At 41.4% G+C, this 246,593-nt stretch overlaps 2 protein-coding genes across 3 annotated transcripts; both read left to right on the top strand.

Annotated features, from left to right (window-relative positions):
• The first annotated feature begins 10,846 nt into the window (after positions 1 to 10,846).
• ubac1 (UBA domain containing 1) lies at positions 10,847 to 52,824 on the top strand. The gene is made up of 10 exons (XM_060841538.1): positions 10,847 to 11,137; positions 25,311 to 25,431; positions 27,213 to 27,283; positions 27,511 to 27,618; positions 31,564 to 31,666; positions 33,823 to 33,931; positions 42,931 to 43,144; positions 44,469 to 44,555; positions 45,904 to 46,042; positions 48,327 to 52,824. Exons 1-10 carry the CDS (start codon positions 11,000 to 11,002, stop codon positions 48,440 to 48,442), a joined length of 1,206 nt encoding a protein of 401 aa, XP_060697521.1. The 5' UTR covers positions 10,847 to 10,999; the 3' UTR covers positions 48,443 to 52,824.
• Positions 52,825 to 109,831: 57,007 nt separating this feature from the next.
• camsap1b (calmodulin regulated spectrin-associated protein 1b) lies at positions 109,832 to 223,078 on the top strand. Of its 2 annotated transcripts, none has more exons than XM_060841537.1 (17): positions 109,832 to 110,396; positions 159,440 to 159,702; positions 162,325 to 162,486; positions 166,375 to 166,455; positions 179,265 to 179,406; positions 184,389 to 184,528; positions 185,211 to 185,307; positions 185,641 to 185,785; positions 186,140 to 186,231; positions 192,310 to 192,394; positions 194,066 to 196,628; positions 202,244 to 202,380; positions 203,903 to 204,111; positions 212,532 to 212,649; positions 214,397 to 214,512; positions 214,615 to 214,733; positions 217,246 to 223,078. In XM_060841537.1, exons 1-17 carry the CDS (start codon positions 110,216 to 110,218, stop codon positions 217,546 to 217,548), a joined length of 4,953 nt encoding a protein of 1,650 aa, XP_060697520.1. In that variant the 5' UTR covers positions 109,832 to 110,215; the 3' UTR covers positions 217,549 to 223,078. The 2 variants fall into 2 exon arrangements, with proteins under 2 accessions (XP_060697520.1, XP_060697519.1); XM_060841536.1 differs by having other exon boundaries at positions 185,641 to 185,812.
• The last annotated feature ends 23,515 nt before the right edge of the window (positions 223,079 to 246,593 follow it).

Genomic DNA, 246,593 nt, shown 5'->3' with positions numbered 1-246,593 from the left:
TTGGATCAGTATTTTCAAAAGGAAATTGAATAGGCACTATAGAGCCATAACCTGTACGACAATAAGGATAGAGTGGAGCTGACGGTATTGCTGTACAGGGAGTCAACATGAAATCAGTGGTCTCAATGGCCTCCCTCTGTGCCACAATGACTGGAATGAGCATCAAGATTGAGGGGACCCTTGTTAGGACAAAGCCTCTTTGGGGTGGAATCAGGAAACATCTTTATACACAAAGGAAAGCTGGAAGTCTCTCCATCTCTAAAAGGCTGTGGATACCAGGACAATTGAAGCTCTAAAGCCCAGAGTATTAATGTGTATGCACTTGCTACAGTGTTGGCCGATCATTTGCCAGTGTGACATTAGGACGGCAGGTACCTCTGGCACAAAGGCGATCGCTGCTTGCGGGGCAGCATCAATAAAGAAAAATACCCGACAAGATGGGAGGAAGAGACCTAATTACATCCGTGTCTCACTGGTAGTCAGTGCGCATCACAGTAAAAATCTCTTTTCATCCACGATAAACCTGCAAAACATTGTTTGGTTCACCAGGACAAAACCCATAAAAATTGCCATATTCTCTCATAAACTATAGAAATGTAGAAAATAGGAGCAAGGCTAGGTCATTTCCCCCTTTGAGCCCGCTCCACCATACACCATACATTACGATCAGAGCTGATCATCCAATACACTAACCTATTCCCACTTTCCTCCTATAACATTTGATCCCTTTAAACACAAGTGTTATATCTAGCTCCATCTAGAAATCATATAAAGTTTTGGCTTCAACTGCTCTCTGTGATAATGAATTCCTTCTGAACTTTGAGCTTGAGGAGTACCCATTAATTGTCACATGAGCAGATCTAAGAGCCTCCAGAATGATGTAAAACTGAAACAGGCTTTTTGCCCCATCATATTTGATCTCTCTTTGAAAGAGCTCTCCAGTTAGTTCCTCTCTTCCTGTTCTTTCCCCTTGCCCAATATTCCAGCCTTTTTTCCTTTTTTTTAAAGCATTTAGAACATTACAGCACAGAACAGGCCCTTCGGCCCACGATGTTGTGCCGAACATTTGTCCTAGCTTAAGCAACTATCCATGTACCTATCCAATTGCCGCTTAAAGGTCACCAATGATTCTGACTCTGCCACTCCCACAGGCAGTGCATTCCATGCCCCCACCACTCTCTGGGTAAAGAACCTACCCCTGACATCCCCTCTATACCTTCCACCCTTCACCTTAAATTTATATCCCCTTGTAACACTCTGTTGTACCCGGGGGAAAAGCCTCTGACTGTCTACTCTATCTATTCCCCTGATCATCTTATAAACCTTTATCAAGTCACCCCTTATCCTTCGCCGTTCCAATGAGAAAAGGCTTAGCACTCTCAACCTATCCTCGTACGACCTATTCTCCATTCCAGGCAACATCCTGGTAAATCTCCTCTGCACCCTCTCCAAAGCTTCCACATCTTTCCTAAAGTGAGGCGACCAGAACTGCACACAGTACTCCAAATGTGGCCTTACCAAGGTCCTGTACAGCTGCAACATCACCTCACAACTCTTGAATTCAATCCCTCTGCTAATGAACGCTAATACACCATAGGCCTTCTTACAAGCTCTATCCACCTGAGTGGCAACTTTCAAAGAGCTATGAACATAGACCCCAAGATCCCTCTGCTCCTCCAGCTTGCTAAGAACCCTACCGTTAACCCTGTATTCCGCATTCTTATTTGTCCTTCCAAAATGGACAACTTCACACTTGACAGGGTTGAACTCCATCTGCCACTCCTCAGCCCAGCTCTGCATCATATCTAAGTCCCTTTGCAGCCGACAACAGCCCTCCTCACTATCCACAACTCCACCAATCTTCGTATTGTCTGCAAATTTACTGACCCACCCTTCGACTCCCTCTTCCAAGTCATTCATAAAAATTACAAACAGCAGAGGACCCAGAACTGATCCCTGCGGAACTCCACTTGTAACTGGGCTCCAAGCTGAATATTTACCATCTACCACCACTCTCTGACTTCGACCGGTTAGCCAGTTCTCTATCCAATTGGCCAAATTTCTCACTATCCCATGCCTCCTGACTTTCCGCATAAGCCTACCATGGGGAACCTTATCAAATGCCTTACTAAAATCCTTTTATCCAATTCCAAATTTGCAAGTTACTTTTGTATCTTCTTGCACCACACTTTGAGGCAGTGAATTCTAGATCATCGCTCACTGCATTAAAAACAATGACACTTCTCATCACAAAGAACCAAAGCTGACCTTTCCCCTTTGCTCCCATTGGGTGGGGAAACTGAGGCTGACACATTTTCCACTGTTTGATTAACTGTAATGATTTTAGTCCTTTACCCAGTTCTGTTTCATAGAATCTTACAGTACAGTGGTACTGTCCTTCAGTCCATCAAGTCTGTACCAACAAAAACGTACAACTATCTACACAAGGTCAAGAGTATGGTGCTGGAAAAGCACAGCAGGTCAGGCAGCATCCAAGGAGCAGGTGAATCGATGTTTCGAGCATAAGCCCTTCATCAGGAAGATGAAGGGCTTATGCCTGAAAGTCGATTCTTCTGCTCCTCAGATGCTGCCTGACCTGCTGTGCTTTTCCAGCACCACACTCTCAACTCTGATTCCAGCATCTGCAGTCCTCACTTTCTCCCAACTATCTACACAAGCCCCACTTTCCCGCATTAGGCCCACAGCTTTAGATATTATCACACTTCAAGTGCACTTCCAAGTACTTTTTGAAGGTTGTGAGGTTACCTGCCTTAACTACCTTCCTAGACAGTGCATGGTAGACCCACACTATCTCTGGATGAAAAATCCTTTCCTCAAAACCCCTCTAAACTTCCTGCCTTTCACTTTAAAATAATGCCCCCTTGTTCTTGGACCTTTGACTAAGGGGAGCAGTGTGGTGGGGTCACATGTAGCGCGACACAAACCCAAGGTCACAGTTGAGGCCGTCTTCATGGGTACAGAACTTGGCTATTAGTTTCTGCTCGAAGATTCTGCGTTGTTATGTATCTTGAAGGCCGCCTTGGAGAATACTTATCCAAAGAATGGAAACTGAATGTCCCTGAGCACTGAAGTGTTCCCCGACTGGGAGGGAACACCCCTTTGTGGCAAATGTTGTGCAGTGGTCAAGAGTATGGTACTGGAAAAGCACAGCCGGTCAGGCAGCATCCGAGGAGCAGGAGAATCGACGTTTCAGGCCTAAGCCCTTCATCAGGAATGTTACACGGTGTCCATCCATTCATTGTCCCATATCGTCTGCTTGGTCTCGTCAATTTACCAAGCCTTGGGGCATCCTTGCCTGCAGCATATGAGATAGACAACGTTGGTCGAGTCACCTGAGTATCTGCTGTGTATGTGGTGGGTGGTGTTCCCACATGTGATGGTAGTATCCATATCAATGATCTGCCTACATCTTGCAGTAGTTGCCATGGCTGGGTTGTGTGGTGTTGTGGTCGATGCTATCCTGAAGGTTGATAGCTTGCTGCGAACGATGGTCTATTTAAGGTTTGGCAGTTGTTTGAAGGTGAGAAGTGGAGGTGTAGGGATGATTTTGATGAAATATTTATCATCATCAATGATATGTTGAAGGCTGTGAAAAACATGGCATAGTTTCTCCGCTTTGGGGAAGTACTAGATGAAGAAGGGTACTCTATTGGTCGTATCCTGTGTCTGTCTTCTGAGGAAGTCATTGTAGTTTTTCCCTGTGGCATGTCAGAACTAGCAATTGATGAGTTCAGCACCATATCCCATTCTTATGAGGGCATCCTTCAAAATCTTTAAGTATCCATCACATTCCTCCTTATCTGAGCAGATCCTGTGTATGTGCAGGGTCTGTCAATAGGGGATGGCTTCTTTAATATGTTTAGGGTGGAAGCTAGAGAAGTATAGCATTGTGAGGTTATCTGTGGGCTTGCAGTAGAGTGAGGTGCTGAGGTGTCTGTCCTTGATGGAGATGCATTTTGTCCAAGAATGAGACTGATTCTGAAGAGTAGTCCATGGTAAGTCTGATGGTGGGATGAACTTTGTTGATATCGCTATGTAGTTGTTTCAGTGATTCCTCGCCATGGGTCCAAAGGAAGAAAATATCATTGATGTATTTGGTGTATCGCATTGGCAGGAGGTCCTGCCCAGCGAAGAATTCTTTCTCAAACTTGTGCATGAAACTATTGGCATATTGGGGTGAAACTTCAGTCCCCATGACTGTTCTGTGTGTTTGGATAAAGGACTGGTTGTCGAAGGTGAAGACATTATTGTCGAAAGCAGATGATTTCTAGGATGGGGCCTGGAGATTGGCAGTTGTTGGTGTTGAGTACTGAGGCTGTTGCAGTGATGCCGTCATCGTGAGGGATGCTGGTGTATAGTGCTGAAACGTCTATCGTGACAAGGAATGTTCCTGGTTCGACTGGTCCGTGGGTCTGAGTGTCACGACAGAAACTGGTGGTCCTCCGTAGAATGGGTTTCAAGATGCCCTCGACATAGTCAGAGAGGTTCTCACACATGGTCCCATTGCCTGATACAATGGGATGTCCAGGTGTGTTGGCTTTGTGTATCTTTGAAAGGCAGTAGAGGTCCCCTGTGCAGGAAGTTCATGGGATGAGAGTGCATTGGAAGCTCTGAAGGACTGGATTAAAGGTCTTGATCAGTCAGTTCAGTTGATGGGTGTGTTCTTTGGCCAGATTAGCAGGTAGTTGTCTGTAGTGTTCCTGGTTGTTCATTGTCAGTTTGATTCTTTGCAGTAGTCTGTTCCATTCTGGATGGCAATGGCTCCTCCTTTGTTAGCTGGTTTGATGACAATGTTGCAATTGGTTTTGAGAGCCTGGATGCCATTGTTTGGGTGATAAAGAGTGTGGTGCTGGAAAGATACAGCAGGTCAGGCAGCATCCAAAGAACAGGAGAGTTGACGTTTCGGGTATAAGCCCTTTATCCTGATGGGCTGTTTCAGCACCAAAGCTTTGACTCTGATCTCCAGTTTGCAGTCCTCACTTTCTCCCAGTTGTTTGGGTGACATTCTGCACTATCTTCTGAGCGTGGCTGATGAGCCTGGCATTAACACCTTTCCTGACGGCTTGATCACTCCACAAACATGTCTGGTACTGTTGTAAAGATAAAAAGTTCTGTGTTATTTTGTCCATTATCTGGATGCCAATTTCACTGACAAGATCAGTATTTATTGCCCAACTGTAACTGCTCTTAAGAACAGGGTGGTGAGGCAACTTCTCGAACTGCTGCAGTCAATATGGTGCAGGGGTCACTCACAGTGCTGAGAGAAAATGTGCTCCACATTATTTCCCCAATGACAATGAAGGAACAGAAATATTATTCCATGTCAAAATGATGTATAGGTTAATGGTGAAGTTGGAAGTGCTCCCATCTACCTGATGCCCTTGTGCTTCTCTATGGAGGTGATTAAAGCTTATGGAGATACCTTGGCAAATGTTTGTAGTGCTTCATTTAGATGGTACTCACTGACGCCATTGTACACCTGTGACCGAGAGTGAATGCTTTTTCCAGACCTTCCCCTTTCAATGTTACAAGTTCTTGTTTTGCATCTGCTTGTTTTTGTATTCCAACTAAATGCTTTGTAGAAACCTTTCTCAAGAAGTAGAAAGCAAAAACTGTTTCAACTCACTGTAGAGAAAGCCTGAGGAAAGACTGACCCCTGCAGGCCAGGAAGGGATTTGCAAACAAGAGATTTAAGTCAGCCAGCTTTCAAGTTCGACCAGGTGTCTCACGTGTTTTTGTTTTTCAATACCTCAGTCAGATATATAAAACTAATTTATGTATGTGACAAACGTTTAGATCCTCTGTTCATGAGAGGTGAAAAATCTAATTCCTCACTGTTGAACGCTCCTACCATATCTGACCTATATTTTCTGAATTTTTTTCTCTGGCAGCTAACTTATATTTCTTCTTATTTATCTAATAGAGTTTTCACAATGCCATATGGTCAGGAATGGCTGGGAAAGGGAAGTGATCTGGCATGTTACCTGTGGCACAGTGAGTGGCACTTTAATGCCTTAAATCAAAAGATTATGGATCCAAATCCTGTTCCATAAATGGGAGAAAGTAACCTACTGCAGCATTGGTAATGGGCTATTTACACGCTTACCTGGAGGTTAAAGATCCTATGACACTATGATGAATGTCAGTGGTTCCTTCCTCGCCAGCACTTATTTCTCAATTGCCACATGGAACAGATGATCCAGTCATTTATTTCATTGTTCTTTGTGGGAACCTGCTGTGTGCAATAGCTGCTGCATTTGTTACATTACAACGGTGATTACTTTCCCAAATTACTGTACTTTTTAAATTCATTCATGCCGTGTGGCTGTCTCTGGTTAGGCCAGCAATTACTCTCTGTCCCGAATTGACTTGGCATTGAGCTGCCTTCTCGATCTGCACCAGTGCATGTCGTAAACTACTACAAAGATGCACAGCAAAATTAGAGGAAGTCAATTTAGCTTGAAAAACTTTAGCATGCTAAAATAAATAAGGAAATAAAAGGTAGAGCTACCTGGTCATGATAACAGACACAGCTGGAATCTGCAGTTCCACCCACGAAACCTATAATTGGAAATTGGAAGGCACAGTTTGAGACGACAATGGACAGAGTTCCAAAAATAACTTTTAAAAAAATTGGGTGCAGTTGAAAGAGAAGGGATGAGAAGATTGTGGGCAAACAACAGCGTAGTGGAATTCAGCGTAGTGAAATGTTAGCGTAACATTTGTGGTGCTGAATTAATGATCAAATTCCACCATCTTTAGAAGGGTAACTCAAGATGAGCAATAAATGTTGGCCTTGCCAGTAATGTTCTCATACTAATTTATTTGCAAAAAAAACCTTTGCTCATGACTGTTATGACGGACCCGCGGGGTCCCATCTTTGCGTGTTCTTTTGGAAGGAGAGACCCACACTGGCATCTTTAGTTTGGCGCAGACTGTCGTTTATTCACAGAATCTTAACTGGGAAACGATAAAACGAATTATCAAGCATGCATTCGTTGGAGAAGGCGTTCTGCCCCCCCCCCCCCGTTCGGACTTGGCACAGTTATACTTCGCGCTGCCTGGAGTCCCCGGTCAGATTTTCCTTGTCCGCCTTCCTCATTGGTCCGTTCACCTGCGCGCGATGGGATCCGTCTTCCCATTGGCCGCATCGAGGTGCCTGTCCAGCTCCTGCTGTGCTTGACAATGGCACAGACATCCTGGGGCCAGCGGTTCCGATCCCGTAATCAATAGTTCATTGTTTAGAGAATCAACTCTCATTACTATGTGTCTGACAGGCTAGTCGTTTTCCGTGATTTAATCAATAGTTTCAGCAAGTAAATTAACAGGTACTTTTATCAACTATGAGTTCCGATAGAGCAATTCACACTGTCTGACAGTTACAGGTTCCTTTATCAATCATGAGTTTCGATGGAACAATTGACACTGGCTGGCAGTTACAGGCTCCATGATTTAATTAACAAAATGTATATCAATTGCGAGCTCCAGACAGGTAGTCATGCAGTTGCCAGCTTCAGCCCGCATGGCTGTTATTAACCGTTTCAGGGCTGGAACTAGAAGTGTCTGTTGCAGTAATAGTATTACCCTCCCTAGCCCTACATTAAACACCCTAGTAGTGTAATCACCCCAACATGACTCAGAGATGGAAGATGTATTTAGATATTTTAATCGACCTGTTTAGGTATGTTACAACAAAATTACTACAGAATTCCTACAGTGTGGTAACAGGCCCTTCGGCCCAACAGTTTTTTGAAGAAGTAACAAAGAGGATGATGAGGGCAGAGCTGTGGATGTGATTATATGGACTTCAGTAAGGCGTTCGACGAGGTTCCCCATGGGAGACTGGTTAGCAAGGTTAGAACCCATGGAATACAGGGAGAACTAGCCATTTGGATACAGAACTGGCTCAAAGGTAGAAGATAGAGGGTGATGGTGGAAGGTTGTTTTTCAGATTGGAGGCCTATGACCAGTGGAGTGCCACAAGGATCGGTGCTGGGTCCTCTAGTTTTTGTCATTTTTATAAATGATTTGGATGTGAGCTTAAGAGGTTTAGTTATTAAGTTTGCAGATGACGTCAAAATTGGAGGTGTAGTGGACAGTGAAGAAGGTTACCTCAGATTACAACAGGATCTTGATCAGATGAGCCAATGGGCTGAGGAGTGGCAGATGGAGTTTAATTTAGATAAATGCGAGGTGCTGTATTTTGGGAAAGCAAATCTTAGCAGGACTTATACACTTAATGGTAAGACCCTAGGAAGTGTTGTCAACAAAGAGACCTCGGAGTACAGGTTCATTGCTCCTTGAAAGTAGAGTCGCAGGTAGATAGGATAGTGAAGAAAGCATTTGGTATGCTTTCTTTTATTGGTCAGAGTATTGAATACAGGAGTTGAGGATGTACAGGACATTTGTTAGGCCACTTTTGGAATATTGCGTGTAATTCTGATCTCCTTTCTATCAGAACGATGTTGTGAAACTTGAAAGGGTTCAGAAAACATTTCGAAGGATGTTGCCAGGGTTGGAGGATTTGAACAATAGGGAGAGGTTGAATAGGCGAGGGCTGTTTTCCCTGGAGCACCGGAGACTGAGGGGTAACCTTATAGATGGTTATAAAATCATGAGGGCATGGATAGGGTAAATAGGCAAGGTGTTTTCCCTGGGGTGGGGGAGTCCATAACTAGAGGGCATAGGTTTAGATTGAGAAGGGAAAGCGACCTAAGGAGCAACTTTATCATGTAGAGTGTGGTGCACGTGTGGAATGAGCTGCCAGAGGAAGTGATGGAGGCTAGTACAATTGCAACATTTAAAAGGCATCTGGAAGGGTTTGATTAGATTAGATTAGATTAGATTCCCTACAGTGTGGAAACCGTCCCTTTGGCCCAAAAGGTCCACACTGACCCTCCAAAGAGTAACCTACCCAGACCAATTTCTCTCTGACTAATGCACCTAACACTATGGGCAATTTAACATGGCCAACTCACCTGACCTCCACATTTTTGGATTGAGGGAGGAAACCAGAGCACCCAGAGGAACCCACGCAGACACTGGGAGAATGTGCAAACTCCGTATAAACGGTCGTCCAATTGAACCCAGGTCTCTGGCACTGTGAGGTAACAATGCTAACCACTGAGCCACTTTATTGCAGTTTGGAGGGATATGGGCCAGGTACCAGCAGGTGGGACTAGATTGGGTTGGGATATCTGGTTGGCATGGACAAATTGGATCGAAGGGTCTATTTCCGTGCTGTACATCTCTATGACTCTAAGTCCACACCGACCCTCCGAAGAGCAACCCACCAAACTCATTCCCCATCCTATTACTCTACATTTACCCCTAACTAATGCACCTAACCTACATGTCCCTGAACACAAGGGGCAATTTAGCATGGCCAATTCACCTAATCGATACATCTTTGGATTATGGGAGAAAACCCACACAGACATGAGGAGAATGGGCAAATTCCACACAAACAGTCGCTCAAGGCTGGAATCAGCCCAGGTCCCTGGCACTGTGAGGCAGCAATGCTAACCACTGAGCCAATGTGCCACCCCTATAAAACAATGACAAACGCAAAATGTGAATCCGCAACTTGCGAATCCCTATGACAAACCTAGGATTGAACACACAACCTTGGCATTATTAGCACCTCACTTTAACTCTGTGAGCTAACTAACCTACAACATTGTTACACACATTTGGCAAAGATAGAACTTGAATCCAGGGATCCTCAGCTCAGAGGTAGGGGCACTACTACTCTACTTAAAGAGCCTTCTTAGTCAGCATTTATTGCTCATTCCCAACAGGAGTCAGATGTAAGCACCATGAAGTCAGTCTAGCAGATTTGCTTCCTTAAGGGACATTAATGGATCAGATGTGTCTTTAATGCCAAGAGATAAGGATTACTATTAGACTAGATTTTATTGAATTCAAATTTCACCATTTGCCATGGTAAGATTCACAACCATGTTTTCAACAGAATATTAGCTGGGGTTACTGAGCTCCTAGTGACATTACCACTACTCCAACACCTCTTCTAGTTAGTGGCGGAAATAAGAAAATAATATGTCCTTTTATGCTGTGTCAGTTACATCTCTGAGTCATTAAGTCCCACTCTAAGACTTCTGCACAAATAATATAGACTAATGTTCCAATGTAGAATTGAAGGGAATGCTATAATGTTGGAGCTGCGATTTGTTGGATGAGAGTTTAAAGTGAAATCTTGCTCTGACGACTTGCCTAGAAGATCCCGAAGGCACAACTTCTAAACTGAGGAGGGGCATTATCCTGGGTGAATATGGAACCCTCAAACAACATCACAAGAAAATTTGGTCAATCGGGGAGCAGATTTTCTTGTGATGTTGTTTTCAAAGTTATATAGTGGGAGATAGGGTCAATAAGCTCAGTTGGCTGGGCAGCTGGTTAATAATAGCAAGGGTGTGCGAGGTTCAACTCATACATTGGCTGAGACTACTATGAGGAACTCTCCTTCTCAACCACTATCCATGTCTGAGGTACAGTAACCCTCATGTTAAACCATCATCAGTTATCTCCATCTAATGAGAGAGCAGCCCTATGGTCTGGTAATGCTATGGTGACTTTACATTGTGGGAGATTGCTGTGTTGCCTCGGTGACATCAGGGACAATGCTTTAAAATGCTGTCTCTAATTGGATGTAAAGCACTTTGGGAGGCCCTGAAAGGTGTACCTGAACTACAAGCCTTGATGCTCTTCAGTGTCAGTAGAGGTTGAGAGAGGGAACTACAACGCCCAGGATGCATTGCGGGCCGCGCGCACGCACAGTGGGGTTGACCCCGCAGGGTGGCGGTGGGAGGTGAAAGGTCGCACTGGTTTGTGGAGCTAGCGGCGGGAGCGGGAGGTCGGGGGCCGGCGGACACACCGAGTGCCATGGTGACCGGCGGCAGGAGCGGGCCGTGACTCGGAGCTGAGAGCCGCGGCGGCGGGAAAGGAGGAGGGGGAGGCCATGTTTGTGCAGGAGGAGAAGATCTTCGCGGGGAAGGTGCTGAGGCTCCACATCTGCACCATGGAGGGGGCCGAGTGGCTGGAGGAGGTCACCGAGGAGACCAGCGTCGAGAGCATCAAGGAGCGCTGCTTGAAGCACGTAAGGGCAGGCCTCAGGGCCCGGGGCAAGGGACAGCGACAGGCCTCAGGGCCCGGGGCAACCTGGGCCAAGGGACAGCGACAGTGACAGTGACAGGCCTGCAGCTCGACATAGAGCTCCAGGGATCACTGTCTTTTCACCCCCCCCTTCACTTCCTCCTTCTCCCCCCCCCCCCCCCATTTCACACCCCCCCCATTTCACCCCCCCCATTTCACCCCCCCATTTCACACCCCCCCCATTTCACCCCCCCCATTTCACACCCCCCCCATTTCACCCCCCCATTTCACCCCCCCCATTTCACCCATTTCACCCCCCCCATTTCACTCCCCCCCATTTCACCCCCCCCATTTCACCCCCCCCCCATTTCACCCCCCCCATTTCACCCCCCCCATTTCACCCCCCCCATTTCACCCCCCCCATTTCACCCCCCCATTTCACCCCCCCCAATTTCACACACCCCCATTTCACTCTTCTCCCCAATTTCACTTCGCTCCTTCCCACCCTCCACCCCCCTTCGCTCCTTCCCACCCTCCACCCCCCTTCGCTCCTTCCTCCCCCTTCGCTCCTCCCCCCCATTCGCCCTCCTCCCCCCCCATTCCCCCTCCCCCCCATTCCCCCTCCCCCCCCATTCCCCCTCCCCCCCCATTCCCCCTCCCCCCCCATTCCCCCTCCCCCCCATTCCCCCTCCCCCCATTCGCCTTCGCCCTCTCCCCCCCCACTTTGCCCTCTCCCCCATTCGCCCTCCCCCCCCACTTCGCCCCTCCCCCCCACTTCGCCCCTACGCCCCCCCACTTCGCCCCTTCGCCCCCCCACTTCGCCCCTTGCCCCCCCGCTTCTCCCTTCCCCCCGCTTCGCTCTCCCCCCCCGCTTCGCCCTCTCTCCATCCCCCCCCTCCGTTTCTCCCTCCCCCCCCGCTTCTCCCTTCCCCCCCCACTTCTCCCTCCCCCTCCGCTTCGCCCCTTTCCCCTGCAGCTTCTCCCTTCCCCTTCTCCTCCCCCCCCTTCCCCCAATACACTTCTTCCTTCCCTTCCCCCAAACTTCTCTTCTGCCACTGTGCTGCTGCCCCCCCGCTCCCTCTTCCCCCCCCCCCATCCTTGCAATATTTGCCCCATCCCTGCAATATTTGACACAATTCCACCCCACCCTGCTCCAAATGTGACCCCCACCCCCATCTTTACACTCGAGGTCATCAACTCCTCTGACCACCTTTTCCCCTATCTTGGCTCTCTTCTCCCCGTCCCCCCCCCCCCCCCCCCCCCCGTCACTACTGACTGTCTTCCCAGTCCCATGTGCATTTTCCTATAACCTAGGTGGTGTCATTTTGCTCTTACTTATGAAGTGCTGTTATAGTGTGCTAGGTAGAGTTGGCATACTTCTACTCGGTGCAATGATGGACATGCCTATGTTTCAGAGGTTGGGGGGGTTCTTCATTCAATGTGTTTTGCTGAAGGCTATACTGGTCAGCTCTTGCTTCGCCACTGATCATTATGCTCCACCTTAAACACAGGAGCTTCTTTAATTTTCCTGTTTTATCAGTTACAGGCTCTTGGTGTGATAGCCAGTGTTTCAGGTCCACGTCACACTTTCAAGCTTCCTTGACACAGCCTTAGTTTGCTTGGCTCTGGCTGCTTCATCACACAGAAGGAGCTTGAGTTTGCGACACTCTTGTACCCTCCAGATGTGTCTGAACCAGCAAAGTTATTACGGTTTGCTCAGAATGAATAGACCTGGGGGCTCTGTGTTTTGAGCAGAGTGCTACATTCATGACTTTGTCCAACTGGGAAAAATCCATTATGTACCTCAGGTCATAAAGGTGGAAATCACTCAGCTTCTTTTCATGGTAGCTGTTAGTCAGTCAAACTAAATGCAAGTCACAGTCTGAACTGTCAGTTTGGTCTTCTCCCAAAGGTATTTCACAAGTTGGCCAGAGTGAAACCTGCTTTCTGTGTTGGTGTACTAAGTTTTTCATCAAAAGAACAGAATGCTTGTCATGGTGCACCCAAGTTAGCAGCATTTGCTAACCACCTGTAGCAAGCTGTTATTTAACGTGATCAGGAATGTTATCATGATGGTTTTCTTGACACTTATTATTGGGGTGAACAAGCTGCAAGATGGAGAGGTGGTTCTTGAGCCTTTATGACTGAGTTCACATGTGAGCAATTAGTGTAGCTTCAACATTCTTCTTCAGATATAATTTTGTCTTCACTTTGGTCTTGATAGATTGTAGCACTTTCCTATAAGGCTTCAAAGCTTCCTTGCATCCAATGGAAAATCATGGCCTGAAATCTGTTTCTCTCTACAGATTTTGCCTGACCTAAGATTTCCTATATAATTATTGCTTTTGTTTCAGTAAACTGTGTTCTGATGTATCTTCTGAGCTTGCCTGCATGACAACAGTGATTACAACTTCAGATATCATTCTTTGCCTGTGAAATTGTTTGAGGCACCTTTTTAAATGATTAGATTACTTAGTGTGGAAACAGGCCCTTCGGCCAAACAAGTCCACACCGACCCTCCGAAGAGCAACCCACCCAGACCCATTCCCCTACATTTACTCCTTCACTTAATACTACGGGCAATTTAGCATGGCCAATTCTGCATATTTTTGGACTGTAGGAGGAAACTGGAGCATGCAGAGGAAACCCACGCAGACACTGGGAGAATGTGCAAACTCCACACAGTCGCCTGAGGCAGGAATTGAACCCGGGTCTCTGGCACTGTGAGGCAGCACTGCTAACCACTGTGCCACCGTGCCGCCCACTTGAAGACAGATTTGGCAGCATCTGTGGCAAGCAATCAGTGTTAATATTTCCGGTCCAGTGACCCCCAGGGTGCAGTTCTGCCTTTATTTCTGATTTTTAGCATCCACTGATAGTAAAACCTGGCTTGATCATTTTATTTTTATTTAACTCATTAACATGATAGTCTTGGAGACATTTACAAGAGGCTGCAGGGTTACTTTAACAACAAGGTTACTTTATTACACAAAAGAACAAATTAGCTAACAAACAAGCTGTGTAAACCTAGAAAAAATGTTTAGAATGATGTCACAACACAACGATTCAAATTGTTTCTTAACACTGTCTATTTCAGAGACTCCAGCCCTGAGAAATTACACCCCATTTCTCAACTCTCTAGGCTTCTACTTAACCGACTCCTTCTTGGCTTTGGACTAGGGAAACAATTCAATGAGTCCTTTCCAAATCTGCTGACAGGAGCTTTTGCCATAAACCCAAGACCCTAAGCTGTCTTGGTTCTAATAACCTTTGCATTTCTAACCAACTTCCCCTTGTTTGGAAGTTTCACAAGCTAAACCCTTCTGCTGAAGTAACTTATTCCACGATCTGCCCTGACCCTTCTAGGAGAGGAATTAAGCTTATCTCTGAACTTGGTGCTTCATGCCTTCTGAACAGAACTGAAAAACTTGCTTCTAAACTGAAAGTTTTTTAAAAAGTGCTCATCTTCTGAATGGAAAACAGAGTCAGTGGCTGACATGTTTACTTATCGTAACTGTCACAGTGAAAACATTTTTCCATTAGCGTTGCAGGGGTTTGCAGTGCCCTGCACTTTGCATATTGGATTGTGTCACTGTTCCAGAAGGACAGTCAGACCTTGCTTTTTCAAAAAAAACATTTCACAAATAACTGACACCCCTATGTCACTATTTTGAAATGCAAGCTCTGGGGAAGATATTAATATAAATTATATGCTTTTCATCACAAAATGTACAGTTTCAGATAATTTCATGTCTGACCTTTTAATGGAAGGTAAGATCAGGGTGAAATTATTTTTCGTCTATTGCTTGCTTTTTTGCTATTAAATTACTGGGTATTCCCAAGAGTGTTCTTTATATCCATGCTTCCTATGATTTCTTAGTTAGGACAGGGGAAATTTGTAATGTTATCTTTTAATTGTTGCAAAATTAATTGTATGATTGTGATTTTGTTTTATTTGTCCATTTGCTAGTGAATGTCAAATGTGTGTGCACCATGCTGTTGACAGGTGTTGGAAATGTGAATACACTTCAAAGTTATAACTTTTTTTTCTTGCTAATTGGATATCCAATAAATTCCTGTTAAGTGAAATGTGATGTTTTACGTACAGTGTGTGTATATCAAGGATTTATTGAATTTTGCTTTCATCTAATAGTTGAGCATTTTTGTCAAAAATAATACGATGAGCACCTTAGAGGTTACAATTTGGAAGACTGGTAACTTTTTTGTACTCTGTGAAGTTGATTCATCTCTCATCCCAGAGGAGGAGTATTCCACATGAAAAAATGTAAATTATCTCCACATATGTGCGTTTCTGTAATTCATTGCAATGTACATTGTCCTAAAATTGGTTTGGAAAGTCTTGGGACCTGAGAGTTCAACAGATAAACATATTGCTAAGTATGTAACTAAACAGTATAGGAAAAATATCTTCTGCCCGATCCTGTCCTGGGGCATGCAACAATTGGCCTCCATGTTATAGACTTCAACTGGGAATTGTCAGCCTGATCCTTAATGGTTATGCAGAGAACCTTGAAGGTCTGGTGGAAGTGATGAGCATCTGAGACTGTGTATTAATAAATGCTTGTGTGAAAGCAGAATCGGGCTCCACTGTGGAGCCCTTCACAGGACAATTGCCTGCCAGTGAATTCTGGTAAGAACGTTACCTGAGATTTAGTCAGTATCTGAGGTAAAAGTATAATAAGCTGTTGGGATTACTCAGTGAAAGACTAAGCAGGACCTGTAAGTAGCAGCACAGAGCTGCAACTGTTATCATCACCTATCAATACAGTATCTTAAATGTCTATTGGATTAGTGCATCGTTGATACTAAATATAGCTAACTCCAGGTCACCCTGAGGGCGGCAATATTTTAGGATTGTGAGCCGTAAGTAAAAGCGATCTGTGATCAGCTAAGGGTGAAATGAGCACAAACAGGAAATAAGTAAATGAAAAGTAACTTTTTAAATCTGGAATTTTAAAGCTAGAGCCAATAATAGTGCCCATGGCAGCAATATGCAAATGTCAAGGGTCCATCTGCTTCCCTCCTTCCTTTTTGGGAAGGAAATCTGCTATTCTAAGCTGGTCTTGCTGATATGTGACTCCAGACCCATAGCAATCTGGTTGATTCTTAACTGTCCTCTAAAGCAGCATCGCAGCTCATTCCATTCAAAAGCGTGTATGGATGGTCAGCAAATGCTGGTCTGGCCAGCAATGCCCACATCCCATGACAAAAATAAAGGAAAAGAAACATTTCAATTCACTTTTACAGTTGGTGAAAATAAATGTTCATGGAGGGAAAACAGGATTGAAGGAGCTGAAAGTTTGATTCAGGAGTTGATTAAAGTAAGAGTTAGAGAGATGCTTAATGACTGAGGTGACATTGACGCTGGAGGGCATAAAGCTGAAGACGGTCATTATAACTTTGAAAACGAGGGAACAGATTTGACTGTCAAGTCCCTGGGTCAGAGTAGATCTTAGAGAATGGAACTGTGTGCTTTGGGTGAGAGGCTGTGACAGTAGAAGCTTGTATCTTTATTATTAGAAATTAAAGGCACAGTGCTGCAGAGGTTGAATCTGTAACATAACTGATGGTGTTAGTGTTTTAGCAGTGCTGCAAGAAGTTTTATGTCAGCGTTGGAGCAGAGTTTACTGCAGGCTTTTTGAGGTTGCACAGCACATGAAGGATCTACATTCCCTTGCCCAATAGTTATTGAGGTTGATGTAATCCACCTCCAAACTTCTTGTTGTTTGCTTGTAGCTGCTGCAGGCAAGAAATCTGTCATGTGTTGTCATGCATCATCCTCAGGCATCCATTTTATTCTTCATGACCAGCAGAAAGCTATGACAATGGCTGTAGTTTTGCTGTTAGAATATTGTTGAAATCTTGTTGGTTAGCTTTTGATTTTGGACAGGAGTCTGGGAGTATTTTAAATTTGCAGGGGTTAGTGAGTTCATCCTTCCAGCTCAGAACCTAGTTCTTCACCTGAATACTGAGGTTTCCCAGTGAACAGCCGAGATATGTATAATATTCCTTTTTGGCTTGGGGTATGATTGTTGGGTGTTGCTTAACTTCAGTGAATCAGCAACTGCCCCACATTGCTGTTTTCTCAATCCCTGATCTGTTTCTGTTGCTTTTGTCTAATTTTCTGTTTTTTTTGAAGGAAGTATGTGACATTCTTATAATAGAAGCAGAGTTCAATTCTTTGAAGACATGTACGCTATTCCAGTATTTGGACTGTATTCTTAGCCAGGTGCAAATTTTGAAATCCTGGCTTAATCTAATTGGATTGTGGCTTGGACTCAGGTTGCCTCACCAGCATTATATTTGGACTCTAGAAAGCTGTGTTGCAGTCTGACTGGCTAAAACAAGCCTTTGCTATGACAGACAATTGGAAATAGCATTCTGAAAGCTTTCCTTTGTTTAAAAATAAATCAAGGCCTAATTGCCAGGCCAATGTTCTGCAGTATCCTCCCAGTGAAGTCCTTTCTCCCTCTCGCTCTCTCAGCTCGTTGTCTCTTGCCCTTCCTCCTACGTGGGCCTCATATTTGTGCCTCTTTTAACCCAAAGGGTACAGACTGAAATAGTGGCCAATTAGTTTAGCAATTCATCAGCTGATTTGACTAGTCATACTGAGCACTATTGGACTCTATTGCCGTCATCCAAAACTGTTTGCTACTTTGGGCTCATTCCAGAATGCATAGTGTAGAAATTATTTGGTGAAGTAATACTGTACAGTGAGTTGTGGTGATTAAAGTAAACACTAAGCTGTTGCTGTTGGAATGCATCACAAATGGTTTGAACACACCCTAAAGCTTGAATGAAATTGAATCAAATTGTTCCTTTGTCATAACATGTATAGTGCTCTTGATTGGATTCTCTGCCCAATCTATTATATCACCTGACAAACTATGCTGGCAGGTATCTTCCACCTGAAAAACTGGAAGACTTAATTAACCTTGCCTGGAACAATCATCTTCCGGGTTCTGAATGTTTATTTAAAGACATTACTGATTTAGTCGGAAATTGATTGCACATTGTGAGGTGGAAGAAGCAAGATCAAGGAGAATTCTCTCTAATTTAAATATAGTAATGGGTGTAAACTCTTTCTGCTCTATTTGGCTGGGTGTTGGATTCTAACTGAGAAATTTAGTAGAATTTAGTAGATAGTGAGATGCAGTTCAATGGTTTAACCAGAACTCACTGGATTCCAGGAAGGGTCCTGCAGATTCAAAAAGTGCTGTTCAAGAATGGAGAGAAACCAAAAGCCAGAATTTACAGGTCAATTAGCCTAACATCTGTCATTGGAAAAAGGCAAGAATCCATTTAAGAAGGAAATAGATGAAGTATAGGCAGTTTGAGTGAGTGGACAAAAACTTTGAAGGTGGAGTTTAATGTAGAAAATGTGAGGTTATGCACTTCAGTAGAAAGAATCCAGACTAAATATTTAAGTGAAGAAAGACTCCCAAAAAGTGTAGTGCAGAGGTAACTCAAAGTTTCTATGCATTAAGTAATAAAGAAGGCAAATGGAATGTTACACTTTATTGCAAGGCGATTGTAGTTTAAAATAGGGAAGCCGTGTTGCAACTGTGCAGCCTATTGGTGAGGCTGCACATGGAATAGTGTAAGTTTTTGTTTCCTGTTATCAAAAAAAATGATATGCTAGCTTTGGATGCTGTCTAAAAGAGAATCACTAGGCTGATACCTGGGGTGGCAGAGTTCACTTGTTGAGAACTTTTTATTCATTAAAGTTTAGAAGAATGAGCGGTAATCTTCGTGAAGTATATAAGATTCTGAGGGGACTTGATGAACAGATATTGAGAAGATGGTTTTTAATTCTAAGGGAATCTTGAGCTAAGGAACTTAGTTATAGAATAACGGGTATGTTAATTTAGTTTTTTTCTTTCAGGATAGTGAATGTCTGAGGTGCTTTCCCCCCAAAATTGTAGAGACTAGATCATAAAGTATTTAAAGAGGAGTTATATTTTTGAAATAGCAAGCTGATGGTTATGCTGATCTGGCATGAAGGAGGGGTTGAGGCCAATCATGATCTTGTTGAATGGCAGGGCAAGTTTGGCTGAATAGCCACCTCCTATTTCATGTTTTTTTAAATTCATTTTTTGTGTTCATAGTCTCGTATTTTGGAAAGCTGTTGTGTTAGGTTGGTGGGAAATATCATTTGATAAACTTGAGTTGTTTGAGATTGTGTGTGTGTGTGTGTGTGTGTGTGTGTGTGTGTATGTGTGTGTGTGTGTGTGTGTGTGTGTGTGTGTGTGTGTGTGTGTGTGTGTGTGTGTGTGTGTGTGTGTGTGTGTGTGTACTGGGAGAAATGTAGACTTTGGTATTGAAGAAGTACCTTTTTTGATTTTGTATGAATTGGGAAGTGAGGTTCTGCTTACTAGTGGTCCTGGTAGGTATTTGCAGTCTTATTAATTATCTGAACATGGGTCACTATTGCTGATCTTTCTGCTTCTGGGAGATGGTTTGGGGTCATATGAAGGTGGGAAATTCGAAGAAGTGACTTTTTTTTCCCAAGAGGTATTTTAATGTTCTACACAGGTCTTTGAGGAATGTGCTGAGCTGCAAAACAGTTGTTTGTATTAAAACTTATTATGTAGTTTTGTTGTAAGTTAACTGCATTGGGAAAGGTTTCTGGTGAATTTTGCAATGGTAAACAGTGAAACCAGTGGTTAAGTTATTATTAGGCTCTGCATTGTGGATTATCTAGATCTCTTTTGTCTTGGGTCAGTGAGAAATGTGTGCCTGTGACACATGTATAAATTCGTATCACAGGATTAAAAATGCTGTAAGTTTTCATTTCTCCCTTCCAGTAGTTATTGGCTTGTTTCCTGAAGTGAAGCACTGAGGGCATTAGTCACTCCCTGGCCCCTGATAATTCACATAAAGAAACTCCCCTGTCATCTACAGTCTTTGGTTACTGTATTAATGCCCTTCTCAGAGGGGATGCTGGACACTGATCAACTTTTTAACCATTATAAATTGGTTATTATAAATTGTAAATGATTATGATGTGATAGGCAATACAGAGGCGTGGTTGCAAGGGGTTCAGGACGGGCAGTTAAACATCCAAGGATTTAGAACTTATTGAAAAGACAGAGTGGGTGGGGTTGCCCTGTTAGTTAAGAATGAAATTATATCATCTAATACCATAGATTTAGGGTCAGATGATGTGAAGTCTGTGTGGGTGGAGTTGAGGAACCACAAAGGCAAAAAATACCATCATGGGAGTTACGTATAGACCTCCCAGCAGTGGTCAGGATCAAGGGCACAATACGTACCAGGAAATAGGGTATGTCAGGAAGGTAAGGTCACTGTGATCATGGGGGACTTCAATATGCAAATAGACTATCCAAAGAAAGGGAATTTATGGAATGCTTACAGGACGGCTTTTTGGAACATCTTGTGATGGAACAAGCTATTCTGGACTTAATGCTATGTAACGAGCCAGACTTTCTAAAAGATCTTAAATTCAGGGAGCACTTAGGAGGCAACGATCATAATATGGTAGAATTCAGTCTGCAGTTCGAAAGAGAGAAGACAAAATTGAATGTAATGGTGTTACTGTTAAATAAAGGTAATTACAAGGGCATGATAGACAAACTGATGAAAATCTACTAGATGTCCAAAACGCCTTTGATAAAGTGCCTCACGGGAGGCTGCTGAGTGAGGTGAGGACCCATGGTGCTCGAGGTGAGCTACTGGCACGGATTAAGGATTGGCTGTCTGACAGAAGGCAGAGAGTTGGGATAAGAGGTTCTTTTTCGGAATGGCACCTGGTGATAAGTGGTGTCCCGCAGAGTTCAGTGTTGGAGTTACAGCTGTTCACTTTATTAATGATCTGGATGAAGAGACTGGTGGCATTCTGGCGAAGTTTGCCGATGATACGAGGTTAGGTGGACAGGCAGGTAGTTCTGAGGAGGTGGGGAGGCTGCAGCAAGATTTAGACACTTTAGGAGAATGAATTTTATCAGCCATTTCTTGGACCAATGTGAACAAATGCGAGGTCTTGCACTTTGGGGGAAAAAAAGAACACAGGCATGGACTATTTTATAAATTTGTGAGAAAATTCATAAAGCCAAAGTACAAAGGGATCTGGCAGTGCTAGCCCAGGATTTCCTCAAGGTTGACTTGCCGGTTAAGTCTGTGGTGAAGAAAGCAAATGTGATATTGTCATTTATCACAAGAGGGTTGGAATGTAAAAGCAACAATGTGGTCCTGAGACTTTATAAAGCCCTGGTTAGGCCCCATTTAGAATGCTGTGTCCAGTTTTGGGCCCCACACCTCAGGAAGGACATACTGGCACTGGAGCATGTCCAGCAGAGATTGACATGGATGATCCCTGGAATGGTAGGCCTAACATATGATGAATGGCTGAGGATCCTGAGATTGTATTTGTTAGAGTTTAGAAGGATGAGGGGAAATCTAATCAAAACTTACAAGGTAATGCATGGCTTAGAAAAAGTGGACACTGGGAAATTGTTTCTGTCAGGTGTGGATACTAGGATGTGTGGACAGAGCCTTAGAATTAGAGGGGGTCAATTTAGAACGGAAATGAGGAGACATTTCTTCAGCCAGAGAGTGGTGGGCCTGTGGAATACAGTGCCACGGAGCGCAGTGGAGGCCAGGATGTTAAATGTTTAAGGCAGAGATTGATAAATTCTTAATCTTGCAAGGAATTAAGGGCTACGGGGAGAGTGCGGGTAAGTGGCGTTGAAATGCCCATCGGCCATGATTGAATGGCGGAGTGGACCCGATGGGCTGACTGGCCTTACTTCCATTCCTATTTCTTATGGTTTTATTGTGTCCCAGTCCTGTTGAGACTAATTATAGCAGCTTTCTACTTCACTGCTGTAAGTGGTTAACTCAACACAACATAACGATCAAACTTTCTGCTGTGTATGCTCAAAGACTGTTTTAAGCTGTGATCTAGAAATATTTACTTCCTATGATTTCAATAAAATAGAAGTGCATTGTGATGTGAGTATTCTTGGCTGGGCCAGCATTTATTGACTATCCCTAATTGCTGTCAAGAAGGTGGTGACAAAATGACTTCTTGACTGCCACAGTCCATTTGATGTATGTGTACAGAATGCTGTTCAGGAGGAATTTCTCTGGATTTTGACCCTGTGACTGTGAAGGAATGATGAATTATTGTTCCTCCTTGCAACATTTGTCTATAGACTCTTTTAGTACTCTGAGTTGTGGTACAGGTCAAGATCACCACCCTGATGAACTCTTGTTGAGATGACTGACCTCCAACTACTACATTTATCACTTTTAGTGCTAGGTCTTTAATCAGGAGAGCGTTTTCACCGATTCTCATTGACTCTACTTTTGCTAGGGCAACTTGATGTCCTACTCGATCAAATGCAGCCTTGATGTTTGTAGCAGCCTGAAGTTGTCATTTCTGAAGTTCAGGTTTTTTTTTTGTCCATGTTTAAACCCAAACTGTAATGAGGTTAGGAACTGAATAGCTCTTGCAGAATCCAAATTGAGCATCAAGTATTGTGAGGAAAGACCAAGTGAAGAGTAAACTTTTAACAAATGAAACTGGCTCTTGTGAGGCGCATCCAAGAGATGCAGATATAAGTAAATCAAAGTATCGTTTTGCTGAACTGACAGGAGTGAGAAGTTACTAGTGGACAAATATCACTTCACAGCATTAAAATTGTGGACTAGAAGGTGATGTTAGAATTTAGTAAAAGGAATACTGTGGTTGGGATGCTGCAGGCATTTTCCAAGTGAATTAACTAAAATGAGCCACCTTGTGTTAAGGGATGTTGTTATTGGTGTAGCTCTCCTGGCCAGCTATTCTATATACTCATGTGGGCTCAAAGATATGCTGCTTTATCTGAGCCCACCTTCCAGGTTTCTTTCATACATATTTCTGTGTTTAAAGACTTTAGTTTCCAATCCGTCAATGTCTCCTATTTTAAAATTCTAATCCATATGTTCACCTCCCTCCACATCTTCCCTATCTGTAATCTCCTGTAGCTCTGCCAACATCCAAGGATTCTGCATTCCTCCACCTCTGGTTACTTATCTATCCTTTTGCCTCCCCTTTTAAGCTATCTAAACCGCAGGTATTGCAATCTCTCCATTTTAAGATTGTCTCCTAAAGACCTACTTCTTGGACCAAGCTTTTAGTTTACTCTTTGTAATGCGGAAAAGTATGAGGCAGTTCATTTCGGAAGAACTAACAGGAATGCAGAGTACAGGACTAATGGTAAAATTCTTTGCAGTGTAGGCGAACAGAGCGATCTTGGTATATAAATCCCTGAAAGTTGCCACCCAGGTTGAAAGGGTTGTTAAGAAGGCATGTGGTGTTTGAGTTTCGAAGTCATGAGGCCATGCTTCAGCTGTACAAGACACTGGTGTGGCCGCACATGGAGTATTGCGTACAGTTCTTGTCACTGCATAATGGGAAGAATGTGGAAGCTTTGGCAAGGGTTCAGAGAAGATTTACTAGCATGTTGCCTGGTATGGAAGGAAAGTCTTTCAGGGAAAGGCTAACATGAGGGGACATAACCTGAAATTGAGGGGTGATAAATTTAGGACAGATATCAGGGGTAGTTCCTTTACTCAGTAGGAGCATGGAACGGCCTGTCTGCAACAATAGTAGACTCGCTGATATTAAGGGCATTTAAATGGGCATTGGACATATGGATAATAATGGAATGGTATAGGTTAGATGGGCATCAGATTCATTTTACCGGTCGATGCAACGTTGAGGGTCAAAGAGCCTGTACTGCTCTGTAACGTTCTATGTTCTATAATGTACCCACAGCTGTACAAAGTACTCCAGCTGGGGTCTAACAAGTATTCCGTACAATTTCAAGTTCACTTCCCTACTCTTTACTCTTTGTCTCTATTAACAAAGCTAAGGGCATTGTATGCTTTATTTACTGTTCTGTCCACCTGTCCTGCCACCTTCATTAATCTGCGCATATATACACTGGTCCCTCTGCTCCTGCGCCCTCTTTAGAATTCTTTCCCCTAATTTATATAGTCTTTTAAAGTTTTTCCTACCAAAAACACTCCAGCACATGCAGATTCCTGGTAAATCCCCTCTGTACCCTCTAGTGCAATCACATCCTTATAAATGTGGTAACCAGAACCGCGCACAGGACTCCCAACTGTGAATAACCAGTGTTTTAAACAGTTCTTGCATTACCACCTTGCTCTTGTATTCTGCCTCGTCTAATAAGAGAATATCCCATGAAGTGTAACATCTTTTATACAAAACGGTATAAACTAGAATTGTGATTGGTCAGCTTCAGCTGTGTCAGGAAGTCCACCTTCCATAGGTGAACTCATTTGTATGGTGCCCTGCAAAATCTCATGAGTTTCAAGCTTCTAAAGCAAAGTTAATAATTTTAAAAAAAGAAGAAACCACCCAATGAAATTTGATAATAATACATTACAAAGATCTTTAAGATGCAACACATTCCCCAAAAGGTTGGCAGGGTTTACCAAAAGAAAATCGCATTTCATCTAAAAGTATTAGTTTGTAAGTGACGTGTAATAATGCCTTACATTAACCCTATGTGAATTGGCCCTTTCTTGTTTAAAACTTCAGCTCATTTTACTATCCTTGCATGTTTCGCTATTTATATATTCTTCCTAGTTTGCAGCGCCTAAAGATCATCAGACATATGAACAGAAATTAGGCCATTCGGCTCAGAGTAAAAAATGAGGTCTGCAGATGCTGGAGATCACAGCTGCAAATGTGTTGCTGGTCAAAGCACAGCAGGTCAGGCAGCATCTCCGGAATAGAGAATTCAACGTTTCGAGCATAAGCCCTTCATTCGGCTCAGAGTCTGCTCCACCATTCAGTTGTGATTGATGGGTTTCTCCATCCCATTCTCTCACTTTCACCCCATAACCCCGTAAAGATCTATACCCTGATCACAAGTACAGTAGATGTCTTTTGAGAAGTTGGTGAGAAAGAGAGGAACTCCTGTGTGAAGCGTATTGGGGTAATGTTGAATATTTACGTTATTTTATTTCCCCTTTCCCTGATGCTAGTACGCTAACTGGGTCTAGCAACAGCACTGGTAACTGTTTCAATATTATGTTGGTATGGGGATATACACAGGATTGCAATTCATAATACTCTGAAATCTCTTCTGTAATAGTATGTGTGATCTGTCTTGCAGTGTGCACAAGGTGGATTAGAAGATCCAAAGACGATAACACACCACAAACTCATTCATGCTACGTCAGAGAGGGTCCTATCAGACACAAAGACGGTCATCGAGGAGAACCTACAGGATAAAGGTGAGTGCCCGAGTATAATGAATAGAGCAGATGTCTTGGTGCGGTGAGCAGCAGAGGGTGCATGACATTGTTTACATTCATTTTCTGAATTGAGGCAGCCTCTACTTTGGATGAGCATCAAGTTCATTTGTGATTGTATGGCCCTGTTAGTCTTCAGCCTTATTCCTGCTGCAGTGACCTGCAGAGTAACAGATGGCTGGGAGTGTATTGAATGGAGCATAACAGATGGTGGGGTAGGTAGTATGGTTCAGTGGTTTAGATCAGTTAAGTGACTGTTTCAGCCACCCACCTTTTGGAGAATGTGTTGCATCTTAAAGATCTTTGTAATGTATTATTTTTATCAAATTTCATTGGGTGGTTTCTTCTTGTTTTAAAATTATTAACTTTGCTTTAGAAGTTTGAAACTCAGATATGAAATTTTGCAAGGCGGTTTCACATGTCATGTTGGAAACTTAAACCACTGAAGTTAAAGCAGGGGGTGAGACAGTAAAGTGAGCAAGAAGTGCGGTGAAGTGCTGACCTAGGGTTTTCATCTTAGTAAAGCTGTTGTAATTCTCGGCATTCTTGGGTTGGAGCATTCACTTATGATTCTCACTCACTAGTATCTGGTGAAGGCAGTTACAAGAATAGTTTTTGTTTTGTATATTTGCTGGCTCTGTGGACATTTATTGTTCATACATAGTTGCCCCTGACAAGGTGGTGGTAAGCTGCTTTCTTGAACCGCTACAGTCCAGTTGCTGTAGGTTATGGGTGTACCTTTCTTCTCCATGCTAATCAATAATCTGTCTACCTCTGTCTTGAAAATATTTAATGTTTCTATATTCACTGCCTGAGAAAGGGAATTCCAAAGACACTCAGGGCAAAAAAAATGCTCCTCATCTCTCTAAGGGGTAACCCTTTTTTAAACTATGACCCCTAGTTCTAAGATTCTCCTACAAGAGGAAATATCCTTTCCACTTGTATTTGGTGGAGTCCCATCAGAATCTCATGTTTCAATTAAGTCACCTCCGACTCTTCTATAATCTTGAGGATACAGGACTATTCTATGTAGCCTTTACTCAAGGCAGTCTACTCATTTCAGGTATTGGTCTAGTAAAAATTTTCCGAACCGCTTCCAGCACTTCAATACCTTGCTTCTATTTCAGAAGTGCTGTACAAACGCTTTTATTAGTTTGAGCATGTTTAATAGACACTTTTTAAATCCAACTTCTCAGGTGTGTAATGAGACCCATCTGGAGTATGTGGGAATTGAGCCTGGGCCTTCTAGCCTGGAGGTAGCGAGACTGCTAGTATCTAATGAACCCTTCTGAGGGTTGTGATGTGGACGTGCCGGTGTTGGACTGAGGTGGACAAGGTTTAAAAATCACACCACACCAGGTTGTGGACATGGTACTTCCAAATAAACCTGTTGGACTATGACCTGGTGTTGTGATTTTTAACTTTGTCCACCCCAGTCCAACACTGGCACCTCCACACCATGGCTACCATCAATGCCGTCAACTTCCAGCTCGGGGTGGAGAGGACCTACCTGATGAAGGACCAGTGCTCTGAAAGATAGTACTTCCAAATAAACTTATTGGGCTATGACCTGTTGCGTGATTTTTAATCTTCTGAGGGTGTTTAATATGCCATGGATAATTCCTTTTGCTGATCTGAGTAGTGTTATCCCTGATTTATTGTTTTGTGATAGTTAAGTGGGGGGGAAATCATCTGACTAATGTCTTCGGCTAATGCATTATCTGCCACGCATGTTCATGGTTACCTTTTGTCTTTTGTTCAAGATGTTTTATTATTAATTAAAAAGAGAGCACCTGCTCCTCCGAAAATGGCCGATGTGTCTGCTGAAGAAAAGGTAAAACCTCTTCTTTTTTTTTGTTTTATATTTTCATGTTTTAAATCTATCTAAATCCTAGTTGTGTATGAAAAAAATAAGAAACACGCTATACCTTCTGTAATACATCAGGGCTGTCAGCTGAAAAAGCCACAGACATTATTGGGTCATAGAATCATAGCACCATGCAGCATGGAAACAGACCCCCTCCAGCTCAGTTATATCTTTTGCCTTTCTCTTTCTATCAGAAGAAACAAGAGCAAAGGGCGCCAGATAAAGAGGCAATCATGAAGATAACAGCTCAACTTGTTGCTCGGCAAGCTGATCGGGTGGTTACCCAGCACAACCTGCGAGATGTAGGTGACTCATTTCATTTGCATGACGTTTTGAGAAAATTTATTTTTTAAAACCCAGCATGTTTTGTAACCTATCTAAATTAAATTTTAGAACTGTAATCCATCTACTTATTTTCTATATATTGCCAGCACACCGAGGAGTGTGTGTTTACCTAAGCAGTTTCTAGTACAAATCTTTTATACATGTATTGTATGAAACTCATAATTGGTCTGTAAATTATAATCACCATTTGTATCATCGTTATGTAGATTTAAATTCTTTCTGATCATTATAGTCCAATTGTGCTTCAGTAGTGGAATCAGCATTTGCTTGAAGCATTCACAGGGAAGCAGTGGGTATGTTCTGCCATAGCAGAAGCCATTTGGTCAAGCCTATCATCCTTTTTTGCACTAGATCACGGTTCCTCATGTGCAGTTCACAAAGAGCATCAAATGCAACACTCGTCTGTGTTTTCCAGTTATGTTTCTGAACTTTTCATATCCAACATAGGGTTTACTCCAGTCTGTTAGTCTGATACTTGCTTCAGTTCAGTTGGAAAGTTACAGAACGCACACCTCTTGTAAATTCTCTTCGATTAGCACCATTTTTATTATGGAGAAGAATGATTTAAGTTGTCTTTTGTGAGTGTACCGATCCATACCTTTTTGTGTTCAAGTGATGTGGATAATATTTGGCTTTACTTGTGCGGTTTTGCTCATCTTAATGCTTCAGTTTGTCTTCAGTGTCCATTGCAGCAGCTGTTGAAACATCCAATGTAATTTTTAATTTGGTGTGAGAATTGTGTGAGGGCCAATACCACCAAACTCTGCAACTGAGGCCTGGGTGAATTTAACTGTGTTCTTATCTGTATGCCCCAGATCATTTGCGAGTTGCAGCAGGTGGGGGCCTATTGGGTGAAAATGGAGTGGCAGGTAGCTGCCAAAGGAACAGTCCCTTCTCGTCAATTAAAGCACAAGCAGTTTTGGGTGACCAGGTTAAAACTGAAGTGATCAGGAAGTGAGCTTGACAGCAACTGGCAAGATTCTGACCTGACATTTCATTTTCTGTCCTGCTTGATTTTATTTTTAACTGCCTGTCTGCCCGGTTTCTCCTAGCCGTAACGTGATCGCAAGTGAAACTCCAATCACACAGGAATCAGAGTAAGCCATTCAGCCCAGCAAGCCTGTCTCGCTGTTCTAGATAATGGCTGATCATCTCAATACCACCTTCCTCCATTATCTCCCATATACCTAATGCTATAAGTTCTACATTTACATTTGTCATAAACCTGCTCAATAATTGAGTGTCTGCACCACCCACCGAATGAACAAATTCCTTCTCCTCTCCATCTTAAATGGCCTACCTGTCATCCTGAGATTAGATTCCCTACAGTATGGAAACAGGCCGTTCAGCCCAACAAGTCCACACCGATCCTCTGTAGAGTAACCCACCCACTCGATCCCCTACCCTATATTTACTCCTGATTAATGCACCTAAATTACACTATAGTCAAATTTAGCATGGCCATTTCACCTGACCTGCACATCTTTGGATTGTGGCAGGAAACTGGAGTAACCAGAGGAAACTCATGCAGACAGGGAAAGAATGTACAAACTCCACACAGACAGTCGCCGGAGGTGGGAATCAAACCCGGGTCCCTGGCGCTGTGAGGCAGCAGTGCTAACCACTGAGCCACCGTGCCTCCCCATTATGTCCTCTTTTGTTACCAGCTTGGAGTATTTGATAGTTTCCTTTATTGGATTTTAAGACCCAAATTTCAGAATGAACAACGTCTCATTTAAGCTTCCTATAAAATTTAATATGCCTCACTATTTCCCAGAGGGTCCCAGACAGCAGGTTACTAATGGGTCCTTTCTCAGAATACAACATCAAATCCAAAATAGTGCTTTCCAGAATTGGATCTGAATGTCTTGTTCCAGAAACCTGTCTTGTAGACGTCAAAATAATTCATCTTTTACACTTTTAGTGCTGAATTGTCTTACCTAATTAATAGGCCAATTGAAGTCACCGATTTTATATTGAATTGCCCATATTACATGCATGTCTAATTTCCTGAGTCATAGTATTGACAGTAGGACACCAAACTGGAGTAAAACTAACAACTTCCAGCAGTGTTTGTTTCTAGTTGCTGTTGTATAGCTTCATTCAAACTAATTCTACATTTTTGATGGTTTTGACCTTAAATGGTCTTGAAGTGTACTAATCTCATCAATAAGAGTGTTGCCCCACTTCCTTTGTTTTGCATGTCCCTCCTTGAGAAACATTGAATATCCTTGAATATTCAGCTTCCAAACTCCATTAACCTGTAGCTGCATTTTTCTTCCGACAAACATATCTGTATACTTCATTCTATGCTTGACTCAACTTTTTGTAAATGCTGTGCACCCTCAGGGTGAATTTATTGTAGTCTTTTCAATGTTATTCTCTATTTTGGTCCTCCTTGATGCTTGCTTTTTTTTTCTAGCTTTTGCTTCTGAACAACCTTGGATTTACATCCCCATCAAAATAGATTAAGCCCTCCTCAAAAACATGAATAAAACTTCCTGTGAGGACGTTAGTTCTGGTCCTGCCAAAACGTAGTCCATTCATCCTAATCAAGACTCCAACCTGCAACCGTCACATTCAGTTGCTCAATTCTCTTATTTTTATGCTCACTGTTAGTGGGACTTGGAGTAATCCTGCGATTGCTGATTGGAGATTCTACTTTTCAGTCTCTTTTCTAGCTCTCTGAAATCCTCTTCCAGGACCTCATTCCCCTAAATCATTGGCTCTGACATGAGCCATGGCCATTGACTGGTTTCCCCCCTCCCTTAAATAATCTCCTGTACATGTTCTGTGCCATCCTTGAACCTAGCAAGAGGGAAGCACCATGCCATCTTGGAATCAAGTTTGTGGCCATAGAAGTAATGCCTTCCCATTCCCCTTATAAAAGGATCCCATATTAGTACTGTTCTTCCCCTCTTCTTCCTCCCCTCTGTACAGTTGAACCATTCATGGTGTTACTCATTCCTCTGAAGAACCATCTCCCTCATCAGGGTCCAAAGAGGAAAACTGATTTGCGAGTGAGATCATCTCAGGGTACTCCTCCACCACCTGCCTTGTTCTCATGCACTGCTTGGTGGTCACCGATTCCTTACCTTCCTGTACACCCCTAAACTGCAGTGCTATGAATCCTGAAACATACTATTCATATAATCCTGTCTTGTGGATGCACAACAGTGACTTGAGCTCTGGATTCCAGAATCCAGCTAAACCTTGTGTAGACTGTCACCTCCAGCTTCACACATGGTGGTGTTCCCATTATTTGTCATATTCCACTGGCCAGACTGATGTGCTGTATTTGAACTGTACTGACCATTTATTGCAAGTAGAATTACAACTAAGTTCTTCCACTGCATTGAAGCAGGAGTCAAATTCTGGATAGTGAAGAAGAGAGATAAAGGAAAGAAATAAGGGATCAGGAATGCCCCCCTCTACTGGACAAACTCTCTTCAATGTGAACTCTCACTTGCAGACTGCATGGCGTCACTTGTACTCACGTTTTGTAGAACTACATAGAGAAAAAAGCAGACTGAGCCACTTGATCAGCTACTCTCCAGTAGAGTTTGTTTACCCTCCCTAAAGATGGAAGGAGCTTACTTTAATTCTAAACACACTAAAATCCAGTTAAATACTAGCTACTTGCCACATTTTGAGGAAGAAATTGACAACTCACTAAACTCTCATTGCTTGAAATCACCATTTCTTTCTAGATGATGCCGACTACCTGTGGTTCCTCCTTTTGCTTTCATCCTTCTAAAGTAATGAGTAGCAACTGCAGGAAATGAGTTACGGGGCACTCGTCCGGTTTTGAGCTCGAGTTAGAGGGGAAGCGGTGAATGGGAGGAACGGGTTGGTAATTCATTAATTGAGAATAATTTGTAAACTTGACCTGTAATTTCTAGTTTCAGACAGAACTACGGAAAATCCTTGTTTCCCTAATAGAAGTGGCACAGAAACTGCTAGCTCTAAATCCAGATGCTGTTGAATTATTTAAAAAGGCGAATGGTAAGAAGACTAATCTATTTATGCTGAACCAATTCAGCTCTTAATATCTGGCTCTGCTTTTATTTGCTCTCCACATATCCTTGTACCTGACTATTTTTATAATTGTTTGTATATGTTCTTGAAGCCTCTGTGCTTAAGTGTAGATCAGAAAGGGTCAAGGTATGTGTTTGCTTAGGCAATTTGAATAGGGCAGTGGCAGAACAATGCAATCATCCTCTGCATCCCCAGAGCCTGGGGGAGTGGGGCAGGAAATATTGAACAGCAGCAGCTGTGAGAAGAAATGTGTATGGTGTTTCGATGAGTGATTGTATTGGACTTGGCTGGGCCTCCTGCACACTGTTTAGTAGTATTGGAAGCAGTCCAATGAAATGCTGTGCGCAAAGTTCACTCAGATGTTGTTCCAGGGATCTGAGGTACACGTTCAAATTCACACAACCAGGAGTCACTAACCATGAGCGAGAAAACAGGCAACAAAGATTGAATTAAAGCTAAAGCTGAAAAATGTATCCAAATGGTTCTGTGAATTGTGCTCTTCCTATTACATAGAACAATACAGCTCTTCAGCCCTCAATATTGTGCCGACCTGTGCACTCTTCTCAGCTCGTCCCCCTACACTATCCCATCATCATCCAGGTGCTTACTCTTACTTTGTGTCTTCTAATAGCATATTGTCCTTGTAGTTCTCATTTTTGCAATGGAAAGGAGGGTCATGAGTTCTTTGACTTCATGAAGGGATTTGAGAGGGCCCCTGAGACTGCAGGAAGTTTTTGCACTTTGCTGTTTTTGCTAGCTTGCTATCTCAGTTGTTAGAAACTGACAGAAAACATATACTGCAAAACAGTGAAGGTGTCTTGCAGGTAAAGAGAATCCTGACTTTTTGAACTTATTGTTTGCGTTTGCAAATATCGGATTTTACGGGGGTCCGAGATAGTGCTAGTGGTGATAGTTCTCACCCAAAAGTAGAAGTTCAGAAAACAATTTGTACAGTTATCTCCAAGTAAAAAGTGATTTCCAAGTTGTCCCCATTCTATATACTATAAAGCTGTGACACCATACCTATTCCCAAGACATTTGTGTAATAGAGGTACTCTAGACAAATGAGAGAAAGTTGACTCTCAAACTGTAGAGGTGTCTGCATTTGAGATGAAATTCAAGGCAGCTCTGTTCAATCCTTATTGATGTAGCAAAAGCAATCAGTGCTGTTCAGCATTTTGAGTCGTTCTGTAAAATGTTTGTCCAGATTTGTTATTGTACTGGCTATTTTAATATTTGCACTGTAAACTTGAGAGAGTCAGAGCAGTACAGTATGGAAGCACTCTTCAGTCCAACTCATCTATGCTGACCAGAAATTCCAAATTAATCTTGTCCACTTTGCTAACAAAGTCCTGCGCAAGAGCGAAGGAACCTTCACTTGTCCATGAAGGTAACATGGCAGCGGTGATGATTCAATTATTGATGCACTATGCTAGTTTAACATGCTTTAGGTATTTCTAAACTCAGTTAGAGTGTAACAGCTTGCGTTTATGGATTGATGTTTGAATGGACATTTTAGGAAACCAGTTATAAAAGAGTGGAATGTAAACTAAAGCAATTCAGAATGTTCATAATTTCCATTATCATTGCATAATGCTGCTGAATCCTTCCACTCAAATCCAAACCAGATTGGGACATAATGGCTGGAGATGGTTCGGCTGAGGAGTAGCATAGAACATAGAACAATACAGCACAGCATAGGATTTTTTTTATCAACTCATTATTTGGGGCATTCCTTTTGTTTTTGAAGACTTGATTTATCACCAGGAGAATGGATTATTTTATGACCATTCATTTTCCAGCAGTAGGAGGCAGTAAACCTGAATCAATCGACTTTCCCTCACTCATCTGTTAGTGAAAAAGTACATCATTTGTCGCTGGAGTTGAGAGGAAGCATCATAAGTGTGATTTATATTAACGGAAACAATATTATTCACTTTTCAGTAACCTTGGCATGTCTGTCTTGCCCTTAATACCTCGTAATATATTCATGTCATCTGGATGTTGCTGACTACTCTCCCATTTATTGCCCATTCCTAAATGTCCTGGAGTTTGACTTGGCTGAGAGTGCACTTATTGTTCTAGAATGAACATTTTACTAATGATTTTCCTGCTTTTGGCAGCAATGTTAGATGAAGATGAGGAGGACCGGGTGGATGAGGCAGCACTGCGCCAGCTGACTGAGATGGGCTTCCCTGAGAGTCGAGCGGTGAAAGCACTGCGGCTGAATCAGTGAGTCTGTCTTGAGATGTTTGCTGTCTGATGTTTTTAGTTAAAAATCACACAACACCAGGTTATAGTCCAACAGGTTTAATTGGAAGCACACTAGCTTTCGGGGCAACACTCCATCAGGTGATAGTGGAGGGCTCAATCCTAACAAAATTTATAGCAAAAATTTAGTGTGATGTAACTGAAATTATACATTGAATAATTGTCTGTTAAGCCTTTCATCTGTTAGAATACAGTGATCGTTTCACTTCTTTCATGTGTAAATTGCAAAACCCTTTTTTAAAAAAGTTGCATTCTGGGGTTAGCTGTTAACAATGGTGATAGCTAGACAATATATTGAAGGTGTTGGCCTCCTGTGTTCTCTGTCTATGCCATGATGTTTAGATTGATTCTAATCTTAAAAAGTGAGATATCGAAGTTTTACATAAATTCATGCAGTTTTTGAGCAAAGTACAATGTAACCCTGCAAGTACAAATTACCCCATAAAATATGTATGCATGTGGATCATGATTAGATTAGATTACTTACAGTGTGGAAACAGGCCCTTCGGCCCTACATGTCCACACCGACCCGCCGAAGCGCAACCCACCCATACCCCTACATTTACCCCTACCTACCTCACTGTCTGTCTGTATGTGTTGAGTGTGAGGAAAGTGTGTGTAGTGAGTGCAGAGTGTCTTAAGTCTGTGAGGGTGTGTGTGTGTGTGTGTGTGTGTGTGTGTGTGTGTGTGTGTGTGTGTGGTGCAATGGTGGTCATCTGTAATGTGACATGATCCCAAGGTTGAGGCCCTCCCTATGGTACCGAACTTGGCTATCAGCGTCTGCTCAGCCACTTTTCTCTGCTGCCTGTCCCGAAATCCACCTTGGAGGATGGTCACCCGAAGGTCCAAATCATGGTTTTAGGAGAAGTGTTCCCTTTTGGATGTTTACAGTTCTATTATGAATTGTTTGTACAGTAGAGATTACCCATAAACATAGTGCGTTGCATTGCATAGTTCTGTATCTTTTAGGTTGCTCTGTGTTGAAGGTTGACGAGCAGGATTTGTTTTGGAGATGGTAAGAGAGTTTGAGTTCAGTAGGAAATCGGTTTTATTTGCACAGTCATGACACACTTTTCTTTTTGAAAACAAAGGTCTTGGTTGATTTGTTTACTCAAAGGATGTTCCTCCCTATTTATTACTGCTCACTAAGGAGCAAATAACCTGGTTGTAGATCTTTTTACAAGAAAAGCAAAATGCTAATTTTATCCCAGCAAGAGGGCTATCAAATAATCTGCCTCCCTGCTGAACTGCTTTGATTTCTCTTAAGTTTACCCTTGAGACTGGAACCAAAGAAAGTAATCAAATGTGAGAGATACTGAAGGAATATCGCATGGAGAAGGAAATGGAGTCCAGAGAATGCAGAGAAAATAAACTTAGATATTTTAAAAACAGTTCACATTGCAGGAGGCCTTAGAGAATATAAAGATGGATAAATCTCCAGGACCTGATCTAATGTATCCCTGAACATTGTGAGAAGCAAGAGAGGAAATTACATGAACCTTTACAGATAGGTTTGCATCATCTATAACTATGGATGAGGTGCCTGATGACTGGACGATGGCTGATGTTGTACCTTTTTGTTACTAAGTTGAAAGCATGTATGTTCACTTTGAAATGGAAAGTGCTTTCTGAATTTTGAAGTAAACTTCAAGTGCAGGCTCAGCTGCCTGAATAGAAAGGCTGGAAGGCAAACTGTTCCAAAATAGATCATGCAGCAAATGACTGTTAAATGGGTACCTGAGTTTTGGTTGCTGTTTTGACAACAATTTGAATTTAGTTTAAATTTATGCCTAGGATACTAAAACCAAATTGAGTTTCAATTTATTATTTTGGCAACATTTTATCAAATGAGGTGGTAAGAGAGCAACTGTTGTAGAGCTAGAGAGCTAATTGCCCATCTAAAATTTTGCTCTCGAAAGAATTTAGACGACACACTATCTATCAAAGGTACCTTTTCACGTAAAACATACAGTAAAAAGATGACGACCCCAGGAAGATCAGCAGGTGGAAAATTGAAGACAGTGGAGAAGACAGGCTGTGTGGTCTTAAGATTAAATTAATGTAATATTTAATAATTATGGTATTGGAACAGCATTTTTAGATTTTAGGAGTCAGATAGTAAGTTAAGAAAAGGTGTGGGGGGGGGGGGGTGCTTGAATTTTGAATACCTTTTGTTTACGGTCCACTATTAGAGTTAGGAAAATAATGTTTTTTTTGGAAATTATGTGCTCTGTCACTTACATTTTAACAGATTACGAAGCAAGGCGAGCTTTTCTGGGTGTTTTGGTTTTAATTAACAGAGGGAGTCGACCTCCATGTTGTATTATTTATTTAAGAAAAGTTGTAAGGAGAAACTGGGAGCTATAGATCTGAGTCTGACTTTGGTTGTGGGCAAATTATTGGAGGTGATTATAAAAGATAGGAGTTATGTACATTTAGTGAGGCAAATTGATTAAAGGTGGTCAGCATAGTTTTGTGTAGGAAAATTGTATTTCTCAAGCTTGATTTGAGTTTTTTGAGCAAGTTACCAAAAAGATTGATCGCAGAGCAGCAGACGGTGTTTATTTGGATTTTAATAAAGCCTTTGACAAGGTCCTGCATGGTAGATTCATTTGTGAAGTTTGGTCACATGGGATTTGGGGTGAGCTTGCAAATTGGATACGTAATTGACTTAAGGCCAGGAGACCGAATAATGGTGGAGGGTTGCTTTTTGGACTGAAGATCTGTGATCAGGAGTGTTCCTCAGGGATTGTTTCTGGGTTCTCTTTTGTTTGTCATAAACATAAATTATTTGGATGAGATTATAGAAGGCATAGTCCTGCATCAGTGGTGCTGGAAGAGCACAGCAGTTCAGGCAGCATCCAAAGTGCAGCGAAATCGACGTTTCTGGCAAAAGCCCTTCATCAGGAATAAAGGCAGTGAGCCTGAAGCATGGAGAGATAAACTAGAGGAGGGTGGGGGGGTGGGGAGAAAGTAGCATGGAGTACAATGGGTGAGTGGGGGAGGGGATGAAGGTGATAGGTCAGGGAGGAAAGGGTGGAGTGGATAGGTGGAAAAGGAGCTAGGCAGGTCGGACAAGTCATGGGGACAGTGTTGGAAGTTTGGAATTAGGGTGAGGTGGGGGGAGGGGAAATGAGGAAACTGTTAAAGTCCACATTGATGCCCTGGAGTTGAAGTGTTCTGAGGTGGAAGATGATGCGTTCTTCCTCCAGGCATCTGGTGGTGATGGAGCAGAGGTGGAGGCGGCCCAGGACCCTCCATGTCCTCGGCAGAGTGAGAGGGGGAGTTGAAATGTTGGGCCACATTGGTTGATTGGTGCGGGTGTCCCGGAGATGTTCCCTAAAGCGCTCTGCTAGGAGGCGCCCAGTCTCCCCAATGTAGAGGAGACTGCATCGGGAGCAACGGACACAATAAATGATATTAGTGGATGTGCAGGTAAAACTTTGGATGTGGAAGGCTCCTTTAGGGCCTTGGATAGAGGTGAGGGAGGTGGTGTGGGCATAGGTGGCAGGGGAAAGTGTCAGGATGGGAGGGTGGGTTGTGGGGGGGGGTGGACCTGACCAGGTAGTCATGGAGGGAACGGTCTTTGCAGAAGGCGGAAAGGGGTGGGGAGGGAAATATATCCCTGGTGATGGGTTCTTTTTGGAGGTGGCGGAAATGTCGGCGGATGATTTGGTTTATGCGAAGGTTTGTAGGGTGGAAGGTGAGCACCAGAGGCATTCTGTCCTTGTTACGGTTGGAGGGGTGGGGTCTGAGGGCGGAGGTGCGGAATGTGGATGAGATGCATTGGAGGGCATCTTTAACCACGTGGGAAGGGAAATTGCTGTCTCTAAAGAAGGAAGCCATCTGGTGTGTTCTATGGTGGAACTGATCCTCCTGGGAGTAGATACGGCGGAGGAATTGGGAATACGGGGTGGCATTTTTGCAAGAGGTAGGGTGGGAAGAGATGTAATCCAGGTAGCTGTGGGAGTCGGTGGGTTTGTAAAAAATGTCAGTGTCAAGTCGGTCGTCATTAATGGAGGTGGAGAGGTCCAGGAAGGGGAGGGAGGTGTCAGAGATGGTCCAGGTAAATTTAAGGTCAGGGTGGAATGTGTTGAAGTTGATGAATTGCTCAACCTCCTTGCGGGAGCACGAGGTGTCGCCAATGCAGTCATCAATGTAGTGGAGGAAGAGGTGGGGAGTGGTGCTGGTGTAATTACGGAAGATCAACTGTTCTATGTAGCCAACAAAGAGACAGGCATAGCTGGGGCCCATACGTGTGCCCATGGCTACCCTTTGGTCAGGAGGAAGTGGGAGGATTCAAAGGAGAAATTAAGGGTGAAAACCAGTTCGGCCAAACGAATGAGAGTGTTGGTGGAAGGGTATTGTTGGGGATGTCTGGAGAGGATAAAACGGAGGGCTTGGAGGCCCTGGTCATGGCGGATGGAGGTGTAGAGGGATTGGTGAAGATGAGGCATTGGGGGCCGGGGAAATGGAAGTCTTGGAGGAGGTGGAGGGCTGGGTGGTGTCTCGAACATATGTGGGGAGTTCCTGGACTAGGGGGAATAGGACAGTGTCGAGGTAGGTAGAGATGAGTTCAGTGGGGCAGGAGCATGCTGAGACAATGGGTTGGCCAGGTAGGTCAGACTTGTGGATCATGGGAAGGAGGTAGAATTGGGCAGTGCGGGGTTCCCGGACTGTGAGGTTGGAAGCTGTGGGTGGGAGATCTCCTGAGGTGATGAGGTTCTGTATAGTCTGGGAGATGATGGTTTGGTGATAGGGGGTGGGGTCATGGTTGAGGGGGCAGTAGGAAGAGGTGTCCTCGAGTTGGCGTTTAGCTTCAGCAGTGTAGAGGTCAGTGCGCCAGACTACAACTGCGCTGGCTTAATGGTGAGGTTGGGATTGGAGGGCTGCGTGTTGAGGTGAGAGATTAGAATGGGGGAGGGAGGTAGACAGGTTGAGGCGGTTAATGTCCCGGCGGCAGTTGGAAATGAAGAGGTAAAGGGCAGGTAATAGGCCAGCGTGGGGTGTCCAGGTGGATGCAGTGTGTTGGAGGTGGGCGAAGGGGTTCTCGGAAGATGGGCGGGAATCCTGATTGTGAAAGTAAGCTCGGAGGCGGCAGAAGAATTGTTCGACGTCACGGCGTGTGTTAAATTCATTGATGCGTGGACGGAGGGGGATGAAGGTGAGTCCTTTGCTGAGGACTGATCGTTCGTCCTCAGTAAGGGGTAAGTCTTGAGGGATGGTGAAAACTTGGCAGGGCTGGGATCTGGTGTGGGTGTGGAGCTGGGAGTGGGGTCAGAGCCAGTAACTGGAATGGGGGTGGAGTCATGAGCAGGGGTAGTGTTCCCCTCAGGGCTCTGGGGGGTGGGGATAGTGACAGTGGGGTCTGTGGGGGGCGTGTCAGCAAAATGCAGGTGAGTGGTGCTGGTGGGGACGACAGTCGGGTGGCGGCAGTCATTGAGCGTGTGGTATCAGCGATGATGTGAGGGGCTGGCGTGATGTCACGTGTGATGCATGAGGAATTGAGGGACGGAAGTGGCTGTGGGAGTGGCCATGATGGGGGCAGAAGTGACATTATCAATCAGCGTGGGGGTGGAAGCTGCATCAGCCACATGGCTAATGACGTCTGAGTCATTTCCGAGGCCAGGGGAATCTTCTGGAATGTTTGAGGAGCGCTGGTTATGGAGGTGGGTGGATAAAAGTTTGTTGTACTTACAATTTTTGATGTTTGAGATGGAATTGAAATACTGTTTGTTGAGAGTATGAATTCTCCTGAGGATGTAGTACAGAGTGGGTCCTTTGCAATTCTGAGAGTGTGGCCCTCAGCTGAGGTAGGGCTGACTGTAGAGAGGTTAAGTGCTGGCGCATTGCTACAAGCGTGGAGCGGAGGATCCTGACGGAGAACTGTTGCTGGTGTTTTTGAATCTGTAGTCTGTACTGTTTGTCCTGTTCGGGTCCGAACTCTGCTGGTTTAGAGGTGGTCCGGAGTCCCAAGGAGCCTTCCACGTCCATCAAAGTTTTACCTGCACATCCATTAATATAATTTATTGTATCCGTTGCTCCTGATACAGTCTCCTCTATGTTGGGGAGACTGGGCGCCTCCGAGCAGAGCACTTTATGGAACATCTCTGGGACACCCGCATCAATCAACCACACCGCCCCGTGGCCCAACATTTCAACTCCCCCTCCCACTCTGCCGAGGACATGGAGGTCCTAGGCCTCCTTCACCGCCACTCCCTCACCACCAGATGTCTGGAGGAAGAACGCCTCATCTTTTGCCTCAGAACACTTCAACCCCAGGGCATCAATGTGGACTTCAACAGTTTCCTCACTTCCCCTTCCCCCACCTCACCCTAGTGCCAAACTTCCAGCTCAGCACTGTCCCCATGACTTGTCCAGACTTGTCCGATCTGCCTAGCTCCTTTTCCACGTATCCACTCTACCCTCTCCTCCCTGATCTATCACCTTCATCCCCTCCCCCACTCACCCATTGTACTCTATGCTACTTTCTCCCCACCCCTACCCTCCTCTAGCTTATCTCTCCACCCTTCAGGCTCACTGCTTTTATTCCTGGTGAAGGGCTTTTGCCCGAAATGTCGATTTCGCTGCACTTTGGATGCTACCTGAACTGCTGTGCTCTTCCAGCACCACTGATCCAGAATCTGGTTTCCAGCATCTGCAGTCATTGTTTTTACCTCATTATAGAAGGCATGATGAGTAAGTTTGCAAATAACACCAAAATTGGTGGCATAGTAGACTGTGAAGAAAGTTTTCTAAGATTGCAAAGGGATCTTGATCAAATGGGTCAACGGGCTGAAAAATGACACCTGGAGTTCAGTCTGGATGAATGCGAGATATTGCCTTTTGGTACAGCAAACAAGGGTAGGACTCATACAATTATGGTAGGGCCTTGGGTAGTATGAGGAGAAAGTGAGGACTCAGATGTTGGAGATCATAGTCAAAATGTGTGGTGCTGGAAGAGCACAGCTGGTCAGGCAGCATCTGAGGAGCAGGAGAATCGATGCTTTGAGCATAAGCTCTTCGTTGGGAATGGGAAGGGGGCCTGGGGGAAGGTAGCTAGGAATGCGAAAAGTACATGAAGGTAAGGGGTGATATTGAAAGGGTGGAGCAGATGGGTGTGATGGAAGATGGACAGTTCAAGAGGGCAGTGTCGAGTTGGAGGGTTGGATCTGGGATAAGATCAGGGGAGGGGAGATGAGGAAACTGGTGAAATTGACATTGATCCCTGGTGAAGTGTAAAACCGCACTTGCATCTCTCCCCTCCTCCATCCCCTCACCTCCATCCAAGGCCCTAAAGGATCCTTCCACGTATAGCAGAGGTTTTCCTGCACCTCCACACACATCATACTGTGTGTCTATCGCTCTCGATGTGGTCCCCTCTGTATTGGGGAGACAGGATGCCAGCTTGTGGAACATTTCAGAGAACATCTCTAGGACTCCTGCACTAAACAACCCCACCACCCTGTGGCCAAATACTTCAACTCCCCATTCTACCCCACCAAGGACATGCAAGGCCTGGGCTTTCTCCATCGCCAATTCTAGCCACGCGACACCTGGAGGAAGAACACCTTCTCTTCTGCCTTCGGACTCTCCAACCACACAGGATCCATGTTGATTTCACCAATTTCCTCATCTCCCACCCTCTGACCTTATCCCAGATTCAACCCTCCAACTCAGCACTGCCTTCTTGAACTGTCCTATCTGTCAATCTTCCTTCCCAACTATCTGCTCCACCCTCCACTCCGATCTATGACTATCACTCTTCTTCCCCCCCCCCCCCACCTTCAATAACCTAGCGCATTCCCAGCTATTCTCCACCCCCCCCCCCGCACACGCGCACGCACACACACACACATATTTCTCAGTCTCCTTGGGCCCCCCACATTCCTGATGAAGAACTTATGCTCAAAACATCGACTCTCCTGCTCCTCAGATGCTGCCTGACCGGCTGTGCTCTTCCAGCATCACACATTTTGACCCTTGGGTAGTATTGTAGAATAAAGGGACTTAGCGGTGCAGGTACATAAATCTTTCCTTTGAAGTTTGTGTCACTAGTAGACACGTGGTTAAAAAGGCGTTTGGCATGGTTCATTGCTCAGTCCTTTTGAGAATAGGAGTTGGGTCCTCATGTTGAGGTTGTACAGGATATTGGTGAGGCCTTTTCTGGAGTAGTGTCCAGTTCTGGTTGTCCTGTTACATGAAGGATATTATTAAGCTGGAGAAGGCTCAGAAGAGTTGTTACTGGGTATGGAAGGTTTGAATTATAAAAGACTGGATAGGCTGGGACTACTTTCACTGGAATGTAGGAGTCTGAAAGGTGATCTGATAGAAATTTATAAAATAATGAGGGGTGTAGATAGAGTTAATGGTAGCTGTCTTTTCCCTTGGATAGGGGTTTTCAGATCTAGTGAACACATTAAGGTGCGAGGAGAGAAATTTAAAAAAGATATAACAGACAAATTTTTACACAGGGTAGTTTGCATGTGGATGATGAACTTCCTGAGAAAGTGATGCATATGGTACAATTACAACATTTAAAAACCATTTGAAGAGATGCATGAATAGGAAAGGTTTGGAGGGATGTGGGCCAGGAGCAGGCAGGTGGGACAAGTTTAGTTTGTATTTGGCACAGATTGGTGGACAGAAGGGTCTCTTTCAGCTCTGTATGACTCTGAAGACCATTCACTCCACCCAAAAAAAAGGCTGGTTAAAACCGTGACATTTGGAATGCACGGGTAAGAGATGCAGGAACCTGGTTGCATTTCCAAACATGACTCTGGTCCAAATCTTGAAACCTTTTATTTAATGGAAGAACCTAACCAGTGGCAGTGTGTGTTACCAGTTGGAGTGCTGTCATGGGAAATGCAGTATAACTGCAGGGTGCAGTGCTTATCCATTCAGCTACACTGAGGTTTGCCATCAGATATCAAACTGTGGGTGTTCCCTTCTCTCTACAGTATGTCTGTAACACAGGCTATGGAGTGGCTAATTGAGCATGCAGAGGACCCAACAATCGACACACCGCTACCTGGGGATGGGACAGCTGGAGGGCCAAGAGCAGCTGCAAAGAATGCAAAGCCAGAAGCTGTCCATGAAATTGCCAAACAAGATGAATTGACTGACATCTTTAAGAAAATCAGGCGGAAACGAGAATTTCGACCAGAACCCAGAGTGAGCAGAGTTAATTGATTTAAATGTGTGTGACATGAATGGAGTTCTGCTTGCTCCTTGAAGTCTAGTTTTTGTGGACTTTGGTGTACTATCTGTTGCTTAATATAGCACCATAGGTATTCACATTTTAAAGCTGGAGTGCATAGATTTTGAAAAATGTAATGTATTACTAAAGAGTTATGAAAAATGTGGAGCTATGCAAGTGACTATATTTCACTTCAAAATCTCATTTTATCTCTCTATTATGGGTATTTTCCTGATGTTGCACAGTACTATGTCTAATCAATTCAACCAGCTAAGTTGATTCTAGTCATTGCACACATCCCTTTGGTAAGTCATTGTGCCTCAAAGATGTTGTAAAAGTCCAGTTTGAGTTACGCAAGCAGTGATGAGACATCACAGTGAGAAAGAACCAAATAGTTTTAAAATGTGACTCTTCCTAATTCTGCCAGGAGTAAGATGCCCCAACACAGTTGAGCTAACAACCTGGAGGTGATGTTGAAGGTTCTGCATTTTAACTCAACTGTAATTTTGCTGGCTACAAACAAGGAGCTCCGGTTACCTGTGAAGACTGGCTCGCTGCTCTGCGGTAGGCTGCGGCGAGGTTCTTGTCTGAGGATCTTATCGCTGGTCAGGAGCTAGTGTTATACAAACTTTGATCAGCCAATTTCTGTGCAAGTTTCCTCATTTCCCCTTCCCCCACCTCACCCTAGTTCCAAACTTCCAGCTCAGCACTGTCCCAGTGACTTGTCCTACTTTTCCACCTATCCACTCCACCCTCCTCCCTGACCTATCCCCTCCCCCACTCACCTATTGTGCTCTATGCTACTTTCTCCCCACCCTCACCCTCCTCCAGCTTATCTCTCCACCCTTCAGGCTCACTGCCTTTATTCCTGATGAAGGGCTTTTGCCCAAAACGTCGATTTTACTGCTCCTCGGATGCTGTCTGAACTGTTGTGCTCTTCCAGCACCACTAATCCAGAATCCAATTTCTGTACATGTCAGGAGGGCCAAGGAATGCTCAAGAATGTGTTTTTACCACAATCGGCATCCATGGGTCAGTGCAGAATTGTTCTGGTTACTATTTATTGTGACATTGCACCTTCAAAAAGAACGTGTTCATAATTTTGCTATATATGAGCAGAGTTTCGTTTCTAAGAATGCTGTTTTGTGAATATTAAATGTACTGAATGAAAATTTAGCTCTTCCCTGAAAGACTGTATGCAAGTAGCAAGGAATTTCAAAAAATTGGTAGCTCAATACCAGACAAGTGATATGTAAATACATAAACAGTTGATAATTGATTTTTGTTTTTCTTTAAAAGGCTATGATTGCTCTGATGGAAATGGGATTTGATGAAAAGGAGGTGATAGATGCTTTACGAGTTAACAATAACCAACAAGATGCTGCTGTAAGTGCACGTTGGACAGATCACTTGAGAAAACCAAAACTCTGAAAATATTGATCTATATATGTGTTGAAGTTAAAAGTTTTTGATTTCGGGATTTGTAATACAGCTAATAGGAGCAGCAGGAGGCCATTTAACCCCTCGACCTTGATCTGCCATTCAACTAAGTCTTGGCTGACCTTTCACCTCTAAGATTTCCTGTAATACACCCCATGTCACTTGATATCTTTAAATCTGTCTGGAATATGCACAATTATTAGCAGCCTTGGCCCCTCTATGGTAAATAATTCTTAAGATTCACCACTCTCTGATTTAAAAAAAACAAAATTTATTTTTTTTATCTCAGTCCCAAAATTGTCTGCCTGTTAATCTGAAACTGTCCCTGTTTTAGCCTGGTGAAATGCTCTTCCAGCATCTATCCTATCAAACCCTGTAAGAATTTTAAGTGTTTTAGTGAGGTGACAATTTCCCAATCTTCTAAACTCCTAGAGAACTTGGGCGCAGTCTTCCAAGTTTTTTTTCATTGGGAAATCCTGAGTCCAAAATGGAAAAACATATGGCCTCTTACTTGACAAATGGCAACTCTCTCTGTAGTAACACTGTTCAGACCAAAACATTAATTGTGTGGAACTACATCCCAACAAGAGGTGACCACTTTGGGCAAGATAATTGTGTGTTGATAGAAGTACAAATGGGTCTAAAACAATGATCACTTACTTGTGGCATTTCAACCATTGTACTGCTGCTAAGAGCTTTTCTCGCCTCACCGATGTATATTAAGCCATGTTGCTTTCTTTTCCCTACCTCTCAAAAAAAGGTGTGATAGTTATAAAAGCAAATTACTGCAGATGCTGGAATCTGAAACCAAAAGAATGCTGGAAAATCTCAGCAGGTCTGGCAGCATCTGTAAGGAGAGAAAAGAGCTTTGACAAAGGGTCAATTAGACTCAAAACATCAGCTGCTGAGATTTTCCAGCGTTTTCTTTTTTGGTGTGGTAGTTATAATGTTCAGATGAGATTTTCACCAGTTTGTAAGGAGTCCTAAATAAGAAATCATTACTTGAACATTCACGTCATGTAACTCTCTCCATATCCTGTTGCATTAGTGTGCCCCAGAAATATTTTTCATTTCAATCTGAACCTCCCAGTTGTGATGGAACTACCACAAATGTTGTCTTGGTGAAGAATTTGAGGATGACTACTCCCCACCAGTTTTATAGATGCTGTAAACAGAATTGCACCTGAAACAACATGTGGCTGCAACGCTGTTCTTAGCTGCATGTTGGAGTATAACATAATCCCTACAAATCTATCAAATTGCTGATCAGTAACAAATTATTATTATTTTTCAGTGTGAATGGTTGCTGGGTGATCGGAAGCCCTCCCCTGAGGAGTTAGATAAAGGTATTGACACTGAAAGTCCATTATTTCAAGCCATCCTGGACAATCCTGTTGTACAGCTGGGACTGATTAATCCTAAAACACTACTTGGTAAGTTTTCTTTCTTCAAATGCTTTGATCTCTCAAGTAAGGCTAGGGTTCAAACAGTTGTTGTTTTCTTGTGTTATTTTTATCTTCCTGCCATTTTTATCTGTCTATCAACTACTGGGTAGTTGGTTGGTATTAAGTGTTGATATGCTCTTCAGCAGCCAGCCCTGGGTCCAACCTGATGCATGCGCACACATTTCAACTAGAGATCAACAACCAAGTCCTGCCTGATTTCTCTTCAGTAACTAATGAATCACTGATTCAAGAAACTGATGAGGAAGAATTCTTTTGAGCGTACAATTCCACAGATTCATTACTACGATGGAGATGTACCATAGTGGGTTGTGAAATGTATCCAAGGCTAAGATGGAATGATTTCCCAACAGTAATGAAATCCAGGATTATGGGGGTTAGAGAGGAACATGAAATTAAGGATTATCAGATCAGCCATAATCTCATTGAATGGTAGAGCAAACTCAATGGACCAAATAACTCCATAAGACATAGGAGCGGAAGTAAGGCCATTTGACCCATTGAGTCCACTCTGCCATTCAATCGTGGCTGGGCATTTCAACGCCACTTACTCGCACTCTCCCTTATCCCTTAATTCTTTGCGAGATTAAGAATTTATCAATCTCTGTCTTGAAGACATTTAACGTCCCGGCCTCCACTGCGCTCCGTGGCAGTGAATGGCCTGCTTCTCCTGTGTCTTTAATGTTATGAACATAGTGGCACCTGTGTATGTTGATTTGAGGAAAGAGATGCAGAGTTAAATGTTTCAGGTCAGTGACCTTTTGTCAGTTCTCTACCACAGATTCTGCAAAACCTGCTGGCAATTTCCTGCATTCTTTGCCTTTATTCACTAATTGTTTAACACTACTTTGTTACTGTAGCAGGGATGTTTCACTGTGCATTGATGCGTAAGTTAATAAAGTGTGAGCTTCGATGGTCAGTATGCACTTCATGTTTCCCATGAATTGCAGTTTTGTATTACATTTAACATACATGGTGACGGCAGCACTAATATATTCCGAGGGCTCTGTGTGGCAGTGGGTGCCTGTGCTACAGTAACGTTGGTCAATTCATTGAGCTAATGGAGTGTTGGTGTTTTAGAGTGAAATGAGCCTCAGTGTGGAAAAACTGCATGAATCATAATGTGGATGCAAAAATAACTCTCCCTGTGGACGCCTGTTCATATGGAGTCCAACACTGGCTGTGATTGTGCTCCTGATTTCCTACGGCAGCTGTTGTCAACTTGCTAACATTTGAACACGCTCAAATGCCATACGTAATACATGAGGGAAATTCACATAGGAATATTATTTGAGATATACCTCTTCTAATGTTAAGCAAATGTTAAAATAGAAAATGCTGAAGAAACTCAGTAGGTCTGGCAACATCTGTGGCAAGAAGTACACATTTAACATTTTGAGTCCAGTGTGACTCTTCAGAACAAAATAATCTGTGCATTTGCACTGTTCCTGAGTCTATATTGTTGGATCATGTCTGTGGGCTTCCATAGTGTTGTCAACAATGAAACTCTATTATAAACACCGGCTGCATTCTCTTCATGTAAGATACTGTGTAGCAGCCAATTGAACCAGAAGAGATCAGTGAGCAAGGATTAAAAGTTCCTTTTCGTCTGGAAAAGGAAGAAAGGTTGTTGACTCATTTCACTTATGCTACACAAAATCTTACTGGGGAGTAAGAAATATATCTTTTTTTGCTTTATAAAATGCTTAGCTGTGTTTCTCAAGGAATTTGATTGCTCTGAATTGTTTCTGCCTCTTACCCACCAAGCCTAAAGGCATTCTGGTGAATGAACTTTGCTCATACTTTTGCATCCTGAGTTTCTGGGGAGGTCTACTTAGTCATCCAGCAGCATGACTCTAATGAAACAACAACTTTTCCCACGTGTAGTGTGCTGTTCAACTTTTGCAGAAAAGAAAGTTATTTATGTCTCCATTTCTGTTCCAAACAGAAGTGTGAAAGTAACATAGTATGTCATCTTGTATATTAAATTTTTTTTTCAAAGAAATGTAGATTAATTTAGGTTGAGAATTGCAAAATAACTGATCGCACAAACGTTAATTTAAAAGATAAAGTTTAAGATTGCAACAGAGTTCATGGTTTTCAATTAATATTTGCTTTTAAGATTATTTTGGAAGGTTTGAGTTCTATGCTATTATGGGCTGTAGCATTTCATTTGTATCATGTTACCATTTAATTGTGTTTTTTTTTAAAACCTTCCTCTGCCCATCCCCACTAATGTGTTCTCCTCTTGCAGCATTTGAAGATATGCTGGAAAATCCGTTGAACAGCACTCAGTGGATGAATGATCCTGAGACAGGTCCTGTGATGTTGCAGATTTCTAGAATCTTTCAGACTATGAATCGCACATAGGACAACTGCTCTGCCTTGACAGAAAAGCTTCCAGCTGTTCACCTGCAGAAAAGGGTGCCATCTCCTGAGAAGAGTGTTTGTTGGTGGATTATTCACTAGTGGACCCTGTTTGTACTTGATATGGGTAGATTGCAACTACATCCACTTAACTACTGTTGCCTTTGGATCTAGTGCTTAACGGCCTTGATTTGAAGCTTTTAATTTAAAGTAAATGCTGTTAGTAAATTGCACAGAGTTTGAGACACAAAAGAGAACGCTTATACTTAAAAAAAAAGCAAACAGTAATCCCACTTTAGGGAAAAGGCAAAAATTGTGTCTCATGGCTTTTGGATTTGAGAACAGCCAAAGAATAAAGGGAAACGGTGTGATGTTCACTAATTAAATGATTATTGTTTGACTGTGTCTCAATTTTGGAGCCCTGTTCCTCTTTGAAAGAAGCAGTGAACAATGTTTTTGTAAACAGGGGAACTATACTGTCCCTTTAAATGCACCAAAGCAAACTTGGAAGAACCTTTAATGTGGGGAGCAGTAGAACACACTTGGTTATCTAGGTTGCTTGTCTGATAAGAACCTCAGAATTAGCAGTGTTGTAGTGAAGGAGCCGATGCTGCAGTGATTGCAAATAAATGGTTGCCCTTTAAGTGAATGAGGGGTTTCTGTACACCAGTCTAGGTTCTGTTTGATACACTTGTAATGTCAGAGTGGATAGTGCTGTAAGAAGACTTAGAATGTCAAACAGGTCTGTTTAATATGCAGAATGCTCCTCCTGATTGCTTTTTTTTGAAAGGATAAAAGCAATCTCATAATGGGAAGAAATGTTTCTTTTATAGTTTTGGAGAGAAGCCACTTTCTCATTATGATACCTTGGTGCTCATTACCACGGTGTACAAAGAATCTATAAATGTTGATTTTTATACAATAGTCAATTTGGAGATCTTGTATAGATGAATTTTTATTTGTGATAGCCCAGATGTTCTACATACCAGCCTGCACTCTACAGAATGAGGAAATACAACTAAAACTAGGAGGCATTATGTGCGATGAAGGATTTGTCCACTGGAATCTATCATTGCTGCTGGCAATTGAAGGAGTTTGACTTTATTACAATCAGTGAGGTATTAAAACTGGCCTCAGGGATTTGAATACTGATGGAGTGCTCTGTATATTAAAAAGTGATTTGGTTGCTGGGATTTTCCTCAATGCCAGAGTCTCTGAAAGCAGTAACATCTTACAAAAGATATGTAACTGAGATTCTGTCAAAATAAAGAAACCCGAAGGAGGGAGTGCTTTCACCTCTGTGCAGTGAAACTGTAATCTCCTTCTAGAAAGAGTTGATAGTGGTGCTACATGTAGGGGGCAAAAACTGCAGTTCTTCCCTGTGGTGCTTGCTTGTGTTTTATAAATGTTCTCGCTCTTAAAAGAGTTGTACTGAAAACATCAGGCGTTGACCATTTTAAAGACAGCTTCACTGTAATCAAAGCATCCGATAAAGCGACTTGGGTTTGTACTTAGCGTGTGAGACTAGCGATGCTTTAAAGGTGAGGCTAAGCAGTGTGGTGAAGATTTTTTTGGAATATTTATTTTAGCTGAAAAGAATTGTCAAAAGTTTTGCTTTAAAGGGAGTCATGCCAGGCTTGTAATTAGCTGGCTGCTTTTTGAAATTTTGTTGACTTTTAATTTCTGGTTTTCTTTGCTGCTTTTGAAAAGAATGTTAAATTTTATTGCCATCGTCAGCGTTTCTACTGAACAGACCAGCTAACTTCCTTCCTTCCAAATTGGCTCCATCTAGATTTGGTTACCAGAAGATAACCGTCTCTGCCTGAAATGCAGTTTTAAATTGATGCCTAGAATTATTAACTATGATTTGTGCAATTTAAAAAAAAATTGATTGTGTGACTTCAGAAACTGAAATATCATGGTTGGCTGCTTCTTGACATCACAGATTGGGGTATTTTCTCATTCCACTGTTATCGACTTAACTACACTTTTTTTTTCTCTATCTAGAATTCCGTTTTCTCTTAGCAATTTCCTTCCCCTTTCCTTCAGAAGATATTGATTTGTTGCTTGGCATTCTCCATGGATGCCTAGCTGCCTTGTGTACCTCATCAAAATGACAATCAGAACACAGACAAGGCTGTCAGGCGGGAAGTTCAGACATGAATGGGTTGGGTGTGAGGGATTTTGCAGCATTTGTGTTTGGACATCACTCATTTTTCACTTCATTAATTTCCTGAGCCATTGCAGGGTTCCTCATAAGCTTAATGTGTGTGGGGACCGTTTCATTAAGTAGCCTCCACCATACAATTCAGGTAGCTGTCTGGTACAATTCCTAATTTGTGCCATGTGGTGTGTTTTTCACTTCTGGAGCTGTGTAAGCCCTAACAGTGTGTTTAAATATTGATTCATCAGCGGAAAGTGAAACTGTATCACCATGTTGCAAGCATCTGAATGTGTGGTCTACTCTTCTGTGTCAGTCTCCCAGTCTGTCAGTCTAACATTTTTAAACTATTACTGCTTTCCTTCACTTTCAAATTCATCTTTTGAATACTCTGGGGGAAGAAAAACTGGACAGTCCAGTCCTTTGACAATTCCACGAAGGAAATCAATTGCTGGTCATAGTCATACAGCACGGAAACTTGTCCAACTCATCTGTGCTAACCAGCCACCCCAATCTGACTTAGTCCCATTTGCCAGCATTTGACCCACATCCCTCTAAACCCTTCCTATTCATTTACCCATCCAGATGCCTTTTAAATATAATTGTATCCACCTCTTCTACTTCCTCTGGCAGCTTGTCCCATACCCGCACCACCCTCTTCTGAAACTCTTGGGTTCCTTTTTTAAATCTTTCCCCTCTCACCTTTAAACCTTTTTAGGTTTGGACTCCCCTCCCTAGAACAAAGACCTTGAGTGTTCGCCCTACCCATGCCCCTCATGATTTTATAAGCCTTTTATCAGATCGCCCCTCAGTCTCCAAAGCTACGGTGGAAAAAAAACAAGCCTATTCTTTGAAATCCCTGATTTGGATCATATGATTTTCTCTTATTCCTTTTGCATTAAACAATTGAGCTATAAATAGCAAACTTCCTTTTGGCAGAGGTGTGTACACGAATACTTGAAGCTCAGTCTCTAATTGCGAATTAAGTGATCCACTGTTCAGCTTGGATAAAAGTGATGTCATCTTTTTGTTCTGTACAAGTCGGAAGAGCAGTCCTTTCATCTGCACAGTCTACTGTGATCTGTCTCTGTCAAAGTTAAATTCCTGTGTGTGAGACTAAAATTATTCATGTTAAGGTTTGGAAGCCAGTGGATCTGTCACACCTGACCTACTCCCTGTGTATGTAGAGTTGGATAATGGTGTTCCTGATTATGTCATCTATTGCCTTTTTAGCTTTGAAAGATTCAAAACCTATCTTGTACGTGGCTCCTCAATATCCAATGACGTGCTTTTATCACCAGAGACCGGTTACTACAACATTAGTGCTGTATTTAAATTAAAATGTTTGAACCTTGCACCACCATATTTCACCTCTTACCAAATGATTGTTAGTGGAAATGTCAGTCTGTAAATGGGCTCAGTTATTTTTTCTATTGCTAATGTTCTGACTTTTACTGCCTTTCACATACTGGTTTCCTTGCTGTGCATCTGAATGTAATAGTCAGTGCAAAGAGATTTTTCTCCTCAGCGAATGGATGCTGCAATTAGCTCCTGGCAGCAATCCCCAGCAGCCTAGAATCTGCTGCTGTAAGCCAGAACAAGGGATGAGGCAAGGTTGGTGCGAGTCATTAACGTTTTAAAAGACACACCTAAAGCTGATGATGTATTCTGCCTATTCAAAGCTGAACTGTAGCAAACCATAGGTCATCTAAAATGTGCAATTACAATCCTCAATGGATGAAATTGTAGATTTAGCAGGTAAATTAGTAATGTGAAAGGCAGGTTAATTTTTCTCATGCTAATGTGTCTGTTGTGTTTCTAGTTTTTATTTAATTTCCAGAATTCTTTTGGTGCATCTGATTTCTGAAGTAAAACTTTGAACATGGGTGGGTGGGTGAATGGAAAGGATGCACGTTTTGCTTGTGTTTTGGATTCAGTAAAGTGTATCTGAGCTGCCAAGAGTGGTTGTCAATTGTATTACATAAATGGGCTTTTTTATGACTGCTTCCAGATTAGATGGCACAGCGGCACCCTTGATCTGAACCCTGATCTGACTGGATCACTTTTGTCACTACTTCAGTGCAACTTGAGTTGCTCATTATTTAGACACAGGCCAATTCAGATTGCGACGAGACTGACCAAAAAAAATGCTGTATGTTCCTTCAGATAATGTGTTTTTATGCTAATTTTTATGTATTAAATTAAAAGCTTGTGTTTCCGGTGACTGTCCTGCTGAAGCTGGTCTCTTGATAGGTTAAAGAATCTAATATTTCATTAATTGAAGAGCACAATTTGAAATCATCATAGATGTGCCACAGTTGCCGGCAGTTCAGCTTTGGTCAGACAGGAGCTATCACCCTCTTATCTCCTATTAGGATTTGCTGTCCCCAGCTACACACCAGTACTGATCCAAGCCATGTATAGCCTTGATATATTGTTAACCCTAGAGTTGAGCTTTTGAAGTCACACCGCAGTATGTGGACAAAACCATCTGCTTCAGGTCTGTTACCTCCAACCCACTTGAGCAGAAACTGACCTGAGCCAGCAATATAAATAATTTTAGATGCAAGAACAGGTCAGAAGCTAGCGATCTTGTAGTAACTCAACTCTTGGCTCCCCAAAGCCTGTGCATCATCTACAAGTCCAGAATGTGATGGAATATGCTCTACTTGTTTGGACAAATACAGCTCCAACAACACTCCAACTCCATGCAATCCAAGATAAAGCAGCCTGTCTGATTGGCACAATATCCACAAACATTCACTCTCTCTGCCATAGATGCCAGTAACAGCACTGTGTGTATCATCTACACGAACTGCAGAAATTTACTAAGCTATTTAGCACTTTCCAAATCCTTGACCACTGCCATCGAAAAAGGATGAAGGCAGCAAATGCTTGGGGATGCCACCACTTTGCAAGTTACCCCTTCAAGCCTCCTGATCTATTAATATTGTCCTTCTGTTTGCTGGGTTAGGTTTCAGTAACTCCCTCCCTCCTTAATGGCATTATGAGGTACCTCCTCTAAATGGAGAAAGCCAGCTCTCCTTCACCTTGACGGACAATAAATACTGGCCTAACCAGCGATGCCCACATTCTCTAAATGAATTTAAAAATAAGCTATTTGCAGTGTTGGTTCTGATTGTATATAGAGACAAACAATTTTAATTGAGATACAATAATTAATGGAGTTTTAACACCTCCATTGAGGCAGTGATTTTGTTTTAAACATAGTGACCTTTAGACAAAGTGTATAGTCATGTTAGCTAATGTAATCTGTGGTTAGAGCAATTTAGAAATTGTGCCAATGCTGCACTTATCCAGTGACAGAGATCAAGTGTGGAAAATCTGACTGCAGCATTCAAGGCAGCAGTGACTGGCAAAATACAATGCGAATCAATCTAAGCAGATCTGTGCCGGTAGGCAAAGTACCCTAACTGACCAGGCTCAAATCACCTCCTGGATGGTGATCAATGATAGTAACCTTTTGATGTTCGCTTCTTGAATTTTGGTGATTTGTGTGTTTTCTGAAAATGCAGATTGTACCATTTACACTTCCAAACATGCCATCCTGCAGCCATCCTTTCCTCCTTAACATCTCTCAAATGCTAGTCATACCACCTCCAACTTTTACATCTCCTCATCCAGGATCTGAAAAGCTTTTCACCATCCTGACATTTGTAGGCTTTTGGGGGAAAAAAGGACATAAAATCCACTTACTGCTTGCTCATTTTTCTTGATCTTTCTCTCTCGACCCTTAGTTAGTTTTCCCGTTGTTTTCTGTTAATATCTCTTTATTCAATTGATTAATGTTTCTGTGGCACTACTAGCAAAATGGTTATCACTTGGTCAAATGCTGATCCTGCAGAAATGCAACTCTTAAAATGGGAGTGCAATCATTCTGTGTACATATCCTTGAAGGAGAAGAACTGGATTAATTAAATGACATCTCAAAAACAAATTTACATTCCCTAAATTTAGTTTTGACTTTGGCTGAGGTATGTGTGCTCTGCTCAGATGAAACCTGCTAAACTGAGGCCCTAATCACAGGTGAAAAAGATTCAGTTGCGATATTTTGAAGGAATGTTTGGGAATTCTCACTTTTCAAGCTGATATTTATGCCTTAACCAACATTTTTTTTTAAGAAGTGCCAAATTGGACTGAGGTTATCTCATTGCCATTTGGATGTACATTTCCTTCAACAGTTACTGAACTTTTGAAAGATGTTCATTGGCTGTAAAGCAGTTTCCAATGTCCTGAGATTGTAAGGTGCATTGGATAAGTGTATGTGACCTAGTTTTTAATGGCATTTTAGTCATAACACAGTGCCCAGTCCTGTGCTGTGGAAAATATGCATTTCCAAAATGCTTGTGCCAACAACACCATTGTTAGTGGTATTTAGCAATGATCACAACCAAGGTATTGCAATCCTCTGCTGTTGAGAATAAGAATAAACCTGTATCTACAGACACATTGACTAATCATCCTTGGTGGTGATGTTTTTGAGCTGAATTTTGCCATGCAAGTCCATCTAACAAGCAAATGCTAAACTCCCCAGAAAGGAATGGCTAATCTTGCCCATTATTTTAATTTCCTAGTACTCATGGTACCTGAGTGGATTGAGAGTTTTGCAGTTTGAATCTTGTTGTTTATGACATTAATGTTGGATCCTGAGTTAAGCACATATAGGAGGGGGTGCCTGTGTATTCTAGTGTAACCTTTTAACCACATTTGCCTGGATTATCAATTTATAGCTGTTCCAAGTCCATCAAAAAAAATCTAATTTTGATACTTGTTTTCAAACCTCTCTATTGTATAAAACCTGGAAATGACAGGTGAAAGTAAATAGTGTTGTGAATCAAGTTTTATTATAATTTTGATTTAATAGAAGACTTGATAAAAATTTTGATTTTAAAGTGAAGATTATCTTCATTCAAGATAATAAAAGATTTACGCTTTCAAACAAACTTTGAGATCTTTCAGCAGAATTAGAGTGTAAGCACTTGTTTAAAAAGTCTTTTAGTCATCCAAACTGAATTTGACCCCTATGCTCAGATGGGCTAGAATAGGACGTTTAGTCTGTATGCTCCAGGAAGGATGGATGTTGGGCAGAATTTCTGCTCCTCATTCCCATCATGTGATCGCTCCTGTAAAGTAATAATGAAGAAACATTTCCTGAGCTTGAAATTGAAGAACCTGGCCAGCACTGATCAACATGTGTCCTTTAAAAGTTCATGTGATAAGTATTACTGAGTTTTCCACGTCGCCAGTGACTGTGGAAGTTCAGCAAAGATGGGAGGCAAGTGAAGGAAATTGGTATTAATTAATCTAAATGTTTGTTTTAAAGGGAAGGTTCATAAAGATGAATGGGATGTGGGTTCCCTCCTTTGAACTTGAGAATATTTGGAGAGTGAGCAAATGCTAGGTATAGATACTAATGTGAAAATTTGCTCATCAGCTATGGAACATAACATTTTTTGCTAATACTAATAACTTTTAGTATGGCCCAGTGGTTAGCACTGCTGCCTCTGTGCCAGGGACCTAGGGTTTGATTCCACCCTTGAGCGACTGTGTGGAGTTTGCACATTTTCCCCATGTCTCTGTGGGTTTCCTCTGGGCACTCCGGTTCCCCCTCACAGTCCAAAGATGTGCAGGTTAAGGTGGGGTTACAGGGATGGGGTGGGGGGGGGGGGGGGGGGGGGGGGGGTAGGATGTGTGGGATAAACAAAGAAAATTTACAGCCAAGGATCTTTGGCCCTCCAACCTGAGCTGATCCAAATCCACTGTCTAAACCTATTGTCCAAGCATCTGTATCCCTCTGCTCCGTACCTATTCGTGCATCTGTCAAGATGCACCTTGAATGAATCTACCATGCCTACCTCTACTACCTCTGCTTGCAACATGTTCCAAGCACCGATTTCCTCCCACAGTCCAAAGCTGTACAGGTTAGGTGGATTGGCCATGGGGAATGCGGGGTTATAGGGTTAGAGTGGGGGACTGGGTGTGTGGGTGCTCTTTAGAAGGTTGGTATGTACTCAATGAGCTGAATGCCCTGTTCCCACACTATAGGGATTGTATGAATTTTGCAAATCTGACAGTCGGCTCATCTTTTTTTGTATCATTTTTAACAATGCACTCAGTTTTTTCACTAACTCTGCGTTATCTGGGTGCTGGCCAGGTTTAAAGCTGTCTCCACTCCTCTTTCTCCTCCCCTGTCCGTATTCCCACCCATCACTGCTGCAGGAAAATGGCCACACGCATTATGAATGAATTGGGCTGTTGTGCAATTTAACTCTGCAGCTCATTTTCTTTAATAGTCTGAGTTGCTATCTTTTAACAATGACCAACTGTGGAAAGGAAGTCTGGAAGTGGCACATGTTCAGGCTTGTTCAGACCTGACATCTTGAGTCATCAGTTACTTACTTGAACACTTGGTTAGAGTGGGAAAGATAACTGATGTTCTAACATGCTTTTAAAAAAAACCCTTATTGTACTTGAACACTGAGGTTTAAGGCCAAATGCTTGTGATATTATGTAATCACCACTCTAAGCATTCTGAAATTATTCTGTATTAAAAAGACCTGTCTTTTTCTATTGGATAACATTCCCTGATGGAACTGCTGTTTGAAACCTTGGGTTTTAATGTTATGCCTTTCCTAATTGATTGGGGATGGCAGGGGTAGGTGTGACTTTTTGACTCCAAACACGTCATAAGATGGAATTGTTTTAATACAGAAAGCAAAATAAGGTGGATGCTGGAAATCTGAAGGAAGATGATGCTGAAATACTGAGCAGTTAAGTATCTGTGGAGACGCATGGAGAAAGTCCAAATGTAAACATTATGGTCTTGCAGAGATTGTACGTACTTTGGTGTTAGAAAATTTAAGGATAAAGCTGACATTGATTTATCTTTGCAGCCTTCTCACTGTGCGTATGGTTACACTGGAAAGGGCGCAGAGAGGAATTAACAGGGCATTGCCCCTGTGCTGGAGAGTTAGTTAAGTAAGAGTGATTACGTAGACTGGGGGTGTTTGCTTTGACGCTGAGGGAACTGAAGGGGGACGTATCTGGAATGTATAAAATTGAGAGGCAGAGACAGGGTGGCCAAGAAGGGACTTTGCCCCGTGGTGGAGGGATCAATGATTAAGAGGCAGGAGATATGAATAAATATTTTCTCACCCTGACAGAGTCTGGAACTTGCTGAGGGTAAGGGTAGTAGAGGCGGAACCCCTTATACTAATTAATGTTGAGATGTTCATTTGTGATGGCAAAGCATAGAATGCTATGGACCAAGTGCTGGAAAATGGAATTAATATAGTTTGATGGTTGGTTTTTGACCAGGGCAGACCTGATGAGCTAAAGGGCTTTTTTCAGTGCTGTAGATCAATGTTCAAAATGGCTTCCTCGAATGTCTCCATGTTACTCAGCAAATTTTCATTTATTCTGAACTATTTCCAAAGTACTACATATGAAGACTTTGCATGTAAACACTAGCTGTTAACTCTATTTGAAAACTGGCAGTTTACACTGCAAATGTTCATGGCTAGGCATCTGATTGCTTTTTTTAAAAAAAACGTCCAGCTATCTGATTTGAAAGCTTACTTTGTCTCCAATTGGTGGTACTTTTGGGATTTGGCCTTTAAAAATAGATTTCCAGAGAAGTTTTATTTGAGTAACTATCCATTTATCCTGTTGTTAGGAAAGTAGTCAGTGATACCCAATTACCTTTCTGTTCAAGACTTTCCTTGAACATTTTAAATGGGAAGGTATTTCTTTTTCAATTGTGTGGAGAATAAGAGACTTTTTGAACATGTCGTGGAATGCTCAGTTTCTGATTTATATCCTTTTCAGCTCAAACCCATTTCCAAAGTGTTGTCTCCAACTGAATTTTTGTTTGACGTAAGGTGGAAAGAGACAATTGCTCTCTCAAAATGTAGCGGGCACAAGTGTGTTTAATTTCAAACTCGCACAAATCGAATTTCTTGCTCTCTGACTTTGCTAAGTGTTTCTGTGCCATCTGTGTACCTTTCTGATTTTTAGCTGGAGGTGGTACTTGTGGGAAAAAAAAGCTTTCATAAAATTGGCAAGCATGAAAAACAGCTGATTCTGAGAGCTTGCCCTGCACTTGTGTTAAAAATGACTAGTGGTTTGGACACGTTAAACATTTAATTGCATGATCTTTACTGTGGGACTGTCCTATTTGCATTATGTATATTCTGTTTTGAGCCTTTACAGCAAATGAAGATTGAGGGTTGAGTGTTCCAGTATTGGGGACAGGGCACACCAAATTGTAGGACCATGGAAAAGGGGAAGCAGTGACAGTGGCCTCTATCAGCCTGTTGTGTCTGCACAAGCTGAATAGATTATTTCTATTGGTCCGTATCCTTGCAGGTTTAAGCACTTCAGTTGCAGATAAAAGAAGTGAGGGTTTCCACCTCAAACACCAAGCTGGACGGTAAATGCCAGATAGCTACCAACTTCCTGGCAATAGGGTTCTTCCTCGTGAGCCCTCTAATCTTGCGATCCATTACCTTAAATTTCTACTACTGTGTAATTCTGCCAGGGGAAACCACTCTTCCCTGTCCATTCCATCCAAACTGTTTCATTTTGTGCACTTTTAATGAACACCACCTCTCAGCCCACTCTGCTCCTGAGGCAAATTATACGATCCTATCCGATCTTTCCTCCGAAACAGGGCCATAATATGTACATAGCGCCATGTTTACATCTTCTGTATCCATGTATAAATTATCTTGTCCATCTCTGATTTGCCCTACCCTTTTCTTAGTTATTCACTTGCTCTTCATAGCCTGATAAAAACCACTTTGGATTTTCCTTTATTGTAGCAGCTAATTTTTTTTTTGCATCATCTTTGCTTTCATAATACCTCCTCTTTTTTTTTAGCTTCGACTCTGTACTTTGTCAGAGAAATTAGCCAATAAAGCAGAGCCCACACAAACCAGATTGGGTGAAATTGACAAGCTGATTATTACAAACATATCACTGGAAGAGAAGTTGACTAGGCTGACACAACTGCCAGTCTGTCCAGGTAGGTCATGGGTTCCTCAAGCTGAGGGTGAAGCCAGGGTTTATAGGAATCTTGTACAATAAGGTTAATTAAAATGGGGAAAGAAACAATGTATTTGTAACTGGAGTAATCCAGTTTCAATGATAATTTAAAAAAGAGTTTTTTGGAAGAATGTCCTGATTCTTGATACAATGTAACATTCTGACAGTATCAATGGGTTCTTGGTGGGATCAGGAGATTCCAGCTCTCTTTGCAGGTACGTGAAAATGTCTCTTCAAAAAGTAACGTGTTTCCATTATCCCTGTCCTGGGAGTGATGTCCTTGGTGGTGCCTCTCCATCTGACCTGTCCTTTGTGTGGCTTTGGTATTGTTTGTGTTATGAGATTGCTTTTGGGACAGCTGTGTTGACCAGGTATTGTTAGTGTATTCCCTTATCTGAGAGTGCTGTCTGGCTTCACTTGTCAGCCTGTGTGGTCACTACTGAGGCATTCTGGCTGTTTCTGATATAGTTTGGGTAAAAAATGAGGTCTGCAGATGCTGGAGATCACAGTTGAACATGTGTTGCTGGTTAAAGCACAGCAGGTCAGGCAGCATCCAAGGAATAGGAAATTCGACGTTTCGGAAGGGCTCTGGCCCGAAACGTCGAATTTCCTATTCCTTGGATGCTGCCTGACCTGCTGTGCTTTAACCAGCAACACATGTTCAACTCTGATATAGTTTGGCCAAGTTTGCTTTCCTATGTTCTATGTGTGTCTACTATGGATAAGTAGGGTGGCAGGCCTTTTCCCCCTCTTTCAATAGTCCTCTAAGCTTCCTAAAGTGTTGGATTTTTGGAGATTATCGTAAGCTGTGTTGTTTTTTTGCTTTACCCTGGGTCTCCATATTTGCATTGCCACTTTTTTTATTCCCAACCTCTTGTGGGGATAGGTCTGCACTGTGATGACAGAATTTCACTTTTGAATACCTCCTGCTGGTTTTCCACTAACCTTTGCAAATTCTGTCTTACAATCCTGCTCCACAGCTACCTGACGAATGAGCAGTGCTCCAAATGCTAGTGCTTCCAAATAAACCTGTTGAACTGTAACCTGGTGTTGTGTGATTTTTAACTTTGTCCACCCCTGTCCAACACTGGCACCTCCACGTTATGACTAACTTTCTTGTAATCTCTTTCTTTTAAAACCAGATCATCTCTCAGCTTTGTAAAGTTTGCCTTCTTCCAATCTGATACTTTTATTCCTGTTCTTTCTTTGTTCCGTTTACATAATGAGGCTAAATCTAACTCTGTTATAATCACTATCTCCTTGTGGTCACTCACCGCATCTTCATTCACCTGCCCAGCTTTATTTCCTAAAACAAAATCTATGATTGTTTCCTTCCTTTGGGCTTGTTCCATGATGGCTTTGTAAAATTACAAGTTCTCCTGAATGCAGTTCAAGATTTTTGTCTGCTGTGCCTTTCACACTATTGTTTGCACCATCCTGACTTGGAAATATATTGCTATCCCTTCACTGTCAAACTCCTGGCATTTCCACCCCAATAGCATTGTGGGTCAACCTACAGTAGGTGGACTGTAGCAGTTCAAGAAGGCAGCTCATCCCACCTTCTCCAGAGGCAACTAGGGGACGGGCAATAAATGCTGGGTCTGCCAGTGATACCCACAAATGAATAATTTTTTAAAAAATTAATATTTCAGTAATTGAACTCCCTTTTGTTTTCAACACAGAATCTTGCCTGTAATTATGCTCTAACTCCCTCCTACTATTTGGCAGTCAACATACACTTAGCAGAGTGGCTAACTCATTTTTGTTTCTGAGCATGTCCTATATGGCTAAGCTTTAGTGTATCAACCCTGCACAACTTGCCTCTTTAACCAATAATGCAACACCCCTACCTTCCATGATAGCAATGATGTCATGTTGTCATGTGTCATCTGCACCCTCAACTCATTAGTTTTCTTCACTGTACTTCGTGCATTACTTTTTACTGCTGCCAATTTTCTGTGCTGTATGTTTGTTTTTAACCTCTACTACTTCGGTCTTTGAGAGTCGCATTATTAAGTTTCTCCCTCCCATTCCCTGCTCTGAATTGAACCCTCACATTCTCTTCCTCATGCCTCTAGTTTGAAACCTCTCCAATAGCACAAGCGAATCTTCCCATGAGGATGTATATCCTAGTCCAATTCATCCTGCTCGTGCAAGTTCCATTTTCACCACAACCAGTTGCAATGTCACAGAAATCTGACACCCACCTTCTAACACCAGCCATGTATTCAATCTGGTAAAAACAATGACTGAAGATGCTGGAAACCAGATTTTGGATCAGTGGTGCTGGAAGAGTACAGCAGTTCAGGCAGCATCCAACGAGCAGCGCAATCAATGTATTCAATCTCTCACCTTTCCTGTTTCTTTATCCTTTAGAATGTGGGACTGAGAGTAATCCAGCTGCTAGTGCTTTCAAGATCCAGCCTTTCACTCTCCTACTCAGCTTCTGAAAAATTACCTTCAAGCCCTCATCCCTACTGCTACCCAAATCATTGGCACCAACGTGGGCTATGACCTCTTGATGATCATGACATGGTTGAAGAGCTTCAGGGCAGAGGAAATGACCTAGGAGTTGCAGTGGGAGAGGGATTCTTGTAGAGGGAGGAGGAAAACTTCTTCAAGGCAGGCATCCATCTGCCAGAAGAATCTCCTATCGCCACCTTGTGGCATTCTTTGACCTGGCACCAGACAACCTACAACCACAGAAGTGCCTATCTGAGGACCTGACTATGGAATCTCCTCTCACTACTGGACTTCTGTTCTTCACCCCTCCGCCCCCCCCCCCCCCACCATGTCCCCCATACCCTGTACAGCTGCGGTGCCACCTGTGATGTATTGTCCTGCCCTAGATGGTATCCAAAGTGGAATCCTGATTAGCCAGAGTGACTGAAGGGCTTTTGCCCGAAAGGTCGATTTCGCTGCACCTCGGATGCTGCCTGAACTGCTGTGCTCTTCCAGCACCACTGATCCAGAATCTGGTTTCCAGCATCTGCAGTCATTGTTTTTACTTCGGTTTTTAGACTGGTTGATGCTCTCCCACCCCTCGCTTCCTGTACACTTCGAACCTGAGGTGACCCCTCACTCCTCAGAAAGTGCTGTCCATGTCGGTCTCTACCTCAAGGTGGTGTGGCAATGTTTGAACTTGTGCAGTTGAAAATGTGTTGCTGGTTAAAGCACAGCAGGTTAGGCAGCATCCAAGGAATAGGAAATTAGCCTATTCACCTGGGACTGTTCATGTTTCTCACAAAACATGGAATGTGAACTCTACTTGGCCATAATGACCTGCCATCCCGTAACTTTCAAAACCGGTAATTATAATATAGTAAAAAATATTATCAGGCCACTCCAATCCCTTCTCCCTCTCCGTGTGTGTCTCTCTCGTTCTCTCTCTCACACACACGCACACTGCATGCAGCCCGTCAGACGACTCCCTTTTTTCACTGTTCTCAAGCACTCCACCTCTTTCCTCTTTCTCTGTGATGCCCATCTCAGGGTCCCCAGCTCACACGCTTCCTCAAGGTTGATGCTTCTTTTTGGGTTCACCAAGTGTATCGAGCTGGGGCGACGTGATGCGTCCATCACTTCACACGTACCTTGTGACCCATTGCTTATCGCAATCTTCACGAAACGCTACATTTTTTTTTTCTTGTTAAAGGCTTTTTTAATGAAGATTTGTGACTCAGGTCGTGGATGCAGTTGTTGGCTTGTTCACCGAGTGTGGAGAAATGGACCCCGTATGCAAACCGCTGCAGAGAGAGAGAGACAGAGCTGACAACACCCACCTTAACAAACCGGATCGTATAAACATCCAGCGGAATAGAACAACAACTCACAGAAATCACTCTGATATTTCCTCAGATAAAACATCTGCACGACAATCCACCAGCTCAGCAAGGAAGCCAACAACCGCATTACATTATTTTACGTTTTGCTCCTGTAAATTGTTCCTTTTCCTACCACAGTATTTCCTACTGTCTGACACTTGCTTTGGTTTTTGCAAAAAAAAACATGGATTTTGTCAAACCACCAATATTTGTCTAGTTTGATTTTACATGAATGTTTTCACCCACACGATAGAGGCAAAAATGATGGAAGGCGTTTTCAGGTCCATTGTCAGTTTTAATGAGGCATGATCATATTTGTACTTAAAGTCATGAGACTAAATCGAATTTAACTGGAAAGTTATTGTGTTTTTCTTTTGTGCTGCTGATCTTTGTTTCATTAGTGCCTTTCTGGACGTGCAGTATTCTTTTCTCTCTCTCTCTCTGTCCTTCACCAACTATCAACCATCACCATTTACTGTATATAATGACGGAGACTATGACCCCTTCAAATGATCAAACTTGAACACTGAGGATACTGACCGATGAATGTAGCAGCTGTTTCAGACCTAATTAACTGTCACTGTGTACTGCTGGAGGGTCAGATTCACCTATCCTATTTCAAGTGTGCAGCATTTTCAATCCTGTTACTCTATTGGTTTGGATCAAAGTTTGCATCAGTTATTTCTGTGATTTTTTTTTTGGGGGGGGGGTGGTGAACAGGTACTGGCAGCATGTTAAAGTGCAAGGTAACTTCCCATGTCACACTGAAATAAATCCGGAGTTGGAGAGGTCTCAGGTGAATGCAGAAATAGTGGCCAGCTATAAGATTTGTGACATTGAATTCTGCCCTCCTTCACTCCCTCCAACACGGTGAGCTCTTCCTTACAACCTGCCATTCCCAGGTAGTAACAGGCTTCTGTTCTATAGTGCAGCATCAGCTCTGCCAATGACTGTCCTTTATTGGGTCAGCAATGATGAGAAGTGAAATGGTCGAAGGTTCACTTACCAAATTGCTGTTTAGTTTTTTTTTTAGCACTATTTGTTTTCTGACAGTGAATAAGGCTAGCAAAGGGATCTATAGTATTCCTTCCGTTGAGTCAGAGATACCATAGCATGGAAACAGACCCTTCAGTTCAATTTGTCCATGCCAATCAGATATTCCACATTAATCTCGTCCCATTCGCCAGCACTTAGCCCATATCCCTCTGAATCCTTTCTATTCACATACTGAGCCGATGGCTTTTAAGTAGCAGCCTCCACCATTTCCGCTGGCAGCCCATTCCATGCACACACCACCTTGCATGATAAAGTTGCCCCTTAGGTCCTTTTTAAATCCTTCCCGTCCCACCTTAAATCCGTGCTCTCTAGTTTCAATATGTTCGAAGCTTCAATCAGTCTCTGCTCCAGAGAAAATAGCCCAAGCCTATTCAGCCTCTTCCTATTAAATTAATTGAGGATATCTGGTCAGCATGGACATGTTGGACCGAAGGATCTGTTTCTGCATGATCCATCTCTATGACTTGATATTCCCCTGTTTTTTTTTTGCCTACCCCACATCACTATGATAGCATCACATTATAGTTTTCCCTCTTTGTTTCTCCATTTCCAGTCTCTCTTCACCCTTTTGCCCCCTCCACCCACTTTCTCTCTCTTCCCCCCTCACGCCCTCTCTCTTTCTCCTCCCCCCTCCTGCACGTCTTCTCTTCCCCCACATCCATTCTCTCTCTCAACCCAGTTTCTCTCCCCACCCACTCTTACTCTGTTCCCCTCACCTTTTTCTTCCCTCTGTCTCTTTCCCCACCTCCCTCTTTTTGCAGACTGCAAGCAATTGAGGAAAAAACGACAAACCTGATCATTACATATTAGCAAATGTGCCATGTGTATTCAATATTAGCCAATTGGAGACATTTGCAGGGATGAATAGAAAGAACATAATGAGAAATGAATGGAGAGTTCTGTGCCAGAATGGGCTGAATAGCCCTCTGTCTCTGCTGCGTTTCTATGGTTTGTCCATTAACCTTCCTGGATAAGAGAAATATGAGTTCCACTTGAAAGAAGTAAATGAAGGCTGTGTCAAGAAGAAACCAAGTGGACTGATGGCATTGTGTGCTTTACTGGCCTAGACAATTGAAGCATCTATTGGACGGGAGTCTGGAAATAGAATGTTTGTCATTGGGTATAAGCAAGATTGTTGCTCTCATAGATGACACCAGAATGGTTTGGTTCATCAGGATTTGATCGCACTGCATTAATAGGAACATATCCAGTATCCATGGCTACACAATCTCTTCTTTTACTTAAAAATATAATTGATAATGCACAACCCAAAGAATAAAATCATTACAAGTGACAGGGAAGTGACTTCAAGACTGCTGTTAAGATGTGAAATGAGGTTATTTGGTCACACCAAAATTCCTTTCCATGGTTACTCTCGATAAAAATGATTTGGAGGTGACAGGGGTGGACAAAGTTATTAATCACACAACACTAGGTTATAGTCCAACAGATTTATCTGGAAGCACTAGCTTTTGGAAGCATTGTTCCTTCATCAGGTAGCTGTGGAGCATGATCATAAGAGACAGTTTATAGCAAAATATTACAGTGCCATGCAACTGAAATGATATATTGAACAAACCCAGATTGCTGTTAAATCTTTCATCTTTTAGAATGGGTTGCAGGTTTCGGTTCATTAATATAGAACTTCTTTTAAGTCACATTCTTGAGACAACTTTATGTTTTACACATGAACTGGGAAAGAATTAGAGGTAAGAATCCTCTTTAAAAACGACAGAACTGCAGAATCTGAAAGAAGAACAGAAAGTGCTTGAAAAGCTCAGCAGGTTTGGCAGCAGAGTTCTGACGAAAGGTCACTGGACCTGAAACATTAACTCTGATTTCTCTCCACAGACACTGCCAGACCTGTTGAGCTTTCCCAGCAATTTCTATTTTTGTTTCTTACCATTACTGTTTTTCTCAGTGTTTGGAAGCATTGAGCAGACTGGTACAGCCCTTTGTGATCATTGTAATTCTCCGGTGTACCCAGTACATCTGTGCCATCTCCTTGCCCAGATTTACAATAACAACTTTTTTTCAAGCTCTTTCTTGTAATGATTCCCAAGTTAGATGGATGTTTACCGCACCTCCCTCCCATTCCCTTTGTATCCAGCTGGAATGACTCAGCCAGTTTTGTAGCTTCGAAAGTGCACAGTTCAGCTATTGATGTGAACAATAGTTTTAGGTGGTTTAACAAAAACTTTGGCTTATATTTATTTTCAATAAAATATTTAAGAGCAAAAGTACTTGTTCCTACTTTTGTAACCTGCTTTGAAAATGCTTAACCATAAATTGCTTCATCTGCAGTCCTCTATCTCCTAGTTACCTCAACTAAATTAGATTAGATTACTTACAGTGTGGAAACAGGCCCTTCGGCCCAACAAGTCCACACCGACCCTCCGAAGAGCAACCCTGCATTTACCCCTTCACCTAACATTACGGGCAATTTAGCATGGCCAATTCACTTAACCTGCACATTTTTTGGACTGTGGGAGGAAACCGGAGCACCCAGAGGACACAGACACGGGGAGAATGTGCAAAATCCACACAGTCAGTTGCCTGAGGCAGGAATTGAACCCAGGTCTCTGGCTCTGTGAGGCAGCAGTGCTAACCACTGTGCCACCGTGCTTGATTTTTTTTTAGAAACACTGAAAGTTGAAAATATCAAATAATTATTGTGTTGGACACTGAAACTACTTGACCAATCTATATACAGAACCTCATGTGGAAGCCAGGCCCCTTGGTTTTCCCCAGCATTCCTGCTGAAACGCCCTGTGTTAGTTTATATTCACACAGATTTTTATCTGTTGATTGCTGGAAATATTTAGTAGTTAATGGGTAAGGACAGCAAGTGTGGGCTGAATTATTTATTCAACATGTACAATGGCTTGTTCAGAAGTCATCTTTTAATCCAGCATCATAGAGTCAAACAGAATGAAAACAGACCCCTCCGTCCAACCAGTCCATGCTGACCATAACCCCAAACTAAACTAGTCCCACCTGCCTGCTCTGGCCCATATCCCTCCAAATCTTTCCTATTTGTGAACATATTGTCTTTTAAATGTTGTAATTGTATCCATACCCATCACTTCCTCAGGAAGTTCATTCCACATGCAAACCACATTGTGTAAAAAAAATTACCCTTAGCATCTTTTTAAAATCTTTCTTCTCTCAGCTTAAAAATAATGAAGAGATTCTATTGAACAGAAGAACATTATTTGCCTCGCTCAAGGAGTTGATTTTGCTCAGCACGAGACCATGTTATTTGATCAGCATAGGGATATTATTACTGTGAAGAGTGCCCTGATAAGAGTGCCCCACTGATCCATAAGCTTTTACAAAATGTATACAACCCCAATTAAACCACCCAATTTACCTGAGTGACTGCTACTCGAAACATAAGCAGGTTTCATCAGGAGCAGAAAAACAATTTTAAGGGACCGACTAAACAGGCCCACAATTAAAACAGAACCACACCGCTAGGTCTCGGTTTTGTTTCACTGTTCAGGTACAGCAAAGGAAGATCCCATGTAATGTCAGAATCTTCTGTAGTGTTGAAATGAGATAAAAAGGCATGCTGATCCATTCTGCCAAGAAAATCTGATGATCTTATGAATGTGACAACACCCACGTACTTGTCTCGGTAACAAACCAGCTGCTTCAGAGTGTTCAGTCACTGGCTGTGCCCTCACAATCTGAATGTCATGCTCAGGTGGAGCCAAGACATTCTGGCTACAATCTTGGCCCATGGAATTGATGATGTTCACCCTCCTGTCCACGAGTCAGCGTGCTTGCAAAACCTCATATCCTTTTGCAAAGCCAAAACTAATCACCACAGCTTAAGCCAAGTCAATATTCTTTCTTGCCCCGACTGCATTTCTCCAACTTGATTGGTCAGTGCGTTGAGTATAGGAGCTGGGAGGTCATGCTGCAGCTGTAGATGGCATTGGTTAGGCCATTTTTGGAATATTGCATTCCATTCTGCTCTCTTTACCATGGGAAAGACATTGTGAAACTTGAAAACATATACAAGAATATTGCCAGAGCTGGAGGGTTTGAGCTACAGGGAGAGGCTGAACAGGCTGGGGTTATTTTCCCCAGAGCATTGGAAGCTGAGGGATGATCTTATAGAGGTTTATAAAATCATGAAGGGCATGGATAGGATAAATAGACAAAGTCTTTTTCCTGGGGTGGGGTCCAGAACTAGAGGGCATAGGTTTAGGGTGAGAGGGGAAAGATTTAAAAGGGATCTAAGGGGCAACTTTTTCACACAGAGGGTGGTGCATGTATGGAATGAGCTGCCAGAGGAAGTGGTGGAAGCTGGTACAATGACCACATTTAGGAGGCATCTGGATGGGTATATGAATAGGAAGGATTTAGCGGGATATGGGCCTAGTGCTGGCAAGTGGGACTAGATTCATTTAGGATATCTGGTCGACATGGACGGGTTGAACTGAAGGATCTGTTTCCGTGCTGAATGACTTCACCCAACACATTGTTTCCAACCCTCCAGATTCTGACTGGAGCACCCAGGAATTGAAACTTAATCTTAATCTGTTGCAAGCAGAGAAAACATTTTTTTTCTTAAAAATGGTATATTTTTGAATGTTTTTCTTGAACATTTCTGTCGCTTATGAAAATACTGGAGATGGGGAGGTGGAGAAATTGCAAATAGGAGGTGAGGTGATTGAAAGCCCCAAGAATACCAACTGCAGAGTTGGCAACTGTAACCCAAAGATGTACCAGCCTGTATCCAGCCCCAATATGGTATTAGAATATAGAACACAGAACAATACAGCACAGAACAGGCCCTTCAGCCCATGATGTTGTGCCAAACATTTGTCCTAGCTTAAGCACCTATCCATGTACCTATCCAATTGCCGCTTAAAGGTCACCAATGATTCTGACTCTGCCACTCCCACAGGCAGCGCATTCCACGCCCCCACCACTCTCTGGGTAAAGAACTTACCCCTGACATCCTCCCATACCTTCCACCCTTCACCTTAAATTTATGTCCCCTTGTAACACTCTGTTGTACCCGGGGAAAAAGTCTCTGACTGTCTACTCTACCTATTCCCCTGATCATCTTATAAACCTCTATCAAGTCACCCCTCATCCTTCGCCGTTCCAATGAGAAAAGGTCTAGCACTCTCAATCTATCCTCGTATGACCTATTCTCCATTCCAGGCAACATCCTGGTAAATCTCCTCTGCACCCTCTCCAAAGCTTCCACATCTTTCTTAAAGTGTTTTAGCAAAGCTAGCCAGTTGCCAACTCAAATCAACTGCAGCTTCCCAGAATCTGCTTCCAAGGTTATGTATAAAGCATGTCCATCACTTTGCTCAATGGAGACCTTGAACACGTAATATGTGACTGCACACCGCACTAAAGACATTATTATTCGAAGAGGTTTTGTTTTTTGATTAGGTCCTGCTATGGTGTTCAGACAAGCAGCATGTGCAAGATTTGTGAACAGTACTAATGGTAACAGGCTGACTGAAAATAGATATATATTCATTTGGCTCTTCCAGATGACTGGGAAGAGTTGTGAAATCCAAAACTCAAATGTACTGTTGCATTGTTGAAAATAACAGCAAAGGATGATATTGACGTGGCTGAAGCAGCCCTGCGTTGGCTTTTAGCAACTGGGTTTCACAACAAGGTGAGGTATTATGAGCACTGACACATGCAGAGTAGGTGAGACTTTTCCATTCTCCATAATGGATTACCAACCCCACTATCTGTTCTCTTCAGATGCAAGTTATTTAATTGTAATTTGATGTGATCTAGTTGTGTGCAGGCTTAAGAGTAGCCAAACTAATCCTACGTTCTTTAGAAAGGGTGTGCAACAAGTTGTTACTTGTTCTGTATGTGGGGTGAATTATAGAATAGAATCCCAACAGTGGGGAAACAGGCCCTTCAGCCCAACAAGTCCACACTGACCCTCCGAAGAATAACAAACCCACACCCATTCTACAGAGGGAAGGTGTGGACATAGAGATATGGTTACACTTGATTTCAGTGCAGGGTGAATGTGACAAATGTTTAACTCCTTTACTGCGATGACCACTCTAACACTGATTGCATAACCCTAATTGGCAATGTAAGTTAATCAGATCATTTAAAAAAGCGAAGAACTGAAGTTAATTTCTAGACAGAATATTGGAAATCAGAAAAGATAATGAAAGGGAAGGCAGTGGGGCAGTTGTAATGTTGCTAGGCTGGTGATTCAGACCCTTAGATTAATCTCATGTGGGTATATTTCTATCGGCCATGGAGGGACGTCAAACCTTTACATTTTTTAAACATGTAATATAAAGGTAGCTGCCACCATGGAATCACTATTGATTGTCATAAAACCTGTTTGATTATTCTCACTACGCATTGGGCTTCTTGTTGACAAATCGAATTGTGGGCAGTTAGACAATATTCCATTAAATTGGCAAATCCCTGGATCTGAGTTTTTGGAAATCGGTCACAGTCCAGGTTTTACCAAATAGCCTAATATATGTATTTGGAAACTTTACTGGGTTCCTAGGAACTTCAACTGAGAAAATAACCAGAAGAGAACACTTCAGCTTCTGGGGTGTCTTCCTTATTGAGCAATGCAGACCATAAACTATCGCAGCAGAATTAGGCCATTTGGCCCATCAAATCTGCTCTGCTTTTCAATCATGGTTGAAATGTTTCTCAACCTCTTTCTGTTGCCTTCTGCATTTGAGGGCACCTTCTCTCTTTTGAGGGGACAGTTGATCCTCTTACAAACCAGGAAGATGTATATATCTATTTTAAGTACACTGAATGATTGGCCTCCACAACCCTCGGTGACAAGGAGTTCCACAGATACCCCACCCTCTGGCAGAAGAAATTCTCCTCATCTCCATTGCCCTGGGTCTGTCGTCGCTCCTACTGAGCTTCTCTCAGTATTCTGTAAGTATCAATTAGATCCATCTTCATCCTTTTGAATTCCATCAAGCGCAGATCCAGGGTCCTCAAACACTCTTCATATAACAAGGTCTTCATTGGGTATCATTATTGTCAACATCCTCTGGACCATCTGCAAGGCCAGCACATCGTTCCTCTGATACAGGGGACAAAGCTGCTCACAATATTCCGAATCCAGTCTGACCAGGGTTAAGCTGGTAAAAACAGAAATCCAAACCCAGGAGGAGTTATTTAGCAACCATTAGCATAGACTCTCCAGTAATTATGGGTGATAAGCCCCAAATCCAATTTCTTGAAAGCTTTTTCCAAAGTCACTTGGTTTTTTTTATAAATGAAAGCTTGCTTACAGCACACATTACATTCCACATGGGGAACACATCCGGAAAATGTACAAACATTTAATATAAATTTGTCTTCCCGACAGTGGCAATCGTGCTTTGAAATAATATTCTAGAGGCTCAGGACTGTTGAGTGCCTGTGCTATACTTCTGCAATTGAAGTTCGGGGAAAATTGAATAGTTACAGCGTGAGAGATAAATTGACCCCCCCGAAGTTGGAAATCACCTAGTGACACACCCTTTTTGTCCTGTGGCCCTGAGAACATCTTCCTGTAAGATATGATACACTTCTCGAAAGCCTCAGTTGACCCTGCCTCTACCACAGTCTCAGGCTCCATGTGCTGCATTATAAATTATTTCCTCATATCACAATCTCTTCATTTGCCAATTAACTAAAATCATTATGCTCTGCTTCTCGAGCCTTTCGCCAATCTGAACTGTTTATAAAGTTCATTTCATGGGATGTGAGCTTCGCTGGCCGGGCCCAGTATTTATTACCCATCCCTAGTTGCCCCTTGAGAAGGCGGGGGTGAGCTGCCTTCTTGAACCGCTGCAGTCCACCTGCTGTGGGTTGACTCACAATGCCCTTAGGGAGGGAATTTCAGGATTTTGACCCAGTGATAGTGAAGGACCGATGAAATATTTCCAAGTCAGGATGGTGAGTGGCTTGGGGCAACTTGAAAGTGGTGGTGTTCCCATGTATCTGCTGCCCTCGTCTTTCTAGATGCATGTAGTTGTGGATTTGGAAGGTGCTGCTTGAGGATCTTTGGTGAATTTCTGCAGTGCATCTTGTAGATATTACACACTGCTGCTACTGAGCGCCGGTGTTGGAGGGAGTGGATGCTTGTGGATGTGTTGCCAATCAAGCGGGCTGCTTTGTCCTGGATGGTGTCAAACTTCTTGAGTATTTTTGGAGCTGCACCCATCCAGATGGTGGACAGGCTTTGGGATGTCAGGAAGTGAGTTACTCACCGCAGTATTCCTAGCTCTTGGAGCCACTGTGTTTATGTGGCCAGTCCAGATGGGTTTCTGGTCTAGGTAACCCCCAGGATGTTGATAGTGTGGGATTCAGTGGTGGTAACAACACTAGTTACTCTGGCCAAACCCTCATGATATGAACACCTCTTTAAACGCCTCTAAAATCTCTCACTATTCCAGATAAAAACCATAATCTCTCATCTACAGCTGTGAAGTTCCTCATCTCTAGAGCTACTCTTGATAATCTTTTCAATAGCCTCACTAGTGCCTTCACAAGCGTCTTTAAAGTTAAACTTGATTTGCCCTTAACAAAACCATTGAAGGCTTTCCTCAATTGCAAGTGACTCTTAAATTTATCATAAATTGTCATTTCCAAAAATGTCTTTGCTGCTGGGGTTAAACTGATTGGCCTATAGTTGTTTGGCTTATCTTTCTAGCCCTTTCTGTCTAAGTGTGCAGAGTTCAGAATTCTCCAGTTCTGTTGCACCACCCCTGAGTGAGGTGAAAGATTGTAAAATTGTAGTCATTGCCTTCACAATTCCTACTCTCACTTCTATCAATATCCTTGGACCTCACCGGGTCCCAGTGCCTTATCAACTTGAAGCACCGACAACATATTCAGTACCTCACCATTCTTTGTCAGTTTTAAAGCCTTCAAGGGTTTGAATTCTCTCCTCTTTCACCACAGTGAGCGGCAGCATATTCCTTATTGAGAAAGATACAACCAATCATTTAATATGTGGGCCATTCCCAAGCCTCGAGACACAGATCTCCCCTTTGTTTTGCAGCAGGACAGGAAATAGGAAACAAAAATAGTGAAGCAATGGGATGACAGGGTCTTGGTGAGTGATTATTGAAATAATAAGAAGAATGAGAGCCTTCAACATAGGGAGAGACTAAAGAAGCTTTGATTGTTCCCAAGAGCAGAGGTGAAGGAAGATTTAATGGAAGTGTTCAAAATAACACTGGGTTTTGATTGACTAAATAAGAAGAAACTGGCGGAATGACAGTAGACTGATTTTCAAAGGATTCGGAAGAGAGAGGAGAATCATCTTGATGCAATCATCTCCAACTTGCCCCCTTTATTCTTTCATGTTGCCATCCACTGGCAAGGCCAGCATTTGTTGCCTATCCATGATTACCCTGGCTTGTTGCGCTGTTTCAGAGGTTAAGGCTGGCAGATTGGCTCATTCATGGCCAATGGGTTTCTGCAGTTTTTATGAGAGATTCATGATCAGCGTTATGGATGGCTAGTTTTTAACTCCAGATCTCATTAATTGTATATATATTTCACCAGCCACCATGGTAGGCTTTTGAGCATTAGAGCATCAGCCTCTGGACTACTAGTCTAGTGGTATACTAGAATATACCACTAAATAGGAAGACAGTGAAGACAGGAAATATTTTAAAAAGGTGTTGGATAAAAATTTCCAATGAAAGAATTGAGATGACATTGGGAAAAGAGCAGGGATTGATATTAATTGCATTAGTCTTTCATGAGCCAGCACAGACCCGATGGTGTGAATGGCCTCAGTTGTGCTGTGTAAATCCATACTGTCATGATGTGAACAAGAAATCAAAGCGCTTAAGTAAATCAGTAATACTCTGGCTGCACTGCTGAAGCATTTACTCGTCTGAAAACATTTACAAAGACTGGTGACTTATTTTACGTCACAAGTGAACTAGTGGCCGCTACCAGTGAATTCGAAAAATTATTCTCCAAAAACATACACCTGGCAGCCATGGATAATTAACTGAAGGAAAGATCCCTTTAACAAAATATTACAAAGCATTTCTGGAGAAGGATTAATACCAACAGCTTCTTTCTCTAGACATTTGGCTTTGAAATGACTGTGTAGATCTGTTTTATTATGATTTTGCTTCCAATTTGCAACATTTCAAGTTTTGTTTCCCTTCCTTATGCAAGTGCTTTTGTTATTAACAATGATGAAGCTTCCAACTGTTAGATAATCTCAGATCTGCAGTCATCCCAAACCTCAGGCTGCTGTTTAAACCCCACCATGGCAGATGGAGACTTATGGATTCAACTGAAACGAAAGCTGGCCTAATGGGCAGCACAGTGGCTCAGTGGTTAGCACTGCTGCCTCACAGCGCCAGTGACCAGGGTTCGATTCCAGCCTCTGGACATTGTCTGTGTGGAGTTTGCACATTCTCCCTGTGTCTGCGTGGATTTGTTCCAGTTTCTTCCCACTGTCCAAAGATGTGCAGGTTAGGTGGATTGGCCATGGGAAACTACCTATGATAGCCAGTGATGTGCAGGCTTAAATGGATTAACCATGGGAAACGCAGGGATAGGTCAGGGGTGGGTCTGGGTGGGATGCTGTTTGGAGGGTCAATGTGGACTTATGGTTATAATGGCCTGCTTCCACACTGTATGGATTCAATGATCCTAATGATGACCATGTAACCACTGTCAATTGTCATTAAAATCCAACTGGTTCACTAATGGTGAGGTCAACCCTCAGCCTGCGACGCTCCAGGGAAAACAGCCCTAGCCTGTTCAGCCTCTCCCTGTAGCTCAATCCTTGTAAATATTTTCTGAACCTTTTCAAGTTTTGCAACATCTTTCTGTTGCACACAATATTCCAGACTCACAGCAATGTGGTTGATGTTTAACTGCCCTCTGGGCCATTAGGGATGGATGATAAATGCTTTGGTAACATTGAAGCCCACATCACATGGAAAAATTGCAAAGAATATGTTTGCTGTGAAATGGTGGAAGAGTTCCCAATTTTAATAATTGAGAAAGGATATATCTTTGGGAAAAGAAGCATTTAAAAGTGAACGGGGTATAAGTCGGGTGGATGTGGCTTCAGGTCAAGTCAGGTAGACCAAATGGCCTCGTTCCATGCTGTAAAATTCTTGAATTTCTGATTGAAGGGCTCTGATATAGACAATATCAGATGCTGCCAGACCTGCTGTGCTTTTCCAGCGCCACTCTGATCTAATCTCTGGTTTCCAGCATCTGCAGTTCTCACTTCTGCCTAATATAAGAGTTACCTCTATCCTATTTTCTAAAATCTTTGCTTCCAAGATCTGACCAACTCACATTAAATTCCTGCTTCCTTTGACATATGTGTTTGGATTTATCAAAAAAATAGGTTTTTAAAAATACTTTAAGGGGATTTTCCTTAAACCAAATATCCATGATCTAATTTGTAAACTGCATTGTGCAGCACAGTTTCAATCTGGATCTGATTAACAGCTGAGCTGGAAGCTCGATCAGTATTCGCAGCTTTTAAGGGCACATATCTCTTGATTCTGGCACACGCTCTGATCCATCACTTCAGGCCACCTGACCAAGAGGAATATCGTTGTGCCAACTCCTCTATTAAAAGCTGTTAGCTTGGCAGTGTGTGGGTTTGCTGCACATTCTTGACTCATCCTGTAGCCTGCCGCTGACGTTTGCTCAAGGTTATTTTAAAGTTGGAGTGTTGGGAGACACTTATTTTTAGTGTCGGTGCAATGGCGATGCTGCCACGCCAGCAGAATGTCTTCGAATAAATGTGAGGACGGTTCAACCCCAATTTTATACCTTGGGAATACCTTGGGCAGATCTGATGCATGTTTTTTTTTAAAATTATTCTCTCGTGGGGTGCTGGCAAGGACCAGTTGCCCAGACCTAATTGCTTTTGAACTGAATGGCTTCTGAGACCAATTCCTAAAACAAGCACATTGCTGTAGGTCTGGATTCATGTTTAGGCCGGACTAAATAAAGTCGACAGGTGGAGGGTTGTTTTTTAGACTGGAGGCCTGTGACCAATGGAGTGCCACAGGGATCGGTGCTGGGCCCTCTACTTTTTGTCATTTACATAAATGATTTGAATGCGAGCGTAAGAGGTACAGTTAGTAAGTTTGCAGATGACACCAAAATTGGAGGTGTAGTGGACAGCGAAGACGGTTACCTCAGATTACAACAGGATCTGGACCAGATGGGCTAATGGGCTGAGAAGTGGCAGATGGAGTTTCATTCAGATAAATGTGAAGTGCTGCATTTTGGGAAAGCAAATCTTAGCAGGACTTATACACTTAATGGTAAGGTCCTGAGGAGTGTTTACTGAACAAAAAGACCTTGGAGTGCAGGTTCATAGCTCCTTGAAAGTGGAGTCGCAGGTAGATAGGATAGTGAAGAAAGCGTTTGATATGTTTTCCTTTATTGGTCAGAATATTGAGTACAGGAGTTGGGAGGTCATGTTGCGGCTGTACAGGACATTGGTTCAGCCACTGTTGGAATATTGCGTGCAATTCTGGTCTTCTTCCTATCGGAAAGATGTTGCGAAACTTGAAAGGGTTCAGAAAAGATTTACAAGGATGTTGCCAGGGTTGGAGGATTTGAGCTATAGGGAGATGCTGAACAGGGTGAGACTGTTTTCCCTGGAGTGTCGGAGGCTGAGGGGTGACCTTATAGAGGTTTACAAAATTTTGAGGGGTATGGATAGGATAAATAGATAAAGTCTTTTCCCTGGGGTGGGGGAGTCCAGAACTAGAGGGCATAGGTTTAGGGTGAGAGGGGAAAGATATAAAAGAGACCTAAGGGGCAACTTTTTCATGCAGTGGGTGGTACGTGTATGGAATGAGCTGCCAGAGGATGTGGTGGAGGCTGGTACAATTGCAACATTTAAGAGGCATTTGGATGGGTTTATGAATAGGAAGGGTTTGGAGGGATATGGGCCGGGTGCTGGCAGGTGGGACTAGATTGAGTTGGGATATCTGGTCAGCATGAACAGGTTGGACCGAAGGGTCTGTTTCTGTGCTGTACATCTCTATGACTCTATCACTCTATTTCCTTCCATAAAGGGCATTGGTGAGAAAGTTGATTTTTTACAACAATCAGTGATAGCTGCCAGTTCCATATTTTATCATTGCTTTCTGTTTAAATTTCACTAGCTTGATTTGAACCTACGATCCCACTGACTGTCTAGTCCAGTGTTGTTACTACCCAACACAATCTCTATATGGCCACGTGCTGGCTGTGAAAGTGCTAGTGTTACAATCCTTAAATCTTAGCAATCCAGCCTGTAGTGAGAATGCTTTCACTTTGCCATCTCTTATTACATAGAACAGTACAGGCCCTTCAGCCCTTGATGTTGTACTGGCCTTTTATCCTACATTAAGATCAGACTAACTTATATACCCTTCATTGCACTATCTTCCATGTGCCTCTCCAAGAGTTGCTTAAATGTCCCTAATGTATCTGACTCTACTACCACTGCTAGCAGTGTATTCCACACACCCACCACTCGCTAAGTAAAGACCCTACCTCTGACATCTCCCCTCAACCTTCCTCCAATTACCTTATAATTATGCCCACTCGTGATAGACATTTCCGCCCGGGTAAAAAGTCTCTTTCTATGCCTCTCAACATCTTGTATACCTCTATCAAGTCACCTTGCATCCTTCTTCACGCCAATGTGAAACGCCTTAGCTCCCTCGACCTTTCTTCATAAGACATGCCCTCCAGTCCAGGCAGCATCCTGGGAAATCTCCTTTGCACCCTCTCTAAAGCTTCTACATCTTTCCTATAATGAGGCGACTAGAACTGAACACAATATTCCAAATGTGGTGTAGCCAGGGTTGTAGAGACCTCAGCATAACCACACGGTTCTTAAACTCAATCCCCCAGCTAATGAAAGCCAACACACCATATGCCTTCTTAACAACCCTGACTTTTTTTTACAAACCCACTGACTCACACAACTACCCGACGATACCTCTTCCCACCCTACCTCTTGCAAAAATGCCATCCCGTATTCCCAATTCCTCCACTCTGCTGTATCTGTTCCCAGGAGGACCAGTTCCACCACAGAACACACCAAATGGCCTCCTTCTTTAGAGATCGCAATTTCCCTTCCCATGTGGTTAAAAATGCCCTCCAATGCATCTCATCCGCATCCTGCACCTCCGCCCTCAAACCCCACCCCTCCAACTGTAACAAGGACTGAACCCCCCTGGTCCTCACTTTCCACCCTACCAACCTTCGCATGAACCGCATCATCCGCCGACATTTCCGTCACGTCCAAACGGATCCCACAACCAAAAAAAATTTCCCTCCCCATGCCTTTCCGCCTTCCGCAAAGACCGTTCCCTCCATGACATCCTGGTCAGGTCCACGCCCCCCTACAACCCACCCTCCCATCCTGACACCTTCCCCTGCCATCGCAGGAATTGCTAAACCTGCACCCACACCTCCTCCCTCACCTCCATCCAAGGCCCTAAAGGAGCCTTCCACATCCATCAAAGTTTTACCTGCACATCCACCAATGTCATTTATTGTATCCGTTGCTCCCGATGCGGTCTCCTTTACATTTGGGAGACTGGGCGCCTCCTAGCAGAGCGCTTTAGGGAACATCTCCGGGACACCTGCACCAATCAACCACACCGCCCTGTGGCTCAACATTTCAACTCCCCCTCTCACTCTGCTGAGGGCATGGAGGTCCTGGTCCTCCTTCACCGCCGCTCCCTTACCATCTGACACCTGGAGAAAGAACGCCTCATCTTCCGCCTTGGAACACTTCAACCCAGGGCATCAATGTGGACTTCACCAGTTTCCTCATTTCCTGTCCCCCCACCTTACCTCAGTTCCAACCTTCCAGCTCAGCACTGTCCCCATGACCTGTCCTATTTGCCAATCTCCCTTCCCACCTATCCACTCCACCCTCCCCCCTGACCTATCACCTCCATTCCCACCCCCATTCACCTATTGTACTCTTTGCTACCTACTCCCCAGCCCCCCCCCCCCCTCCCCCCCCCCCCATTTATCTCTCCACCCTGCAGGCACTCTGCCTCTATTCCTGATGAAGGGCTTTTGCCTGAAACGCTGACTCTCCTGCTGCTTGGATGCTGGCTGACCTGCTGTGCTTTTCCAGCATCACTCTGATCTAAACTCTGGTTTCCAGCATCTGCAGTCCTCACTTTTGCTGGACAATCCTATCAACCTGATTGGCAACTTTGAGGGATCTATGGACATAGACCCGAAGATCCCTCTGTTCCTTCATATTGCCAAGAGTCCTGCCTTTAACCCTGTATTCTGCATTCAGATTTGACTTTCCAAATTGAATGACTTCACATTTTTCCTGGTTAAACTCGATCTGCCACTTATCAGCCCAGTTCTGTATCCTGACAATGTCTTGTTGCAACCTACAACAGCCCTCCATATTATCCACAACTCCATCAACCTTCATGTCATTGGCAAATCCACCAACCCATTCACCCACTTCCTCATCCAAGTCATTTATAAAAATCACAAAGAGCAGAGGTCCCAGAACAGATCCCTGCAGAACACCACTGGTCACTGAGCTCCAGGCTGAATATTTTCCATCTACCATTCTATTGGCCAGCCAATTCTTTATCCAGATTTCCTTGTTTCGCATGCTTCCTTATTTTCTGAATGAGCCTCCCATGGCAACGTTATCAAATGCCTTACTAAAATCCGTGTACACCACATCCACTGCTCTACCTTCACCAATGTGTTTTGTCACATCCTCAAAGAATTCAATAAGGTTTGTTAGGCATGACCTGCCCCTCATAAAGCCATGCTGACCATCTCTAATCAAACTATGGCTTTCCAAGTAATCATAAATCCTGTCTTTCAGAACCTTCTTCAATACTTTTCCCACCACCGACGTAAGACTGACTGGTCTGTAATTCCAAGGATTATCCCTATTCCCTTCCTTGACCATTTGCCACCTTCTAATCATCCGGCACTATTCCAGTGCACAGTGAGGATGCAAAGATCATTGATAAAGGTGCAGCAAACTCTTCCCTCGCTTCCTGTAGTAACATAGGGTATATCCTGTCTGGCCCAGGAGATTTAGCTATCCTTTTGTTTATCAAAATTTTCAGCACATCTTTCTTCTTAACGTCCACCTGTTCGAGCATATCACTCTGTTTCACGCTATCCTCAGAAATGTCAAGGTCCCTCTCTGTGGTGAATACTGAAGCAAAGTATTCATTAAGGATCTCCCCTACTTCCTCCAACTCCAGGCACAAGTTCCCTCCACTATCCCTGATCAGTCCTAGCCTCAGTCTGGACATCGTCTTGTTTCTCACCTAAATGTAGAACGTCTTGGGGTTCTCCTTAATCCTACTCACCAAGGCTTTTTCATGCCCCTTTCTAGCTCTCCCAAGTCCATTCTTCAGTTACTTCCTGCCTACCTTGTAACCCTCTAAAGCCCTGTTTGATCCTTGTCTTCTCAAACTTGAGTAAGCTTCCTTCTTCCTCTTGACTAGATGTTCCACATCCCTTGTCGCCCAAGGTTCCTTCACCCTACCATCCCTTCCTTGCCTCAGTGGGACAAACCTGTCCAGCACTATCAGCAGATGCTCCCTAAACAACATCCATATTTCTGTTGCGCATTTCCCTGAGAATATTTATTCCCAATTTAGTTGCCCCAGATCTTGCCTAATAGTATTGTAATTTCCCCCTCCCCCAATTAAATACTTCACCACACCGTTTGCTCCTATCCCTCTCCATGACGATAGTAAAGATCATGGAGTTGTGATCACTATCACTGAAATGCTCTCCCACCAACCGATCTGACACCTGATATGGTTCGTTACCAAGCACTAAATCCAATATGGCTTCCCCTCTAGTCGACTTATCTACATATTGCATCAGGAGCCCTTCCTGGACAAAAAAACTGCTCCATCCGAACTATTTGAACTAAGTAGGATCCAATCAATATCAGGGAAGTTAAAGTCACCCATGACAACACCCCTGTTTATTGTACACATTTCCAAAATCTGTCTCCCAATCTGCTCCTCCATGTCTCTGTTGCTACTGGGAGGACTATAAAAATATCCTCCCAATAAAGTAACTGTTCTTTTCCTGTTTCTGACTTCCACCCATACTGACTCAGTAGACAAACCCTCTTCAATGATCTTCCTTTCTGCAGCTGTGATACTATGCCTGATTAGCAGTGCCACTCCTCCACCTCTTTTACCTTCCGCCCCTAATTCTTTTAACAATCCTTTCACAGGCAAAGCAAAAGCATTATCTGCCCATCCCTTCCTTGTTCTGAGAAGCAGATGTTGGTCGTTTAATTGATCAGAAGAGAGTCGAAAAGTGTGGTGCTGGAATAGCACAGCAGGTCAGGCAGCGTCCAAGGATGTGCTTTTCCAGCGCCACACTTTTCGACTCTGATCGCCAGCTCTCACTTTCTCCACTTCAGAATAGAGTTAAGCGATGTTCTGCCATGGGAATGTCCTATTCTTAAAGGACACTTGACAATCAGTTGGCTTTCAAATGTCCACTCACAGCTTCTTTGGATTGATGCCAATGTTTTTATTTCGGAGAAAGTGAGGACTGCAGATGCTGGAGATCAGAGCTGAAAATGTGTTGCTGGAAAAGCGCAGCAGGTCAGGCAGCATCCAAGGAGCAGGAGAATCGCATTTCGGGCATGAGCCCTTATTTCGGAGAAAGTGAGGACTGCAGATGCTGGAGATCAGAGCTGAAAATGTGTTGCTGGAAAAGCGCAGCAGGTCGGGCAGTATCCGAGGAGCAGGAGATGAAGGGCTTATGCCCGAAACGTCGACTCTCATGCTGCTTAGATTCTGCTTGACCTGCTGTGCTTTTCCAGTGCCACACTCCATTTCACCACAGTTCAGACACCAGGCCTGTTGTCCCAGAAACCAGTGGAGTGTCAACGTGGGTGCGTCTCACAGAGGATTTCTCTCCCTGAGCACTCACAAAATTTCTCACACTATTCTCGGAAACTTGCCTCCTTTTGTTCACGTCACATCTCGGTGGTGGCCCGCTCAGAGGCAGGGGTTCTCTACCAGGCCCTCTCGGAGTTCCTCGGTGCCATTTCTAAAGCTCAGTTGTGCACCAGGCCAAATGCTGCCAGCCAGAGTTAGCCTCCACCCTGCATGCAGCGGCAGGGGAATCAAAAAGAAACACCTTTCATAGATGGCATGACTGACACTTCATGGCAAATACAAGTGCCCATTTGTCAATGCATTCTTTGTCTAGAAGTAGAAATGCCGAACTCCATTGCGAGTGGATTTCTTTTTACATGCTCGCGATGTGGGTGTCGCTGGCTAGGCAGCATTTATTACCCATCCCTAATTGGCCAGAGGGCAATTAAGAATCAACCACACTGCTGTGAGTCTAGAGTCGCATGTATACCAGGCCTGACCAGGTAAGGATGGCTGTTTCCTTCCCTAAAGGACATTAGTGAACAAGATGGGTTTTTCTGACAATCGATAATGGATTCACGGTCATCGTTAGATTCTTAATTCCTGATATTTTGTTGAATTCAGATTCCACCATCTGCTGTGGAGAAAGTGAGGACTGCAGATGCTGGAGATCAAAGCTGAAAATGTGTTGCTGGAAAAGCGCAGCAGGACAGGCAGCATCCAAGGAACAGGAAATTCGACGTTTCAGGCATAAGCCCTTCTTCAGGAATCCTGAAGAAAGGCTTATGCCCGAAACGTCAAATTTCCTGTTCCTTGGATGCTGCCTGACCTGCTGCGCTTTTCCAGCAACACATTTTCAGCTCCACCATCTGCTGTGTCAGGATTTGAACCCAGGTCCCCAGAACGTTATTTGAGTCTCTGGATTAACAGTCCAACGACAATATTACTAGGCCATCGCCTTCCCTGATCAGAGAAAATCACCAAAGATCCACAGTTGGCATGACTCAAACCCTACAGCCACTTCCATCTAGAAGGACAAAGGCAGCAGATACATGGGAACACCATCACCTTCAAGTTCTCCTCCAAGTCTCTCACCATCCTGACTTGGAAATATATTGCCGTTTTTTTCACTGTCGCTGGGTCAGAATCCTGGAATTCCCTCCCTAAGGTCATTGTGGGTCAACCCACAGCAGGTGGACTGCAGCGGTTCAAGAAGGCAGCTCACCCCCCACCTTCTCAAGGGGCAGCTAGGGATGGGCAATAAATGCTGGCACAGCCGGCGATGCCCACATCCCACAAATAAATTTAAAAAAAAGGGATGCACCATGAAGGTGACGTGAGACTGTAAGTGTTTGATGCCAGCGTTTGTGGGCAAGGATGGGGTGGGCAGGCACTGCCTATGGAGAGTGCCACATGAGGTCAGGGGCTGCTGTCCAAAATGGAGACCTGGAGAAGCAACTGGTGAGCTGGAGTCACCACTCGGACTCTCACTCAGAACTGACACCCTTAGTTTCTATCTGGTGGGCGTGAGAATTGGAAACGGCGAATCAACAAGGAGAGATTTTGTAATAATAGCAATCTAATGCATATAAATGGTTGACATAGTTCACTTGTACTCACTAGTGAGATTCTTAGAAACACAAAATAGGAACAACAGCAGGCCATTTGGCCCTTCAAACCTGCTTTGTCAGTCAATACGAATATGGCTGATCACCCAATTCTGTTTTGCCCCATACCCCTTTGATCTCTTTAACCCCAAGAATTGTATCCGTTTAACTCCTTGAAAACATTCAACGTTTTGGCTTCAATCGATTTCTGTGACAGAGTAGTCCACGCACTCACTACTCTCTGGGGGAGGAAATTCTCCTCAGTGATAAATGGCCAACCCCATACCCTTAGACTACGACACCAGGTTCAGGCTGTCCCGGTCATCGGGAACATCCTTTCTGCATTCACCAATACCATTCTTGTCTTGCCATTCAACATTTGGTTGGAGAATCGGATTGATTCTTCTTGAGTTTAATTTAGGCTGATCTCACCCTATTTTCCCAACTGACTTGCCGATGCCCACCTCATTAAGGGCCTGGGGAGATTCATACCATGGTGTCTGATGTGCACTGCATTCTTGAGGCCAATGCTAAGACTCCAGGTACCTGCCTACAACAGGATCAACCTGGGGCATCTAAAACAGCAGTAGATTCAACCTGGGAGCAGGACCCCACCTTTAGACTGTATTTTATGCACATGGGTGCTGTGAGACCAAGAATGGAGAGAAAATAGGAGGAGGCTTACTAAATTTAAAGAAAAATAGACTGAGAAATGTTCATTCTAATCTAGAAACATTGGAATTAGCTGAAAACTTGACAATCTGGCTTCCATCTGGAAACATTTGGAAATTATCGAATTAACCTGTTGAGAGATGTTATGACACACCTCTGGAGCAGATGGAGCTTGAACACAGGCCTCCTACCTCAGAGGTAAGGACTCAACCATTGCACCACAACAGCCCTTTAATGCAGTCCATACCCCAGGCGCCCATCTCTGCTTAAATGATTAGATTAGATTAGATTACTTACAGTGTGGAAACAGGCCCTTTGGCCCAACAAGTCCACACCGACCCTCCGAAGCGCAACCCACCCATACCCCTACCTTTACCCCTTACCTAACACTATGGGCAATTTAGCATGGCCAATTCACCTGACCCGCACATCTTTGGACTGTGGGAGGAAACCAGACCACCCGGAGGAAACCCACACAGACACAGGGAGAACATGCAAACTCCACACAGTCAGTCGCCTGAATCGGGAATTGAACCCGGGTCTCAGGCGCTGTGAGACAGCAGTGCTAACCACTGTGCCACCGTGCCGCCCATAATGCTTCAAGGGAGCAGATGGACATTGTGAGAAATCTGCTCTTTTCATTTTTTTAAAATCAATCTGTTCAGGGTTGCTATGACACACCCCTGGAGCAGGTGGGGTGGGGGGATGGTGGATGGGAATCTCCTAGCTCAAAGGCAGGGACACTATCATTGCACCACAAGAGCCCAAAATATTTCCATTTTGATATTTTCTAATCAACAATCTGCCCTGGTCACCCATGTTGACAGTATGGTCAGGAAAGCACAGTAATGTCTCTACTCCCTAGGAGGCTGAGAAAATTCAGCATGTCCAGGAAGACTCTTACCCATGTTAATGGATGCACCATTGAAAGCATCCTATTTGGATGCATCACAGCTTGGAATGGTAACTGCCATTCCCAAGACTGAAAGAACCTGTGAACACAGCTCAGACCATCATGAAAACTAGCCTTCCATCCATTGGCTCCATCTACACTCCCTGCTGCCTCAGGAAAGCAAGCAACATCATCAAAGATCCCTCCCACCCCAGCTATACTCTGTTCCACTCTCTTCCATCAAACAGAAGATATAAAAGTTTGCATACGCATATGAACAGATTCAAAAGTAGCTTTGTTCCCCCACTGTTATCAGACTTTTGAATGGACCTCTTTGATGTTAATGTTGATCTCTCTCTGCACCTTTGCAGCAGCTGTAACACTGTGTTCTGCACTATGTTCTGATCCCCTGATGTAAGTGTATAGTATGATCTGCCTGTAAAGTCAACACCTTTCACTGTACTGTGGTACACGTGACAGTAATAAATATAATCAGCCTGTTCAGAATGTTATTACATACCTTCAGAGCAGGTGGAACCTGAATCCAGTCTTTCTTACCCAGAGGTAGAGACACTACCACTGTGCCATAAAAGCCCAGGAAGTACATCCCAAAGTATAGGCCAATGGCAAGTGTGGATATTTTCCAATTAACTTGTTCAGAGGTGTTAGCACCTGCAGCAGGCAGGGACATGAAACCTGCCTCTCGGTCTCGAGTTAGGGACGCTATCACTGCACCACAACAGTACGCTAGACATTTGGATTCAGGGATATTCCTAATCAACCCGCTCAGACATTTCATTAAACTCTCTGTAGCAAGTGGGACTTGAACTCAGTTCTCTAGTCTCTACACTACACTGTACCACAAGAGCCCCTCAGACTTTCGCATTTAAGTCCCATTTATTAGAACATAGAACATAGAAAAGTACAGCACAGAACAGGCCCTTTGACCTATGATGTTGTGCAGAGAGTTAATCCCAATGTAAAATATAGTAACAACCTATGCTCCCCTCAACTCACTGCTATCCATGTACATGTCCAGCAGTCACTTAAATGTCCGGAATGACTCTGCTTCCACCACCACCGCTGGTAACGCATTCCATGCATTCACAACTCTCTGTGTAAAAACCTACCTCTCATTCTCCTTTATACCTTCTGCCTAATATCTTCAAACTATGACTTCTCGTACCAGTTCAATCCTGCCCTGGGGAAAAGTCTCTGGCTATTGACTCTATCTATTCCTCTCATTATTTTGTACACCTCGATCAGATCTAGTCTCTTTCTCCTTCTCTCCAGAGAGAAAAGTCTGAGCTTATTCAACCTTTCTTCATAAGACAAGCCCTCCAGTCCAGGCAGCATCCTGGTAAACCTTCGTTGCACCCTCTCTAAAGCCTCTGTATCTTTCCTATAGTAGGGCGACCAGAACTGGACACAATATTGCAAGTGTGGTCTCACCAGGGACTTGTAGAGCTGCAGCAAAACCTCACGGCTCTTAAACTCTATCCCCCTGTTGATGAAAGCCAAAACACCATATGCTTTCTTAACAACCCTATCCATTTGGGTGGCAACTTTGAGGGATCTATGTACTTGCACACCCAAATCCCTCTGTTCCTCCACTTTGCCAAGAATCCTGTCTTTAATCCGCTATTCAGCATTCAAGTTCAACCTTCCAAAATACATCACTTTGCATTTATCCAGGTTGAACTCCATCTGCCATTTCTCAGCCCAGCTCTGCATCCTGTCTATGTCGCGCTGCAGCCTGCAGTAGCCCTCTATACTATCATCGACACCTCCAACCTTTGTGTCATCTGCAAATTTACTAACCCACCCCTCAACCTCCTCATCCAAGTCATTTATAAAACTACAAAGAGCAGAGGCCCAAGAACAGAGCCCTGCGGGACCTCACTCAACACTCCTCTAGGCAGAATACTTTCCATCTCCAACCACTCTCTGCCTTCTGTCAGCCAGCCAATTCTGAATCCAGATAGCCAAATCTCCCTGTATCCCATACTTCCTGACTTTATGGATGAGCCTACCATGGGGAACCCTATCAAGTGTCTTGCTGAAGTCCATATGCACCACATCCACTGCTCGACCTGTCTTGACACCTCCTCAAAGAACTCAATAAGGTTTGTGAGGCATGACCTGCCCCTCACAAAGCCGTGCTGACTGCCTTTAATCACACCATGCTTTTCCAAATATTCATAAATCCTATCCCTCAGAATTCTTTCCACAACTTTGCTGACCACAGACGTGAGACTGACTGATCTGTAATTGCCAGGGATTTCCCTATTGCCCTTCTTGAAAGTAGAACAACATTCGCCCCCTTCCAATCCTCCGGTACGACTCCCATGGAGAGTGAGGAAGCAAATATCCTCGCCAGCAGCTTAGCAACCTCCTTTCTCGCTTCCCGGAGCAGCCTAGGATAAATCTGGTCTGGCCCTGGGGACTGATCAATCTTAATGTTTTCCAAAATTTCCAGCACATCAACTTCAATCTTGATCTGGTCAAGACTGTATCCCAGCTCCTCTAAGTTTTCATTTATAACAAGTTCCCTTTCATTGGTGAAAACTGAAGCAAAAAAACCCATTTAGGGCTTCCCCAATCTGCTCAGACTCCACACAAAAGTTCTCTCCGCTATCCCTGATTGACCCTACCTTCTCCCTGATCATCCTCTTATTCCTCACGTATGTGTAAAACGCCCTTGGGTTCTCCCTAAACCTTCTTGCCAAGCCTTTTTCGTGCCCCCTCCTGGCTCTCCTCAGTCCATTTCTGAGCTCCTTTCTAGCAAGCCTGCAGTCCTCTAAAGCTGTGCTAGATCCTTGCTTCCTCCACCTTACGTAAGCTGCCTTCTTCCTTTTGATGAGAAGCTCCTCTGTTCTCGTCATCCAAGGTTCCTTAACCTTACCACTTCTTACCTTCCTCAGAGGAACAAATTTGTACATCACTCGCAACAACTGCTCCTTAAATAGTCTCCACATGTCTGCTGTGCCCTTTCTGTGGAACAATTGCTCCCAGTCTATACTTCTCAACTCCTGTCATAATTTCCTTTTCCCCAATTAAATATCTTCCCTTGGTAATTGCTCCTTTCATTTTCCAAGGTTATGCTAAATGTGAGGCAATTGTGATTTGAGGAGGTGTTAAATCTGTGGTCCTTTAGAAATGAGACAGACCACCACCTTTAAAAGCTTCAGAAAGCTGATGCTGTTTCAACCTAGCAGCACAGTGCTATCCAACATCAAATTGTCAAACTGTATTTCCATGTGTTGCTTACAGACCTACTGCTGTGTTTTTTTTGCTGGAATTTTCCAATGTTTATTTAAGCAACTTTCTCAAGATCTTCACATAAGTGAAACCAGAGTTTTTGCTTAATGATGTATTAACAGAGAGATCAGAAATTGGAATCACTAACAGGCAGAGTGGTTGAATGAGCAGTATAGATGAATCTGAGAACGTGGGTAAGACAGAAATGGAAAAATAGGGTGAAATAAAGAGGGGTTGAAGGAGAATTATGTAGGTCTGGACCTGGAGTGGCTTATTTCTACCCTTTAAATGGTGTCTAATTATTCTGTTGAACCTGATTTGCATGCTGTTTTTCTCATTGCTGTTTTCATATTTAGAACTTTCCATATCATTATTATTGCCAATTTTCGCCTTAGAGATGCTACAAAGGACCTGAACAGGTGTCTGCAGATGATTTTAGTAAATATTAATATAAAGCTGCAAATCCGGAAAGAGACGGAACACTCCCCACTTCCTTTATTGAGAGTGTGCCTCCAACAACAGTTAAGAACCTTGGCATCATCCAGGAACATGCAGCCCACTTCATTGGCATCCCCTCCACCACCTTCAACATTTACTCCCTCTCCCATGAACACAGTGATAGCAGTGTGCTTCCTCTAAGAGAGACACTGCAATAAATTACAGAAGCCGCTCTGATAGCAAAATAATTCACATTTATATATCATTTATGATATCCTCAGAATTCTCCAAAGTAGTTTACAGACATAGCATTTTTTTTTTCTGTCGTTCTATATGAAAAATGGTGGCCCACAGCAAGGTCCCACAGCAGTAATATGATAATGATCAAATAATCTGCTTGGAAGTGCTTGATGAGGGATAAATATTGGACAGGACACAATGGAGAACTCTCCTGCTACCTTATTTTTTTCCCCTCAAAATAGAGGTTTATGATATTTTGCTTCCACAAAGGGTCTGTTTCCGTGAGGTACGATTATGGCCTGAAAGAGCAGACGTGCAGCAATTTAAACAGCCCTTTCTCATTATCAGTCAGGGATTGCAATCATGCGGGTCACTGGTCAAATTGAAAGAAGCCCTTGTATGTCCTCATGTTATTTCAATTGTTCAATTCGTTACTGCTTGTATTAATCATTGTAATAATCAGCAATCACTTGAGATGTACATGGATCTGTTAAATCAAAGAATCTCACCAGCAACATGCAATAATTTATCACCAAGCATTGTTTCCAATAGCAACAGTGATTCTGACATCAGATGTAAAGTTGTCTGATGAATGTGTTCAGTACAGTAGGCAACGTGACTGTGACAGTACACGGAGATGGCATCATCCTATCTGAATGTTTACAGCCATCACCAGGTTAAAATTTGCCTGCGGTGGTCAACATTATTGCAGAGTATGTCAGAACCTGTGGGAAGCAAATATTTGTGACTCCAAATTGCTTTGACAGAGCGAATACAGATTATTGCTTTAAAAAGGGCCAGGCTTCTATGATCACAGCATGACAGAACGTTGTCCATCACTGTCTTTTCCTGTGCAAAAAGACAGGACTCTTCTTGAGGAAGAGTTAGACTGCACACAAAACTTTAATTCTCTTTCTCTCTCCACAGATGCTGCCAGACCTGCTGATTTTCTCCAACTTCCTTTAGTTTTATTTCAGATTTTCAGCATCTGTAATATTTTGCTTTTATTGAGATCTTCTTGTTGTACAAGGGAATGAACAATTTTTTTGGGGGAGGGCGAGATGGAAATGTGGAATTCAAAGCACAATTAGAGCAACTAGGATGCTATTAAATGATAGAATAGGCTCAATTGGCTAATTAGTTGCGTTCGGCTCCTATTCTGTATGTTCATAAATAATTCTCCATAATCTGGACATATGAGGACTGCAGATGCATAAGAACACAAATGTAGACAGGTTTTCCAGAAAGTCATGTACACCATCCTGTTTTGGATAATATTCTTGGAACTACTTACCCCAAATAAAATTGTGTAATTTCAAAAGGATTTCATGTTAAACCAATTCAGTCAAGTAAATGGTTTATTGTTTAGTGGGCTGAAAAGGGTTATGGCCACTTTCAATCTTGGATGGTCTTCCATTGTAGATTGACCAATCTATACCATGTGCACTAATGAGCTGAGAAGCAGCAACTATTTATGAACTGTGGTTAAATTTTAATATAATTGATTTCACCATAGAGTACTGCACTGATTCAAAAAGGATCATCATTCCCTTCTCAAAGGCAACTAACAACTAGCAATAAATCCTGGCTGGGCCAGCAATTCCTATATTTGCAGAAGGACTATTTTAAAGAAAAGTATTTTCCACACAATGTGATTTGTTACTTTCCACTTTGAAGCCAACTTTTGAAAGCCTTCAAGTGGACTCTGCAATCAGAGTTTCGGTAGGAGATAAAAAAAATGAATTGAAATGAAAGACTGAAAATATAAAGGTTTGTGACCCTGCCATAAATGTTCATGTTCAACTGAGAACAGGTTCCTTTAGGACAACTTTCACACTGGAATAACTTGTCTGGGTTGGAATCTGCCAGTTGGCTTTTAGGGAAGGAATTGAAGGCTGTCTGGTGCTTATGGAACTGTTCACTAACAGGAGAATATATCTTCAGGAGGGGAAGGAGGACCAAACTATTAAAACGCAAAAATGTCTTGGAGGGTTCTCTGCTCTGCTCAGCATCTTAGAGTTTGCAGTGTGTGTGTGTGTGTGTGTCTGTGCGCGCATGCTGTCATTATGAAATTGAACCAGGAGGTGGCGCATCTCACTCAGGTGAGCAGGAATTCTCACTGTTGATAGGTCCCACTGGAAACTGCTTCATTAAAGCAAGTGCAGGCAAACAGGCTGTTTAAACAAAGGACGGTATTATGAACGAGATGAAATAAAGAAATATTACAGATGCTGAAAATCTGAAATAAAACTAAAGGAAGCTGGAGAAAATCAGCAGGTCTGCCAACATCTGTGGAGAGAGAAAGAGAGTTAAAGTTTTGTGTGCAGTCTAACTCTTCAAGAAGAGTCCTCCCTTTTTGCACAAGAAAAGACAGTGATGGACAACATTCTGTCATGCTGTGATTTTGGTGACGAAAATCCACAATATATTCTCTGCATCCCCAGCTCGGGCAATCTTTAGTTAGCATTCAGTGTTAAATTGCAGTGTTCTATAGAGACATGGGGAGGTCATCCAGTTTCCCTGAGTTTCTGCTGCCATTAAGCTTCTGATCTACAACTGAACTCCAAATGCTCACCTTCTTCCATATCCATTGATTGCTGGGCATAGTGCTAAACGTCACTGGGCTAGCAATCCCAAAGAGTTTCTCCAACACTTGCCGTTTTTATTAAAGTAACCCAAAAGTTCGGATTAATGCTGTGGGTTCACAGGTTCAAATACCACAACAGCGGCTGTGGAAATTAAATTCAGTTAATAAAATCTAGAATTGAAAGCTGGTAACAATGATGGTAAAAGACATGCTTGTCATAATCACCCACCTGGTTTAGTAACAACCTTTAGGAAAGGGATCCAGCTGTCCTTATGTTGTCTGGCCTATTACCAACCCCAGACTTGCAGCAAAGTGATTGATTCCTTAGTGCACTCTGAAATTGCTGAGTAAGCTATTCGGATCAAGGATGGTGAGGGACAGGAAACACACACTGATCCGGCCATCAAAGCCCGCAACCCACGAAAGAGTGAATAAAATAAAAAAAAGATCGTGGCTAATTTGGTAGTGGTGTCAACTCTGCTTTCCCGTCTGCCTCCCATGACATTTGGACTCTATCAATGTAGAGGAGGTGGTGGCCTAGTAATCCAAAGGCTCAGGTATAGTTCTGGGGCCCTGTGCTCCAATCTAAGTATGGCAGATGTGGAATTTGAATTCATTAAAAATTTGGAATTAAGTCTCTCATGATGAACATGAAAGCACTGGAGATAGTTGCAAAAACTCACCCGGTTCATAAATACCCTTTGGGGAAAGAATCCTATCTGGCCTGGATATAACTCCATGGTTGATTCATAATTGCTCTCTGAAAGTGCCTTGCAAGCCACTCGGATTTATCATATACCCTAAGGAATCTGTGGGCGGCACGGTGGCACAGTGGTTAGCACTGCTGCCTCACAGCGCCAGAGACCCGGGTTCAATTCCCGACTCAGGCGACTGGAGTTTGCACATTCTCCCCGTGTCTGAGTGGGTTTCCTCCGGGTGCTCTGGTTTCCTCCCACAGTCCAAAGATATGCAGGTCAGAATTGTCCATGCTAAATTGCCCATAGTGTTAGGTGAAGGGGTAAGTGTAGGGGAATGGGTGGGTTGCGCTTCGGTGGGTTGGTGTGGACTTGTTGGGCCGAAGGGCCTGTTTCCACACTGTAAGTAATCTAATCTAATCGAAACAAGAAAAACCTGAGAGAATGCCTGATATTGACGGAGCCACCAAAAATAACAGCAAACACAACATTGTTGACCCTACGATGTCCTTCTTTCAAACAGCTGGGGTCTAGCGCCAAAATAGAATTGTTAAGCAACAGTGTAGTCATACTCTCAGAACCATACTGTACAAATAATGTCCCAGACAGAACTATCGCAATCTAAAGATCCAGGATAGATCATCTATGTCTGATATGAGGCGATATTTCGTCACCCAGACACTGATGAGCCTGTGGAATTCTCTGCCGCAGAAAGCAGTTAATGTTGTTAATTTGCTCGCTGAGCTGTAAGGTTTGTTCTCAGACGTTTCATCGCCATGCTAATAACATCATCAGTGAGCCACCGGCGAAGCGCTGGTGTTCTCTCCCACTTTCTATTTATGTGCCTTGGTCTCTTAAGATGGGCGATATCATTTCTGGTTCTTTTTCTCAGAGATTGGTAAATGGGATCCAAATCAATGTGTTTGTTGATGCAGTTCCGATTTGAATGCCAGGTGTCTAGGAATTCCCCTGCGTGTTTCTGTTTAGCCTGTCCTAGGGTGGATATGTTGTCCCAGTCAAAATGGTGTCCTTCTTCATCTGTAGGTAAGGATACTAATGATTTCTTTTCATAGATTAGATCATAGAATCCCAGCAGTGTGGAAACAGGCCCTTTGGCCCACCAAATCCACACTGACCCTCTGAAGAGTATCCTGTCCAAACTTATTCCCCAACCACTCCATCCATTCCACCCAATTCCTGAATATCATCAAAGACATCAAAATAGAGGAGGACGAAATAATGGTCTCCTGTGACGTAACTGCCCTATTCACATCACTTATCATCAGTCCGGCCAAAGAAACACTGACCACACGACAAGATGAACCAAGGACACAAACACCAGACAGCACCAACTTACATCAGGAAGGACAACACCCTCAGGCTAGTAGACCTGTGCCTCACTACCCACTTCACCTTCAATGACAAGATCTACAAACAAATCAACGGAACATCCATGGGATCACCAATATCAGGCTTTTTAGCAGAAGCAGTAATGCAGAGACTCGAACGAACAGCCCTCCCCACGATCTAACCCAAACTTTGGGTCTGCTACATGGACGATACCTTTGTCATGTCAAAACAGAACAAATTAGAGGAAACCTACATCGTGATCAACAACATTTGTACTGGCATAAATTTCACAAAAGAGAAGGAGAAGAACAACAGACTCCCCTTCCTAGATGTCACAGTGGAACAAACAATTCATGGAGAACTGCAGGTCAGCGTCTACAGGAAAGCTGGAATTAAACCTGGGGCCCTCATGCTGTGAAGCAGCAGTGCTAACTACTGAGCCACTGTCATTTCCTTGATTTCAACGCCACATTTGACTGGGTGTGGCATCATTGTGCCCTATCAAAACTGAAATCAATAGGAATGAGAGGAAAACTCCCCACTGGTTGGAGTCATATCAGGCCCAAAGGAGAGGTCAGTTATCTCAGATCTAGGACATCTCTGCTGGAGTTCCTCAAGATTGTGGGCGGCACGGTGGCATAGTGGTTAGCACTGCTGTCTCACAGCGCCTGAGACCCGAGTTTGCACATTCTCCCCGTGTCTGCGTGGGTTTCCTCCAGGTGCTCCGGTTTCCTCCCACAGTCCAAAGATGTGCAGGCTAGGTGAATTGGCCATGCTAAATTGCCCATAGTATTAGGTAAAGGGGTAAATGTAGGGGAAATGGGTCTGGGTGGGGGTTGCGCTTCGGCGGGTCGGTGTGGACTTGTTGGGCCGAAGGGCCTGTTTCCACACTGTAAGTAATCTAATCTAATAATATTTAAGGTCCAAACAGCTGCTTTATCAATAACCTTCTGTCCATCAAAAGGCCAAAAGTAAGAATGTTCGCTGACGATTGACAATGTTCAGCACCATTCACATCTCCTCAGATACAGAAGCAGTTCATGTCCAAAAGCAGCAAGACCTGGACAACCTCCAGATTTGGACTGACAAGTGGAAAGTGAAGATTTGTACCACACTGCGTGAGGCAATGATCATCTCCTAGAAGAGACAATCTAACCATTGCCCTTTATATTCAATGGCATGACTGTCACTGAACCATTTACTATCAACCCACTGGGATTACTATCAACCAAAGACAAAACTGGACTAGCCTATCGTGATTACAAGTAACTCAACTCTTTCCTCTCTGGAGCCTGTCAATCATCTAAAGTAGGAAGTGAGATGGAATACTTGCCTGGAGGTGTGCAACTCCAAACCACTCAGGATGCTTGACACCATCCAGGCCAAAGCTACCTGCTTTACTGGCACCACATTCACAAATATCCTCCAACACCAATGCTCAGTAACATGTGTGTGTACCATCTACAAGATACACAGCAGAATTTCACCAAGGGTCCTTGGACAGCACCCCCCAAACCCAGAATCACTACCAACTGGAATGATGAGGACAGGAGATAATGGGAACACTACCTGCAAGTTCTCCTCCAAGGCCACATGTCATCATGATTTGGAAATACGTCAATATTCCTTCAGTGTTACCGGGTCAAACTCCTGGAACTCACTCCCTAACAGCATTGTGACTGTCCCTACATCAAATGAACTCCAGCGATTCAAGAAGGTGACTCACAAATACCACCTCAAGTGCAAGAAATAGCCTAGCCGACAATCCCCAGGAGTGAATAATAAAAGAAAACTAACATATATTCAATGACAAGCCTCTGCTGCTTTTAGATTAGATTAGATTACTTACAGTGTGGAAACAGGCCCTTCGGCCCAACAAGTCCACATCAACCCACCGAAGCGCAACCCACCCATACCCCTACATTTATCCCTTACCTAACACTACAGGCAATTTAGCATGGCCAATTCACCTAACCCGCACATATTGGACTGTGGGAGGAAACCGGAGCACCCAGAGGAAACCCACGCAGACACGGGGAGAACGTGCAAACTCCACACAGTCGGTCGCCTGAGTCGGGAATTGAACCCGGGTCTCAGGCGCTGTGAGGCAGCAAAGCTAACCACTGTGCCACCGTGCCTCCCACCGTGCAGCACTTTCTAGAGAAAAGAATTCCACAGACTGGTGACTGTATGAGAGAGAAATATCGTCCTCATCTGTTTTAAAAGTGAGACCTCTTATTCTTGACACTAGTTCCAGTAGATGCTATTTACATTCAAGTAATCTTGTTGGATTACCTTTGTTCTAATGAAACTGACACCAATTCCAAAGAAGCATTAAATTGGACCCAAAACTTTAACGAACAGAAACTGAAACTGTTGGAGAAATGCAGCAGGTTTGATAGCACCGGTTGAGAGAAAACTGTCAATGTTTTGAGTTGTGTAACCCTTCCTCAGAACACATGCTACACACTCAAAACTTTAATTTTTTTTCTCTCTCTCTACAGATTTTGCCAAACCTGCTAAGTTTCTCCAGCACTTTCTGACTTTATACTAATTTTTCTCACTAATCTAGCTTCACCTGCCATGTAAAATCAAAGTAAATCCTTACTCCACTCCTTCCAAGGGTTTGACATCCTTCCTGCATCAGGACATCCAAATCAGGAAACCATACTCTGAAACAAAAGCAAAATACCGCATTTGCTGGAATTCTGAAGTAATAAACAAAAAAACATGCTGGCAAGACTCAGCAAGTCAGGCAGCCCCCACAAGAAAAGCAGAGTTAATGCTTCAGGTCAATGAACATTTCATCATTTCTTTGCTCCATCACTGAGACAAGTTCTAATACTTCGTCCACACAGGGGTCCAGTATCTCCTTCTTTGTGTCAGTATCAATTAGATTCCCTACAGTGTGGAAACAGGCCCTTCGGCCCAACCCTCTGAAGAGTAACCCACGCAAACCCTATATTTACTCCTGACTAATGCACCTAACACTACGGGCAATTTAGCATGGCCAATTCACCTAACCTGCACATCTTTGGATTGTGGGAGGAAACCGGAGCTCCCGGAGGAAACCAGCGCAGACACGGGGAGAATGTGCAAACTCCACACAGACAGTTATCCATCCAACGGTGGAATCAAACCTGGGTCCGTGGTGCTGTGAGGCAGCAGTGCTAACCGCCGAACCACCGTGCTGCCCAAATTTTTGCCTGAGTAGTGCCTTGCATCATCTTACACCTTTAAAGGCATCATATAAATGCAGTTGCCATTGTTCTGCTGCCAAAATGTGGCAATTGATTGTATTCAAGATTAATTTAAACAGAACTTTGATCAACAAGGGAAGTCAAGGGTCATGTTGAGGCAAATAGGAAAGTGAAGTTGAGGCTACAATCTGATCAGCCATGCTGTTATTGAATAGTGAAGTATGTGTGAGGAGTCAAATGACATACATTTGAAAGATTTAAGAGGGTGCTGGATGATCATTTAAATAGAAATAACATACAAGGTTAAAGGAAACAGCAAGAGATTGGCATTAATTTACAAGAGCCAGTGCAGACATGATGGGCTGAATGGCCTCCTTCTGTACCATAAACAATTCTGCAATCATCCTGTTCCTTTTTATAAAATCTTCTTGTGATTTTAAGTGAAGGCTGCCTGCAAAGGGTTAATGCCTTAAGGCGAGGAAAGAATAAAATGTCTTGCCCTCTACATTTCCCCACTTGTAACATGCAAAGGAGACAAATTCTGACAATGTCAAAGCACATGTGATTCATTCAATGACCTATAGTCCAGTAAAGGCTCAATGATATAAAGGTCAGTTGTATACTCCAGCAAATGAAGTCCTTTCAATATAATAGCTGAGATGGTGAAAATGTGACATTTTAATGACGTTTATACACAGTTTGATGAACATAGAATTTTTTTAACAATGGGAAGCCAAGACACCATGCCATATAATGCAGATTGTTGCTCAACCTGACAGTGCCATCAAATTAAAGTCAAATAGAAACTAAAATGAAATGTCTCAATGGTGGGGCCTGTAAAGCCTGGACTGTGGTGGTGATTTAACAAAACACTATTTAACCAATGTCTTTCCCAGTTCATTCTGTTTCTGTGACATCATTGTGAAGCCAAAGGTCATGATTCCTTGAGCAGTTGTCATGGAAATTGGGGCTCCAGACAGCATGTTATGTGTGTGCTGTACCCTGCTGTAGTACAGCACGTTTGGAATGAGTCACAGAATGTGGGTTGGAAGCCTGGAGCCTGTTGATCTCAGCAGCTGCAGATTCCTGTCAAAGGGACCGGCTGCCAGGGCCTACCAGGGGTAAGATCTCCAAGCACCTGTGAAGCTTCTACTGTCTCACATTTCCATCAGTCAATCACAAGTACAGCACCTCCTAAACAAGTGTTCCCCAGTGGGGACATGTGGAGGATGACTTGGAGCTGCTAATTAATTTCAGAAGGTGCCTTGCTTGCTTCCTGGTGGGGTACACAATTAGCTTAATTCTGTGGGGAAGGTAACCAGACTGTTCAGACTTTCCGAACTGACTGCATTGCATCCAACCTCTGCACTGTGTCATGCTGTGGTATATAATGTTTAGCTCCATTTGCAATTCCTCAGATAATGAGCAGTCTGAGCTTGTGCAGCAATACCTTGGGCTGATCAGAGGCAAATAAAATTTGTACCAAACAAACATACACATTAGGGGCAGAAGTAGACCATTTGGACATACAGGCCTGTCTTGTTATTCAGTAAGATCATGACTGATTTGCTTGTGTTCTTAATTCCAAAAATTCCTCTAACCCTGAACATTGGTGAAGCCTCTTCTGGAATACTGTATCCAGTTCTGGTCACCCAGTTATAGGAAGAATATTATTAAGCTATGGCTATGATTTCCTTGTCTTAAAAATATTCAATGACACCTTCTGAGGGGGAATTCCAAAGTTGCACAACCCTCTCAGAGTTAGGAAAAATTCCCTCATCTCTGTCCCTATACAACATATATACTTACTTACATGCTTGATTTCTCTTATAGTGAAGGATTGAATTCCATTAGACTTCTTAACTTGGTACCTGCATACTAATTATTTGTGACTCATGCTTTAAAATATCTGGATCTCTTTGCACATTGGAATTCTGCATTTTTCTCTGTTTAAGTAATACTCTGTTTTTTAATCCTTCCTGCCAAAGTGTTCAACTTCACATTTTCCCACATTATACTCAGTCTGCCAGAGATTTGCCGATCTGCTTTACATAACTGTCAGACTGCATCCTTGTATTGCCAGCTTCACAACATGCTTTCCTACCTACATCTGCGTAATCTGTAAATTTAACTACCATGATTTCATTCCCCACATCTAAGTCACTGATATAAATTTGATTTGATAAAAGTTGATGCTCCAGCAAAAACCCTTGTATGACACCACTTATCATACTCCGCCAATCTGAAACAGACCCATTTAAGCCTATTCTCTGTTTTCTGCCAGTCTGTTAATCTTCTGTGCATACTAGTATGTTAGCCTTTCCACTATAAGGTCCTTCATTGCACAATTTTTTAAATGTGAAACCTCCTCAAGTACCATCTGGAAACCTTAGCACGGTACATCAATGGGCTTCCTTCATCCATAGCATATGCTATCATTTCAATGAATTCCAATGAATTGGTTAAACATGATATCCCTTCCTCAAAACCATACTAATTCTTCCCAATTATCTCGAGTTATTTCAAGTGCCCAGTTGTAACCACCTTAATCATTGATTTTAACACCACAAAAGATGTCAAGCTATTGTTTCCTGTTTTCTGCCTTGCTCCCTTTTTGAAATAGAGATGATATATTTGCTATTTTTTTGTCTGATGAAACCTTTCCAGAACCTAATGAATTTTGGAAAATTAACAGCATACATCTATTACCAGATTAGCCACCTCTTCCAGGGCTCTAGGATGAAGTCCATCAGGATCTGGAGACTTAACAACCCAAGCACCACAGCTTGCTCGGTACCTCTTCCCTAATACCTGTAATTTCACTAACTTCCTTTGTTCCTTCACCCTCCTGATTTGTACGTATAACTGGAATGTTTTTAGTATCTATAGTGAAGCCAAACTTTTTTATATTATATCTGCTATTTCTTTAATATCTTCAATTAACATTCTTGCCTGTTGGAAGACTAAAACTAATTTTACTTCCTCTTTTCCTTTGTAGATAAATATAGAAACTCTGACTAATTTCTAGATAGCTTCCTCTCATGGTTTATTTGTCTTGATTAATGTTTTAGTCATTGTTCTATTCTTTATATTATGATCAGTCATCTGACCAGCCAATCATCTTTGTGCAATTATATGTTTGTGTCCTTAAGCTTGAAGCTGTCCTTACTTTATTTTAGGTAACCACAGATGGTGGGTTCTCCCCTTGGAATAACAAATGTTATTCTCCAACAGGGCAGATCCCAAATACCTCTTCTTGACACTGTGACACATTACTTATCAAATCCTCCACTATTTCCTGGATGGATCACTATTGATCAGGAATTCAACTGAACCACCCACATAAATGCCTTTAGAGCAGGTCAGAGATTGGATATTCTTTGGCATGTAACTTCCTGATTCATAAAGCGTATCTCCCACCAATAAAACACAAATCAAGAGTGTGATAGAATTTTCATGGATTGGCACATGTCCACAACATTCAAAAGGTTTGACATTTTCTAGGATAAAGACGTTACTGGGTCTGAATTCAGGAACTCTTTCCCTAAAACAGCAGTTTAGGTGTACCTACACCACATGGGCTGTAACAGTTGAAGAACAGCTCACCCCCTTCCAAAGGGAAATTGGGTGTCTTGCCAACGTGCAGAATGAACAGAAATTAGGCCCTCTCAGAGTCTAAAATCTGAGAGAAATGAAGTAAAATTGTGACAACATAATTGTTTTACAAAATACAGAGAAGGAATTCACAATGTGGAGAAACTGGGATCTCTGGAAAGACTAAAAGAGTCCTAGGGCAAATCCCAGTAACACCATCCAAGGACAACAAGAACATTGGAGTTGTACTTTACAATAATCTAAATAAACTTTGTACTTAATGTGGCTTTGCCAGTGTAATCCATATCCCAAAATCAAATATTCTTTAGTAAGGGTGACTAGCCAAGGTATTTTCCCCAGAGTGGGGGTGTCCAAAACTAGAGGGCATATATTTAAGATGAGAGGGGAAAGATTTAAAAGAGACTTAAGGGGCAACCTATTCATGTAGAAGGTGATGTGTGTATGGAATGAGGAAGTGGTGGGGGCAGGTACATGTACAATATTTATAAGGCATCTGGATGAATATATGAACAGGAAGGGTTTAAAGGAATATGGGCCAAATACTGGCAAATGGGACTAGATTATTTTAGGATACCTGGATGGCATAAATGACTTGGACCAAAGGGTCTGTTTCCATGCTGTATATCTCTAGGACTCTAAATGGACAATGGATGCTGCTGCTAAAATTGTTTCTCTTTCTTTCTTTCCTCCTCTCCTGAAATCATTAATGAATGCTAGGGAACTATTTACAAGTGATTCACCACGTTACTCCAGCACAATTGTCAGATACAAAGACTGAGAGAACATCCTTGCTGATTAGGTAACAGTATGTGATTGAGAGAGTTATGCAGGGAAGAGCAGTGAAAAGAGAATGCATTACACGCACAATAAATTTTTTATCATGAGAGATGTTCTTTTGCCTTATTTGGGCAACAAAACAGCAATGGAAGATTTGAGAACCAATCTCATCACATCTCTTAAGTTTCTTGTACTCTAATGGATTACATAAACTGTTGATAAATGGGCAAACATTGTGGTCATTTTTCCGTACAACATGATGGTAAAGGGAGCAGCAGCTGAATAACTAGATAATCTGTGGTATTGATCAAAGGAAAAATTTTGACCAGGACACTGATTGCTTTTCAAATAGGTTTATTCAATCCTGAGTGCCAAGTCAGTTGACTACGTAGATAAGCTGTTGGTATATTGAATTGTTTGAAGGGAGGCACCTTCAACGGTGTAACATAAAGTATCACCCACCAATACTATTTCAATTATGTGAAGGAAACGTTGTCATCACTTCACCTGGGATTGCATATAAGGCCCAGAGAGACAGTGCTCTCAGAATTGGTACAGATTATCACATAAGACTGCATTTGTTTGTGGTGCTGTATTATTTGGTACGTGCGATGCTTCTATTTTGGGGATGATTGTGTTAATATTGCTCCCTGCATACATGACATTTTATGCCATTTCCTTAAATACCTTTATTGATAAATACTCCTTTTCTCATTTTACTGTTTCTCCTGCCTCCGTCATGAGCTGAAAATGGCTTTGCCATATGTTACCCATTTCCATGGCAACCAGCAGCATCAGAGAGGAGTTCTTTCACACTAATGTGTTTTTGAGCTTAATCAGCTACAGGCAATTTCAAAAATAAGATTTTTTTTCAAAGGAACAATGACAAGGCTGCTGACTAAAAGACCTGTTATACAGGGAATTTTCTTAGCAGTATTGAAAATTTACACAGCTTTAAAAGTTTGGACCACAGATTTATGTAATTTATCAGTGCATGCATTTAACACAATCAGCAAAAGAATGAGACAACATGAGAGAAAACATATTTAGGTAATGCGCAGTTAGATTTGGAATGTACTGCTGATAAAATATTGAATACAGATTTGAAAATTCAGCATGAAAATTGGATAAATATTTGAAGGCAAAATTGCAATGACACAGTGAAACAGTGGGACCAGCTGAATTAATCTTTGAAAGAGAATAGCAGACTCAGTGGGCTGAATAGCCTTCTTCTGCACTGTACTGTGATTGCTTTATTGGTTAATCCATTCAGAAGTTGAAAGGAAATGGTATGTGTGAAAAAGCGATTTTGAACACAAAGTGTTATTCTACTGTGTTGTTCTAATTTGCTTTTCCTCACCAAAACAAGAACTGAATCTCTGAACATCTAGATGCAGAAGTTTCCTGAACTTAAAGTGCTTGGGTATTTGATATTAGAAGTTTCACTGTCTGGAATGCACCAATATTAAATATTACACAGTCAAACCTAATCTGATTATCCACGGCATACTTAGACATACGTTGGAGCTCTGCAGATTAGCTAAACCACACAATGGTGTTGTATGCCTGTGGAACCAATCACCACCAGCTAATTGTTAGGGTAGAGTGCTCTCACAAATCCTCCTTTCGCGATGTTTTCTAATTAGAAATAGAAACACTACCACTGCACCTTAAGAGCACACCAATCCTCCTTTCAATTCTGAGTGTGAAGATTCTCTATGGTTAACATTAGTAGAGGATGAACCACTAATAAGATGTAATTTATTTCATAATGATAAAGGATCCAGATTACATTGGATTTCTAGGTATAATTACTAAGATTATCAAGAGCCAGGAATAACACCCTCTGATGCCATCAAGGTCTTGATTCATCAGTTCTCCATCCAGGATTTTATGACATCATCACAATGTATGGGATGTCATGCAGTCTTCAACATTAACTCTTTCAGAAGAACAATTACCTCATGCAACATCTCCCCTCAAGTTTTTTTTCCCTGTAGTCAACATTCATGCATTCAGAGATCTTCCCTACCAACTCAGCCATTTGTCCCAAAACATCAGCAAATTTAGCACCATTCTTCAATCCCTTCACCCAAATCAATTGAGAATCCAGCACTGATCCATGTGGCCACTCCATTTATTATATTTTGTCAACCTGAAAATGACTAATTTATGTTTACTGTTTCTGTTAGTTAATCAATTTTGTCCTCATGCTGATGTATTACACCCTTGGTATTATTGCTGGAAGGAAGATAGTGGAATTTGAATTCAATAAAAATCTGGAATTAAGAGCCTAATGATGTCCATGAATTCATTGTCAATTGTTGGAAAAATCCATCTGATTCACTATCCTTTAGGGAAGGAAAGTGCCATCCTTACCTGGTATGGTCTCCATGTGACTCCAGACGTACAGCAATGTGTGATTGACTCTTAATTGTCCTCTGGCAATTAGGGATGGGCAATAAATGTTGGCCCAGCCAGTGAAGCCCTAATCCCATTGATGACTAAAAATGTCTACACTATAAGCTTTTATTTTGCAAAGTAACATTTAATGTAGCACCTTGTCAATTGCCTCTGGAATTCCATATCTACTAGTTCCCGTTCGTCCACTTTCCTTGTGACTTCTTCAAAAAAATTAAATAAATTCTGCTCACAAAACCATGTTAACTCTGCCTGATTATACAGAGATTTTCTCAGTACCTGCTGTAGCGTTTCTCAATTCCATTCCTCAGATAAACAAATTTCATTTCTTCCCCTTTTTAAGGCTCTGCTAATCTGCCTGGTTATCTGTATTAATGTGAATCTATACCCTTATCATTTGCGTCTTTTCAATAATTCAATTCTTATTTTCTAAGAAATATGAGATGGCTGTAATTCCCCTGTCAAAAGAAAACATTTCCTCATATCTAACTGGAAGTTTATTGGTCATTCTATAAAGGTTACTAATGACACCTTGCAATAGGTTTCCATATTTCTTCTAACAATATCTTCCAATATTACACCAAATGCAAACATCTAAAGTTTAATCCCAATTCCAAATCTGAAGTACTGATAAAAACAATGAAAAGTGGTAGTGCCAGTGTTGAATCTGTGGAACAGCCTTCCCAGTTTCCTTCAATCTCAACAACCACCTACATCTCTAAAAAAGACTTTTTTAAAAAAATTGCCTGCAGCAACATGACCCATCCCTATGTTGTGATTCTTTGAACTTGCAAGTTGGATATTTGTTATATTGGTTACTGAAGACGTGCTCTTGTGGGTGTGAAATACTCACAAAGCTCAAAATGGAACAAATAAACAAAGAGGAGTGGGTAATTCCACCCCTCAAGTATGTTTCACCATTAAAAAAGACGATGTTGATCTGGTTGATAATAAAAACATTTATTGCAAGCATGAATGTGAAAATAATGTCATAAACAATCCAAACATGAGAATGCATGAACTATTTGTGAGATAATGCAATGCTGAATTTAATTGAAAATCAACTTTTTTTTTCACCACTGCAGAAGGCTCTTGTATAATGAGGTCTAATTTCATCAGTGAATTTTGATGTTTATAATAATTGTCTAGATCCTGAAGAAAGGAGCTTGTACTTTTAAATAAAACTTTTGGACTATAACCTGGTGTTATGTGATGTTTGCTTTCTGAGAGGAAGACAATCGTTTAACTAGCAAATCATCCAAATGGTGAGTTTTTGGTCACAATCAATATATATAGGAAGCAAAAGCGATCTTGTAAGAGCCACTTATCATACATTAAAAACATAAGAACTAAGAGCAGGAGTAGGGTATCCGGCCCTTCGATCCTGCTCTGCCATTCAATAAGATCATGGCTGATCTTTTTGTGGGCTCAGATCCATTTAGCAGAACTCTCACAGTATCCCTTAATTCCTTTATTGTTCAAACAAATATCTACCTAAGCTTTAAAAACATCCACTGAAGTAATGTCAACTATTTTACTGGGTAAAGAATTCCATAGATTAACAACCCTCTGGGTGAAGAAGTTCCTTCTCAATTCAGTCCTAAATCTGCTCCAATAACCTTGAGGCTATGCCGTCTTGTCCTAACTTCATCTGTCAGTGGAAACATTCTCTCTACTTCTAACTTATCTATTCCCTTCATAATTTTATGTTTCTATAAGATCTCCCTTTAATCTTCTGAATTCCAATGAATATAATTTCAATCTACTCAGTCTCTCCTCATAAGCCAACTCTCCAGTTCTAGACTCAACTTAGTGAACCTCCTCTGCACTCCCTCTCCCAGTACATCCATTCTCAAGGAAGGAGACCAAAGCTGTAGACAGTACTCCAAGTGTGGCCTCACCAGCACCTTGTACAGCTGCAGCAGAACGTCTTTGCTGTTAAACTCAATCCATTTAGCAATGAAGGACAAAATTCCATTTGCCTTCCTAATTACTCGTTGTACCTGCAAACCAAACCTCTGTGATTCATGCACAAGGCCAACCCACGTCCCTCTTCATAGCAGCAATGCTGCAACTTTTAACCATTGAAGTAATAATCCTTTTTACTGCAACTCCTACCAAAATGTATGAATTTACATTTATTTACATTGCATTGCATCTGCCAGACCTTTGTCCACTCAATGTATCTATTCTCCTCTGCAAAGTTTCAGTCCTCTGCACAGTTCGCCCAGCCACTCATCTTAGTGTCATCTTAAGTGTGTACAAGACAATTTTCTGATTCAGTATGTGGATGTACCTACTAGAGAAGGTGCAAAACTTGACCTACTCTTGGGAAATAAGGCAGGGCAGGTGACTGAGGTGTCAATGGGGGAGCACTTTGGAGCCAGCGACCATAATTCTATTTGCTTGAAAATAGTGATGGAAAAGGATAGACCAGATCTAAAAGTTGAAGTTCTAAATTGAAGAAAGGCCAATTTTGACGGTATTAGGCAAGAACTTTAGAAAGCTGATTGGATGCAGATGTTCGCAGGTAAAGGGACGGCTGGAAAATGGGAAGCCTTCAGAAATGAGATAACATGAATCCATAGAAAGTATATTCCTGTCAGGGTGAAAGGGAAGGCTGGTAGGTATGGGGAATGCTGGATGATTAAAAAAATTGAGGGTTTGGTTAAGAAAATGAAGGAAGCATATGTCAGGTATAGACAGGATAGATCGAGTGAATCCTTAGAAGAGTATAAAGAAAGTAGGAGTATACTTAAGAGAGAAATCAGGAGGGCAAAACAGGGACATGAGATAGCTTTGGAAAATAGAATTAAGGAGAATCCAAAGTGTTTTTACAAATATATTAAGGACAAAAGGGTAACTAGCAAGAGAAGAGGGCCCCTCAAAGATCAGCAAGGCGGCCTTTGTGTGGAGCCACAGAAAATGGGGGAGATACTAAATGAATATTTTGCATCACTATTTACTGTGGAAAAGGATATGGAAGATATAGACTGTAGGGAAATAGATGGTGACATCTTGAAAAAAATGTCCAGATTACAGAGGAGGAAGAGCTGGATGTCTTGAAATGGTTAAAAGTGGATAAATCCCCAGGACATGATCAGGTGTACCAGAAAACTCTGTGGGAAGCTAGAGAAGTGATTGCAGGACTCTTGCTGAGATATTTATATCATTGATAGTCACAGGTGAGGTGCCAGAAGACTGGAGGTTGGCAAACATGGTGCCACTGTTTAAGATGGGCGGTAAAGACAAGCCAGGGAACTGTAGATTGGTGAGCCTGACCTCGGTGGTGGGCAAATTGTTGGAGGGAATCCTGAGGGACAGGATGTACATGTATTTGGAAAGGCAAGGACTGATTTGGGATAGTCAACATGGCTTTGTGCGTGGGAAATCATGTCTCACAAACTTGATTGAGCTTTTTGAAAAAGTAACAAAGAAGATTGATGAGGGCAGAGCAGTAGATGTGATCTATATGGACTTCAGTAAGGCGTTCAACAAAGTTGCCCATGGGAGACTGATTAGCAAGGTTAGATCTCATGGAATACAGGGAGAACTAGCCATTTGGATACAGAACTAGCTCAAAGGTAGAAGACAGAGGGTGGTGATGGAGGGTTGTTTTTCAGACTGGAGGCCTGTGACCAGTAGAGTGCCACAGGGATCGGTGCTGGGCCCTCTACTTTTTGTCATTTACATAAATGATTTGTATGCGAGCATAAGAGGTACAGTTAGTAGGTTTGCGGATGACACCAAAATTGGAGGTGTAGTGAACAGCGAAGAGGGTTACCTCAGATTACAACAGGATCTGGACCAGATGGGCCAATGGGCTGAGAAGTGGCAGATAGAGTTTAATTCAGATAAATGCGAGGTGCTGCATTTTGGGAAAGCAAATCTCCGCAGGACTTATACACTTAATGGTAAGGTCCTAGGGAGCGTTGCTGAACAAAGAGACCTTGGAGTGCAGGTTCATAGCTCCTTGAAAGTGGAGTCGCAGGTAGAAAGGATAAGGAAGAAGGCATTTGGTATGCTTTCCTTTATTGGTCAGAGTATTGGGTACAGGAGTTTGGAGGTCATGTTGCGGCTGTACAGAATATTGCGTGCAATTCTGGTCTCCTTCCTATCAGAAAGATGATGTGAAACTTGAAAATATTTACAAGGATGTTGCCAGGGTTGGAGGATCTGAGCTACTGGGAGAGGCTGAACAGGCTGGGACTGTTTCCCCCGGAGTATTGGAGGCTGAGAGGTGACCTTATAGAGGTTTACAAAATTATGAGGGGCATGCATAGGATAAGTAGTCAAAGTCTTTTCCCTGGGGTCAGAGAGTCCAGAACTAGACAGCATAGGTTTAAGGTGAGAGGGGAAAGATAGAAAAGAAACCTAAGGGGCAACGTTTTCATGCAGAGAATGGTACGTGTATGGAATGAGCTGCCAGAGGATGTGGTGGAGGCTGGTACAATTGCAACATTTGGATGGGTAGATGAATAGGAACGGTTTGGAAGGATATGGGCCGGGTGCTGGCAGGTGGGACTAGATTGGGTTGGGATATCTGGTCGGCATAGACGGGTTGGACCGAAAGGTCTGTTTCCATGCTGTACATCTCTATGATGAAGGGCTCTAAGTCCTGATGAAGGGCTTATGCCCGAAACGTCGAATTTCCTATTCCTTGGATGCTGCCTAACCTGCTGTGCTTTAACCAGCAACACATTTTCAGCTATGATCTCCAGCATCTGCAGACCTCATTTTTTTACCTGTACATCTCTATGACTCTATCTGCAAACTTTGATACCCTACACAAGGTCCCCAACTCCAAATCATCTATATAAATTGCAAATAATTGTGGTTCCAACACCAATCACAGAGGCTCACCACTAGTCACTGATTGCCAGCCAGAATATCCCCACTCTTTGATTCCTGTTAGTCAACCTTTCCTCTATCCAAGTTAATACGGTACCCCTAATGCCAAGCACCTTTATCTTGCAGCACCACGACAAGGTATGGCACCTTGTCGAAGGTGTTTTGGAAATGTATGCCTTTTGGATATAGTAAATCCATGTCCTTATAGAACACAAGCAAGTTACAATGACGAAGAAACAAAAAACTTGGTATCAACAGCTGAGCCCATCAGAGCAGTGAGTAAACAAAATAAACTTTCAGAATTTGCACTCAGAGAAAAAGTACACTCTTAATAAACGATACAAACTTTTAAAAGTACGAAATAAAATCAGTAAAGCTTTAGAAAAAGAGAAACATTATGCTTATATCTTCCCTATTTGAATTTCCCTCCACAACAGTCACAGCACAACCATTGGTCCATGACAGGAGAAAAAGAAGGCTGATCATGCGCACGCGCAGTGGAAAGGGGGGTGCGGCCCAATCCATCCAGAGCCCGAACAACACATGCGCAGTAAGAGGGAAGACGGGTACCGTCGACGCATGCGTAGGAACCCCACCGGTCGTCCGACGCGAGCGCCGGCAGCAACGCCGGGGACGCGCATGCGGATTGGGGTGGAACCGAGACGGACGATTGACGCGTGCGCAGAGTAGAGGGGGCGGGGCGTTTCTAACGGCCCGGAGGCGAACGTTGGGGGCGGGGAGGAGGGGGTCGGTTGCAGGGAGGAGGAGGAGCAGCAGCAGGTAGCACGCCAAAGGCCGCCTACAGCCAGCTTCGGGAGAGCATCGGGGCTGAGCCATCATGACAACCGCCTCTTGGAAATGACCGACTTGATTCGATGGTTTCCCGAGTGAAGCCGGCCATTTCATTGTGTTCGGCGAAGTCCCATTCATTTTTGGAGCGTCGGGAGGTAGGCCGCGCCTGAGGGAGGCGGCCGCCGAGCTCGATTAATGCGGCTTCTGGACAGCCTCGACTGACCCCGGGGGAGGGGAGGGGAGGGGAGTGAAAGAGAAATAAAAACACTCTTCTTGTCGGAGGGGAAAAAAAAAATCACCGGTGGATATTTATTTATTTTCGCGGAAAATTCGGCTCGATTAAGCACACGCTGGAGATGGTGGATGTGGATTTCAGTGGCTGCGGTGCATCTGGAGATGGCAGCAGCAGCAGCAGAAAGATGCTGGAGCTGTCTGAGTCCGACTGCGCTGAGATTGTTCCTCTGGAGCTCTACGATTCATCCAGGGCCAAGATAGCCGCCAATCTGGCGTGGATCTTTTCCAAAGCCTATGGAATAGGTAAATGGAAATTTTCTAAATGTCGACGCCTCCGATGTACCCGCATTTAAAAGAGAGGGGAATTATATATATATATATATATATGGTCCGTCGCGTCGAGTCTCTTCGGATATCAATCGCGCTCAGCACTCTGCTCCATCGCGGACAAAAGATTTTGTTTTCGGGAAAAAAGCGTAAATTGGTTTCGTGGGTTAGCACGCCTTGATTTCTGTATCTTACGTTTGCAATGAAGGGCTGCAATGTTCAACTGGCGTGTCCTAAGATACCTGCTTTTCTTTTTTTAAAATGCAAACCGTTAAGGAGGACTATAAAGGGAATATTCCTAAACAGCAGAAAGTATGAATGGATCCGTTAATAATCTTGAATTTAGAGATTATTTCTAGGGCTGGAGGGTCTATAGGGGTAGCTGTTTATATTTTTGATTGAAAAGGAGCCTATTGGTTTAGAACATTTAATTCTGTATAATTTATGTCTACAGGAATCAGACTTCCTTAAGTGCTTAGCTTTTTTTTGTATTGACGTGGTTGGAGTTGATATTTGGTCAGATATCGGTCCACATGTTTATTGTTTAGACAGAGCATTGATAAGCAAAAGCAGATTCCAAACGAAGCCATCACAAGTTCTCTAGTTTGGAAATGAGAATGCCTGAAGGATGGGAAATATTTTCTTGATACAATATAAGGAGCTTTGTCGTTATCGTACAATCTCGCAAACATAGAGATTGTAGTTCACATTCCACGATAGTTGCAAGGAATTTACAACAAACATTCAGGTCAACTGAACGGTGTATGCTTGCTCAAGCCAATTGAAAATCAACATCAACAAGCTTTTGCTCTTTGAGCAGTTGCTGTTAGTCTTTAGATTGATCCTATATCAGCTTATCCTTCCTCTTAAATTGCATAATTCATCTTCAACTTACATTTGGTACAGTTGAGCATTCTAAGGTTCTTAATAGTAATATTGTCAGACAAAATGTTGTGATCAGTTATTTTACTTATCATCCGTCCCACATTCTCATTTACATTATTTATACATATATCACAAGCAATATCTGTGATGTACCACTGGACTTTTGCCTCCAGTCACACAAACACCTATCACCACCTGTAGTCTCCTACCATTTAACCAGTTTTGGATCCTATTGGCTTTTTTAAAAATGAGTTTTCCATATGGGACCCCATCGAATGATTTGTTGAAATCCATATAAGCTAAATCAACTGCACTCTCCTCATCTACACTTGATCTCTCTCTGACAAAGCTGTGTTATCCCTGACCAAACCTTGCTTCTGTAAATGGAGATTAGTTCCCCCTTCAGAATTTTCTCCCGTAGTTTCCGTAACACTGATGCGAGACTTACAAGTGTATAATTCTCTCATTTATCTTTACCACTTTTCCCAAATGTGCAACATTATTTGCTGTGTTCCTATGCCCTGGCATTTCCCCTGTAGTCAGAGAGGAGTTTAATATTTTCTTCCTGCATCTCCCACAGCATCCTGGGATACAACTCATTTGGACCCAGGGATTTTTGTCTACTTTTAAACTTCCTAAAGGACATAAGTGAACCAGATGGATTTTGATGATAATTGACACTGGTTACATGATTGTAATTAGGCTAACTTTTTTAAAATTGATTTAATATCCCACATGGAAAATGATGAAAGTTCACCCCACAACTCCAGAATATTAGCCTGATGTTCTGAACTACTAGTTCAGTAACATTACCACTGTGCCTTTGCCTTCCCTCTAAGTGATGCTGTTTGAAGGGTTCAGTAGGTGAAGTGTTTGAAAATTTGTGTACTACTTTAATATTTTTGACATTGCCTCTACATGTTCTTGACAAAGTCTTATGAAATGTTCTGTGCCTATCTGAATGTGCCTTTTGCTGGTCAGAGGCCAGGGAATCCCACAAATTGATGGGGTTATTAAACTTAGTCATGGATATTTTGAGTCTTCCTAAGGTGCTTCCTCTGTCTTCCTTGCAATCTTCTGTTGCAACTGAATTCCAAATAAAGTAGTTGCGTTAGGAGTCTGGTGTCAAGTAGTGATTTGCACCCTGATGGTGAGCATGGTATTTTGAAGGAGGACGCTGCTATTGGGCCAGTTTTCTTTCCACCAAATATGGAGGATCTTATGAAGATACTCCTGGTGGTACTTTTCCAATGTTTTGATCTATTAAAGTCAAGTTATATCAGTCATCATAGTACTATTGAACTGCTGTTTGGAGCTGGAGCCAAGGAGAGTATGAATGGAGATTTAGCCAGTAACAAGAGGCTGATTGGTTTGGACAATGGTTAGCACTTGTCAGTGACAAAGACCGTCTTGTTGACTCTCAGCCAGCTAAGTGGCTTGTGGGTGCAAATGTTTGGGCAGAAGCAATCTGACCTCTTAAAAAAAGAAAGGAGCTGTGCTTCTCTTTGCAGTAAGTATATGCTGGAATCCTGAAGTAAGCCAGTTTATTTCCCCTCATCTGTTGCTGTGAGCTGTGCCTCCTGACAGTGATGTTATAAGTGTGAACCATTTCCTGTGTTTCCTGCAAGGAAATAAAGTACCTGGCAAAGCAAGATTGAGGAGTGGCAAGTCCTGACAAGGCAAAAGGATCATCTCAGAGAGCCTTATGAATAGGAGCCATTGGACTGCCTTCCCAGTTATTTCCACTCCACCTATGACACCCATAGTTTGTTTTATCCGTACGTGTGTTTTAGAGATGTACAGCGTGGAAACAGGCCCTTTGTCCAACCCATCCATGCCGATCAGATATTCCAACCCAATCGAGTCCCACCTGCCAGCACCCGGCCCATATCCCTCCAAACCCTTCCTATTCATATACCCATCCAAATGCCTTTTAAATGTTGCAATTGTACCAGCCTCCACCACTTCCTCTGGCAGCTCATTCCATACACGTACCACCCTATGTGTGAAAAAGTTGCCCCGTAGGTCTCTTTTATATTTTTCCCCTCTCACCCTAAACCTATGTCGTCTAGTTCTGGACTCCCCCCACTCCAGGGAAAAGACTTTGCCTATTTACCCTATCCATGCCCCTCATAATTTTGTAAACCTCTATAAGGTCACCCCTCAGTCTCTGATGCTCCAGGGAAAACAGCCCCAGCCTGTTCAGCCTCTCCCTGTAGCTCAAATCCTCCAACCCTGGCAACATCCTTGTAAATATTGTCTGAACCTTTTCAAGTTTCACAACATCTTTCTGTTGCACACAATATTCCAACAGTGGCCTAACCAATGTCCTGTACAGCTGCAACATGACCTCCCAACTCCTGTACTCCATACTCTGACCAATAAAGGAAAGCATACCAAACGCTTTCTTCACTACCCTATCTACCTGTGACTCCTCTTTCAAGGAGCTATGAAGCTGCACTCCAAGATCTTTTTGTTCAGCAACACTTCCTAAGACCTTACCATTAAGTGTCTAAGTCCTGCTAAGATTTGCTTTCCTAAAAGCAGCACCTCGCATTTATCTGAATTAAACTCCATCTGCCACTTCTCAGCCCATTGGCCCATTTGGTCAAGATCCTGTTGTAATCTGAGGTAACCACTCTTTGCTGTCCACTACACCTCCAAGTTTGGTGTCATCTGCAAACCTACTAACTGTACCTCTTATGCTAGTGTTGGGTAGTTTTACATGCGGGGTTAAAGGATTGACTAGTGCTGTTGTATGTTGATAATTCATGAGTCAAACCGCCTGTTCCTATACAGTTCTGTGTTTATGTTCTAGAATTGTTAATCTGTAGCTGGTGATATCTGTTTGTAATAAGTAGTAATTCTTGTTAAGTAGTATGCTTTCTGCAAGACAAGTAAATTGGGGAATTTTACATCCTGTTATAAATACCTTAACATTTGAAATTACTCCTGGAATAGCATGTCATGATTTTCAGCATGCTATGCCAGTGAGATGTAGCACTCTGAATTGTACAAAATTGAGTGAATCCTTTCTGGCTGAGTCAAGCCTGACCTTAGTCTCTAATTTGAGATCCTGGTCAAGCCTGACCTTAGTCTCTAATTTGAGATCCTGGTCTTGACATTCTCTCTCGCTCAATCAGCCAAAGACTAAGTGGGTGCTTTTGGAGCTAGTGGAAGAGGGTTTTAGCTTTAGTTGAATATCCGTTTTAATAGCAACTACTTTCTCCTGAGTAAATAAGTTTTCTTGAATTCTTTAATAGATTTATTAGTCGCTATCTTGTGAGAGCCCTAACAGCCTTAATTGTGTTTTCTACAACTACCCTAGTGAACCCTGTGATTTTTAAATAATCTGTTTTAGGTAATTCTTTGGTTTATTCATTTCTAGACAACAGAATCCCAGACTGTTCAATCTTTCTTGGTTGTCATAGTCTCTCTTCTAATATTCTTTTGTATCACCTTTGCACCTTTCTATAATCTTGATTCTGGAGATCAGGCAGCCCATATATTTTACAAGGATTGTATTCCTCTTATCTACTGTTTCTGTTACTTTCAGAAAGAAATAAAGTTTAACTGTGTTTCGCTTTGGTATCTGTGCTAAGTAGACATTTTTCTATTTTTGGTTTCTAGGCATTTTTCTATTACATCCTTGGGTGAATTTTCATTATCCTTTTTATGGTAAATGTCATGTTTCTTTATGTATAGAATAAGTCAAAAGAAGCTATCTCCCATTTTTAAAATCTAGGAATAACACTTGCTATCTCCAAGCCATCTTCTGCTAACCTTTAGCATGTTAAAGTGTGGAACTTGAAATAGAATTCAATAAATTCAGTAGTTTGTCAGGTGACATCAGAAAAGAAACACTGCAAAACTGTCAATTGTCATCTAACAACCAACTTCATGGAAGGAAAAGGGCCATATATATGGCATTTTAGTCTGACTCATGTGTTATTTCAGTCCCATACGGTGATTATTGATATCTTCAGAGTAATTTGGAATGGATAGTAATTTCTGCTTTTGCTAGTGTCATTCACACTTTCAAGAACAAATAAAAACTGACCACTCTTTGTTTGCTGACTCCCAAACAAAATGTCAGAATCACGGCAATGTTAGCATTGTACTGGACTTGCAGGAGAAGTTAACTTATTGCAACATTTTTATTTGCTTGGATAATTGTTTTATTATTTTGTTTGTTTTTAATATTATTACTATTGATTTAGCTCTGAAAGATTCATGAAACAAATTTAGCACAAGTTTCAAATTTCTATATCTTTGCCAGAAATGCCAATTCTTCAAGTCAGTTGTGCAAAGCATATAATACAAGGAAATTTGGGTAAGATGCATCATTACAGAGAGGATGGTAATTAACTACTGTACATCCATTAATCCTGCAGACATGAGAGCTTGTAAAGCAGTGTTGGCCTTTTCCCCAGTGGAACCCTTTCCGCCTTATTTCCCTCTCCTGCCTCTTTCCATGCTTGGCTAAGCGTTTTGCTGTGACTTGGTTGCTTTGTCTGATAATTTTTCTGAAATTGCCAGCTTATTGGGCAAAGTTAAAGTGCAATAAGCTTGTGACTTGACCACGTTTCTCCTGCACCATGTTGAAAGCATTACCTTGCAGTATTGTTGCAACATTTACTATTTTGTGGTCCACTTGTTTCCTTCCACTGCAGAGGATGTTGATATTAGAAATTCTGTATCAGTACACATGACTTTCCAGCAGTGAGGTCACAGACTGTTAACTGCCTTCCAGGTCAGGATTATTAAGGGCAATTATAGCACTTTGACAGCCATTCTCCTTGAGATCAATGATGAAAATAAGTTCTTCAATAGTGGCTTAGAAATAATGTAATAGACCATGAGGCAAATTTTAAATTATTTAATAATTGTTAATGTGGTTTTGTGTGATGGAATACTATAGCTGGAATTACCATGTATTGTATCTGTTCCATAAAAACCATTGACTTGTACAGTTTCAGACACCAATCAGTTTCAGTGATAGAAGGATCATTGTTTATAATTAATGTGGTGAAAATTGCCAATGATCTGAACAACTTAAAACTTAATGTAAGCATTTGTGTTTGCATGTAGCTGTGGCATCTTAAAAAAATCTCAAGCAGTCCCGTGTTAGTTGTGGCTCAGCACTTTCACCACTGAGTCAGAAGGATGCTCTTAAGTCCCACGCAAAAGACTTGAGTAGATAATCCAAACTGACTTTCCAGTGTCATACCATGCAACGTCTACCTTTCAAATGAGACACTGAACTTCATTTGCAGGTAGAGTAAAAGTCTCAAGATAATCTTTGAAAAAGAGTAGGTAAAGATTTCTGTATCAAATTGTTTAGATGAGAGGAAATTCAAAGAACAGGAAGAGGGAGTTTGCATTTATGTAGAGTCTTTGCAATTTTGGGATGTCCCTAAAATTTTTTACACCAAAAAAGTATGTTTGAAGTGATGTTACTTCTGTAATACTGGAAATACAGCGGCCAGCTGTGGGCAGTAAGACCCCAAACTTAGCAATTTGAGAATTGCTAGTTGTCCGTTTGTTGTTTATTAGAGGTTGATTAAAGAATATGGAATGGCTAGGACACTGGGTAAAAATCCCTGCCTCTGAGAAAGAGTGTAGTGAACAATAATATAACAAAGTAGAGATGTTAATTGTAGTAATGTTATTAAAATCTGAATCTCGGGATGAAATTTATGTTCTGAATAATGCCGCCAGCTGCATTTGAAATTTTCGGATTTAACATGTTTTTTACAAATAAGCGTAAATATAGGTATGAGCTTTTAAAAATCTGTTTTCTGATTTAGTATTGGTCCATTTTCCAACTTAGAAATTGTCTTCACGTTTTGAAGCAAATTTTTGATTTTTTTTATTATGTGTAAATTCTGGGTCTCAAATTGTCTTGTAAGTTGCTTGAAAACCTCATGCTTTTTATCAACAGCTGACTAGTATGTGTCTTCTGAATAATCTGTCCTAATGACCTTTTCATCAAAGGTATATTCTTCTCCTACCATAATGTTGCCATGTTTTGCTTTTCTACTGCTAGAACCATTATAGTTGTGTTCTTTAATTTCCAAGTGCTACTATTTCCCCCCCGTCACCTTTATAAACTTAAGCTGATCCAAATACTACTTCTATCTTGTAACTACAGTGTTTGAAACAAATGTACATTTAATTTTGATATAGTCAATTGCTGGTGTATTTTTATTGTACTTAGGAGTGGGGTTGTATTTATTGTATTTAGGAGTAGTCTCTATGTAATGAGACTAATTATTAATGTTCTGAAGAAGAATCACTGGTTTTGAAATGTTAACTCTGCTTTCCCTTCACATATGCTAGCTGTCCTGCTGAGTTCCTCCCACTTTCTGTTTTTGTTTTACATCTTCAGCATCCTCAGTTCTTTGTTTACTCTATTTGTTTGTTTTCCTAAAATGGAGTTGCATATATTATGATCTGAAATTCAACCTGTGCAGGCTATTTGAGTCTACAATAATTTGTAAATAAAGCTGCAAGAGTTTAAGTTTGTTTGAAGTACTTTATACTGAAACAGTTAAGAGAGGCACAATGATAGTAGTTGAATAAAATTTAATGACCCTGTTCCAGTTGATTGTTTTGATTTTAGTACACTACATGCATTGCCCTCCATTGTACTGATTGTCAAATGGCATAAAGACAATCGTAATTCTCTGGTACCCAACTCAAATGGAAACCTTTGTAACTGGATATTACTAATGTACAGTAGTTCTTTCCCTCCCACCCCCATACCCATGGGGGAATGTGTTCCTAGATCTACCACGGAAGCCTGAAACCAGACAGTTGCGCACCAGTTCATTTCAATGGCAAATTTACCTCCCCAGCAGCCCCCAGTCCCTAGTTTTGGAATGTTCCATGTAATATTTTCAGGCTGCGGTAAACCGTGGGTAACTGAAACCATGAAAACAGACTCCGTGGATACGGCAGTCACCCTGTAAATGCAACATTAAATGTTTTATATTAATACTGGATACATTTGTATATCAAGAACAGTCTGCTTGGATCTTGTTGAATATAAAATCAATAGCAAATGCTTCTGCTGGTAGTAGGCTACTTATGAAATTTGTTTGTGCATCCTACACATGTAGAGTAAGATTATTGAGAGTATGTCCACAAGTATCTCCTTCTGTATTTTTAACTCTGCAGATGTACACTCGGGTAGTTTTGCTAAAATTATAACTCATTAAAGTGTTCCATGGCCATGTGATGAACCTATTCTTAATATAGCAGTCACATTTAATTTATACAGATTTCTAATTGTAAAAATTGCATCCCAACAACTACGCTTTCAAAGTTGTACAATTGCAAAAGTTTACATTCACATTTCTAGAGGGAGATGGTCGTGTTATGGTAATGTTTCTACATTTATAATTCAGAGCCCCTAATATTGTCGTGACATGTTTTGAATCCCACCATGGCAGATGGTGAATTTGAATTTTAAAAGCTCTGGATTGAAAAGGTAGTCTGACTGCGACCATATAACTATTGTTGATTGTCGTAAAAACACACCTGGTTCACTTGTCATTTAGAAAATAAAATCTGCTCTTTACCTGGTCTGATGTACATGTGATTCCAAACCCACAGCAATATGGTTGACACAGAACTGCTCTCTGAGCAATTAGGGATAGGCAACAATGCCAACACCAACAGCTCTTAATTGAATTTTTAAAAATCACCTTTTAAGACAAATAAATGCTCTAAGGTGCTTCAGAGAAGTGTTCCTGTGAGCCATGGATATTGGAACAAAATCAAAAGAATTTTAGCAACATTGTTTCAGAGGCTTGTTCAAAATTGTGGTTTTAAAGTTAGTCTTTTAATCAATGTGCTGGAGAGGCACAAGGGCGTGGAGCATAGATTTCCAGCGCATAAGAGTCGATAATTTAATGTACAGCCAGCAGTGAGGACAGAAAATGTAATCTTGTTCTCTATGGAGAGTAGGGTGGTCTGGATCTGCTTCCTTGTACAAGTCCACTTTCTCACAGACCACTCTGAATTCAAAGTGACACACAACCGGACAAAAATCTGCAAGTTGTGTTTTTCTTTCTGAAATTCATGTCAGAATGCCCAAGTTTTGAAAATGAAAGCCAGTAAAGCTTCTCAAGAAATGGCAGGAACTGTTTGCTTAGTCAATATACATGTACCTGTACACATGATTAATTGTCACGGTGGCCGAATCTTGTGGCTTGTCAGCAATTTCTGTTGTATCGTACTGAAATGAGTTGATTGTGGCAGCCTGTTTTTCATTGGAAGTTGGCTTATGGCACAAATTTGATTTTGTTACAGCATCAATTCTCTATCGACTGATAAATGATTGTGGGAGTGGGAAAAATGTTACATTAGGATGGTAAGGAGCGTTCTTGAGATTAAATCAGAAAATGTTGGAGAAATTCAACAAGTCTGAAGAGAAGTTTTTTTTTTGAGTCCAATGAAATTTCTTGCGAATGGAGACCCTGAAGAAGGGTCATTGGGTTTGAAACATCTCTTACTGTGATGCCACCAGACCTGAATTTCTTCACACTTTATTTTTATTTGAGATTCCCAGCATCTGCAACATTTTGCTTTCATTTCTGAACCTTTTTGAGGTTGGGATGGAGGGGCATTGTTAAAGTCTAAAATCAGGAAGGATAAGTTAAGAAAAAACTGTTTTCTCCCCCTTTCCCCAATCCCACTCGCACTCTAATGCTAAAGTCAGTCATGATGACCGTTAGTAAACAGCCCCAGTCAAGGTATGCCCAAGATACTAAACAATGGATCTTTGTGGTCTTCTGAGCAGTTTGGTTGAGTCTTGAGGGTGTTTTGCTGATGACAGCTGTTTTCTTGAGCACTGCAAGCTTCGGATGCTTGAAATTATTTGCACTCATCATTGTTTTGAATCATGGTTTGCTTGAGTTATTGAAAGATTAGCTTAAATCTGTGAAAGTTTTGCTGCTTGAATCATGAAGTTTGTGCATGAAGTGAACACTTTTGTAATGTCGATTACTCCTACCCAAGTGTGTAATATTATTTAAGTTCTATGGAAATTCATTTACCCACTTATTTCTATGTATGTACATGTACAATATATGTGTATTTCAGGAAGTTTGTTGCATCTGTGGATCAAGTATGACAAAGGTTTTGGCTGAGTGGCAGAACAAAGTTTAGACTTCTTAACTCAGTTACTGTTCACTATCTATATTGGTAAAAGGAGAGTTTTAGGTGCCTTAAAATTTGTTTGGATGTAAAGGTCAGGAGCGTGATGTTAGCCAACATTTACTATCTTTTGTAGCGTATTTCTCTGGAAATAATGAAGTAGCAAAAATAGTGCATGCCATCTGGAAAGAAAATTGACTTGGCAGTTTTCAATTTTTACATTTTCAGTCTGGTATTTGAATAGGTTAAGTAATAAAATGGAGAGTGAAATGCTAAGTCAAAGTTTGACAGCATTGTAATTCTGGAATAGCAAATGCCCATTGAATGTGAACTTTGACACTTTTATATAATGTAGTTATCCAGGTGAGTGAGTATAGTTGTTCATTTTTGGAGTATAATCATTTGACTGCAAGATTAGTATTGAACTTTAGAAACACCTAATTATCATATTTATACTGTAAATTACAGCCTTTAAGACTTGTGTGGTTAAATCATGTTAGTTGTGTCACACAATTAACAAGCAAAGAAATACTGCACACCCCTTGCAGATTTTGAGCTGCACCCACAACTCTTATTTTCTGACTCAAATTTGATTTGTTCAGTCCCATCATCCCTATGATTTTGTTGATATCATTACTTCTGAGGTTTACTGATGTACTTTGTACCACACCTATAACATTCATAGTGATATTATATATAAGAACTTAAGAACTGGGTGCAAGAGTAGAAAATTCAGTCCCACAAGCCTGCTCTGCCATTCACTGCAATCATGGCTGAACTCCTCTCCATTTCAATTCTACTTTCCTGCCTGCTCTCTTTAACACCTCAACCTATTACTAATTAAAAATTTGTGTCTCCTGCTTAACATTACTCTGTTCTGGCATCCACAGAACTCTGGAATAGTGATGTCCGCTAAATCGTGACTCTTTAAGAGAAACCATTCCTCCTCATGTCTGTTTTAAATCTGCTACCCCTTATCCTAAAGTAATGATGTGCTCTTCTAGATTGCTCCACAAGGGGAGCAATCTGTTCTGTGTCTACTTCGTTAATCCATCTAATATATTATATACCTCAATTAGATCTCTTATTTCGCTAAACTTCAATCTGTTTTCATAAGATGAACCCCTTAGTTTGCTGCATTGACTCCAAACATATCTATGAACTGCCTGCAGTGCAACTAAATACCTGTTCAAGTAGGGGAACCAAAACTGTACGTAATACTCAGTGTGGTCTCACTAATACCTTAACAGTTGCTGCAGCACTTCCTTATTTTATGCTTTATTCCTTTAATAATAAATGCCAAGATTCCATTTGCCATTCCATTTATCTGCTATACCTGCATGTTAATTTTCTGTGGTTCGTGTACAAGGATATCCAGATCATGCTGCACCAAAGCACTGTGAATTTTCATTCCATTTAGATAATAAGTTGCCTTTCTATTCTTCTGACCAAACTTGATGACCTCAGATTTGTCCACATTAAACACCATCTGCCAAAATTTGGCCCATTCACTAAATTTATTCGTATTCAATTGTAAATTCTTGATTTCTTCATTGCAGCCTATTTTCTGTCCAATTTTAATGTCATGTTATGTAGAGTTCCAAATGAATGTCTTATTTATTTACTTTCACAAAATAGAAAATATTATGAATTTGCTTGGTAATGTTTTCCTGTATTGGTAACAGGGTCCATGTGGTATAGGTATAGCTTCAGAGCTGTTAGGGAGAGAGTTTCAGGATTTTGATCCACTGACATTGAAGGAAGAGTGATATGCTCTTAAGTCAGAATAGTGAGTGTTGTGGAGCAGAATATGCAGATTGTAGTGTGTTCCCATGTGTCTGTTGACCTAATTTCTGTAGATGGTAGTGGTTGAGGGTTTGGAAGATGCTGTGGAAAGATTTATCTCTAATAAATCTCTGCAATGCATCTTGCTGTTACTTTGTATTAGTGGTGGAGGAGTGAATATGGGTGTCTTTAAATTGGATGTGGGTATGTTCCAGGCACATCTCTAATCGAGCAAAGGGCAACCACATTGTTGTGGTAGCATGTATGAAAGGACAACCTATTTCCTTCCCTAGAGGAAACAAGTGAACCAGATGGGTTTTTTACACCAATCTGCAATTCTTATGGGGCCATCATCGACATTTTTATTGAATCTAGAATAATTATTCTTCTGTCTTGGTGGAATTCAAAGCCATGTCCCCAGAATATAGGCTTGTGATTCTGAATTGCTAGTCCACTGACCTTGTCCCTCTGCCTCTCATGATGCCAAAGAACTTGACTTCCTCCTTATGTTGTTTGAGTTGCAATCATTCAGACGAGTGAAGAGTTTTCCATCAGACGCTAGACTTGTGCCCTATAGATGGTGGACAGGCTTTGGTGAGACAGGAAGTGAGTTCCAGGATCCTGAGCCTTTGATTTGCTCTTGTAGTCACAGCATATATGATTAGTCCATTTCACTTTCTAATCAATGGTAGCCCTCAAGGTATCGATAGTGGCAAACTCCGCAATGGTAATGCCATATTGTCATAGGTTATCTCTTGTTGCAAATGGCCATTGCATTGTGTGATACAAATGTTACTTGCCATCTGTCAGCACAAATCTGAATTTTGTCCAGGTCTTGCTGCATAATGCTGAATGTTGTGTAATAATCAAACACCCCCATTCTGAGCTTTATGATGGAGAAAAGATTTTTAAGAAAGTAGTTGAAGATTTTGGGCTAGGACACTATACTGAGGAATCTTCGAGTAAAAAGTGAGGTCTGCAGATGCTGGAGATCACAGCTGAAAATGTGTTGCTGGTTAAAGCACAGCAGGTCAGGCAGCATCCAAGGAACAGGAAATTCGACGTTTCGGGCCAGAGCTGATGAAGGGCTCTGGCCCGAAATGTCGAATTTCCTGTTCCTTGGATGCTGCCTGACTTGCTGTGCTTTAACCAGCAACACACTTTCAACTATACTGAGGAACTCCTGCAGAGATGTCTTGGAGCTACGATATCTGACCTTTTAGAACTAAAAAAAATAATTTGTGTGATGGGGGTGTTGCTGGCTGGCCAACATTAATTGCCTGACCTACGTGCCCTTGTGAAGGATGTGGTGAGCTGTCTTCTTGAACCACTGCAGTCCACATGCTGTGGGTTGACCCACAGTGCTATTTGGGAGGGAATTCTAGGATTTTGGCTTAGCAACACTGAAAGAACGGCGATTATATTTCCAAGTTAGAATGGTGAGTGGCTTGGAGGGGAACTTGAAGGTGTTGGTGTTCCCGTGTATCTGCTGCTTTTGTTCTTCTAGGTGGAAGTGGTTGTGTGTTTGAAAGGTGCTGTCTGAGGATCTTTGGGGAATTTCTGCAGTGCATCTTGAAGATCACATACAGCTGCTAATGAGCATTAATGGTGAGGGAGTGGATGCTTGTGGATGTAATGTCACTCAAATGAGCTGCTTTTTCCTGAAATTTCTTGAATGTTGTTGTAGCTGCATTCATCCAGGCAAGTGGGGAGTAATCCATCACAATCCTGGCAGGCTTTGGGGAGTCAGAAAGTGAGTTTACTTGTTGCAGTATTCCTAGCCCAGTTGAGTGTCTGGTCAAAAGTATTCCCAGAATGTTGATAATGAGGTATTCAGTGATGGTTACGCCATTGAATGTCATGGGGTGGTGGTTAGATTGTCTTTTATTGGTAATGGTCATAGTCTGGCATTTATGTGGTATGACTGTTACTTGGCCAATGTCAGCCCTAGCCTGGATATTGTCCAGATCTTGTTGCATTTGAACATGGACTGCTTCTGATGCAACTACAATGATCTTTGTTTGTGCTAGGTATGACTCCAATCAGTGAAATTTTCTTTCTGATTCCCATTGACTCCAGTTTTGATAGGCTCCTTGATGTTACACTCAGTCATCTGTGGCTTTGATGCCAAGAGAAACCACTCACCTCTAGAATTCAACTCTCTTGTCCATATTTCAAACAAGACAAATGAAGTCAGGTATTGAGTGGTCCTGACAGAACCCTACTCAGCAGCAGTGTTCTGATCATTGCTAAGCAACTCTTGCATGATGACCCCTTCATCACTTAATTGATGATGAAGAGTTGATGGATTGGATGGTAGTTGACCAGATTAGATTTCTCCTACTTTTTGTGTACAGGACATTCCTAGGCAAATTTCCACATTGCTGGGTAGATGTATCTGGACTGGAACAGCTTATTTTGGGGTATAGTGAACCCTGCAAGTCTTCAGTATGTTTGCTGGGATGTTGTCAGAATCAATAGCCTTTTGCATGTTCCAGTACCTTCAGCTTTTCCTTGATATTGTGTGCATTGCATTAACTGGTTGTGGACTGGCATCCTTGAAGCTGGGGATCTCCAAAGGAGGCTAAGAAGGATCACCCATTCCACACTTCTGCCTGAAGCTTATTAAAAAAAAACTTCAGTCTTCTATTTTGCAGTGATGTGCTGTGCTCCCCCATCAATGGGAATGGGGATATTTGTGGAGCTGTATCCCACATTGATGTGTGTAGGTGTTCACCATTCATGACTGATGTGACACATTGTAGCTTCAGGTTCATGCCTTGTAAACGGAGTGCTGCTCTTAGTATCCTTTAGTGAACAGGATTAAGGAGAATCCCAAAGCCTTTTATTTTTATATAAGAAGCAAGCAGGTAACTAGAGAAAGGATTGGTCCACTAAAGAATAAGGAAGGAAGGCTGTGTGTTGAACCTGAGAGAATGGGTGAGATTCTGAATGATTACTTTGCATCAGGAGAGGGACATGATGAATGTTGAGATTAGACTGGATCATGTTGACATAAGTAGGGAAGATGTGTTGGCTAGGCTAGAGGTTGTTAAGGTGGACAAATCCCCAGGATTGGACAGGTTGCTGAGGGAGACGAGAGAGGAAATAGCTGTGGCCCTGACCGATATCTTTGTAGCATCCTTAAACATAGGTGAGGTGCCAGAGGACTGGAGAGTTGCTCGTGTTGTCCTCCTGTACAAGAAGGGTAGTAGATATTCTGGGTAACTACAGACCAGTGAGCCTGACATCAGTGGTGGGAACATTTCTGGAGAAAGTACTGAGGGATAAAATGTATTTATATTTGGAAAAGAATGGGATTATCAGTGATAGGCAACATGGTTTTGTGCAGGGGAGATTGTGCCTTACCAACTTAATAGAGCTCTTTGAGGAAGTGACCAAGTTGATAGATGAAGGAAGGGCTGTAGATGTCATATGCATGAACTTTAGTAAGGTATTTGATAAGGTTCCCCGTGGTAAACTAATGGAGAAAGTGAAGTCACATGGTGTGCAGCGTGTTCTAGTTAGGTGGATAAAGAACTGGTTGAGTAACAGCAGACAGAGAGTAGTAGTTGAAGGGAGTTTTTTGAAATGGAGAATGGTGACCAGTGGTGTACCACAGGGCTCAGTGCTGAGGCCACTGTTGTTTGTGATATACATAAATGATCTGGAAGAGGACATTGTTTGTATGATCAGCGAGTTTGCAGATGACACTAAGATTGGTGGAGTAGCAGAAAGCATAGGGGACTGTCAAAGAATATAGGAGAATATAGATAGACTGGAGAACTGGACAGAGGAGTGGCAGTTGGAGTTCAATCCAGGCAAATGTGAGGTGATGCATTTTGTGAAGTCTAATTCTAGAGCAAATTATACAGTAAATGGAGCCTTGGGAAAAGTTGACGAGCAGAGAGATTTGGGGGTTCAAGTCCATTGTACCCTGAAGGTTGCTGCACAGGTGGATAGAGTGGTCAAGAAGGCATATGGTAAGCTTGAATTCATCGGACGGGGTATTGAGTATAAGACCTGGACGGTCATGTTAAATTGTACAAGACATTTGTTCAGCCGCATTTAGAATACTGTGTACAGTTCTGGTCACTGCATTACCAAAAGGATGTGGACGCTTTGGAGAGGGTGCAGAGAAGGTTTACGAGGATGTTGCCTGGTATGGAAGGTGCTAGCTATAAAGAGGTTGAGTAGGTTAGGATTGTTTTCATTAGAAAAAAGGAGATGGGGGGGGCACCTGATTGAGGTCTACAAAATCATGAAGGGTATAGACAGGGTGCATAGAGATGAGCTTTTTCCCAGGGTGAAGGATTCAATAACGAGAGGTCAAGCTTTCAAGGTGAGAGATGAAAGGTTTAAGGGATATATATGTGGCAAGTATTTTACACAGAGGGTGGTAGGTGCCTGGAACGCGTTTCCAGCAGAGATGGTAGAGGCAGGCACGATAGATTCATTTAAGATGCGTCTGGATAGATGTATGAGGAGATGGGGAGCAGAGGGATACAGATGCTTAGGAATTGGGGGTTAGATTTAGGCAGTGGATTTGGATCGGCTCAGGCTTGGAGGGCCGAAAGGGCCTGTTACTGGGCTGTATTCTTTTCTTTATTTTTTGTTTTCTGCATTCTCCACTAAATCAGTATTGATCTCATGGCTTAATGGTAATGGTGGAGTTGCATTCTGCTGGCCATGAGGCTCCAGATTATCTTGGGAGGACAGTTGCTGCTGGCCCAGATCACTTCATTGATGCCCAGTTATGATCTGTTAGATCTGTTTGAAGTTTATCCCATTTTGCAGGGTAGTAGTGCCACACAACACAATTGAGGCTATCCTAAATGTGATGATGGGGCTTAGTCTCCACAAGGATGGTGCAGTAGTCACTCCTACCAATGCAATAATTGTCAGATACATCTGTGGCAGTTGAAGATGGGTATGTTTTCCCTTAATGGATGCCTGACCATTTGCTGCAGACCCAGACTAGCAGCTACATCCATTTGGACTCACCCAGCTCAGTCTGTGGTGGTACTGCTGAGCCACTCTGTGATGAACATTTAAAGTTGTCCACCGAGAGTGTATTCTGTGCACTTGCCACCTTCAATTCTTCTTCCAACTGGTGTTACATATGCAACAGTAACAGCTCAAAGTGGCAGTATATAGTAATTAGAAGGAGATTTCTTTACCTTTTGTTTTGATCTTATTATGTGATGTTTCATGGGGTCCAGACTCAATTTGAGGATTTTCAGGACATCATCTTCCTTCCCACGTACTACTTCCCACATCTATCCTGCAGGTGGGACAAGACATTTGCAGGGATCATGATTGTGGTGTCTGAGACCTTGCTTGTAAGGTTCAATTCCGTGAAAATGATAGCCAGGCATTTGTTTGACCAACCTGTGAGCTCTCCCAATTTTGGTACTTGGCTCCAGAAGGAGGAGGACTTTGAAGGGTTGACAGGACTGTGTTTGGAGTTGTCCTGCTACATTTTGTGCATTCCACCATTTTATCAGCTTTCCTTTGTTGTGTCCATTGGGCCTCTGCATTATTTACTTTAGCTTTTGTGACTGTTTGCAAACTTGGTACTACACCCATTAGCCCTAAATACAAATCACATATGTACACAATGAGCAGGATCAGTACCAGAACAGAATCCTGTAGATATCCAATATCCATTGGCTGCAATTTTAATAAACTGGCCTTTTAGCACAATGTTTCTTCTCAATTGACCAATTTTTAATCAAGTTTCCTGCTCTTATAATTTCCCTACTCTTATAATTTCACTACTCTTATAATTTTTACTTAATCCTCTTCAAAATATCCTCTAGTCATACAGACCACATTCACTGCCTTGCTCCATTCACCATATCTGTCACCACCTTTAAAGAGCAGTATCATATTTATAAAGTGATATTCTATTTTGAAATCTGTAAGTAGCTTTTGATTATTAACACATTGTTAGATATTTAATACTTTTATCTTTAATTAAGAATTCAAAAGTGTTTCTACTTTAAATGCTAACAACCTTATAATTAACTGGGTGCGATCTGTCTTCCTTTTTAAAAATGGGTGTTAAATTGATTACTTCCAGTGCTATGGTGCTTGCTTAATAAAACCTTGAAATTGTGAACTCTAGTTTCATCGCTATTTATTTCACCATATTTCTCAGGATTTTTAGATGCATCCAATCAAATCTCAGCACTTCATCCTTTTTCAGCTTAAATTACTTCTCTCATGCTTCACTTTTATTCAATTCAGAATTGATTGCCTCACCGTAACCTTCTCTTTCAACAAAAGCTTTGCAGCAATGGTTACAAATTAGAGGTACCAACCTATAGGTCACAAATTAATTAGTAGGGTTTGTGAGTCTGAGACAACAGTGATGACTGTTAGAACATAGAAAATACAGCGCAGAACAGGCTCTTCGGCCCTCGATGTTGCACCGACCTGTGAACTATTCTCAGCTCGTCCCCCTACACTATCCCAAAATCATCCATGTGCTTATCCAAGGATTGCTTAAATCTCCCATATGTGGCTGAGTTGACTACCTTAGCAGGTAGGGCATTCCACGCCCTTACCACACTCTGCGTAAAGAACTTGCCTCTGGCATCTGTCTTAAATCTATCACCCCTCAAGCTGTAGTTGTGCCCTCTCGTACAAGCTGACGTCATCATCCTAGGAAAAAGACATTCACTGTCTACCCTATCTAATCCTCTGATCATCTTGTATGTCTCTATCAAATCTCCCATTAGCCGCCTTCTTTCCAATGAGAACAGACCCAAATCTCTCAGCCTTTCCTCGTAAAACCTTCCCTCCAGACCAGGCAGCAACCTGGTAAATCTCCTCTGCACCTTTTCCAATGCTTCCACATCCTTTCTCTAGTGGGGCGACCAGAACTGTACATAATATTCCAAGTGTGGCTGCACCAGCGTTTTGTATAGTTGGAGCATGATATTGTGGCTCTGGAACTCAATCCCTCTACCAATGAAGCCTAACACACTGTATGCAATCTTCACAGCACTATCCACCTGGGTGACAACTTTCAGGGATCTATGCAGATGGACTTCAAGATCCCTCTGCACATCCACACTACCAAGGATCTTTCCATTCACCAAGTACTCTGCCATTCTGTTATTCTTCCCAAAGCGCATCACCTCACATTCACCTGCATTGAACTCCATTTGCCACCTCTCAGCCCAATGATGCAGTTTATCCAAGTCCCCCTGCAGCATTCTTCCAAACTGTCCACTACTCCATCAACTTTAGTGTCGTCTGCAAATGTACTAATCCATCGACCTATGCCTGCGTCTAAGTCATTTATAAAAATGACAAACAGCAGTGGTCCCAAAACATCCTTGTGGCACACCACTAGTAACTGGACTCCAGGCTGAATATTTTCCATCAACCACCACTTGCTACCTTCTTCCAGAAAGCCAGTTTCTAATCCAAACTGCTAAATCACCCTCAATTCCATGCCTCTGCATTTTCTCCATCAGCCTACTATGTGGAACCTTATCAAAGGCTTTACTGAAGTCCATGTATACCACGTCAACTGCCCTACCCTCATCTACATGTTTGGTCATGTCTCAAAAAATTTAATGAGGTTTGTGAGACATGACCTGCCCTTGACGAAACCATGTTGACTATCTGAAATCAGATCGTTGCTTGCTAGATGATTATAAATCTTATCTCTCATAATCCTTTCCAAAACCTTTCCTATAACAGAAGTAAGGCTCACCTGAATATAATTACCCGGGTCATCTCTGCTGCCCTTCTTGAACAAGGGCACAACATTTGCAATCCTCCAGTCCTCTGGTACTAAACCTGGAGACAATGATGACTCAAATATCAAAGCCAAAGACTCTGCTATCTCCTCCCTCGCTTCCCAGAGAATTCTCGGATAAATCCCATCCGGCCCAGGGGACTTGTTTACTTTCGCTCCTTTTAGAATTGATAACACCTGTGCGTAACTAACTTTGATCCTTTCTAGACTAATATCTCGTACCTCATTCTTCTGCTCTACAATACCCTCCTTTTCCTGAGTGAACATCGATGAGAAATGTTCATTTAGCACCTCTTCGATCTCTTCAGGGTCCATACTCAACTTCCCACTTTTGTCTTTGACCTGCCCTATTCCTACCCTCATCATCCTTTTATTCCTCACATACCTACAGAAAGCTTCAGCGTTCTCCTTTATTCTATTTGCTAAAGACTGCTCATGTCCTCTCTTTGCTCTTCTTAACTCTCTCTTTAAATCCTTCCTGGCTAATCTGTAACTCTCCATCGCCTTATCTGACCCATTTTGCCTCATCAACACATTCCTGATGAAGGGCTTATGCCCGAAACGTCGAATTTCCTGTTCCTTGGATGCTGCCTGACCTGCTGCGCTTTTCCAGCAACACATTTTCAGCTCATCAACACATCAGCCTCCTCCTTCTTCTTAACAGGAGATGCAATTTCTGTGGAAAACCACGGTTCCCTTACCTTATCACTTCCTCCCTGCCTGACAGGGACATACCTATCAAGACACGCAATATCTGTTCCTTAAATCAGCTCCACATTTCGATTGTCTGCATCCCCTGCATATTGCTACCCCATTCTATGCATCCTAATTCTTGCCTAATCGCATTATAATTGCCCTTGCCACATCGATAACTCTTGACCTGTGGTATGTACCTATCCTTTTCCAGCGCTAAACTAGACGTAACTGAATTATGGTCACTCTCTCCAAAGTGCTCACCTACAACTAAATCAAACACCTGGCAAATCATTTCCAAGCATCAGATCCAGTGTGGCCTCCCCTCTTGTCTGCCCTTCAACATACTGTGTCAGGAAACCCTCCTGTACACATTGGACAAAAACTGATCCATCTGACGTACTAGAGCTATAACATTTTCAATCAATGTTGGGGAAGTTAAAGTCCCCCATAATGACCACCCTGTTCCTTTCGCTTCTACCCAGAATAATGTTGCTAATCCTCTCTTCCACCTCCTTGGACTTTGCGGAGGCCTATAAAAAAAACTCCAAAAAGTGTGACCTCTCCTGTTTCTAACCTCAGTGGACAAGTCCTCATCAAAAGTTCTCTCAGCCACCGTTATCCTAACAAGGCCACACCTCCCCCTCTTTAACGCCTCGCCTGATTTTCATGAAATATCTAAACCCTGGAACCTGCAACATCTATTCCTCACCCTACTCTATCCATGTCTCCGAAATAGCCACAACATCGAAGTCCCAGGTACCTATCCATGCTGCAAGTTCACCTTCCTTATTTTAGATACTTCTGGCGTCAAATCACTTCAGCACATTTCCGTGACCCTGAAATCCTGTCCCTGTCTTTCCTACTCTTATCCTCCTGTACACTGCAGCTACACCTCTGTTCCCATCCCCCTGCTGAGCTAATTTAAACCCACCCAAATAGCACCAGCAAATTTCCCACCCAGGATATTAGTACCCCACTGGTTCAAGTGAAGACCGACCTGTTTGTACAAGTCCCACCTTCCCCAGTTGAGCCCCGGTTACCCAAGTATCTGAAACCCTCCCTCCTGAACCATCCTTGCTGCCATGTGTTCAGCTGATCTCTGCCCCTATTCGTTGCCTCGCTATCACGTGGCATGCGTAACAAACCAAAGATAGCAGCTCCGTTTGTTCTAGCTCTCAGCTTCCATCCTAGCACCCTGAAATCCTGCTTTACATCCCTATCCGTCTTTCGATCTATGCCGTTGGTACTTACATGGACAACGATTTGAGGCTGGTCACCCTTTCCCTTCAGGACCCCAAAGATACGATCCGGGACATCACGGATCCTGGCACCTGGGAGGCAACACACCAACCGCGAGTCTCGTTTGTTCCCTACAAACCTTCTATCTGAGCCTCTAACTATTGAATCCCCAATGACTAACACTCTCTTCCTTTCCCTCCTTCCCTCCTGTGCAACAGGGACAGGCCGAGTGCCAGAGACCTGGGCCCCACTGCTTGCCCCTGGTAAGTTGTCCCCTTAATAGTATCCAAAATGGTGTACATGTTTTTCAGAGGAACGACCACAGGGGATCCCTCCACTGAATTTTTTTATCCCCCTTTTGAACAGTCATCCGGCTTTCTTCTTGCCGAGGAATAACTACATCCCTGTAACTCCTATTTATCACAGCCTCTGCCTCCCGAATGATCTGAAGTTCATCCATCTCCCACTCCAGTTCCCTAACACAGTCTTGGTTGAGTGAGACTTAGGTGCACTTCCTGCAGATGTACGTGGATGGGACACTACTGGCGTCCCTGACCTCAAAGATCATGCAGGAGGAAATTTGCTCCCCCTGCCACTGCCACCCCTGCTAGTCCCCTAGTCGCAAAGTAAAACCGAGAAGCTTACCTGATATGTCCCCCATCCTAAGGTTAGAGGAGGTGGTTGGGTGGGAGGCCTGACAAAGGTAGGGTCTCGGGTTGAGAAAACACTGACTTATATAGCAGGACGGAAATAAAAATAAGAAGTCCCTCCATTCCCAGAAACCCCTGCTCTGACTTCAAATTTAAAAGCACAAATCAGTGACTCACCACTTCCGGCAGGCCCCTGGTGCAAGCTCCCGCCCTTCGAGTTGCTGTTCAGCTGAGACTCACTGGTTCCCTAAAGGATTTGTCAGTGGGATAGCTTTTTGTAGCTCTGATTGTTCATGTCACAATTGGCTGTTTGGTTCAGCACTCTGGTTGACTGGAGACTTCCTTGAATAGGCTTGCAGTGAATGAGATACTTTGAGCACATACTGCTGTGAGCACGAGAATAGTCCTGGGATCAGTGCTGAAGTTCCATTACCTGTCTTCGCTCAATTATTAGCTTTTTCATTCTATTAACATGAGTAAAACTATTTACCTCTGTTCAATAATGGTTTCATCTCCAAATCCTGATTCACAATATATTGAGATTGTTTTCCCTTTCTTAATCAGCCACCAGTAACTTTCTTGCTTAAATTGCACATTCCAAACCCATGACCACTACCATTTAGAAAGGCAAGAGTAGTAGACGTACAGGAACACTGCCACTTGCAAGTTCCCCTCCAAGCTGTTCACCAACCTGACTTGGAAATACATCACCATTCCTTCAGTGGTCAACATCCTGAATTTACTCTCTCATAGCATTGCAGAAGCACCTACAAAAAAATGGACTGCAGTGATTCAAGAGGACAGCTCATCACTATCACCTCAAACGTAACTGGGTTGGCCTATAAATGTTGGATCAGCCAGAGATGCCTACATTCCATGAATTAAAAAGTCGCCTTGCTGCATGAAATTGTGCCTATTTGAGATTAAATGTTTATTTTGATAATTGCCTGTTTCATTCATTTAAAATTTTGTCTTTCTTTCCAGTTGTCTAATTTTATTATTTTGTTCTGTATTCCAAAACACTGCAAAGTATTCTTGGTTCGTTCATGGTCTTCATAGCTAAACTGCTCCAACCCAGGCAACATTCTCACAAATCTCCATTGCACCCTCCAGTATAATCGCACCCTTCTTATAGTGCAGTGACCAGAACTACATACAGTACTCCCAGAACTGTGGTCTAACCAAAGTCCTGTATAGCTCCAAACTAACATCTGTGACCTTTTAGCTTCCTGACTGTCCGACTTTAATCAATGAAGATGGACAACAGCACCTCCTCCACGATAATCCTTGAGTGCTTGATTTTGTGAATGATAACAATCTCTCAATGTCAGCAAAACAAAAGAGCTGATCATTGACTTCAGGAAGAAGGGAGGAGGACACTCCCCCATCTACATCAATATGGCTGAGGTGGAGATGGTGGAGAGCTTCAATTTCCTAGGAGTGACGATAACCAACAATCTGGCCTGGATCTCCCACGCAGATGCAACTGTCGAAGGCACAACAATGCCTCCTGTTCCTCAGGTGGCTTAGCAAATTCACCAACTTTTATAGATGCACCTTTGAAAGAATTGGTATGGTAACTACTCTGGCCAAGACCGCAAGAAACTACAGAAAGTTGTGTGCATTGCCCAGACCATCTCAGAAATCAACTTTCCATTCACAGACTCCACTGCTTGTTGCTGCGGAAAGACTGCCAACATCATAAAAAACCCCTCCCACCTTTGTAATCTCTCTTCCATCAGGCATAAGGTACAGAAGCTTGGACACATACCAACAAAGGTTCAAGAACACCACCTTCACTGCTGTTATTAGACTGCTGAATGAACCTGTCTTATTTCAAATAATGTTGATCTTGCTAATGTTTATCTTGCTTTGTGCACCTCCTGAGCAGCCGTAACCTTGTATGTCTCACTGTCTAAGCACCCTTTGATCTGTATGATCTTATTTGCTATGATCTGCCTGTGCTGCTTGTGAAACAAAACTTTTCACTGTACCTAGGTACAAGTGACAACAAGAAATGAAATCAAATCAAATCAAATCATCTGTGCTGCAACTGATAAAGGCAAATGTCCTATATGCCGCCTTAAATAACCTATCAAATTATCGTGGCACATTCAGGGACAAGCACCCGAAGGTATCACTTCCACTGAGCATTGCAGTGTCCTGCCATTCATTGAGTACTCCCTTGTCTTGCTGCATCTTCTGAATTTCAGCACCTCATATTTATCAGGGTTAAATTCCATCTGCCACTGATCTGTCCAACCTGTGTATATTCGTCTGTAACTTTAAGTCTCACAATAAGCCAGTCTTTGTCATTTGCAACTTTATGTCTCTCCATCCCATCCCACTCCACCCCACCTTCACCAGCATGTTTTCTTTTATTTGCATAAGGGACCTAACACTGATCCTTGTGGTATATTACTAGACTCTGACCTCCAGTCACACAAACCTCCTTCTACCTTCTACCTCCAACCTCTGCCTCTGATCCACTAAGCCAACTTTGGATCCAACTTGTAGTGTTACCTTGAATCTGTTGCACTTTTACCTTCTTTATCAGTCTTCCAATTTGAGAACCATTTCTCACTTAAAGAATGTTGGGTTAGAAGGAGTAAGAGTGTCCAGTACACCCAAGTTTAAAAAGGAGAGGAGATTTGAGAGTAATGCTGGAGAAAGCTTGAGGTTCAAAACACTCCCAGCACTCCATTCAATGCATTAAATTGGGTAGAAGGAATGGTGGAATTGACAGCAATAATTTCTTTGCCATTTTAGTTACTGTCTGCTGAAATAAGCGAGCAGCAAGTCATTTTTACTAAAGCACTTATTCATAGGTTATGGTGTCTTGTGTGGATTTTTCTAATGATGTTTGCATTTCCTTAAGATTCAAGCTTACTGCTTCCAATTTAGACTTGAATCAAAATTATGTTATATTTTTGATTAATTTCATGTCTTCAACTGATTTCCAACTTCAAAATTTTACTTGAATGGAAATGATGGAACACCATTTGCTTTTTGTGAGAGGAACTGTGTGCAAGATGAAAATGGATTTCATCTATGCTAATATATAGTTTGAATTATTAAGCGAATTTAAAAGAATGTGCTGTAGGTGTCATTTCTAAATTTATTTGTTTAGTTCTGCTGAACAAGTAGGTAAAGTTGAATCAATTATGTTTACGTGACAGTGGTCACAATCCCACTTTTTTTTATTGGTATACTTCCACAGGGTATCAAAATGAATCATGTTCAAAACCATGTCAGTGCTGCTTGGATTATCCTTTGGTCAATATAAAATAGTCCCATAGGGAAGCAAACTTAACAGAATATTAAGTTTTTAGTTTGCTGTCCTATTCTCATGGCAATATATTTAGCAAAATAATTTTGTCAAAGTTGACACTCTGTTAGCACAGGAGTTAAAAGTTGCTGCGGGTATTTAGTTTGTGAACCAGTCATTGATTGCTGTCTGTTTGCAGGAATGTGGATGACTGATTTCTGCAATTCAGCAACAGTATTATAGATGCCTGAGTTGTTTGGGCCTAAATGGTTGAATGATTAGCAAAGGAAGTAAATGTGGCTTAACCAGCCTGACTGATTTTGACAGTGGGGAATAAAAATCCATGTCCTGGATTCTTCAATAGCTCTGGTTCAGCAATGTTTGAATTTGTAGTTTATTATGACAATACTGTTTTAAAATAAAAAGGAGTAAGTATTCAAATAAGACCAGAACAATGCACTGTACAAAGTATTTGTAAAAAGTATTTTAAAGGAATGTTAATGGCCTTGCTGGTAATACATTGGATTGCAATGTCATTTTTGTGAAGTACACACATTTTGGGCCTCAGTTATTCACTCTTTATTCATGAATTAGGTAATGGAATGGAAAGTCACCTGTCCAAGTTGGGTAAGTGTTGTAAGCGGTGTTGATGGAAGCATAACATTACAAAGGTATGTTAATAGATAAGCAAAACTATAGCAAATTGAAGTTAATATGGGGAAATATGCAGTTGTCCACTTTAGACGTAGGGAATGGAAGGATCGAACAAAGTACTTCTAAAATTGTGAATATCTAGAAGCTGTGGAGGTCCAAAGAGGCTCCCATCATTGAAATTTGATGAGCAGATGCAAACAAAAATCAAAATGGCTAATGGAATGCTAGTTTTTATCACTATAGGATTAAAATATGCCAGGTGACGAAATCATGCTGCAGCTATGTAAAGATCTGATTATGTCACACTTGAACTAGTGAAAGCATCTTTGGGCACCATGCTTTAGAAGGCTACATAGGCCTCAAGGGAATACAGCATAGATTTACCAGAATGGTACGTGAACACCAGGAGTTTATTTATGCGGATTGATTACGTAATTAGATTAGATTAGATTACATTACATTACAGTGTGAAAACAGGCCCTTCGGCCCAACAAGTTCACACCGACCCGCCGAAGCGCAACCCACCCATATCCCTACATTTACCCCTTACCTAACACTACGGGCAATTTAGCATGGCCAATTCACCTGACCCGTACATCTTTTGGATGGTGGGAGGAAACCGGAGCACCCGGAGGAAACCCACACAGACACGGGGAGAACGTGCAAACTCCACACAGTCGCCTGAGGCGGGAATTGAACCCGGGTCTCTGGCTCTATGAGGCTAACCACTGTGCCACTGTGCCGCCCACAAATATGCTGTTGTGGTCCCTGTAGCATAAAACATTAGGAGTAATTTGATCGAAGTTTTCAAGATACTGAAGATAACAGGCAGGTTAGATTTTGTTTTGCTATTTGGGAAGTCTATTGCAAGTTAGTAGAACCCGAAATGTGGAACTGGACTTTTTCAGGAGTACAATTCGAAACCCTTCTATATGTAATAGACAGTAGTAGTGAGGATTACTCTTCTGCCAACAGAAGTGATGCTGGATTGAATGTTCGTTTTAAATCTGGGATTGATAGGTTTCTACTAAGTAGAGATACTGAGAAACATGGAGGAAATGGAGTTAGTGCACAGATCACTTGACTAAATGACAGGGCAGACCTGAGGGGCTAAATGGCCTACTTTTCTTCCTATGTTGAAGAAAGTAGAAATACTAGACAGATATTTAGATGCTGGATATCAAAAACAAAAATGCAAAATGCTTGGTGCATTCAGATGTGTCTGCCAAGAGTGAGTTTCCCCATTACCTGAAGAGGTTTCCTAATAAATGATTTGTCTTTAGTGAAACAATTGTATTGCTGCAAAAGAATACATGTTCATTTTGGAGAGCTCTAGATATCAGTTGTGTTATGGAAAATAGCAATAATTCACACTAGATTCAGAAACGCCTGTCTCCAATTTTTCTCTATTTTGAACAGTAATGCTAAAGGGGCTCTTGCAGTGATAGTGCCCCTGCCTCTGAGCAAGGATTCAAGGTTCAAGTCCCACCTGTGCCAGAGGTGTATAATAACATCTCTGAACAGATTGATTAGAAAATACATGGTCTGTCAAAATCTGTTTTTGGTGAGTAGCAAGAATTGAGACCATAACCCAAAGTAATTGGTGCCTGTTCCAAATTAAGTGTTAGAATCTGTTCTCAAATTGGACTTTAAAAACATAAGCTATACTTCACGACAATCTCACTCTTTTAAAATCTACACCACATTTATGGGAATTAGAACCTGGAATTGGACCATATGATCAGACCAGATTTCTTTGTTGTCTTTATGTCTCACCCTTTACCTGAGCAAATAATTCTATTCTCTTTACCCATCCTGTTTTGATATTTATTCTTCTGTCTGTTTCTCCAATTCTGGCCCCCTTTTTTATTTTTCAGTGTTAATCATTCCTTCAGTTCCTAAAGCTCTGAACCAGTGAACCATAGAATCCTGACACTGGGAACAGGCTATTTGGCCCAACAAATCCACACTGACTCTCCAAAGAATATCTCACACAGATCCATTTCCCTGTCCAATTACTCTATATTTTCCCTGAATAATGCACCTACCTATACATCCCTGGACAGTGTGGGCACTTTAGCATGGCCAATTTACCTAATCTGCACATCTTTGGACTGTGGGACGAAACTGGAGCACCCGGAGGAAACCCATGCAGACACGGAGAATGTGCAAACTGCACACAGGCAGTCACCTGAGATTGGAATCAAACCCAGATTCCTGGCGCTGTGAACCAACAGTGCTAACTACTGAGCCACCAATGCTTCCCAAATGTTTTCCCTCTGACCCCATTCAATTATAATGATCACTTAGTGAGAATTGCGCAATCGTGAGGACAGGTATTATAACTTAGAGCTCCAAAGTGGCCATTGCTGCCTCGGTGCTCGCAACCCTACAGTTTCAGCTCAAATCAAACTTTGCGAAGCCATGTACTAAGCACTACAATTCTCTTTCTAAACCTTTGCCTGTCAACTTTAAGCTGCTCCTTAACAACTACCTGTTTGACCAGGTATTTAATGATCTACCCTCATAGTTCCCCTTGCAACTTGTTACCTAATTTTGTTATAGTTTCTGTGAAGTACTTTCTGAGACAAATACAAGATGTTAACATTCAAGTTTAGACTGGATATTAACTTGGCTTGTGCTTCAACTGCTATTTGTTCTTGAGAAGATGGCATCCCTGAGAGCCATTCGTGTAATGTGGACTGAAATCACATGTCAGCAAAACCAGCTTGACTGGTTTCCTCCATGTTTGACACTAGTAAGTTATTTTGGTTTATTTGACCCAAAGAAAATTTTATCATTCTATGGTGATATTCAACAGATTGAATTGAATAAATGTAGCAATGTCATGACATGTCACTGTTCGAATTTCTAATTTTGTTTATTTAGTAAATCTCCTACCTGCTAACCAGCAGGCTGTTATAATCCATATTATATGTTTAATTTTTTCGTGCCTTAGCAAGCCATCTGCCCATAAATATGATCTTGAAGTCAATAGTACTTTGATGCATGGCACAGGTTTTGAAGTGTTTTGGGTTGGTTGTTATCCTGACCTAACTTTTGCATGTTTTCTGTTTGGGTGGGAATTGTGGGTCTAGTATGATGTATTAGGGAACAAAAATCTTAGGCAGCTTTGGTGGATTAACTGATCTCTGAATGCATATTATTTTCTTGAATTGTGGAACTTGGTAATGCATAATATTCAGTTGGAAACTGAAAATAACTGTTTAGGAGAGAACAGCAGCTTTATGAAGAAATTGATGGGAGTCTATTGTAGCATGAAAAATGTGTTGCTGGAAAAGCGCAGTAGGTCAGGCAGCATCCAAGGAGCAGGAGAATCGACATTTCGGGCATAAGCCCTTCTTCAGGAAAGCCCTTCTCCTGCTCCTTGGATGCTGCCTGACCTGCTGCGCTTTTCCAGCAACACATTTTTCAGCTCTGATCTCCCAGCATCTGCAGTTCTCACTTTCTCCTAGTCAATTGTAGCATGAATGTATTTTTAGCCAGTACTAAAATTGTGAGTTTGTTGAATTGTAGAGTTGAGTTCAAGTTTTCATAAGGCTATTTTGAGGTCCATTTTCCTTTACTGTTTTTAGACTTGACATATTAATCATTGTGAAGTCAATTTCTGTTCATTACATGAAATAATTTGAGTAGATTGCATAGTTGCTTTTTTCCTTGTTTCATGCTGATTTGTTTTGGTGTTCCAGTCGATTAGTTTTACTCATCTGGTTCTGAATTTATTGTGCATGAGCCCAATTTGAATAATGCAAAAGAGTGGTGTGTGGAATTCATAAGCGCAGGCTTAAGGCATTGGAAATCCTGCTGACAAACTGTTCACCTGAAGAGTCCGGTGAGCCAGTTCTAATTTAACTATAATCTTGAGAAATTGGTTTGAGCTCTGTAGAGGTTACAGGACTGAGAAAGAGTATACTAGCTAAATGAGTCAGAGTAATAGTAACAACACTTGGTTAGTAAAAGAGAGAGAATTCTGTTAACTTATCAATAAAATTATGATTGTGTCCAGTCAAGGAACAGGAATGAGTTTGCTTAATGAGTTTCGTGATGTTAGTTTGAATATGATTATGAACCCCTACCTATGACCTTAAGCAATGTAATCAAATCAGTAAAGGGTACGTGCTATAAAGTTGACCGTATGACATTAGATTAGGTTAGATTACTGAGAGTGTGGAAACAGGCCCTTTGGTCCAACAAGTCCATTGTTGAAAATTGAACATTTAACTGCTTCAACATTGTGCTTTGCTTTTATACAGTAAAATTATACCAATTGTTGTGGGACCGCTGACAAGAATCAAGTTGACTCCTTGAAGGTTGTGCTACATAATTAGGTTCCAGCAGAGGTACTAGAATCCCCAAGATTGCATAGTACTTATGGGGGAGCGGGGGTGGGGTAGGGAGACTCTTGGATGGAAATAGAATAAGGAGATGTTCAGGTTTAAGCTGTAATGGTTTATATAATATATTTAAATAATACTTTCTTTATTTAACGTCTTAAATGTTGTTGAGAATGTGTAGAGGGTATAAGCAGATAGGGAAAGGGTTAAGTTCGGAGTATTGTGAAACAAGAGGTTCAGCTGAGCATGATTCGGATTAGATAAGAACTTGCAGTTAACAATAAGGTGCTTGAGGCAAGGGTAATGGGTTAACAAGATGGAAAAGTATTAATTATGTAGACCCATTTAACAATATCTGAAGCATTCAGTACGTAAGGTCAGTTTAACAAGGTGAAAAGTATTTATTATGTGAAGCCAGTTAAGGTTAAGAACATTCATTGTGCAACAGCGGATGGCTAATCCTTACAATTGATACTCGCTGATTGTAACATCACCCAATTAATATGTATGTTGTCTTGTCTGGATGCTCCTCCCTGTAAAATGACTATATAATGCATTAAGAAACTGTTGTTCGAGAGAAGACCGAGAACCCATGTCTCTGTGCGCATGGGCGATCATTTTCACTCCCTCCAGGGCCTGGAGTAAAGATGAAAGAGGTAAAACTATACTGTGCCTGAGTGTTTCGCTTCAACTGAGGGTGGAAATGGGACGATATTGTGATGATATTTCTTTCAGGAATACCTGAATTTGAATTTCTTAAGTTATGGCCTCCCTTGAAATCATATACAGCAGTTATGACTAGAATGTGTCATGGGACCAACTCTTATAAAATGAAATAGTAAACCACTTTGACCTAAATTAATGGTGGGGGTGGGGAGAGTGTTATTTCTAGGGACCTTAAGAACAGTGTTGGAATTACTGGTAACTCTGTGTGGGAGATCGAAGGTTTGTTTAATCCAACACCTTGGTACCTGGCACAATAGCAGGGATAAGGTCAAAAAGAGACATGCAGGCACAGTCTCCCACATTCTTTCTGGGACAAAAGACTTGCCTATTGTCAAAATCAAGTAACATCCCTTAAAATACGGGACATTTAGTCAGCCTGTAATGTTTAATCTTCCATTATATGCCACCTGTTGAAGCAGACACTGTATTGTTTTAATAAGGTAAATGGGTGAAAAGTGTCCGTCGCAAACAGGAGATTCAGATTGCATTACCGAGGAAAAATGAACGTATAATTATTGTCTATATTGTAGGCTTCATCTGAGGTTCTGTTCTGAGAAATTCACCACACTGAACCAATGTAAGCATAAATTTATTGATGTTGCTTGCTGTAGTTGCAGTCCACTCTATCAGTATCTCACACTGAGTTTAGGGGTGGATTTGTGGAGTCTTTCCAAGTTGGAGTTACAGATGAACAAGCAGCGTGTCCTGAGTAAAAACCGCATAATTTCATATTGTTTTGAAGAGAGGGTGAAGAGTTGATGAAAAACAAAGATTTTGGTGAATGCGTTTATTAAATATCTCATTAGAGTAATTAGGCATTTTGAATATTCTTTAAAACTATTGGTCCTTTTTGTGCTGAACAATTTGTATTAAGGATTCCTTATTGGAAGTTATTAATTTGATGACATGGCATTCTTTTCTTGGTTTTGCTTTTGGATGGTTCATTATGTTGCTAATCACACTCAATCTGGCCAGATGCTTTGTTGATAAACTGCAACCATGGTCAACCCATTTGCTTTTTGTTCCATGATGTTTTTGTCATTTAATGTCTGCCTTCTAATCTAACATAGACCTTCCATTTATTTATTCGTTTGCAGTGTGTGGGAATTGTTGACTAGGCTATCATTTAGGGCATGCTCCTGATTGTCCTGGAGAAGGTGAACAGCTGCAATCCTTGTGGAGTGGGTCCAGAGTGTTGTTAGAAAGAGACTTTGATTCAGGATTTTGATCCAGTGATGGTAAGAGAATGGTGACATAATTCAAAGTATGTGGCTTGGAGGGTTACTTGTAGCTCGTGATGTCATCACGTATTTACTGCCACGTCCTTGTGGATGATAGAGATTACGAATTTGTAAAGTGATATGGAAGAAGACTTGGTGAGTGTTTGCAGTGCATCTTGTAAATGTTGCATATTATATATTGCTGATGGAGAGAGAGAATATTAAAGGGGATGGATGGGAGACCAATAAAGTGGCTTCCTTTATTGGAGCATCTGGACAGGTGGAGAGTTTTCCTTCATGGTGCTGACTTATGCTTTAAGGTTTTTTTAACCTGTCCATCCCCTGTGTGAAACCCATTGCACCCACTCCACCTTAGTTCTGAAAAAGGTCATTCGATTCAAAGTGTTAACTCTGTTTCTCCGTACAAATGTTGTCAGAGCTGCTGAGTATTTCCAGCGCTATGTTTTAATTTCAGATTTCCAGTTTCTTTAGTATTTTGATTTTACTTTAGTATTTTACTTGGCTTTGACCTTTATCAAATTGTGTTTTTATCTTTACTTGTTATATTTTAAGGATGCTCCTCATTCCTGCAATTTGGAAATTGCTGGCAAGGATAACATTTTGTTGTCTAACCCCTAGCTGTACTGAGAAGGCGGTGGTGAACTGTTCTTTTTCGAGCTGCTTCTGTGTAATGATTTTAATACAATTAAGTTACTTCCCCACTGGCCACTTCAAAGGGAAGTTGCGAATAAGCCCTGTTAATGTAAGACATGTTTGTAAAGTGAGTTGAAAAGTGTGGTGCTGGAAAAGCACAGCAGATCAGGTAACATCTGAGGAGCAGGAGAATCAAAATTTTGGGCATAAGCCCTTCATCTGTAAAGTGGTAAGGTAAGCTGACTTTCCTCCTCTAAGTACAGGAATGAACAAGTTGGATTTTTCTGATGAAATGACACCTGCATGATCACTTTAGTTTTTTATCAGTTTTTAAAATCCAAACTCAGCTGGTGAGATTTAAATTCCTATTCTTTGCAGTATTATGCAGGCCTCTGGGTTAATAGTCCAGCATATAGCCATTATGTTATCATGCTCTTGTCATGTCTATGTGAGCTGTGTGGAATAAAACTTACATATTTTAACAGCTTGTGATGTTATTGAATGACAGTGGAGTAGACTGCTGTGAATATTTGAAATAGTGTTTTATGCGTTACACTGGGCATTAAAAGAGAAGTTTGTTTCCTGTATTTATATCTCTGAAATCCTCTTCTATCCACTGTTCGCATTGCAAAGGCCCTGAGCAGAAATGTCCAAACCTAATGGGGGAAAAGTACTTCTCTTGTATACAAGTGTTTTAATTCTTACCAACCACACTGATATCTTTCATATCAATTCTCAAAATAACTGCTGAGGGGGGAACATTTTAGGTAAGGGAAAATTTTAAGAGAAGTACATACCTAGAACATTTGTTAGTAGGACTGATTTTATAATTTCCTCTTTTGATAGCAGTAGAATTATAAATTGATTGAGCACTTATTTTATTTACATAATTTGTGTAAGGCAATGTGATAATTTCCAAATTCTTTGATTTGCAGTGAACTGTGCAGTGTGGATGAATATTATGAAGGAATAATATTTTATATTCCTTCAAATAAAAGCCTTTGTGTGAGCTCTGTCAACTTGAGGCTGACAGTTCTATTGAATTCAGTTATTCCTGACTTAGAAGGAATTGTTGTTGATTTGAATTTCTGAATAATTTTCAAACATGGATAGTTTCAGCTTCAATAGACTAGCTTCTTGAGTTGCATCTCTTCCCGTTTTATTTCTTGACTATTGAATCCCGCTGCTGCTAGACTGCAGCAGGTCCATCTTACTCACTGCTGACTTTCAACATAAATGGTTAATTTGTTAACTAGTGCATTGCAGACATTCATCAACATTTCAGCATTCCATGTGCAGTGATTAGGAGGATTTTGTTTAAAATAATCTAGCTCATTCACCGTCTTTCCAATTTTCATTGTGCTGAATGAAAGTTAACTGATTATCACAGTAGGAGGGAGGGGCAAGCTAATGCCTCTGTAATTAAATATTTTAGAAGCTGCTTAACGATTTAGAAATGCAAATTCTTACAGGCAACCAATAATAAGAATGTCTTAAATTGCATCTGCTTTTTAAAAACAAACAATCCTCTTCGAATAACATATCTATACCAATGTACATTTATTAAAAATTTGTGTTCTCAAAAAAAATTACATTCCTTATCTGAATTTCATCTTTTATGTTAATAAGTCAGTTGTTATAACATTATTTCACACACACACTGATAGTTTTACTGCATGTAAACAGACCCTTGGGTCCAACTCGTCCGTGCTGACCAGATCTCCTAAACTAATCTTATCCCATTTGCCAGTATTTGGCACATATCCTTCTTAAACCCTCCATTTTCATATACCCATCCAGATGTCTTTTAAATGTAGTAATTGGACCAGCCTCTACCACTTCCCCTGGCAGCTCATTCCATACCTGCACAAACTCTGCACAAAACAGTTGCCCCTTAGGTTCCTTTAAAATCTTTCTACTTTCATCTTAAACCTATGCCCTCTAATTTTGGACTCAACCCCACCCCCACCCTGAGGAAAAGACCTTGGTTCTCATGACTTTATAAACTACTATAAGGTCACTCCTTAGTCTTTGATGCTCCAGGGAAAATAACTCCAGCCTATTTACCCTCTCTGTATAGCTCAAATCCTCCAACTTTGACCACATCTATGTAAATCATTTCTGAATCCTTTCAAGTGTCACAAAATCCTTTCAATAACAGGGAGACCAGAATTGACCACAGTATTCCAAAAGCAGCCTAACCAATGTCCTGTATAGCTGCAACATGACCTGCAACTGCTATACTCAATGTACTGACCAATAAAGGCAAGCGTACCAAACACCCCCTTCACTTTCCTATCTAACTGGGTGTTATGGACCAGCCCAGACCTCCTCAAAACATTTCAAGAATGTAGCCCACACACTAACTTTGCTAGTTGTTTTGAGCAGGTGTAAAGTGGATATTCTAGAAGGGATGCAGCTGGTCAGACCACTTAGTTTTAAACAAACCAGAATTTATTTACAAGATTACCGAATGAGACACAAACAAAAGAGAACAGAATATCAAATAACTTAATCTATCTGAAAACACAACAAATTATCCCAACTTAATGATGTTGTTCCAAATACTTACCAACATAAACACCCCTGGGCAAAAAAGATAAAATCAAATACCTATTCCCTAAGGCAGTGTCTGTTAGCTATAATCAAATTGGCCCTAGTACCCTTCAAACCTAGACTTTTTGGAATTGCTGCTTTTATGACCTCTCTGGGGAAGAAAAAAGCCAAGGACAGCATTACCTTGTTAAAGGAGCTACATCATGACACTGGGACTCCACTTTGAAGGAACTATGACCTCCAAGGTCTTTTTGTTCAGCAACACACCCCAGGACCTTACCATTAAGTGTATAAGTCTTGACCAGGTGTGCCTTTCCAAAATGCAACCCCTCACATTTATCTAAATTAATCTCCATCTACTGCTCCTTGGCCCATTTGATCAAGATCCTGTTGTACTCCGAGGTTACCTCCTTTGCTGTCCACTATGTTTCCAATTTTGATGTCATCTGCAAACTTACTAACCATAACAACTATATTCACATCCAAATTGTTTATATGTTTGTGAACCACATACAGTATTTTTGGGTGTCATTACAGGCGAGATATGGAAAGGTTTCCTATTGTGGGAGACTCTCAAACCAGAAAGCATAACATTGGAGTAAGGGGTCACTCATTTATGACAGTGTTGCAGAATTTCTTCTGAGTATGAACCTGTGGAATTCTTTGCCGCAGTGGGCTACAGAAGCTGGGTCATTAAATATATTCAAGGTTGAGATATTCAAAGTAGAGAATCAAAGGCAATTGGGAAAAAGTGGGAAAGTGAAATTGAGGGTCATCAAATCAGTTATGATCTTATTGAATGGAAAAGCAGACTCGATGGGCTGAATGATCTACTTCTGCTCATAGGTCTTTTGGTCTTAATTATGAATCCAGATGTACCTGATTGCCTTTGTACTTAAAAAGTAAAGACGTTGTATAAATAGTTTAGCCAACCGTGCATTTGTTGGTACATGGTGAGATGTAAGAATGTACTAGTCTTTGTTAAATGCTTTACCTTGGTTACTAAATAGTGGTAGATATTTAAGCAGACAAAACATATTTACTTGTATTAAAGTTAGAATATGTTATGAGATGATGCTGCCAAAGCCACATCTGGTGAGTCAACAATTGCTCTGGGTTAATACCATTATAAGGTATTTTGTTGTAGTTCATGTAAAATTACTGCAAAACATTTTGCAGCAATTTTGGTCCATTATATCTTTTATTAAATACTCACATAAAATTTGAATTGCAGGATATATTATATTTCTGCATCATTTTAAAGGAGGTTGCCTTATGTAATACAAGGTAGACTATGTATGAGAGACTGCATAGTGAGATACATGTTGTGCAATGGAATAATCACATTCATATTTGTATCAGTGGTCCTCAGTGTGGTGTATTTCCTAGTGCTTGAATGTTTTAAGTGATTGGTGGCAGATCCTTAGAGGAAGAAAAATTTGCAAAGAATTTGTCAGGACTGCTCTGGCATGTGATTAGTGGCAGAATATTATAATCTGGTTAGAAGAGAAATTGCATGAAGTGACTTGAGTATCAAAGTGATTTGAAATGGAGTAAATCGTTATTAATTTAGTATCTTTGAAATCTGGCTTGGTAGTATTATGTTTGGGACCTTGACCATCAGATACAGTAGCTGCTCCACACCCTAGGAAATCCATTTAAGCAATTTATAGAATCCTGTGAGCTCACAAAAGCTCCCATTAATTATCTGCACTTCCTGAGCATAACTGTGCCTGTGTTCCAAACTTTCAATTGCATTTTATAAAAAGGCTCAAAATTGACAGCTTTAACTTGTCACTGTTACTGCCTTGCAACGAAGACGTGGTTCGTTTTTTTATGAACTTCCAAATTCTTAGAAAAATGAAGGGCAAACACAATTAGTAATAGATGGGGTTGAGGTCATGTGAATGATGGTTTTCATGTTATAGCAGTGCAGTAGTTTTCCAAACTTATGGTATGGGGAGATTAACAAATATCAACAAATTCCATCAACTCGCTTTTTAAAAAAAGACCATTCTTAGTACTGCCATGTTAACTTCTGAAAGGCAATAATTGCCACACAAGGAAAAATACTTTGGTCATTGAAGAGAGCATCCTTTTTACTATAATAACTACAATTTCCTGCAGACTAACTGTACACAAAACCATTGCTATTCAAACAATTATTGTGGATTATGGCATTGATGTTCCATCCATGATTGAAACTGGCCTCATGGATGGTGACAGCTCCCAACTTATTTTATCTATTACTGCACTTATTGTTGAGAGTCTCTAGTTCCAATCGCAGTAATAGTATAAGATAGTGTAAAGCCAAAATTTCCCCTCATCTTCCTGCTGTAATCATGAATCAATATATTACTGTCACCCACTCACAGTCCTACTTACTATAATGTCCACAAGATCTAACTAATTTATTCTCAGTGAACTGCTGACCTTTCCACTGTTCTTCCCTCCACGCTAGTTGACATTTAACTCACCTATGGAACCACAGGTTCTCTTATCCTTTGTGCATACTTCCAGAAGCTGCATTTTTGACATCTTCCTGTCTTTCCTCTACACAGCAGGAATATCATCTATAGCTAGGAGGTCAGCTGGATGCTTGAGTGAAGACTGAATTCATTGTCATCAAACTCCATACCTTTAATTGTTTTGTTAAAAATAAACTGTGCATGCAGGAAGTTTTTACTTGCTCTGATCAAACAGACCATTGTTCTATTTAACTATTTCCACCTTAAATGATGGAAAAGCAATTTTTTCAGGGAGGTGTAATGGATATATAACTTGGATATTTAAATCTTTTTGCTTCTTGCTCGACACTTTATCAAATTGTTAATTGCTTTTATCCTACCATTTCACATTTGCTTTGTTAAATGAATGTTCTGGTGTTTTATTTCTAAGCAAAAATGAATCTGAAGTATACAAATGATTAGAATTTTCCCCTGGGAAGTAGGAGCAGAGTAGGCCATTCCGCTGACTGAGTCTGCATGGCCATTCAGTGAGATCATGCTGATCTGATAATTCTCAATTCTACTTTTCTGCCTTTTCTTCATAACCCTTGATTCGCTTACTGATTTAAAAATCTGTCTATCTCAGCCTTACATATGCTTAACAACCTCTACAGCCCTCCATAATAAAGAACTCCACTGGTTCTCCAGCCTCTGAGAAGAAATTCCTCCTTATCTCTATCTTAACCAGCGACCTCTGAGATTGAGCTCTCGAGTCCTAGACTCTCAGGAGGCAATAAACTATCAGCACCTATCCTGACAAGCTACAAAGAGTCTTAAATTTTTCCACCAGGTCTCCCCTAAATATCCATGAGAACAGGCCAACCTACTCAACTTCTCCTCATAAATTTGGAGATGCCAGTGTTGGACTGGGGTGTACAGAATTAAAAATCACATAACACCAGATTATAGTCCAAACGGTTTATTTGGAAGCACTAGCTTTCGGACCACTGCTCCTTCATCACAACCAACTGATGAAGGAGCAGCACTCTGAATGCTAGTGCTTCCAAATAAACTGGTTGGACTATAACCTGGTGTTGTGATTTTTAACTCTCCTCATAAAGGCATCTCTCCATAGCAGGAATCAACCTAGTGAACCTTCTCTTCTATGGCCTACTTCAAGTGCTAAGTTTATCTATCTTGGATAAGGGGACTATTTGAAGCTTCGTGTAGTTTTAGCAAGACTTCCCTGTTTTATACTCAATTCCCTTTGCAATAAAGAACAGCGTTTGATTTGTCTCCACTATTACTTGTTGAACTTACTGTTAGCTTTATGTGATTTGTATACAAAGACACCAGATCCAGATCCCTCTGCACTACAGCTTTCTGCAGATTTTTTCCATTTAAATAATATCCACTGCCAAATTACAACACCTTTTACACTTTCTTCCATTTTATTCCATCTGCCAAGTTTCTTTTCCCAAATGCTTAACCTGTTTATATCCCTCTGCAGACATCCTGAATTTTCATCATGGTTACTTGCTCTCCCATGTACTGTTGTGACATCCGCAAACTTGGTGATCGTGCATTCACTTCCCTCATCCCAGTCATCCACAGAGATCAGTGCTCAGTCTGCTTTTGCTTGGCATTCATATATATGATTTAGATGAGAATATAGGAGGCATGGTTGGTAATTTTGCGGATGACACTAAGATTGGTGATATAGTGGACAGTAAAGAACGCTATCTACGATTACAAAGAGATCTTGATCAATTGGGTCCACATGCTGAAGAGTGGCAGATGGAGTTTAATTTAGATAACTGTGAGGTATTGCAGTTCGGTAAAACAAACAAGAGCAGGACTTCTACAGTTAAAAGTAGGGCCTTAAGTAGTGCTGTAGAACAGAGACATGAGGGTTCAGGTACACAATTCTTTGAAGTTTGCATCTCATATAGATAGGGTGTTTTAAGAAGCCACTTATCACGTTTGCCTTCATTGCTTAGACCTTTTAAGTATAGGAGTTGGGAATTTGTTATACAAGATATTTGTTATACAAGAGGCCTGTTCTGGAGTACTGTGTCCAATTCTGGTTGCCCAGTTATAAGGATATTAAACTGGAGAAGGTTCAGAATAGATCTACCAGGATGTAGCCAGCAATGAAGCATTTGGGTTGGAAGGAGAGGCTGGATAGACTGGGACCTCATTCGTGAAGCGGAGGAGGTTGAGGGATGATCTTATGAAGGTTTATAAAATCATGAGGGGTATGGGTAAGGTGAATGGTAGGTGGGTTTTTTTTCCCCTAGGATGTGAGCTTTCAAGACTGGGGTGCACTTTTTTTAAGACGAGAGGAATAAAGTTCAGAAAGACATGAGAGGTAATTATCTTGCACCGAAAGTGGTTCGTGTGTGAAATGAACTTCCATAGGAAGTGGTGCAGTTACATAGTTTAAAATACATATAGGTAACAACATGAATGGGAAATGTTTGGGGCGATATAAGCCAAGCACAGGCAGGTAGGACTAGTTTAATTTGGATTTATGATCAGCATGACTAGTTGGACCGAAGGATCTGTTTCCATGCTGTATGACTCTATATTGCTTCTGTTATTTTAAGATAGGTTGAAATGTTTGTGCAAAATTTGCTGGTTGATAGTTTGTTGTGAGTGCAGGTGATTTGAAATTTCAAGAAAAATGTATATGGAGTTATAAGTGCCATTTCAGTAATTCTTACAGGATTGCAACTGATTTTTATGGCTTTTTGTAAATACTGATAATTAAGTTTGTTATTTGTAAAGGCAATTTATTGCAAAGGTAGTTTTGGAAGGAGGAGCTTAAAATATATATGTGTATTAATAAAATCAGGAAGCTTGTTTGGAAACTTAATGCACCAAATCATGCAAGCCTTGATTTAACATTAGTCAATCAAGTTATTAGCCTGCAATGTTTTGGTGTCTGATTCAGTGCGGTATACTAACTACTTGAATCGTCCTCATCTTCTAAACTGGTTAATTGATCGTTTATGAAGTGAAATTTGGTTTTTAGCATTCATTCCTCCATGAGCTGAATATTATTTTTCTGATCCATATCTCCTTGTTCCCTTTGGGTTTTGGTATAGTTTTTTTTATGATGAGTGAAAATCCTGTTAATTCTAGATAATTATTCATGTTCTCTCAGGACCTCATTTCATAACCTTTTCAGCTATAGTGGCAAAAGCCCCAAGTTGAGTTGCCCTTTAATTATTATAACTCAACATCCGTGGTCACATTTGGACCTTCCTTTTTCACTATTTTTTCTGTTCTCCCTAGAATGGGATCCTAAGAACTTAATTTATCGTTCCAACAAGACATTGTCAATGATCGAGTATCAATTCAACTTCTTTCTTTGTTCTATATTCTATTTCTTAAGGTATGATGGAAGGATCTATTTTTTATGTTTTAAAGTTGTAAATTACTTGTGTTTCCATTTTATTCATTTTTAAAAAGTTGCATAATGAGGTCTACTCCAATTTAAAATCTTAGCCTTATGGATTTATAGTGATCCTGTAATTCATCCAGTCTGTTGAATGCTTCAGGTTTCTTAATTTGATAAAGAAGCAGTTATTATTCCCTGGTATTCTATCTTTTGTCTATAAATGGTTATATTCAAGTATTAAGCATCTCAAAAGAATGCAAGGAATTTGTAGCTATTTTTATGACTATCAACCTGGAATGTTGAACTGTGCTACATATACAAAAGACAAATGAGGGCTTGTAGTAAATAGGGAGGAATTGTTTCTGTTGGCAGAAGCAGCTGTAACAAGAACATATGGATTTAAAGCAATTAATAAATGAATTTAAAGTAATTGGCAAAAGTTTTTTTATGTATCATGCAAATATGATTTCAAATGCATGCCTAAAAAATGTTAAAGGCAGATTGGTTAGCAACTTTCAAATGGGAATTGGTTGAGTACTTGAAGGAAAAAAATGTTGGACTGTTGGGAAATGGTAAGAGAGTGGGTTGATGGTTTTTTTAGTGCAACCTAAACCAGAGTTGTAGGAATCTATACACTCAGAATGCTTATGTTCATTTAGAACTTAAACCATTCAGGCAATATATATAAAGTAATAAAGATAATATTTAAAGTTAGACAATGACTTTGCTGGCCCAGTGTGAATCTTGCTGCTTCATTCTGTCAGGAGTGCAAGCCAGTGTTTAGTTCGGAGTCTCTGTCTCAGCTTATCACCTGCTAATGTGTTTTTAATATTTTAATAGTGATTCTGGTACTTAAAATGGAGTTGATAAAATTAATCCAGAAATTATAAATAGGTAATATTTTTAAAAGATACGAAGTGAATGTGAAATCAATGCATTAAGATTATTAAGAAGATGTGGTATCAGGATTGTTAAAAATTGCAATGTGATAGTTTTAATTGATAGATGTTCAGAAGTAATGAAAGTCAAAAAGAATTATATAGCTTTGTGCTCTGTTTTTGTCGGCTGTCATGGAACTTAATATTAAAATAACATATAATGCAATTCCAAAATGTGAATGCTTCTTTTTGAAACATTGCAATTTTATTTAATAACTTTAATGTAGACCTTCTTACACAATAGGTTATCCAGGAATGAAGCTAGGCAATATTCCTCACTCATCTACACCTTTAAAGCCTGATTTCTGAACAATTTCCTCCATGTTCCTTCTGCACACTGTATGACTTCAACTCCAAATCACAAAATTGTTAATGCACAGAAAAAGGCTTTCAGCCTATCACGACTGTGGAATTTGTCTAAATGAATATCTTTCTTAACTGATCTAAATCTCTGCTTTTTCTTCCCCTCCCACATTTCACTTCAAAATCTTGCACGATGGTGCCCTCAAAACTGTTTTGGCTTTTTTACCCAGTGTATCTATTTCACAGATCATTTCTGTGTGTTCACTTCATCTTTTCTTTTTTTTTGTTTACTTGAGCTCTGCATACCAGCATATAGAGGAAACTCAATTATCCAAACAAGATGGGCGACCACTATTTCATTCAGATAATCGATTATTCAGATAATTGATTTTAGCTTAAACAGGGAAAGCTATATTGATCTAATGCTGTGCTCTCCCAGAAAATTTGTTTAAATCTATAATTTTAATGAATCTGCAAACAAATCTTTGCAGTCTGCTAATTACAGGTTAAAATGAGAAGAACTAAGCCCTTATCATGAAATCCCAGCATTAAACAAGGTCCCGAACAGCTTCTACAATCGCAAGACCATTTACAGTACGCTATCAGTTCCTGGGAACTCAGTCTTCCGATAGAAAGATGGAAACCCTTCCTTGTGTATGCGTTTACGTTATCGGCCTTTTTGTTTTTAAATGAATGGCTGGGTAAAGTGCTGGGAACACTGTAACATACCTACTTCTGCAAAGAGCTGTGTAACTATCCTTACCTAAAAAAAAATCCAGTTGTTGATGCTTGAGCTGCTTGTGTTTCTTTGTTTTCGCCAGCGTTTTCACATCATCTTCAGTACAGGTAAATTGAATGTTTGTAATGTTTTTGCGGGACCTTGAAATCGTCTTCGGATAATCAAGGTTCCTCTGTATTCTTAAGTCACTATTCCCCTTGACACTAAACTTCCCAAACTCTTCCTTGACTTGATAATCTGTTTTAAGAACATTGGGATATTTTGTTATGAAAAAGACACTCTGTGGTTCACCACATTATTTTTAAAGACTCTTTAGCCTCTTTAATAGATTTCTTGATGTCCATATAGAACTGTTTTGAATATATTTACTTTAAAATGAGTATGAATGGAATCAGTGCTTGTAATAACTCTGGAAAAGTGACTGGAATGGAGCATTGTTTATTGTTGAACACCAAAATATAGGAATTACTGGATGTAGCTTTGCTCGCTGAGCTGGAAGGTTCATTTCCAGATGTTTCGTCACCCTAGGTAACATCTTCAGTGGGCCTCTGGGCGAAGCATTGTTGATGATTTCTGCTTTCTATTTATATGTTTGTGTTTCTTTGGGTTGGTGATGCCATTTCCTGTGGTGATGTCATTTCCTATTCTTTTTCTCAAAGGGTAGTAGATGGGGTCGAACTAGGTGTGTTTGTTGGTAGAGTTCCAGTTGGAATGCCATGCTTCTCAGAATTCTCATGCTTATCTCTGTTTAGTTTGTCCTTGGCTGGATGTGTTATCCTTCCTTAACTGTATGTAAGAATACTAGTCAGAGAGGGTCATATCTTTTTGTGGCTAGTTTTCTGCCTGTTTGTCCAATGTAATGTTTGTTACAATTCTTGCATGGTATTTTGTAAATGACATTAGTTTTTCTTGTCTGTGTAGGGTCTTTCAAGTTCATTAGCTGCTGTTTTAGTGTGTTGGTGGGTTTATGGGATAACATGATGCCAAGGGGTCTGAGGTGTCTGGTAGTCATTTCCGAGATGCCTTTGATATAGGGAGAGTGGCTAGGGTTTCCGAATGTGTTTTGTCTGCTTGTTTGGGTTTGTTGCTGAGAAATCAGTGGACTGTATTCGTTGGGTACCATTCTTTTTGAATACAAAGAATCACCTATACTGTGTATTCAAAAAGAATGGTTACCCAATGAACACAGTCCACTGACTTCTCAGCAACAAACCCAAACAAGCAGACAAAACACGTCCAGAAACCCTAGCCACTTTAGAGAGTTTTGTCTTACAGATATTTTTTTCAATAACCTTTATGTTATGACACACCCCTAGAGCAGGTGGGACTTGAGCCCAGGCTATCACTGCCCACAGCTAGGAGCACTATCGCTATGCCATGAGCTTTTTGGGTCACTTTTTTTTGTTTTTGTTTTTATCTGTTCACCACCAGAAATCACATTGCTGCCAATTAAGGTTTACAAGCAAAGCCCTTTATGGGCAATGTGAACTATCAAAAGTGAGGAGGGTGAACTGAGAGTGGGAAGAGACTAAACAAAATAGAATTGCACGGGGGAAACAAAACACAATCTCCCCTGTGGTACCCACCTCTCTGAAGGCATCAACTGCTTTGATAGACGCTATATGCTTCTCCTCCAATGACACCCAGGCTGTAACGTAACCGAGGATGGTGGTAGAGAGTCAGCAGAAATATTCATCTACAAAGCCCACTACCTGGACCTGTTAATGGTCAGCCTCCGGATCTGCGTTTTTAAAAACGTATGCGTCTGGGTTTTTTTAACATCTGAAAGTGTTATCCATCACAACCGAACAACTTTAACCCCATCACCCGATCACCGTGACTGTGTTTTTATTTTTAGGCTGTTAACTGCCACTGGTAATTCCCTGTGCAGCCAACTAGAAATTTACTTTTGAAACTTATCGTGGGCAATGTCATTAGACTTACAGTGTGGAAACAGGCCCATCGGCCCAACAAGTCCACACCGACCCGCCGAAGCGCAACCCACCCACACCCCTTACCTAACACTACGGGCAATTTAGCTTGGCCAATTCACCTGACCCGCACATCTTTGTGACTGTGGGAGGAAACCGGAGCAAGTCAAACTTAAGCCGTGTTTTTAGATTTTGTAAACAACCTGTTCAGAGATGTTATTACACACCCCTGGACCAGGTGAAACTTGAACTGAGGCTTCCTAGTTCAGAGATAGGGATGCTACCACTGTGCCACAAGAACCCTGAGTCTGCTTTATATCTTGTAAATCATCAACTCTTTTATATTTTCTAATCATCCTATTCACAGATGTTGTTACATACCTCTGGAACATATAGGATCTCAATTCAGGTTCTCCTGTTTCATAGGGAGGGACACTACCATGATACCACAAGACCACTTTTTTCTTTCTATACCTAGAAGTACTATCACATACATCTTAACGACTTTTCCACCACCAAAATCACCATGACCTTTTTCATTTTCTTCCCTTTTAATTACCGCCAGTAATCTCCCATGTAACCAATTAAATAGTTACAGCCAAAATCCATTCGGGGCAATGCAAGCCATCAAAATTGAGGAGATAGAGAGAGATAGAAGGGGCTACATCAAAATGGAATTGGAGGGAGAAATCCTGCATGTCTGTTTTGTGTAGTCAAATCGTTCAGAGATGATTTGGAGATTAGATTAGATTAGATTAGACTTACAGTGTGGAAACAGGCCCTTCGGCCCAACAAGTCCACACCGACCCGCCGAAGCGCAACCCACCCATACCCCTACATTTACCCCTTACCTAACACTACGGGCAATTTAGCATGGCCAATTCACCTGACCCGCACATCTTTGGACTGTGGGAGGAAACCGGAGCACCCGGAGGAAACCCACGCAGACACGGGGAGAACGTGCAAACTCCACACAGTCAGTCGCCTGAGTCGGGAATTGAACCCGGGTCTTCAGGCGCTGTGAGGCAGCAGTGCTAACCACTGTGCCACCGTGCCGCCCACAATGTTGGTGTTGGATTGGGGTGTACAAAGTTAAAAATCGCACAACACCAGGTTATAGTTCAACAGGTTTAATTGGAAGCACACTAGCTTTCGGAGCGACGCAACTTCATCAGGTGGTAGTGTAGGGCTCAATCTTAACACACAGAATTTATAGCAAAAATTTACAGTGTGATGTAACTGAAATTATACATTGAAAAATTGATTGTCTGCTAAACCTTTCATCTGTTAGAATACAGTGATAGTTTCACTTCTTTCATGTGTAAATCACAAAACCTCTTTTTTTTAAAAAGTTGCATTCTCAGGTTAGCTGTTAACAATGGTGATAGCTAGACTCTGTGTTCTCTGTCTATGCCATGATGTTTAGATTGCTTCTAATCTAAAAAGTGAGAAAACGAAGTTTTACATAAATGCATGCAGTTTTTGAGCAAAGTACAATGTAACCCTGCAAGTACAAATTCACCCCACAAAATATATGTGTGCATGTGGGTCTTTGTCTGTCTGTCTGTCTGTCTGTCTCTGTGTGTCTGTCTGGGTTGGGGGTTGGTGAGTGTGAGTGTGAGTGTGAGTGTGAGTGTGAGTGTGAGTGTGAGTGTGAGTGTGAGTGTGAGTGTGAGTGTGAGTGTGAGTGTGAGTGTGAGTGTGAGTGTGAGTGTGAGTGTGAGTGGCAAGGGTGGTCACCTGTAATGCGACATGAACCCAGGGGGAGGGCCTCAACCGGAACCTTGAGTTCATGTCACATTATAGGTGACCACCATTGCACTATACACACACACACACACACACAGGCACTCCTATGTACACACACACACACACACAAGCACACACAGACACCCACATACACCCTTACAGACACACACACTCCCACATGCACCCCCTCACAGACTTAAGACACTCTGCACTCATTACATACACACATACATACATACTTTCTCACACTTACAACCCCCAACCCAGACAGACAGACACACACGCACACATATATTTTGTGGGGTGAATTTGTACTTGCAGGGTTACATTGTACTTTGCTCAAAAACTGCATGAATTTATGTAAAACTCCGTTGTCTCATTTTTTAGATTAGAATCAATTTAAACATCAGGTCATAGACAGAGAACACAGGGGGCCAACACCTTCAAAAGATTGTCTAGCTATCACCATTGTTAACAGCTAACCCGAGAATGCAACTTTTTAAAAACGTGGTTTTGTGAATTACACATGAAAGAAGTGGAACTATCACTGTATTCTATGAAAGGCTTAACAGACAATCAATTTTTCAATGTATAATTTCAATCACACTGTAAATTTTTGCTATAAATTCTGTGTGTTAGGATTGAGCCCTCCACTACCACCTGATGAAGGAGCATTGCTCCGAAAGCTAGTGTGCTTCCAATTAAACCTGTTGGACTATAACCTGGTGCTGTGAGATTTTTAACTTTGTTCAGAGATGTGCTTACACATTTCTGGTGCCGGTGAGACTTGAATCCAGGCCTCCTAGCTCAGAAGTAGAGACACTACCGCTGTGGCACACGAGCCTGAAGCCCTGCTTTTTTTCCCCTCTTTTATACAAAGCTCTGCTTTATTATAATTTCAATTCAGCCTGCTCAGAGATGTCATTACAAATCTCAGCAACAGGTGGGTCTTTAATCCAGGGCTCCTGGCTCAAAGGGAGGGAATATACCACTGTGCCTGAAGCTCTGTTTTTTTTCTCTTTTTTGTATGAAGCCCTGCTTTTTTTTCAACTTTCTTCTTAACTTTTTAACAAGGCAAATTATACTCGGTGAGCTCCAGGAAGAGATTCATTCATGATTCCTCTTGGTCCTTGTAGGGGTTTTCACAGTGCGATATGCTACTGTTGTTGTTGACTTCTTAAATAATTTGATTATTTTGATCTTTTTATATGTATAGAGTTGGCTCTGCTCTATCAACGAGGAGAAAGTGAGGACTGCAGATGCTGGAGATCAGAGCTGAAAAATGTGTTGCCGGAAAAGCGCAGCAGGTCAGGCAGCATCCAAGGAGCAGGAGAATCGATGTTTCGGACATAAGCCCTTCTTCAGGAAACCTTGGATGCTGTCTGACCTGCTGTGCTTTTCCAGCAACGCATTTTTCAGCTCTGCTATATCAGCAATTCTTCGCAAATTGTCTTTAAAGCAATTGAAGAATTTAGATATTGATTTGTAGACTGCGAGCTTTGCTTACCTGTATTGGGTATAACTTGATTCTGGCCTCATTAATTTAAATGGCATTGCTATTGCATGATTTTCTTACACAGCGCGATTGCACAAGAATAGAACTGTTGCGTTATATGAGAACCGACTCTATATAAATTTGAGTTTATTTAGAAACTCATAAGTAAATTCCTTTCAAACTAAGTGTTCTGGAGTGAGCATGCTTATTTTATTATATTTTACAGGTTTTAGTATTAGCCAAGCCCAAGAATTGGGACTCTAGCTGTTTCATTATAGACCTCTATTTAGGATAGCAATGACAATTTTCTTATGTTAACAGTAGATATGATTTGCTGTAAACTTTCATAGCTGCTTCTAATCGATCTGTGATTTGTTCCAGATAATATCCCGGAGGATTTAAGAGATGCTTTCTACACTGACCAGTATGACCAGGAACACATTAAACCACCTGTCATTAAGCTGCTGCTGTCGAGTGAACTCTATTGTCGTGTCTGCAGCCTAATTCTGAAAGGGGATCAGGTGGCTGCATTGCAGGGTCATCAGCCTGTCATTCAAGCATTGTCTCGCAAAGGCATTTATGTCATGGAAACTGATGATTTACCAGTTTCAGAATCTGACCTCGTGCAGTCTCCAATTAAAATGGTGAGGGAAAAATATTCTGCTGCTTCTTTAAACCTTAAAGTTTTTTTTAAAATTTAAATTAGTAGCTATCCAATATCTCTGGACTAGTCTGTCATTTTTGAGTTATTAAGTTAGCTTTCTGTCATATGGGTGGGAAAATCAAAAAGCATAGCACAGAAGTAATTGCATGGCCAAAGTTATCTGCCATTATCGCTGTGTTCTAAAGGCATTTGTATCAGTACTTTGGTTGCAGTCAGTTGTTAGTTTTGGCAGGGGGATGGTGATTGCTGGATAGAAAATTGTGATATTGAATGTAATGAAGCAGGGAATATTTTAAATATATTTGGGCAGTCCTTTGTGTTCAAAGTTGGTCGTTCTTTTTGGGTAGAGAATTGGTCTTGCTATCTGAACTGCTGAGGACTATTTGAATGGAAACCTGTCCTGCACATTACAAGGGCTTAAATAGTTTCTGTGGTTCACAAACTGTTTTCTGTTTCAACTTTTCATTAAAAAGGTTAGATTAGATTCCCTACAGTGTGGAAACAGGTCCTTTGGCCCAACAAGTCCACACTGACCCTCCAAAGAGTATATACTAATGGTCATACAACCCACAAGATACAGTTGCTTGACTGATGAGTTGAGATAGATCCTCATTGTTGACTTTAATACTACATAGTGTATGGTCATAACTGATCGTGTCTTTATAGTTCCTGGTGATCACTCTACTCCAGTTTTAGGCTAGGAGTTTGTTGCATTCTCTGTGAACCATTGCCAGACCCTTTGCAATATAGTTGTGTTGATGGTTTGATGCTGTTCTGTGATTGTTTTATTCTGGCATGAGATTTGCAGTACTGTACTTTGCACTAATGTTTTGCCAGTCCAAAGCAAGGGTTTGCTGCTTTGTTTTCTGTCACAGCATGATTTTATATTCTGATGTTAGAGTGATTGTATGTTGAGCTAACAGTTACAGGATCTGGGCTAATATGGGAATTGTGAGAGTCCAGAGAAGTAAATAAATTCTAATTGGGGCAGCAATACTGGCTTCCACAAACTTACCTTTTGCTTGTGCTGTTAATTATGTCAAAACTGCATGGTTGGAGATGATAACCTGACAGTAATGCAAATCATCTACATTTTGATACTTGTGATGCTGTTATGATACCTGCACTTGCTCTCTTGGTCTTAAAAATCAATTTTATGTTTAAATAGAGACTATTTTCTCTGAAATCTATTGGAACTACTTTCAAGTGGTAAATATTTTACTTTATTTGTGTTAATATTTCCTAAAACCTTGCTGGAGGTTCCTTTTTTAACTATTTTCTGTATGCTATTTATTGCAACTATTTTAGTATGAACAAAGAAATTAGGAGCAGGACTGGGCAATATGGGCCCTCTAGCCTGCTTCACCAATTAACAAGGTCATGGTTGGTCTGATTCTAACATCAACTCCACTTTTCCCACCCACTCTCAATAACCATTGTTAATCATGACTAAAAGTTATTCTGTTTTCCAGGCCATGGCATGAATGCTGATGCTGTCCTTCCAAATAATGTCTGTCTCTTTGCTGTGTTTGTTTATTAATTTGAAGTTACTTGGCTGATGCAGAAAGTCTTTTATTGTAAGCTGACAAGATGAATTGTGAAAATAGGGATTTAAGGAACTGTGAATTTTGTAGAGTGGCCACTGTTCAACTTCAGTAATTATGACCAGACATTGGAATAAATGACCTAATTCAGGACGCTCTACAACACTGACACAATTATCAAATGCTTATATTGATGGCAGTATCTTTTCTATTGCAGCTCATCAATATAATGAGCAGAAGATAGAAATGAGAAGCCAGAAACAATGAACATGTCTTTCAGATACCTCAGTTCCACTGAGCATTATAATTTCCTTGGGCCACATCAATGGCTGAAAAAGATGAGCTTTGGTAGTGCTAGACATTTGTAATTTGGTAGCATTAGTTTTACTAGCGAACATTCTGATGCAGTTTATTTCATTAATTGAAAAGTTTTTGGTACATATTAAGCTAGAACTATCTCTTCAAATTGTTGTGCATTTCGAGCATTTTCTGTACCCACCATACTTATTTTACATTTTGTGTTGCAGATTGTAACTATCATTATGAAGAATTCACAGCTGATAGCTGTTGACTTGAACAGTGCAATTCAGTGACTTTCAGGCATTCAAATAGGGCAGTTTGGGGCACTGTTATTGAAACCTGTCTTGTCTGAAAGCATGGGCTGAATCTGAACAATTAAGTTTTTAAATTCTGCAGCTTGACAGTTCTACAAAAAGTCAAGTGTGTGTTGCTGGAAAAGCACAGCAGGTCAGGCAGCATTCGAGGAGCAGGAGAATCGATGTTTCGGGCCAGAGCCCTCCTGATGAAGTGCTCTGGCCCGAAATGTTGATTCTCCTGCTCCTCGGATGCTGCCTGACCTGCTGTGCTTTTCCAGCAACACACTCTCGACTCTGATCTCCAGCATCTGCAGACCTCACTTTCGACTTTCTACAAAAATATTAAAGTTAAATCCAGACTATTCATTTGTCTATGCATTAGCTCCCAGTGTTATGAATAAAGTACAAAACATGGTTTCTTCTTAAAAGTAACATAGTGGTCACCTGTTTCTGCCTCTCCAGAGTGCCCACATGGCTTTGATTGATGCACTGATGATGGCTTATACAGTAGAGATGATCAGCATTGAAAAAGTAGTGGCCTCTGTGAAGCGTTTCTCTACATTTAGTGCCTCAAAGGAATTGCCGTATGATCTGGAAGATGCCATGGTGTTCTGGATAAATAAGGTAAATGTATAAAATGTATAAAACTGTGCAGCCTGTATTGAAAACTTGTGTTTCAATTCTCTCCATGTTCATTCCCAGTTAATTAAACCTTAACTCAGTGGTAGCATGTAAATGCCACATCAGAGTCTTCAGACCATTTAAGCTGTCAGTTCACTGTACTAGAGAATTCACATTTTTGAAGGTGTGTCTTTTTTGAGGAGATATTGAGTTGAGACCTGCCAGCTGCCTCAGGTTTTCCTGGTGTCCTGGCCAATATTTATACCTCAACAAACAGCATGAAAATAGTTGAATATAAATTGCAGACAATGGAAATCTGTAACAAAAGCAGAATATGCTGAACACTAAACAGGTTATACAGCATCTCTGGAGGGAATAGATGAGTCATCTATTCAGATGTGAATTCTTTATTAGACTTGCAAGGTAAGCAGTATTTTAAAACATACAAACTAAAATATATTTTTTATCTTCCATCTACCTTTCCCTCTTCTCTTAAGGAATGAGAAGCATTCTTTATTCCTCCACCAAATGAATTGCTTCACACTTTTACTGAATGTCATCTGCATATAGCTGCTCATTTTAGAAGTTTATTTTTGTCTTCCTCTTGTTATTATGATGTAGAGGTACCAGTTTTGGACAAGGGTGGGCAAAGTCAGAAGTCACACAACACCAGGTTAAAAACCAACAGGTTTATTTGATATCACACTGCACCTTCATCAGGTGACGAAGGGGCAGCACTCTGAAAGCTTGTGATTCTAATATAAACCTGTTAGACAATGACCTGGTGTCGTATGACTTCTGACTTTATAGTTACTAGCTAAACCTCAAAATTCGACATTGTTTGCACATTTCAAAACCATAACTCTAATTTGCCCTTTCAAGATCTTTATGTCCATTGTGAACATAAGTTCATAGCTTCCAGATTAGATCCATTTCATAGAATCATAGAATCCCCACAGTGTAGAAGAAGGCCATTCATTCATTCATTCATGGGATGAAGGCGTCACTGGCTAGGTAGCATTTATTGCTCATCCTTAATTTTCCACGTGACAGTTAAGATTCAAACACAGTGCTTTGGATCTGGACTCCTATGTAGGCCAGACCAGGTGCGGATGGCAGTTTCCTTCCCTAAATGGCATGAGTGAACGTGATGGGTTTTTCCAACAATTTGGTAGTGGATTTATGGTCATCATTAAACCCTTAATTCTAGATTTTATTTGTATTGAATTCAAATTCCACCATCCGCCATGGGAGGATTTGAACCCAGGTCCTTAGAATATTCTGTGGATCTCTGGGTTAACAGTCCACTGATAATTCTACTAAGCCATCTCTTGAATTTTGTTAATCTTTCCTTTTAGGTTACTATTGATAAACTATTGACTCAAAGTCCTAGGGAATGTTCTAGAGATCCAGGTTCACGTCCTGCTCTGACAGATGGTGGAATTTGAATTCAGTGACATCTGGAATTAAGAATCAAATGAAAACTATAAACCATTGTCGATTGTTGGGAAAACCCATCTGTTTAGTTGATGTCCTTGCCTGGTCTAGCCTACATGTGGCTTCAGACCCACAGCAATGTGATTGATGCTTAATGCCCCTGGGCAATTAGGGATGAGCAGTAAATACTGTCCTGGCAATGCCCACATCCTGTGAATGGATATTTTTTTCTCCAATTTATCTTCACTTTCTTGGTTGTTTTCTCCAAGCTTTGTGCTAGCTATACTTTTCCAAATAATTGTCTTAATCTTATTATGATTTGACCACAACTTCTTTGCTTCATTTCTCTACTCCAGTTCATTTCCTGTTATGTGATCTTGCTGCACTTGCTTCTCTGTTAGGCTTTTGACATAGTGGGACCAAAGTGAATCTTGTGTGTGTTGTTTCTTTCAAATTCATCCCCTTTCTCCCATTTGTTTTCTTTCCCTGCCAGTTTACCGGGGGAGATAGAAAATAGCATGAACACCATGTGAGATTTTCAATTACTAATTTATATATATATATTTCTCTGTAATAAAATTTGTCTGAAGTAAAAGTAAAACTAGGAAAATTTTGAATCTCAAAAGCAGTGGACTTTAGAGCTTGAGAGCCAAACAAAACAATAATGTACAGTTCTGAAGAAGTCACAATCAAAGGGCTAAGTGCTCTGGTCTGACTATACCTGGCACACTTTGTGCAGCGCAAGTTACCAGCACATGGCGGAGATGCCCAAGCACTGGAGGCAATGCAGGTTTTCAATTTTCCAGTGTTAAATATACAGAAAGATATTTCAATTTCATTACATTTCTAAGTTAGGAACTATCAAAAGCTTAGTTTATGCCATGCATTTAGTGTATTATTCTTTTTGTGTTGCTGTTTTGTAAAGGTGTAATTACCCCAACACATGCTTAGCAACATAGAATAGTTAGCAATGAATAGCAACAGTCAGTAATCACAGAAGGTTGTTGGTTCAATTGATATTTAGGCAGCTAGCTACATTGGCAAAAGGCCAGATTGTTGATCAGCTGATTGAATAAAGTTACAATGATAAAAATGCATGTTGCACTAGAAGATAGTGTATTTGAGTTCTTCTTTAACTTCAAAATGTTGTTTTTTTATTATTGTAATGCTGTTATGATTTATAAGGATTAATTTGGCTGACTTAATAATTGATCCAACTGGTTACCTGCAGTGATAGTTCGCTTACAATATTGATACATATAAAATCTCCAACATGACTTTTAAAGTTATTGCTTTCAAGTCCTTGATATTTCCCTTGAAACATGGTAAAGAATGGCATCTAGTATATCAAAGATGATATTTAGTGGATAATTTGTTTGCAGAAACTTCATTGTTTTCAGTTTAATTACTGGTTAGCTATGATTGGGCATTGCTTCCTGTTGGCTGTAAGGCAGGTGGACCTGACGAGATTGGATGTTGACGGGCATTAAAGCTAACTCATAATTTTGATGTTACTGTGAGATCATAGCAGTACCTCAAATGTTAGACCAAAAATGATGATGACTGTATAGATTAATGTTGGTGAACTAGGAAGATTGCATTTTGAATTGTAACTAATCTGTATTGTTTGTGGTATAACTCACTTCTCAGGACTACAGTACATCCCAGAGTGCTAAATGACCAGTTAAGTACTTTTGCATTGTTGCAGCATAGAGAAATGTTTAGTCAGTTATGAACAAGGCAAGTTCTCACAAACAGCAATGTGAGAATGATCAGATAATTTAAAAGGATAAATGTTTGTCAGAATATTAGATAATTCCCCTGTTCTTTGAAGTAATGTCTTGAGACCTTTTATGTCACCTATAAAGAACAGATGGCGCCCTATTTTAATATTTCAGTTGAAAGCTGGCACATTTGACGTTAGTGTCAATATGCACTGCAGTGTCAGCCGAGGTAGTTGTGCTGAGGGCTCTGGAGTTAAAAGTAAATTCAATAAATTCACAAGTTTTTGACTGTTGAGTGAGCATTGACAGCTGTTTAATTTTACAAGTGTTCAACATGTTTTAAATATGTTATATTTATAATTTCAGACATGTAACCTCTTATTTTAAAAGAGGCAATTTTTTTCCAGCATTTTGTTTTTAATCTCTTTTCTACTTCAGAGTGACCTGTCTCGAAGAATTATTACATGTTTTTAAACAATCTTCAAAGCTCTTTATTAGATGTTTATGTGCAAGATACATTTAATAAAAGTGTTTACCTAATGTTGTTTGCTGGAAAATAAGAAACTGAAAGGTTGTTTTCCTAGTTTTATATGTTTCCTCAATCAGGGTTTATCTGTTAGGAATACAACTAGTATTTTATTTTTCCAATGCCCCACCCTCCATGACATATTTACCTACACCTATTTATTTCCATTTTAAGATGCATCTCTTTGCTGCCTTGCCATTTCAGGTGAACTTAAAGATGAGAGAGATTACCGAAAAGGAGTTTAAACTTAAACAGCAGATTGTGGAAAGTCCAAGTCACCAAAAGGTTAGTTTAATGGCTTCATCAAGTTGTCCTATGCCATAGATCAGTATTCATCAACCTTTCTCAATTAAATGCATTTTTCCTCAAATGTACTTAAAGGATATGTGTCATCAAATAAACCACTTTTTAAAAAAATGTTGATAAATATACATTTTATTCTTTATGCATCCTTTAGTATTTGATATTTAAATGAGGCATAAAAAGTGTATTGTGTACTTTTTCAATTGAAAGATTGTAAATGAAGTCTTCAACATACAGCCACTTGTGTTTATCACTGACACTGCCAGTCAAAGGATTTAATAATGACTAAGGTTTTCTTTCTTGATACCATTAATTTCCTCCTATGGTCTTTTCTTCTGGTCTTTTTCTTCTATTTGGCACTGCATTGGTCAATGCATGTCCTGCCTTTATCACAATTTCCACGCCGAATAGATCAATGTGTTTGATACAGATCGTTTTTCAAAAGTGTTTGTTCATTTAAATATTTTAATGTACGATGGCTCACTGATCGCCTGTGGGGTTGAGACCTCTGATTCATATGAACTCAGGACACTTCCTGCCCTCTGCAGTTCCTATTTGTATCACTCAAGATACCTCACCACCTTTCCTTACTGATGGAGCACCAGCTTTCTGACCGACCATAGTTCCCCATCACAATTAATTGCTGCCAAGCATGACAAACAGCCTGGCTATCTGTCATTGTTGAAAGGTAAAGGAAGACAGACCTGCTTAGATGTATTCAAACAGGCTCAAAACAAGTGAGTGTTAAGAGACCTAGCAAAGAGCACTGTAAAATATCCTGTTCCTATGCTTGAAGTGGGTTGCTGTCAGAAAAGCAGTCTTTCAGTAGTAATGTAAGGTGTTGGTGAGTTCTAAAATGCAGTGTCTGGATTAGTGGTACTGGAAGAGCACAGCAGTTCAGGCAGCATCCAAAGTGCAACGAAATCGACGTTTCAGGCAAAAGCCCTTCATCAGGAATAAAGGCAGTGAGCCTGAAACGTGGAGAGATAAGCTAGAGGAGGGTAGGGGTGGGGAGAAAGTAGCATAGAGCACAATAGGTGAGTGGGGAGGAGATGAAGGTGATAGGTCAGGGAGGAGAGGGTGGAGTGGATAGGTGGAAAAGGAGCTAGGCAGGTAGGACAAGTCCGGACAAGTCATGGGGACAGTGCTGAGCTGGAAGTTTTGAACTAGGGTGAGGTGGGGGAAGGGGTTCCCACCCTATCTCTTGCAAAAATGCCATCCCGTATTCCCAATTCCTCCGCCTCTGCCGTCTCTACTCCCAGGAGGACCAGTTCCACCATAGAACACACCAGATGGCCTCCTTCTTTAGAGACTGCAATTTCCCTTCCCCCGTGGTTAAAGATGCCCTCCAATGCATCTTGTCCACATCCTGCACCTCAGCCCTCAGACCCCACCCCTCCAACCGTAACAAGGACAGAATGTCCCTGGTGCTCACCTTCCACCCTACAAACCTTCGCATAAACCAAATCATCTGCCGACATTTCCGCCACCTCCAAAAAGACCCCATCACCAGGGATATATTTCCCTCCCCACCCCTTACCGCCTTCCGCAAAGACCGTCCCCTCTGTGGCCACCTGGTCAGGTCCACGCCCCCCCCTACAACCCGCCCTCCCATCCTGGCACTTTCGCCTGCCACCGCAGGAACTGTAAAACCTGTGCCCACACCTCTTCCTTCACCTCTATCCAAGGCCCTAAAGGAGCCTTCCACATCCATCAAAGTTTTACCTGCACATCCACTAATATCATTTATTGTATCCGTTGCTCCCGATGCGGTCTCCTCTACATTGGAGAGACTGGGCGCTTCCTAGCAGAGCGCTTTAGGGAACATCTCCGGGACACCTGCACCAATCAACCACACTGTCCCGTGGCCCAACATTTTATCTCCCCCTCCCGCTCTGCCGAGGGCATGGAGGTCCTGGGCCTTCTTCACCGCTGCTCCCTCAACACCAGACGCCTGGAGGAAGAACTCCTCATCTTCCATCTCGGAACACTTCAATGTGGACTTCAACAGTTTCCTCATTTCCCCTTCCCCCACCTCACCCTAGTTCCAAACTTCCCCATGACTTGTCTGGACTTGTCCTACCTGCCTAGCTCCTTTTCCATCTATCCACTCCATCCTCTCCTCCCTGACCTATCACCTTCATCTCCTCCCTCACTCACCTATTGTGCTCTATGCTAATTTCTCCCCACCCCCCCCACCCTTCTCTAGATTATCTCTCCACGCTTCAGGCTCACTGCCTTTATTCCTGATGAAGGGCTTTTACCCGAAACGTTGATTTCGTTGCACTTTGGATGCTGCCTGAACTGCTGTGCTCTTCCAGCACCACTACTCCAGAATCTGGTTTCCAACATCTGCAGTCATTGTTTTTATCTCTAAAATGCAGTGTGTTATGTTAGCCCCAAATGTGCACTGATGTGGCTGTACGTTTGTCAATGTCACCCTTCATTTGATGAAGATTGTAGGTGGAGGCTTCCCGTGGAGTGTTCCCTGGGGTGCTGAGAATGGGCTGCTGAGAAATGTTGGCCAAAATGGATATCTGACAAAGTGTTGGCAATTTGCTAATGCCAGGTACCTGCTCAGACATTCATGTTGGGAATTGTCAACATCTAATTTCTCCCCACCACCAGAGAAAATAGCAAACTCCATAAAAGTGAGATAAATTTAGATAATGCGATTTTAATGCATGCAAATCGTACCCTTGTGACTTATTAGAGAGATTCTCATCTTTCCATTAAAACCTTGAATGGAAAAGTGAGCTTTTCTCTTTTGTTTTCCCAGAATCTTGTTTCTGTTCTCACCATATTTTGCCAACTGATTTGCTATTATTAATTTCATTTTGGACTGGATGATTCCACCCCTCTAAGACTAGGTGCACTCATAACCATACAGTTTGGAAGATATTCAAGGACAGTTGAGACTTATGGTTCTTCATTGGAGTGAAAGTATTGTGCACAACTAGCTGCAAAAATTTTTAAAGTGATCAGGGAATATTTTGTGCAGTTTTACTTTTCTGGTGTATTTTGATCTTTTGCTGTTTAACAATGCAATAGAATGGCTTGGGGCGAGGCCAGAAACTGTTGAAGCAATTAACGTTAATGTTTAGCTGTTACAAAGAAACAAGCTTCCCTAAGCTTTTACAACATCCATCAGTAACATTAAATTAGAAAAGACCAGACTTACTGGTGCAGGCAAAGGGAGGAAACTATAAAATTTAAAAGAGTAGCCTGCTGTTGAGATCCTGTATGTACCAATTGGATGGAAGATCACAGCAGGAGGACAATTAGGAGACAACAATGGAGCCAATTAAGTAAAAGCAGCAACATTTATGACAGTGGAATAAACAGATTAGCAAGTTTTAGAGAAAGATTTGGAGACAAAAAGCAGTTCAGCAAGATGCAAATGACAGACTAAAGTAGTAGAATGAAGAAATCTGAGAACACTACCACCTGCAAGTTCCTCTCCAAGCCATTCACCATCCTGACTTGGAAAGATATAACATAAAGCCATTCCTTCACTCACTGGGTCAAAATCCTGGAATTCCCTCCCGAAAAGCACTGTGGGTCAACTCAAAACATGTGGACTACGGTGGTTTAAGAAGGCAGCTCATGGTGAACTTCTCAAGGGCAACTAGTGAGAGGCAATGAATGCTGTCCAGCCAGTGACATCCATGTCATATGAATAATTTTTTTTTTAAAAATGTGGAGTAGTACCTTGAGTGGAAGAGAGCCCTGAGATATTTGAAGCGGAAATAGAAAGTTGTCTGTAAGTTGCTCTAAGTACATGAAGAAAGATTAAGAATGGCAGCAGGTGAAGTCTGGGAAGCTCGGTAACAAGCTGAGGGTGCTAAAATGCCACCTAGAGTCACAAGGCTCAAAACTGCATCATGACTGATTATGTAGAATTGTTGATCTGAATATTTACATGGGAGATCTATTATAACAAAAGGCATTATTCAGAATCATGACATGGGCAGTCAGGTTTGTATCGATCTAAGCAGCTTCCCATATCTAATTTTGATTCCAGGCATTATTTCGACACTGGAGAGGTGTGTAGAGAAGGTTTACACGGCTGATACCAGAAGTGCATGGATATAACAGGAATGGATAGACGAGTTGGGTCTCTTGAGAAAAGAAACTGAGAGGTGACCTCATAGACGTCTTTAAAATTAAGAAAGGTTTTGATGGAGTTTACATGTAGGTAGTATTATTTCTTGTGGGGAAGAGCTAAACTAGAGGCATCAATATAAGATAGTCCTCAAAAAAACCAGTATGCAATTTGAAGAAATTTCTTTATTCGTTGAATGGTGAAAATGTGGAGCTTGCTGAAACCGGGAACGTCTGAAGCAAATGATATAGATGTATTTAAGGAGAGGCTAGACAAGCAGCTGAAAGAACAGGAAATGGATGATTGCAAAGGTATGTTTCAGCTAGAAAAGATGTGTGAAGGCTCAAGTGTGTGCAAAAAGTTGGCATAGGCTGTGTGGCCAAATGGCCTGTTTCTGTGTCATATGTTCAATGCAATCTTAGATATGCAAAAGGAACTGTTGGGAATATGGTCATGTTTCTGTGCTTAACGTAAAAAATATTTCTTTTATTCTCTTTTGGGTTTTCAAGACATATTTGAAGGCCTAACAAATGGCTTTTTCATTCCTTTTCTTCAAAGCAACTTATTTTAAGATGTGGCTGTAAGTTTGCTCGCTGAGCTGGTAAATTTGTTTTCAGATGTTTCGTCACCATGCTAGGTTAAATCATCAGTGAGCCTCCGATGAAGCACTGGTGCTCTGTCCCGCTTGCTATTTATGTGTCTTGGTCTGTTAAGGTGGGTGGAATCACTTCCAGTTCTTTTTCTGAGACGTTGGTAAATGGGGTCCAAATCAATAAGTTTGTTAATGGAGTTTTGGTTTGATTGCCAGCCTCCAGGAATTCCCGTGTGTGTCTTTCTTTAGCCTGTCCCAGGATGGATGTACTGTACCTGTACCAACAACCAGCAGAACGAATATCATATACAAAATACCCTGCAAGGACAGCAACAAACATTACATTGGACAGACTGGCAGGAAACTAGCCACCAGGATACATGAGCACCAACTAACCACCAAAAGACATGACCAACTATCCATACGCACAGATGAAGAGGGACACCAGTTCAACTGGAACAATACATCTATCCTGGGACAGGCTAAACAAAGACAACCTGAGCAACAAATCTTCTCCAAAATTGCTATTTTAAGATGTATTTTACCACAGCATCATAGTTAAACTGGATTGCAAGTAGTGTCATACTACTTAATTTGGTATTGAATTCCATGTCGGAGCTTTAGTCCATTGCTCAGTGTAAATTAACTGCAGGGATAAACTCAAATGTGTGTGTTGAAGACTCGCCTCTAAGGCCTTAAGATGACTGTCTGGTCAGCAGGCTTTAATTTTGAGTAGCTATTCATTTTCTGTGTCGTTTGCACACATGATGGAAGATTTGAATGATCACAATATGGGGTGGACTGCCCATATGTTCACATTAATATGCATGCTGGAAAGCTGGTTACCCTGATTTGCTTAAACCTATTTTTGATCATCTGATGACAAAAAAACCATTACCATGTTTACTTGCAATCTAAATGGGATTATGAATTAATGTGGGGAATATATCTTGGTTGGCTTAATACTTGTATTGTTCCAGGCTGATGAGGCTTTAGATCTACCTGGTAAGATTTAAACATAAAACTGAAATCTGAAAGAGAAAACAAAATGCTGGTGATAAATAGTCAATAGCATTATAAAAGGAAAAAGACTATATTCCATTATATGGCACAAGGACATAAACATAAGAACATGAGAAATAGAAACATGCATGGCCATTCAATTCTTCATGCTCTCTCTGCCATACAGTGAGATCATGTCTGTTCTTTCTGGACGATTGCTGTATAAGTTGATGTTTTAGTATGTAGAAAACTGTCAATCTTGATTTTAAACATATTCAACAATTGAGCCTCTAGCCTTTGGGAAGGGAATTTCAAGGATTCGATGCTCTCTAAGAGAAGAAATCCATTCTCCTCTCAGTCCTAAATGGCCTGCCTTTAATCTGAGAACGTTTCCTCTGGTTTCAGAGGTCTCCCCTACCAATCCAGCCATGGGAAATATTATTTCCATATTTAGTCAGTCTGTTCTGTATCATCTCACCTTCTCCAACAATGCAGGAAAGAGTAGGCCAGTTTGCAGCATCACTGGGTGAGATCAGGTTTTGCAGCATTTATTTGTTAACTTGTAAGAAAAGTGTCATGTTGTCTTTTTAGTCATATTTAACCTTTTGCAGTAATTTGTAATTTTTTTTGTTTTTCTCAGTAGTCCATTTTCCTGTCATTTTTGCCTGAAATGTGCCCCAGATCAAGAGAAATTTTGCTTTTTCAAATAATATTGAACTATTTGCCATTTTCAATGGATAGCTGTTTGAAACATCATGACAGTTGGTGAGGTTGTAAATATTATTTAAGAAATTGACTAATTTAAAAAGTTGAATGGGGTGGGAATCATTCAAAAATGCTAAATATTATGAATGTGGGTTTTGAGAATTTTCTTGAAGTATTGAATGTGGTTCTTCCTCTGAATATCCCTGTGCCTGTGTGGAGTAGTGCATAGCCTCTGTGCTAAACAATTGAAATTAGAAACAGTTGTATAAAAAATGGTGCGAATCTTTGACATCGATTGCTGTTTTGTTACATTTCTAAGGATAACAATGAGCATACTTATACAGAGATATGGCATGAATGACTATAATCATGTTAACTCTGGATAGTCTTCAATTTAGTGTAACTTCACAAGCCCAAGCCTTTAACTATTCTTTAAATCTAAAATAAGTCCCACAAGGAATTAATATTTTACATAGATAGGAAAATGACAGATTAGGCAAAGAATGCTGCTCAAAATTTGATTTAACAGTCTTTTATACTGCAATATAATTGAAATTTAGTTAGCATTTTACTCAAATCTGCTCTTGCTACATTTTAGATGATTTTATTTTAGTGTGTCACACTGATTTGGTCACTAAAACCTGTTGCATTAAATCTATATTTAATACTGTCGAAGGCGCCACATGTTCCCATTTTGTGAGATCTCTGTTCAGATTGGTTCTTCTGAACATTATTCAATGGTCCTTAATTAAAGCAAAGATGTTCACTTACAACTTAGATGTACTGGAGCAAAAAAAAACAAAGCCTGCTGATCATGATGGTTGTCAGCCTTTCATTTGGCTTATACGTAAAAGGAATACAATTTCATAAAATGTTAATGGTTTAACTGAACAGTGTGTTTTATACTTGCTTATCTCTGGTCTTTATAATGCTGTAACCAAGCTTTACTCCTTGTCCTTTTGATGCTTGAATTCTAACTCCTTTCCCTGCTTTTTGGGCAGTCTCCTTCAAAATGGTACTGGAAACTGGTGCCCGTAAGTGAGCTACTAACCTTCTATTTGTACTTCAGTCATTCTCTATTCTTCTGAACTACCAACAGCAATAAAGAACAATTTTTGCATCTACAAACAGTCTTTCTGATCGGGTTTATTTCTAAAGAACACACTTTAAGGAATTAAAACTTTGTGAATATTGTAGAAGTATCTGATTATTTAAAACAAAGCTTAAATGCAGCCAAGACTTATTGGAGCTATTGGCTTTATTATTTCACCTGCAAGCTCCAGACTATCAATGCGTTTTCCTTGCACTAATCATGAGTATTTACCACATACAAAGCGTGGGCTCATGTTACACTGTAAAGACTAGTTTCATTGTTCAGAAGATGCTTTGTTGTTTATTGCTGAAAGTATTAGGACATCAGAAAACACTACTGAGTTTTCTGAAACGATTGCTTGAGAAACAGAAATGATTTGTTGAAGAAATGAATGTTCTGGTATGTTTTTTAAACACCAAGAGACCCATGTTCTATGTGTTGATTTTAGGCACTATATCCAATGTGTGCAGTTTCAGTTGATAGATGAGAACGTTTTCAGTAAGGCATTTGATAAGGTTCCACATGGTAGGCTATTGCACAAAATAAGGAGTTTTGGGATTGATGTGATTTAGCAGTTTGGTTCAGAAATTGGTTAGCTGAAAGAAAAGTGGTTGTTGGGAAATGTTCATCCTGGAGTTCAGTTACCAGTGGTGTGCTGAAGGATCTGTTTTGGCACCACTGCTGTTTGTCATTTTTCTAAATGATCTGGAGGTGGGCATAGAAGAATGTATTAGTAAATTTGCAGATGACCCTAAGGGAGCAGATTGTGGATAGTGCTGAGTGATATTGTGAAGTACAGAGGAACATAGATAAGATGCAGAGCTGGGCTGAGAAGTAGCAAATAGAGTTTAATGCAGAAAAATGTGAGGTGGTTCACTTTGGAAGAAGTAATAGGAATGCAGAGTACTGGGCGAATGGTAAAATTCTTGGTAGTGTAGATGAACAGAGAGATGCATAAATCCCTGAAAGATGCCACCCAGGTTGATACGAAAGCACATGGTGTATTGGTGTTTATTGGTAGGGGAATTGGGTTTCAGAGCCACGAGGTCATGCTTCTGCTATACAGGACACCGGTAAGGCTGCACCTGGAGTATCGGGTACAGTTCTGGTTACTGCAAAGGGTTCAGAGGAGACTTACTAGGATGTTGCCTGGTATAGAAAGAAGTTCTTATGAGGAAAGGCTGGGGGAACTGAGGCTGTTTTTGTTGGAGAGAAGGTGGTTGAGAGGTGATTTAATTGAAACATATAAGATAAGAGGGTTAGATAGGGTGGTCAGGGCGAGCCTTTTTCCTCAAATAGTTGAAAGTTAACGTGAGGGGACATAGTTTTAAATTGAGGTGTGACAGATTTAGGACAGATATTACTCAGAGTAGTAGGGGTGTGGAATGGCCTGCCGACAACAGTAGTAGGCTCACCTACATTAAAGGTGTTTAAACAGGCATTGGACATGCATATGGGTGATAATAGAATGGTGTAGGTTAGATGGGCATCAGATTAATTTCGCAGGTCAGTGCAACATTGAGGGCTGAAGGTCCTGCACTGCATTGTAACATTTTATCTTCTATTTTGTTTAGAAATTAGGGCATTGTGAATCAATTGGATTATTCAGTAGATCTTTTTGCCTTAGGTGCTCTCAAACATTGAATATTTTTGCTCCTCATCAGGTTGTTTCATTGTGAGATATGCATGTGCTTAAATCCTCTTAAAGCAGTGTCCTTTCCATTGTCTTTTAGTTGTGGACATGGATGTATGTTTTCTTCTGTAGAAACATTCTTGGGACCTGTCAAAACCCTCATAATTTTCCAAATATAAATACACCACAGTTGCTGATGTTTTCATTGTTAGTTAGTGTAAAAGCATAAAATAACATAAGCCATCTGTTGTCACCTTTATACAGAGATGCTACATTTAACTTCATAATTTTTCAAAAAAGATGTTGATCTGATAACTATTGTACAAAATACTAAAATGATAAATTTATTTAATGAATATAAAGCATCAAAACAGTGATCTCATGTTCCCCCAATCTGAAGACCAACATAAAGTCTGTTACTCTCTGCATTCCACCCTTAACCCTTTCCATTACAAAATTGCAACTCCCCATCCCTTTTATTGTACAAATTCTGTACAAAGTTTGGGTATGCTTGAAGTCTTTTGACATTCCCCTTTGAAAGTTTACAATTTTCTGCATGTCTGTGTATCTTTCATTGTTTCTTTCATCATCTTTCCTGTCTTCTGTTTGTGCTAGTATAATCTGATGCATGCCATAGCCCACCGCATGTTGGAGCCAGAGGAATATGCTCGGGTGGTATAGTATGCTTCTTCATCTCTTTATACAGTGCAATGTGCATATTTGTAAATGATGCACCAACTTTAAAATCCTCAATTTTGCAAATTCTACAGTATCTACTGCAAAGTGCTTTCAAAATATGTGGCTAGCTAGTGCTTCTAAGAGCTTTACTGAAAATTAATGCATAGTTTATACAATTTCTGAAAAACTGCTAGGGAACTAGAATCATCCTGTCGTTTTGAAGTTATATTTCCTTTGTGCTAAGTATAAATGTTTATTCAAAGTTCCTTAAACCAATCTGGTTGCTTTAGTGTCAGTTTTGGAATATTGATTTATCACAGGTTTAAGATATTTGCATTTTTCACTGGCACCCCATTATCACAATATTGCCTTTCAGCCAAGAATAGCAACCCAATTGATACAAGCATTTAAATTCTTACTTTAATATTTTAAATGGATTTTTGTCTCTTGCATGATGTTGCAAAATAGGCATTAAATTAGATGCAAATAAGAGATATGTTAATTTATGTATCTTTAGACTGTCTTCCACGTTGGTCAGGTGTTTTGTAAAGATATGAATGCACAAATACTACATTAACTTTGTTTTTTCAGAAACCATGGTTTAACTTTTGCTAAAATTATCTTGATGAGTAATGTTGAAATAGATGATCTGTTGAATCAGTTTACTGAGCTTGACAAATTCAATTGCCTAACATTAATTTTTGTAGTTTTGGTTGCGTACTCTGTAGCATCCTAACAAACTAATGGTCACACCAACAGCAGACTCATCCTAGATCGTTCATAATCAATACTGTTTAATTACAAACTCATAATTATTTGGAAGCTTGGGCTTCATTGTCCATCAATTGTTTTCATGTTAATGTGTGGATACAAAGCAGATTAACACTGTAAACTCTTTATGGCTCTGTTAATCTAGGAAAGATAAATTAAAATGTGCTCTTGACTTAACAGTAGCACTAAAGTAGGCTAGGTTAAGAATACCTTCCAGATAAATTAACTAATGAAGCTGCTTAAATAAAATTTCATGAAAGAAACAATGAAATTGTTTGTAACTTTTTGTTTTAAGGAGATGACCGTATTCTGTCTTGGAATTTTATGCAGTGGTTTCCATTACTAGCACTAGTGTGGTTAGCAATGCTGTACCATTTTTTTCTGAATAAATGTTATTTTTAATTTGACTTTATATTTGGATTCTCCCTCATGCTCCAGACATTTGAAAATCTTGTCACTGAAGTTGTAACTCTGCTATTGTTTGATACAAAGCTATTATAGTAAACTATTTTTGTGCTTTTCTTAAGCACAAGTGTCATAAACACTGTCGGATTTAACTCGCATAAAGCAAAATAGCTTACTCTGATTCTGAACTTCGTATTAAATAAATTTTTTTGAAGTGCAAATACCATTAAATAGACACAAGTAGTAGCCAGATTGTGCTCATCTCGATCCTACAAATGATAAATGAGCGAAGTTTTGAATCACTGGATGAAGGGAGAATGTTGACCAGGATATTGGGTGAACTCCTTAGTTTTCAATGTCTGAACAATTAATGTTCATCTGACATACACCATTGTTTAAATTTTTCATCTGAAAATTGATACCTTCAACGATATAGTCCTCTGTCAGACTAAACTATGTTCTCAAAACCTTGAAGTGAAACTTCAATCTTATACGTTATTGACTTTGAGAGAAGACTACTACCCAGGCATTTGGCTTGCATTCTTTATATAAGCTTTCAAAATCTTTTCAAAATGAAAATTTTGAGTATAGACTGTTCAATATGTTTGAAAATTTGGTTGCTTCAGGTTAGCAATAAATAAGGTTAACTTGACCAAAAGAGCCTTTTCTTTGTTCCCCATTACTATTTCTCCAGCCTCATTTTCCAGCAGTCCAATACCTATTCTTGCCCCACCTACCTTTCTATGTATCTAAGAAAACTCTTATTTTCTTGTTTTACATTACTGGCTAGCTTACCCTTATATTTCATCTTCTCCCCCAGTATTGCTTTTTTAGTTATCCTCTGGTTTTCAAAGGTTTTCCTTATTTGAGGAGAACATGTTTTCATAGAGAAGTCGTCTTATGACATATTTAACCAATGTAAATATCAATTTACTAAAATAGTGAATCACATTGTCACGTAAATTTTGCATCATCTAATGTGATTTCAGGGTAAACAAAGTTTCTAAAAATTCTGGGTGTGTACTTCGTATTCAAAAATATGTTGCCAAACTTGGTGTAAAGAAACCGGCCTGATTTATTTTGTGGGAAACAGTGAGGAGTAGATTCTTAACTGACCAAACAGAGGCACACCCTTGCTACTAAAATCGGCAAAATGACATATGCCAGCATTATTGGAGTTATACCATAATTACTTATAATTTGTATTTATAACATTTTTGTTCTTTGTGTATGGCTTAATAATGTGCTTTTTAGAAGAGAATTAAGATTGGGTGGGGAATTATTTTACTAAAGCTTTTTTTTTAACTTTTGTATTTCATTCCTGGGTAAGACATTGGCAATAAAATAATTATATTGGCAACAAACAATCAACTTTTTGTTTTCCTGGTATTGTGCAAGTGTCCACTGTGCTGCAAAATCACTTGCTTCTCCACACTTGTACAAAAGTATGAAAAAAAGGTATAAGTAAGCTTGTATTAAGGTTAGTTATCAACTCCATTTTTATAGGGGCTTTTTGCAACATTTTTGTACTCTATTGCTATAATTTCAAATCCTTCTGAGTATGTTCATCCAGATCGCCTCTTAACATATCTTGAGTATCACATTAAATACACAGTCTATTGAACAAATACTGATCCTAAGAAAGCTTGGGGCTGCTGAAAGGAAATTTTGGAAAGAAAATAACAGTTTGTGTTTGATATAAATACATTGCTTGCAGAGGTGATGGTATACAGTGCCACCTAAGTTTCTACAACATTAGATAATGGTTACAATTTTTTAAAAAAAACTTATCTTTATTATGTGTCAGGTTCGTTATCGACGCGATCACCCCTTGAACAAGCAGTTGCCATTTTTCCCTTTAATGGAAGATTTAATGAGGGATGTGTGTGATGGCTGTTCACTTCTGGCAGTCATTCATTACTACTGCCCAGAACTCATGAAGTTAGAAGGTACTGGTGTTTAGAAATATGCTGTATTCTCGGCTTATCTCTTTACTGCTCTGTCTGAATATACTTCACTAATTGTGTCTTCAGTATTTGTTTACATATTAAAAACTTAAAGTGAAAACATTTCAGTATTCCCTAGCGTTTTGTCATTTAATTTCTTCTTTATTCTTTGTTCTTAAGTATGAGAAAATGTAAGCTGAGAGCTAGGTATTTATGCCAAATGAGTGTGTTGGTGTTTGAGCTCTCACTGGTTATGACTCATAATTGATTTTGTGTAAAACCACTAGTTCCAGTAGATCTATTTATATAGCATGTATCATTTCAAACTTAAAAAAGAAACTGTTGGCTTTAGCTGGTCTTTGAGTCGGTGAAACACGGTGAAATATGAAGACAGAATACTGGAGAAACTCAGCAGCTCTGGCAGCATCTGTGGATAGAGGAACTGAGTTAGCTTTTTGAGTTCAGTATGACATTAACTTGGGTCCCCTATCCAAAGATGTTGCCAGACCTGCTGAGTTGCTTCAGCATTTTCTCTTGTTTTTTTTTGGATTTCCAGGGTCCATGATATTTTGTTTTTAGATGTTTGATGATGTGGCAAAGTTGGTGAAAGATTACTTGAGGAAATATTCAATTTGAATATATACACATTTTAAAAATAGAAAAACATAATTTATGCATCCATAATTTGATGACTTCCCCTTGATGACTCAGTCATTAGTTTTTCATACTTTGTACTTAAATAATCTTAGTTGAAAACCACTTAAATTTGAACTAATTTTCAATACAAATTGTATAAAACTGGGCAAGTTACATATATTGAGTGAATGACAACATATGGGATCATTCATTGTCACATTGCCAGTAAGAGTTGGAATATCATAAGACATAGGAGCAGAATTAGATCATTTGGCCCATCAGGTTTGCTCCACTTTATGATCATGGCTGATATGTTTCTTAACCCCATTCTCCTGCCATCTCTGTATAACCCTTGATTCCTATCTATCTCTGTCTTAAAGTCACTCAGTGACTTGGCCTCCACAAACTTCTGCGGAAATGAATTCCACAGTTTCACTCTCTAGCAGGAGAAATTCCTTCTCATCTCACTTCTAAAGAGTTATCCGTTAACACTGAGGCTATGCTCTCAGGCCATAGTCCTTCAAACTAGAGGATATGTTTTCTCCATGTCCAACACTATCCAGAGCTGTCAGTATTCTACAAGGTTCAATGAGATCCCTCCATACCCTTCTAAACTCCAAGTACAGACTCGGAGAGCTGAACTGCTCCTTATATGACATATCCTTCATCCCCAGGATCATTCTTATGTACCTCTTCTGAGCCCCCTCCAATGCCAGTATATTCTTCCTTAGATATGGGGCTCAAAACTGCTAACAATATTATAAATACAGTCTGACCAGAGTCTTATATGTCCTCAGCAGCATATCTGAGAGTAGTGATAAACGGCTCAATTTCAGAATGGCAGGCAGTGACCAGTGGGGTACCGCACGAATCAGTGCTGGGACCACAGCTTTTTACAATATATATTAATGATATAGAAGATGGTATTAGTAATAACATTAGCAAATTTGCTGATGATACAAAGCTGGGTGGCTGGGTGAAATGTGAGGAGGATGTTAGGAGATTACAGGGTGACCTGGACAGGTTAGGTGAGTGATCAGATGCATGGCAGATGCAGTTTAATGTGGATAAATGTATGGTTATCCACTTTGGTGACAAGAACAGGAAGGCAGATTACTACCTCAATGGAATCAATTTAGGTAAAGGGGCAGTACAAAGAGATCTGGGTGTTCTTGTACACCAGTCAATGAAGGTAAGCATGCAGGCACAGCAGTAGTGAAGAAGGCTAATAGCATGCTGGCCTTCATAACAAGAGGGATTGAATATAGAAGCAAAGAGGTTCTTTTGCAGCTGTTCAGGGCCCTGGTGAGACCACACCTGGAGTACTGTGTGCAGTTCTGGTCTGAAAATTTGAGGAAAGACATTCTGGCTATTGAGGGAGTACAGCGTAGGTTCATGAGGTCAATTCCTGGAATGGCGGGACTACCTTACACTGAAAGACTGGAGTGACTGGGCTTGTATACCCTTGAGTTTAGAAGACTGAGAGGGGATCTGATTGAGACATATACGATTATTAAAGGATTGGGCACTCTGGAGGCAGGAAACATGTTTCCGCTGATGGGTGAGCGCCGAACCAGAGGACACAGCTTAAAAATACGGGGTAGACCATTTAGGATAGAGATGAGGAAAAACTTCTTCACCCAGAGAGTGGTGGCTGTGTGGAATGCTCTGCCCCAGAGGGCAGTGGAGGCCCAGTCTCTGGATTCATCTAAGAAAGAGTTGGATAGAGCTCTCAAGGATAGTGGAATCAAGGGTTATGGAGGTAAGGCAGAACAGGATACTGATTGAGGATGATCAGCCATGATCATATTGAATGGTGATGCAGGTTCGAAGGCCTACTCCTGCACCTATTGTCTATTTGCTCTCCTATTCTAGTTTGCTAACACCGAGGTAGCACAGTGGCTCAGTGGTTAGCACTGCTGCCTCACGACGCTAGGTTCATTTCCAATCTTGGGTGACTATCTGTGTGGGGTTTGCACGTTCTCCATGTCTGTGTGGGTTTCGTCCCACAGTCCAAAGATGTACAGGTTAGGTGATTGGCGATGCTCAATTGCCTATAGTGTCCAGGAATGTGCGGGCTAGGTGAATCAGTCATAGGAAATGCAGGGTTACATGGATAAGGTGGGGGAGGGTGAGGAGTGAGGAGGAGGGGTGAGTCTGGATGGATGCTCTTCGGAGCATCATTGAGCTAAATGGCTGCTTCCACATTGTAGGGATTCTATTGAATTTGTGTTACATTAGCCATTTTCAAGTCTTCTGGGACCCTCCCTTACTCCAGTGATTCCTGAAAAATCACCACCAATGCTTCCACATCTCTTCAGCTAACTCTTTCAGAGCTGTGGGATGTAGTCCATCTGGTCTGGTTGATTTGTCTGCCTTCAGACCTTTCAGCTTCCCCAGCATCTTCACCTTAATGTCGGGCACTGCACTCGCCTGTATCCCCCTACAACTCTTGAAGTTCTGATAATGCTGCCAGTGATTTTCACTGTGAAGACTGATGCAAGGTACCTCTTCAGTTTTTCCACTATTTGTTAGTTCCCCATTGCTACTTCTGCAGCCTCATTTTCCAGTAGTCCAGTGTCCATTCTTGCTTATCCTATCTTTCTGTACATCTAAATAAATTCTTGCATTATTATTTGACATCACCAGCTAGCATACCCTCATATTTCATCTTCTCTTCCTCTTACTGCTTTGATTTAGTTATCCTCTGCAGGTTTTCAAAGGTTTTCCAATCCTCTAGCATCACACTAATCTTCACCATATTGAGTGCTTTTTATTTGCTTTTATGCTGTCCCTGACTTCTCTTACCAGTCATGGTCACCTCATTTCCTTTTAGTATGTTGGGATGAATTACTGCTACCTTCAGAAGCTCCTGCCTATTGCTACTCCACGACCTTCCAATCAACTCTGGCCAGCTCCCTAATCATGTCTTTGTAGTTACCTTTACTCAATTGTAATACTACTACATCTGATTACAGCTTTCCCCCCTCAAACTGCAGGGTGAATTCTGTCGTATTAGAGTCCCTGCCCCCTTCGGTTCCTTCACCTTCAGCTCCCTGATCATGTCTGCCTCATTACACATCACCAAATTCAGAATTACCTGTTTCCTAGTAGGCTGTATCGCAAGCTGCTTTAGAAAGCCACCTTGTAGACATTCCATAGATTCCTTTCCTTGGGACCCACTACCAGTCTGATTTTCCCATTCCACCTGCATATTCAAGTATCCCATGATTATTGTAATAGTACCTTTCTTCAAGGTTTTCTATATCTCTTATTATTTTCTTACCTACAGCTTGACTACTGCTAGGATGCCTGTATGTAACTCCCATCAGGGTCTTTTACCCTTTGTGATTCCTCAACTCTATCCATGGAGATTCCAAGTCTTTCAACTCTAACACTATAATTTTATTTCTTACCAAAAAGGCAACCCTTCCCCCTCTGCCCATCTGCCTGTCCTTTCCTTAGGATTTGCTTGGATATTTAGTTCCCAGCCCTGATTCCCTTGTAGCCCTGTCTATTTGATATCCACAAGATCATACCCAGCAATTTTAACCTGTGCCATAATGGAACAAAGTTGAGTGACTAGATATTTATGGAAATTAACGAAAACTTGAGTTAAGGGAGTTGGGTTTTGGTTTTGGATGCTGAGTTGAAAAAGAATGTAAAACTAAACCAACCAATAAGATAGTAAAGGTTCCCCAAACATTTCACAGGCCATGTTATTCAGAGCTCTTCTGTAGTATTTTAACCCTAAGTGCAATGAAGACCCTTTAGTTGAAAGATCATAATCCAGTTTTCCATAATTACTGCAAGTGAAAAAAGTGGGGTAAAAACTGTTTCAGTTCATTAAAGCTTTCTCATCAGTAAATCATCTCATTCATCTTTGCTCCCAATTTTTCAATGTGCAAAATTCCTTACCAGTATTGACTTTCTCTTAAATTTCATGTGCCCCAGTTTTCAGCTTTTAATTAGAAAGGTGTTGTCACTGCAGAAAACCTTTGTCAGTAAGCAACAAAAATAACTTTTGGGCAAAAGAACAAATATTGAAGAAAAACATGTAAAACTGTCCCAAATAGACAAGAATCTGAGAATTCCATGTGCCATGTAGGATGCAGTGCTTCTAGTTTTTTTAAAAAAAAGCCTTAGAAAGTCAGCAATGTTCATCTATTCTCAGAAAGAGTCTATTATCCTTTAATAACTCTTCTGCAGCTATTTTAAGTTGATAGAATATTGATGACTATAGTCAACACCTCAATCTAAAAGGAATTAAAAGTTCTCTGTTAAATACATGATTATTATAGCATTGGGTCGACTGGTTTAAATGAGTTTCTGTGTCATTTTTTTTGCAGACATTTGTTTGAAAGAAGTGACTTCAATTGCAGACAGCTTGTATAATATTCAACTTCTCATAGATTTTTCGCATCATTACCTGAACAAAAGTTTCTATCTGTCACTAGAAGACATGTTGTACAGTCCTTTAGTACTGAAGGTAAGATGGCCATAAGAATTCCCTTTTAATTTTAGTAGCATAATTGTACCTATGCATGCAGGGTGGCATTTTTTTAGCAGCAGGTATTCCCTTGCTGAGGAATTGTGTATTTTTTTAGTGTGCTATGGATGAGGGAGGGACTGGAATATCTACATTCTTATTGTATATTGTTAGCTCCCCTGAGAGGCTTGTAATGGATTTTCTGTCTGAACCATTGTGGTCTTAATGATATCGTTGTCCTAAAAGAGTGTATGAGATCTTTGTCCAAAAATTAGCGGGATGGAGGCAAGTAGCATTACAAGCTCAAATAAGGTTTGTGCTTTGAAAGAGATTTTGGAAGCAGCAGTATTCTCTGTAGTAGAAAATGCAGTGCTTAGATTGGACTGTAGAAGTTGAGTTACTGCAGTGTATCCTGATGTTACAGTTCTTCATTGATGGTGAGGATGGATATTGAGTCCAATGGGAGTTGCTAATCGAGAAAGTTGTTCTATCCTGAAAATCTTGCAACAGCTTCTGTTGTGTTCCCAGTCATATGAGGGTCAGGAGTGATCAATTTGTGACAGAGAACTCTGCCTCTTGGCTTTTCTTCTGGCATTGGTGACACTTTCTGTTAATTCAGTTGCATCCTTATGAAATATGGTAAAACAGATGTGTATAGAGAATGCCTTTCTTTCTATTCCAGCCTAACGTTATGGTTTTCATTGCTGAATTATTCTGGTGGTTTGAAGTTGTGAAGCCTGACTTTGTGCAACCGCGGGAAGTTCATGAAATCAAAGATGGTACGTTTCTCATAAGATTGAACCTTCTGCATTCCGGTTTCTCTTCTGGTTTTTAAATGTAAATTATCCCTGACGTGGTTCTGTATGGCAGTTTAAATTGGCATTTTCTTGAGCTCAGATGCCAGTATTTGGCCAAGCTAGAGGTTTCTTTTAACTGTTTGTTCCGACTGGAAATTGTGTAAAGCTTTTTCAACTTGAATGTCTAATCAATTTCTGTAATATCATAATAAAAATCTTTCAAAGTGATCACAAACTTTTAGACTAAGGGAAGCCTAAATACAGAGGGAAGAAGTTTCTATGTATACTAACATTATATCTGCCACCTCAATTTAGCTAAAACACTCCTACAACAGAAGAGCTCTCGCCCACCCCTTCCAATTTCCAATGCAACAAAGCGGAGCTTTATGGTCAGCCCAGCCAATGGTCCAGGTGATTTGCCAACGTCTGTTTCACAGAGTAGCCCAGAAATTGGAACCAGGTATTGCCTGCATCCTGAAGAATTTGTGTAAGTCTGTCTCTGTCTGTCCTTGCCACCCTGGCATGTCCTGCATTTGCTTTGGTTTCCACCGTGGGTTCAGTGTTATGTATTATCATTCATATGGTCAGTAATTCTGTCTTTTCTACCTTTTTGTGCTGCTAATAATCTCTAGACTTGTGCTTTCAAGTTTGATTTGTAGCATGTAAATGAAAAATGTCAATTTTTTAGATGAATTGAAGAACTAAAGATCTGTCTTTTTCCATCTTTGATCACACCTGTCTATGTATGTTTGTATTGAAAAGGAAAAAATACAATGGTTCTAAAAAAAATCCATTCCTTTTTGTGTATTTTTAGTAAAGGAAGCCCTGCATTCAGTCCATCCCATCCGCTATTGCCTTTAAGACAGAGGCAGTACAAATGTCCCCTATCTAGTGAAGACAGCCCAGGTATGATTTGCACTGTATTCAAGCTGAAGAATGTTACTAATGAAAACAAAAAGACAAATTTTAGAAATGCTAGTTTTCTTGGAGGTTTGAGAAAGATAGGGGAGTAGAAGTCAATGATTTTACCAGTGGTTGAATTGGAAACTATGGTGGTCAGGCTAATTATTTATGTAATATCTACCAGTAATTTTATAATTGTTGTAATTGTCTGTTATGACTTGTCTACTGTTCCTATTGTGTACAGATAGTTGGAGGTATAAAATATGCCTTCCACAATTTTGAAAAAAAGATCTAAATTGATCATTATTCTATTTTCATATTGTGGAAGCTGTTTCTTTCAATGTGAAAGTGAATAATTTCACTTCTAGGGTATTCACTTGCATTGTATTATTAATGAAATGGCATGGAGACAGATAGCTGAATCAAATCAGTCTTCCTATCTCTGTATTCATCGCACAGTACAATTAGAAGCTTCAAAAGATAGTTCCAGGACAGTTTGTTACGACACTGGGTAAACTCCTCTGCTAATTTAAACCAGCCACACAGAAAAGATTTACCCCGTGCTGTAATCTGTTAAAATTCGAGAGGCAAACAATTATCCCTGACGTCACTACTTAAAGTAAAAATTAACAACTTTATTCTTTAAGTCCAACAGAGAAAATTAAAACCAACAACTATTTATAACTCCTTTCTCTTAACCCTAGCTTTTACCTCCCACTCTATAATACTAGTCCAATTTTTAAAAAAATCCCAATTAAGATTTACAAAATAAAAATCACATTTCAAAACTAGTCAGCTTTACTGATTCTCCCCTGTAGATTCTCTCCAGGTTGGCTTTGATGTTCTGCTGCACACTCCCCACAGACAGGTACCTTTCAGAGAGCTCTTCAGCTAGCAATCTACATTTGTTGGCCTTTGGCAGTTATCCCTCTAACTGTTCGAAATGTCTGGCTTTATACCCCAAAATATTGGATCATTTCATTGGTTCTAATATTCTCAAAATACTAAATTCAAATTTGATTGGATTTTGGTATCTTGTGACATAATTTAAACTGAATTTGAATTTGTTTTGCTTCATGGCAACCCAGCTGCTGCTGTTTGTTTTGACCAAGTGTTATATTGTTACCTTGTTCAGGACTCTCTATGCTTTGTCAGTCCTTGCTAGCCTTTCAATTCTTAAAGGTACAGTACACCTCTACACATTTATAACAAGTTACAACTCTGGCATCTACTCGACAATGTGGAAAATTGCCCAACTGTGCCCTGTACATAAAAAGTAGGACAAATCCAATCTGGCCAATTACTGCCCCACCAATGTACTGTCAGTCATCAGTAATGTGATGGAAGGTGTCATCACAATGCCATCAAGCAGCACCTGCTCAGCAATAACTTACTCAATGACACCCAGTTTGGGTTCTTCTAGAGACACTCTCAGCTCCTGACCTCATTGCAGCTTTGGTTCAAACATGGACAAAAGAGCTGAATTCCAGAGGGGAGGGGAGAGTGCCTGCCTTTGACGTCAATGCTGTATTCAACCAAGTGTGGTATCAAGGAGCCCCAGCAAAACTGGAATTGATGGGTATCAGGAGGTAAACTCTCTGGTGGTTAGAATCATACCTGGCACGTAGAAAAATGGTCGTGGTTTATTGGATGTCAGTCATCTCAGCTCCAGGACATCTCTGTAAGAATTCCTCAGGGTAGTGTCCAAGGGCCAATCATTTTCAGCTGCTTCATCAATTAACTTCCCTCCATCACAAGGTCAGAAGTGGGGATATTTGCTGATGATTGCACAATGTTCAGCACCATTTACGATTCTGAAGCAGTTCACCTTCAAGTGCAACAAGATTTGGGCAATAACCACACTTGGGCTGACAGGTGGCAAGTAAATTGGTGCCACACAAATACTAGACTATGACAGTCACCAATAAGAGATAATCTAATCACCGCCCCTTGACATTCAATGGTGTTATCATTATTGAATCCCCCACTATCAACATCCTGCGGGGGGGGGGTTTATCATTGATTAGAAACTTAAGTGGACTCGCTGCATAAATGCAGTGGCTACAAGAGCAGATTAGAACCTAAGAATACTGCGGCACATAAGTTACCACCCGACTCCCCAAAGCCTGTCCGCAGTCTACAAGGCACAAGTCAGGAGTGTGATGGAATATTCCCCACTTGCTTGGATGAGTGTACTCCCAGGAGCACTTAAGCTTGACACCGTCCAGGACAAAGCAGCCTGCTTGATTGCAACTACATCCACGAGCATCCACACTCTCCACCGCCAACCCTCAATAGCAGCAGTGTGACCTGTCCATAAGATGCACGTAGAAATTCACCAACAATACTCAGCACCTTCCAAACCCTCAACCACATCCATCAAGAAGGACAAGGGCAGCAGATATATGGCAATTCCATCATCTTCAAGTTCCCCTCCAAGCCACTCACCATCCTGACTTGGAAATATATCGTTGTTCCTTCAGTGTCACTGGGTCAAAATCTTGGAATTCTCTCCCAAAAGGATTTGTGGGTAAACCCACAACTGGTGGACTGCAGCAGTTCAAGAAGGCAATTCACCCCCACCTTTTCGAGGGGCAACTAGGGACGGGCAATAAATGCTGGGCCCAGCCAGTGACACCCACATCCCACACACTGAATAAATTTTTAAAAGTGTTTCAATTAGTAGGAGAGATTATATCCGAAGGGCACAGCCTCAGTGAAGGGACAACCCTTTAGAACGGAGATTAGGATGGATTGTATCAGCCAGAGGGTGGTGAATCTGTGGAACTCATTGCCCCAGAAGGCTGTGGAGGCCAAGTCATTGAGTGTTTTTAAGATGGAGATTTGGTTCTTGATTAGTAAGGTGATCAAGGGTTACAGGGAGAAGGCAGTAGAACAAGGTTGAGAAACATATCAACCATAATCAAATGCCGGAACAGAATCGATGGGCCAAAATAGCTTAATTATGCTCCTCTATGTTTGTTGTCTTATGGCACTGCTGAATAAAAGCAGTGAATAGTGTCCTTCGCTCATTTGTTTCTTTGTTCCTCCCCAAAATCCAAAATCATTAATCCTGATTTTAATATCCTTATCTCCTTTCCAACTGAAACTTGCACAGACCCTGAATCAAACCCCTTCTTGAGTATCTGGTCCACCTACCCATCAATAAAATCTTTTTTGGCAATAAAGCATATGTCTGAGTATATAGATGATTTGTATCCAAAGTCCTGTGCAAAAATTCTTAGCTAACAATGCAGCTATGTTTACCTATTTTGTATTGTCTCTAGCCAAAACCTAAACATTGTTACTTCTTTAATTGTCACAATATGCAACCGAATTGGGTACATCCATGTGATTTAATAGATCTTTGATTCTGTAGTAATTTCTCTACATGATCTAATCCTATCTGTACTTTGACTGGAGTCAACATTTCCTCAGCTATCATTTCCTGTCCATTCTCTATCAGGGCCAACGTGTCCAGCAGGAAATCTGTTTCCAATCTATCGACAATCTGATTTTGAGGTAGCTTAACATCCATTTCCCACATTGCCTTGAGCTCTTACCCCTTCCCCCTGCCAACCACTGTCGCCATACCTACACTTGCATTCCTATTACCTCTGGGTTGCACTTCCAGAACCGTGATCATCTTAATTTCTGTTTTGGAAGAGTTAGCATGGATTTCTAAAGGGGAAATTGTGTTTAACTAATTTTCTGAAGCTTTTTTTGTCGAGGTAACTGACTTGATGAGGGTAATGTTCTTGATGTGGTGTACATGGACTTTCAGAGTTGATATTTCAATATGAGACCACACAACAGACTTGAGGGAAGTTCTAAGTGATGGAATAAAAAGGTCACTGGCAACATGGGTGCAGAATTAGCTGAGTGATTGGAAACTGAGAGGAAAGGTCGATGGATATATTTTGGACTAGAGGAAGGTTTGTAGTGGAGCGCCCCAGGGACCCTTGCTTTTCCTGATATAAATCAGTGATCTATATCTTAGTGTGTAGAAGACCATTTCAAAGTTTGCAAATGACACAAAACTTTAAAGAATTATAAACTGTGAGGAGAAATGTGAAACTCAGGATACAGGCAAGTTAGTGGAGTGGGCAGATGGGTTTCAATGCAGAGAAGAGTGAGTTAATGCATTTTTGTCAGAAAGACATTGTAAAGAAATATAAAGTTGAGGGTGTGATTCTCAAGGAGGTGCAGGAGCAGAAGTAATGCGGATGCATATGTACCCAGAACACTGAAACTGACAGGACAGGTAGAGGGAGCAATTATTCAAACCTGCTTTTTATTAATAAGAGCATAGAGTACAAGAGTAAAGAGCTGATGTTGAACTTGTGTAAATCTCTTGTTGAACCTCAGCTGGTGCATTGTGCACAGTGCTGGATGCTACAATATAGAAAGGATTTGAATGCACTGTGGGGAGAGCATCAAGTTGTCACAAAAAGATATGACCCACTCTCACTAGTATCTTTACATACAGATGAGGAAGGACACAGCCATCCTAGGACAAGCCAAACAGAGACACGTGAGAGAATTCCTAGAAGTTTGGCATTCCAACCAGAACTCTACCATCAAACACGTTGACTTGGATCCCATTTACCACCCCCTGAGAAAAAGAACAGGAAATGACATCACCAATCAAAGGAAACCTAGAAACATAAATAAAAAGCAGGCATACCACCAGTGTTTCATCTGGAGTATCACTGATGTTGCCTATTATGGTGATAAAACGTCTGAAAACAAACCATCAGCTCAGTGAGCAAAACTACATCCAGTTAGAGCAGTACTATTGTATCTGGAACTACCACCACCGCTGACAGTACGCCTACCATCCTCTGTGTAGAAAAACAAACTTTCTTCACACATCTCCTTCTAAACTTTCCCCTCTCACCTTAAAGCTATACTCCCCACTATTTGAGTTCCCACCCTAAGAACTTGAAATTGTTCTCCTTGGAGACAAGGCGGCTGGTTTTCAAAATTGTGAATGGACTGGGTAAAGTAGAAAGGGTGAAACTGTTCCCATTCATAAAACAAATAAAAACAAAAGGGCACCGGGTTAAAATGATCTGCACAAGAAGCAAGTGTGATGCGAGAGTAAGCTTTTTTCTCTCAATGAGTAGTTAGGATATAGAATACACTCCCTTGAAATTTAATCGAGGCAGGTGTTCAGTTGAGACATTCAAAAGGGCACTGGGTGATTATTTGGATCAAAATGTGAGAAAGTTTGGGAATAAAGCAGGAGGTTACTAATAGTTGTTAATGTTAGTGATGCTCATTTAAAGAGCCAGTGCAGGCGCAATGGGCTGAATGGTTTTGTTCTGCACTGTAACATGTCTGTGATCATGTTATTGTTGCAAGTCTGCCTTTGCTAATGGACCTGGCCAGGCTGATGCTATCTCCACAGCCAGCATCTACATCACTGTCAGTTGTATGATGAAGGGCAAATGGTGTCGGCTGAGACAAGGGTCTGAAAAAAGAATGAACAGTATTGACCACAAAACGCTCACTTCTTGTTATACACAGATTCATTAATCATGGAACTGCATACTCCCAAAATCGCTCCCAGATTCCCCCCAAACAGACTCCAAAGGATCATGAAATCCTTCACGGGTTGTGGGGGTGTTTCTACCATAGCACTGTCTACGTCTTTGTGTTTTCTGGGGTGGTCCCTGCCACTATCCCATGCAGTTAACTAGCTAATAATACACAACTGATATTTTAAATGTGTCCATTTTCTCAAGTATTGCTTTTCCCCTTTTTAAAGCCATCGTCACTTCCTTCTGAAGCTTGATGCTTGAAGCAAGCATTGATCAGGGATTCTGTTCTGCAGTGCTTTGGCTCTATCTCTGACTCTGCCCAACTTTTGAGATTGCCAATATGATGTGAGAGTATATTTTTGCAATATTTTAATATATTTCAATGTGTGGTCTTTATTTTGGGTATAAGCTAAATTAGTCAAAGAAATTCGGTGTATATAATAAACAGCAAATGTTTGGAGTCAAATCTGAATGTCTTCAAATTAAACTGAGTTTGATGTGCACTGTCAGCATTCTCTTTATTTTAAATGATTAGATACTAGACATCGTTCAAATTCCCTAACTCGAGTTGATGGGCAGCCAAGAGGTGCAGTGTTGGCCTGGCAAGAAAGGAAGCCAAGGTAAACCGATGAAGGCTTTATTTTCATTTGTTTACTTTATTAGTTGATGTTTGCCTTGTCTTGAGCTACGCATAAATGGTACTTTTAAGACTTAATATTAGTCTTTTGAATATAAACTGAATACGTGCCAAATAATTGCAGTTAAAAGCTGTGGGTTAACCAAGGTTTGAATCTTTGTTTTCTTTAAATTTGTCATCTGGTAATTACTGGTTCTAGCTTTCGAGCCTTGAGTTAGCATTAGATTAGATTAGATTAGATTAGATTTCTTACAGTGTGGAAACAGGCCCTTCGGCCCAACCAGTCCACACGGACCCTCCAAAGAGTAACCCACCCAGACCCATTTCCCTCGGACTAATGCACCTAACATTATGGGCAATTTAGCAAGGCCAATTCACCTGACCTGCACATCTTTGGATTGTGGGAGGAAACCGGAGCACCAGGAGGAAACCCATGCAGACACTGGGAGAATGTGCAAACTCCACACAGACAGTCGCCCAAGGTTTGAATCAAACCTGGGACCCTGGTGCTGTGAGGCAGCAGTGCTAACCACCATATCGCCCCTATTTCATCACTCTGCTGAACAAATGAAGTAGCCCAGACTGGGGTAAAAGTAAAGTTGCCATTGCCCTATTGAGCCATAGGCCATTCTCTCATGAGAGAGAGAAACAACTGACGGTGAATTTAACCTGAGAGTTATCATGTCTTGGGTGAGGGGAGAGGTTGAGAAGGAGAAACCATTGTGAAAATTGAACCCACACTGTTGGCATCACTTTGCATTGCAAGCCAGCCATCCAACCAGTTGAGCTAACTGACCCCCATGTGATTTGATTTTCTCGATACTGAATTAATTTGTTGATTTGCTAGGGTCAATAGAGTAATGTTTCTGAATAACTACAGCTAGTCACTTGGGGTTGGAGTCATGGTCTATTGGTAGAATCCTTATTTTGAGAGATCTGACATGGCACGTATCCAGCACACAGGTGTTAAACAAGACAAATAAAGATTATTCCCAACAGCTCTATTACATGATGATTATTACTATAGACAGGCAGATTTCACTGCTACCATAATGCAGGCATTGTGCCTTAAACAATTCCTGGAATGCATTTATCTTCAATTTCAATTGGTGTTTGTCAATTATCAGTTCCAGAATGATGATTTACATTTCCAAACGGTGGAACTTATAAATCCAATTTTGCACCAGACTTTTATTGCTGTGCACTGGCTCCCTCTGCAGCATGCTCTAAGCAAAACCAGCCTTCAGTATTTAGTTATTAATGAATGAAGATGCAACATGTTCCTTAGGAAGCAGTTATTTGCAATAGAACTACCACTGCCACTCATACATTTTTCATAACTTGAGTATTTCCCACCTATATAATGTTGGGAAATTGTATACATTACTGCAGTGAGTATAACTTTATATAAATGAATAAGCCTTTTAATTATTATCTTTCACCTATTTCGTTGGTATCTATTATAGTCGCAGTATAGTTAATTTTACTTTTCTCTCTTTATTTAAACTGGTGCAGCATGTATTCTTCTAATTCACAATATAATAAATCTACAGAATATGTTTACGAACAGTCTCATCAGGAGATACATTTTCACAATACATTAATGTATACATTGTTCAGGTCTTGTGGCTAAAGTTGTTCATTCTTTTTTCAGACCCTTGTCTCAGCCGACACCATTTGCCCTTCATTATGCAACTGACAGTGACGTAGATGCTGGCTCTGGAGATAGCATCAGCCTGGCCAGGTCCATTAGCAAAGACAGTCTTGCATCCAATATAGTCAATGTAACCCCGAAGCATCAGTCTCAGCTACTATCTCCACCTGCAGAAAGCAATGGGAAAAGCTTGCTAAAGAATGTTGACATGGATGATGAGGATGATGAGGAACTTATTGCAATAATTAAGTCAGATGGAGAGCTGCTTAACAATTCTGATCTTGAGTTACAAAGTGTTTCGTCAAAAGTCACAAGTCAAACCTTGCCATCAAAGTCTCCCAAAAGACTGCAAAATGACATTGAAGTAGCAAACCAATCTGGTGGATTCTTTTTAGAACCTTTAATGCCTGCAGTCTTAAAACCAGCCAAGGAAAATCTCCTCATTGTTAACAAGTATGAAGAATGTGGAGAGCGAAGATGCAGACCTTCCTCAGCAAAGAGAATGACAGATGGGCAGTTGCCTTCGACACGCAAAAAAGCAGAAAATGTCAATATGGAGTCAGATATTAGCAGGACTTTCACTCCTATAACCAGCTCTGACTTTATTGTAGTGTCTGACTCAGCCAGTGAAAAGACACGGCGACATCTTGAAGAATCCGGAGTTTCCTTAAGTAATTTTAGGCCTTTAGCTAGTAGTAGTGCTGAAGTTGCAACTCCGGGGGAATCTGGGGGCTTCTTCCTTCATACTGGTGATCTTGAAGAAGGGTTGGATGGTTTGTCAATAAATAATGAAACCACTGTGGGAAACAGTAAACCGCATGACACAACATGGATTATGAATATGCAAGATTCTGATTCAGAAGTGCTAGATATGGAAGAGGCTGACCAAGACCTAGTTACTGATGAGGAGGTCCAACAAGTCAGGAGTGGGTACAGTGGAGAAGAGGAGTCTAGAAAATTGCATCATGATATGAAGGTGAAGGAACATGAGGATAAGGATGGTGCCAGTGGTCGTTCCAGTCCTTGTCTGAGTACAATTTCACAAGCTAGCAGCACGTCCATGACCAGTACCAGTATTAGAATGACCAACTTTGCTGAGCGTAAGTTACAAAGACTTAACAGTGCTGAGGCAAAATCTAGTGCAAGTAGTTCTCAAAAGACCACTCCAGATGGGTCAGAATGTTGCCCTTTACCCATGATGACATGGAGGCAGAAACGAGAACAGAGTCCCAATAGACAGACCAAAGACAGTGCTCAGATGCTGGCTTCCGAACTTGTGCAACTTCACATGCAGCTTGAGGAGAAACGCAGAACAATTGAAGCTCAGAAAAAGAAAATGGAAGCACTCTCTGCCAGACAGCGGCTAAAATTGGGCAAAGCTGCTTTCTTACATATTGTTAAAAAGGGGAAGAATGAAGGGATTCCTCAACCACTTAAGCCTGAATACCTTGCAAAGGAAGCTGAGCTTCCAAGTAATGAGGAAACTGTTGCTCTAATATGCCAGTCACCGAGAGCAGATGAAGATCTTGCGAACAAAGAAGCCAAAGAGGATTACTTAAAACAGCTGGAAGAAGGAGGGGCGAAAGATTTACGTGAGAAAATCACAGAAAATGATATCCAAGAAAGCATTGCGGCAGTTAGGCAGCGATGGTTAAAGGAATCTTCACAGGCTGCTCAAGATGTTGACAAGAACAAAGTGAATTCTAATGGTTTTGAGGAAGGCATTGCAGATGTTGATATGAATGAATATAATCGGTCTATTGAGAAACTCAATGAAACGCTGAGTAACCTTCAGTTCGAGATGCACAAGCTTTCGCAGCAGCAAGAACTCTTGATGAAGCTTAAGGACCAGGCACCAATCACAACCCTACCAAATGTTAATCGCAATCTGCAGGACCAAAAGTTCAGGCAAGCTGTACAGGTCGTGGAACCTCTATCACCTACAGGGGGGAGTCTACCACAAGCTATACGTAAACAGCCACGCAGCGCTCCATTGAAAAGTCCTCGTTCAGCAAGGCCAACAGACTTAAAAGTGCCTCGGGATTCTAAAATGCAAGGCTCTTTTCGGATTATCACACCCACACACAATGTTGAAACTCTACCCCATCTACGACCGTCTCCAGGTAGTAAACCATTAAAGTCTGAGATTGATGATAATGCTGTTGATGGTAGTGTTAGCACAGGAACTTCTGTAGAGCATACGTCTGAAAGGACAAAGGATGCTGATGGCCTAAAGGAAGGTGATGAAGGTAACCAGCGGACATTGGTGCTTTCAACAACCCAAAAAGACAGTTATAATTATTTCTATGAACAAATCAACACTGAGGCAGTAATTAGCACCCCCAAAAAAGCTGAATATCCATCACTTATCTCTTCAGATAGATCAGGAAAGGAGAATATTCCTATTGAGGAACAAACCAAAAACAAGGCTAACCTCATTGAAGTGGATATCTCTGAACTGAAAGCACCAGCAGAAGGCGAAACATCTGAAAGTCAAGGCCTTTCCACCAGTCAGGTGATCTGTGAATCTGATCAGAAGTCTGGATTAGGCTTTTTCTTCAAGGTTAGTCATACTTGAACTTAAAATAAATTTTAACAATTTTACACTGTTCACAAGATAACATTTGTCTTTCAGGAAAGTATTTTTCTACATGGTGGTTAATTATTTCTGATTTCTTGTCACCTGAGTGCTCTGACTTCATTGATTTAAGTAGGTGCTGAAGGTCCTGTTGCACTTTTTGGAAAAAGGGCACTGAGTTCTCCCATATTGCAGCCAGGATTCTTTTGCCAACTAACAATGAAAATAGATCAGTTGGTTACTTTTTACATTGCTGTTTGTGAATTTTATCATATATTGAATGTTGTCATATTTTCCTGAGTGACAGAAAAGTAATTTATTACATACAAAGTCCTTTGGGATGCTTTCAAGAGCCATTATAAGACACTATAAGCAAAGACTTTTTACCATGTACATGGAATTAATTTCATTCTCACAAGGACCACTTTATTCTGTGCCACAGACATGGAGTTGTTAGGCTGTGTAATACCTGTTATTATTTGAGTTCCTCAGGAATTTGAGTGAAATCTCGTGAAGTGACTTTTTCTATTGATCACCCTCGAAGTCACTTTAAAATAATATCCATAGTATTCTTTGAACTCTTAAGGAAATACTGAACAAATGTTAACATTTCAGCAAGGAATCTTTCAGCAAATATTTTATCCCCTGAATCTCCAAAGCCTGTCACGCATTTACAAGCCACAAGTGGAGAGAGTGATTGAATATTCTCCACCTGCTTGGATGAGTGCAATTCCAGCAACACCTGAAGCTTGATACCATCCAGAACAAAGCAACTCGCTTGATTGGTACCACATCCTCACTCTCCACCTGTGATGCTCAGTAGCAGCAGTGTGTATATTTACAAGATGCACTGCAGAAATCCTCTCAGGCTCCGTAGACAGCATCATCCAAATCAATGACTGCACCTAAGTACCTGCTGCCCTTGTATTTCTACATGAGTGTAACACCACCTGCAACTAAGAAGCCTTAGTAGCATAAACATACAAGAGGCATCTAGACATACAAGTCTACTGTTCCCTGAAAATGGCAATGCAAGTGGATAAGGTGGTCAAGAAGTCATAAACATGCTTGCCTACATTGGCTTGTAGCACTTGAAGCATTTATCTATGAGCACTCGCTCATTGCAGTTGATAGAACTTGTTATTGAGTTCTGCTGGCAAATAAGTGAATATGTTACCAGATACAGTTGTTGATGCAATGCTATCTGAATCTGATGAAATGAAGTATCAGAAAACTACAAATTAGAGGGATTATGTCTTCTCAATAGCATTCCATTTTGTCAAGTTACTGTTCAACAAACTTTGTTCCTCTATGTGTGCTCATTTAGTGTCACGATTTTGCACATGCTATTTTGATGTGTAAAATGCATTGGCAGCATAGTACAGTACAAGATGTCCATTTTAGAAAATGGAAAGTTTGTTGCATAGTTTGGATACGCTTTTATTGACATTTTTGGAACTATGTTGCACCATGAATTAGGATAGACCTATACTGAAAGGTGTCATCTGAATTGAGCAATTTTAAGGTGAAAATTTGTAAATGCTGATATTCTAGGATGCAATCAGACAAGAATGGTTAACTTTTAAGGTTGGATACACAAAGACATTATATTGGAGAAAACAGCCTCAAACATCAAATCAGCATATCAAAGTAAAATGGTTAAAGAGAAGGACCTTGGCAAGGGTCAATCTGGTTCAATTGTAAAAGCTAAATTTTGCTCTTTTAAGCAAAGGATGGATATGAGAACAATCTTGTGGATGATTGTACACAAGTAATTAAAGGTGGCAAGATAATAAAGCAGTTAAAATCTGCAGGAACTTTAGCTTTATACCTGAAGAAATAGAGCTGAAATCTAGGCACGAGTGGGGATGAGGTAAGTGTGGGGAATTAACTGGGCACAGAATTTCATGTCACTGGCTCCATTGCACCCATGGACAATCTTCCCAGAGAAGGAATGAGAGATGTGGAAGGCCTCCTAGTTGCAGGTGGTGTTACGCTGACCAACTGTCCTTATTGTGGGTGTGCGGTTCATCAGATTAAAATATTAAGGCCTTGGAGATTGATTGGAATTTTCTAGTTGGACTTCAGATTCAAAAAGATGTTAGGAAACAGCGCAACTTCCTGGTGGTAACCTCACGGTGGTAGACATAGCAGCCTGTCCTGTAGCTCAGAGACCGTGATTGGCTTTAGTTGCTGCCACAATTGCCTTGTGAAAGGACATCACTCTGTCTTAATGGTGCCTTTGTGTCTCATCCATTTTAAATATTTTAAATGTAAAACCACTTGAGATAGCTTCTTGCAAGTTCCTCTGTCATGAACACTTTCTCTATCACCTTGAAAGGCAGTTAACTGCTTTTGCAGTGCTGGAGAGTATTCTTCCATTCATTCCTCAAGCTTGGAGAGAGAGCCTGTCCACTCATTCTTCACTGGGTGATGAAACCTTCTGGCCACTGTCCGATTCAGAAATATGACCATTCTCCTGCGTGCAGGCTTCTGACTCCCATTGATACTGATGGTGGGTCCTGATGTCCATGGGCCAATCCTGTCCTGGGTAGTAAAGCCAGGCACTTAGGCGTATTAGCGTTAAACATCAGTTTCGAGAATTTCAGCACCATTCTTTAAGAGAGATGTGAAGACTTTGCGGACTTTTGCTGAATTGATTCCAGGAAAATGGATTGTAGTTGTCCAGGTGGACTGCAGTAGCTGTGGTTGTTCTTGGAGAAAGCTGAGAGGAAATTTGCAAAATGTGTTTAAATCAAGGTTGACAATAGTGATTGAAGAGAAACTATTACCTGTGACTGAAGGGTTGATAGCCAGAGAGAATAGATTTAAGATCTTGGCAAAAGCACCAAAGGTGAATGGGGAAATGCTTTTTTTCATGTAATCTGATCAAAGATTTGGTACGCACTTACATTGTGTAACCCAATTCAGTATTACTTTACAAAATGCAATTGGGTAAATACTTAAAGGAAAATAAGTACTGGAATATGGTGCCTGGCACATACAACTAATCAGATTGTCCTTCAGAAAAGCTGGCGCGGTCTCAGTGGGCTGAAGATCTTATGTATTATTTAATACAGTGGCACACAGCAGACTTGTGAGAAAAGTTACTATTTGTGGAAGAAACAGGCCAGTAACAGCAAGGATTGCTGAGGGATAAGAAAGAAAGGGTAATGGTTCATGGATATTTTTCAAGTTATAGGAAGGTATATAGTGGAGTTCACAGATGGTCAATTTTGTGAGTCTTGCTTATCCTGGTTGTCGGTTAATTATCTATACCTTGGTGTGCATGGGGCAGTTTCCAGCTTGTGGATGATAGCAAACATGGAAGCATTACAAATTGTGAGGGGAAGAGTGAGAAACTACAAATTGGACAATTAGGTGACTGGGCAAATAATTGATAGATAAAGTGAAATGTGGAAAGGGATGCAGTGATGAATTTTGGTTGAAAACAAAACATAGAACTGTAGTGTAAAATAACGATGTGCAAGAATAGAGAAAACTGGGTGTATATATCACAAAAGTCACAACACCTGGCAGCACAGGTAGACTGAGCAGTTAATAAAGCATACAGTATCCTAGGCTTTATTAATAGACATGTGTTGTACAGGAGCAAGGAGGTTATGCTTAACTGTCCAAGACACTAGTTAATCCTCTTCTGGAATATTGTTGCAATTTTGGGTTCTGCACATACGACAAACGCAATTGTATTGGAGAGATTTCAGAAGAGGTTGTGCGAGAACAGTTCCAGAGATTATGAAGATAGATTATTAAAATTTAGTTAATGTTCCGGGTCCAGTGACCCTTCTTCAGAACGGTTCTCTGTTTTCTCTCTGTGGATGCTGCCAGACCCGATTTTCTTTTTCCCCAGCAGTTTCTGTTTTTGTTTGATTTCCAGCAACTGCAGTTTTTTTTTGATAAAGTTGGGACTGTTTCTTTGGATGGTAGAATCTCTACAGTGTGGAAACAGGCCATTTAGCCTATCAAGTCCACACCAACCCTCCAAAGAGCATCCCACCCCCCTATCTTATCCCTGCATTTTCCATGGCTAATGCCTGCACATGTCTGAACACCTAAGGGTCCATTTTTAGCATGACCAATCCATCTAACCTGCACATCTTGAGATTGTGGGAGGAAACCAGGGCACCCAGAGGAAATCCACTCAGACCCAGGGTGAATGTGCAAACTTTAGGCAGTCACCCAAGGCTGGATTCAAACCTGGGTCCCTAGTGCTGTGAAACAGCAGTGCTAATCACTGAACTAACAAGCTTTCCCCCAAGAAGGCTAAGAGGAGATTTGGTAGAAGATTTCAAAATCACAAGGGCTGAACAGAGTACATAGTGAAAAGCAGTTTCACCTCATTAAAGGATCGCAAATGAGAGAGCAGGGATAATTAGCAAAAGCAACTATGCTGTGTGAAAGAACACACTCTGTGTAATTGTGGTAAAGGCAAGTTCAGTTGCACTATTAAACAGGGCATTTGCTGATATGTTTTCTGAAGTAACTATATTCAGGGTTACGGGGAAAGGCAAGAGAATGACACTCAGTCATAATGCTTATTCACTGAAGTATTGCAGGCATGATGGGCTGAATAGTCCTCTTCTGAACTGTGACAATCTTGTGATTTACTGTTACAACAGTATTGTAATTTTGTTTGGTTGCATTTCATTTGAGGGATATTTTCTGATTAAATTGAACCTTTAATCCATTTGTAAAGTGTTCTATTTTGTAGTCTGATGCAAACATACTACAGTCAGCCAAAAATAGATCAGTATTCCTCTGATGTAAAAGCCAGGTGCTGCTTAAAACAGTTTGAAAGTTAAATGATGGTAGAAACCATCATTTATTTTCCAGAAATTGCAAGATTAACTAGCAGAAAGTCAAAATATCTGACATTTTTGTGTGTTGAAAATGAAGAATTCCATTTAATCTTGACTTTGTGTTGTTCTGAGTTCAGACTTTTGGCCGTCTGCGAAAGTGTAGTAAGTGTAATAAAAATGTTTCTGCTTAAATGCCACCAAGTGGTGAGAGTTGTGAAACTGCATCTCCTCAATTTACAAGGTAATATACAGTACACTACTGTAGTGTCAAAAATTAGGCAACACAATATTCACTAGTAGTCCTATAACTTTCTATTTCTTCAGTGTAAGCAGAGACCTACAAAAATTGAATGGATTTTTGATGAAAGTACTAAGTCCTTTCATTTTCCAAATAGCCAAAGATGTTTTAGAAAGGATGCAACTAGTGTTGCATGCTTTTTATTTGACTTGCCCACTGATAATTTACAAGCATGTTCCAATCTGCAAATGTCCCTTAACAATCAGTAATTAAACTCAGTGATCTGAGGAGAGATATTTACAGCAATTATATTTTATGACTTTAAAAGAATGAGGCAATTCCACTTCAGAGTAGAATAACAAAGCATGTTGCTTGATAAATGGTTCTGTCATTGCAAGATAGCCATGGGATATATTTCAGAATGTACGAGAAGATATTTGAAATTAGGTTTTGCAATTGTGAGCCAGTCTAAAGTTATGATTGATAGTTTTCATCTTGTGCCTATTGTGCCTATCCTGTTGTTCATTCTTTGCTCCCTGCAGGATGATCAGAAAGCGGAAGATGAGTTGGCAAAGAAACGGGCTGCATTCCTTTTAAAACAGCAGCGCAAAGCAGAGGAAGCTCGCTTACGAAGACAGCAGCTGGATGCTGAAATAGAGCAGAAACGCGATGAAGCAAGGTGAGGCATCATTGAGTTTTAAATAGAACTACAGATATTGCTTGTAGTATCAGATACGACCCCAATGGTTCTGTGCTATAAGCTGGAAGTTAAAATCCGTTAAAACCTACTGATTTGTGATCTTTACTGCATTGAAACCTATTTTTACCCATAATTAAGCTGCAAGGTAAGACAACTGTTAAAGAACATGTGACATAAGTTGAACCGTAACATTTGAAACAGTTATTGATAAAACAGTTCACTTGGGTTAAGCCCATTGAAATTGAGAATGCAACACTTTCTATTCTAATAAATGTACTGCTTGCTTTCAATAAAAACCTGATCCCTGGTTTGACTCTTATTTGCAGAGTTTTCTTCAACTTTAGTAACTCAGCAGTCAGCTTAAGTTTTACAGTGCTGCTCTAAAGTAATTGGTTGTTCTGCTCCCAGATTTACCATAGTTTCTTTTAAGCTAGCCTTTGATCTAATTTTGATCTAATTTCTCCTGTCCTCATTGCTGTTTAACTTCCTTTTAAATTATGCAATGTATTTTTGCCATATCTGATCAGAGAGCTTGGCTATGACATTATTATTATTGAGGCATCCTTTTCTCAAAGGCTGCTCAGTATAGGAGAGTTAATTTTCCCTCTACACTCTACTTCATTTCTCCCAGAAGTTTTCAGTCCACCAGAAGCAGGCATGAATAGAGATGTAGTGAAGGGATGAAATTATACTTGGGTGTATAAAGGAATTTATCAGGAATTAGTGGGGGACCCAAGGGAGCTGAGAGATAAATGGGAAAGGGATGGAGCTGGGGGGCAAGGTAGCTGGGCAAGGAATGCGATAGGTAGATGAAGGTGGGGGGCGGGGCTGATGGTGATCGGTCAGAGTGGAAGGTGGAGCAGACAGGTGAAAAGAAAGATGGATATTTCAAGAGGGCGGTGCTGAGTTGGGTCTGCAATAATTAATGGAAGGATCCTTTGGGGCCTTGGATGGACCACACAGGATCAATGTCGATTTCATCAGTTTCCTGTGTGGTCCATCCAAGGTCCCAAAGGATCCTTCCATATCCGGCAGAGATTTTCCTGCACCTCCAAACACTTCATCTACTGTGTCCGTTACTCTCGGTGTGGTCCCCTCTGCATTGGAGAGACAGGACACCAACTTACAGAACATTTCAGGGAACATCTCTGGGACAGATACACCAATCAACCCCACTGCCTTGTGGTTGAACACTTCAGCTCTCCCTCCCACTCTGCCAAGGACTACAAGTCCTGGGCTGCCTCCACCGCAAAACTTCTAGCCACCTGACACCTGGAGGAAGAACACCTCAACTTCTGCCTTGGGACCCTCCAACCACATGGGATTAATGTCAGTAATACCCAGGGCACTGCCTCACCTAAATTGCTTAAAAACCTAGGTACTTATTTTCAAAATGTATTATCAAGTGATTTTCTATTCAGGGTCTTTACAAATGTATATTTGACTTGTGATCTTCACAATACACTCCTGTTAAAAATATTTGTTATTTTTGTTTTAAAAGGCGCAAAGCTGAAGAAGACCGCATTCGTAAAGAAGAGGAGAAAGCACGGAGAGAGTTGATCAAACAGGAGTATCTGCGGCGTAAACAACAACAAATTCTTGAGGAACAAGGACTTGTTAAACCCAGGCCTAAAGTTAAGAAGCAGCGCCCAAAATCAGTGCATCGGGAGGAATCTTCTAGCGAACCCCCATCTCAATATCCTTCTACCCGTAAGTCATAATGAAGCAGGAAATTGTATGATAGAATCCCTACAGTGTGGAAGCAGGCCATTCGGTCATCAGGAGCACACCGATCCTGCAGCATCCCACCCAGGCCCATCCCCTGTCCTGTAGCCCTGTATTTTCCATGGCTAACCCATCTAACCTGCACATCCCTGGACACTCCATCTAATTGCATATATTTGGACTGTGGGAGGAAACTGGAGCACCCAGAGAGAACCCATGTAGACAGGAGGAGAACATGCAAACTCCATCCAGGCAGTAGTCTGAGGCTAGAATTGAACTCCAGTCCCTGGTGCTGAGAGGCAGCTGTGCTAACTACTGAGCCACTATGTCCCCAAAATATTATAAATATCAGATTTTCAGACGTTGTAAATGCCTACTGTTATTGTATCAGTGTGAAGTTGATATAGTTGAACATTGAGATTAAAAATAATGCAGTGCAACTCTGCAATGTGATTTTGCTCTGACTTGCAATTGCACTACAACTTATTTTCATAAGACTCCCATGCTGTGCTATGTTCTCATTGCATTTTGAGTTGGCATGAGATCAGTATAATCATATATTGCAAAATTCAGTTCTAAAAGTATCAGTATGACTGTTTAGGTTACCCTTAAAGCTAAAGGTCAACACATTCATTATTGTGCAAGCGTTTTTGAAATGGTAGCTGAAATCCATATTCGACCCACTCCCACCAACAGCTTTTTTAATATATCTCTTTATTGAAATTGAAATGGTACCACATGTTTAAACATGTTTAAGGTTCCTATTTTGCTATTAGAGAATATCTTTCAACTCAGGCAGCGGTTCCCTGTCAATTCTTTCAAAGTGTGGATTTTTAATAATAGATGTCTAAACTCTGCTGTCCTAGCCAAGTGAATACAGACTACCATGATTGCGGATCCAAATCAACTAATTATTAATTACCTTGATAATCTGCAAACACAAATTATAGGTGCAAGCTATATGCAAATGACTTCGAATGCAAATTCTACACATCCTAGGAAAGTTCCTTCAGGGGGAAAGTAGCAGGTTTGACCAAACTATTTAAGGGATGGAGAGAGAAAATGGAGCACTTCAAGACTGTTAGTTTAACATTGGTATGGTTGGGGAAAATGTTAGAAACAATTATATAAAGGATGTGATAACTAGACACTTAAAAACTATATAATTGGGCAGAGTCAGCATGGATTTCTGAAAGGGCAGTCATGTTTAATAGATCTCTTGGGAATTTTTTTGAAGATGTTACTTGTGCCATCAATAAAGGAGAACAAGTGAATGTAGTATACTTGGATTTTCAGAAGGCTTTTGACAGGACGTTCGAAAGCAAATTTGAGAACACAAAGGATTGGGAGTAATATGCAGTTATGAATTGAGAGTGGGTTAACAAACAGAAAATCATAAGAATAAACAGGCCATTTTTAGGATGGCAATCTGTCACGAGTAGGGTAATGAAAAGATCACTGCTGGGGCTGAAGTTGTTCATAATTGCGAGAAAATTATTTGGTGGAGTCCAAAGAAATTTACACATTTGCTAATGGCACAGTTCCTCTCAATTTTGGAAGTTCTCAGGAGGACACAAGGAGACTTCAAAGGGACTTGGGCAGGCTGAGTGAATAGACAAAGGCATGGTAGGTAGAATATAATGTGAACAAGTATGAAGTATTTTTGATAGGAAAAAACGCAAAGACTGCGTACTTTTTAAGTGGTGACAGGTTTGGGAATGTTGATGTCCAAAAGCAGGAGGTGCCTTTTGTTGCTGAGTCACAGAAAGCTAACTTACAGTTGTAACAACCAGTTTGAAAGGCAGACATATGTTGGCCTTCATCATAGAAGTAAAGCTGATTTGGTCCAAATGCATGAAAGAAGAGAAAGTGAGGACTGCAGATACTGGAGATCAGAGCTGAAAATGTGTTGCTGGAAAAGTGCAGCAGGTCAGGCAGCATCCAAGGAGCAGGAGAATCGACGTTTCGGGCATGAGCCCTTCTTCAGGAATGAGGAAAGTGTGTCCAGCAGTCTAAGATAAAAGGTAGGGAGGAGGGACTTGGGGGAGGAGCATTGGAAATGCGATAGGTGGAAGGAGGTCAAGGTGAGGGTGATAGGCCGGAGTGGGGTGGGGGCGGAGAGGTCAGGAAGAAGATTGCAGGTTAGGAAGGCGGTGCTGAGTTCGAGGGATTTGACTGGGACAAGGTGGGGGGAGGGGAAATGAGGAGACTGGAGACCTCCTGCTCCTTGGATACTGCCTGACCTGCTGCGCTTTTCCAGCAACACATTTTCAGCCCAAATGCATGAAGCCTTGGTGAAACTGCAGTTGGAGTATTCTGCTATAGTCCACCTTGCGCTGGACTATAGCAGTGGTTTGCCACCTTATTTCTTAAGATAGCAGATTGAGGAAGCATGGCCTGTATTGAAGGCTGTGGAAGTTCAATCATTTGAGCGTGTTCAAGACTGAAATTGATAGATTTCTGGATGCTAGTGACATCAGTGGATCTGGGGATAGCAATATGGCATGATCTGTTGAATGGGAGAGGCTCATTGGACTAAATAGTTGCCTTCTCCTCCAATGCTCCTATCTTCTAGGTGGAAAAGTGGGCGAAAGAATCCTTAGATTCTTTTAGTCAACGAGTCATAAAGCATGGAAACAGACCCTTCGGTACAACTCACCCATGCTGACCAAGGTTCCTAAACTGACTGAGTCTCATATGCCTGTGTTTGACCCATATTCCTCTTGACCTTTCCTATCCATGTATTTTTCCAAATTTCCTTTAAATTTTGCCATTGTATTTGCCTCTACTATTTCCTTTGGCAGCTCATTCCATTAACGCACCACCTCTTGTGTGAAAAAGATGCCCCTCCGTTCCCTTTTAAATCTTTCCCCTCTCACCTTAATTTATGCTCTCTAGTTTTACATTCCTCGACCCTGGGGAAAAGACCTCGGATATTAACCTTATCTATATGTCTCATGATTTGATAAACCCTATCAGGTTACCCCTCAACCTGTTAACACCCAAGGGAAAAAAAGTCCTGGCCTATTCAACCTCTCCTTATAACTCTCACTATCCAGTCTCAATAATGTCCTTGTAAATATTTTTTAAACCCTTTCCAGTTTAATAATAGCCGCCTTTGAACAGAGTGACCAGAATTGTACGCAATACTCCAATGTGGCCTTACCAATGTCTTGTGCATCCATAACATGATGTCCCAACTCCTGTACTGTCTTTCACCTAATGGAAACAAGCATGCCAAAAGCCGCTGTCATCACCCTACCTAACTAATGAGGCCACTTTCAAGAAATATGTACCTGCACCCCTAGGTCTGTCTATTTGACAATGCTCTCCAGGGCCCTACCACTAACTGTACAAGTCCTGACCTGATTTGTCTGACCAAAATGCAACACCACATTTATCTGAATTAAACTCCATCTGCCATTCCTCAGCCCACTGGTGTTTCGGATGATCATTATACCCATTGTACTCTTGAGACTACCAATTTTGATATCATCCACAAACTTACTCACCATACCTCAAATATTCTCATCCACATTGGTTGTATAAATGACAAACAGCAGTGGGCCCAGCACCAATCAGGGCGGCACGGTGGCACAGTGGTTAGCACTGCTGCCTCACAGCGCCAGGGACCTGGGTTCAATTCCCGCCTCAGGCAACTGACTGTGTGGAGTTTGCACGTTCTCCCCGTGTCTGCGTAGGTTTCCTCCGGGTGCTCCGGTTTCCTCCCACAGTCCAAAGATGTGTGGGTCAGGTGAATTGGCCATGCTAAATTACCCGTAGTGTTAGGTAAGGGGTATATGTAGGGGTATGGGTGGGTTGCGCTTCGGTGGGTCGGTGTGGGCTTGTTGGGCCGAAGGGCCTGTTTCCACACTGTAAGTAATCTATCTAATCTATCAATCCTTGTGGCACACTGCTGGTCACAGGCTTCCAGTCTGAACAATTCTCTACCATCCTCTCTGTCTCCTACCAGAAAGCCAGTTTTATATCCAGTTGGCTAGCTCTCCTGGGAACCCATATGATCTAACATTGCATGGCATGGGCATGTTGGGTCGACTGGCCTGTTTTCAAGCTGTAGACCTCTGTGACTACTAATCAGCCTGTCATGTGGAACCTTTTTGAAGGCTTTGCTAAAGTCCATGTATACAGTGTCTACCACTCTGCTTTCATCTATCTTGGTTTCAGTTGATTGTGCTATGGCTCCTATTATGTTAGTTTTCCGTAAATGTGTTGCTAAAATGGATCAATTATTTTCCTTTATTTTGTATGTTACTTGTTTTTTTCACATGAATAGTTTATTCAGGAGGAGAACAATGTTAATTTAATAGCAAGGGTTCATGTTTTCTCTTTTAAAGTTTTATGAGCATATAAATCATATAGGCCATTTGGTTCTTCAAGCCTGGTCTGCCAGTTAGTAAGAAAAATGTGTTGCTGGAAAAGCGCAGCAGGTTATGCAGCATCCAAGGAACAGGAGAATCGACGTTTCGGGCATAAGCCCTTCTTCAGGAATGAGGAGGGTGTGCCAAGCAGGCTAAGATAAAAGGTAGGGAGGAGGGACTTGGGGTAGGGGCGTTGGGAGTACGATTGTGGAAGGAGGTTAAGGTGAGGGTGATAGGTTGGGAAGAAGATTGCAGGTCAAGAAGGCGGGGCTGAGTCCAAGGGTTGGGACTGAGATAAGGTGGGGGGAGGGGAAATGAGGAAGCTGGAGAAACCTGCATTAATCTCTTGTGGTTGGAGGGTTCCTAGGTGGAAGATGAGGTGCTCTTCCTCCAGGCGTCGTGTTACCATGGTCTGGCGATGGAGGAGACCAAGGACCTACATGTCCTTGGTGGAGTGGGAGGGGAGTTAAAGTGTTCTGCCATGGGGCGGTTGGGTTGGTTGGTGCGGGTGTCCCAGAGGTGTTCTCTGAAACATTCCACAAATAGGCGGCCTGTCTCCCCAATGTAGAGGAGGCCACATCAGGTGCAGCGGATGCAGTAAATGATGTTTGTGGAGGTGCAGGTAAATTTGTGACGGATATGGAAGGATCCCTTGGGGCCTTGGAGGGAAGTGAGGGGGGAGGTGTGGGCGTAAGTTTTGCATTTCTTGCCGTTGCGGGGAAGGTGCTGGAAGTGGAGGTTGGGTTGCTGGGAGGTGTGGACCTGACGAGGGAGTCGTGGAGGGAGTGGTCTTTCCGGAACGCTGATATGGGAGGGGAGGGAAATATATCCTTGGTGGTGGGGTCTGTTTGGAGGTGGCGGAAATGATGAAGGATGATAGGATGTATCTGGAGGTTGGTGAGGTGGTAGGTGAGGACCAGTGGGGTTGTGTCCTGGTGGCGATTGGAGGGGCAGGGTTCAAGGGCGGAGGAGCAGGAAGTGGAGGAGATGCGGTGGAGAGCATCGTCAACCACGTCTGAGGGGAAGTTGCGGTCTTTGAAGGAGGCCATCTGGCTTGTTCGGTATTGGAACTGGTCCTCCTGCACTACACTGGCACCAGCCCCCCACCTTTTTCTCCACTCCATTGATGACTGTATCGGCGCTACCTCATGCATCCACGAGGAGGTTGAACAGTTCATCCACTTTACTAACACCTTCCACCCTGACCTCAAATTTACCTGGACCGTCTCAGACTCCTCCCTCCCCTTCCTAGACCTCTCCATTTCTATCTCGGGCGACTGACTCAACATGGACATTTACTATAAACCGACCGACTCCCACAGCTACCTAGATTACACCTCCTCCCCCCCGTCCCCTGTAAAAACGCCATCCCATATTCCCAATTCCTTCGCCTCCACCGCATCTGCTCCCAGGCAGACCACCTCCAAATAGACCCCGCCACCAAGGATATATTTCCCTCCTGTCCCCTATCAGCGTTCCGGAAAGACCACTCCCTCGTCAGGTCCACATCCCCCACCAACCCAACCTCCACTACCGGCACCTTCCCCTGCAAACGCAAGAAATGCAAAAACTTGCGCCCACACCTCCCCCCTCACTTCCCTCCAAGGCCCCAAGGGATCCTTCCATATCCATCACAAATTCACCTGCACCTCCACACACGTCATTTACTGCATCCGCTGCACCCGATGTGGCCTCCTCTACATTGGGGAGACAGGCCGCCTATTTGTGGAACATTTCAGAGAACACCTCTGGGACACCCACACCAACCAACCAACTGTCCCGTGGCTGAACACTTTAACTACCACTCCACCAAGGACATGCAGGTCCTTGGCCTCCCCCATCACCAGACCATGGCAACACGACGCCTGGAGGAAGAGCGCCTCATCTTCCGCCTAGGAACCCTCCAACCACAAGGGATGAATGCAGATTTCTCCAGCTTCCTCATTTTCCCTCCCCCCACTTTTTCTCAGTCCCAACCCTCAGACTCAGCCCCACCTTCTTGACCTGCAATCTTCTTGCCGACCTCTCCGACCCCACTCCCTTTCTGGCCTATCACCCTCACCTTAACCTTAACCTCCTTCCACCTATCACATTCCCAACACCCCTCCTCCCTACCTTTTATCTCAGCCTGCTTGGCGCACCCTCCTCATTCCTGAAGAAGGGCTTATGCCCCAAACGTCAATTCTCCTGTTCCTTGGATGCCGCCTGACCTGCGCTTTTCCAGCAACACATTTTTCAGCTCTGATCGCCAGCATCTGCAGTCCTCACTTTCTCCTGCCAGTTAGTAAGGTCATGGCTGATCATCTTGTGTTTTGAATTCCACATTCCTATCTATCTCTGTTAACCGTTGATTTCCTTGTTGAACAATAATCTATCTACCTCTGCCTCCACACAGAGGGAATAAACTCATCTCTCTCATAAAACGACAAAGCCTAATTCTAAACTAATAAAGTCCATCTACCAGTTGTTGGCCCATTAGCAACCTATACATCCTTGCTATGTGACCTTCACAGTGTACTTCCTCCCTTTCTTCGTGTGATCTGCAAATTTAGCCATTGTCAGTCATTGATACAAATTGTAAAAAATTTGAAGGCCCGGCACAAGCCCTTGTGAGGCCCCACACATCATCTGCTGCTACTTGGACATAAACCATTTGTGCGTACTCTGTTTCCAGCCAGGCAGCCAATCTTCTGTCCATTCTACTGTGTGGCCCCCATATTATGCACTTCTACATTGCACACCTTGTTTGTATAATGTTCTGGAAATGCCTCAGGAAATTCAAGTGCAGCACCTCAAGACGCTCTCTTATATTCACATCGAAGACCACTGCTTCAAAGAATTCCAATAAATTGATAAACTGGGTGACCGTTCTTAAAGCAATGCTGACTCTCTCCTATTACCCAATTTTTTCCAAGTGCACACTTATACCTACCTCAATAATTCTAACAACAGATATCCAATTAACTGGCCTATGGACTCTTGTTTACTCCCTCCCTACCTTATTGAATAGAGGGTTGTAGTTGGTATTATCTTTCTAGTTGAACCTTCCTAGAACCGAGTGAATTTTGGAAAATTAACACACTATCGTTTATCTCATTTAGCCACGTTTTCTCTAAGACCCGAAAATGAAGTCCATCAGTCTTAAGAGACTTATCACATTTTGTTGTGTTCAAATTAGATTTTTTGGTGTGCACAAAGAAAATGCAATGGCAAATTTGTAGACTAATGCAAAATTATGTGAAGGCATATAATACGAGTTTTGTCAAAGGCAGTGGAATTTGGATAGTGGACGAAACCTTTGCACTTTAAACAACAATTTTAACTATTGTAGGCACAGACTTGAAATATGTGTTCATCCATTCTATTAAGGAACCATCTTTAAAGGGGTGAAGAGCCAACTTTTTTTTAGATTAGATTCCCTACAGTGTGGAAACCGGCCCTTCGGCCCAACCAGTCCACACCGACCCTCTGAAGAGTAACCCACCCAGACCCATTTCCCTCTGACTAATGTATCTAACACTATGGACAATTTAGCATGGCCTGCACATTTTTGGACTGTGGGAGGAAACCCACGCAGACACGGGGAGAATGTGCAAACTCCACACAGCCAGTCACCCAAGTCTGGAATTCAACCTGGGACCCTGGTGCTGTGAGGCAGCAGTGCTAACCACTGAGCCATCATGCTGCCTCTGATTAAAACATTAGCTTCCATCTTCTTGTTTTAGATCATTAATTTAAAAGAGAAAAGCTCAATTAGGGCAATTTTCCCTTGTAATGTCAGTTCAGTTTTATTTTACTGAAAATGAATGTATATGGTTTAAAAAAAGGGAAGAAAAAGACTGATCAAATTTTTAAAATATAGCAAGATTTGAATTCTCTTTTTCTGAACAGTGTACCCTCAGTTTGGTTCCATTTTAGCTTCCAACAGGCTGCCTAAAAACAAAGAAAAATGTTTCAACAAATTCATTGAAATTGGAAGAGAAAACTGTTGTATGATGTTTCTGATTTTTGTTTTCTTTGATCTAGCTGATAATCTGAGCAGTGCTCAGTCTGGTTCCAGTCTCTCTCTCGCATCAGCTACTACTACTGAGGCAGAAAGCGTGAACTCTGGTGGTGGAAGTGGTAGTGGTGGTTATTCACAAAGGTAAGCGTAATCTGATCGATATTCATGTTAATTTCAGGGACATTCTTTTACACTCCCAAATCAGTGCCTGAAATATTTCATCAAGTAAAATATTAAACTCCTTATTTATTGAATCATAGGATCCCTCCATTGCAGATAGAGATCATTTGCTTGTTATTGTGGTTCTGTTCGCCGAGCTGGAAATTTGTGTGGCAGACATTTCGTCCCCTGTCTAGGTGACATCCTCAGTGCTTGGGCGCCTCCTGTGAAGTGCTTCTGTGATGTTTCCACCGGCATTTATAGTGATCCCAAACTTTGAAGATCATTTGCTCCATTGAATCTGGACTGCACCTCCAAAGAGCATTCCACCCTGTCCCCACAACCCCACTTTTAACCATTGTTGTTAACCACCCAGCACATCTTTAAACACCTTTGGGTCAGTTTTAGCATGGCCAATCCACCTAACACCTAACATCAAACCAGAGCACCCGGAAGAAACCCATGTAGACTCAGGGAGAATGTGCAAACTTCACACAGTCAGTCATCCAAGGCTGGAATTGAACCTGGGTCCCTGGTGCTGTGTGGTAGCTCTGCTAACCACTGAGCCACCGTGCCTGCCTATTCAGATCACTGTTTACACAATAACCCACCAGCAGGCCGTTTGGGCATCAGGTACATGTCTGTGTTCTTACTTCAAATATGCCTTCTGACTCGAATTAACACTCTTGCCATATTTCTGTATCCCTTTGTGTCATGTGTTGAGCTATTTCCTATCTACGTGCAAATGCCATCTTCTTCAGACAGTCTCTGCAGCAGCAACTTCTGCATTCTCACTGTCCTCTTTTCTAAGGAAATAGTTTCTAAATTCCTTAATGAAGTGGCTATCCTTTATTAATACCCTCTTGTTCTGAACTTGGCTGGTAACAACAATTGCTTCACATTCATCCTGTTAAACCTGTTCATAATATTAAAGACCCCCATCAGATCATTTCTTTGTCTTTTATTTTCCAGAAGAATGTTGCTTGGCTTGATTTCATCCTTTCAATTCTAGTAACATAATTCAGTCTTTTGTGCAATTTCTTCAGTACTTCCAAATCATTTGTACTGTCTGCATGTTACAAAATACCCTGAGGTGACGAGTAAAGACAGAGTAAATGGAAGTACAGAGAAACCTGTATTATCCAACATTCAATTATCCAAATATCAGATTATCCGGCAAGATCGCATGGTCCTGTTCTTGGATAAACAATATTAACTGGCATTCGATTAACCGCACAAAATACTCTACCCATGTCTTTTGGATAATTGAAGTTCCTCTGTATTCATTTTATTTTCAAATGAAAGCCATTGGTTGTCAGCCTAACGAATAATGATTATTTAATTGAGTTGAATAGGGAAATTAAAATTTGCAGAGTGTAGCAATGTTTCTGAGAAATTCAGATTGAATTCAGATTGTTGTGCTGATTTCAGTGCTCCGATGAAATATTCAAGAATTAAAATTGACATTTTGACAGATCCTCAACTGTAAAGCAACATTTAAACTTAGTTCATGTCTAGTTAATAAGTTAAGTTGAAACATAGGTTCAAATGATTTGTGGTAGAAACGTTGCTAACTGGATATCTTGAGTTTTGTATTTTAGTTCATTAGAACATAATTTTTGAGTAAAGGATTTTTTTTTCATGTGAATTGATCAGTTTAACACCACCTCTTTGTGAACATCAAATCCTCCTGTTCAGTATTAAAGTTGTGGCTGTGCTTGATATACAGGACAGATTCTATGGAAACATTTTCGGTGTTGAGCAGAAATCAGAGTCGAAACACAGAACGAGACTGGGAGAACACGTCCACAGCCTCATCAATTGCATCAGTGGCTGAGTACACAGGTAGAGTCACAAATAGCAGAATATTCTTGTTCGGTATTCATCCTAAGAAATGAAGATTGAAGCTTTGAGTTGTTTGTAATCAACATTGTGACTGTGTTGCAGGTCCAAAACTATTCAAGGAACCGAGCTCCAAGTCAAACAAATCAATCATCCATAATGCTATCTCTCACTGCTGCCTTGCAGGGAAAGTAAATGAGACACAGAAAAACTCAATACTTGAGGTTAGTAACACAAAACCCATTTATATGTCAAAAGAAATCATTTCAGTGATTTCCACCCTACATTATCCAATTTTCACCTTTTAGAAACTGCATATTTTATATTTATAAGATATATCAGGTACAGTCACGAAATGTAATAAGTGTGTAAGGGTTTTCCTGCTGAAAAATGTTCCAGTTTATTCCAGAAAAATAACATGTTCAACAAAATATAGTCATTAATTCAATATTCTTGATGACAAAATTGCCTATTTAAAATTTATCTATTTTTAAAAAAAATGCCTATAATATATGTGGATGTGGCTGAAAGAAACTTGAAGAATAAATCTCCACCAGTCTTTGAAATCAATTCATTTTTGTGTCAAAGTGTAGAGGGTCAATAGAAGCTTCAGCCAAGGTGAAGGCCCTTTGGATCTTTATTTCTGCTGGACTTCCAACAAAATAATTCGAAATTAATTTCATTGCCCGGCCGATCCATATCAAATGGTCTTTCTGAATCTACCACATCCAAAATCTCACGTAAATGTCATCTAAACCTTTTCTTCTCCATTGGAAAGAATGTTAGTATCTCCAGTCACTTCAGAATTCCCTGGTGTCATCTGGATAATGCTATGTATTTTAAACTTAATGTCTTTTCTATAATGAAACACCCAAGTGATCTTGCTGTTGCTGTGTACATGTTTCTTATTATCTTTCTGCTCTTGTGTTGTTTCTAAAACTCCTAAAACTGATTATTCTTAAATGATTATGCATTTACGACATTATGCATCAATTTCTCCAAACCAGTCAGCACCTTTTCACTTAGGCCCCAAGGGATCCTTCCATATCCGCCACAAATTCACCTGCACCTCCACACACATCATCTATTGCATCCGCTGCACCCGATGTGGCCTCCTCTATATTGGGGAGACAGGCCGCCTACTTGCAGAACGCTTCAGGGAACACCTCTGGGACGCCCGAACCAACCAACCCAACCACCCCGTGGCTCAACACTTTAACTCTCCCTCCCACTCCACCGAAGGCATGCAGGTCCTTGGACTCCTCCATCGCCAGAACATAACAACACGACGGTTGGAGGAAGAGTGCCTCATCTTCCGCCTGGGAACCCTCCAGCCACAAGGGATGAACTCGGATTTCTCCAGTTTCCTCATTTCCCCTCCCCCCACCTTGTCTCAGTCGACTCCCTTGGACTCAGCACCGCCCTCCTAACCTGCAATCCTCTTCCTGACCTCTCCGGCCTATCACCCTCACCTTGACCTCCTTCCACCTATCACATCTCCATCACCCCTCCCCCCTACCCTTTATCTGAGCCTGCCTGGCACCCTCTCCTCATTCCTGATGAAGGGCTCTGGCCTGAAACGTCGAATTTCCTGTTCCTTGGATGCTGCCTAACCTGCTGTGCTTTAACCAGCAACACATTTTCAACACCTTTTCACTGCATATTTTCACTTATTTTTCACCCAAGATCAAAGCTTTGCCTGGACACGTATTAAATTTTGTGAAGAAAAATGAGGACAAAACTGGACAACGGAAATAGTGATAATGTTTTATAACTTGATACTTGTGACAGGTGCTTTTGGTTTTTAGTTTGAGGCTTGAATCTCCAATGCATTATGTCAGGGAAAGTGTGATCCTAACTGTATTGTCCTGTGGAATTGAAATTGCTGCTACTTCTCAGCAGCAAGGAAAAGTCTGAGACTTCCACATGTAGCTGTACTCAATTGGATCTTTGGTAGAGGCATTTGATCAAGCTGTCACCTATGCTGGACAGCGATGTAGGTGATTTTCAGCTCAAAAAGACTGACAGTTGAAATTTGGATGGAAGTGATTTACTATTGCAAGCTGCACAAAGGCACTCTGAGATCACCTTACTACCCCCCCCCCTTCAACATAGCCTCTGGTTCTTCTGTAATTCATGTGTAATTTGTTTACGTGGATATTGTGTATGTGGAGAAAATTCTCCCAGTAATAGGAGAGGCGAGGATTTGAAGGCACAACCTCGGAGTGAAGAGACAACACCTGAGAACTGAGATGAGGAATTTCTTCAGCTGGAGCATGGTTAATTTGGAATTGGTTGCCACGGAAGACTGTGGAGGTCAAGTCATTTAGTGTATTTAAGACTGAGATAGATAAGTTGTTACTAAAGGGATTAAGGATTATGGGGAGAAAGCAGAAGAATGGGGTTATGAAACATATCAGCCATGATCAAAAGGGAAAGCAGGATTGATCAGCCAAATGCCTAATTATTCTCCTATATCTTATGGTATGGTGAACAATCTGCAGATGCATTAACTTCTGATTCCAGCAACTGAACAGCTGTATTCAAAAAGGCATGAACCTTCCAATGGTTTTAGCCGAGTGATACACCTGTCACTTTGAGGTGTGACCAACTTTGCATCTATTTTAGATAGTTATGTGACCAATCTAAGAAATGGCAGCATTGTTTTGTACTGTTAAAAATGTTAAATTTACCATTTAAATATTTTGAGAAATTCATTTTGATTTATCTTCCCAGGAGCTTGAGAAATGCGAGGCTAACCATTACATCATCTTGTTCCGTGATGCGGGCTGCCAGTTCCGAGCACTTTATGCTTATTCCCCAGACTCTGAAGAGATCCTGAAGTTAACTGGGACAGGGCCAAAAAACATTAATAAGAAGATGATCGACAAGCTTTACAAATACAGCTCGGACAGAAAGCTGTTTAGCTTAATACCTACAAAAACCATGTCAGTCAGTGTGGACGCTATCACAATTCACAATCACCTGTGGCAAGCCAAGCGGTCTGCAGTGCCAAAGAAGCAGTCAACTGGAAAATGAAATAAATTTTTTGCTGATTAAGTTTGAAGTTCTCAGATGCCCTCCTCCTGCAAAGTAGTAGATTGTATTGAAATTCACAACTTTTCTATTTGATTTGGTGGCAATTCCATTTTGGGAGAGTTCCAATCCCGTCAGATTCCGTTACAGATGAGAGAATGGAGACTTTTTTATTTGTCTATGAAATATGATGTATTCTTCAAAGGGTGGAGTGAATTGATGGGGCATTTTTCTGAAAGATGTTTGGTCTCTGGGTGCCAGGATCTGGCAATGCGTGACTGAACTCTGGCTTAACTTTCTTCACTGGTTACTCTGGCTTGTAGCAGTCTTTTCTTTGCATGTGACAAGTTTCCTAACCAGTGGATTCTTAAAAGTATTTGTGGACAGTAGATGTGAAAATCCTCTTTGGCATTATCTTTCTTTTCCCCCCTATTCCTCTGTGGAATAGTGTCGTCATGAAGAATTAGTAATGCAGCAGTTAAATTTGGCTTGTGGTATACTTGGAATGATGGGTTTTATAACACTACATTTACTACAGTATTGATCTGAAATCAAAACAACCTTTTTCCTGTATTGGCAAAGGTAATTCTGGTCTGCCTTTGGCTTAACTGAGTACAGCAATTGAATCAATTTAATAACTGCCACGGAACTGTGATTGCTGACTTCCCGCAATTCCAGATACTCCTTAATTTTCTCCTTGTACTCTTTCCGTTAACAGTGATGGATTGTGAGCTGTGCATTTTAAGATAGCATCATGACTGATTTTAACAGCAGCCATTGTACTTTTGGCACAGCAATCATGCAGAAGTATCTACGCAAACCACACAAGATGGCAAGATGATGGTGGATGCTGAGAATTGAAAGTTTGATTTAATAAACATGTAAATTCGGCGCATTTTATAAGTACTGTCATTTAGACAAAGCCTGTATTCTGCAGTAATGATTGGGTGTTAATTGTTCAGTAAGGAAGATTGTTGTAGAAGTAGAGTATTACCACAGAGCACATTGCTGTATGAAGGCACACTGAGAGATCACAATCAAAATTTAATGCTTTTTAATTGCATCATGCATTCTGAAAATCTTCCATTCTCTCTCTCATTTTCCAATACTGTATGAGCAGCATGCTCTTGTAAGGGTATACATTCTGTTAAACCTCAGACCTTATTTTCATTTGGGATTGCAGTATTTAATATATTTCTTGCACATTTATTCTTTTGTGTGTCACCCTTGGCTAATTTCTGCATAATGGACTTTCTCTCAGCAAGCATTCATGAAACACAGCTTTCTTTTCCTGTTCTGAAATTTTTAACATAACCTGTCAAAAGCTGCGTGTGTTCTGTTTAAAATAAAAAAAATTTCTATTAAGTGGTATAGTGGAAAATAATTTGACCGTTCTATGTGTGGTCATAGTGATGATCCTTAAAGCTGCATCTTTTTCCCCATTACTATGCAGCGTTGTGCCATCAATCAATGGTGATCACCTAAACAAAATAAATGTAAAGCTGCTTACAGGGCACGATTTTGGATTTCTCCTGAGCATGTTCATTGAGTCAGAGTCCTATTGACATAAAGTTTCTGAAATAGGAACTTATTTTTAAAAATCGAGGCTTTATGGGTAATCATTATATTTAATTGCTGCTGTCAATAGACAATTTCATTTTTTAAACATATAAAGAAAATATACACTCCAAAGTTGATTTGTTACAGAAAAGATAGAGTTTGCAGTTGTAACGAAGTGCGGGTTAACCTTCATTGAGACACTCTGACTTGAAATGGGGTCAGCTCCATCCTGAGAGTCAGCTAAGTTTCTCCAGCAGAGAAAGCAACTTGTGGTTTACTGAAATTGTTCTTATGCAAATTTTACATTTCCGCTATTTTATTTTTTGTTATTGGTTTATAGGAAGAAAGTTATTGTTAACTGGTTTTAGCTTTGCTGTCTATCTCTTACCACCCTTTTAAAAATCTTTCTGGCTATGCACAAGCAAGTTACATATGCTCACGCGCAGTTACTGAATGTGAGATGGATTGTGTGCATTTAAAAATGTTCGAACAGAATTGATGGAAGTACCATGGAGAAATGTTATATGTATAAAAATATATATCTGCAAGAATTCTCATTGGTCTGCCAGAAATCTTAATTTCTAAAATGTGAATGAAATAGTGTCAAGTAATCTTTTTTCCTTTTTAAATCTGTGTTTATGCATTGCATTTTTACAACCAATTGCAATGCATCTGTTCAACCTGGTTCGTAAGGAAATCAGCAAACATTTGATTTTGCTGATGGTTTTTGGTGAGTGCGTGATACAGAGGACTGAAAATTGTGATGAATAAGTATGGTGTAGCAATACTTGAAATATTTAACTCTGATTTAGTGGTTTCATGAAGAGAAAATGATTAAAAACATACAAGCTTTACGTTTCCTCTAAGTAGTTTTCTGTGTGGAGCCCCTTGTCTTAATGTGGGTCAGCACTAAGCTAGTTGCATGTTTGATGTGTATTAAAGGGATTCATATCTGTATAACAACACTAAATAGTAACTAAAGTATTTATGCACAGTTTGAATTCTCACTGCTTGTATTTTAATAGATTTTAGCTATCGAAGGTATTTAATGTGTACCTTGTTTTCCTATTGCTTTTTGGTACCAGACATGCAAATTCACCCAAGAAACTTTGCTGTAGAAGTGTATGAAATTTCTCATTACAGTAAGAGTTTCCAGTTTTTTGACAGTTTTATAACATTTAATAAAATGGATGAATAATACTATGGAGCAACTACTATGTAGCTCAGTTAAAATTCGCCTATTTATTACATCCTGAATTCTTTCAGCGATGTATACAGATCTTTACATTTAGTAGTTTTTTAAAATTGAAATGGGTGTAAAACATTTGTTTTCACTTATAGAAAAATCTGGATTCCTTCGTGTTGTATGAAGTGATTTTTGTTTCAGCAAGTGAAATCCATTGAAGGTAAAATGCCTACCTGTAAAGGCACTGTTTTAAAAGTGGGATGTATTAAGTGATGTGCATTACTTTTTGTACATTGTTTCTTACATTGGCATTGGAATATTTAGAAATTGACACCCATAAGATGTTTGGTGATATATTGGTTACATGCCTCCTCACGATTAGGATGTGGATTTAAATCGGCTGATAGAATGCAAGTCTCTGCTGACCAGAGACCTCCCAAGTGAACTGAGTTGTGTTCATACCCTTAATAACACTGAAAATGACTGGATGAAACTTGTTATTAAATGCTTTGGTATTAAATATTAGTCCAACAAGATTTTATTCCAATTTTAGTTTTATCTTGAAAGTTAATTCATCCTTTATGTCAACTGTTTTCTCTTCTCTTCAGAAAGCTTACCATCAAGAAAATCCCAATAGTAGAAATAGAAAATATACTCTGCTTCAACCACACTATCATAATTTAAGATGGTGTTAAGTGGTGTTATTTACAGTCAGGTCAACTATTATGATGGAATTGTAGAAATCTAATTACACACTGCTGTTTTCTTTATAACAATTTTAATAGTTACGCTAGATCCTTCAGAAATATCAGAAATCTGAAATTGGAACAGAAGATATTCAAAGTACTCAACAAGCTCACAATGCTTGCAGAAACTAGGCTCATTTGGTGTTTGATTGCAGACCTTTGAACCCATCTGTATCAGTCTGATGAAAGAATCTGTGCGTGAAACATTTTTGTTAAACATCAAGTACATTTAAATTTTATTTGATATATATTCATTAACGTGTGCTGGTAAATTGTCTATTGTTGTTCATGGCCAGGCAACAAAAATAAGTTGCTTCCACATATGCAATTTGGTGAGAAGGGGGAGAATTTTTCTCAGTTGCACCTAGTGCCAGAATCTACATTGTTAGAGCTGATTCTTCACCTGCAAAATTTAATTTCTAACCCTTTGCAGAATCAGTTACATGATGCAGCACAATTGTGATCAGAAATTGTGACAACTGTGTGCATATACATTTAGAGTAAATTGAAATTTCTTTATGCATCCAGTTAACATCCTGTGATGAGCAAACCAAAACATAGTTGTATCTTGCTGCTGGCTTCTGTCATTAACAGCATTCCTTCCAGCAAACCACATTGGAAAACTGAAAGATGGTAAGTTTGTACATGTTGCTGAAAGTGAAGACTTAAATATGCTGCAAACCTTCACGGAATGAAGCCAACATTGAACAGCTATTAGTTCCCTGTAACGTTTTTGTACTGTCATGTTTCCTAGTTCAGATTTTCTGATCATTGTGAATAGTAGCCCATTTATTTTAAATGAGATAATGTAGATCAGAAAGTCCAGGCTTGTTTTGCTTTGTGTTTATTGGGTAACTGTTTCATTTTGTTACATTTAGAAGGTAATCACATGTCCATTCAAATATTTTGTGCTTTTTGATTCCCTCGTAAAGTCTGTACATTCATTCTGAATGGTTTTTAAACTTAGTTATTTATTAAGCTAAATGACACCACTGCTCCCTCAGCGATAGAAATATTAAAAATGCCTTTAGTAAGTTGCATGAAGTTTTTAAAGCAACCAAGTTTTATTTCAGTAGTCTTGTAACTTTTTTTGAAAAGCAAGACTGGTTTGATAGAGGTACAAGGGATTGGGAAAACTGGCCAGTTGTGACTTTTTTCAGGTATTTTCTATTTTCAAATATCTTGTTGAAAATGTTGATAATGAATTATTTTGCAAATTAAAATATAGCCTGTCAAATCATGAACAGAAAGTACAGAGTCTTTGTACAAAAAAGATTCCACCCTGTGCTGGTCAGCCAATGTTTTGTTGTTCTAAACGTAATGTAGAAACAGTGGGCATTAAAAGTTTCGACATTAACATGTAATCATACCTCTTCCATACCCAAATTACTGTTGTGAAAACTGTCCTCTAGAGCTAAATGTGCAGGCAGCATTGTAGATCTTTAATGTAGAGTGCTTTTGAGACAATTGTTTAGTGTAAAGGAAGTGCAATTATCTTGATCTTTTGAAAGAGAAATATTTTCAAAGTCAGCACTTTTTAAAATGGACCATACTTAAAACAAGCTGTTGCAGTCTGATGTAATTGCGCACTGATTACAGTTTACATTGTAGTGAACTACAAATATTAGGACAACCAGGTTGCACTGATGCATTTGGTGAAATAATCTCAAGGTGTTGACAATGGAGTCTAGAGTTAATAAATGCAAGTTTGTCTTCCACTGCTTTTTAAAAAATGTTTCTGTGTGTTTTTAAACCAGAGTGTGACATGGATTGAAAGTTTGCAATATGGTGCGGCCTTTTGTAAATAAGCATGTGGATAACTGGTCTGTTGGAACTGTAAATACCTAAGGATGCTACCAAATTATTTTCTCATGGTTTGAGTATTGCTACACAGATCATAATAATGGCATCATTTTTTTCTTTTGTAATATTACCATGCTTCCCATCATCACCTAAATGTTCTGTCCACTTGTATGTTTAACATATAAAACATATTTATTTTAAAAAGTACTGAAAAGTTAATAAAGAGCAGTGAACTGTATCGATCAGGTCATTTGTATTGTTTTGATTCTCATCTCTTTGATTTTGTTCATCACGTTTTGTCGCGATATTTTTACACATCTATGTAATCATTAACTTTAGTGGAGTAAGGTTTGGTTTACCAAAAGAGAAAATGCTAGAAAATCTCAGCAGGTCTGAGCCTTCTCTCAGCCAAGTATAAATACCTCCCTATTTCTCCCTTTGTTTTTAAGCTCTGACAAAGGGTCAGTTAGACTCGAAACGTCAGCTCTTTTCTCTCCTTACAGATGCTGCCAGACCTGCTGAGATTTTCCAGCATTTTCTCTTTTGGTTTCAGATTCCAGCATCCGCAGTAATTTGCTTTTATCTAAGATTTGGTTTACATTCGCTGAAGCTAAGCTGTATATGTCTATATGTAATTGAATTTTTTTTTAAATGTCCCCAATCAGTCATCACTAAATGGTGTTCATTATTAATGTGCGAGTGACATCTCGGGAGAGGACATGTTTTCAACTGTATTCAACATTTGTGTAAGAGTAAATGTTCAAAAGCACTTGCCATACAAAGATGGTCACCCATTGAGGAATTGACAGTGCTGATATTAGGTAAGTACTCCCTTGAATCTAAAAACTGAAGTTGTATAAAAGAGGTAAGTGGTTTCTGTAATGCCTTAATAAAGAGGATGGTGATGCAAAAATAAGAAGGGTATGATGAGACCTTTTTTTGAATATTATACTACTGTATTTTTAGGATCTCTACTATACATTGGGACTGTAAGTTACATACTAAAATCCTTCTACAGGTATTTGCAAGTTCTTGTTTCTTTCCCTGCCATATAAAGATAGAATCAAGCCATTCAGCTGCTTGACTGTGTTCCATCATTCCACTTCATGGCTGATGATTGCCACATCCCTGCATTGTCCCCTTATCCCTTGATGTAATTACTCACTAAAGATCTAACAATCTCTGTTTTGATTTTAATGATGGGATAGAAAATTCCAAAGATTCATTACCCTCTGAATGAAAGTGTTCTTCCTTGTTTCAGCCCTAAATGGCTTGTCTTTCACTCTGAGACTGTGTTCCATCAGTTCTCCACCCCACAGCAAAGGGTCATCTAATTTCTGCATCCTGACTATCCACTTAAGAATTTTTAAAGTTTCAATGAAATTATATTTTTTTCTTGTAAGCACCTAAGTTAATAGGCCCAGTCACGTCTGCGTCTCTTTGTAGAATGATGCCACTTTCCCAGCAGCATCCACTGTGTTCCTATCTGGCAAGTTAATACTTCCATCAGCAAAATCCACACAGTACTCCAGGTGTGCTTTCACCTGTTTTCCGTATAATTGAAGCAAGTCACCATTGCTCGTAAGCGCCAATAGTCTTATGATAAAGGTGAACAAGCTATTTGCCTTCCAAATTGCTTGTTGCTTCTGCATGTCTGCTTTCAGTGATTGATGTGCAGCGACACCTAGGTCCCTCTGGACTTCAACACTTTCCAACTGCTTGCTTTTAAGAAATACTCTGCATTTTTGTTCCTCCTACCAAAGTGGATTTTCTTTTTTTAGTTTGCATGGACTTGGATCTCACTGGCTGGCCAGCGTTTATTGCTGCCCCTGGTGGTTGTTCTTGAGAATATGGTTGTGAGCTGCCTTCTTGCACTGCTGTAGTCCATGTGCTGTAGGGAGACCCACAATTCCTTTAGAGAGGGAATTCCAAGATTTTCTTCCAGAGACATTGAAGTAATGGTGATATATTTCCAAATTAGGATTGATGAATGGCTTGTAGGTGAACTTACAGTAGTGGTGTTCCCATGTATCTGCTGCCCTGTCCTAGATCAAAATGGTTGTGGGTTTGGAAGATGCTGTCTAAGGATCATTGTTAAATTTCTGCAGTGCATCTTGTAGATAGTACACTGCTGCTCCTGAGCGTCGATAGTGGAGGGAGTGGATGTTTGTGGGCGTAATGTTAATCAATTGGGCTACTTTGCCATGCATAGTGCCAAGCTCGAGTGTTATTGGAGCTGCACCCATCCAGGCAAGTGGGGAGTATTCCATCAGACTCCTGACTTGTGCCTTGTAGATGGTGCTTAGGTTTTGTGATGTCACAAGGGAGTTAATTTGTTGCGGTATTCCCAGCCTCTGACCTGCCGATCTCACACGTAGCCACATTGCATTGTATCTGCCATGGTCTTGCTCACTCAGCTTGTCTAGATCCCCTTGAAACCTCTTTGCATGCTTCTCACAAGTCACGTTCTCACCAACCTTTGTATCATCCATAACCTTGGAAATATTGCAGTTGGCCTTCATCTCCAAATCATTTGCTATAGCTTACCACCTTTAGAATGAGCTTAAAATGGTAAATAAAAGAAGGATGTTCCTGATGACAGGGAATCCAGAACCATGGATCACAGTCTAAGGATGTGGAGGAGACCTTTTAGGACTGAGATGAGGAGACATTTCTTTAACTTAGAATGGTGAGCCTGTGTAATTCTGTGCCACAAGAAGTGGTTGAGACCAAAACATCAGATTTTCTTTTGAGAAGGAGTTAGATGTAGTACTTAAAGAGAAAGCTTGAACAGGGGACGGAGTCAGATGATCAGTCATGATCATATTGAATGGTGGAGTAGGCATGAAAGGCCGAATGGCCTACTCCTTTTTTTTATGTTTCTATGACCCATTTGTTCCTACCTACTCTGCCTTCTGCATCTATTGTGGTTTCTGTGCTTTCGGTGATGGAGAAAAAACATTTCCTCATTCTAATTGTATCCTGTGGACAATGTGCCACGTAGTCAATTTTCTTAGTTTATTTTCAGACTTTTTGGTGGTAGTTTAACAGCAAGATGAATGCAATATAATCTGCTCTATGGTGAATTGGAGTTAAAATCTAACTTGCTGGGGTCATTCCTGGAATTAATTAATTAGCTAGGCATAACAGCCTTAATATTGATAGGCATAGTGTGAAGGAGAGTCAAAACAAGGTGGAGACAAAACTTCTGTCAGACTTGATAGAAGGAATCCATTGGTTTTCCTGCAGCCAAGAGTGACCTACAACCAGATAAGGCCACTGGGAGGAAGCCATAATTGTGTCCCTCAGGGGTAATTCCCCTGCAATTGGAGGGATTTGGATGAGCTGTTGTAATGTCACTGGACTAGCATTCCAGAGTCCCAGGCTATTACTGTGGGGACATGGGTTCAAATCTAAATATAGCAGTTGGTGCATTTTAAAGTCAATCGATTAAGTTGAATTAGCTTTATTGTCACTTGTACTCACATGAGTACAGTGAAAAGTTTACAAATTGCCACTTAGGGTACTAAGGTACAGATTCTTGAATACAAATGCTTAAGAAAAAAGAAGGTAATAAATAAATCCAGCATTACAGACCTTCAAATTACAAAATAAAAATAATAAATTCGAAAGATAAAGAAATGAAAGTTCAGCACCACAGCTCTTGATGAGAATGTAATAAACAATAAGTAAATTTTAAAAAAATGAATTTAAGACGATGTTCACTTGGTCCATTTCACAACTTGGGCTCCAGGACCTAATCTGGAAAATAAAGCTAGTCTTAAAAAATGGATCATGACAACAATCATTGTTGTTTTAAGAAAATCACCCATTGGTTCATGAATGTCTTCCAACAGCCAAGAAAAACTGCCTTTTACCTGGTCTGACCCACACTAATGAGGTTGACTTTTAACCGTCCCCTGGAATGGCCTAAGAAGCTGTTTAGTTCAAAGGCAATTAGAAATGGGAATCCAGATGCTGGCAATGCCAGCAATATTTACATCCCATGAAAGAATAAAATAAAAAATTGTGGCTCGGAATGGGTGAAGAGCTCTTCGGCATTGAGGTGGTAGAGCAGATCAAACCAAGGGATGATTAATTTGGAGATGCTGATGTTAGACTGGGGTGTACAAAGTTAAAAATCACGCAACACCAGGAATAGTCAAACAGGTTTAATTGGAAGCACTAGCTTTCAGAGCGCCACTCCATCAGGTGGTTGTCGTGACGTTGACATGAAATTGCCTTGGAGCACTGATTACAGTGTGGGGAAAGTGGGATTGTTGTAGGTAGTATATTTTCAGCTTTACAAAGGGCCTCTCCAGGTTCTAGAGCCTAATATTAGAATCCCTACAGTGTGGAAGCAGGCCATTTGGCCCATTGAGTCTACACTGACCCTCAGAAGAGAGTCCCCACCAGACCCACCTCTTCCCTCTCCACTCTCCCCAACCTGTATCTCCTATGGACCTGTATCTCCTATGGCTAATCCACCTAACCCGTACATACAGACAATTTAGAATGGGCAACCCCACGCAGTCACCCAAGGGTGGAATTGAACCGGAGTTCCTAACGCTGTGAAGCAACAGTACTAACCAGTGAACCACAATGCCATTCCTGCTAAATTACTATATTCTTACGCAGGCCCTTGGGTTCAAGGATGACTTGTTTTCACTTGGCTTGTTGGGAGCTGAGGCAGCTAGCAGTCCAGTGTTTAAACTGCAGACTCTGCTGTATTTGGGTAGATGAGTCACTTCTTTTTGTGCCCTGCTGACACCATGACTTCACCTCTATTTGTCCCCGGTGAAGTTTCTGCTGTCCTCCTGGGACTTTCTTGATGTGATCAAGTTCTGAGTTGAGCTGAATAGAGTTTTTATTTTCAGGAGTCTGGTGCCAGACTCGCGATGTCCTGTACAACAGAACTTTTTTCTTGGTTAGTACCTTGTTGCTGGGCAGGTTGGCTTGCAAGACGACATTCCTATCGATTGCGAAGGCATTGCAGGGATTTCGGGTGTGTGCAGTATATTGGACAAGTCTCTGAAGCATACAGAAATGCATCAATCCCTGCTATTCTACTACTGTACTTTTAAACCCCTTTCTGTCCACCCCACGACGGTCAGATGAAGTGTGAACTGAAACAAGAGCCTCCCCAAATGTTACTTAAACTAGCCCTCACCATGAACCAATTTTTCACATATAGAAATAACAATCTTCTGCAAAACGTTCTCCTCTTGGCCTCACTTTCTTGGAGTTTTCTGTTTCCTGAGTAGCATTAATGAGTTGATAGGATTTCCACTTGTTTTAAATGTCATATCCCAAATAGAGGGCGGCACAGTGGTTAGCACTGCTGCTTCACAGCGCCAGAGACCTGGGTTCAATTCCCACCTCAGGCGACTGACTGTGTGGAGTTTGCACATTCTTCCTGTGTCTGCGTGGGTTTCCTCCCACAGTCCAAAAATGTGCTGGTTAGGTGAATTGGCATGCTAAATTGCCCGTAGTGTTAGCTGCAGTGGTAAATGTAGGGGAATGGGTCTGGGTGGGTGCACTTCGACAGGTCGGTGTGGACTTGTCCTGCCGAAGGGCCTGTTTCCACATTGTAAGTAATCTAAAACAAAACATATCAAAACTGCAAGTCATTGCTATTCCAATATTTCCCAACAGAGGTCACTGTAACCCTGCTGATGTAAAGGCAGCACAAAATACCACAGATGCTGAAGTCTAGAGAGCGAAGAAAGACTTTTCAAGACCATTTGACATCCCAAAGCATTTTGCCATTAGTGAAATAGTTTTGAAGTACAGTCACCGTTGGAAACACAGCAGCCAGTTGTACACAACTCCTACCCAATAGATAATCAGATTATTATTTTGCAGTGTTGGTTGAAGGATAAGTTATTGCAGAGAGCTTCCCAGTCGTCGTTATAATAGTCCCATAGTATCTTTTACATTCACACAATAGAGCAGCTGTGAGCATGGGTTAACATCCTTTCTGAAAGGCAAATGGAACTTTCTATTTCTTAACCTAGGTCTGTGTTAGTCACTGGTCCAGGACGAGGAATATTGAAACCCTAGAATTGGCGCAGAGATAAGACAATTGGGAAAATTAAATTATGTCAAAAAATTGAGTTAGTCATTGCATAAAATCAGCAACATAGAGGCAACCATATTAAGATATGCAAAAATATCACAATGTACAGCAAGTGAATCCGAAACAAAGCTTTGTTAACTGTGGAAATGAAGCAAGAGGACATTGGTTCAAACTAGCCATAGGCCTAAATATTTCAGTAAACACATCACACAAGATCCAAAGTAACTGCAGGTTTATTCTTGTTTTTTCAAGTGTAACAAAAACAACCAGCGTAGTGTGGATCTGAGAACATGCAGACATCCACTTGGATGAGCAGACACACTAAAAGAGGAGGAGGAATGGAGCTGATGCTTGAGACTTGAGCAAATCTTCTGACCATTGCCAAACTGATTCCTTATGTCTGCACCACCGTTTATGTTGACTGGGCATTCAGTAACTGCAAGTACAACTGAATTCCCAATAAGAAGTCCTGGAAGAAAATACAGATTTAATAATCCAAGAATGGTAAATGAATGCTTGAACCCAAGAGAATAAGTGTTAAACTTTTCAAATAGTCCTCATCCTAAAAAAAATGTTGCAGGTGATATCCCTCCAGGTTATCTCTTTCTTTCATTTAACTTCCAGAACATTGAGCATTTTCTTTTAGATTTTCAAGTTAACTCTGAGTAAAGCTCTATTTATGAAGTTGTGAAAGATGGATGGATCACTAACTGCAGTAGATTTTGAACTTAATACTCTCATTTGTCCAGCAGGTATCCTGTTACTGTTCACCAGGCCTTAAACTGGCACTTAGGCTCATCCTTCACTGAGCATCTTCTTCATAAGATAACTCCTCTATCACAGATATTAACTGTGCGAACATTCTCTGAACTGCTTCTAATGCATTTACACCCTTTTTTTAAATAAAGAGACTATAACTACATACTAGTCGAGAGGAAACCTCGTCAATGCTTCATATAACTGTTGCAACACATCCCTTTTAAAATTCCATTCCTAGGCAATAAATGACAATACTCATTTGACTTTCCTAAAAACTTGCTGTACCTGTATCATAATTCTGTGATTCAGGTGCCAGGACACCCATGGCTACCTCCATTTGAGCAGCAACTGATGGAATAATTAGCACCTCTTGGATGAATAAATCGAGAAGGGCCAAATGGCCTCCCGCAGCTGTAACTGTTTTATGAGATATTTATAATTTTTTTTCAGATGCAATGGCTGGCGTTTTTTCATTTTGCCCAATTTTAGGAATTGTTCATTTTAGAAGGGTCCCTGAACACACTATCAGATGATCAAATGCGATCCACAATGAAGTGTGACAATCTTACGTAGATTAATTACGATGATACAATTAAAAGTTATTTTGGGCAATTTTAAAATTGTAACTAATTATTGGGTAATTTTTTAACAAATGTAAATGCTGCTTTGTTTCTGTGATGTTCAAGTGTGACGGTAAAACCCACGATTTAGGAGCATTATTCTATAAGAAACAACGTACTTTTTCTGATTATCTGTCTCACGTCTGCGCTGGTCTGAAATTAATCAATCCGACATGGTTTGCAGTTTGTTCTATTTCGTCAATGAATGCAATTTGAACTTAAGGATTTGCCAATCAACAATTCAAGAATAGATGAAATTTTAAATAGAGTTTTAAAAATAAGCTCAGTACATAAATGTTATTATTACTGGTGGTGCTAACCCAGTGCTCAATAGGCCTGCTAATTTAACAGCAATAGAAAGAAGGGTATGAGGATCTTTGCTAAAAGATTATAGAGGCAGACTTCTAAAGACAGAAATAGGATTTCTAAAAGGTCATGTTTAACCAAACTTATTGGATTCTCTGAAGTAGTTTCTGAAGGATTGAGAAGAACAATGCAATGGATTTCAAGAAAGCATTTGATAACCTGCCGTGAAAGAGACTAAATAGCAAAGGTCACTGTGTGCGACAAAATGGATCCAAAGGCAGCCACATTAAACTAAAGAGAGGGCCGAGGCGACGAGCAGTTTCTTGGGCTGGCAAAAACTGAGAAGTGGATCCATGCTCGGACCACGCTGTTCGGGTACAAAACTGATTTCCAAAAATTGGAGTGTTATAATGGGCTAAGGTTTGCAGACGATGCTAAATTTGGGATGCAAACGAAGGAAGCATATGTAAGGTATAGACAGGATAGATCGAGTGAATTCTTAGAAGAGGATAGAGGAAGTAAGAGTATACTTAAGAGGGAAATCAGGAGGGCAAAAAGGGAACATGAGATAGCTTTGGCAAATAGAATTAAGGAGAATCCGAAAAGTTATTACAAATATTAACGGGTGGCATGGTGGCACAGTGGTTAGCACTGCTGCCTCACAGCACCAGAGACCCGGGTTCAATTCCCGTCTCAGGCGAATGTCTGTGTGGAGTTTGTATATTCTCCCCGTCCAAAGATGTGCAGGTTAGGTGAATTGGCCATGCTAAATTGCCCGTAGTGTTAGGTGAAGGGGGAAGTGGGTTGTGGGCTGGTGTGGACTTGTTGGGCTGAAGGGCCAGTTTCCACACTGTAAGTAATCTAATCAACATTGTGTAAACCAGTTTGGGCGGCACGGTGGCACAGTGGTTAGCACTGCTGCCTCACAGCGCCAGAGACCTGAGTTCAATTCCCGCCTCAGGCGACTGACTGTGTGGAGTTTGCACATTCTCCCCGTGTCTGCGTGGGTTTCCTCCGGGTGCTCCGGTTTCCTCCCACAGTCCAAAGACCTGTGGGTCAGGTGAATTGGCCATGGTAAATTGCCCGTAGTGTTAGGTAAGGGGTAAATGTAGGGGTATGGGTGGGTTGCACTTCGGCGGGTCGGTGTGGACTTGTTGGGCCGAAGGGCCTGTTTCCACACTGTAAGTAATCTAATCTAATCTAAATATATTAAGGGCAAAAGGGTAATTAGGGAGAGTATAGGGCCCCTCAGATCAGCAAGGTGGCCTTTGTGTGGAACTGCAGAAAATGGGGGAGATACTAAATGAGTATTTTGCATCAGTATTTACTGTGGAAAAGGATATGGAGGATACAGACTGTAGAGAAATAGATGGTGACTTCTTGCAAAATGTCCATATTACAGAGGAGGAAGTGCTGGATGTCTTGAAACTGATAAAGGTGGACAAATCCCCAGGACCTGATCAGGTGTACCTGAAAACTCTGTGGGAAGCTAGAGAAGTGATTGCTGGGCCTCTTGCTGAGATATTTATATTATCGATAGTCACAGGAGAGGTGCCGGAAGACTGGAGGTTCGCTAATGTGGTGCCACTGTTTAAGAAGCGTGGTAAGGACAAGCCAGGGAACTATAGACAGTGGGCAAGTTGTTGGAGGGAATCCTGAGGGACAACATGTACATGTATTTGGAAAGGCAAGGACTGATTAGGGATAGTCAACATGGCTTTGTGCGTGGGAAATCATGTCTCACACACTTGATTGAATTTTTTGAAGCAGTAACAAAACGGATTGATGAGGGCAGAGCGGTAGATGTGATCTATATGGACTTCAATTTGACAAGGTTCCCCATGGGAGACTGATTAGCGAGGTTAGATCTCACGGAATACAGGGAGAACTAGCCATTTGGATACAGAACTGGCTCAAAGGTAGAAGACCGAGTGGGTGGTGGAGGGTTGTTTTTCAGACTGGAGGCCTGTGACCACTGGAGTGCCACAAGGATTGGTGCTGGATCCTCTATTTTTTGTCATTTACATAAATGATTTGGATGCGAGCATAAGAGGTACAGTTAGTAAGTTTGCAGATGACACCAAAATCGGAGGTGTAATGGACAGTGAAGAGGGTTACCTCCAATTACAACAGGATCTTGACCAAATGGGCCAATGGGCTGAGAAGTGGGATGGAGTTTAATTCAGATAAATGTGAGGTGCTGCATTTTGGGAAAGCAAATCTTAGCAGGGCTTATACACCTAATGGTAAGGTCCTATGGAATGTTGCTGAACATAGCTACTTGAAAGTGGAGTTGCAGGTAGATAGGATAGTGAAGAAGGTGTTTGGTATGAGGTCTAACATATGAGGAACGGCTTCATTGGAGTTTAGAAGATTAAGGGGAGACTTAATAGAGACGTATAAGATAATACATGGCTTGGAAAGGGTGGACGCTAAGAAATTGTTTCCATTAGGCGAGGAGACTAGGACCCGTGGACACAGCCTTAGAATTAGAGGGGGTAAATTCAGAACAGAAATGCGGAGACATTTCTTCAGCCAGAGAGTGGTGGGACTGTGGAATTCATTGCCACAGGGTGCAGTGGAGGCCGGGACGCTAAATGTCTTCAAGGTAGAGATTGATAGATTCTTGTTGTCTCGAGGAATTAAGGGCTACGGGGAGAACGCTGGTAAGTGGAGTTGAAATGCCCATCAGCCATGTTTGAATGGTGGGATGGACGCGATGGGCCGAATGGCCTTACTTCCACTCCTATGTCTTATGGTCTTATGCTTTTCTTTATTGGTCTGAGTATTGAGTACAGGAGTTGGGAGGTCATGTTGCGGATTTACAGGACAGTGGTTAGGCCACTGTTGGAATATCACGTGCAATTCTGGTCATCTTCCTATTAGAAAGATGTTGCGAAACTTGCAAGGGTTCAGAAAAGATTTACAAGGATGTTGCCAGGGTTAGAGGATTTGAGCTATAGGGAGAGGCTGAACAGGCTGGGGCTGGTTTCCCTGGAGCATCGGAGGCTGAGGGGTGACCTTATGGAGGTTTACAAAACTATGAGGGGTATGGATCGGGTAAATAGGCAAAGTCTTTTCCCAAGAGTCGAGGAGTCCAGAACAAGGGGGCATAGGTTTAGAGTGAGAGAGGAAAGATGTAAAAGAGAGACCTATGGGGTAACGTTTTCACACAGAGGGTGGTACATGTTTGGAATAAGTTGCCAGAGGAAGTGGTGGAGGCTGGTACAATTGCAATATTTAAGAGGCATTTGGATGGGTATATGAATAGGAAGGGTTTGGAGGGATATGGGCCAGGTGCTGGCAGGTGGGACTAGATTGGGTTGGGATATCTGGTCGACATGGACAGGTTGGACTGAAGGGTCTGTTTCCATGCTGTACATCTCTATGACTCTATCTAAAATTGCTGAGGACTACACAAAAATACAAGAAGTCAAAATGTAAATAGCAAATTAAATATGAATTCTTGTACACCAACCGGAGATGGGAGTGTCTCTGTTATTTCACTTGGAAAGGCAGCATCACCAATTGTGTAGCAGTCCCTCACTACGTTATGCTCAAGTCTCTGAATTGGACGAGAACCCACTGGCATGTGACTTTGTGTGAGTGCTGCATCCACCCCACAGCTAAGGTTCCTTGGTCTCCTCAGTTTGTGATACTGCTACTTCTACACGTTCAGTACAGTATTTATTTGATTCAATAAAGAGTACCCTTCACCTGTTTTATGTTTTGACACTAGGACAGACTGGAGTCGGTTTTTGATCCACATCACGGATCACATGCCCGAATTTGTTCCACTGAGACAGGTGAGAAGGTAAGATTAAGGAACCTTGGATGACTAGAACAGAAGAACTTCTCGTCAAAGAGAAAAAGGCAGCTTACGTAAGGTGGAGGAAGCAAGGATCTAGCACAGCTTTAGAGGATTGCAGGCTTGCTAGAAAGGAGCTCAGAAATGGACTGAGGAGAGCCAGGAGGGGGCACGATAAAGGCTTGGCAAGAAGGTTTAGGGAGAACCCAAAGACATTTTACTCATGCCTGAGGAATAAGCGAATGATCAGGGAGAAGGTGAGGCCGATCAGGGATAGCGAAGAGAACTAGTGCAGGGAGTCTGAGCAGATAGGGGAAGCCCTAAATGAGTTTTTTGCTTCGGTTTTCGTCAAGGAAAGGGACCTTGTGAATGAAAACTTTGAGGAGCTGGAATACAGGCTTGACCAGATCAAGATTGCTGAAGTTGATGTGCTGGAAAGTTTAGAAAACATTAAGATTGATCAGTCCCCAGGGCCAGACCAGATTTATCCTAGGCTGCTCCGGGATGCGAGAAAGTAGGTTGCTAAGCTGCTGGTGAGGATTTTTTGCTGCCTCACTCTCCATGGGAGTCGTACCGGAGGATTGGAAGGAGGCAAATGCTGTTCCTTTTTTTCAAGAAGGGTAATAGGGAAATCCCTGGCAGTTACAAACCAGTCAGTCTTATGTCTGTGGTCAGCAAAGTTTTGGAAAGAATTCTGAGGGATACAATTTATGACTATTTGGCAAAGCATAATATGATTAAAGGCAGTCAGTATGGCTTTGTGAATGGCAGGTCATGCCTCAACAATCTGATTGAGTTCTTGAGGAGGTGACAAGATGGATCGACGACGGTTGAGCAGTGGATGTGGTGTATAGTGACTTTGGCAAGGCATTTGATAAGGTTCCCCATGGTCAGCTCATTCATAAAATCAGGAGGTATGGGATACAGGGTGATTTGACTATCTGGATTCAGAATTAGTTGCCTGACAGAAGGCAGAGAGTAGTTGTAGATGGAAAGTATTCTGCCTGGAGGTCAGTGTTGAGTGGTGACCCACAGGGCTCTATTCTTAAGGAGATTGAGGGGTGGGTTAGTAAATTTGCTGATAACACTAAGGTTGGAGGTGCCGTTGATAGTGTCGAGGGCTATTGCAGGCTGCAGCGCGACATAAACAGGATGCAGAGCTGGGCTGAGAAATGGCAGATGAAGTTCAACCTGGATAAATGCAAAGTGATGCATTTTGGAAGGTCGAACTCGAATGCTGAATATAGGATTAAAGACAGGATTCTTGGCAGTGTAGAGGAACAGAGGGATCTGGGTGTGCAAGTACATAGATCCCTCAAAGTTGCCACCCAAGTGGATAAGGTTGTTAAGAAAGCATATGGTGTTTTGGCTTTCATTAACAGGGGGATAGAGTTTAAGAGCCGTGAGGTTTTGCTACAGCTGTACAAGTCCTTGGTGAGACCACACTTGCAATATTGTGTCCAGTTCTGGTCGCCCTATTATAGGAAAGGTACAGAGGGTTTGGAGCGGGTACAAAGAAAGTTTGCCAGGATGCTGCCTGGACTGGAGGGCTTGCCTAATGAAGAAAGGTCGAATAAGTTTCGGACCCTTCCCTCTGGAGAGAAGGAGGAAGAGACTAGATCTGATCGAAGTGTGCAAGATAATGAGAGGAATAGATAGAGTGAATAGCCAGAGACTTTTCCCCAGGGCAGGATTGAGGGTTCATAGTCCTAAGATATTAGGAGAAAGATATAGAGGAGACTTCAGAGGTAGGTTCTTTACACAGAGTTGTGAATGCATGGAATGTGTTGCCAGTGGGTGGTGATGGAAGGAGAGTCATTGGGGACATTTAAGCGACTGCTGGACATGCAAGTGGATAGCAGTGAGTTGAGGGCTGTGTAGGTTAAGTTATTATATTTTATATTAGGATTAAACCTTGGCACAATATCGTGGGTCAAAGGATCTGTTCTGTTCTGTACTTTTCTATGTTCTATGACAGACGTGCCCACAATCCAGCAGCAGGAGGATTGAGTTTAGTAACCTGACTTGAGGTAGTGCATGACGTAAAATTAACTTGAAACAATAGGGGTGTACCCGAAGATGGAGCAGAATGTAGTTAACCTTTTGTACAGTTATGTAAATAGAGCTTCACACTCAGCCTGACCCATGGTAACTGAATTAATTAACAACACGCAAAAAAGATAAATGTTCCCGTGTGTGACACTGACTGGAATATTTGGTGGAAGTGAGAAGGATGTAATAAGTCAGGAATTTCTGCAACAAATGCAGGAAATGCTGAGAATGGATGTCAGCATGAACAGCAATACCAAATGGGAACTGCTGAATGTTTCAGATTTGTGTCCCACTGGGAGTATGCGCTGATAAAGGGCAATCTCAATATTTGCTAACCTGTCTCAGCTTCCATATGCTAGAAAAAAGCTCAATACATTTTACATGTTATACTGACATGCTTTGTTAATTTTGAGTTTTTTTTATTGTGTTAATAGAAATGGCCTCTAATACACCTCCACTGCATGACTCCCACTAAGAAATTTCCAGTTCAGACAAGTTCTTCAGAATAATTGAGGATTCGTTGTAGTCAAATTCACATATTGTTATGGGAACCTTGAGTGACAACAGAAAAGCTGTAAACTGGCCAATGGTGTTGGGTAATGAGGGACCAGCGACAAGTAAGTTAATGATTTGTTACATTGACTCGGATGTCTCATGCAGTTAATATCTAATAATGTGTACAGTTCTGATTATAGATTTTTATAGGTCACACTTTGGTGACTTTCTTACCCAGCTGACACTGCATTGATACAATCATCAGTGATTGGAGGTGGTGATGACCGAGTGGCATTATTGCTGGATTTTGTTAATCCAGAGACCCAGGTAATGAGCTGGGGACCAGTGTTCAAATAGGGCAGATGGTGGAATTCGAATTCCTTAGAAATCTAGAATCAGGAGTCAAATGATGCCACATAACTATTAGATGATTTACATCAGGTTATCAGGTTTTTAGAGGAGGAAACTGTCATCCTTACCTGGTCTGGCCTACATGTGATTCCAGACCCACAGTAATGTGATTGGCTCATAACTGCCCTTGGGCAATAAATGCTATCCTACTCACTAATGCCCTCATTCTGAGAATGAACTAAAAAAAAGACTAATGACTGGGAATCAATAGTGAAAGCATTCCTGAATTTGGGAAAAATATAGCTCTGATTCTTGAAAGGAAGGGAGATCGTAAAGTCATCAGAAGAATATTATCTAGAATTCGAGAATCCCGACAGTGTGAAAGCAAACCTTTCAGCCCATTGAGTCCACACCAATCCTCTGAAGAGCATCCCACCCAACCCGTGTTACCCAAGGCTAACCCACTTAACCTGCACATCCCTGGGCACGATAGGCAATTGAGCATGTAACTGAGAACCTAGGAGCAGGGCCATGGCGTGTTTAAGTAGTGTTGAGAGTGGGGTGCTGGAAAAGCACAGCAGGTCAGGCAGCATCCTAGGAGCAGGAAAATAGACGTTTAGGGCAAAAGCCCTTCATCAGGATTCCTGACGAAGGGCTTTTGCCTGAAACATGAATTTTCCTGCTCCTTGGATGCTGCTTGACTGGCTGTGCTTTTCCAACACCACACTCTCTACTCTAATCTCCAGCATCTGCAGTCCTCAGTTTCGCCTTGGTGTTTAAGTAGCATTGACCATTGATCAGCTGGGCAGCTCCTCATGGAAGTCTCAGGGCGGAGAGTGGCTCAAGGTTGAATGAGGACTTGGACTTGGGCCGGAGAGAGGGCTGGTGTAGTGGCACAAAGAAAGCCGCCATCTCCTTTGGCATTGGAAGACAGCTGCATTTCTGACTCTGCACACTGTTTGTGCCTTCCAGAAGTGATGTTCCTACAACACACAGCCTTTTGTACACTGCTTTGTAGGTCTTGAGCAGAATGCTGTTTGTACATTTCGGTGTGTGCTGGGTTGAGCACAATATCTGTTCCTTTTAATATAAAACAAAGGACTGCAGATGCTGGAGACTTCTGGTGCAAAGACAGACTGCTGAAAAAACTCAGCAGGACTGGCAACATCTGTGGAGAGAGAAACGCTCTCCCTTTGCGCCCCCTTCTTTGTGCTGTCTCTCTCCCTCTTTCTCTCCCTCTTTCTCTCCCTTTCTCTCTCTCTCTCTCCCCCCTCTATCTCTCCCCCCCTCTATCTCTCCCCCCTCTCTCTCTCGCTCCCCCTCTCTCTCCCCCTCTCTCTCTCTCCCCCTCTCTATCTCTTTCCCCCCCCCTCTCCCCCTCTCTCTCTCTCCCCCTCTCTATCTCTTTCTCCCCCCCCCCCTCTCTCTCTCTCTCTCTCTCCCTCTCTCCCCCTCTCTCTCCCCCTCTCTCTCCCTCCCCCTCTCTATCTCTTTCCCCCCCCCTCTCTCCCTCTCTCTCTCCCCCTCTCTCCCCCTCTCTCTCCCCCTCTCTCTCTCTCCCCCTCTCTATCTCTTTCTCCCCCCCCTCTCTCTCTCTCTCTCTCTCCCCCTCTCTCTCTCTCCCCCTCTCTATCTCTTTCCCCCCCCCCTCTCTCCCTCCCTCTCTCCCCCTCTCTCCCCCTCTCTCTCCCCCTCTCTCTCTCTCCCCCTCTCTATCTCTTTCTCCCCCCCCTCCTCTCTCTCCCTCTCTCCCCTCTCTCTCCCCTCTCTCTCTCCCCCTCTCTCTCTCTCCCCCCCTCTCTCTCCCCCCCTCTATCTCTCCCCCCCTCTATCTCTCCCCCCCTCGCCCTCTCCCCCCTCTCTCTCTCGCTCCCCCTCTCTCTCCCGCTCCCCTCTCTCTCCCCCTCTCTATCTCCCCCCCCCCCCCCCCTTCCCCCCCCCCCCCCCCTCTCTCTCTCTCTCTCTCTCTCTCTCTCTCTCTGTAGCTACTAAATTGAAGAATAGTCACTGGAATATAAAGGTTAACTCCTCCTCCTCTTGACACATTAACTCCCTTCCCCTCGCTGTAGTTATGGTCAGACCTTTAGAGTTTCTCTAGTGCTTCCTTTTTTTTGTTTCCAATTTCCTGCATCTGCAGTTTTTGGGATAATCCAGAGACCAGATCACAAGCTCTGGAGCATTGATTCAAGTCCCACCACCTCAGTGGCGAGAAAATAAATTGCAATCATAATATCTGCAATTGAAGACTGGTTTCAGGAAGCCATCACTAACTTTTTTTTAAGAAAGGTTACTATCTGGTTCACTACTGACTTTCAGGGAAGGAAATCTGCCATCTTTACCTGCTCTGCCCTACATGTGACTCTCAACCCACAGCAGTATGGTTGACTCTTAAATGCCCTCTGAAATGACTGACAAACCAATCAGTTCAAGGGCAATTAAAGATGGGCTACAAATGCTGGCCTTGCCAGTGACATCACATCCCATAGAGTCATAGAGATGTACAGCATGGAAACAGACCTTTTGGTCCAACCCTTCCATGCCGACCAGATATCCCAACCCAATCTAGTCCCACCTGCCAGCACCCGGCCCATATCCCTCCAAACCCTTCCTATTCATATACCCATCCAAATGCCTCTTAAATGTTGCAATTGTACCAGCCTCCACAACTTCCTCTGGCAGCTCATTCCTCTGTGTGAAACAGTTGCCCCCTAGGTCTCTTTTCTATCTTTCCCCTCTCACTCTAAACCTATGCCCTCCAGTTCTGGACTCCCCGACCCCAGGGAAAAGACTTTGCCTATTTATTCGATCCATGCCCCTCATAATTTTGTAAACCTCTATAAGGTCACCCCTCAACCTCCGATGCTCCAGGGAAAATAGCCCCAGCCTGTTCAGCCTCTCCCTATAACTCAAATCCTCCAACCCTGGCAACATCCTTGTAAATCTTTTCTGAACCCTTTCAAGTTTTGCAACATCTTTCCTATAGGAAGAAGACCAGAATTGCACACAATATTCCAAGAGTGACCTCACCAATGTCCTGTACAGCCACAACATGACCTCCCAACCCCTGTACTCAATACTCTGACCAATAAAGGAAAGCATATCAAACGCTTTCTTCACTATCCTGTCTACCTGTGACTCCAGGATATTTGATTTGGGTTGCGAGGGCTGAAATACAGGGCACAAGGACAACATTTTAAGCATGGCTCTGAGTTAATTGTGAGATTAAGCATCTTTACAGGATTAGCCAGTGAATATGGGTCTGTTTGTAGACGAGAGCAGATGTTTCTTTGCTGAACTTCCTGATTTTTATTTAACTCCTTCTGATCAGTTGAATGGCCACACAAATCTAGCAGTATTTCACATTACAAGGATCCAATCAATTGAAACAAAATCTTCCCCAACTGTGAATATGTGGCGAAGTTTCATGTCCTTTTGTGACTGTAATTCCTTCACTTTGGTCAGACATAGTTCACTGGCATGCCCTGATCTTTTGTCTATTCTCAGTGCTTCTGTAGTGTGTACCATTGTGGGCAGAAATATAGATTGCTCAGCTACAGTTAAAGTTTGCAGTTTTTCTTCTGTGGTGATTTTTTTTTCATCGAACTGTGCAAATTCTTTCCAAAGTGAGTGGGTGTTCGCAAGTTTTGAGATGTCAGGTCAGACCATCTGTGAATAACTGCAGCAGTGATTGATTCATCAAGCTGTGCTATGACAAATTCTCTTAAATGCATCCCAAGGCATGACCATCTTTCCCATCAATTGGTAATGCAGTAGAATTACCTTGGTGTGTGAGCTTACCCAGGGAAGCGATGTCCCCTGCAGATAGAAGCACATACACTACTGCTCATGCAGAGGAAACAGAGTATCCATGGTTACAGAAGCCAGATCAACACATATCTGTAGAAACGAGCTTTTATGCAGCATAATTTGTGAGTTGGATTACTTTGTCCTTCAGAGTTTGCCGAAAGTCTCCGATACCATCTTGGTGTGCCAGCGATGAGGAGGTAGTCCCCAGCTGCTTCCAGATTTTCCCGATGCCACAGACCATGTGAGAAACAGGAAACATGAATTGTAAGTGGATCCATGGAGATGCCCAATTTATAAATTCATTACACTAACTAAAATTGAATAGCATAGAGTTATACAGCATGGAAACAGACTCTTCGGTCCATGTCAAATGTTTATCTTATGCCGACTACAAGGGCTTCAAATCATTAATGCAATAATTGCCATTTTCTGTCATTTGCTTTAATTACTCGAGCTTATTTACTGTCTTTAAGCCTATCAAAATACTTGTCAGAAATGTTTAATCCTGATTTTGAGATCCATTCTACCCATACGGCCCAGTGTTCTCCAGGAGCAAGGTAAGATGCTGATTCTGGAAAAGTGAGACTCTAACTGGGAGAGGTGCTCCATTTTTCATCGGTTGGGTGGGCAAAGCCCTTGTGGGGTGCACAGGCTCAGGATCTGAAATCCACCGTACAAAAGTTTCTCGGTATCATCTCCCTGCTGCCTCTTCCAGGTGTTTTGTTTTTACAGCAGTTATGAATAATGTGTCTAATTAATCAGTTCAAACATGTTATGACAGACATCTGGAGCAGGTGGGACTTGAATTCAGGCCTTCTGGCCTAGAGGGAGGGGCACTACCTCTGCACCACAGGATCAATGATTACATATTCAATTCATCACAAATCGGGCGGCACGGTGGCACAGTGGTTAGCACTGCTGCCTCACAGCGCCAGGGACCTGGGTTCAATTCCCGCCTCAGGCGACTGACTGTGTGGAGTTTGCACATTCTCCCCGTGTCTGCGTGGGTTTCCTCCGGGTGCTCCGGTTTCCTCCCACAGTCACAAAGATGTGCGGGTCAGGTGAATTGGCCATGCTAAATTGCCCGTAGTGTTAGGTAAGGGGTAAATGTAGGGGTATGGTTGGGTTGCGCTTCGGCGGGTCGGTGTGGACTTGTTGGGCCGGAGGGCCTGTTTCCATACTGTAAGTAATCTAATCTGCAAAAAAAATGTCTAAATTTCAATTCTGAAGAAGAGTCATTAGATTCAAAACATCAACTTTATTTCTCTCTCCACAGATGCTGCCAGAGCTGCTGAGTTTCTCCAGTAGTTTGTTTTTATTTAAGTAACTAACTCTGTCCTCTTCGATCAGATACAAAATCCTTTTCGTGTCCCTCAGATTCTTGCAAATGCAACCTTGTGGCTAATCTCTTGTGATGATTAATGTAAGATGTTTCCTCCAGTGTCATTGTCCACACTTTCTGTTTGGGCCTTATTCTTTACTTCAAGCTGTGAAGGCAGGATCCCATGTACAGAAGCATCCAGCAATGTATTTGTCTGCACCACCATACCAAATGGTAAGTACAGGTATGAAAAATGAAATTATTTTCTGAAAATCGTACCGTAATTCTAATGAATTGAGTGCATTTTCTTTAAACTGCACATTCAAATTTTATGAAAAACATTTAGAAAATGTTCATAAATGTTAGCTCTTTTCAAACACCAGCTAAAAGTTGCATTATTTTTGAAATCTTTTATCTTTCAGCTTCATTCTATCCTCCTGATTTAAAACTCCTCATTTTCACGGTGCTGAGTGGGTTTCAGTCAATCAACAATACAATGCTCAACAGTTCAAACCTGAACTCTGTGACCAACCTGACAATATCCAACAGTGATATTGCCAGCATTGAACAAGGAGCTTTTAATTCTTTCCTCCACCTCTCTGTCCTGAATCTAAATGATAACAAACTCTCGGTGATCGATGCTGCTTGGTTTTTCAATGCTGCCAGCTTGATTAGCCTTTCCCTGGCCAGAAACAGAATTCAGGCGATTGGATTAGATACCCTGTCCCATTTCTCCAATCTGATTGAACTTGACCTCTCTCAGAATCAGATCAGCACAATAGCTGACTGGAGTCTCCGTGGAAATGGGAACATCTCTGTTCTGAACCTCTCCAACAATAAGCTGGTTTTCCTGACCGAACAGGCATTGGCAGGACCGAAGTTCCAGAAGATCCGTCTTCACACCAATCCTTGGAGTTGTTTGTGTGAACATGCAGATTGGATGTCCTTTCTGAGAGGTAACTTGTTTTAATTAACTATGTTATACTGACTCTCACTAAACAGAAAGGGTCACTAGACGTGAAACGTTAATGCTACTTTTCCCTCTCCAGACCTGAGTTTCTCTGATGCTTTCTGTTTACGTTTGCAAACTGGCTTAGGAATGTTTTAAAATTTAATTTCATACACTGAAAATGATACAATTTCTCAGGCTCAGCAAAGAACAATGATGTACCACTATGTCACTGAATGAATAGTCAATATGTAATGCAATCTTCATAACACTCTCTCTCTCCTGTCCTTCCTGCTATCTAATTTGACTTTTTCTGTCCTCACTCCTTCATGTTTTTCTGCTTTCCACTCTACAGAATTTTTGAAATTTCTAGGTGCTGCTCAATGAGTTTTCGACGCCTTCTCCCAGAATTCAAGATTTTTGGAAGGCTCTACGCATCAAGCATTTTTCTAAGTTAATGTTGTGTTGATTTTCATTGGAGTTTGTAAGAAGAGAATGTTGCGAATGCATGGGAAAATCATGGAATATAGATCATGAAAGGTGGTCATGTCATTGGAGCCTTGAACTTTGAACTGTCGTGTAAATTGTTTTCAAATGTCATTCACGGTTTTATATCCATCTTGTGCCTATCTAAAGTAATTAAAGTTTACGTTTCACACCAACCCTGCATTGATTGAAAATGGGTCTCTTTGAACAATTATACTATGTCTGTTTCCAGATCTCATGAATAGCTCTGTGTTGGTGAATGGATATTCTGTTACTTGTAATGATCCCCCCCACTTGAAGGGAATCCCTGTCTGGAATGCGTCTGATTTTGCCTGCTCAGTGACCATGAGCACAGCCTGGCCTGACCAACACACACAACCTCATCTACTCCTCCCAGTGCTACTGGGGCTCCTGGGTACGTTCAAGCAGATTTTTGTTGTGCATGTAATATATTGTGCATATAATATTGAGAAAACAAATAAGTTCTAGGTAAATGTGAAAGGTGGTTGTGGTTTTTTGGGAAGATTTCTCAGCATTTATGTATTGCTGCTACAAAGGGTCATTTTTGTCAAAGATTTTTGTCTCTTGCATATTGGGACAATTTGCCAGTGATGTAATGGGCAAACAAAATTCATATTGTATTAGAGACTAGTACTGAAGCATTGGCTAGTTGACCTGCCGTATACATTGCCAAATAGACTGCATCAGTTAGTGATGACTGACAGTTCACTGTCGCGCTGACAACACCTTTACCAAAAAAAAATCAAAAGACTGTGGATGCTGGAAATCAAAAACAAAAACAAAAACAGAGGTTGATGGGGAATCTCAGCAGGTCGGCAGCATCTGTGGAGAGAGAAAGCAGAGCTAATTTTTAGGATCCAGTGACCCTCCAGAATTGATTGCAGCAAGGATATATGCCGAAGGTGGGTTGGAGAGAGGGAGGAGTAATCATAGAATGACAGAATCCCTACAGTGTGGATCGTCATCCCAGACCCACACTCCTTCCCTATCCCTGTGACCCTGCATTTCCCAAGGCTAACCCACCTAGCTTGGACATCCCTGGACACCATGACCAATTCAGCATAGCTAATCCACCTAATCTGCACACCCTTGGACTGAGAGAGGGAGCCGAAACACCTGGAGGAAACCCATATATATGCTGGGAGAATGTGCAAACTCCACACAGTCGCCCTAGATTGGAATTGAGCCTGGTGCTGTAAGGCAGCAGTGCTAACCACTGAGCTACCATGCCACCTGATAGGTGGAGATGGGGCCCAGAGGGAGGGAGAACGTGTAGCTGCTAATTGGGGCTATTAGTATTTGGGATTTGGGGCATCAGCCTATGTGATGACAAGGCCTTGTGTGTGGGGATTTGGATTCGGACATAGGAGAAGGTGCTCAGGCCCTAAAATTATTGAACTCTATTTTAGAGTCCTTAAGTCTGCAGGGTTCCAAGTGGAAAATGAGCTGTTGTTCTTCCAGCTTGTGCTGAGCTTCACTGGAGCACTGCAGCAAGCTTGGGACAGGGGTGTTGGCCAAGGTGGTGTATTGAAATGGCAGGAAACCAAAAGCTCAGGGTCGTTTTTGTGGACAGAACAGAAGTGTTCTGCAGAGCGGTTGCTCAGTCGGCATTTTGTTTCCCCAGTGGAGAGCAGACCACATTATGAGCAGCGATTACAGTGGACTAGATTGAGTGAAGTGCAGGTAAATTGCTGCTTTGTCTGGAAGGTGTGTCTGGAACCTTGGCTCCTGAAGACGGAGGAAGTAAATGGGCGGGTGTGACACCCTCTGCGGTTGCAGGGGAAGGTGCCATGGTTGCATGGCTACACCCTTACCAATTGTTGACTTGCCAACCAATCAGCAGTCTCCTCCCACTTGGTGCAATTCAAGTTTCTCCTTTCCTTTGGTGCTTCTTATGAATTGTTCTGATAAGTGCAAGGTGAAGGGCTTTGACAAAATCTGTCTTTTTTACCAAGCAATACACAAGTACTGTGCTACCAAATAATGCTCTTCCAGCAGGATTTCCACTAGAGATAATGGATATGGATGGTTCTGCTCTGTACTTCCTGCGGGGAAGCTATCACCAAATCAGTCTCCAGGCCAAGTAGCTGGTCTGAACCAAAGCCACAGCCCGCTTGTTAAAACTAATGCCAATGCTTCTGAGCTTGGACTAAATGCTCATTACACCCAACAGTGTAGATGAAGGGGACAGGCTGGGTCAGCGTGATAATCAGCATTCACCCCCTGAGGCACAAGAATGTACACTTATCACTTCGTTATGATACTTACTGTACTTACAGCACTTTCACTGTATAGGGAGACTGGGAAGCAATATGTCTGATCCTGGTGTTGACTGTGAACATGTCTGCAACTGGTAAGGACAAAGCAAATTACAAAGGAAATCCTGAAAGACGTTTCAACTGCTCTTTCTCCTCCTCCACATGACAATGAAACCTGTGGCTCTGTCTCCCATTGGAATATCTGCATATGATGTTTGGTGCTATGATGTGATTCACATTTCTGCCCTTTTCCTTATGCCCTCTGCTGCTAATATTTTTTTTCCCTGTATTCATTCATGGAATGAGGGCATCACTGGCTAGGCCAGCATTTATTGCCCATCCCCAATTGCCCAGAGGGCAGTTAAGAGTCAACCACTGTGGGTCTGTAACCACATTACATGTGGCCAGATCAGGTAAATAATGGCAGTTTCCTTTCCTAAA

The sequence above is a fragment of the Hemiscyllium ocellatum genome, chromosome 21, assembly GCF_020745735.1.
Source record: "Hemiscyllium ocellatum isolate sHemOce1 chromosome 21, sHemOce1.pat.X.cur, whole genome shotgun sequence".
Classification (NCBI taxonomy): domain Eukaryota; kingdom Metazoa; phylum Chordata; class Chondrichthyes; order Orectolobiformes; family Hemiscylliidae; genus Hemiscyllium; species Hemiscyllium ocellatum.
This window is presented reverse-complemented; position numbering and strand designations above follow the sequence as displayed.

Bases quoted from the DNA above. Each gene is read 5' to 3' on its own strand.
- ubac1 (XM_060841538.1), top strand. From the start codon at position 11,000: ATGTTTGTGCAGGAGGAGAAGATCTTCGCGGGGAAGGTGCTGAGGCTC. The intron at 43,145-44,468 runs GTGAGCAGAGTT...TTTCTTTAAAAG, and splicing joins AATTTCGACCAGAACCCAGA to GCTATGATTGCTCTGATGGA. The intron at 46,043-48,326 runs GTAAGTTTTCTT...CTCCTCTTGCAG, and splicing joins TAATCCTAAAACACTACTTG to CATTTGAAGATATGCTGGAA.
- camsap1b (XM_060841536.1), top strand. From the start codon at position 110,216: ATGGTGGATGTGGATTTCAGTGGCTGCGGTGCATCTGGAGATGGCAGC. The intron at 202,381-203,902 runs GTGAGGCATCAT...TTGTTTTAAAAG, and splicing joins CAGAAACGCGATGAAGCAAG to GCGCAAAGCTGAAGAAGACC. The intron at 214,513-214,614 runs GTAGAGTCACAA...ACTGTGTTGCAG, and splicing joins ATCAGTGGCTGAGTACACAG to GTCCAAAACTATTCAAGGAA.